The sequence below is a fragment of the Saimiri boliviensis genome, chromosome 1 (genome assembly GCF_048565385.1).
Source record: "Saimiri boliviensis isolate mSaiBol1 chromosome 1, mSaiBol1.pri, whole genome shotgun sequence".
NCBI lineage: Eukaryota > Metazoa > Chordata > Mammalia > Primates > Cebidae > Saimiri > Saimiri boliviensis.
The window spans coordinates 115,882,465-116,170,822 of NC_133449.1; the positions used below are offsets into that span (position 1 = coordinate 115,882,465).

At 45.4% G+C, this 288,358-nt stretch overlaps 2 protein-coding genes and 2 pseudogenes across 3 annotated transcripts; 1 reads left to right on the top strand and 3 right to left on the bottom strand.

Annotated features, from left to right (window-relative positions):
- The first annotated feature begins 3,740 nt into the window (after nt 1–3,740).
- AMFR (autocrine motility factor receptor) lies at nt 3,741–59,929 on the top strand. Its single transcript, XM_003943454.4, has 14 exons — nt 3,741–4,211; nt 15,316–15,408; nt 20,629–20,793; nt 22,305–22,457; nt 24,778–24,818; nt 24,981–25,113; nt 27,003–27,136; nt 29,694–29,804; nt 35,367–35,557; nt 38,409–38,512; nt 53,386–53,520; nt 55,157–55,240; nt 58,523–58,707; nt 59,575–59,929. Exons 1-14 carry the CDS (start codon nt 3,957–3,959, stop codon nt 59,720–59,722), a joined length of 1,932 nt encoding a protein of 643 aa, XP_003943503.1. The 5' UTR covers nt 3,741–3,956; the 3' UTR covers nt 59,723–59,929.
- Nucleotides 59,930–65,124: 5,195 nt separating this feature from the next.
- On the bottom strand, nt 65,125–232,612 carry GNAO1 (G protein subunit alpha o1). 2 transcript variants are annotated; one of them, XM_003943452.4, is made up of 9 exons: nt 231,751–232,612; nt 231,487–231,529; nt 149,265–149,406; nt 94,457–94,617; nt 89,324–89,452; nt 87,360–87,489; nt 71,891–72,044; nt 67,554–67,769; nt 65,125–66,463 (listed from the first exon to the last, which is right to left on the bottom strand). In XM_003943452.4, exons 1-8 carry the CDS (start codon nt 231,866–231,868, stop codon nt 67,582–67,584), a joined length of 1,065 nt encoding a protein of 354 aa, XP_003943501.1. In that variant the 5' UTR covers nt 231,869–232,612; the 3' UTR covers nt 65,125–66,463; nt 67,554–67,581. The 2 variants fall into 2 exon arrangements, with proteins under 2 accessions (XP_003943501.1, XP_003943502.1); XM_003943453.4 differs by lacking the exons at nt 65,125–66,463; nt 67,554–67,769; nt 71,891–72,044 and adding exons at nt 80,254–80,613; nt 83,301–83,454 and having other exon boundaries at nt 231,751–231,974.
- LOC141585124 (uncharacterized) lies at nt 77,367–80,182 on the bottom strand (annotated as a pseudogene).
- Nucleotides 232,613–283,047: 50,435 nt separating the features above from the next.
- LOC101048732 (heterogeneous nuclear ribonucleoproteins C1/C2-like) lies at nt 283,048–284,063 on the bottom strand (annotated as a pseudogene).
- Between the last annotated feature and the right edge of the window lie 4,295 nt (nt 284,064–288,358).

A 288,358-nucleotide genomic window follows, 5' to 3' on the forward strand; every position in this document is an offset into this window, starting at 1 on the left:
AGCCTCATGTATAGTTTGGCTTTGAGAACTTTTCTGGTATTATGTTTATGGAAAATGTATAAAGGATACAAGTTTGGGTTATATTTTTATATTTGTAAAGTAAAAGTTTGGTTAAAAATGATCACTGTTCTTTTTTTATTTTATTGTCATTTCAATAAAAAATATTTGAAAGAGAATGACTCTGTGATTGTTTTAGATAATCCTGTACGTGTAGTTGCTAACCCTACTGTGCTAGTGAAAATCTTGCATGGTTTTTCTTCTTTGTGAGTGGCCGAGGGCCTTTAGGTAAGAGACAGCTTAGCATAACAGCAAGGGCCTGATGACTTGGGTCATTGATGTTGCCCTCTCCTTGTGCCCCCCACACTCCCACCTCTCATTGTGTGTTAGCAGTGTTTTTAGCAGACTTAGTTTCCTGCGGTGTGAAGGGGTCACTAGATTTGGAACATGAAGGCAAGAAGTTAGAAGTTGCTACACAGTTGTGTTGTTAACTGTGTGTAGTCCATATTATTGGGGACTGAGTGTCTTGAGTTTCCTCATCTGCAAAGAGAGTGTTGATTCCTTTCGTTTTTTTCTCAAACTTGCCTGGAAGTCATAATGTTCTATGACACACTCGATGCTTGCTGCATATGTAATACTGTATAATTCAATGTCATGTCAAATAGGAAGTTTACCCAAAATATGGGAATATATGTGTATCTGATAAAACTATAGCCTTTTTAGCCTTTATATCTGAACAGAAGTTTGAAACTTGATAAAGTAATTGAAAGGTTTTTCTGAAAACTTTACCACTTGTGTATTTTATAGCAGGTACCAAAGATCTAGGAAAAATATGAAAGAAAAGCTACAAATGGAAATGTATCAATTAATTTAGTTTTTCCTCTAAAAACTTGAAGTGTTGGTTATTTTTCCCTTTGCTAGATTTAGCTGTGGAACATACTGGTCCAGTTGATGAAACCCATGTCATGGGAATACGTTTAGAGCTACTGGATTAGATAGTGAAGTTCAGCTTCTAGGATTTGAGAATCTTAAGCAACAACAAAGCCACTCAGCCTATCTCACTTGATGGTGAAAATCAAATGAAGTCATGAATATGAAAGGACTGTAGATATTTTAAAAATGAAAATAGCATTGTATCTAAGTATGAATCTTACTCCACATAAACTGATTTGTCTGAAATAATTACTCCCTTTAAGTCAGACCAAGTCAAACACCATACCACAAAGATGGCAGGAAATTCAGACTATCAGTCATAATGGATGTAAAGGACCTATTAGAAGTCTCACATCTAGATTTAAGGCATAGTGGTATTCTGAAATAAAGGTAGTGGTGAAGGCGGAGCTCTAGCTTTCATCATGGGCTCTACTGATTCTTGTCCAAGCAGGACCAGCCTCTCAAAAGTCTGATACTGTCGCCTGTCTGCCATAGTTGGGGCTTGGGACACAGCTGACAGGTATATGTTGATCCAGTCTCCCCAGGCACATTAAGCATTCATCCATTTGGGGTCCTGCCTCCTCCCCTGGTCCTCTCATGGAGTAAGATGCAATTCCTAAAATGTTTTTCCTTGAGACAAGGATTTGTACCAAGTACCTTCTCGGAGTGGGAAAGGGAAAAATAATGGTAGAAAAATCGTTAGTTCTAGTAAAAGATGCAAATACAAATCTTTTTTAAAAGACAAGAAATAACCTTATATAGCTGGGTTAATTTTACCCATTCATAAGAAGTTTCAGGAAGTTGAGCTTCTAAAAGTTTAATAAGGGCAGATCTATTAACAGCAGGCTGTTTCTAATGGTGACAGGTCAAATTTGGTTTGTGATAGTTTAAAACTATTGTGGCTAGGATTGAATAAAGATTGCCAGTTAGCGGTTTAAAAGTTATCGTGGCTCAGAACTTGACCTGCAAAGCAGAACACTTCCCTGGAAAATTACGATATTTTTTCAAAATAAAGCTTTCATTTATTTTACTGATAAATAAGTTTAAAGTTTAGCATTTTAATCAAATGGCTGTGGGAAGAGAAGCAAAGTGAATTCAAGTCTAGTATTCATGTAGACCTTGTATTTAAAAAATGCATGTTTGCAGAGGTAAGACCACTCCCTGTCCCAGTAAAGCCAAATGTTCATCAAAGACTGTTTAGCAATTGCAACAAAAACCCCCTTTAACAAGATGTTTCTAAAAATTCCAAAGTGGATGGTAAGCCTGAGAGATCTTTTGTTTTCTACTTAATAGACTTTTAGAATAGGCATGAAAAAGACCTTGAAAAATAATTTAGTCCTTTTCTTTAGGAAGTTTGGAAAATTCTACAAATATTTAGGACAGAGCACCTACTATGGGCTGGGAACTATTAACAGGCCTTGGGGATGCAAGAGGAATAAAACTCGCACGGTAACATTTTTTTTTCCTTTGGTAACAGCTTACTGAGATACAATTCACATACTGAGCTAGAACTACTTAAAGTGTACAATTAAATGATTTTTCAGTTCAGAGTTGTGTGATCATCACCTCAATTTTACATTTTTATCACTTCAAAAACAAACCTATCCCAGCCAGTGGCTCACACCTGTAATCCTAGCACTTTGTGAGGCCAAGCTGGGAGGATCACTTGAGCTCTGGAGCCACAGACTGGTCTGGATGATATACTAAGACCCCGTCTCTACCAAAAATTAAAAATTAGCCAGGTGTGGTGGCATATTCCTGTAATCCCAGCTACTAGAGAGACTGAGGCACGAAGATTTCTTGAGCCCAGGAGGTGGAGGCTGCAGTGAGCCATGATCGTGCCACTGTACTCCAGCCTGGGCCACAGACACTGTCTCTTAAACCTGCACCCTTTATCACCCCCTACTGCCCTGTCCTCTCACCCCTAACAACCATTAATCTAGTTGTCTATGTTTATATACTTGCCTATTCTGGACATTTCATATCAATGGAATCACAGCACGTGGATCTTTGTGGCTGTCTTCTTCGACTTAGAACCAGTTTAAGGTTCGTCCATATTGTAGCAAGTATCAGTTCATTTTTAGGGCCAAATGGTAGTCCATTGTATGGATATACATATATCCACTCATCACTTGATGGACATTAGCGTTGTTCCCATCTTTTGGCTGCTATAATAAGTATAAATATTTGTTTACAAGTTTTGTGTGGAGTTATGTTTACACTTAGATTGTAATTACTGAGTCAAATGGTCACTCTTGTTTGAGGAAAGGACAGATTATTTTCCAAGACAGCTGCACCATTTGACATTCACTTCTGGTGTATGAGGCACACATTTTTATTTCCTGCTAAATCAGGTTCATTTTTTTAGTTTCCGCTGGAGGTTACTAGTAAACAGCAGAAACTTGAAAGACTGTTTATTAATATTCTTTCTTCTGGGGTTTCGGGGACCAGGGAAGCTGCTCGGCCCCTAGGAGTTCTCGGGGTAACCTGCTTTGGAAGGTTAATGCGGGGGCAAGTGGCTGGCGGCCTAGTGGCCGGCTTCCCCGCACCCTGAGGCCCGGCCCGCCCGTCAGCGCCTGCGGGCTCGAGTGACGCCTGCGCCGCGGCGGGAGCAGGTGCCCTTTGCGTCCGCGGGCCCAGCCGAGCCGGGGTGCGGGCGGTAGGTCATGCTGGGTGCCGGCCCCCGGAGCCTGAGGCCCGGGTCTACGCCCACGAGGCGGCGGCGCGACCGCTGGGGGCGGGGGACGAAGGCCGCGCCCCCGCGCCCGTCCCGCCCGCGTCCCGCTGGGGGCGGCGGCCTGCCCCGAGCCCGCCGAGGCTCTTCCGCGCCGGCAGGGGCAGCAGCGGGAGCGGCGCGGGGCGGAGCGGCGCCAGCAGCCAGCAGCTACCCGGCCCGGCCCGGCGCGGCGGCGGCGGCGGCGGCTGCGGCAGCGACGCCAGAGCCCGTGGGCGCTGTTCGCGAGGCCGCCGCAGGGGCCCGGCCGCAGCGCGGGGAGGCGTGGGGGCCGGAGGCCGCCGCTGCCGCCATGCCGCTGCTCTTCCTCGAGCGCTTCCCCTGGCCCAGCCTCCGCACCTACACGGGCCTCAGCGGCCTGGCCTTGCTGGGAACCATCGTCAGCGCCTACCGCGCGCTCAGCCAGCCCGAGGCCGGTCCCAGCGAGCCGGCCCCGCTAACGGCCTCGCTGCAGCCCGAGCAGCCGGTGCCCGCCCGGCCGAGCGCCGGGGGCCCCTGGGCCCGCGACGTGGCCCAGTACCTGCTTTCGGACAGCCTCTTCGTGTGGGTGAGCGAGGCGGCCCGGCCCGCGGGGCAGGCGCGGGGGCGGGCGTCCGCCGCGTCACCCTTTATCTGCGGGGGGCGTGGTGGGTGGGCCTAGGGTCCCCTCCGCCAGGGACCCCCGAGGACGAACGCCTGGGGGGCGCGGCCTTGCCCGCGGAGCGTAGACGAGAGAGGGGTGAGGCGCTGGGCGGGGGATGGGGGGCCGCGGGCGGGAGGAACGACGCGTGGGGTTGCGAAGGGGCGGCCCGGAGGCGCAGGGCAGGGTTGGGGGCTCCGGGAAGGGGGTTGGGGAGGCGGCGGCTGAGGGTCTGCGCTGGGGCACTGGCCGGGCCCGGAACGGGGGAAGGGGTTAAGCGGCAGTGGGGAGGAAGGGGCCGGGTTTTCTGAGGAACCCTGGGGAGAGACGAGAAGGTTTCAAAGGGTAGGTTCAAGGGGAGGTCGGGATCTGGGAGTGCGTTACCCCGAGGGGTGGACGAAGTGGAGGGAAGTTGAAAGCCTTTCCCACTTGGTCAAGCCTGGGATTGTTGTTAGCGGCTTTCCTTTCGACAAAGAGAAGGCAGAGAGGAGGATTCAGACGTTGTGTATGCGGGAATTTTCGGCACTCGGCGTGTCTTTCGACATTCCCTTCGGTGAGAGACCGTCTCCCACAACTTTTTTGCCACTTCGTATTCGACTGTCCCCTTTGGGAGCTCTTTAATGAAACAAAAACGAGACCGACTGTGCTTCCTTTTCTGCTGCCTTTACCTGATGATTCATGACAGTTTTCACATTCGCAGTGTCAAGGCCGCCCATCATTTTAACTGAATGTTTCTTATTTGAGGGTCTATTGTAACACAAAGTTGCCGGGTTGTCTGCCTCTGCGAGATAAGCAGCATTGATAAGGCACACATGCTGGCTTTGTTCCTTAGAACAGATAATTTCAGGCTGAGCAGATCAACGGTATTTTGGCGAGAGAATTTTGCTTTCACCTTGGCCTTGAATACTTCTTATTTAGATCCCACAGTGATCAGAAAAGTTACTCCAGGATTTAAAGTCTCATTTGGATTTGCTGTGACTTCTTGGATCTTGTCTCCTTGCAAGTTCCCATTTGGGTTTGAGAGTAGGCTGTAACTGACTGAGAGATTAATATTCCTAGTTGATAGGATGATATGCAACTCATTTGTTATAATTAGTCCCACCGTGCTTCATTAGAAAGCAGTGGGATTTATGGACTCTGTGGGCTGTGGATTAAGTCTCCTCGTCCTTCTGATGGAGAGTTTAGTAGAAGGCAGTGAAGAGTGAAGTTCTACTGCTGTGTAAAGCTGAACTTTATAGGCCCAGAGAAGGGAGAAGAGGAAGAACTCAACATCTCTTGCTTAATTTCAAATCGGTTTTTGCATTTGAGTGAGCAGGTAAACAACTTACAGTGATGTGGAGAGTGTTTTTGCCAAATGTTAAGATTATAATGTAGTCTCTGACATTTTTTAAGTCTAAGATATAAATAAGCCTTTGAGAAGGAACCCTTATTTTATTTATGTAACAACACTGGTATTGTTTAATGATTTCCCCCCCCTTCCAAGACTTTCTTTTGGTAAAAGCCATGCTCAGATTCTAAGGTTAATACCTCTTCCGAAAACATTACGTAAAGGCTGTTGATTTTTCTGTGATGATGTTTACTTTTTAGGACATTTCCTTTTCTTCAAGCATTTTCAGTAGAGGTCTTACCTCAGGCAGGTTTATCACTTCTTGCTCTCTGCTGACGATATTTTCATTTCTCAGTTGATCCTGTGCTGTCTTCCATCTTTCCTCTGGGGTCTCCACGTGTTTATTTTGGCCTGCCTTGGTTTTTCAGATCCTCCTTGTGCTCACTGTGAGTTTGTCTCATCACTCAGTGTATATGTAGTTTCTGCTTTAGCAGCTGAGTAGAAGTGACAATTTCAAAAGCCTTCCTCCATGGTGGGACATATAAGATTGTTGAGTGAATACTGTATATGTTGGTGTCTTTATCAACTGGATCCTCCTTGCGCCCTCCCCCAGTTCTACTGAATTCAGATTCAACTTTTTCACAAACACTGCCTGCCAAGGCCAACCAAGACAAAACAGACTGATCCTTCTGCCAGTGCAAGCGCTGCTAGATATTGTTTAACATAATGGAATTCCTAAAACTTACCTTTGTATAGCCCAGTTTAGAATAATATCGGTCTGATAGCATCACAGGAGGTTTTGATGAACTAACTCAATTTAAAACCTTTCAAAGCTGTTATTTTGGGCACTCTGGAGGGCATATCTGTGAACAAGAAACACTTTCCCCTACCCTCAGTAATACGGCAAAATTTGATAAGTGCTAATAGATAAACAAAACGAAGTGGAGTTTGGAGGAAAAAGAAAGGAATTGTGCCTAAAGAAGGGTTCATGGAAGGTGGTGTTTGAATCAGCCTGGAAGGTTGGAAGGGTCTCAATCAGCAGCAGTGGGTATTCCAGTGAGAGAAACCAGCGAGTGGAGCTTGGTCTGGCGTGGGGAGGACAGCGCTGGGCCCGGCCAGAGTGGTCCAGAAGCTGGGCTGTTTGTTATATTAAAAATCTCTTGAATCTTCTGATTTAAGAGGGAAGTTGAGAAGGTGAAGAGGATACCTGGGGTGAAGGAGGTGGCGCAGGGGGCTCTGCTGTGAGAGGAGGAGGTGAGCAACCCCTTTGAAGGTTTCTTTCTTAAAGTGTGGATCTCTGGCAGCCTGGTGTGTTGTCATGGGGGTACTTGTATAGTTTCCCTGAGGATCCATTTCAGAGAGAAGGGTGGAGCCTTGGAATCTTCATTTTAGTGAATGCCCTGGGTAATTGGAGGGACCACTAGTGGCTGAAAAACTGATCTAGGAAGAGGCTATGGTATGGGGTCATGTAACCTTGACCTGGCTTGCTCTACCAAGTATGGACAGTGTTTTGTGGAGTGTGAGAAGCCATTGATGAGGTTTAAGTGGGGGTGGGGCATGGAAGAGTGGCGGTGCTATCATGATTTTTGTTTTTTAGAAGATAGTCTGGAAGCAGTGTGGAAGATAGATTTATATAAATTGGGAAGAAGATGGGAGATCTAGTGACCTAAAACTTCCAAGGAGGCCTCTCCAGGTGGGCCCTCCGGCATGACATTGAGAATGGATTTAGTAGTGGGGGGCTTCAGGGTTTTTACTCTAACAAATATGTGGGTTTGACCTGTTCATTTGTTTCCCCATGTCTTTCTAGAACTTCGATCCTAAAGTTTCATTCGAGATGGATTTTTATTTTGTTACTCATTTCTAGGCTATTTTACGTTGCTCAGATAACGCTTCCATTAAGCTGCCTCTTTTGGTTCATTCTAGCTGGTTTTGGATTGTTCAGGTGTTTTGGCTTTTTTATTTTTTTTTATTCTTACTCATTACTTTTATTATTTCCCTTTCCTGCTTTCTTAAATATCTTCTTCTAAAATTCTAAGAGCAAGACGGTAAATGGAGAAATAGAAATACGAAATTAGTGTCAAGGTTCTGATTTAATTATGCAAATAATATTATTTAAATAGAACTCTCAAGGGGAAAAATAACCACAAACAAAAGTGGATAAAAGTGAATTGACTATTTAGAACAGGGTTTGGCAAACTTGCAGCCTATTTGGCTAGGCCTATTTTTGTCTTAACAGCTAAGAATGGTTTTATATTTTAAAAGGGTTGTAAAACAAGTTAAATAAATTAAGGAAGTCGCAGAGCCCAAAATATTAACTATCTGAGAGCACTTTAGAGAAAAACTGGCTGACTCCTATTTTAAAGAAACTATTGTAAACTTAAGGCTGGGTTCAGTGGCTCACACCAGTAATCTCAGCAGTTTGGGAGGAGGAGGCTGAGGCAGAGGCAGGAGGTAGGAGGATTGCCTGAGGCCAAGGAGCTGCTTAAGAGCCTGGGCAACATAGGGAGACCCCCTGTCTCTACAAAAAATAAAAATAAAAAATTAGCCACCACTATAATCATGTGAAAATAGGCTCTTTAAATTAGCAGTGAGCCAATTTGTCTCTTAAAGTGCTCTCAGATGGTGACTATTTTAGGCTCTGCAACTTCCTTATTTACTTAATGTGTTTTACAACCCTTAAAAAATATACCTGCTTCTAAAATTCTAAGAGCAAGACATGTAAATGGAGAAATAGAAATATGAAACTGCTGTCAGGGTTCTGACTTAATTATGCAAATTGAGCATAGTGGCCTATGCTGTCATCCTAGCTATTTGGGAGGCTGAGGCAGGAGGATCATTTGAGCCCAGAAGCTCAAGGTTACAGTGAGCTGTGATTGTGCCACTGCACTTCAGTTTGGGCCAGAGTGAGACCCTATCTTAAACAAAAAAACAAAACTTGAGAGCTGCAGGTGACTTCCTAGGTTCGAGTCTTTATGAGTTAACGATTTAAAGGTATATGAGAGAAAAATGTTAGCTCCAGAAATGTTGGGGCAGCTGAAGGAAAAAAAGACTAAACTCGTAAATAATTGGATGGGAGCCTAGATAAATTAAACATAAAAGGAACACCTTCCAGGTGAGGGAGAAGGTGACTGCTATTTGATCACCCTAGTCCTAGGCGTGTTTTGCATGAGAACTATCATCTATTTCCCTAGTATTGTTAAAGGAGGAACACAGTTGTCATCTATGTGATAAGGGGGAATGTGTGCATGTTTGTATTATGTGTTTGTGTCTGGAAGCCTGCAGAGAGGTGACAATATGTGGATTGCCCTTAAAGGGAGGGAACTACCAAATGGTGGGGGGCACATGGGGAGTGGTGCTGGCCTAGGCAGGAATCTGATACATACCCAGATGGACCAAGTCTTGGAAACAGTTCCTGGTAGTTTAATCCCATGTCTTTGCAAGCTCATAAATAAGTCCCCATTGGTGGCCAGCATTTTACAGGGTCAAAAAAACCTGTAGGGTTACATGGTGATAAATGCACCTTCCTCTCTTTTCCTCCCAGACAGGCCTAACTATTTTATAACTTAGTTTCTGTTTTCTCCAGTAGAAGAGTAGAACCATTCTAGAAGGGACATTTTCCTGCCAGGCCTTGCAGTGAAGGGAATTAACTTTGAGGTTAGTCAAGGTTCCTGGGATCATTACTGTCTGACCTGCTACATTCTGTCCAAGGACAAGTAAAACTTGTTTTTATTTTGTATAGGCTGGGAAAAAAAGGCATTTGATGAGTTTTTAAAAATGCTTTGAAGTTTTGACAGCACTATAGCTATAAGAAACATTCTGAAATGTTTTAATATGGTTGAATTTTTCTTCTTTCTTTTTTTTTTTTTTTTTCTGAGCCAGAGTCTTGCTCTGTCGCCCAAACTAGAGTTTAGTGGTGCGATCTTGGCTCACCTCAACCTCCACCTCCTGGGTTCAAGTGATTCTCCTGCCTCAGCCTCCCAAGTAGCTGGGATTACGGGTGTGTGCCACCATGCCTGGCTAATTTTTTGTGTTTTTAGTAGAGATGGGGTTTCACCACGTTGGCCAGGTTGGTCTTGAACTCCTGACCTCAGGTGACCCACCTGCCTTGGCCTCCCAAAGTGCTGAAATTGTAGACATGAGCCACCACGCCCAGCCATAGTTGAAGTACTGTACTGTAACAGGTGAACTTGTTTTGGTTTGTTACTCATCAGTTTGTCATTATATGGTGAGAAAAATAATGTGAAATTTCAGAACTAGTTAGATTAGTAGATTGTAAACTTAAAAAAAAAATTTGGGCCGGGCGCGGTGGCTCAAGCTTGTAATCCCAGCACTTTGGGAGGCCGAGGCGGGTGGATCACGAGGTCGAGAGATCGAGACCATCCTGGTCAACATAGTGAAACCCCATCTCTACTAAAAATACAAAAAATTAGCTGGGCATGGTGGCGCGTGCCTGTAATCCCAGCTACTCAGGAGGCTGAGGCAGGAGAATTGCCTGAACCCAGGAGGCGGAGGTTGCGGTGAGCCGAGATCGCGCCATTGCACTCCAGCCTGGGTAACAAGAGTGAAAACTCTGTCTCCAAAAAAAAAAAAAAAATTTGAAAATAGATAATGCATGCTCAGGGTATAAAAGTTAAGGGGTACAGGCCTGGCATGGTGGCTCACGCCTATAATTGTAGCACTTTGGGAGGCAGAGGTGAGAGGGTCACCTGAGGTCAGGAGTTTGAGACCAGCCTGGCCAACATAGTGAAACTTGTCTACTAAAAGTATAAAAATTAGCTGGACGTGGTTGCTTATGCCTGTAATCCCAGTTACTCCGGAGGCTGAGGCAGGAGAATCACTTGAACCTGGGAGGTGGAGGTTGCAGTGAGCTGAGATCACACCACTGCACTCCAGCCTGGGCGACAGAGTGAGACTCCGTCTAAAAAAACAAAAAGTAAGTGGTACAGAAGTAATATGCAGTGAAAAGTAGATCTCTCTCTCTCCCCCTGTCATCTGTTTTCCTTTTCCAGAAATGGCAGTTATCAAATTCTTGTAGTAAGTAGTGGTATTAAGTAGGAGACTGAGAAATACCCAGATTGGTCAAGTCCTTGGCAGTTCACACCTATGTATTATACAAACATGTACGTGCACATATTCTTTCTTTTTTACACAGCGTGGCATAACAAGTAAGCACATTTCTGTGCCTGGCCTTTTTTTCAGTGAATGAGTTATCTTGAAGGCTCTGTGTAATGCTGCTAAAGACAGAGCTGCCAGGCCACATTGTTTTATGGGCTTCATTTGCATTCCACTCCGCAGAAGTTTTACAGTTTATTCGACTAAGTCTTCCTCATGGACATTTGCTTTCCATTTTTCTGCTATTATAAAAAATGCCTCAGTGAACACCTTACAGTTTTTGGATTCTGCCTGCTAGGAAAAGTTAGTTAGCTGTGTAGAACAGATAAAATGAAGTTAGTACTTTTGGATTTGCTTTTATTTATTTATTTATTTATTTATTTATTTATTTATTTATTTATTTATTTATTTGAGACGGGTCTCACTGTGTTACCCAGGCTGGTCTTGAACTCCTTGCGTCAAAGAATCTTCTTGCCATGGCCTCCCAAAGTACAGGGATAACGCATGTTCCACTGCACCTGACCCAGGGATTTGCTTTATTTTACTTTACTTTTTTAAGCAGATTTTTTTTTTTTTTTTAAACAGAGTCTCACTCCAGTTGCCCAGGCTGGAGTGCAGTGGTACAATTTTGGCTCACTGCAGCCTTGACCTCCCTGTGTTAGAGTGATTCTCCCAACTTAGCCTCCCAAGTAGCTGGGACTACAGGCACACACTACCACACCCGGCTGCTTTTTTTGTGTTTTTATTAGAGACAGGGTTTCACCATGATGCCCAGTCTGGTCTTGAACTCCTGGACTCAAGCAATCCACCCACGTTGGCCTTCCAAAATGCTGGGATTATTGATGTGAGCTGGTGGGATTTGCTTTTAAATGAGGAATTCTCCAGTTATATTTCTTTCAGTACAGATTGGGTATCCTTTATCCAAAATGCTTGGGACCAGAAGTTTTGGATTTGGAATTTTTCATATACATAATGAAAAATTTGGAATATTTGCATATACATAATGAGGCATTTTGGGGACGGTACCCAAATGTAAACATGAAATTTCTCTCTGTTTCTTATATCCTTCATATACATAGCCTGAAGGAAGTTTTATTTTTCCCATAGGGACACTGGGTGAACTGTTGTAAGCCTGCATTTTGACTGCGATTTCATATACATAATGAAAATATGGAATATTTGCATATACATAATGAGGCATTTTGGGGATGGTACCCAAATGTAAACATGAAATTTCTCCATGTTTCTTATATTCTTCATATACATAGCCTGAAGGAAGTTTTATTTTTCCCATAGGGACACTGGGTAAACTGTTGTAAGCCTGCATTTTGACTGCGATTCATCACATGAGGTCAAGTGTGGAATTTTCCACTTGTGGCACCATGTTGGTGCTCAAAAAGTTTTGGACTTTGGAGCTCAGATTTTGGATTTTTGCATTAAGGATGCTCAGTTGTGTTTACGATTTTTCAAGCTTTTGTTTTAGGTATGACACAATATTTATTTATTTATTTATTTATTTGAGACAAGGTCTCACTCTGTTTCCCAGGCTGGAGCAGTGCAGTGGCGCAGTCACAGTTCACTATAGCCTTGACCTCCTGGGCCCAAGAGATCCTCCCACCTCAGCCTCCTCAGTAGCTGAGACTACAGGTGCACACCACCCCACCAGGCTAAGTTTTATATCTTTTGTAGAGATGGGGTTTCACTGTGTTGCCCAGGCTGGTCTTGAATTCAAGCAGTGCCCTCCACCTCAGCCTCCCAAAGTGCTGGGATTAAAGATTTGAGCCACCGTGCCTGGTCCTTATTTGTAATTAACATATAATAATTATAATTAAGGCATTTTTCCTTAAATAGACATAGAATAGTTATTAATAATCATTAAGGTGTTTTAAAAATCTTTGTTTATAATCTTAAAATAATTTTTAGTTGCTTTTAATCCTTTGTAGCTTTGGCTACAAAGTTCACAACAGCTTATCTCCTTTTTATGTAATTTCTTTTTAGTATCAGTATACTTTCTCAAGCCTTTTTTTTCCCTGCTTAGTCATGTTAATTTTCAGTTCTTCATTTAAATTAAAATAGGAAGTGGTTTTCCGTGGGTGATGGGATTATGAGAGACTTTTACCTTTTCATTGATAAATTAAAGATATACATTTTTTATACTTTATTTTGAACTCAGAGACTTTTATTTATGCTGGGTGCAGTGGCTCATGCCTGTAATCCCAGTACTTTGGGAGGCTGAGGTGGATGGATCACTTGAGCCCAGGAGTTCAAGACCAGCCCGGGCAGCATGGTGAAACCTTGTGTCTACACAAAAATACAAAATAATTTTTGTGGTAGCTCATACCTGTAATCCCAGCTACTTGGAAGGCTGAGACAGGAGTATAGCTTGAACCTGGAAGGCGGAGGTTGCCGTCAGCAGAGATTGAGCCACTGTACTCCAGTTTAGGCAACAGAGTGAGGCTGTCAGAAAAAAGAAAAACCAAAAAACAGACCTTTGTTTTAAAAAGTTTGAGAAATAATGAATAATACTTTATTTTTTTGTTTGATGACTTAAGATGTGTGTGAGAGTGCCATTTGGAACAGAAAAATGTTTAAGTGACCCTATATTTGTTTTTTTTTCCTCCATCATGACTCTCGTAGTAACCTGCTTGGCCTTCTGTTAAATTGCTTACTATGTTCTATCTCTTGTAGGTTCTAAAAGCTCTTTGAGTTTAGGGCTCAGAGCTCTCTCATTTTTCTGATTTCGCACATGCCTTGAACAACTGCTAAAAGTGTTACATTCATTTTTAAAATTCATATGCCTACATGTAAAAATAGGAAGAATTCTTTTAAGCAATTGTGTTGTAATTAAGTTGGGGCATGTTTGGCTGGGGGATGTGACTTGAAGGGTTGTGGTTTTTTCTTATGACATTTCACTTAGTTAATGTGGCTGAGATTAACTGGTTAGGTCACAACAAAGGTGAGTCTTTTTAGCGTCTATTTCATCACCTTAAAAATGAACATTTTCAGTTACCTGAATTGTTTTTCCTTTTTAAAAATTTTTATATATTTTTCAGTAGGGACAGAGTTTTGCTGTGTTGCCCAGGCTGGTCTCGAACTCCTGGTCTCAAGCATTTCTCCCACCTTGGTCTCCCAAAGTGCCAGGATTACAAATGTGAGCTGACCAGGCTCCTGGTAGCAATCCGGACCATTCTGAATAGGCCTGTTGCACAAATTAGGCTATTTGGGGGAACTAGTTTGGGTTTTTGTTCCTGGTTGTTTGAAGGATTTAAGTACCAAAACAGTTTATTTTTTCAGCAGAACTGTTTTTGTTTTGATCCTTTAAAAATATATTACATAGTTCTTGGCCCATCAGACAGACAGAATAGAACTAAACTTAATGTAATCGTTTATAATGAATCAGAGCTGCCTTTAAGTGTTCTCCCAATGGAGGGATGGTGTGAGGTACTAAGTAACAGACCCTGAGGGATCTTGCTTCCTTAAATTACTCTCCTCTATCCCCTTTCTTTCTTATTTAAAATTATCACTTGCTTTTATAAGTAGAGGGAAGAGTGACTTGGCAAAGGTAATACAGTAAATGTGGTGAATCAAAGGCAGAAGCAGCTTTACTGAATTGGAGTTCCTTTTCAATTGCTCTCAACAAGTCGTCTTTACTGTCTTTATCAAGGTCCTTTTGGCTTTTGGGGGTTATTCAGAGTAATGTGATATCCCACACTAATCTCTTGGTTGGGGACAGCCAACTCTTCCATTTTGTAAGCATTAAGATTTGTTGTTTAGATGTAAGGATATTCGTCACTTCGGGTTTTTTGTTTGTTTCTTTTTTTTAAAAAATTTCTCATAGACTGTTGAAGAAGGCCTTGGTTTTACATTGGTATCCCCAGGTTGCCTTTCATCTCTTAGCCCCTCCCACCAATTTTTGTTTTTCTTCTGTTTTCCCGATTCCACCTCACTGCAATGCCACAGAACCTTTACTTCAAAGCCAACACCAAGCTTGGAGAACATTTATCTTTTGGTTGAAAGACTTTTCCATTGCAATAAATGTTAAAATATTCTCTCTCTATATATATTTTGGTTATTAGTTCCTTATAATGAGAATTTTTTTGTGATCATCCACACTCATACCCCTACCTCCCATTTGTTTGGCAGGGCAGAATCTCTGCATGCTGGATTTTGCTATTCATGGTAACTTCAGTTTCTAGAATAGTTTTCTTGAAGGCTACCAAAATAATGTCAGAAATGAGGTACTTGGGAAGGACCTGTAGTTTACAAGTTTCATATAGTTTTGCGCATGTAGTACAAAGTGTGCACACAATTCAGTTAAGGCTGAAACATGAGGTGGCCTGCCGGAGGGTATATATTGGTACAAGTACTGTGACTTAGCTGTTGAGCTGGTGCCTCTCCTCCCAATCGTCATCCCTATACCCACTGCTCAGAACAGTGTGTGCTTTCAGATATTACTTATCTTGCATTGGGAGAGAACCAGAAAGACTCACTTGTCACTGGAAATGATGGCTGAATTCTTAATATGAGATTTTTAGAGCTGCTTTTAGTTTTCAGCAGGAGGAAATAAACTTCCTTTCTCTGATTTGTGCACAGGTTCTAGTAAATACTGCTTGCTGTGTCTTGATGTTGGTGGCTAAGCTCATCCAGTGTATTGTGTTTGGCCCTCTTCGAGTGAGTGAGAGACAGGTAAGTCTACACTGAAAAAGGTGGATTCTTGTGACTAGATTTTTTTTTAAACTTTGTATTTTTACAATTTCAGATGTGTGGAAAAGTTCCATAAATATTATGTACCCTTTATCCAATATTTTGTTCTAGTTGCTTTAATAATCACTTTTTATTTATACATACTTTTTTTTCTGAGTCATTTGAAAGTACGTTGTGGACATCATTACCCTTTTGCCCCTAAATACTTCAGTATGTATTTTCCAAGAGCAAAGGCATTTCTACAGCACAGTGATTAAAATTAGGAAATTTAACATTGATAAAATACTTTGTCTAACCCACAGTCCATATTCAGTATAGACAAGTTGCCCAAATATTGTTTTTTATAGCTTTTTTTTTCTCCATGACTTGTAGGAATGTTGTTTTTAAAGAAGCCTAGATTTGTTTCATTTTGAATGATCATAAATGTCACCCTGTAGAATGTGGGTTCTTTTCCAAAAAGAATTTACCAGGAGATTTCTCTCTGTGGAAAGGTAAATTAAGAATCATTGTTTTACAAGCATAAAATTAGATGATTTGTTCTTGTTTTAGGTAAGATTGTCTGACATTGGGAAGTGACGCTCAGAAAGGGGAGGGGACACTTTCAATGAAGAATTATGCCACAAGCATACTGTATAGATTGGCAGTTCCCTGAGGATTTAGGTGGGAAGGTTGTAGAATGTTATTTTTTTTTTTTTTTTTTTTTTTTTTTTGAGACAGAGTCTTTCTCTGTCACCCAGACTGGAGTGTGGTGGTATGATCTCAGCTCATTGCAACCTCCGCCTCCTTGGTTCAAGCACTTCTGTCTCACCCTTCCAAGCAGCTGGGGATTACAGGTGTACACCATCACACCTGGTCAATTTTTGTTTACAATCCATATTCAGTGGACTGAATTTTAGTAGAGACTGAATTTTTAGTAGAGACACGGTTTTGCTGTGTTGGCCAGGCTGATCTTGAACTCCTGACCTCAGGTGATCCACCTGCCTTGGCCTCCCAAAGTGCTGGGATTACAGGCATGAGCCACTGCGCCTGGCATGGTATGTTTTAAAGTAAGAATTTAGAACTGACCTTCAAAATGACAATGTAAGAACAAAACTGTTTTATTCTATTTTATCCCAGTGATAAGACACAGGAACATACTACATGAAAAGCACAACAACAGATAAACTTTGTGTTCAGAGTGCAGTGGTCATTCTCTCTTTACTTACCCTTTTCAACCCAAATCTCGTTTTGTAAAATCAGCTGAAGTCCTAGTTTAGAGCTGACGTGTGTTACTCAGTGGTTGAGCCCTTGAATGCCATTGTGAGCAGCACTATTTTGTTTTCCAAGAGATTTTTTATTAGTTAGTATTCAGTACTTTCTCCATTATCAACTATAGAGGTCTCCCAGATAGGTTCTAAATGCTGCTTTTTTGAGGGGTGGAGGGTTGGGGAGAGGAGAGAGGGTCTTGCTCTGTCGCCCAGGCTGTAGTGCAGTGGTGCGATCTCTGCTCATTGCAGCCTCAACCTCCTGGGCGCAAGCAATCCTCTCATCTCAGCCTCCTGAGTACCTGAGACTACAGGCAGGTGCCACACCTGGCTGATTGTTTTGGTATTTGTAGAGATGGGGTTTTACCATGTTGCCCAGGCTGGTCTCAAACTGCTAATCTCAAGCAATCTGCCTCAGCCTCCCAAAGTGCTGGAATTATAGACATGAGCCACCACAACCAGCTTAAATGCTGCTTTTGATACTTCAAGTTTTCCTTCAAATATTTGATTTGTAGACCAGAAATTGGTCAGCCCACGCAGGCTTGGTGGATTGATCTGGCACCAGTGGGCTTTATATACTTTATTTTCCCTAAAAGTTTAGTTCTATCAGGTTGAAATTTGTTTTATTTTATTTTATTTTATTTTATTGAGACGGAGTTTCACTCGTTACCCAGGCTGGAGTGCAATGGCGCGATCTCAGCTCACCGCAACCTCCGCCTCCTGGTTCAGGCAATTCTCCTGCCTCAGCCTCCTGAGTAGCTGGGATTACAGGCATGTGACACCATGCCCAGCTAATTTTTTGTGTTTTTAGTAGAGACGGGGTTTCACCATGTTGACCAGGATGGTCTCGGTCTCTTGACCTCGTGACCCACCCACCTCAGCCTCTCAAAGTGCTGGGATTACAGGCTTGAGCCACTGCGCCTGGCCTTGAAATTTATTTATTTATTTATTTTTTTGAGATAGAGTTTCAATCTTGTTGCCCAGGCTGGAGTGCAATGGCACGATCTCGGCTCACTGTAATTTCTGTCTCCTGGGTTCAAGTGATTCTTCTGCCTCACCCTCCTGAATAGCTGGGATCACAGGCATGTGCCACCACGCCTGACTAATTTTAGTGGAAACGGGATTTATCTGTGTTGGTCAGGCTGGTCTCAAACACCTGACCTTGGGTGATCTGCCCGATCTCGGCTCACTGTAATTTCCGCCTCCCTCCCAAAGTGCTGGGATTACAGATGTGAGCTCACCAGGTTGAAATTTATAGAAAGTATGATGTTTACTTATAAGTATTATAGGGGTTTTTTACTAGATCAAGAGGTGATTATAATAAGCATATTTGTTATCCAGCTATACTTTTGGTTTTTCCAGCATTGATTGTATCTTCCCTGCTGTTCTATATTGGCTTATTTTATGTTTAATGTCATCCATTAGCATTAATTAAGAACCCTTTTGAGTTAGAACTCTCTAGAATTGACATAGGTTTGCTCTGTGGGTGCTTAAAGTTCTAGAAACAGGGTCATGCTAGAGGCAAAGACCTCGAATATCTAAAATGATTAAGTAGAGGCTTAGAGCAAGGAGGGTTTTTTGACCTTTTTTTTTTTTTAAGTGCTTAGTGCCTATTATGGTACTTGAACCCAGGAGTTTGGGGCTGCAGTGAGCTACGACTTGGCCATCGCACTCCAGCCAGGATGACAGAGTAAAACCCTGTCTCTTTAAAAAAAAAAAGTATACTTAGAGTCATGCTTCTATTATCCTCTTCACTCAGTTCTCCTAGATGGCTTGATAGTCTACTTTAACATGTGGAGGAACTATACCCTCCTTATTGCCCTCTTTTTCTTTTTTTTTGAGACAGAGTCTAGCTCTGTCATCAGAGTGGAGTGCAGTGGCCTGATCTCAGCTCACTGCAACCTCCACTTCCAGGGTTCAAGTGATTCTCCTGCCCCAGCCTCCCGAGTAGCTGGGACTACAGGCATGTGCCACCATGGCCAGCTGATTTTTGTATTTTGAGTACAGACGGGGTTTTACCATGTTGGCCAGGATGGTCTCAATCTCTTGACCTCGTGATCCTCCCGCCTCAGCTTCCCAAAGTGCTGGGATTACAGGCGTGAGCCACTGCTCCTGGCCGCTCTCTTTTATTTCATGGTTAGTGAAGGTTTTTAAAACTGGAAGCCCTCAGTGTAAAAGAGTACAGTCAAGCAGATATGCATACACACTGCCCATACTTACATGACTGCTTTGGAAATTAGGTAGATTTTACTTATTATAAACCATAAAAACATTTGTAATTTTTTATTTGACAGTGCTGAAGTAACTCATACAAAGATATGTACAAAAATATTCATCACAATTTTTTTTTTTTTTTTTTGAGACATAGCCTTGCTCTGTTGCCCAGGCTGGTGTGCAGTGGCACGATCCTGGCTCTCTGCAATATTCACCACCCAGGTTCAAGCAATTCTTGTGCTTCAGCCTCCTGAGTAGCTGGGATTACAGGCATGTGCTGCCACACTCAGCTAATTTTTGTATTTTTATTCGAGACGGGGTTTTGCTGTGTTACCCAGGCTGGTCTTAAACTCTTGGGCTCAAGTGAGCCACCCTCCTCAGCCTCCCAGAGTGCTGGGATTACATGTGTGAGCAACCACGCCCAACCATCATTATAATGCTTTTTTGAATGGTGAAAATTTTAAAACAGTTTCATTGTCTATCTTAAGCCATTAAAATGGTATACTGGCATATTCAGAGAATATTCATTGACATTCTTGGTAAGGTTTTGACAGTACAACAGGTGAAAGAAAGCAGTGTACAAAAATTAATGTGTTTTGCACATAGGGAAAAGACAAGAAAATTCATAAAAATGTTAAGCCATCATTTTCATTTTCCTTGTACTTTGTATGCCCCATTTATTATGAGCTGATAAAATGGTTGTGTTATGTTTTAAACTGAAGAATTTTTTTTTTTTAAAGGCTTATCTTTTTATTGTGTAAGAATCTGGAAGGCAGAAGTAGTAAAAATGATACCGATGGCCCTTACCATTCTTTTTCATTGTGCATGAAAAATGTAAGCATTTTCTTCTTGTTTTTGAGACGTGGTCTTGCACTGTCGCCCAGGCTGGGGTGCAGTGGCACAATAATGGCTCACTGTAGCCTTGACCTCCTGGGCTCAAGTGATCCTCCCACCTCAGCCTCCCCAGTAGGTGGGACTAGAGACGTGCACCACCATGCCCAGCTAATTTTTGTGAATTTTTTTTTTTTTTTTTTTTTTTTTTTGAGGTGGAGTTTTGGTCTTTTGCCCAGGTTGGAGTGCAATGGCGCCATCTCAGCCAACCTCTGCCTGCCGGGTTCAAGCGATTCTCCTGCCTCAGCCTCCCGAGTAGCTAACAGGCACCTGCCACCACTCCCGGCTAATTTTTTATTTTTAGTAGAGATGGGGTTTCTCCATCATGTTGGTCAGACTGGTCTCGAACTTGTGACTTAAGGTGATCCACCCACCTTGGCCTCCCAAAGTGCTGGGATTACAGGCATGAGCCACTGTGCCTGGCCTGTATTTTTCTTTTTTTTTTTTTTTTTTGGTAGAGATGGGGTTTCACCATGTTGTTTAGGCTGATCTCAAACTCTTGAGCTCAAGCTGTTCAACCGCTTCAGCCTCCAAAAGTGCTAGGATTACAGACATAAGCCACCTTGCCTGGCCTATTTCTTAATATGTAAGTTACTAAACTAATGTCACTATCCTTTTAATAGCTAAAATTCCATAATTGATTTAGGGTTACAGTTCAGAGTTTACAGATTACTTTCTGGGTGTCTTCTTCAGACGACTGCTTTTTGTTTTTCCTTCTGTTTTCTTGAGGACAAGTGTTGGAAAGCCGAGTGCAGAATATATCTTCCATAGAAGCCAGCTTTTGTTATGGTAACTTCCTTTAAATGGGGTAGGTGTGATGGTACTCACCTTCATAAACATTTTTCTTTTTTAGCATCTCAAAGACAAATTTTGGAATTTTATTTTCTACAAGTTCATTTTCATCTTTGGTGTGCTGAATGTCCAGACGGTGGAAGAGGTGGTCATGTGGTGCCTCTGGTTTGCTGGACTTGTCTTTCTGCACCTGATGGTTCAGCTCTGCAAGGATCGATTTGAATATGTGAGTTTTTAGCCAAGCTTTTTGCTTGCTTAGTCACACGTTTGCCAGCTTTGAGTTGTGTAACATGAATGAGCCACAGAAGTCATGGTCAGGTCAGCTCTCCTGGGAAGACTCCTACATCGGGCCCCCATTACCTGTTTCTTTTTTTTTTGAGACGGAGTTTCGCTCTTGTTGCCCAGGCTGGAGTGCGATGGCGCGATCTCGGCTCACCGCAACCTCCGCCTCCTGGGTTCAGGCAATTCTCCTGCCTCAGCCTCCTAAGTAGCTGGGATTACAGGCACACGCCACCATGCCCAGCTAATTTTTAGTATTTTTAGTAGAGACGGGGTTTCACCATGTTGACCAGGATGGTCTGCCTGTTTCTTAAAGAACTTTCTGTAGCAGCCAAGAGATGCAGAATTGATGTCTCCTAGGGAGCTTTCCTCCCAACCCCATAGTGTATTACATTACACTTAACCTATGCAAACTGTTTTGATCATAGTGCAAGGAAACCTTGATACATAAACAATAAAATCTGGTCTTTTCTAGATATTTTCTGTTCTAGTCTCCTTCTGTCTCCCTCCACTCACCCTGGTTCTCGGAGCTCTTCTTTCTGTCTAGTTTATACGATTTCCACCCCTGGGCCAGGACTAAATGAGCTCCGTTAGCTTCCTTGGTTGCAGAAGTGAATCATTTTATATCTGGTACGAGATCTGCCACTTGGTTTCAGATCGTAGCTGTGTGGGTGAACCCCTACCCATTAGTGACCTAAAGTAATCTCATGAGTCCCAGATAAATGTGCACCTACAATGCTGCCCCTCAGTTAAACCCACTCCAGGGCCTTGATTTTCCCTGTCTTTACCCAGTCCACATGGACCTTGCACCTCTGTGCGAGTTAATCTCACTTTCAAAACCTTTATTTCTTTCACATTCAACCCTCATTTGCAGTCACAAACTGGAACTTCTAACCTCCCAAACTGGTTTTTTAAAAAATCTACGCCTGCAACCTCAGGAGTTGCAGCTCCAGGCCTTCTTTTCAGGCTGTTGCCTCTACTTGCATAATGCTGACATCACATTGTAATAGTGGTAACTCTGCGCCTGGATTGCATTTCAGTTGTCCTAGCCCTAACAGACTGGGAGTGCCAATTTCAGAGAGAACTAGAGCAAGACTTAGAAACACAACAGAATAGGCACCGTCCTGAGTCTTGTTGAAGTTGAGAGGAGAGAGTTATATACCCTTGGAACATTGCTTCTAGAGGTTTATAATCCTAGTGCTGAGAGGATCCTTAGAGTAAGAGAGAGAAATATAATGCATATTGTTATATACAGTAAGTTAAATGACAGCGATCTCTAAATATCAGCTCACATTCATATTTGGGTTATTGTAGAACTGGACCATATAGTGATGGGATGCATTTCTGTGCTTAGCACAGTACCCTAAGCAGAGAAGCCAAGACTGACTTTGAATTTCTCAGTGAAGTTTAACACTGCCATGAAGAAGAATGAGCAGTTTCCCATTGTGTGCATTTCAGCTTTCCTTCTCACCCACCACGCCTATGAGCAGCCATGGTCGAGTCCTGTCTCTGTTGGTTGCCATGCTGCTTTCCTGCTGTGGACTGGCGGCTGTCTGCTGCATCACTGGCTACACCCATGGAATGCACACCTTGGCTTTCATGGCTGCAGAGGTGAGATGCTGGACACAGGACTTGCTCAGATTGTGTTTCTGTCTGTTTTCGCGGAAGCTGGATATTTGACAGGTTATTTTCACTCATGCAATGACGGGGATATTTGGTCTTAATTTTAACAAGCATTTCAGTTCCTTTTTGTGTGTTGGGTACTGGTACTGAATGCTTTTGTGTGGTATTTTATGTAATTCTTTCTTTACGTGGGGTATAAATATTTTACAGAATAATATGTAAACTGTATTCATCATTTTGAAGGAAAAATCTGATCTATTCATGAATATTTTAAGATTTGAAGAATTTTTGCTCTTAAATCTTTCTGACAATACCAACTTTTGTTCAGTAGAAATAAAAATTCTTTGTATGTCCTTATATTTAATGGCTATTTTTGCTTTTTCCTCTGGCCAAAGGCAAAGTACTTTTACCCATAATTAGTATTATTCATTCAAAAATGAGATATTAGATAAAGTGAAGCTAACTGGCTAATATCAAAACACTAAGTTTAAAATAATTGGGAATTTGGTAGAGCAGAGTTAAAGTTTATTTCTGTTTGACAGCATTCACTTTGGAGTACATTTAGTAGTGTAAGTAAAATTAGAAAAGGAACATTTAAATACATAATGTTAATTATGATATTGTTATAAATAAAATATACTCCTAATATAAATAATAGGATATGTAATCTTAGTTGAACAGTATTCAATACAGAAAGTATTCTGTATATGAAAAATATACAACTATATTTCATCTTGACACAAAATCTGCTGAAAAATCTATTTACACTGACTTATTTCCTTTGCTTTAGATATATTTTATTACCCAGCACAGTTAGAATGATACTATGTTTTCCTTTTTTGGTTCTCTTTCAACTAATACAATACTAGTCCAAACTTTGAAAAGTGTATACCTAAAAATAAACACAGTTAACCTAGGCCTGTCAGGTCATACTATAGTATGTACTTTTATTTTAGCTTATTACTGTTTATTCTTTTAAGATAATTTATCATATTACAGATTTGATATTTTAAAACATTTCTTATATTCATAGAATTTCTCATGTAAAATATTTTTCACTTATAAATGGGAATTTAATCTCAAACATAAATAATAGTTTTATTCTACTAGATTAACAGGACTTTTTTCTTAATGAAACATGTCTTTTTTTTTTTTTTTTGAGACAAGGTCTCACTTTGTTGCCCAGGCTGGAGTGCAGTGGTGCAGTCTCCGCTCACTGCAACTTCCACCTTGTGGGCTCAAGTGATCCTCTCATCTCAGTCTCCCTAGTAGCTGGGACTGCAGGCATGAACCACCATGTCTGGCTGATTTTTTGTTTTTTTTGTAGAGATAGGGTTTTGCTATGTTACCCAGGCTGGTCTTGAACTCCTAAGATGAAGCAGTCTATCCACCTTGGCCTCTCAAAGTGCTGAGATGACAGGTGTGAGCCACTGTGCCTTGCCGTCAATTTCTGTAATAAAAAATACCCTTCAAGACCAGCCTAACCAACATAGTGAGACTTTGTCTGTACAAGAGGGGAAAAGCCATGAGAGCCTTATTTATTTATTTATTGAGACAGGGTCTGCGGTCTGGCTCTGTCACCCAGGCTGGAGTGCTGTGGTATGATCTCTGCTTACTACAGTCTCCACCTCCAGGCTCAATCCATCTTCCCACCTCAGCCTCCCAAGTAGCTGGGACTACAGGAACACGCTACCATGCCCAGCTAATGTTTGTATTTTTTGTAGAGATGGGGTTTTACCATGTTGCCCAGGCTGGTTTTGAACTCCTGAGCTTGAGCAGTCCTCCTGCCTTGGTCTCCCAAAGTGCTGGGGTTAAAGGTGTGACATGGCCAACCTTATTTTGCTTTTGATTTCTTTCATTCTGTTTTCTGCTGGTGGACAAAGAGAGTGCACAAAGCACTAGGGAGAGAGCAGGTCCTCTTGTCTAGGATAGCAGTACCTAACCAATACTTGGAGTTACAGCATCACCTTTCTAAGTAATCTGTTATAGTGGTTTAATGCTATATGAAATAAAATTGATGGTCAAACTACCAAGGTGAACCTTAAGATTATAGGGGGATTCCCAGGAGATGGACAGGTGTAATTGGTTGTCACCTGTTAACAGGACTTTTCCTCAATATAAATTGGGTTTCTAAATCATAAAAATATTTTATGGAAATTTGAAGCAGAGAAAATAAAATAATGGATACACTTGAACAATCTGATTTTTAAGTGAATCGAGAAATGTTTGTCTTTTATCATTTTATCAAAATAAATTTGGCCTGAACAATGCTAAATTTTACTAAAATGAAAAATATCCTCTTTTATAGTCTCTTCTTGTGACAGTGAGGACTGCTCATGTGATTTTACGGTAAGTGAAATTTGGGAGGGAGGTGATTGAGGCCTACTCATAGAATTGATTTTAAGATGTAGCAGGTATGAAATATATAAAAATCTGACTAAACTACACCATGGTTAAACCAAATTCAGTTGTAACAGTAAATTAGTAAGGTGTTTTCTCTCTTCATTACAGATACATAATTCACCTCTGGGACCTCAACCACGAAGGGACTTGGGAAGGAAAGGGGACATACGTCTATTACACAGATTTCGTCATGGAGCTCACCCTCCTGTCCCTTGACCTCATGCACCACATTCACATGTTGGTAAGTTCCCTCAGAAGGAGCTCTAACAGAGGGCAAGCCTTTCAGAATTAGGAGCAATAATGGTTTGTTCATTAAAAAATGAAACCTTAGGATTAAGATGTGGAGGGACTACTTAAAGACTAAAAATGAATGTGGTTGCACACCTTCCCTCTTTTTGCCACTGGGTGTAAGGCAGTGCTGTGGAACTGCTTTGGCTGGTGCCGACTCAGGAGGTGTTTCTTGTCGTGGGAGACTTATTTAACTTTGCTGACCAAGTGAATAGATCATTCTTTTTGCATGAAATTAAGAAGCTACCTTTCCCCATAGTTTCTATGACTTTACATATTTAGCAGTTACTTTGTAGGTGGTAATGGAGAATTCCTGCAATGTTAGCTACTTCACGGATTTATACATTTTTCATCTTTGTAATTTAAAAAAAGTCTTTATACTTAATTCCTACATTCCTACTACCATCACTGTTTACATTTTACTTTGGTATGTTAGAAATTACAGTGTCATAGATCTGCTTCATTGGTTAGCACTTCAGTGATCTAATAATGGTGAGATTCAAAATAGTTGCTGGGCAACTTATTTACATTATGAGCCTAGCAAGTAGTATTTTAAAATTATTGGGCTAGACATGGACATTTCTAAGTCTACTTTTTTTTTTTTTTTTTTTTTTTTTTTGAGACGGAGTTTCGCCCTTGTTACCCAGGCTGGAGTGCAATGGCGCGATCTCGGCTCACCGCAACCTCCGCCTCCTGGGCTCAGGCAATTCCCCTGCCTCAGCCTCCTGAGTAGCTGGGATCACAGGCACGTGCCACCATGCCCAGCTAATTTTTTGTACTTTTAGTAGAGACGGGGTTTCACCATGTTGACCAGGATGGTCTCGATCTCTCGACCTCGTGATCCACCCGCCTCGGCCTCCCAAAGTGCTGGGATTACAGGCTTGAGCCACCGCGCCCGGCCTCTAAGTCTACTTTTTGAAAGAAACTTTGAAAACATATTTTTTTAAGAAAGCATGTAATTCTTTTTCATAAAAAGCCTCCCTCCCCGCTCAAAAAAGGAAAAAAACAAGTGGCCAAAGATAACTGTTAAGACTTTTTTGTCTTTTTTTAAATTTTAATTTTTTTCCTCATGCTTGTTTCCTAACGGCTTCCTTTTACGTATTTGAATACATACATTCATACGTTGACATCTTATCTTAGATATAAAGTTTTTTTTTAGCTAATGTATTATGAACATTTTGCTATGCTAGCATCAGTTCTTTTAAGCCATTTTAATACTTTCAGGATAAAAATTTCATCAGATAACTATACCATGATTTAATGAACCGCATCCCACAATGGGTTATTTAGGTTATATTCAGTTGTTTACTATTTCACATCTTTACCTAATATTTTTTATCATATATTAGTTTGATAAAGATAGTTATATCTTTATCATTTATTTAATACTTTTTTCATTTATCTAATACTATCTTCCCATATAATTGACCTTTAGAACTGTCATTTATACAAATATAATAATAATATGTAGTTGTTTAGTATAATAAATGTAATTAATGAGTATATAATTACACAGTTTTTGAGTTTACAATCTGTTCTGCTGGGCATTTTGTTTATTGTCATATTTTCTCTTTTGTAATTGCATGGATAGACATCTTTTTGCGTAAAGCTTTTCCATTTCTGATGAATTTCCCAGGAAAGATGGCTGGCAATGGAACACTTAGGCTGACAGGCATGTGCATTGTTTAAATCATATGATAAATCTGTGTATTTCCTTTCTGAGAGACACTGCAGTTCACCTTCACCAATAGTTAAGAGCTTCTGCTGCCTACTGCACCTTCCTCACTAGCAAGTTCCTGTTGACTTTTACTGTGTGTTGTGTTCTCTTTCTCTCTGTTTAAGTTATTTGGCAACATCTGGTTATCCATGGCCAGCCTGGTCATCTTTATGCAGTTGCGTTACCTGTTTCATGAGGTGCAGCGTCGAATTCGTCGGCACAAGAACTATCTGCGTGTGGTTGGGAACATGGAGGCCAGGTAAGGAAGCACAAGTTGATGTTGCCTAAGTTTACTCATTTTCAGTTTTTAATAGTAGCAGATCTCAGATGTCAGAACGTATGTTCGCACACTTTTAACAGAGTGATGGAGAGGAGAGGCTCTGGAGTCAGACTGCCTGGGCGTGAATCCCCATTTAGGTGCTGTGTGATTTGGGGCAATTTACTTTGCCTCTAAATTAAGGATGATGACGGAACCTTCTGCCTAAACTACTGGGAGAATTTGGCGCAATAATTCATGTACTTAGAATGGTAGTGGGCACATAGTGCTCAGTAAGGATTAGGCCCTTATTCATCGTTATTTGATTGTCATTATTATCAAATAGACGCTTCATTGGGCTTCTGCCCTGTTCATTTCCTGAACAGTGGGTCTCAGTTGTTTTCTGCACAAGAGTGTTTACACATACATACTTAACCTCATTGAAGGAGGCACTCTTTTTTTTTTTAATTGCATTTTAGGTTTTGGGGGTGTATTTGAAGAAGATGCAAGATAGTTGCATAGGTACACACATGGCAGTGTGATTTGCTGCCTTCCTCCCCTTCACCTATATCTGGCATTTCTCCCCATGCTATGTCTCCCCACCCCCCACTGTCCCTCCCCTATTTCCCCCCAACAGACCCCAGTGTGTAGTGCCCCCCTCCCTGTGTCCATGTGTTCTCATTGTTCAACACCCACCTATGAGTGAGAACATGCGGTGTTTGATTTTCTGCTCTTGTGTCAGTTTGCCAAGAATGATGGTTTCCAGGTTCATCCATGTCCCTACAAAGGACACGAACTCATTGTTTTTGATGGCTGCATAATATTCCGTGGTATGTATGTGCCACATTTTCCCTGTCCAGTCTATCATCGATGGGCATTTGGGTTAGTTCCAGGTCTTTGCAATTGTAAACAGTGCTGCGGTGAACGTTCGTGTGCATGTGTCCTTATAGTAGAACAATTTATAATCCTTTGGATATATACCCAGTAACGGGATTGCTGGGTCAAATGGAATTTCTATTTCTAGGTTCTTAAGGAATGACCACACTGTCTTCCACAATGGTTGAACTAATTTACACTCCCACCAACAGTGTACAAGTGTTCCTTTTTCTCCACATCCTCTCCAGCATCTGTTGTCTCCCGATTTTTTAATGATCGCCATTCTAACTGGTGTGAGGTGGTATCTCAACGTAGTTTTGATTTGCATTTCTCTGATGACCAGTGATGATGAGCATTTTTTCAAATGTTTGTTGGCCTCATGTATGTCTTCTTTTGTAAAGTGTCTGCTCAGGTCCTTTGCCCACTTTTGAGTGGGCTTGTTTGTTTTTTTCTTATAAATCTGTTTTAATTCTTTGTAAATTCTGGATATCAGCCCTTTGTCGGATGGGTAGAGTGCAAAAATTTTTTCCCATTCTGTTGGTTGCTGATTCACTCTAATGACTGTTTTCTTTTGCCATGCAGAAGCTGTGGAGTTTGATTAGGTCCCATTTGTCTATTTTGGCTTTTGTTGCCAATGCTTTTGGTGTTTTGGTCATGAAGTCCTTGCCTACGCCTATGTCCTGAATGGTTTTGCCTAGATTTTCTTCTAGGGTTTTTATGGTATTAGGTCTTATGTTTAAGTCTTTAATCCATCTGGAGTTAATTTTAGTGTAAGGTGTCAGGAAGGAATGCAGTTTCTGCTTTCTGCACATGGCTAGCCAGTTTTCCCAACACCATTTATTAAACAGGGAATCCTTTCCCCATTGCTTGTTTTTGTCAGGTTTGTCAAAGATGGGATGGTTGTCGATATGTTGTGTTGCCTCCGAGGCCTCTGTTCCGTTCCATTGGTCTATATCTCTGTTTTGGTACCAGTACCATGCTGTTTTGATTACTGTAGCCTTGTAGTATAGTTTGAAGTCTGATAGTGTGATGCCTCCTGCTTTGTTCTTTCTGCTTAGAATTGACTTGGCTATGCGGGCTCTCTTTTGGTTCCATATGAAGTTTAAAGTGTTTTTTTCCAGTTTTATGAAGAAGGTCATTGGTAGCTTGATGGGGATAGCATTGAATCTGTAAATTACTTTGGGCAGTATGGCATTTTCATGATACTGATTCTTTCTAACCATGAACATGGAATGTTTCTCCATCTATTTGTGTCCTCTCTTATTTCGTTGAGCAGTGGTTTGTAGTTCTGAAGGAGGCACTCTTTTGCCAAGCTGAGACTAAACCACACTTGGAGGTGCAAGATTAATGGGTATCCTCTTTGCACCCGGGGCACAGCTTGGATCTCTTCTTTGTGCCTAGGGACACAGTTTGGATCTCTGGGGGCCTTACTCCTCTGATATGTCCAGATACGGTCTCCAAGGTCTTGACTAACAGCAACCATTATTAAGACAGAGTTCCTGTGCATAAGTTTCTCACTCACTTTTTAATGGGCTTTGAAGATAAATTCTATTTCTGATTATCAGACATGTTCTGTTGAACACACATTCTCTGTAACTGTGCTGTGATACAGGTGCAGCCTATAAAGTGTTTAGTGTGTGTGGAACTGACCAAGGTTCCTACTGGGCTTGTTTTGTTTCCACAGGTTTGCAGTTGCAACTCCAGAGGAGCTGGCTGTCAATAATGACGACTGTGCCATCTGCTGGGACTCGATGCAGGCTGCGCGGAAATTGCCCTGTGGACATCTTTTCCACAAGTAGGAGCTTTGTGAAGGGCCGTGTGGGACCGGTGTTCTGTCCAGGGCGTGCGGGTGTGTTTTGTACCCAGGCTTGAGACTCATCCTAGTGGAGGAGTGGGGATATTACCTCAGCCTGGCCTTGCTGCTGGCACTGAGTGTTCTGGGAAGCTCTTGGGTCTCCTTCTTTGTGCCTTACTTAGCCTCTTCCCTACATCATAGGACTGTTTCCCAGCCATAGTTTGCCATCTTAATTTCTGGATATGTTAGCTGTCTTCATAATATGTTTTCTCCATTTTAGCTCTGAAGTACAGTAAATAGGCCTGTAAGATTTAAAAGAAAGGATTGGGAGGATTCCTTGCTTTCAAACAGCTTGTTAGCTAACTGGGAGAGAGAATATATAATTTTGCATTTTGTACATACCCTCAAGCCTAAAAGCACACCAGAGAAGTGGATTGAGATGGGAACTAGACCAGGACCACCAACCAGCACAGAAGAGCGTGCCTGTCATCCAGGATTACAAAATAATCTCTTCAGTAATCCTTCTGAATGGGAGTAGATCCAAGATATCATTGGGCCTCTGTCTGTCTCACGTAAATGACTCTGTGTATAGGCCTGGTGTTTGATGTTGATGGACCCTGAGGTTAGCTTTTGTCCTTTTGTGTGTGTTTTCAGTTTTGCATATTGGGAAAGTTCGGATCTTTGAATCTTTAATCTTCCTTTCTTATTTTACAATCTCAGAGTTTTTCTTCTTCTTTTTAATATAGGGCTTTGGAGCTAGAATCTCAGTAACTTAACACATTTGTTGGCAGATTTTTTTTTTTTTTTTTTTTTTTTTTTTTAATGTGCTGGGTGCTGTGTTAGGCTCTGGGGAAAAAATGAAAATGACCAGTCTGGTCATTGCTTTCCTGGAGCTTATGTTTTTTTTTTTTTTTTTTTTTTTTTTTAATGTACTGGGTGCTGTGTTAGGCTCTGGGGAAAAAATGAAAATGACCAGTCTGGTCATTGCTTTCCTGGAGCTTATGGTCAAATAGAGGAGTCCAACATGAATGAACCAGGCAGATTTACGAATTTTAAAGTGTCAATGAGTTAAGTGCTTTAAAGCAAAGGAACATGGTTCTTGAGAGCTTGTAACAAAGGATTCCAACTCCAACTTGAAGGAAGTGACTCTTGAAGATAAGTAGGAATTAAGTCAGCAAAATGAGAGATCAGGTGGTACTAGGTACTTGAGACAGAGGAAGCATTTGTGCAGCAGGAAGAAATGGAAGAGACTGAAAGAGAAGCTGTGTGGGAAATCCCAGAGAGTAAAGGAAAGGGGTGTCTGCTGAGGCAGAAGACACATAGGCAGGGTCTGGAGGACCATTGGGAGTGGTGAGATGCTGTTGAAGGCTAAGTAAGGATTGGCAGGTAAGATTTGCTATTTGAGACGATCAGGGGGATTGGTTAGTAATGGCTGCAGTGGTTCAGGGGTAATCCCAGCACTTTGGGAGGCTGAGGTGAGCGGATCACCTGAGATCAGGAGTTTGAGACCAGACTGACCAACATGGGGAAACCCCGTCTCTACTAAAAATACAAAAAAATTTGCCGAGCCTTGTGGCAGCACCTGTAATCCCAGCTACTTGGAAGGCTGAGGTAATATAATCCCTTCAACCCAGGAGGCAGAGGTTGCAGTGAGCCAAGGTCATGCCACTGCACTCCAGCCTGGGCAACAAGAATGAAACTCCGTCAAAAAAAAAAAAAAAAAAGGAGAGAGAGAGAGTAGCTTAGACTCTGGTGGTAGAAGAAGAGTTAGTGAGAAGACAGATTTGGGGGGATCTGGAGGGATGTGGTGCTAGACTGGCTGAGGGAAAGTGAGGAGTGAAAGAGGTGCCAGGCTTTCTCCAGTTGTGCGGCTTGGGAATTGGGTGTAGAGTGATGCTGTTTGTTGAGGTTGGGAAGACCAGGGAATTTGTGCACATTTCTCAAAATTATTTCGGTTAGTCCCTAAGGAGCTTGGAGGCTAGTTGGGAAGAATAGCTCAGAATAACTCTATTTTAGCTCAGAAATAATATCTTCAAGCATATGGTTAGATTAATTTTAGGATTTAATTTCTTTGAGGCAAAATTCAGATAATATACAATTTAACCATTTTAAAGTGTACAGTTCAGTGGCTATTAGTGTGTTCACAATGTTATGCAACCACCCTTCTCGCTACTTTCAAAACCTTTTCATCACCCCATAATACCGCCCCATCGTCAGTAAGTAAGCACTCCATTCCTTCCTTCTCCATCAGCTGGCAACCACCCATCTACTTTTTGTCTCTGTGGATTTACCTATTCTGGACATTTCATATGAAGGAATCATATGACATGTGACTTTTTGTGACTGGCTTCTTTCACTTAGTATTTTTTTAGGTCATCCAAGTTGTAGCATGTATCAGTACTTCATTACTTTTTAATGGGTGAATTTAAATAATTTTATGTATTAAACAATTTGTTTATCCATTCATCCATTGGTGAACATTTGGGTTGTTTCCACATTTTGACTATTGTGAATAATGCTGCTAGGAACATTCACTTGTAAGAAATATCTGTTTCAGGACTTATTTTCACTTTTGGGTATATGCCTAGGAGTGGAATTGCTGGGTCATATGATAATTCTATGTTTAACTTTTGAGGAAACGCCAAACTGTTTTCTACAGTAGCTGTATCACTTTATATTCCCACCAACAATACCTGAGGGTTCTAGTTTCTTCATATATTTTTTTTTAAAGACGGGGTTTCACCGTGTTGGCCAGGCTGGTCTTGAACTCCTGACTCAGGTAATCTCCTGCTTTGGCCTCCCAAAGTGCTGAGATTACTAGCATGAGCCACCGCCCCCAGCCTAGTTTCTTCATATTCTTGCCAACACTTGTCATTTTCTATTTTTGTTGATATAGCCATTCTTATGTGTATGAAGTATTATCTCATTATGGTGGATTTTGTTTTGTTTTTTAGTAATAATACTTAAATATAGTTTTTTATTCTGATAAAATACAGCATAAAATTTACCATTAGCCGTTTTTAAGTAGATAGTCTGGTGGCATGAAGTACAATCACATTGTTGTACAGCCTTCATCACTATCTGTCTCCAGAACTTTTTCATCTTATGAAACTAAATTTGTCTCCAGTATACAGCAAGCACCCCGCTCTGCTCCTCCCAAAGCCCTTGGCAACCACCATTCTATTTTTTGTCTCTGTGGTTACTCTAGATACCTCTGTTGGCTTTGGGTTTAGTTTGCTCTTTTTCTAGTTCTGTAGGCATAAAGTTAGGTTTCTGATTTGAGAGCTTTCTTCTTTTTAGGCATTTTCTGCTACCAGTTTGGCTCTGAACATTGCTTCCACTGCATCCCACAAGTTTGAGTATGTTGTGTTTTTGTTTTCATTTGTCTCAAAGTGTCTCATTTTCTAAGTGATTTCTTCTTTACTCAGTGGTTGCTTAAGAGTTAGGATTTAATTTTAAAACACTTGTCTGCCTTGGGTTGAGTGAACAAATAGTTGTTAGAACGTGCTGTTGGTTTGCTTTACTTTGTAGCTTCAGGAATAGATTGTGTGCTGAGGATCTAAGGAAAATTCATTTTAATTTGTGATAATGTCTATAGTCTTAGCAGACACAATAGCTAGGTAATTTGTTGCTACAGAGGGTATTTTTGCAACATTTCAGAGTCCAGTGAGCAGATCTGTTTTCTCTCCAAAGTTTGATTTCTCTCAGTTAAGGACTCTAGCATTTTATTTTTAATGGAAAATTATAATTAGTTGTACTCACCTTGGAGTTTTTAGGCTGTTACATTTAATGTGAGAGGATTTTACGGTCTATGAAATAAATTTAGATTTGCTTATAAACAGTACGTCACAGTGTAGCATTATTGGAAGGCAAGGATCTTACATACTTTTGTAATCCCCCACAAGGCTAATTTTATTATACTAGTGGTGTGATTTAAGGGTGTCACTAGGGGAAGTGGACTTTAAAAAAGTCATTTATTTAACTAAATTACCACAGACAAATTATAGATACTTAATTATTGCAAAATGTGATAGAGTTGGGTTTGCACATAAAGACAGATGAGATTATTTTGGAACATGACTGTCACATACTCTCATGACACAGAGATAGTAAGTAGTAGTTCCATCTTGGCCTCTAGGAAACTCCTATTACTTACGTACCATTTGGTTGCTAGAGACTCTGAGGGTTATTGTATTATGGTGAGGTTTTCCTTTATACCTTTATTATCTACACATGTTCATAGATATTTAAAAGAAGACACAGCATTTTTATTCAGTGCCTACTTGAGCCCTTAGAGAAAGATAACAAATTCTCATAAAATGGAAAGGACCTTGGAGATTAATTCATCTAGCCATTTCTTTCTTTAGTGGAGAGGACTAGTCAAGAGAGGTTGAAGAGACTGCCTGGATCACACATCTAGTTAGTGGAAGAATTGAGACCAGATCTCACATTTTTTGCTTCTTACTCTAGTACCCTTTCCTTTAATGGACACCTTAAGTATTTAGTGAGTGTCTCCCATAATTAAGGCATTATCATCTCCTGATAGAGAGCAAAAGAAGCTTCGGCCTTGTTGGGAAAGCAGCATGCAAAGAGAAGAGGGTGGAAGACGTTGAGGTGGTGAATGGAGAGGAGAGTTTAAAGGTTAGCCAGGGGAGGGGGGAGGTAGGGACCTGTAGGGCTGTCATGCTTGAGGAAGAAGCGAATAGGAGGTATTAGCAAGTTTGGTGCCAGATAAGTGAGTGGAAAGGAGAGGAGCTTGAATAAGTGAGTGAGATTTTTGACATCAAGATTTTGAAGACAGGGCCATGGTTATGACTGTGGTTGCTAAAGCAGAGTGAAAGACGAGCGTCAGAGTAGAGAACTCAAGGACATGAGAGGCCAGGGTGTTGGATGATTCAGCCACATGGATTCTGAAGTAGCCCAATGAAGTTGGACAAGAAGATGGTGAGCCATGCTAGGAAGTCCCATTGAAGAGGGGTCACAACCAGGAACTTGGTAGATGACTTCATATAATAATTAATGTTCCCAGCCGGGCGCGGTGGCTCAAGCCTGTAATCCCAGCACTTTGGGAGGCCGAGGCGGGTGGATCACAAGGTCGAGAGATCGAGACCAACCTGGTCAACATGGTGAAACCCCGTCTCTACTAAAAATGCAAAAAATTAGCTGGGCATGGTGGCGCGTGCCTGTAATCCCAGCTACTCAGGAGGCTGAGGCAGGAGAATTGCCTGAACCCAGGAGGCGGAGGTTGCGGTGAGCCGAGATCGCGCCATTGCACTCCAGCCTGGGTAACAAGAGCGAAACTCCGTCTCAAAAAAAAAAAAAATAAATAATAATAATAATAATAATAATAATTAATGTTCCCAGCAGGACATGCTAGAAGTATAGTAGGGCAAAGAGGTAATGTCCATAAATGCTTTTCAACACTTACATCTCACTAGTGGTAGAGAGAAAATGAAATTGGAGCACATTTAATACATCCAGAGTACTTCCGGTAAATTCTCATAAAGTGTGCTAAGGCACAATCAAGGTTGCTGATGTATCTTCTTTTTGACTTTTTGGTAGCTCCTGTCTTCGTTCCTGGCTAGAACAGGACACCTCCTGTCCAACATGCAGAATGTCTCTTAATATCGCCGACAATAATCGTGTCAGGGAAGACCATCAAGGAGAGAACTTGGATGAGAATTTGGTTCCTGTAGCAGCAGCCGAAGGGAGACCTCGCTTAAACCAACACAATCACTTCTTCCATTTCGATGGTTAGTTGGTTTCAACCTCTAAAACTATACCTAAGGGGTGTTCTCCCCTAAGCAGATACTGTTTTAATTATAAATTACCCTGTACGGACCAGTTTAATATTATACAGTCATGTGCTCCATAACGACATTTCAGTCCATGACAAGCCACATACATGGCAGTAGTCCCATAAGATGATAATGGACCTAAAAAATTCCTGTGGCCTGGTTTTACTATAATTTTTATCATTATTTTAAAGTGTACTCATACTTACATACAAAAAAATTCACTGTAAAGCAGCCGCAGGCAGGTCTTTCAGGAGGTATTCCAGAAGAAGGTATTGTTATTCTGGGACATGACAGGTCCATGCTTGTACTGTCCCTGAAGACTTTCCAGTGGGACAGGAGGTGGAGGTGGAAGACAGTGATATTGATGTTCCTGACCTGTGTAGGCTTAGGCTAATGTGTATGTGCGTATCTTAGTTTTTAACAAAAAAATTTTTTTAATAAAATTAAAACCTTTAGAAATATAAAAACTTGCAGAATAAAGATATAATGAAAGAAAATATTTTTATACAGCTGCACAGGGTATTTGGATTTTAAGCTAAGTATTACTGTAAGAGTCAAAAAGTTAAAACAAGTTTATAAAGTAAAAAATTTATAGTAAGCTAAATTTAGTTTATTGAAGAAGGAAAACATTTTTTCTTGAATTTAGTGTAGCCTAAATGTACAGTGTTTATAAAATCTACAATAGCATACAGTAATGTCCTGCCTGGGCCTTCACGTTTCACCATTCACTGACTCACAAAGAGCAGCCTCAATCCTGCAAGCTTCATTTGTGGTAAGTGCCCTATGTAGGTGTACTTTTTTGTTTTTTATGTACCATATTTTTACTGTATGTTTCCTTTTAGATATGTTTAGATACACAAATACTTAGCACGGTGTTACAATTGCCTGCAGCATTCAGTACAGTACATGCTATATAGGATTGTAGCCTAGAGCAATAGACTATATCATATAGCCTAGGTGTGTAGTAAGCTATACCATTTAGGTTTATGTAAATATATTCTATGACGTTTGCACAATGATGAAATTGCCTAACAACACATTTCTCAGAACGTGTCCCTGTTGTTAAGCTATGCATTGACTGTATTTCAATTTTGACTGAAAGTGTTTAGGTGAAATGGATGGATGGATAGGTAGAGATAGAACCAACAGAGGGGTGCCAGGCATTTTGCTAGATTCCATGTCAGCATGGGTGGGATGGGGAAGGAGAGTGGAGAAGTAAAACTGAATCAACCATGTCCTCAAGGAGTACACTTAATCAGCTCAGTAGTTAACCTTTGCTCATTATGTGTTGCATTTGTGTAGCATTTAAGTATATAATGAACTATCATTGAGAAGCCTTTCTAGTGAGTACCACAAGCAGAATCAGAGCTGCAACCCTATTGCTTTGTTCATAAAATATAAATGTTCTGCCTCTCAGCAGTGTTAAAAGGAGTTGTAATGAAAATCACATGTAAAATTCTAAGGTTATGATTGTATCAGGGTCTGGTTTATCATCCTTCCTTAATTCACATTGAGCTGCTGTTGATTTTCATCAGTCCAGTATCACTAAATTCTGTGAGTTTGTGTTTATAATTATTACTGTAACACAAGCATCCCTGGAATTTTGTTAGCAGTAGTGCTGTTCACATCCCTGATTTGAGTTTCAAGAATGGGGTGCAGTGGGGGTGGTGTCATGTTGGTGAAATCCTTCAAAGAAAGGACCGGGGGGAATAGAGTCACATATCCCAGAAGAGTAGATGGGGCTGCTTGGCTGGCTCAGCCCAGAATGCTGGAGGGGTATGGAGGACCCAATTTGGTGCCTGCGAATGAAGGGTAAAACTTCTGAAATATACTAGCAATATTGGAGATGAGACCTGGTTATGTAATCCATTATTTTATGATTTATGACTACTAAAAATTTAGTTAAAATAGATAAAATGAACTTTATTTCTCCCTAGTTAATACATATAAAACAAGACCCATTTCTTAAATGGGTACATTTTGTTTGACTAGACCTTTGAGATGGCTGTTCCACTTGCATTTTTGTTCCATGGATCAGTGTTCTTTGTGAAGGAATGAAAAGCAGCCTGAAATGTGTAGCTTGATACTGGTTTGTTTTACAGCTGATTCTTGGTGCTGTTGTATCTTGGGCTCCTGGTTTTTTTTTTGGAAAATAACAGAAGCAGCAGACTCTTTGGTGCCATTAGTCCACAAGCCTGTGTTGTAAAATAGCACAATTTAAGAAGAATTTTGAATCAGAAAACGAAGACTTTTAAGATTTAGGGAAAAATACTTCCTGAAAGTAAATGTGAAAATGCCTCCAAATGAATAGTCATTTGTGTAGAGCATGAAAGAGAGGAGCCAGAGCTCATGTGTCGTAGAAGCTTTAGAGCCTTGAAAAACTTCCTCCTCTCCCAGGCTGAGTGTGCGACGCTGGGCTGGGCTGGATCCAGTCCTCCTGGAAGGCAGGAGAGCTCAGCAGTGAAGGGTTCTAGAGCTTGCCTGTGTGGCTTCACATTTTGGCCATCATAGTTAAACTGTATGAACTTGGACCAGCCCCCTAACTTCTGAGTGCTTCAGAGACCAAAGACCAAGGGTACTAGAGCCATATCTTTAAGAAGGATACAGTGAAAATGATAATAGGAGGTACCATGGGGGGTGTAGTGAGGATTAAATGAGCTAGTCCACGTGGAACACTTGGCACGAGAGGCCTGCCATACAGGAAGCACACACTGAACACCAGCCATTACAGCGGCTGCCTGAGAACAGATGATAGGGGAAAGAGTCAGGGCTCTGAAACTTAATGCTGGATTCTTGTTTTCTTCAGGATCTCGGATTGCGAGCTGGCTGCCGAGTTTTTCAGTTGAAGTGATGCACACAACCAACATTCTTGGCATTACGCAGGCCAGCAACTCCCAGCTCAATGCAATGGTAAGGCCCGCTAGCTGCTGTAAGAGGATCACTAGGAATGAGGAGGGAAGGAACAGCTAGAGTGTGTGTGCTGGGTATATGACCTTGCTGGTCTTACTCTGCTCTGGCAGAACAGAAAGATTTTTAGGGGCTTCTTTTTATTCATCGGAACTGTTTACATTCCTATGTGTTTTTTTTTTTTTTTTTTGAGATGGAGTTTTGCCCTTATTACCCAGGCTGGAGTGCAATGGCGCGATCTCGGCTCACCGCAACCTCTGCCTCCTGGGTTCAGGCAATTCTCCTGCCTCAGCCTCCTGAGTAGCTGGGATTACAGGCATGCGCCACCATGCCCAGCTACTTTTTGTATTTTTAGTAGAGACGGGGTTTCACCACGTTGACCAGGATGGTCTTGATCTCTTGACCTAGTGATCCACCCACCTTGGCCTCCCAAAGTGCTGGGATTACAGGCTTGAGCCACCGCGCCCGGCTACATTCCTGTGTTTTAATATTTGAAACTCATTTTATTTCTGTGGCAGATAATCTAACCTTTTCTGAACACTACTAGGTTCACTCTGTTGTGATCTAGGCCTTCCTTGGGACTCCTTTGATTTTAGCCAAAAAAAATTTTTTTTCTTTTGGAGACAGGGTCTTGCTCCATTGCCCAGGCTGGAGTGCAGTAGCGCGATCTCAGCTTACTGCGCTCTCTGCCTCCTGAGTTCAAGCAGTTCTCCTGCCTCAGCCTCCTGAGTAGCTGGGAGGCATGTGGGATTACAGGCATGTGCCACCACGCTTGGCTAATTTTGTAGAGACAGGGTTTCACCATGCTGGCCAAGCTGGCCTCAAACTCCTGACCTCAAATGATCAGTCTGCCCTGGCCTCCCAAAGTGCTGGGATTACAGGCGTGAGCCACTGCGTACAGCCTTTAGCCAAAATATTTTGGGGAATTATTGACTCGAGTGAATGATGTGCCTTTTATTAAAAATTTTATGAGACTGGGCCCAGTGGCTCACTCCTGTAATCCCAGAACTTTGGGAGGGTGAGGCAGGCAGATGGCTTAATTGCCCAGGAGTTTGAGGCTGCAGTGATCTGTGCTCACACCATTGCACTCCAGCCTGGGTGACAGAGTGAGACCACATCTCTTAAAAAAAAAAACAAACAAAAAAACAGGCTGGGCACAGTGGCTCACACCTGTAATCCCAGTACTTTGGGAGACCAAGGCAGGTGGATCACCTGAGGTAAGGAGTTCGAGACCAGCCTGTCCAACATGGTGAAACCCCGTCTCTACTAAAAACACAAAAATTTGCTGGGCATGATGGCATGCACCTGTAATCCCAGCTATTTCAGAGGCTGAGGCAGAAGAATTGCTTGAACCTGGGAGGCAGAGTTGCAGTGAGCTGAGATCACATCATTACATTCCAGCCTAGGTGACAAGAGTGAAACTCTGTCTCAAAAAAATGAAAAAGAAAAACTGTGTGAGGCTCACCAAATGTGTGTTTTTGTTTCTCATCTCTTCCTCCCTTTCCTACAAAAATTTGTGTGTGTGTGTGTGTGTGTGTGTGTGTGTTTGCCTGTGTGCGTGCATGTATATGCATATGTGTATATGCCTTGAAATGTTGAGGCATGGTATTGGCTCAAGGATATTGTTTGAATACTTCAAGTTTCTTTGTGTTTTTCCAAAGGAATGTGTTGTTATTTTACAATGATGGAGAAACATGTTTCACCATTGTTGAAATCCAGTGCAAACCACCTTAGTCCTGCTTGGATTAGGACCTCTGGCTGACCTGGATAAGCCCTTGCCAATGCTTTGGAAGGTCATTGGTTTATAAGTTAATTAGTTGATCTTTACTGATGGATTGAACAAATTTGATCTGAGAGCCTATTCCTGAGACAGGCACTATGGTGAGCATAGCACCTACAATATCAGTAAGGTAGACACAAGTCTTACTCTCAAGTAGGGTAGATACTAACTGGGGAGACAAGTCATAAATATAAATATGGTGACTGCTGATGGTGATGAGTGCTCTGGCAGCAAAAAGGCAGGCAGTGTGGTGGAGTGGGTGGGTAGAGGCCAAAGGAAGCATTTTAGAGGAGGCATTTGGAGAAGTTCTCTTTGCTGAGTATATAAGCTAAGACATGAAGGATGAGATGGAGCTGGATCAGGGGGAAGGAGGCAGTGGAAACAGGTGCAAAGGCCATGAGGTGAGAGAGTGTTGGGAACTGAGAAAGGCCATTATGTTTGGGGCCTGGCAACTAGGGGACCAAGACTGTGATATAAATTGAGATTGCATAGCCAGAACATGCAGGGTCTTATAGGCCACAGCCAAATCGAGATCTTGTAAAAGTATTAGAAGGCCAGTCAAAGCTTCTTACAGACTCCACCACCACCACCACCAGGGGACTGACAGGACATTTAACAAAATGATTTTGCCTCTGGGAGGAGGATGAATTATAGAGGGTCAGAAATGGAAGCAGCAGGACCAGCAGTTCAGATGTTGCTGCAGTAGTCAAGGCAAACTCACATGGGGGCTTGGACAGGCGTGTTGGTAATAAAGGTGAAAAGAAGTGGCAGATGTAGGATCCTTGTAAGGTGAGCCGGCAGGACTTGGTGCTTTGGTTGGATATGGGGGTAGTGGGATGAGAGAAGTGGCGGAATGGAAGCTGCCTTGTTGGGCTTGAATTAAGCAGCTGAATTGACAGTGGTACCATGTACTGAGATGGAAAAACTTGGGAGGCACAGGCATGAGGATGGGGTGCAGCATTCTGTTTGGGTATGTTTGGGATGTTCTATAGACAGTTGTGGACCTTAGTGAGGATATCAAGCGAGAGATGCACATTTGAGAGATTGAAGCCTGGAGGTGACATCTACAGCAGGGGACAAAGAGAAGAGGACTGACGTCAGAGCTCTAGGTCCTGCCATGTTCAGAGGTCTTACAGAGAGGGAGGAGCCGTGACAGCTGGTGGAGAGGGAAGGAAACCAGGAGAAGGAGGCAGCATAGCACCGAGGAGTTTGGGTTTCCCAGAGGGAAGAGTCAAGCGTGTGGAATTCTTACAACATGAGCTCATAGAAGTGCATGTTGGATTTGGCAGAGTGGGGGTGATTGATTAGCTGGAGAATAACCAGCACTTTCCATGGCTCAAGGGGTTGGACACTAGATTGTGGTGGAATGAAATGAATGGGAGCTGAAGAAACAGACCATACGAGCAAGTATGTTACACGAAAGGACACAGAGCAGTAGAGGTAGTAGCTTGATAGGGGTGTGGTATCCAGGGTTGTGTTTTGTTTTTTAGATTTTTGAATAGACCATTAATTTATAAGTTTCAGAAACTAGAGGGAGTATACAGTGAAGTCGTGCTCCCATCCTTTTCCCGTGTGCCCAGCTCCCACGTCCCCTTAATAACATGGGTTAGTTTCTTATATATTATGTTGCTCTAGAAGGCTTATAGGCTCATACAAGCTAATGCTAGTATTTATTCTTTTTCTGACAGAAAAGAAAGTGAATGTTTTTCACGTTGTGCAACTATCACCACCATCCATCTATAGAACTCTTTTCATTTTGCAAAATTGAAACTCTATAGCAAGTCTGTCCAACCTGTGGGTGCATGTAGCCCAGGACGGCTTTGAATGCAGCCCAACACAGATTCATTAACTTTCTTAAAACATTGTGAGATGTTTTGCAGGTTTTTTTTTTTTTTTTTCCTAGCTCATCAGCTATCGTTAGATTTGGGATGTGTGGATATATTTTATGTGTGGCCCAAGACAATTATTCTTCCAGTGTAGCCCAGGGAAGCCAAAATATTGGCCACCCCTGCTCTACACCCATTAAACAGTTAACTGCTAATTTTCCCCTCCCTCTGGCCTTTGGCAACCAATGTGCTACTTGCTTTTTCTATGACTTTAACTACCTAGGTACCTCATATAAGTAGAATTATACAATATTTGTCATTTTGTGACTGGCTTATTTCACTTAACATAATATCTTGGTTCATCCATGTTGTAGCACAAGTCAGAATTTTTTTCCTTTTAAGGTTGAGTGATATTCCATTGTATGTATATACTGCATTTTATTTATCTGTTAATTTGCCACTGGATGCCTGCATTGCTCCCGCATTTTAGCTATTGTGAGTAATGCTACTGTGAACATGAATATGCATATATTTCTTTGAGACCCTGCTTCTAATTCTTTTGAGTACTCATGAGTCTTTTTTGTTTGTTTTTAAGACTACTTTTTTAGAGCAGTTTCAGACTTTCAGCAAAATTAAGAAGAAGGTACAGAGATTTCCCATATACCTCCTGTGCCCACATGTACAGAGCCTTCCCCGTTATCAACATCTCTCAGCAAAGGGTATGTTTGTTACAGTTGATGAACCTGTGTTGGCACATCATCATCACCCAAAGTCCATAGTTTACCTCTGTGTTCCCTCTCTAGGTTTGGACAAATATATAGTGACATGTATCCACATGATACAGAATATTTTCACTACCCTAAAGATTCTGTATACACTCTCTGCCTTTACTTTCCTTCCCCCAGCCTCTAGCAACCACTGATCTTTTTACTGTCTTCATAGCTATGCCTTTCCAGAATGCCATACCTTTGTAATTCTGCAGTATGTAGCCTTTTCAGATGGCTTATTTCACTTAATTATTTGCATGCATGTTTCCTTTATATCTTTTCAGGGATTGATAGCTCATTTCTTGTTAGCACCAAATAATATTCCATTGTCTGGATATACTACAGTATTTTTTTAAATTGCATTTTAGGTTTGGGGGTACATGTGAAGAACATGTAAAATTGTTGCATAGGTACACACATGACAGTGTGATTTGCTGCCTTCCTCCCCATCACCTATATCTGGCATTTCTCCCCATGCTATCTTTCCCCAACTCCCCAGCCCCTGCTGTCCCTCCCTTGTTTCCCCTCAACAGACCCCAGTGTGTAGTGCCCCCCTCCCTGTGTCTATGTGTTCTCATTGTTCAACACCCACCTATGAGTGAGAACATGCGGTGTTTGATTTTCTGCTCTTGTGTCAGTTTGCCGAGAATGATGGTTTCCAGGTTCATCCATGTCCCTACAAAAGATATGAACTCATCGTTTTTTATGGCTGCATAGTATTCCATGGTGTATATGTGTCACGTTTTCCCTGTCCAGTCTATCATTGATGGGCATTTGGGTTGGTCCCAGGTCTTTGCAATTGTAAACAGTGCTGCAGTGAACATTTGTGTGCATGTGTCCTTATAGTAAAACCATTTATAACCTTTTGGATATATACCCAGTAATGGGATTGCTGGGTCAAATGGAATTTCTATTTCTAGGTCCTTAAGGAATGGCCACACTGTCTTCCACAATGGGTTGAACTAATTTACACTCCCACCAACAGTGTACAAGTGTTCCTATTTCTCCACATCCTCTCCAGCATGTTGTCTCCAGATTTTTTAATGATCGCCATTCTAACTGGCGTGAGATGGTATCTCAATTTAGTTTTGATTTGCATTGCTCTAATGACCAGAGATGATGAAGAACATTTTTTCATATGTTTGTTGGCCTCATGTATGTCTTCTTTTGTAAAGTGTCTGTTCATATCCTTCACCCACTTTTGAATGGGCTTGTTTTTTTCTTATAAATCTGTTTTAATTCTTCGTAGATTCTGGATATCAGCCCCTTGTCAGATGGGTAGATTGCAAAAATTTTTTCCCATTCTGTTCGTTGCCGATTCACTCTAATGACTGTTTTCTTTTGCCATGCAGAAGCTGTGGAGTATGATTAGGTCCCATTTGTCTATTTTGGCTTTTGTTGCCAATGCTTTTGGTGTTTTGGTCATGAAGTCCTTGCCTATGCCTTGTCCTGAATGGTTTTGCCTAGATTTTCTTCTAGGGTTTTTATGGTGCTGGGTCTTATGCTTAATTCTTTAATCCATCTGGAGTTAATTTTAGTGTAAGGTGTCAGGAAGGGGTCCAGTTTCTGCTTTCTGCACATGGCTAGCCAGTTTTCCCAACACCATTTATTAAACAGGGAATCCTTTCCCCATTGCTTGTTTTTGTCAGGTTTGTCAAAGATCAGATGGTTGTAGATGTGTGGGGTTGCCTCTGAGGCCTTTGTTCTGTTCCATTCCATTGGTCTATATCTCTGTTTTGGTACCAGTACCATGCTGTTTTGATTACTGTAGCCTTGTAGTATAGTTTGAAGTCCGGTAGTATAATGCTTCCAGCTTTGTTCTTTTTGCTTAGAATTGACTTGGCTATGTGGACTCTCTTTTGGTTCCATATGAAGTTTCAGGTGGTTTTTTCCAGTTCTGTGAAGAAGGTCATTGGTAGTTTGATGGGGCTTGCATTGAATCTGTAAATTACTTTGGGCAGTATGGCCATTTCCACAATATTGATTCTTCCTCACCATGAGCATGGAATGTTTCTCCATCTGTTTGTGTCCTCTCTTATTTTGTTGAGCAGTGGTTTGTAGTTCTCCTTAAAGAAGTCCTTTACGTTCCTTGTTAGCTGTATTCCTAGGTATTTTATTCTCTTTGTAGCAATTGTGAATGGCAGTTTGTTCTTGATTTGGCTCTCTTTAAGTCTGTTATTGGTGTATAGGAATGCTTGTGATTTTTGCACATTGATTTTGTATCCTGAGACTTTGCTGAAGTTATACTACAATATTAATCCATTCATCTACTTAAGGACATCTTGGTTGCTTCCTTTAAGATTTTTTCCAAGTTTTGGCAGTTACAAATAAAGCTGCTATAAACATCTATGTGCAGGATTTTATGTATATATAAGTTTATAACTTCCTTGGTGAAATGCTGATATGATTTGACTGTGTCCCCACCCACATCTCATCTTGAATTCCCATGTGTTGTGGGAAGTAGTTGAATCACTGGGCATGTCTTTTCCATGCTGTTCTTGTGATAGTGAATAAGTCTCATATGTCTCAAAAGATATGGTTTTAAAAAGAGGAGTTCACTGTACTCTCTCTTTGCCTGCCACCACCATGTAAGATGTGACTTGCCCTTCCTTGCTTTCCACCATGATTGTGCGGCCTCCCCAGCCGTGTGGAACTATAAGTTGATTAAACCTCTTTATTTTGTAAATTGCCAGTCTTGGGTATGTCTTTATCAGCAGCCTGAAAATAGACTAATACAGTAAATCGGTACCAGAAGTGGGGTGCTACGGTAGATACCCCAATATATGGAAGCCACTTTGGAACTGGCTTTAACAGGCAAGAGCTGGAATGGTTTAGAGGGCTCAGGAGAAGACGGGAAAATGTGGGAAAGTTTGGAACTCCCTAGAGACTTGTTAAATAGCTTTGACCAAAATGCTGATAATGATATGGACAATGAAATCAAGGCTGAGGTGTTCTCAGATGGAGATGAGGAACTTGTTGGGAACTAGTGCAAGAGTGACTCTTGTTATGTTTCAGCAAAGAGAATGGTGACATTTTGCCCCTGCCTTAGAGATTTAGGGGACTTTGAACTTGAGAGAGATGATTTAGGGTATCTGGCAGAAGAAATTTTTAAGCAACAAAGCATTCAAGAGGTGACTTGGGTGCCATTAAAGGCATTCTGTTTTAAAAGGGAAACAGCATAAAAGTTCAGAAAATTTGCAGCTTGACGTGTAATAGAAAAGAAAATCCCACTTTCTGAGGAGAAATTTGCATAAGTAACCAAGAGGTGAATGTTAATCCCCAAGACAGTGGGGAAAATGTCTCCAGGGCATGTCAGAGGTCTTCACAGCAGCCCCTCTCATCACCGGCCCAGAGCCCTAGGAGGAAAACATGGTTTCATGAGTCGGGTCCAGGGTCCCCGTGCTGTGTGCAGCCTAGAGACCTGGTACCCTGTGTCTCAGCTGCTCCAGCCATGGCTGAAAGGGACCAATGCAGAGCTTGGGCCCCAGCTTCAGAAGGTACAAGCTCCAAGCCTTGGCAGCCTTCAGGTGATTTTGAGCCTGTGAGTGTGCAGAAGTCAATAATTGGGGTTTTGGAGCCTCCACCTAGATTTCAGAAGATGTATGGAAACATCTGGATGCCCAGGCAGAAGTTTGCCAGGGATGGGACCTTCATGGAGAACCTCTGCTAGGGCAGTGCAGAAGGGAAATGTGTCAGAGCCCCCACACAGAGTCCCTGCTGGGGCACCACCTAGTAGAGTTGTGAGAAGAGGGCCACTGTCCTCCAGACCCTAGAATGGTAGATCCACTGACGGCTTGTGCCATGCATGCCTGAAGAAGCCACAGACACTCAATGGCAGCCTGTGAAAGCAGCCGGAGGGGAAGCGGTACCCAGCAGAGCTACAGGGGCAGAGCTGCCCAAGACCATGGAAACCCATCTGTTGCATCAGCGTGACCTAGATGTGAGACATGGATTCAAAGGAAATCATTTTGGAGCTTTAAGATTTGACTGCCCTGCCTTATTTCGGACTTGCATGGGGCCTGTAGCCCCTTTGTTTTGGCCAGTTTCTCCCATTTGGAATGGCTGTATTTATCCAGTGCCTATATCCCCATTGTATCTAGGAAGTAACTAACTTGCTTTTGATTTTACAGGCTCACAGGCAGAAGGGACTTAACCTTATCTCAGATGAGATGTTGGACTATGGACTTTTGATTTAATGATGAAATAAGTTTAGACTTGGGGGACTGTTGGGAAGGCATGATTGGTTTTGAAATGTAAGGACAGGAGATTTGGGAGGGGCCAGGGGCGGAATGATACGGTTTGACTGTGTCCCCAACCCAATCTTGTCTTGAATTCCCGCATTTTGGGGGAGGGACCCAGTAGGAGGTAGTTGAATCATGGGGGCAGGTCTTTCTCCTGCTGTTCTCATGATAGTGAATAAGTCTCACAAGATATGATGATTTTAAAAAGAGGAGTTCACCTGCAAAAGCTCTCTCTCTTTGCCTGCCACCATCCATGTAAGATGTAACTTGCTCCTCCTTGCCTTCTGCCATGATTGTGAGGCCTCCCTAGCCATGTGGAACTGTAAGGCGATTAAACCTCTTTCTTTTGTAAATTGCCAGTCTTGGGTATGTCTTTATCAGCAAGGTGAAAATGGACGAATACAAATGCTAAACAACATGATTGCTAGATCAAATGGTAAAATTGTTTACTTTTGTTAGAAGCTGCCAAATTGTCCTCCAGAGTGGCTGTATCATCTTGTTCTCACCAGCAGTGAATGAGAGTTCCTGCTACTCTACATCCTCACCAACGTTTGGTGCTGTCAGTGTTCTAGATTTTGGCTATTCTAATATATATATATAGTGGCATCTTGTTTTTATTTGATGACATATGATGTGGAGCGACTTGTTATATTTTTATTTGCCATCTGTATGTCTTTTTTGGTGAAGTATCTATTAAGGTCTTAAACCCATTTTTTGATCAGGTTGTTTTTTTACTGTTGAGCTTTAAAAATTCTTTGTATATTTTGGAAACAAGTCCTTTATCAGGTGTGACTTTTACAAATACTTTCCCCCAGTCTGTGGCTTGTCGGCTTATTTTCTTGACATTGTCTTTTGCAGAACTTTTTACTTTTAATGCAGTCCAACATCAATTATTTTCTTTCATGGATTGTGCCTTTGGTGTTGTATCTAAAAAGTCACTGCCATCCCCTAGGTTATTTATTTCTCTGTTATCTTCTAGGGGTATTGTAGTTTTGCATTTTACCTTTAGGCCTGTGATCCATTTTGAGTTAATTCTTGTGAAGAGTGTAAGGTCTGTGTCTAGATTATTATTATTATTTTTTGCATGTGCATGGCCAGTTATAGCACCATTTGTTGAAAAGGCTATCTTTTCTCTGTTGTATTACTTTTCCTCTTCTGTCAAAAATCAGTTAACTATTTATGTGGGTTTAGTTCTGGGCTCTCTATTCTCTTCCATTGATCTATTTGTTCTTTCGCCAATATCATGTTGTCTTGATGATTATAGCTATATAGTAAGGCTTTTATTATAGCTATATAGTAAGTCTTTTAGGCAGTGTCAAGTCCTCCAACTTTGTTCTTCTTCAGTATTGTATTGGCTATCCTGGATCTTTTGTCTCTTCGTATAACCTTTAGAATCATTTTGTCAGTATCCACAAAATAGCATGCTGGGATACTGATTGGGATTGCATTGAATCTGTACACCAAGTTGGGAAGAATGGACATCTTGACAGTATTTAGTCTTTCTGTCCATGAACCTGGACTATCTTTCCACTTATTTCATTCTTCTTTGATATCATTTATCAAGATTTTGTCATTTTCCTCGTATAGATCTTATACATATTTTCTCCTAAATATTTTGTTTTGCTGGGGCTAATATAAATAATACCGTGTTTTTAATTTCAAATTCCACTTGCTCATTTCTGTATATAGGAACACAGTTGACAACAGTATGTTAACTTTGTATCTCACAATCTTGCTGTAATCGTTTATTAGTTCCAAGAGTGTTTTTTTTTTTCAAGGAAGGAAGATGCCAGTTTTATTTAAACACAAAACGTGCACATAAGCTGTCTACTCATTTTCTTCGCTGTGCAGCCTGGCATTGGGGGTGGTGACTCTGATGGCCAGCTGGGCAGCTCTTTCCACAATGGCTTTGCGGTTCTTAGAGGAAACGTTGTGAGCAATCTCAGCACAGTAAGATTTGTTGCACATCAACAGCACTTCCAGCTCCTTGACGTTGTGGACCAGGAACTTCCGGAAGCCACTGGATAGTGTGTGCTTTGTTTTCTTGTTGCTCCCATAACCAACGTTAGGCATCAAGATCTGGCCCTTGAACCTTCTACGAACCCTATTGTCAATACCTCTGGGTTTCCGCCAGTTATGCTTAATTTTGACATACCGGTCTGACTGTGCCGTGCTAGAAGCAAGAGGGGATGCTTGTCAGATATTTACTGAGAAACCTGATCACTCCTGGTGCTGAATCTCACAGTATTAGAGGGGAGCCCCCTCTGCTTGAGTGCCCTGGAGTTTTTACCTTTCAGAGTTGTTACACTGAGCACTGAGTCTGTAGCAATTTGTCAGTTACAATTCAGGTTTTATCCTTTTTTTTTTTTTTTTTGAGACTGAGTCTCGGTCTGTCACCAGGCTGGAGGGCAGTGGTGCAATCGCAGCTCACTGCAACCTCTGCTTTCCAGGTTCAAGTGATTCCCCTGCCTCAGCCTCCAGAGTAGCTGGGACTATAGGTACATGCCATCACGCCCAGCTAATTTTTTGTATTTTAGTAGAGATGGGGTTTCACCATGTTGGCCAGGATGATCTCGATCTCCTGACCTCATGATCTGCCCGCCTCAGCCTCTCAAAGTGCTGGGATTACAGGCATGAGACACCGTGCCCGGCTGTTGTTTTTTTAAAGGTAGATTGGAAAGTATGTTTGGTATGTGTGTAGGATGATCACCAGATGGGTAGAGATTGATGGGACAGAATAAATAAAGGAGTCAACTGAAAGAGCAGGCTGGGGTGGGGAGTTGAGCAGGAGAGAGGGTTGTGAGGATGGATGGATATAGCTACAGGCATATCCAGATTTGGTTTATAAAGCCAAGGGGTGGAAGCAACTGAAATACCTGCTGGAGATGGATGGATAAGGAAGATCTGGCAGATCCATACAGTGGAATAGTATTCAGCCTTCAAAAGGAAGGGAGTCCTGTTACATGCTCTGCAGCATGAATGAACCTGGAGGACATTATGCTATGTGAAATAATTCTACCACAAAAAGACAAATACCATGTAAAACTCTTACAAACAGAAAGCAGAATGATGGCTGCAGGAGGGGTGGGGTGAGGTGAAAAGGGCTGTTGTTCTTAGATACAGTTTCACTTTTGCAAGATGAAAATGTTCAGAAGATCTGTTGCACAGCCATGTGCCTGTGGCTAACACTGCTACACTATCTAGTCATCCCTCAGTGTCTGGGGATTGGTTCTAGGACCCCTTCCTTCAGACACCAAAATCCATGGATGCTTAAGTCTTTGATGTAAAATGGGGCACTTTAACCCTTCATAGTGTACGGTAAGAAAAAAAAAAACAGTGGGGGGATACCATTTGCATGTAACTTGCCCACATCCTCCCTTTTACTTTAAATTATCTCCAGATTACTTCTAATATTCAATACAGTGTAAATGCTTTGTAAATGGTTGTTACACTGTATTGTTTAGGAAATAATGACAAGAAACCCTGTGTATGTTCAATATAGACACGGCCATCCTCGGCTTAATTGTACAGTACCTGTCAGCAACCATATAACACTTGATCCATGGCTGGTGGAGTCAACCTGTGAAACTCACCTGCAGTGGGACTGAGGGCTCACTTACACTGACAAATGGTTAAGATGGTAAATTTTATCCATTTTGGGCCATAATAAAAGAAGATGGCGTAACTCTTTTGGCCCCTCTCTCTCCTTAAACCTCAGCTGGACTGTCAACAGAGAGTGAGGGTGACATCTTGGTGGGTATAGGTGGTCTGGGAGTGTGGTAGCTCAGTGCAGCCACTACTGGGCTCATGGCAGGCATTGCAGGGGTTCTTGGGTCAGGCAGCCGTTGAAGCTCTGCAGCTGGACCACCCCACCCACCTCCTTTAAAAACTTCAAGGGTGTGCAGCCCTCCTCGGAATCAGAATTCTCTTCTTGGAGTTATTTAGAATTCTCAGGCAGGCTCTGGCTCTTCTTCCTCCAGTTCTGTGATCTGTTGGAGTGGACTATTTTTTAGTACAACCAATATACTGGAACCATGCGTTTTTTATTAAGATCCAATATTTAACTTGCTAGATTTTCTGGTAGACAAGCTTTGGTCTAGTAAAATGAGTCTTAGGCATTTTTTATTTGGGAAATGAGGGGGAAGCTGTTTAAGAATAAAGAGAAATTTTATATGATTTTAGAGGTTTTTATGGACTCTTGCCCAGTTAGGTTTGACCTGACCTGGGAAAATAATGATCACCTCATGTTCAATAAACAAGCTGGCTGCAAGAACGAGGAGGCTCAGGGCCCTGGGCACTGCTCATCTTGCCAACATTCCGCCCCTGGCATGAACTCTAAGCAGGGCTTGGTGCAGACCTTTTCATCAAGGTTCTGACACTGAGACATACTTCCCACTCTTTCTGCAGTTACAACATGTTCGTGGGAGCTGATACCTCAGGAGGACTTTATTGTGCCCCTGAGGCAATTTTTTTTCTTCCTTTTTCTTGTTTTTGTTTTAGTTATTAGAACTTTTCCGAAAATAAAACCTTGGATATAAACATATATAAAATTAATTACATATGTGAAAAAAAATCCAGAGCTGCTCGGATGAAAGTATGGGTGGTGGTGTGGCCAGGCCTAAGTCTGCTCTCCCTACACACACCCCAACCCTAGAGCCCTAAGTAAGCTCTGAGATGCCTTTAGAGTACAGTTTGAAAACTGCAGCTTCAGGGCCATGTAAGGAATTTGCATTCTCTGTAATCTCTTTTTTACCATTGAGATATAATTGAAATAGAGTAAAAATTTACCCTTTTAAGTATCCAGTTCAACACGTAATTGTGTATCTATCACCTAATCAAGATGTGAACAGTTCCATCCCCACCCTCCAGAACTCCACTGCATCCTTTTATAGTCACTTCCTTCCCCGACCCTCCGCCCCTGGCAACCACTTATCACTTTTCGTTCCCTATAATTGTGCCTGTTTCCAGATGCCGTATAATGGAATCATACTGGCTTTTGAGTTAGACCTCTTTCACTTAACATCATGTATTTGTTCCCTTTAGGATTGTATCTTTAAGGAAAACATAGTTTTATACCCAAGATATTTTGAGCTTGAAAATGAATGCTTTTGGGCCGGGTATGGTGGCTCACACCGGTAATCCCAGCACTTTGGGAGGCCGAAGTGGGCAGATCACAAGGTTGGGAGATCAAGACCATCCTGGCCAACACTGTGAAACTCTGTCTCTACTAAAAATACAAAAATTAGCTGAACATGGTGTCGTTTTCCTGTAATCCTACTTGGGAGGCTGAGGCAGGAGAATCGCTTGAACCAGGGAGTTGGAGATTGCAGTGAACCAAGGCTGTGCCACTGCACTCCAGCCTGGCGACAGAGCGAGACTCCGTTTCAAAAACTAAAAAAACAGAAAGAAAATGAATACTTTGAAAACATTTATTTTTATGTATTTACAGGTTGCAAGTGCAGGCTTCTTACATGTGTATATTGCATAGTGGTGAAGTCTGGGTGTTTAGTGTTACCATCATCTGAAGAGTAAACATTGTACCCAATAGGAATTTTTCCAACCCTCACCCCTTCCCAACCTCCCACCTTTCATTGTACAGTATCTGTTACTCCACTCCGGATGGCCATGCACACTCATTGTTTAGCTCCCACTTAGAAGAACCTACGGTGTTTGACTTTCTGTTCCTGAGTTATTTCACTGAGAATAATAGCCTCCAGTTCCATCCATGTTGCTGCTAAAGATATGATTTCTTTTTTTTTGTGGCTGAGTAATATTCCATGGTATATATGTGCCTCATTTTCTATATCGAATCCGGTGTTGAAGGATGCTTAGGTTAATTTCATATTTTTGCTACTGTGAATAGTGCTGCAATAAACATGTGAGCACAGGTATGTTTTGTATATAATGATTCCTTTCCCTTTGGATATATAGTCAGTAGTGGGATTGCTGGTTTGAATGGTAGTTAAAATAAACACTTTTTAAAACTAGAATATTCTAGTCGAGGTTCTCTTGGGATCCAGTTGGTTTTCTGTGCTCTTCTTATGTTGAAATTGATGCTGCCCACAGTTGCTTGTTTGGCTTCCTGGAAAAATACTAAAGGAACTACAGTGTGAATGTGACCTGTCGATAAGGGTGGCTCACTTACCTGTGTTTTCAGGGCATGACGTCACATTCTCTGCCCAAAGCCTGCCATACGCTATGACTTCAGTCAGCACCTGTTGCCAGTGAATGCTTCTGTGGACTCTTATTTGTATTCCTGTAGGCTCATCAGATTCAAGAGATGTTTCCCCAGGTTCCATACCATCTAGTGCTGCAGGACCTCCAGCTGACACGCTCAGTGGAAATAACAACAGACAACATTTTAGAAGGACGGATCCAAGTACCTTTTCCTACACAGGTAAAACAGGGATTTTAAAGTATGATAAATGGATTCTGTCTTCACAAAGATCGAATACACTTAGGTCAACTGTTTTAGTTACTTAACAGCTGAATATTATTTATGACTTAGTGAAGGGTTTCTGTAAACTCCCTAACTTTCCCTAATTAATAACTGAGAACAGACTCACTGAAGCTAAGGGATTTGAATAACTTTTTGTTCAGACATGCACTCTAAACCAGCCTGTCCTTGCCAGTCTAGGAAGTCATAGTATTAGTTCCTATTGGACAAAGACTGGCAACGTTTTTTCTTTGAAGGGCAGATAATATTTTAGGCCCCATAATCTTTGTTGCTTCTCAGCTCTGCTGTCATAGCAGTACAGCAGCCATGGATAGTATTTAAGTAAATGAGCAAGACTGTGTTCCAATAAAACTTTATTTACAAAAATAATTAGAGTAGTGCACTTGGCCTTCAGGCTGTAGTTTGCCAACACCCCGCTCCAGGAGCTAGTGCCATCTGTCCCTAGTTGGCTTTGCACACTGGTGTGGTGTTCTACTAGCTACCATTCATCTATCTGAAGTGGTAGTTTTGATTTTTAAAAAGGTCAGATCTCCACTTTGATGGCAGGACCACAGAATTTATATATGAGCAGGGAATAATCTACCCCAAATTATTCAGTTTTAGTATGTAAAAATGTGGGAATCTATTAATAAAATTGTAAAACCTGAGACTCTCTGAAGCGGGGAAGAGCATGGACTTAGTCACATGGGCTGAGGTATTAGATGTGATTCCCAGTTCTCAGCTATTTGACCTGGCTTTGACTGTGGATTTCCCCAGAAGCAGACCCTGGGACAAAGATTTGAATGCACGTAGTTAAATTTGGGAAGTGGCCACAGGAATCACAGGTTATGGGTAGGGACATGAGCTGGGGAAAGGAGGGTGGCCAGTAATGGGTTTGTTATCAAGCAAGTTACCACCATGGGTGACTGAAGCTCCTTCCCATTTGGTGCCTCTGGGATCCAGTGTAGAACATATGCCTCGAGGGAGATGAGGAGCTGGGGTGTTCATAGACCAATTCCCTTCCTCGCTGGTTGAGGGCTGCCTCTGGAGTGGCTGAATTACCTCATGTAGCCAGAGAAAGTCCTCAGGCAATGAAATACAGACACTGGCCAGCCAGCAAGCACTGAGGCAGCGAGACCTGAGGGGTGCTGGCCGGTCCCCGGAGTGTCTGCAGCATTGTGTAGATCCTGAACTGGCTAGACGGAGAATAACAGCTGCACCTGTTTCATAGGATGTGAAGATAAACAGTCACGTCCCGGTTTTCCTTGGTGCCGTGCACGGACTTAGGTGTTCAGTCAGTGTTATCTGCTGTTATCATTGTTTTTGTTGCCTCGTTACTGTTACTCAAGAGGAAACTAAATGTGGGGCCGGTTGCTGACTCTCATTGACTCTCAGACGTGGAATTCTAGGTTACGCCCCAGGCTCCTTTGTCTTGCTTTTCATCTTTAAGGCAATTTAATTTCTGTGATGCTGTAGACTTCCTTCACGTTACAGGCTGGGTTGGGTACCACAGCTCCCTCTGCACTCCAGGGTTTCCCTGAGTCTGATTTGATTTCTGAATGACTGTGGACTGTCTGTGGTACTTTCTCTCTTCCAGCGGTCAGATAGTATCAGACCTGCATTGAACAGTCCCATGGAAAGGCCAAGCAGTGACCAGGAAGAGGGAGAAAATTCTGCTCAGGTAAGACCCGCACTCTAACAAGGGTGAGTTCATGGAACTGTGGCGGGGAAATGTGGTCCTGGCAGTGGTCTTCCTCAGTCCTGATGCCTGTGAGGCTGAGGGCAAGAGTACAAAAGAAACTGCTGTATCTGCCCCAATGATGAAGGGCAGCCAATCAGGCTGTATCTGTGGTGTGGCCCGTGTTTCCACCCAGGGCTGGCAGCCACTCCCTGGGGATTGCCCTCATGTGTGGAGGAGAAAGGGGTCGTGCTTCCCTGGGCCAGCCCTGCAACCTTGAGCCTGGGTGAGAGCCCGTGGAAAGGCAGGAGGAAGCTGGGCTCGGGACTGGGAGGGTGCCTGGACCCATCTAAACCCAGATGGGGATGGCATAGGGCAAGCTCTCCAGGGGGCTGAGGCCATTGAGATGCCCTCCCCTACACCTCACTTGTCGAACTCAGGATTTCCAGATACTTCCATGCATTTTGCAAAACAGACCGCCTGAACTGGTTGGGGCTGGGGGAAGCGTGGCTTTCTTGAGAACCAGATCTGTCTGGTGACCCACTTTGGGTGCCTTGAGGTGGCCACCCTAACCCCAAGCAGCAGGGCTGACCCTCCCCCGCCCATGCCCTCCGCCCTTCACCTGCGTCCCTGGTTCCCACTACTCTTCTGTGATCCCATTCACTGCCTCAGTTACCATGTCAGAGCACTTTCTTATGCAACCACAAATAAAAATTGGACAACCCCGCCTTTGCGTTTCTGTGTTTGCACTGTGAGGGGCTTTCCTGCATGTGGGCTTGGGTTTAGGGTGGCGCTGCCTTCCTTACCAGGGTGCACAAGGTCTCTTCTAGAAGCACTGGTAAGTGATGCAAACTTTCACCTCTTATGTTTTTCTCTACAAATAGGAAACGGTAAACGCTACTAGGATTTCTTCAAATCTGTTGCTGGGTTAAGATTTTCATATCCACATCTGTAATTGGATTATGCGTCATTTGTGAAATGGTGCATGGCTTCTAAGGACGGGGTCCATGTCTGCATTTCCAGTTTTTGGATAGCTGGCGAAGCTGAGATAGGGACACCAGATGGGCTTGGGGGCATCTGTGGGTACAGCACATTCAGTCTCTGGATTTTTCCACCTCTCCTTCTAGAGTTAGCATGAAGATTTCTAAAATGTATATATATTTTAGAAAGTATATGTTTCACAAGGAACCTTGCTGTGCAATATTTTGGTCATTTGTCTGTGCAACATTTTTGGTCATTTGTGAAGAAATAACAAGTCCTTGAATACAGTCAATTAACAGAAACTTCAGTGTAGCCCTGTAGGCTTATCGGCTCCACTCGATGGAGGCATTCTGGTCTCTGCCCTGCCCCCGCTCGGACTGGTAATAGTCAGGCTTGCAGCCCCACAGAGCAGGGCTGTGGTGGGCTGCTCCTGTCTTTCCAACGTCTCCTTGCCCCCTCACTTACCATGCTTCCTTTCTTTTCTTTCCTTCTTTCTTTCTTGACAGAGTCTCGCTCTGTTCAGGCTGGAGTGCAGTGGCATGATATCGGCTCACTCCAGTCTCCACCTCCAGGGTTCAAGCAGTTCTCCTGCCTCAGCCTTCCGAGTAGCTGGGACTACAGGCACGCACCACCATATCCAGCTAATTTTTGTATTTGTAGTAGAGACAGCTAATTTTTGTTTTACCATGTTGGCCAGGATGGTCTTGATCTCTTGACCTCGTGATGCGCCCGCCTCAGCCTCCCAAAGTGTTGGGATTACAGGTGTGAGTCACCATGCCCACCCTCACCGTTCTTTCTAACCTGCTCTAGCCTCAGAGCTTAGAGGAGAGGGTTAGGATAGGACAGTGAGACCCCAGCCTGTGTGTATGTATATATATGTAGATGTTGTGCCAACTCTCTCCCTGCCCCATCTGGCCCCAGAAACCTCCTCAAATATACTTCTTTTGACCCTAGGCTGGCTGTTGATGACCACTCCCACCTTCATGGGTGTCTCGTCATCTCTTCAAGTGGTCCTTTTGGGCAGAGTTGTTTGCAACCTCCTTAGGCTGGTTCCCTCGCGCAGGAGCCCCGTCCAAGCTCCAGGACACACACTGTTGCCTGGAGTCAGTGGAAGGCAAAAGTGTTCCCATCACAGCTCCCCGCTGCCCTGTTTTTTATTGGCTACTCCCAGTTTCTTTCTGTAGATTTCTCAAGTGTATGCAGCCACCAGTTCCTCCGTTCCCTGACTCTAGGGGATATGAGTGGTTCTCTTGAAGTTCCCTCTTGAGCTTAGCTGAAGGCAGGAAGAAGTGAGGGTGGGTCTGGCGGGAACTCTGAAGTAAAACAGCCTGCCCCTCAGCCGTACCCACCTCCACCCTGTCATAGCCTAGAAGCAGACAATGGGCTGACCCTGGCCAGCCCAGGTCTGCATCTGGGAGCGTGAGCAGCACAGGTGGTCGGGCACCTGCTAGGATGCAGGGGTGCCCGGGCATTGTCATGGACTTTGGAGCTTCAGCCAAAGCCAAGGAACCATATAATCCATCCTGTCTCTTAGATACTTAGGGCTGGGCACAGTGACTCTCACCTGTTGTCCCGGCACTTTAGGAGGCTGAGGTGGGTAGATCGCTTGAGCCCAAGAGTTTGAGACCAGCCTGGGCAACATAGCAAAACCCTGTCTCTACAAAAAATACAAAAAGTAGCCAGGTGTCTTGGCATGAGCCTATAGTCCCAGCTACTTGGGAAGCTAAGGTGGTAGGATCACCTGAGCCTGGGGAGGTTGAGGCTGCGGTGAGCCGAGATTGTCCCACTGCTCCCCAACCTGGGTGACAGAGTGAGACCCTGTCAATAAAGAAAATAAATAAATAGATGCTTAGCATTTATTATTTTTACCTCTGTTTTCAGAGTCAATTGAGGTTATAAAATTTGTGCAGAAGATTTGGTAAGACTGTTTCACATTGTTGAGCAATTAGTAGAAGTGAACAGAAAACTCCCTGTGATGTAAACTCACAGTTGACGTGTTGGTAGTATATTCTGAGAGTGCAGCCTGAAGCTGCTTATGTTTTTCATGCTGGTGATCGTTTACTTACCCTCTGGTATGGAACATTCTGTGAGTAAGGTCCTGTTCTTAGTGCTACTCAAGCCGTAGGCAGCAGGCCTGCTCCGTTACCGGTAGCGTATGGTTCCTATTTTCTGCCTCCCTGCTTGGCAGCAGCCCACTCTTTGAGTCCAGAACACCCTTGTCTGGGGTGCCCCATAGGCAGGGAACCTGCTTAGGACGGAGGCCTATGTTGACAGCGACCTCCTTGCTTCCTCCGCTGTGTCCAGACCGAGCGTGTGCCGCTGGACCTCAATCCTCACCTGGAGGAGACACTGGACTTTGGTGAGGTGGAAATGGAGCCCAGCGAGGTGGAAGACTTCGAGGCTCGTGGGAGCCGCTTCTCCAAGTCTGCTGATGAGAGACAGCGCATGCTGGTGCAGCGTAAGGACGAGCTCCTGCAGCAGGCTCGCAAGTGAGTCGCTTCTCCAGCCACGCTCGGCATAATCCAGGTCAAAAACCAGTGGCTAAAGGCCATTGTCAGGCCTATGTCATCTTCTCTTTTTAAACAGATGCCAACAGTGAAAAGCCATTACATGCCACCCCAAAACTCAGATTTCAAGCCTCTCTTGAAAAACCAGAGCATCTGATAACACTGGGCCCTACTGGTCTACCTCTGATGCTGGTGTCACTGGTCATCTCCCCTGGACCCCTTTGGCCACGCTCGCCGAGCGAGCACTTGGGTGCCAAGCTGTTCTAAGACCTTTATATGAATTATTGTAATAGCTCTAAGAGGGAGCACTGTTAACCCATTTGGCTGACATACAGCTAAAGAAATGGAGGCTGGAGAGGTTAGCACTGGCCTGGCCGTGGCGTCTCTTCCCAGGCCCTGCCTCTTGACCACTCTGCCTTTCAGCTGAGCGTTGTGAACACACAGGGCGCATCTGTGTGTCACACCCCCATGGCTGGTGGCAGCTGCAGCAGGTGCATCTTGTGGATAGAGGGGTTTTGTCTCAGCTCCTGAAGACAGGGTTAGCACTGCGTTCATCCAGTGGGTTTGAGCCCCGGTGGACCCTGTCATTGTGGGGTTCCGTGCTGCGCCTGTGGGTGGAGGGGTGGGCAGGGAGAGGCAGCGTGGAACAGCACTGGAGGGTTCCTCCCTGGTGCAGAGAGAACTTGCGCCCATCTGTTGGGGGCTGGATGTCTTTGTCATGGGTGGTGCTGCATGACAGCTTCATGAAGGTGCCTAGACATGGGGAGATGTGAAATCAGCCTTCTGGATGTGTTCCGCAGTTCCTATCTCTCTCCCATGTGAGAGAAAAAACTCTTCTGTTTTTTCTAGGCGTTTCTTGAACAAAAGTTCTGAAGATGACGTAGCCTCAGAGAGCTTCCTCACCTCAGAAGGTGCGTCCTCCGACCCCATGACCCTGCGTCGAAGGATGCTGGCCGCCGCCGCAGAACGGAGGCTTCAGAAGCAGCAGACCTCCTAGCGCTCCCTCGCCTCCCTCAGCCGCCTCCTGCGGGGGAGGCCTGTCCCAGTTCTGCTCGCCGCGTGGAGAAGCGGGCTTGACTGCATTGCCGCTGTATAAAGCATGTGGTCTCACAGTGTTTGGACAGCTGACAGATTGAATCCTTCTTTGTAATACTTTCTGTGTGACATTTCCTTCCCCTTAGAAACACTGCAAATTTTAACTCTAGCCATGATCTCTTCTGGTGTTGACTGGACTGCCTGGGGTGGGGGACGATCAGGAGGGAGTGAGCAGTCGCCTGCCTGCAGGCAGCTTCAACTCCTGCCTCATGCGTACATCCCACAAATGCAGGTGTCCTGAGCACCACATCAAGCAGGAAGCGTGTCGGGGAGACGCCCAGTGTGAGCCCGCCCCCACATCATGGGGTAACATCTGTTAGCAAACTGCTGTCCTTGTGGAAGCATGCAGACTGTGCCAGAGGCCAGACCCATGGGTTCCTGGACCCCTGAGCCAGCAGGGCAACTTGGAATAGGAACTCTTGGTTCAATACCTGAGACAGAGCGGGGAAAGCCCAGGGGCTGTAGGTGAGACGGAATCACCCGTTTCTGTCCCGCTACATCCGTGAGTGACTCCGAGACCCTAATCCAAAGCCAGCTGGATTTCTGTGGCTCTGGCGCTCCTGCATCTCATGAGTGCGTGCCATGGGTCCCCTCCCCTCCCAGCATTTCCTTGTCCCCTGTGGACCTGGGGAGTGTTAAGCAGCAAGCTTTGGTTTATGGTTTTCATTTATTGGTCAAGTAAATTAGGCAATGCTGAAGCCTGTGGGTTTGGTCCTTGAACAAGATGTGGGCCTTGCGAGATGGGAGAGTAAACCTTGAAGGGCTTTACTGAAGAAATAAAAGATAACTTTTGTATCTTTAACCCTGAGAGCACTGCGCTTTCATAGCTGTGTTCTTCCTGGTTTAATTCAACAGAGAAGGTAAGGTGTAAACCTACATGCCTTGGAGCAGACCCAGGTCCCAAATCTCTTCAAATTCTTTACGTTTAACTTTAAGGATCTGAACTGTGCAGTCGTAGGTTACAGACTTCAGTTTTATGCCCCATTGGATTACTTTTTTTTTTTTTTTTTTTTTTTTTTTTTTTTACTGTTTGAAAGATTTGTTTGTGGTAGTCCTTTTGGGAAGAATCCAGTATTATCCATAATTATTGGCAAAGTTAAATGTATTTTACATAACTGAAAGTTTTTAGAATGTTGAAAAGTAATTGAAAAAGGTGATAGGTACATTTTTAGGCAAAGATAATTTATTTCAATAAATCTTTCAAAAGCCTTACCTTGAAATGCTGTTAGTAAATTTCTGTGATTTTTTTAAAAAAAATTGTTTTGCTGAGAGCATAGCTATTTGTTTTTATTGTAAAACAATAATAATAATAATAAAAAGCAAACTCTACTAGTGTGTTGTGTGTGGCTGGAAGCTAAGGCAGCTTTTTGCAGAAGTGCCAACGTTAAATCTCATTTTGATATAGATTTTGTGAGCACTATTTTGGTTGGTGGAGGGGTTTTTTCCATCTTTTTGAATTGAGAACTTTTATTTTTCCTAGTATATTTGGAGAGGGCAGAACTGAATTTTTCTTTCCCTTGTATTTATATCTTTTTTTTTTTTTTTTTTTTCAGGTAAGTGGCTAGCAAAAGATTCTTTTACTCTCCTCGAATTTATGTTGTACTTTACACGTTGCACCCATTATAAATGCTACTAATTCCATGTGTTTGCCTGTTTCTAATGTGTGAAAAGAAACAATTGTTTAGATTGATTTTAGAGGGTCTTGACTCGTAAGACGGCCATACCACACTGTTGAGAGCAGGAGCTTAAGTAGCTTAAAATGACTCAAAAAGCGAAGTCCTCAGTCTGCCCATCCATTTCACACCTGGACCCTTGAGGGTTTCGCCACTTCCTGGGGGCGTCCAGGTGCCTCAGGTGCTAAGGGCAGTTACGATGGTGGGCTCCTCCCAGGACCCGTTTTGCTGCCCTGGATGGCTGCAGGGTCAGGCAGATGGCCTTCATGCCCAGTGCCTGGAGAAGCAGCGCGCAGGCTGGGCTGTGGGTCCAGGTTTGTAAGCGCAGCACAAGGCGTGGCCAGGTTCTCTGGCGGATGGTGGTTGAGCTGCCCCTGGCCTCTGTGGGCTCTTTGGGAATGAGGCTGTGTTGCCCCCTCCGTTTTCTTAGTGGCGCTGTTTTGTTGACCTCCTGGGTTCTCTTGCGTTTTTGTTTTGTTTTGAATTGTGAGGCTTTTATGTACCATAGAGGATGATGGAGCATGTGGCTCTTTTCACTGTGTTGATGTGAATCCAGGTGCCCAGGCGGCTTCTTGGGCTAAGTAGACAAAGTGCCTTTTTATCTGTAGCCAGCAGACTTGATCCTCTCTGTGGTGGCTTTCAGTTCTGCTGGAGCAGGACACACATGGAAAAGGAAGCTGCGGCCTTGCCGACAAGCCCTGGCAAAGAGCAGTGCCCGCCCGCCTGGCCTCAAAGGCCCTCCAGCATCTGGGGCCTCCGCCTCGCAGGGCTGCTGCTTTTCTGTGAGGTTAGACGTGGCTCCAACCTGGCTGTTGTTAGAATCACTGGGGAGCCTTTAGGTGGAATCATTTACTGTCAACAGCTGGGGTGAGCCGCCTCTGGCAGCCATCACATGCAAGGTCAGGCCCTCATAGTGTGGGACAGAGCAGTCTTCGGCCGAGGAGATCCAGTCACGAAATCCAGAAGAGGGCAGAGTTGAGAGGAATCTGCCTGCAACTCTTGGGGTCCTGTGGGGGAAAAACAGGTTTCTCCCCAAAAGAGGAGTCTGTGGTGCTTTTTCTGTTTTCCTTAAGGGCTCTGAGTCATTAGAGGTCCCCTCTAGATCTTTTCTTGTGGTACCCAAGATGGCAAAGAGGAAGAGGAGAGGGAGAAGGGGAAGTTAAGCGGGAGGATGCTTGGGAAACAAAGCGCACAGAGAGAACAAACACGTATTTTTTTTTTTAAAGAGGGGGTTCCAGTCGACTAGAAAATACTGCCCAAAAAAAAGGATCCCAAAAGAGAAAAAGTAGGAAAGCCTTACCAAGGTAGACATGTATCTTGAATATTGGCTTTTAATTAATAAGCTGACTTCTAACTCTAGAGCTATTTAAAAAAAAAAAAAATCCTTTCAAGTCTCTTATTACCTGATTTTAGCTGGGACAAAGAGCTGATACTTCTGGATTTTGAGTCTTTTTAACCAAAGATACTCTCCCAAGAGGCAAAGCTGTATCCCCAAACATCAAAAGTCATGAAGATAGCAAACCAAAAGGGATTGATTCTCTGGGAATGAAATCAGCTGTAGCAGTGAAAGTGCCACTGGTTTTTTTTTGTTGTTGTTGTTTTTTGTTTTTGTTTTTTTTAAATCTTGCAGGGGATCCAAAGCAGGCAGTTTGAGTATTTTAACTGATTTCAGATTTGATCTCTGCCAAAACGTTACTGCGATCATTCTCTGGATGTTAACATTCCAACATCAGGGTCAGTCATTAGTCCTGGTTTAGAAAAACGAACGTGTTGGATCTGCATTTTTATAATCTTGATGGATAGTTTTGTGTTCATTTTCCCCCTTTAGACAATTACTCTTTTAATTACCTTATTGCCCTAAGCAACTGCCGGCTAGGCAACAAAGGTGCATCTTGAAGCCCCGTCTTCATTGGGTGGTGAAAAACGGTTTGGGAATCTGCAGCCACCAGAGCCAGAAGAGGTTCACAGCGGCTCTGGGACTTTCTGAAGACGCCATGACGCATAGTCTCAGTATGAGTTTCAGGGTGGAGATCAAAGACCTGGAGGGTTTCCACAGGTGGCGATGATGGATATCTTTTTGTTTACCTCCTAAATAGAGGCAATTTTCTCCGAATTTCTTTTAGAAGCTTTTTAGGTGCCATTGGAAGTAAAGTCTCCTATTTGATTTGGTTATAAAACTAGCTTTTTCCAATTGTGTGCGCAGATAAACTGGGTGGTGGTGGGGGGTGAGGGCGGGAAGGAATCACTGTGGAGCTTTAAAAATACATATAATAGGTTCTGCCACCACTCTCCTTGCTCCAATTGAATTGGCCTTTTTGCTGCATCCTTTCCAAAAAATGCTGCAACCTCCCTTCTAAGGAAAATGAGTCAAAGAAACTTCTGTTGGTTTTGTCTGCAAAACTCATTTGAAAGTTGGGAAAGAACCCTATTAGAATATGGCTCAGTTTTAGAGAAATTCAAATATGCCATATATAGAAAACGTTAGGGCTTCCTTCAGCCTTCCATGTGGATCTTAGTTTGTTACAAAGTCGAGCTGTGGCCTGGATTGCAAACCTTCCTCTCAATAGAGAGGGTAGGTCATGTGCTCCTTTCTGCAGGTAACAAGTTGGAGTTTGGGGAACCGGGGGAAAGCAGAAGAGGTTTAAGGGGTCCCTGGACTGGTTGCGTGTTTCTAACAGTACCTCTTGTTCTTCCATAGTCTCTGAAACAATGTCCCCTCCCTCCACCCCCTTGATTCAAAAGACTATTGGAACTTGGCCAGAGAGGCTTTTCTGAGCCTATAATTCCCATTTGTTGGAATGTGGAGAGGACTCCAGGTAACTGACCTCTTGGGGGCTCCCCGTCTCACTGAAGACGCCGTGACGCATGATGCTCTTGGCTGCTTGGCCAGTAAGTGGCACATGCACGTTATGCAAGGATTTCAGTGGGCTGCTGTTGCAACTGATTTGCTAATTATCACAGCAAAAGCGGGCAATGTCGGGGGCGGTTAGACCTACAGCCTGGGGGAGGTACAGGGATTAGACTCCGTGTGCCCCACCGAATTGCTGGGTTACCAACTGTGTGTCCAGCCTGCAGGGGGCTTCCTGGCATCCAGGTGCAATTGGGGCACAAACCGAAGGCAACCTTCCTTGTCAGGCTGGGCCCAAGCTCCTCCTGGGCAAGTGAGTGGCTGGGACCTTTTGGGTGCAGATGGGCTCAGGCAATTGGCCTCATTCTTGGGACCACTCATCTTCCCACTGTTGGGGGACCACTGGCTGCAGAAGAAACAGGATTCTGCTTGATAGGAGAGGGGGCTCACCTGCTCTCCTTGCATTTCTTCCTTCCTAAGCCTCACTTCCACCTCACTCTCAAAAGCAAAACCTCGTGAGGGTGAGAAGGTGCCGGGCACTAGGAGGAGAGGGCATTGTGGGAGAAAGTGGCGGCCCCCTGCCCTCGTTCCTAGGTGGCACTCGCCTCAACTGCGCTCTGAGCTGGGGCCCCAGTGACAGCACTGAGCAGATGGGCAGGACCTGTGGTGGACTCCTGGCCGCTGGCCTCCCAGCATGTGTGGCCGAGTCCCTCCTTCCCTCTCCTGCCAGAACGAAGCCCACCCCATGAAACCATCGGTGGAAGGCACAGGGTGAGACTCGAGTACAGACAAACATTCTCTTTTATTGAGCTACACAGGAATTTTCCATTAGTCAGAGAAGTAGACTGGCAGTGTGTAAGATATCACAGAAACCTCACCAATTGGGAATAGAAAGGCTTACAAAGACCCGTGGGCTTTTTTTTTTCTTTTTTCCTTTTTAGGTTTTTTTTTTTTTTTAATTTTTTCTGTGTTTTGTCTTTTTGCCTCCTCTTTATTTGAAATGGCTGTGACTGGTCTTCTTCAGCAAAGATTACGTCTTAAAAGTGGAACCGTGAAGAGGTTTGGGGTTTGGATATTAGTCAAAGTAGAAATGACAGGATTGGTCATGAAAACAGTGGCTTTAATGTAAACACTACATTCCATCTTTTTAAAATTTTTTTGTGTTTTTTTTCCATCTTGTGGTATTTAAAAATTTTTTTGTTGTTGTTCTTTTTGTCTGCAGCACAAACATCCCCACATGAGAGAGCGGACACAGGTCACCAAAAGAAAGGCAGAGGTGGGGAGGGGCGCACGCACGAAGGGCGTCGGCAGGGACCAGAAATCGAACGCGGCAAAGGGAAAGAACCACAACCTGTTTCCCAAGGACTAGGAAAACGGATCCGCGGGGGGTAATACATCGTACTCAGCAGGACAAAAAACAAAAACTAAGAAAACAAAAAACCAAAAAAACCCCACAAAGGCTATCCATAGAGAGGGGGTCGGTGGGCAGATTGTTTTCTATGGGGCTGGATTTCCATATACGATGGGTGTTCTTTTTGGCAGCTACTGGCCAGTGAGAGCTGTGCTTTTTCTATACAAACCTGGAGTGAGTGTGTGGCGGGAGTGGCTTAGGGCCGCGAGGTGGCGTCTGTGGTGTCTGGGCGGCCGGCAGGCAGCAGGGTTTGCAGTGGCCTATGTGGCCTTCTGGAAAGCCCGGCCTGAGCACACTCTGTGGACCAGTGCACCGCACGGGAGCCCCAGGCGGCAGATGGACCTGGCACCCCAGCAGGAGCGCCAGGGGCCATGCCGCAAGGTGGGATGGGGGCAAGCATGGGTGCAGATGGGTATGTTTTATTTTGCAAGAAAAAGAAAAATATGGATGAAATGGTGAGTTTTCCTTTTTTTTTTTTTTTAAGCTACAAAGCACATGAGAAATGTTCTTTTTTTTTCCTTTCAAATTCTAAATGTGAAGACTCAACTAAAACCGGATTCTACAGCATTCTACAGAAATACACAGCCGTCAGTCACTCTGGGGTCGTAGGTTAGACAGGGGCTTGATACAGAAAGGCTGTGTGTCTTACAAAGGCCAAAAGGTCATGCTACCAGGAGATCAACGTCAACAGCAAAGAGTCCGTGAAGCAGTCTGTAGAGAGAGAGATAAGGGGTCCAGTCTGACCATTTTCTTTGATTTTAAAAAACAACCAACCAACCAAAAAACTTTAGAACATTCTGACTAATGCTGGGATGGGGCAAGATGGGGCAGCAGCACGAGGGGTCAGAAACCCCACTGGAGCCCATCCCCGGTGCCTGGGGAAGCCTGGGCCCCCAGGACCCTGACTTGGGTCAGGCCTGCAAGTCCGGCCCTCCCCAGGCCACGCCTGCCCCCCTTGCTCCCCGCCTTCCCACATGCCCTCTTGGAGCGGGGCTGGCTTCAGCTCTGCAGGTGAACTTCAGTCCCCTACTGTCAGCTGCTTTTAGAAAGCAGACCAAGTCTCCCTGTTCTCTGATTCTTGTCATCTTAACATGAATAAAGAAAACTCAGGAGACAGTGGATTGGTCGGAGCAATGATTCTTCTAGATTCCTGAAATTAACAACCACCACCACCCGAAAGAGAAGCGACCTTAAATTGTTCTGTTGGGAGTGTAGGGTGAGGAGAGGCTTAGGGCATTGGCCGTTTCTGAAAGAAAGGGTCTGGAATTTGCCAAGAGCAGGAGGGTGAGGAGAGGCTTAGGGCATTGGCCGTTTCTGAAAGAAAGGGTCTGGAATTTGCCAAGAGCAGGACGGAACTGAGGGTGCGGAGGTTCTGAGGGCAGAATGCAGAGTTGGGTGGGCCAAGGCCAGGCCTCTGCCATTCCCCTGCTCTCAGAAATGGGGCTCAGAGAGGAAAACCCCGGGGCTATCCTCAAAAGGAGGGACTTCCAAACCAAGTTCCCATCTGGACATGTGTGAATGTGTACACACACACACACACACACACACACACACACACACGTGCATGCTCACGTGGGGTCCCAGGAAAACCTCCATGAGTTATGGGATGGTGATCAGTTCTGTCCACAGCTCTTTCTAGTACAAACTAAAAAGATATTTTAAATATATATTTGTATATATATATAAGGTTTTGTTATACCTTTTTAAAGTTTATTTACCAACTTGCATTTGTTAGTGGGGTGTGTGTGTGTGTGTGTGTGCGCGCGCACGCAAGCTGTTCTGTGGGTGCTGGAATCATTACCAAATAGGTTGCTATACAGGACAAGAGGTCAGTACAAGCCGCAGCCCCGGAGGTTGTTGGCAATGATGATGTCGGTGACGGCGTCGAACACCACCTGGATATTATTCGTGTCTGTGGCACAAGTCATGTGACAATATATTTCTTTGTTGGGTGAGCGGTTTTTGCTTTCAAATTGTGCTTGGATGTAGGCGGCTGCGTCTTCATAGGTATTGGGGCCTGTAACAAGACACAGAAGAAAAGGGAGAGGCCCTGGTGAGCGCAGTGGGTGGACAGAGTTGGGGCCATGGAGAAGCGGGTTGTGGTGTGTCCCAGGAAGTGAGATGAGACAGGAGGGGAGCAGTAGGAACTGCCGGGCAATTCCAAGCTGTAGTTGCATTTTAAATTAAATGACTATTAGGTTGCTGCAAAAGTCATTGTGTTTTTGCCATTTTATATATATATATATATATTTTTTTTTTGGAGACAGAGTCTTGCTCTTGCCAGGCTGGAATGCAGTGGCACGATCTTGGCTCACTACAACCTCCACCTCAGGTTCAAGCAATTCTCCTGCCTCAGTCCCCTGAGTAGCTGGGATTACAAGCGCGTGCCACCATGCCCAGCTTATTTTTGTATTTTTAGTAGAGACAAAGTTTTACCATGTTGGCCAGGATGGTCTTGAACCTCCTGACCTCAGGTGATCCATCTGCCTTGGCCTCCCGAAGTGCTGGGATTACAGACGTGAACCACCACGCCTGGCCTTGCCATTACTTTTGATAGCAAAACTGCAATTACCTCTTTTTTTTTTGAGTGGAGTCTGGCTCTGTTGCCCAAGCTGGAGTGCAATGGTGTGATCTCAGCTCACTGCATCTTCTGCCTCCCGGGTTCCAGTGATACTCCTGCCTCAGCCTCCTTAGTAGCTGGGACTATAGGCACATGCCACCACGCCTGGCTACTTTTTGTATTTTTAATAGAGATGGGGTTTCACTGTGTTAGCCAGGATGGTCTCCATCTCCTGACCTCGTTATCTGCCCACTTTGGGCTCCCAAAGTGTTGGGATTACAGGTGTGACCCACTGCGCCTGGCCTGCAAAACTGCAATGACTTTTGCACCAACCATACGCGGGCTGAGCGCTTGCCTGGCCAGCGATGGTAAAGACTTGGACTTCGCAAGACCTCTTGCTGTTTTTATAGCAGATCCACCTGGGAGCCCTGCCTGGGAGGGCAGTGGCTACAGGGGACCCTTTAGCCTCCTAGATGAACAGATTGAGGCACTGCCCCATGGTCTAAACCAATCCTGCTGATTCCAACAAACCAAGAAAACAAAGTCTGGAGAGGGGCCTGCCCAGGAAGGCGGTGGGCACTCAGAGGGACCTGCACTCCCTCCTCACTGGTTTCCTCTAAGAAGAGGCCACTCGGCAGGGCTGGCAGCATATCCTTAGTAGTCATGGTTCTTGAACGAGTGACCAGGACATGGGGGCATTGGTGTCCCCAAGGCAGGAAGTTTCATGGGACATCAGCATGCATGATGCCAATGGGGGGCCCTCTGTCCCCGCCAATTCCTTGGGCGTCCCCTTGATCCTGGCTGGGGCTGGGTGGGGCTATCAGGGCACACCTCTGGGTAATATGACAGTTTTCCACCCAGTTGCCACCCAAGCTCTCGTGACTCTGCCGTGTGGACAGTTTTCAATTAAAGATCCTAAAATATGAACCAAGACAGAGTGCAGAAAAGCCCCAAACAAGAAAGATGTCCCATTTCCCTCAGTGCCACTAGGATCTGGCCTGAACGGAAACGATATGCTACTTTGGATGTGGGATGACCCTTCCCTGCCCCAGAGGCCCTGCCTCATCCTCCAACTGTGGGCCAAGGGCCCGAGCCGCGGGATGAGGTGGTGGAACTGGGCCGCTGGAAGGCTTCCACAGCAAGGAGTGCCTCCTATCCTTTAAAGGCCACCAGAAGACCTGGCTCCAGCCCGGTACTCTAGGCCAGTGATCAGCAAATATAAGGGGCAAGGGGCAGGGGGTGGGGACATCCTTGGGTGGGGTGTCACGGCAGAGACCAGCTCTGGGCAGCCCAGCAGGAGTGCCCAAACCCACAAGGCAAACCTTATCCTTGATCCGCTGGTGCAGAGATGCCAAGGGTGGCCAGCCCGAGCCCCCAGCACGGCTGTTAAGGATTGGACAAAGCGACCCATGTGGACCCTGCCAAGGAGCTTCCTGTCCAGAGATAGCCGAGCCGGGCACAGCTCAGGGTGGAAGGTGGCCACAGGCAGCCGTCCAGGTGGGAGGAGCGCCCCATGCCTTTCCTGTGTCTGCCAAGCCCAGCGTCCTCACACAGCTGCGGCCTGGCCACGCCGACCCACACGTCCCTTAGACAGCTGGCCACCTCCTGCCCCACCCCTGCTACTTGTTTTGTGCCCTCACAGGCCTGCGCTCCACAGGGCCACTACACTGGTGACCATCTGTCATCCATGATATCATCTGAATTCAAACTGGCTCCCTCTGAAGGCCCTGGAGAAACTCATGTTTCCCAGGTTCCGACTGGCCTAGTACTTGCACTCCACAGCAGTGAGACTGGCCACTCTCAAGTCAGGCCCCAGTGGGATGTTGGACAAGAAAGCGCCGTAGGGTTGGGCCTGCCCATGAGGGTGGCCCTGGCCTGAGGGGGCCTACTGGGCTCTATCATTGCGGTCGGGAGAGGTCAGCAGTGGCTGTCCGGAGCGAGCTGCAGCCTGGCTCTGTCCAAGGGTCGCCTGGGGCTGGCCTTTCGGGGCCTGTCCTGTGCCCTCCTGCCCTCATTCCACCCTGCAGAGGGCACCTCCTCCATGACCAGTTCCCTCTCCCTGGTTTCTATCTTGTGAATAACACCAATGGCAGCCACAGCCAGCGCTTCTGTAGACCTGGGACCAAGCAGCCGTCCCTCCAGTTACCCTTGAGGTGGGCATAGGGTGGGCATGATTATCCACTATGGTGCCCAAATTAGAATGAGGCACAGGTGACTGAGCAACTTGCTGAGCTGCAGGGGGTCTGGCTCCAGAGGCGGCCTGGGCTGCGCGCCCTATTGGGACTTTGTTCAAGAGCCTCGAGGGCAGGGCACAGCTCCTGGCCCATCTCCTGCTCTGCACTTTGGGAAGGGCAAGAACCACCTTGTAAATTTACATTAGCGTGGAGCATCAGTGAGGACGTGGGCTGTGCTCAGAATGAGCTGATGGGCCTTCTTCATACACTGCTCCCAGCTGTGGGGAAGGGTGGGGCGCCCAGCATCAACCTCTGCTGGATTTGGGAGCCCTGTCGCTGGGCCTGGGGACCTATGTGGCCCTGGGACTGGGCCCATGCCCAAAGTCTTGCTCTGGAGCTGTCAGAACATGGGCTCCTGGCCCAGCCAACCTGTGCCCTGACCTGGTGGATGACAGGACACCTCCTCCTCCATGGCAGGGTGCTGGCCCTCTGTGCTGTGCAGCCTGCAAAGGCGACTCCTACCCCAGGCACCCCCAGAAGCTTCCCAGCCCCCAGAGGGACCACGGCTGGGCTGTGGCATTCTATCAGCACTGCTTTTAGCCATTAGAAGCACCCCAGAGCTGGCTTACCCCACAGAAGCCACCCTCTCTCATCCATCCATTTGCAAAGTTTCATTTGGGGGTTGGCGGGGAAGGTCTGTGATACATTCCCCTGAGAGCAAGAAAACAGCCCGAGAAGGCAGCAGAAAGGGAGGCAGGGATGGAGGAGGCTTGCAGATAGCTGGAGTGGTTGGATTTGGGGCAAAGACCGGGGGCTGAGGAAGAAGGGGAGAGAGGAAGCACGATGAGGCTGGGGTTAGGCAGGGAGAGCAGGCATGATGCCGGGTGGGGTTGGGGAGTCTGGCTGGGCCCAGGCTGCAGAGAGGAAGCATGTTCCAGGCACCGAAGCAGGGAGTAGAGAAAGCAGGTGGGGCCAAGAGGCAGCCCAGGCCCGCTCACAGGCCACATGTCCACCTTTCGGTTTCATGCAAAGGTGCTGTGTGGCCCTGGGCAGGGGTGAGGGGAGGCCACTGCTGAGATTACAGGAGGCTCTCCTGAGACCTCTTCTAGAGGGAGACCAGGAGGAAGGGGGAAGCCCGTGATGCTGTCCTGCGCCCTGCTCCCCACCATGTCACTCCTGAGTACCTTGGTCATAACACATATACCTTAGGAGGGGTCGTTCCCACCATGCCTAGGGCTGTGTCCTGGAAGCCCAAACCTGGTGGCACAGCGCTGTTTCTTCCTTGCCCCCACCACACTCCTGTAGTGGGTTCCGCATGCCAGCCAGCCCCAGCGGTGCTGGCCCAGCAGCCTGTCTCTGAGCCAGGGGAGGGCTTCCCCCTACACAGCACTGCCTGGCACCCACCTGTGTATTCAGGAAAGCAGATGGTCAAAGGCGACTTCTTGATCTTCTCGCCAAAGAGATCTTTCTTGTTGAGGAAGAGAATGATGGAGGTATCGATGAAGAACTTGTTGTTACAGATGGAGTCGAAGAGCATGAGAGACTCGTGCATGCGGTTCTGCGGCCGCAGGAAGGGAGGAGAGAGGACAGACAGTGGGAGGGAGACACAGAGACAGGGAAAGAGAAGGAGAGGATTAGGCTTGACAGAGAGGGGCGGGGCTACGCAGCAGCTCCTCCCAGAGGCTGCCAGATGGAACTTGAGTTGTCACACCTCACAGCACATCTCATTCTCTGCTTCCAGAGCACCTGTCATGTCAGGGCCAGAGGCAGAGACTACACTGGGCACCAGCCATGGCTCTCTGGGGAGGCCGAGGACAGGGTGACCCAGGCTTCCTCACTGCAGAGTTCCCAGCTATGGGAGGGTCTCCCAGCACACGTGTGTGCGCATGCCTGTGTGCCTATTATGTGTGTGCCTGTGTTGTGCCTGTGTGCGTGCCTGTGTGTGTGCATGCCTGCGTGTGTGCCTATGTGCGTGCCTGTGTACATGTGCCTGTGTACGTGTGCCTGTGTGCATGCCTGTGTGTGCCTATGTACATGTGCCTGTGTGTGTGCATGCCTGTGTTGCGCCTATGTATGTGTGCCTGTGTGTGCCTGTGTGTGTGCATGCCTGTGTATACCTGTGTGTGCCTGTGTGCATGCCTGTGTGCGTCCCTCTGCGTGTGCATGCCTGTGTGCGTGTCTGTGTGCATGCCTGTGTGCGTGCATGTGCCTGAATGTGTGCCTGTTTGCGTCTGTGTGTGTATGCCTGTGTATGTGTGCCTGTGTGCAGTATGCATCTGAGTGTGAGTGGGGGGCGGTGTGCTGGGAGTAGTGGAGGCTGGACTGGAGCCAGACAGCTGGGCTTTGGCCCTTCCTGCCTAGACCTCTCTTCCTGGGCCCATCCTGGGCTGCGGAATGTCCTCTGGGAGTGCTGCGAGACTCCAGGCCCCTCCCGTGGTCTGAGGGGACGGCATGCCAGGTCTTGCCAGCATCCTGGGGGCCACCACTCAGGGGAGAGGCTCCTGGGAGGCTCACTCCAAGAGTGCCTGGGGGACTGGCTGCACCTCCGTCTGGGTCCTACTCAGTCGCATCTGACCCTGCATGGCGTTCTAAGCAAGGCAGATGTGGAGGGCTGCCCTGAACACAGGAGGCTGTTTAGCAAATGGATGAACATGGTGAGCACCCCAAAGACGCTGAACCGAGGGGCCAGCCTCTGCCCTGGGCAAGAACTCTGCTTTGGGATGCTGAACACATTCACTTGGGTAGTCTGTTTCTCGGCAGTACGAAGGGCATCTTTCTCTGTAAACCAATCCATTTCTGCACGGGGAGGGGGAGGAAGGGACAGTTTCCCTTATTTTCCCCAAGGATCCCGTCCTAGCCCTGGGAGCTTGCCCACTGTAAACCCAGCTTCCTGGATCTAAAGCCCAGAGGTGACCCAGGCTAAACTCTACCTCTGAAGTAAGAAGAGTGACACAAGTAACAGGAAAAAGAAGAGAGCTGGTGTAGACACCACTGGGCGTTGTTCACGGGGAGATGAACCCCTCCCCAGGGACGAGCACACTGTGGGTGCTGACGAATCGCTGGTTCCCGCCACGCCATCCTCTCTGAGCAGAAGGAGGGCAACAAAGATGAAGTGACCACACCAGGCACCGAGGCCCACGCTGTGCCGACACTCTCCCTGCCTCATGTCTAAGCAACCTCACCCGCCCTGAGGGGACACCTCGGTGACACAGCTGGGCCAGATCCAGAACTTATGCAATGGTGTCTCCGGTCCCTATCATCAGGCTGTGCGGAGCTTTCGAGGAACCGATGCTAACAACAGCTGGTGGGCCCCGTGCACCTCACGGCCAGTCCTCCACTCTGAATCTCTCCCACGCCTGGGTCACTCCACCAGGACACATAAAGGCGGCCAGCCCCAGCCCCTGCTCCTACTGGCTGAAGTTGATAGGTGGAGAGGGCAGAGTTCTCAGCTGCCTCTCAGGGGCACCTGGACAGCTGGCACGGCTTTAGTCCCCCACCACCCCCGGAGCTGTAGTACATGGCACTGCCTTTACATTCTGCTACACAGATTCAGTAGACTCATATGATCTCATCACCTCTCCTGTCCTCAATCAGTACGTTTCATTCTCAATCCCCAGGAGCATCTTCCTGTCATCTGTGTGATCTCACTGGGGAGGAGTAGGTCTCACTTGCCCCAAGCCACCTTGTTAGGGTCTGTTCATAAAAGGACAGCCAGAGGCTTCTAAGGCCCAGTGAACCCAGATTCAGGGCCTCAGGCTCCCCACACTCAAGCTAATTGAGCCACATATGAGGGCAGAGTGGCGAGGCTCTGAGACCAAAAGGATTCCACAGGAACACGCTCCCTACTCCACAGAGCCACTTCGGCCCGCAGCTGCGTAACAGAGAGCTGGAAACCCACAAAACCCCACGCCACAGAGCCACCTGGGCCCGCAGCTGCACAACGAGCTAGAAACCCACAGCCAGAGCCGCGCTCCCTCCTCTACTGCACATCTGCCTAGGCACTGCCAGGAACCGCCACTTGGGTGACCTGAGTTGGGAGTGGGGACTGTGCCCCCTGAGTTGGGAGTGGGGACTGTGCTCCTTGGCCACCACCGAGCTTAGGTGTGGAGGAGAAATCAAGGCTGGCTCATTCAGGCTCCACAGTTCTACTGGCTAAGGCTCGGCCCCTCCACAGCCCCCATGCCTCAGGGCTGCAGAGCACAACTCACACGCACTCGCTCTTCCAGTCAGTACTGACTGTGTTTGAGGCTCTCTGCCAGGCTGCCCCAAAGACATAAGAATGACCACGTTAGGCTCCTGCTCTCCGAGAGCTCAGAGTCTACATGGAGAAAGACGACGCATAGTCTGTGGTCTCAGGAGTGGCAGTGCAGGGGAGGGCTTGGGGAGCAGAGGACAGACTGAACCAAACCTGGCTTTATAGGGAGAGGGCCTTGGAGGGAGCCCCAAAAGACGGCTGATTCTGGAGACTCAGGTGGGGGACGGAGGCAGAGGGTGCTCAGCAGGGCAGTGAGGACGGGAGCTTCTGCAAGGCAGGGGAGATGCCGGCACTGAGAGCCCTGCCAGCCCCCAGGCCTGACCACCCTCCCTCGGCACGCTGCCTGGAACCAGTCACCAAAGAGCCGAGAGCATAGCCCATCCTTACAAGCACCCTGGAGGAAGCAGACGCTGGGGTACGTTAAAAACAGAGATGCTACCATTAGAGAAAAGAGAAAGAATCCAGGGTTCACAGATGGCCGACAGCCCCTGCCACAGACCTCTACCTGCCCCACGCTGCAGTGGATGCCCAGGAGCAGCAGGAAGCCGTGCCAGTACAGTCAAGGCCACTGGTGCGTCACTCACAGCAGTGTCCAGGCAGCAGCCAAACTCGCCAGGACAGGAAGGTGGCTCGGCGCAGAATGGGGCAGCCTCGTGCCAGACGGCGATCCTGACAGGGCACCCAGTCGCCCCAATCCTCTGTCCCCAGCAGAAGTGTTCCTGCTCCACCAGGCTGCCTACGGTCCTGGGACCAGGACAGGGCAGGGCCCGAGGACACATGCTGGGCAAATGCACCTGGTAGGAGCTCCCTGGGCCCTGACAACACACCACACTCACGCTAGGAAAGCGGGTACTTTTTATTAACGGCAGGTGACTAATAAATACATTATGGCAGCCAATAAATTATTACAATAACTAGAGATTTATTAAACCAACAAGTCACTCTTCTTACAAAATTACAGTTAATAGGGGGTGGATGGCAGTGGCAGGGTTGGGAGGTGGGACCACTGCACATGAGAGAGACGGCTTTTCTAAGGAGGGCCTGGGGCGCCTGAGCCCACCTGGCCTAGAAGAGGGAGGGGTGCATGGAGAGGAAGAAGGTGCTCAGCAGGGGCAGGGTTGGGGACAACGGGCTGAGCTAGGAGTTGGGTCAGAATCAGCAGAGTAGAGAAGAGCAGGGGCAGGAGGGGAGGGCATGGCTGCCCAGAGTTGGGGGAGAAACGTGGCGGGAGGGGAGGGGAAGGTGGGAAGGAGAAGGGAGGGGAGGAGAGGGGAGGGGAGGGGAGGGGAGGGGAGGGGGGCCACAGGAGCAGGGGAGAAGAGGAGAGGAGGTGAGGGTATGGAAGGGGATGGGGGCCACAGGAGCAGGGGAGGAGAGGGGACTAGGGAGAGGAGAAGTGGGGAGGAGAGGGGGCCACAGGAGCAGGGGAGGAGAGGGGACTAGGGAGAGGAGAAGTGGGGAGGAGAGGGGGCCACAGGAGCAGGGGAGGGGAAAGGAGGGGAGGGAAGGGGAAGAGAGGGGCGGGGACAAGAGGGGAGGAGAGGGGGCACAGGAACAAGGTAGGGGAGGGTAGAGGGGGCCACAGGAGCAGAGAGAGGAGGGGAAGGGAGAAGAGGGGATGGGAAGGGAGGGGAGGGGAGGAGTGAGAAAGGGAGGGGGCCACAGGAATAGTGGTGCCTTGGAGCTGCCAGCTCTCCTGGGAAAGGGGGTGAGTCTCTGCTGGTGATCTTGGTGCACTTAGCCTGGGGATGAGAGCTTCTCTTCCAGGGGGAGCCCCTGTCTCATGGAGGGGATCCAGGAGTTTGGATTGGGGGCCATTCTTTCTGCTTTCCCCACAGCCTGCCCTTCTTTGACAGGAGCCTTGGTCTGGCTGGAGTGGGGTCTGTCTGGAGGCCCCAGCTCCTCTCTGGGCAGGGTGGGGTCAGGACTCTGCTTGCTGAGGGTGGGGCTGCTCCACCGAAGCAGCTCACGCCCTGGCCCTGTTCCCTGGGCTGCTGGAATCCCACACTCTAGGCTGGCGGCCTGACAGCGGGAACTGCCTGGGGGTGACTGCCTTCGGCACTGCATGCTGAACTCCGGTGGCCGTGGATCTGGGGCCAGAGCCTCAGGTACTGGTTCCTGAGAACTGCCAGGTTGTGCCTGAAGGTGTCCAGAGGCTCAGACAAGAAAAGAGGCGGCCGGAGGAGACTGTGCCCCTGACTTCTTAAAAAGGGGGCGGGCAGGCCACTAGCTGAGCTGGGGGAAACAGTTCATTAAATATCCACCTGGGACTGCAGCGGACTTACTTGTTAAGAGTGCACCAGGTCAGCCGGGCGCGGTGGCTCAAGCCTGTAATCCCAGCACTTTGGGAGGCCGAGGCGGGTGGATCACAAGGTCGAGAGATCGAGACCAACCTGGTCAACATGGTGAAACCCCGTCTCTACTAAAAATACAAAAAATTAGCTGGGCATGGTGGCGCGTGCCTGTAATCCCAGCTACTCAGGAGGCTGAGGCAGGAGAATTGCCTGAACCCAGGAGGCGGAGGTTGCGGTGAGCCGAGATCGCGCCATTGCACTCCAGCCTGGGTAACAAGGGCGAAACTCTGTCTCAAAAAAAAAAAAAAAAAAAAAAAAAAGAGTGCACCAGGTCAGACCGAGAAAAAAAGCGGGTTGGCCAGGAAGGATGCAGGCTAGAAAAAGGAAGAACTTCCAGAATCAACCCCTGGGTGCTAATTGTAGAGTGTTAGGTGGGAGCAGGGGCTAAGCTCCTCCCTACAGGGCTCATATTGGCCAAAGGGAAGGGCATGGGTGAGACGATCCCTGGGCCTTCCCTGTTGGGGGTGTGTAGACAGCTTAGTTATGGCACTTGCAGGTGGGAACCTAGGGCTGCCTCTTCTCCTGAGAATGCTCAGGGGAGACCAGTGCAGACCATGGGGGGCAGGAATACCTCCAGTTCCCACCAGTGGGAGCTGGGCTGTGGGGAGGCGCTAGGAGACAGAGCTGTGTTCTGGCAGCAGATGTGGTGGTCTTCTTCTGCCTGGGCTCTGGGGTCCCCATGGAACCCAGAATGCCAAAGCTGTTGGCCAGGGGCCCAGGCTGTGCTCTCTGCTTGGGTCTGGGCAGACCCCACGCCCTCCTCAAACCAGAGAGCCTTGGGGACCTTTATAAGTGCTCAGAGGGAAGGCCAAGACCTGGTTCTGATGATGGCCAGCAGTGCAGGGCACACCACCAGCCCATAGGAATGAGTGGCAGGCACAATTTTCATGAGTTTGGCAAAGATGCTCTTTGTAGAAATCAGTTTCCACTTGGCCTGCTAAATCCGGGCCATCAGAGAGGTTACCATCACCCCTCAGGACACATGCAGGACCACCGTGGATCAGACGGCCACCTATGTCTGGTCACTCACAACATTCCCACATCCACACCCACGACGGAGCCAAATCTCATCTGTCACCCTCAGTCACCCCCTCAATGGTGAAGCCGCCGGTTATGACACGAATGACGGGCATCATGCACAGGGAGAGAATTTCTCCCTGAAAACCCCTGAGGGCGGCCAGGGTGGGAGGGCTGAGAGCAGCGCATGAAACCGAGCAGGACGGAGCATCCAGGAAAAGAGAAAGGCAGGATGGGGACAAGGGCAGGAAGACCTGAGCACCCCCTCCTCCAGCTCCAATTCTATGGATGGGGAAGGCCTGGATCGGGGGCCTGGACCCAGCCCGGTGCTCTGGCCACTGTGGTTGAGGGAGGCTGCTGGGGGACATGGAAAGCCCTCCAGCCCAGTGATTTCTAACTTCAGGGTGATGGCCTTAGAGGTGACCAACAGCCCCCCTTTACCAGCTGCTTTTGAGCCTGGAGTTAGTCTGGAGCAGAGTTAGGGGCACAGCTGGCCTCACCCAGGATGGGGCGGCTGAGAAAGAACTGCCATGTCTTCCATGTTGGACAGGATGGCTTAGCTGGCCCTGGCTGTCCATGGCAGGACACTGAGACTGCTGGCTCCCAGGGCCTGTCCTCTGCCATGTCCCAGCACCTGGTGCAAGGTCCAAAACACGGCCCAGGTGAACGAAACGAAAGTGGACTTGGGCTAATGGGGTGGCTCCTACAGCCTGGCTGCCAGGGGCTCCCCAGGCACCAGTCCCGGCAGGCATTTGGCACTAGGGAAGGTCCCTGGGTCTCCTGGCACCACTCAGAGCTCCGTGCCTGTGGGTCCAACAAGCCCAGAGCTATTGGTACAGGGGCTTCCTGACTCTGGGGCAGCCCAGGGGGCTGCATGTGTCCAGAGTGGGGGCAGGGAGAATGGAGAGCTTGAGGAGGGAGGCAGAGGCCTCTCCAGGGGTACCTTCCTCCCTCCTGTGGCACATCCGGGTCCCCAGGCACAGCCTGCTGTACAAGCACATGACATGCCTGGGTGTGGGTGGCAGCCTCAGCTACCTGGAGGCATCTTGGAGTGGGAGGGGTGTGTTGATTGCCCAAGGCCAGCCAGACCTTTGTCACCAGGAAAAGCTACCTCACTCCTTTCTGCTCTGGGACCTCAGCAGTGAAGCCGCCTCTAAGGGGTCCTGGGACTCCCCCCTTGGAGAAGGGGGCAGGGCAATGTGTTTGTGCTGACCTGGGCCCAAATGTTCCAGGGTGTCAGCCCCATCCCCAGCTCTCCTCTGTCCCCAGGGGCTGGGAGGACACCAAGGGCTGCGGACAAACTCCCTGATTTCTTCACCAAGACAGTGAGGTGGTGAGTACTGGCTGCACGGTCCACATCCCCCAGACCTCTGCAACTACAGGGTCCCTAGCCCAAAAGCCTTTGCTGGTTTGAGTTGAATTCAGTATGGACTAGAAAAGAAAAAACATCTATTCGCACCTCAGAGTGACCACCCGAGCTCCTGGTGACTGGAAAAAGGGGATGGGTCACCCTTGGGCCTGCAAGGACTGGGCAGGAGGCCCCAGCCCAGGCGACACAGGAGCCTTAGCCTACCTGCCCAGCACCTCTCACCTCTCCCTCCGCCCCTCCCTCCCTCCATCTATCTGAGCCATAAGTCAGTCTCAAGAAGCATTTCCAGGCCTCAGAGGAGTCAGGGATGGGGGTTCTCTGGGAGAGCCAAGGCAATGGAGGACGAGCAAGAGAAGGAAGGGCTGAGACCCAGGGGAGGGAACAGGGAACTGGAGGCCATCGCCAAGGCCTGAGCCCTCCAACCCACACTGAGTTGGCCTGGTTCCACCCTGGCTTTTGTTGACGGAGCTGCCCTCAACCAGAGACCCCAGGCAAAGCTGAAGGATGGCTCCTATGACCCACCCTGCCAGCACCCTGCTGCAGGGCCGTCCGCGCCACTACACCACCCAAAATGACAGGAGGACACTTTGAGGCTTCCAGTGAGTCATCAGGTGCAGGGTGTGCCCATCTGGGCCACACGGGTGCCCTGCCCTGCCCTCCCAGCTTCCCGATAAAGCACTCAGAGATGACGCAGAGGCCATGAGCACGGAGTCTCCTGGCCTTGCAGCGTGCACTCGGCGGCCCCGCCTGCCCCAGCGTTACCGCAGTTCTATGTTGGGGGTGGGGGGGCGGGTGGAGGTTGCTCCCTCCTCCCTCCCTTGGTGCCAGCCTCTGGGATCATCTTCCTCAAGTGCAAAGAGTGGTCTGAGAGTGGTGGAGCCTGGTTCCAGGAGAGCGGGGTGGCAGGCCAGGCAGGGCAAGGGTGCTGGGTGGGGTGGCTAGGCTCAGTAGAGTCCACAGCCCCGCAGGTTTTTGGCGATGATGACGTCCGTCACGGCATCAAAGACAAACTGGATGTTGTTGGTGTCCGTGGCGCATGTGACGTGGGTGTAGATCTCCTTGTGGGCCGACTTCTTCTTGCTCTCGTACTGGGCCTGGATATAAGCCACGGCTTCTGTGAAGGCGCTGGGGCCTGCAGAGCAAACAGGGGGTGGTGAGGCGAGGGGCCCATGGGGCTGCCTGGAGTGGACGACCCCAGCCTGGCCTGTGTGGCCTCTCAGAGACAACCACACAGGGAAAACCTGAGGGAGGAGACCTGAGGGCTCAGTGAAGTTAACAGGGAGTCCTGGATCCAGTCAGTAGGACAGACACAGTGTGAAAGTCATAAAAGATACAAACTATCAGATCTCCCAGTATATCACCTGTATTTATTTATTTACTTATTTATTTATTTTTTGAGATAGGGTCTCGCTCTGTTGCTCAAGCTGGAGTGTGATGGTGTGATCGGGGCTCACTGTAAGCCCCGCCTCCTGGGCTCAAGTGACTCATCCTCTCTTCTCAGCCTCTTAAGGAGCTGGGACTACAGGCATGTACAACACCTGGTTAATTATTATTTTTTTAGTAGAGTTGGGATCTCACTACGTTGGCCATGCTGGTCCTGAACTCCTAAGCTTAAGTGATCCTCTCGTCTCAGCCTCCCAAAGTGCTGGGATCACAGACATTAGCCACTGTGCCTGGCCAGTCACTTGTATTAAAGGGAGTACTGTTTTGTGAAACTATTATTTTCTTTTTATATACGCATTTATGAACTCCACCCCCCACTTTTTGTTTTTTTGGTTTTTTTTGAGATGGAATCTTGCTCTATTGCCCAGACTGGAAGTGCAGTGGTATGATCTTGGCTCACTGCAACCTCCGACTCCCAGGTTCAAGTGATTCTCCAAGCCTCAGCCTCTAAAGTAGCTGGGATTATAGGCATGCACCTCCACAACCGACTAATTTTTGAATTTTTAGTAGAGATGGGGTTTTGCCATGTTGGCCAGGCTGGGTCTCGAACTCCTAACCGCAGGTGATCCGCCTGTCTCAGCCTCCCAAAGTGCTGGGATTACAGGTTTCAGCCACTGTGCCCGGCTATTTATGGACTCCTGAGGCAAACGTTGTGTCTTACCATGGGTCACGTGCAAGGAGGTTTGAGGGCACTGGGATCATGCAGGTAGCCCTGGCCAATGCACAACCTGCAGGTGGGCCCTTTCTTTTGGGAGTCCACAGAGAAGGCCTTGATATCACCTCCATAGCTACCGCTAGGCCAGGAGGGAGGAGACATCTAGAAGCTTCTGGTTTCTGATGTTCACTCATTGCCTGGCTCATATGCTGCCTTCCTCAGGGGGCACCACATTGAGCTGGTTCCCAGGTGGGATCAGGGAGAGGGGCGTCTAGGAGAGAAGCTTCTAGTTTGGGAAGGGGCAGAAGCACAGGACCCCAGCTTTGCACTGAAGGCCTCAGACTCCATGAATCCATGCCAGGCACAAGTAGGGCTGCGACAGTCTGCGGAGGGGCAGCAAGGAGGGGAGCTGGAGTTCAGAGCCATGGCTCTCAGCTGGAATGGGCTGCTATGCAGAAAGCCTGGAAGGTTTACCAGACCTCAGCACTTTGCTAATTCTGGGCTGGAGGTTGGGGAGTGTCCTAGGACTGCAGCTGGCTACTTAGGCTCCCTCATTCCCTCCTCCTTCCCCATGTCAGCCCCAAACTGCCCTTGGTAACTGACCTACCCACCTGTTTCCACTGCCCCACAAGCCACAAGCCCAGGTCACTAGGGCAGGATCCACAGGCCCTAAACTATGGCTAGAGAGGAAGCTGGCTTGGGGGTTCCAGGGAGGCTGAGCCCCACTCATCTCTGGCTGGACAGATCTAGGTCCTGGCCTGCTGGCACTCAGCCTGATTTGGGGGGATGGGCAGAGGCAGGAGGTAGGTTGCCTGGCCCCAAGCCCCCGGGCTGCCCCACTTCTCCTCCCACTCACTTCTCTGGTCAGGGTCTGGCCATCTCAGAAGAGCTGATGGGCACCCGGGCTACGCTGGGGTCTGTAACTGCTCTGGTGTCACTGACCAGGGCTGCCACCCTACAGCTCCTCAGGAGCCCTGGTTATGCTGCCTTCCTGGCTGCCCGCCCACCCCATAGTCAGGTAAACCCATCACAGCACTGGCAGGGCTGCCCTCTCATCCCCAGCACCCTGTGCAGGGGGCCAGGGGTCTGCAGCTTGCAAAGCTCTGTGATTTGAATCTTGCAGCAGCCACATGTGGGAGGTGATGTTAGGATGCTTGTGAGTTACAGGCATACCCCTAATGGCAAGAGCAGACACACAGGGAACCACGCGAAGCTCTGCGTACCTATCAGCTCATTTCCTCCTCACAGCATCCAGTGAGGGAGGCGAGGGCAATCACAGCCATCACCCCGCCTCACAGACCCAGAGACTAGCTCAGGGAGGCTGCATGACCCTCCTGAGCTGCCTGTGAGTGGTGAAGCTGGGGCATAAACCTTGGGCCGCCTGACTCCCAGCCTCTGTGCACTGCCCCTCATCTTCTCATCAATCTCTCCTCACAGAGAGCCCCTGAGCGCAGACAGTGGAGCTCAGGTTCCCAGAGGCCGCCCTGGTCACATAGCTTATAAGTGGCAGAGCCAGGGCTGCACCTGCTTTCCTTGATGAGGAAGCCACAGCTAGCTGCTCCTCCTCGCTACAGCACAATCTGGGGGCAGGGTGGGGACCAGTTTGTGCGGATTCTCTGAGGTAGAGTTGGGTGCATCCACAGAGTGCAGGAAGGGTGGACTTGGCTTTGGGAACAGGGCCCGCTCCCTCGGGGTCCTGCTGTCCTTGGAGGGGTCTCTACCTGTATATTCAGGAAAGCAGATGGTGAGCGGGGACTTCTTGATCTTCTCTTCAAATATGTCCTTCTTGTTAAGAAACAGGATGATGGACGTGTCTGTGAACCATTTGTTGTTGCAGATGCTGTCGAAAAGCTTCAGGGATTCATGCATGCGGTTCTGCAACAGAGTGGAGGGGTGAGTAAGGGGCGGCAGCATTCAGGGCCCTGACCCACCGCGGCCAACGACACAGCGGGACAAGCAAAGGGAAGGTCCACCAATGTGGCTGGACGCACCACTGGGACGGAGACCACCAGGACGGAGACAGGAGGATCCACAAGGACAGACGGGACGTGGTCCTGTATCATTCCACACGCAGGCAGGGCAGGGCGGAGCAGGGCCGGGCAGGGTAGGTGGATGCTGCCCCCTTCCAAAGAGAGCTGGCCCCGGGTGGGGGCAGTGAGGTCACTGGAGAGGCTCCAGCTCATGGAGAGGACATGCATCATGCACGTACAGGGCAGGGGCCGCAACCACCACCGAACGCGTCTGCGTGGAACCCCAGTCATGCAGATTTCTCTACCGGGTCTCATTCGGTTTCGACAGCAAGGTTGGGCGGGTGCACGCATTCAGTTGGGAAACATTAACCGAGGACTAAAAGATCCTCGAATTAATTCCGAGTTGGAAGCAGACACCAGGGGGATAGCGTCTCGGGGGTGAGCTTGCTGTGGCCTTGGTGTGCTTGGTGGTTTCGTTGGTGGGCTGGGGTGGGGGAGAACTGGTTGTTGGGGCTGGTTTCTCAGTAGAGGGGCCAGAGGAACCCCAAGATGAAACACAGCAAAACAGATCAAAACAGAGAAGAAGATAAAAACCCAAAAAGAGAAAGAGAGAAAAATACTGAAAAAATGGTTCAACCAGTGTTCATGCCATGAGCCCCATGAGGGCTCATGGGGGCAGGGCCGTCCTGGGCCTGTGGACCACAAGGCAAGAGGTACAGGATGGATAGGACGAGCCCGGGCCGAGGGGCTGGAGAGGAGTGCGGGCGCAGGGGCGGGCTGGGCAGGCGTCACAGCAAAGTCACCAGCGGCGCCCTGAGAACCTGCTGCTTTCAACTCTTAGCTGATGGATTCGGTTGGAGGGAGGTGCTTCATACCTTCCGGGCTTGAAGGGTCTCTCAGAATCTGCTCATGGTTTTGGCCTTGGTTTGACAAGATAAGGCCCTGCAGGCGGTGGCGGCGACAGTGGTAGTGGAGAAGTAGTGGCAGCCTCAGGCCCGGCTGGGCGGCGCTGAGAGCAGGTACGAGGCCAGGACCAGGCTCTCGGGCTCCCGGGATGCAGCGGACAGGGTGGCTGGATGGCCAGCAGCAGCCACTACCAAGGCTCTCCTGGCCTGGCTCCAGGAGCTGCTTCCAGACACCTTTGCCATGGGCTCTCAGCCCCACTCTCACCCCAGGTCAGAGAGGGACACGCAGTGCTGACCGAAGAGGACGGCGGAGGACCAAGGCAGACAGCCTGTATCCTACAGAGCTCCTATATCCTAGAACCTAACCTCTAGCCATGGCGTCTGAATGCAGTAGCCGCAGCAGCTACTCACTGAGTGACGATTCCCGCATGCAGGCACATTTACAGCCCTTAGCCCTGCAGTCCTCACATGGCCTGTGAGACCATTCTATCATTGTCACCATTTACAGGGAAGAAGGTGGAGGCCTGGGCAGGGTGGGGTAGTTGCCCATGATCACATGGCTGGCAGGGGTGATGCTAGACCCTGGATCAGATCCATCTGACTCCCAAGATGCCCACCTCTGCATGCGCCCCTAGCACACGGTGACTGCTTAGTTCTACAGCCGTGGTATTGTTCTTGCTGCCACCACAGCAATGAACTGCCTTTGTGGCTGCTGTCAAGTTGCAATCATCCCTATTCCCTGCAGGAGCTGCTGCTCTTCCCTGCGCTGCAAAGGTGGCCAGCTTTGGGGAAGAAAGAATACCAGGAAGAGCCTGCCCGTGACCTTGGCTCCATTTGCTTTGGCTTCTCCAAGGTCCTCTGCCCCAGTCCTTATGTGGAAGAGTGGGGGAAACAGGGAATAATAGAGGTGAGAGAAGGTGGAGAAAGCTGGAGGGCAAGGACTCCAGGCAGTAAGGCCCACAGACTAGAAGGTCACCCAGCGCGATGCCCAGAACCAGGCTCATGCTCACTGGGGACCCATGGGCCGCAGAGCTCGGGCCTGTGGCTGCTAGGCCCACCAAGACGTCGCTTTGCTTCCATCCTCTAGAGTCCAGCCCCATGGCCGACAGGCCTGGGACTTGGGTTGAAGCCATCCACAGGCCTGGCAGGGCAGGCCCAGGGAGAGGCTGGATTCCAGGGGGAAGGGCCCTTCCAGCTTCCTGCCTCCAGCTCCTTTGCTCTCTTTGAAACCACGGGGAAAAAGATGAGCCAAGTGGAGCTCAGATCCCAGGGGTTGGAGCAGTCGCCTTAATAGCATAGAGTCCAGCAGCAGGCAGTGGAAAAGTCTGGGCAGTCACTATGAGGGGCACATGGCCAGGAGGCTGACCTGGGCTTTGGGTGGTTAGTGACTCTGAGTCCAAGCACGGCCCAGGAAGTTCATCCACCCTTGCCCCACTCAGCGTCAAGACTAGGCTGGTGACTGACATCACTGCCTGCCGATGCCATTGAGAACAATTACAGCAGAAACCCAAGTCAGGGTGTAGGTGGGCCTGAAACAGGAAGACCCAGGTGGGTGAGCCTGTACACGGAGCGGGTCCAGACTACCCACACCACCAGCCCAAAGCCCCATCACTCTGCATAAGTCCCTCAGGGCGGCGGCTCCTCCTTCCTATAGTACTGTGCCCCATAGCCTACACGCCAAAGCTCATCCCATCCTCACAAAACCCTGTGGACCAGCGGGGCCAGAACTGACAAGGAAACAGACCCAGAGAGAAGACAGGCCTCTCTCAAGGCCCAGCATGACAACGAGCCCCACCTCAAACCTCAAACCCTCAGTGCCAGCCCTCAGAGGCATGTGGTGGGGGGTCTGCATGTGTTCCAGATAGAAGGAGATGACAGAGGCCTGTGACCCCATGGCCTACGGGCCCCGCTGTCAGGAGTGTTGGGGCTTATCTCCAGTGACCCTGTAAGCCATGCTCAGTGCCTGGTGGGCTGCAGACCAGAAGGGGACCACAGAGTGGACACGCAGGCTCAGGGCAATCACCAGCAACCGTACAATCACCAGCTTGGTGCTGCTGTTCCAGAAACAGTTCCACAGTGCTGCACGTGGATCACCCATCCCACTGCCAACAGCCCCCCACAGGCAGGTACTATTATTATCTCCCTTTTATGGAAACTAGTAACTGAGCCAGAAAGGGTGCTGCCTAAATTCAGCAGCAAGCCAGTGAGTAGCAGAGCCAGGGCTAGGCCCAGAGGAAGGCTGCACTCTCCCAGGGGAATGTTTCCCCGCTGAGGCCCCAGGCTGAATGTGACCCGAGACAGAAGGTAGGAGCCTGGTCCGGCATTTGGCAAAGGAGCCCAGAGCCGCAACTGTCGCTCACCAGCATGCCTCATCCCCATTTCCCTTCCCGGCCCATCAACCCCGCACACTGCTCCCCAGCCCCCTAGCCCCACACAACTCTCGTGCAGCATCCCCGGCCCCACTCTGCTCCAGTAGCATCTGAGGCCAGTGCCCCAGGGATGGCTGTCAGGCTAGAACTGCTATTTCTGTTGCATGTACATTCTTGCTTGGCTGCCTCCTGGTTTTTTTAGGGTTTGCTTAATTTTACTCTGGCCTGATGGCCTCTGTGACTCCGCCAAGTTCCACATTCTGTATGGCTGTGTGTGATCAGTTTGCACACACAGGCTCTGGGCCAGGGGCCCATGAAACTCTTTGCCACACTGGCACCATGAGGCATTTGCCTTGGCAATACGGAGTGGTGGGGTGTGCTGACACATTCCACACCTGATGGAAACCCCTAACCACAGCAGCTGGCTGGACCCCAGAGCCACAGTGGGCACCCGAGGGCCAGTGCTCACAGGGCTGACCTATCCTGCGGCTGCCTCCTTTGTGCTGCCCTCTGCCCGGGGGGCCCAGGCCACTCACCGTGGTTTCGTCTTCGTGGAGCACCTGGTCATAGCCGCTGAGTGCGACACAGAAAATGATGGCCGTGACGTCCTCGAAGCAGTGGATCCACTTCTTGCGTTCAGATCGCTGGCCTCCGACGTCAAACAGCCTGTAGGAGGCAGGGAGGTGGTGGGCGCAGGGTCCAGGCAGGTGAGGGCTGCCTGGGTGTCAAGCTGTGAGTGCGCTGAGAGGCAGAAGATGGGGACTACGGCACTCAGAGCCTTGCTAGAAGCCCTCACTAGCAGGCCTCGTCACTCCAGGTGCTGAGAGACAGCTGGACCACTGCCATCCCCAGGCACTGCCCCCAGAGTCTGTCCTTGGACTGGCTGTGCTCATCTATCATGACTCAAAGACCTGCCCTTTCATGTGAGGCATTTTACTAAGAGGGCATACCCGAGCTGGCCCCCAGGAAGCGCCTCTCAGAGTCCTCCTCTCAAGGTGCCTTCAGTCTATTCCTTCCTGGGTTTGCTCTGGGCAAACCAGCCTGGAAGGGAGGCAGGCAGAAGGTGTCACCTGTTATATGGATGGTAAAAGTGAGCCACCCACAGGGTTAAGACATGCCCAAGCTGGTGAGAGTATAGCTGCGGTGGAGCTGGGTCTGGCTGCGGACAAAGCTAGCGCTCTCACCTCTGCCCAGCACAGCCCCTCTCCAGCAGATCACAGCCTGGTCTCTTCTCCCTCTCAAACGCCACCCCCGAGGGGGCACAGAAACTGTGGGAGAGACTGCAGGCAGGTGGGACTTATGTCCTGGAAGTAAAAGGTCAGTCGCCCACCCCAACCCTCAGAGCAGGGAGCCCTGCAGCCTCCTAGATCTGGGAAGCCTGCTGACACACAGCTGGCCAGAGGGGGACAGGGAAGGATTCCTGGTCTAACTGGACAGAATGGAGCCACTGCAGGCAGAGATCAGAGTGGGCTTGGAGCAAGGAATGGGTCTGGTTCTCACTCTATCACTGCCTCCCCTGGATCCCACCTCCCCATCTGAAGTGCAGGGGTATTGGCAAATGGCCTTTGTGGCCCCTCCAGAATGCTTATTCTCAGACCCTGCCTGCTGGGCCAGGTTTGGCGAGATCCCCATCCTGTGCTCCCAATGGGGAAGCGGGAGAGACCAAGGAGCCTGGGAAGGCAAGGGAGGCCCCTCAGGGCTGCTCTGCCCAAGGTTTTGCTCCTCAGATCCGTGAAGGCCTAGGGGTTCCTGGGCCCAGAGCCTTGGCCCCTGAGTCTGAACAGGAGTGGGCATGGCTGGGCACATGAGAGGCAGGGAATATTAGAACCCAGCTCTCCCAGCAGGGGATCCCTGCCCTCCCCTTCTCTGCTGGCCTCTCTTCCCCACAGGTCGGAGCAAGGGCTCCTAGGCCTCAGTGCATGCAGGTTACTGCAGGTGGGGACACAGCTCTGCAGCAGGAACCAGATTACCCATCAGGCCCCTGCTCTGAGGCCCCAGAGCCCCTGGGTTCTAGCTGTGCTCTATGCCTGGGGAAAGCCCTGCTCTTTTTAGGCCTCACCTTCCCACATGTACCAGGAGAGGGTGGGTCAGCTCTCTCCACTCCTTCCAGCTCTGGGATTACATGGGTCCTCAGAGTCTCACAGATGTTGCTTAAGCTTACCAGCCCCCATCTCAGTGACCTTGGAGGGGCCACCTGGTAGCCTACCTCCTCCTCCTCCTTGGAAGTCACCTCAGGGACAGGTTGCCCCTCCTTTGTTCAAATTCTCCCTGTTCCTCACAGCCCCACTCTGGGAATCTTCTTCCAGGAAGCCTCCCTGCTTACCCCAGCCCCTAAACTTGACAGAAACAGACAGCTTCCTTCTGGTATCCAGCTGCCTGCCCCAACCTGCGGGTTCCCTGGGGAGGACGATGTCTGGGCGCTGCAGACGAGATGCGCTCAGAAGCCGGATGTGTCCCGTCTTAGTCCTCGCCAGGGTCTGGGGGCCTCCCTGGGCCTCACCTGAAGTGGAGGTTCTTGAATGTGAAGTGGGTTTCTACGATGCCAGTGGTTTTGACCCTGGTTCGGAGGATGTCCTGCTCGGTGGGCTGGTAGTCGGCGGCCCCAATCCGATCCAGGCTGTCCAGGTAGCTGGGGATGGCAACAAACGGGACCATGGACCAAAAGCCTGGGCAGTGCTTGGGACTGGCGAGGCCACCCACCTTCAGAGTCCAGTCTCAGCCAGGGCCCTCCAAGTGACTGTGGAAATGGCACTGCCTCCAGCCCTGGCCGTGGGGAGTGGCGACAACTGAGGAAGAGGATCTTACTTTGGCCTCACATTCTCAGAGAGCCTCTTATTCACAGCCAAAAGGCTATGCACGAAACTCCGGGGACACTCAGGCAAGATCAGACTTTTACATGAGATTACCATGTTTATAATAATACTGTGTTGTTACTTCTTCATTTAAAAAATAATAATGGCCAACAGATAGGTTCTATTCTTTCCATGTGTAACTGTGTTTCATGCTTAATTTCCCTGAGTTAAATGTTCTAAAACGGGCTCATTGAAGGTAAGTACCAGGCCTGAGGCCATGACCCGGACACTTGGCCACAGAGGCCATACTCTTATACTCCCTAGGGCTTCAGAGGCCCATGAGCCACTCCCTGCCTTTTCCACACTTCCTTCTCACTTACCAAGGGGTCTGTGTTCACCCTCCCATTGGACATTCTTGGAGGCTCAGGGCTATACAGCCACAGAGCGGCTGGGCCTCCCTGGGACCCAGTTTTTGAAATCAGGGCTCTTCATCCAGCTACCTCTTGCTGTGGGGACAGACCAGGTCTTTGCTCGTCACCTGCCCAGGTCTCAGGCCTAGCACTCAAAGGATGCTGCCTGCAAGAGCTTTGGGTTCATTATGGGTTAAGTTTGGACCTAATGCCAGGGTAGCATCTGGGAAACCAGAAAGTGGAGAGCTGGGCCATGTCTGAAGGAAGACTCAGGGGTCCACGAAGACTGCCAGGCCAGTCTGCCCTCCCAGCTGTCACAATGAACCACATGCAGCCCACAGGGAGAAGCCCTGAGTGTCTGAGCCACAGGATGATGTGGGGTCCCAGGCTGCATTTGCTCCAGGACCTGCTGGGGGCCAGCTAGCTGGCTGGACCTGCAGTCACCACTGCAAGAGAGACGGGCATGCTGACCAGCTCATGGAGGTCCACAGGGCTGGGAAAGGTGGGCACCTTCACCAGCTAGGGTGTTCACTGATAGAACCCAGTGAGACTCCTTGCAAGAATGCCCGCTAATAAAATACAACAGAACGGTACATTCCAAGGCTCTGGGAGGTAAGCCTGAAGTCACACTGAGAGAAAATGAACTTGGTGATGGGGAGCAGTGGCTCACTCCTGTAATCCCAGCACTTTGGGAGTTCAAGGCAGGCAGATCATGAGGTCAGAAGTTCAAGACCAGCCTGGCCATCATGGTGAAACCCAGTCTCTACTAAAAATATAAAAATTAGCCGGGCATGGTGGTGGGCGCCTGTAATCCCAGCTACTTGGGAGGCTGAGGCAGGAGAATCGCTTCAACTTGGGAGGCGGATGTTGCAGTGAGTCAAGATCATGCTACTGCACTCCAGTGTGGGTGACAGAGCAAGGCTCCGTCTTGGGGAGGAAAAAAAAGAAAATTAACTTGGCTGGGATTCAGCCCAGTTCTGACTGGCTCCAGACCTCATACTCTTAAACTGGACTCCATCAGCATTTTAAAACTCCAGAAAACAAAATTTGAACAGGACTCTGGGCCTCCTCTCCTGAGCCTGACTGCCCTCTGTAGAAGTGACAGTGTGGAGATGGGGGTGAGGGGGCTGAGGCTGCAAAGCAGACCTGTACGTGCCCTGGGCCCCACAGCCTCCTCGCCCAGTGGTATCTGGGCAGGCTCTGGCCTCAGCCAGGAGGAGCCCTCCCAAGCCTCTGTGCCTGGCCCCCCTGGTGCTCGTGGCCTCTGCTTCCAAGCTGTACTAGACGGCCCCTACTGTCATCTGCAGCTGGCATCAGCCTGGAAGCCTCTGGTCCTGCTTCTCCTTTCCTAGCCAGGGCAAATCTTTAGATGGGCAACCTGGCCCTTTGGCCTCTCTATGCTGGCCAAGCCTCATGCAAAGAGATGTGGAGGGTGGGGTGAAGTATCGGAGAGCTGCTTAACGATCCAGTCAAGAAGGCTGTGTAGACTGCCTCATCCCCAGCACCTGGAACAGTGGGTGCTGACTGTGCTTCTGGGATGGAGCTTGGGGATGGGATGTAGCAGCCCCAGCAGGCCTCCCCTGTCACCAGTCACCCGGGTGCGTGGGCAGGAGGCAGCGAGGGAGTCTGGAAAGGGCGGCCGGAGAGGAGGCAGGTTCTGGGAGTGAAAGGAGGTCCCAGGCACTGGGGGACTGAACCCTGAGTGGGAGGAGGCTGATGGAGAGGCCCCCAGGATAGGACTGGGCTAAGAGCCATCTCATCAGGGGAGGAGCAAGAGCCCGATAGGAGTAGAGTCAAGAGAGAAGGCCAGGAGAGGAAACGTCGGCCACTGGCTTCAACAACTCACTGGAGAACCAGATTTGAGGAAAACCAACGGCAACCAGGCCCCAGAGCACCTTTCACAGACCCTGGTTGTATGTGCCCAGAGTTTCTGGGACCTGCTTCTAGGTGACTATCCAGAGGGGAGAGCCAGTCCTGTTCACAGAGGCCGGGGTGCACCGAGAGCCTGCTCAGGAGCCTGTGCCCTGCTCCCTCCCATGCAAAGGGCTGGGCAGAGAGGTGCTTGGAGGTTGGGGCATTAGGGTGGCAATGGCACCCTCTGGAAGCACGTGCTGTGACAGCCCTGTGAGGCCTCCCCCTCCCTTCCAGCACAACAAATCTACTCCGATCTGCTTTCTATACTGGGTCCAAGACTCTGTCAGAAGCTGAGGTCTAACTGCTAAGACGGGAAATGTGCCAGATCCTTCCAGCCCTGACCGCTTGTGTGTCCCCTGTCTTTCCCACCCTCTCCCAGAGGGAAGACACAGAAGGCCCAGCCATGGTGACAGAAGAGAATGGTAACATCACCAACCTTGGAAGTGGAAAATTTGAAAGAAGGCAGAGACGAGGGTGAGGGGAGGAGAATTTCCTCAGCTTACTTGGTGGGGAGTTGACAAATACTGACTCAAGTTTCTTATTTAAAGTTATAAAGGTAAGCAGCGGAAGAACTAAAAATAATCCTGTAACTAGCAAAAAGCCGGAGGTGAAGGTGGAGAGTGCTGGAAGGAAGGAAGGTGAGCTGAGCTCCCTCGATTCCAGAGTGGGTGGCAGTAAATACTATTTTGAGTTGGAGGATCAAGTTTTCTGGATGCCACTGGGACAAATAAATGGATATGGGTAAAAGTGGGAGGGGCAGAGCTGGTGGGGGGAGTAGGAAAAAGATTCCTTCTCATTTTATATCCCTCTGCTTTTTTTTTTTTTTTTTTTTTTTTGCAAAGGATTCATGTTATACTTATTGAAATGGGTAAAAATGTAAGTGGAGAGCAGGATTTGGTGAGCCACTAGAAGACAGATTGGGGCCAGCTGGCCCTAAGGGCCCTTGAGGGTCTTGCTGGCCATGGGGAGGAAGAGGCCCTGGACTTTAGGGTAGGGACAGGGAATGGGAGAAGGGAGGAGGGCCTCTCTGGTCCTGCAGGTGGCCAGCTGAAAGTGACTCTCTCCTGCCTGGCTCTGGTCTGTGATTTGAGTGTGCACAAGGAACGGTGGACACCGAGCCTCTGGGCTCACTGCCTTGACCACCAAGGTGTCCCTGGGAGCTCATCATGCCTGGGGGCCTAGGTAGCCATCACCTGGGACTCACAGGACTTTGGCATTTGCCCTGTGGACAGTCTAGGTGTGCAGAAATGGGAGGTCGCTCCTGGCCTTGCTCAAGTCTCTAGTCTGTTAGCTGTCATGTGGCCCGTGGAAATGTCCAGGAGTGCACATTGGCCTCAGCCTCTGTCTAGTGGCATTGCGCAGATCAGGGTTTCTTAATCTTGGCAATATGGAGGTCTGGGGCCACGTAACTTTATTGTGGGGGCCGTCTTGCACACTGTAGGATGTTTAGCAGCATCTCTGACCTCTACCTGCTAGATACTGGGAGCACCATCCTACCTGTGGCAATCAAAAATGTTTCCAGATGTTGCTGAATGTCCTCTGGGGGTAAAATGGTCCCAGCTGAGAAGACCTGGTGAAAATGGCTGGACTGGATCATGTCAGAGCCTCCTCAGCTAGTGGGATAAAGCACAGGGGCTCCTTGCAGAAAGCCCCCACTGAATGTATGGTACCAGATTGCAAAAGCGGGTATGTTTCCTGAAAGCCAAGGGGGCAATCCGAGTATCTCCATGACAGAAGACACGTCCCTGAGCGACATGACTCTCCCGGGGCTCTGGAGCCTCCACTCTAGGGGCCAAGGGCACAGGAGCAGTCAGGATGGATGTCCTTGGAGACGCCCAGAGTGATAAAGCTGCAGCTGGCGGACCTGTGACCCTGCTGTCACGGGAAAAGCCAGGGGTACCTTCTGATCAGCCCTGGCTTTTACCACTTCCCACCTCTCCATCTCTTCTTCTTTCTCCCTCTCTCCCCTTCCTTTCTTCCTTCCACCCTCTTATCATCCCCCTTATTTAGTTTGAACACAGTATTAATGTATACATTTATTATATTAATTAGACTTACATAATCCTTATTTTTAATTTTAAAGATAGAGGAATGGAATAGCTTATTATTCTCTCTAAAATAAAACAAAATGGCACCATTTATTTTCTGCCTATATGGCTCTTGGTTTGGTTTATATTTATGGGGTCAGTGGCTCCCCATGACAAAACAAAGCTGCTACACTGAAAGCAGTGTTTCTGCAGTGCCAGGCACTCTCTGGACAAGCCAGTGACAAGGTCCTGGCCCTCTGGGAATTTCCACTGTTTGGTTGTCTCTTGTGCCCTCTGCCTTCTCTGGCCTGTTCCTCCTCCTGGGGGCAGGAAGAGAGACCTCTTCTCGTTCCATCCTGATACCCCCATCTGTGGCAGAACATCTCCCGGCAGGCATGACCTCAGCCGAGAATCCTCCTTGCTCTGCCAATCCCCCTCCAATCCTGCATCACTGCCTGGCTGCAGGCCGCCCGCCTGCAGGGACACTCACTATTTGGCAGAGTCGTTGAGCTGATACTCCCGGGACCGGTTGAAGCACTCTTGGATTCCTGAGTCGCCCCAGAGCCGCATCATGGCAGAAAGCAGCTCTGCAGAGAAGGGCTCGGTGTCTTCCATCCGACTCACCACATCGCACACCATCTTGGCATCAGCCTGTGAAGAGAGATGGATGGTGGGCTTTGAGGCTTTGGTGAGCACAGAAGACCCCTGCCAGCCAAGGGCTCTCCCCCAGCTGGAACTGTGATGAGGGCCCAGCCAGTTCGGCCGGACCATAGCTCAGCCCACAGCCTGCTCCATGGAGAGCCGCGACCTGAGCATGCACAGTAGGGGTTCCTGGGGCCCATGGGGCCTTCTACCACATGGACGTCCTAAAGCAGGAGCTCCAAGTTTTAGCCAACGGAGCCCCAGAGTTTTCCCAGGCAGTGAAGGGAGAGTGGGCTGGGCTCCATTCTCCACCCTCAACCAGCAGCTCTGCTTTCATCCTGAAAACTCGGTATTTTGTTTCGGGAAAATTAAAAAAAAAATCAATGTTCTTGGCTGAGCTGTACTTTTCTATACTTCTTAACACAGGGTGGAATGGAGTCCCTAGAACTGGGCTATGTGGGGGAGCAGGCGTTTCGGTGGAGAATTCTGATTAGCTGAGGGATGGGCCACAGGGGGACTGTGCCTCAGGGCTGGGGGAGGAGAGGGGCTGGTTGCTGAGTTAGTGCAGATGGCAAAAACCCCTCATGCCAATGTTAATCTCAAGAACTTTGGCCCTTGGACTGCTCAAAGCCAAAAGTCCATTTTATTAATTTCTCTTGATTTGTTTGTGACCTGGGCCTACCTTTTTCTGGGGGCAGGGGAAGCCCCCAGGTCAGGTGAAACAAGCGAAGGGGAAAGGGACAGGTAATAAGTTTGAAGCACTCTCCTCCTCTGCCTCCTCCCTTCCTCCTTGTCTGAGTGGGTGTAGCTGAATTTGCTTAAGGTGCACACGTGTAGGCTGAGCCTCCTTGGAATTACAGAAAAAGTACTGCATAATTAACAGTTTTTTTCCCCTTCCCCTTATCCTGGATACCAAAGTGGGGTCGCCTGTTTTCAAAGACTACAATCCCATCCATGGAACACCACAACCAGAAGTGTGGTGGTCTTTGAAGATAAGAAGTCTCCTGGAGACATCCCGAACCGCACCATCACTACCACCTTGCACACAGGAGTAGTACTTAGTGTACAAAGGATTTGGTGCACACACTCTGTCCCTGAACGTCCCCCAACTCAGGATCGAGTGGCAAGAGCTGTGTCACTGGGCCTTTCACCCCTCCTCTGCCCACACTCTTTGCCCTGCGCCTCTGCAGCTCCTCCTGCCAAAGGCAGAGTTTATTTCCTGCCCGTTTGATGTTGAGTATGGCACAGGACTTGCTGTGGCCCACAGAATGGTTGCAGGGGTGGCACTGTGCCAGCTCAAGAGGCCGTGTGTATTTCTGCTGGTCCTTGTGGGCCTTGCCATCACCATGGATATGCCCAGGCTCTGTCACTCATCCTGGGAAGAGGACTTGGGGAGCACGGTGCAGAGTGGAGCCTGCCCTGGGTCTCTGATGTGCAGCAGAACTAAGTGGCTGGGTTTAGGAGAGGTTTGTTAGATGGCATTGCTGTGGCACAGTTAATACAGCAGCCGCTGTAGTATTACCAACCCCATTTCACAGTGGGGAAATTGAGGGCCACAGAGAGGAAGGCACTCACTTAACAATGCAGATGGTGAGTGGCAGGGCTGAGACTCAAGATGAGGAGCCTTCAGACTCCAGGGCCAGCCTCTATGGTCAGACCCACCTGTGCTAAGAGCACCCTGGACGGCCGACAATGCCTGGTAGAGGCGTCTAGATCACATCTGAGCTGGCCTTGCCCAGGAAGGTCTGCACTGCATCTGAGGCAGCCACAGCCTTTAACATCCAACTTGAAGCAGGTGAGAGCAGAGCAGGTGCTGCCCCGGGCCGCCCTCCTGCCTCTGCCCATGGAGCTCATTGCCTTGGGTATACAACTGGCTGTACAGTTTGGGAGTCAGTGCCCAGGACAGACAGGAATGGGCAAATACCCCACTTCCTTGCCTTCCTAGGGAGGCAATTCTGAGACAAGCTCCACAGTTGGACAGGATCCCCATGGGGTGGAGCCCCAGCTGCCAACGTGGCAGGCCACCCATGAGCTCACCTTCATGGCTTCCCCCTCTTCCTGGTGGCTTCCTCACTCCCTCGGTGCTTCCTGAAATGACTCCCCACATAAACTCCTTGTCTTACCCAAATCCTTGTCTCAGGTAAGCTTCTAGAGGAACCTAAACCTCTAGAAGCTGTCTTGAGGACAGCAAACTCCTGTCTCAACCCAGGCACCAGACATATTCTGTCTGCTCTTCACATGTCTCTGTGGCTGACAGGACCTTGCTCAGACCACTCTCCTAACCAAAATGCAAGGTGGCCACCAACCGAGTGGCCCCTCTGTCCCTGGCTGAATCCTAGCAGGCCCTGAGAATACCCCTGCCTGGTGACCAATGCCTGCCCGGGACACCATGCTTCAGGGTGTGCACCAGCTGAGTGGCATTGTGAGATGTCCCAGTGGCAGGGAGAGGTGTGGCTGGGAGCACAGGGCTGGGCCAGGAGTGTTAGGGACCCTGAGTCCTGTAGAGTCCAGGCCAGCTTCCAGTCCACGCCAGGCCCTGGGAACCAGGTGTGAGATGCCAACGCAAGGAAGAGGGTTGATTAGTGGAGGTGGTGGCTGGCGGGCATGTGACCATGCTGGGCCGTCTGTAGTCTTTCTCTGGGATTTTTCAAAGTGGGAAACTTAAGAGGATGTGCTCCCAAAGTCACTAGTATCACTGAGACCAGTGTCCCCCCAACCCATGGAGAAGCTTTTCAGAATAAAGCTACCAGAAAGAAGCAGGGAAGTGTCATGGTATTTAAGGTCCCCAAGGCTGGGTCCCCTTATCCTTCATGTGACCTGGCCTGTGAGCCCCATCTTGTTAGTTTCTGCCACTCACACTCACAGAGACCCTAACTACTACCAAGATGCTCAGTGCTGGAGGTCGGGGGAGGGAGCTTCTCCAGCCGCCTTCCCCCTGGTTTCAGCCTGCCTGAGTCCTGGAGCCCAACAGAGATACTGAGCCCTTACTGCGGTCTGGAACTGGGATACACCAGGCCCACCATCTCCTCGATTTCAGGGGCTCTCCAGAATTGGGATATTTTATTCATGCATACATTATTATTATAATTATTTGAGATGGAATCTCGCTCTTGTTGCCCAGCCTGGAGTGCAATGGCGTGATCTCAGCTCACTGCAACCTCTGCCTTCCGGGTTCAAGTGATTCTCCTGCTTCAGCCTCCAGAGTAGCTGGGATTATAGGCATGCACCACCATGTCTGGCTAATTTTGTATTTTTAGTAGAGACGGCAGTTTCTCCATGTTAAGTCAGGCTGGTCTCGAACTCCCGACCTCAGGTGATCTCCCCACCTCGGCCTCCCACAGTGCTGGAATTACAGGTGTGAGCCACTGCGCCTGGTTGCATGCAGTGTTATTACTAGACAATTATTCTGCCGCAAACTCCTTCAACTCCCAACCCTCTGATTAAGCCAGAGGAGAGACAGACTGCCCAGCCCATGGCACGAGGCTCTAGAAGTGAGTGGGAGGTACTGAAAGTCTGCAGATGTCCTTTGGGGTGGGAGAGACACAAAGAAAATGAGGTCAGCATCTGGAAGTTTTGTGGCCAACAAAAGGTCTATACAAAAGAAGTGTGGGGCCAAAGCCTTCAGTGGAGACTCTTCCAGAATTGCGCTGTCTGGCTAAGGTGCTATTTACACGTCAGAGCCTGTCCACTGCAGAAGGGTGGTGAGAAAGTTCTGGCAGCTGTTCCTCCTCCCCACTGCCTGGCCTGGGAAGGAAGCTACTATGGTGCGGAGGCTGGAAGGCCTAGTCCCCATGCTGACCTGACCCAGCTCCCAAGGGTCAGTATCCCCAACACCCCAGCCCTTGGAGTCTGGCTTCGCCCTCACCCGGCAGCAGTAACCCGGAAAGCTGGCCCTGGGGCCTAGGCTTTGGGTGCCCCAGGCAGGCAGGGATGACTCAGGGCAGCAGCTGGTGGGTAAGCAGGGGTGGCGCCTCCACCTGGGGCTAAAAATAGCACAAGGCCTATGAGTCAGGGACCTGCAGCGATCCTGCTCCCCGGGCCTGGCTGACCTCGGGCAATCTTGGGGTACTTTCCCATCTGAGGAATGTGGGTGGTGGACCTGGCCAGAGTTTTCCAAACTTCCTTTTTGGGCCCCACCTTCATGGTTTCTGTAGATCTGTGGAGCAGCTGAGTCAGAACAAGACAGGACCTGAGAGCAGGGTGGGGGTCGCCTGCAAGGCAAGACCTCCCCTGGGCCTGAGGATCACACGCTAATGTGGGGGCCCTAGGGCCACAACACACTTTGCAGGAGGACACTCAAGAGGGTGCGACTTACAAACTGAGGCCACAAAGCTACTGTGCTCCCACGTTTGTTCTTCCATGCATGGCCTGGAATTTAATGGGTCCCACTTCAGTAGGATGCATTCCCCAGCTCAGGGACAAACGGGCTAGATGATTTCCTGGGATTCTCTAGCAGACAGCTCAGGGGTCTAGGCCTTCCTGTGCGGGACGGGGAGGGGTCCTGTGCTGGCAGCAACACCCCCCGGCCCCCTGCCCTTTCCACTCTCTCCTGTCTCCCCTGTGGGCTCAATTGCTCAAACTCAAAGACAGGGAGACCTGCTTGATTTCACTGCCTCCTTCACATGCCCAGTGTCCTGTGGTTCTTCTTTCAAATCTGCTTTCAGCTGTCTGCCCCTCCCCATCTCCTCCCCGACTTCTGAGTCCAGGCCTCCACAGTTCCCTCCCAAGGGTTCCCTGCCTGGGTCCTTCTCTTCAGCCCGTTCCTCACACGGCAGGAGAGCATTAGTTTCCTCTTAACGTCAATTCTCCCCTTCTTCTTTACAAAGAGAATCCAGAAATTTTTAGTTGGGCAGACTGACATCCAACTAAAAGGCTGTATTTTTTTTTTTTTTTTCTTACAGCTAGTTGTGACCATGTGACAAATTCTGCATAATGAGAGGTAAACTGAGGTGAAGTAAGGCCTCAGGAAAGTTTGTTTTAAAGGTAAGGGGCACTCTTTTACTCTCATTCCTTCCTTCCTAATTCCTGGAACTTGGATGTGATGGCTGAAGCTCTAGCAGCTAAATGGGATCATGAAGACAAGGTCAACCCCCTAGGGAGAGTGGAATAGTGATCTACAAACTGCGTAGGTCTAGGCCCAGACTCCGCACTAGCTGCAGTCATCCTCACACTACTTTCAGTGTTTTTTAATACTTAAAATCAAGTTCTCTCTTATTTAAGGCATTATTTCCAGAATCTTTGGTATTCAGTTAAACTTAATCCTAATGGATATAACTTCAACAGCTGCACATCATTCCTGCATTCCAGATTCCTTAGGGCCTACAAAGCCTCTGCCTGCCTCTCTGTCCTGACATTCTCCAACTTTTTCCCTCTCACAGGGCTCCAGGCACACAGCCTTATTCCTATTCCCCAAATAAGCTAGGTAATCCCACCTCAAGGTGGGCCCCACCCTATCTCAAATGTCACCTCCTCGGGGAAGCCCTCCTCCCTGCTCCCAAAGCACACAGCGCACACCATGGTACAGCTGGTGCTGTATGTGCCTGGTCCTCAGGGCAGGGATCGTTTTCTGATTTCTCATGGTACCTGGGGCCTTGCACTGTGCTTGGTAGAGAGTTGGTGCTCAGCCATGTTTGCAGGATGTACGTTTCCTTGGCATTTTAATATCAGGCTTGGCTCTAGTTTCTCACTCAAGCCTATCTATCCTCTAACTCTTGTCAGTTTGTATCTCTAATGATTGCAGCAGGTGGGTATCCTGCTTAGGTGAGGCAGCTTGCTAAAGATCACACTGCCAGTAAGGAGAGCCTGGACTCAAAGGCAACCTCCTCTATGGTGCCAGAGCCAGCAGCCCTGGACTTGCATCTCAGACAAGGCCTGGCCACCTGAGGTGTGAGCTGAGAACTCACTGGTACCCAGTTCAGCCCCTGAGCAGAGGGAAGGGAGATGCGCCTAAGACAGAAGGGCCAGGCCTGAAGGGAAGGAGGGGCTTTGCCAGCGCAAAGGAGGGTGGTGGGCTTCACAAGCAATTCCTAGAGCCAGGGGAGGCCCTGCCCCTTTGTCTGCCTGCTTTTAGGGGTCTGGGTGGGGGCTCACACTGAGCCTGAACTTCCCATCCAAGGCTCCTCCTGGGCCCATGGGGGTGTGTGTCTGGGGGTATTTTCTAGCACTGTTCTCTTTGCTACCAGCCCCATTGCACTGCTGTTTCTTGCTGGTCAGAGTGTGCCTGGGCACCCAGCCCATATGAGAACATGATAAAACACATGCATGTCCTCAGGGCAGACCCACCAGGTGCTGTGGTCTGATTGTTTATGTCCCCACCCCCCCAAATTCCTCTGCCTAAATCCTAACCCCCAAGATGCTGGCATTAGGAGATGGGGCCTTTGGGAGGTGATCAGGTCTTAAAGGTGGAGTTCTCACAAAGGGGGTCAGTGCCCTTACAGGAGAGGCCCCAGAGACCTGCACCTCTTCCACCACATGAAGACACAGCAAGGGGCTGTTGATAAGAAAGCAGTCCCCACCTGACACTGATCTGCCTGTGCCTTGATCTTGAACTTCCTGGCTTCCAGAACTGTGAGAAATAAACTTCCGTTGTTTATAAGCCACCCAGCATATGGTATTCTGCTACAGTAGCCTGAACGAATGAAGACACCAGGTCTGGCCTGTGAGAGTTGTACACAGGGCAGACTGCTAGAGCTGACTTCTATTGGAGACTCACCTGCTCCCACCCAGGCAGTGCTGCAGGAGGGACTGCAGTGACCACTTCCAGGTGGCAGTGAAGGCCGGCCTGCTCCTCTCTGACCAGTCCTGTTCTGCTGGGCAGCTGCCCTCTCCGCCTCTGTGGTTTTTCTCTCTTGTTTTCTGGCAGCAGAGCCCCAGTTCCCAGAAGGGAAGCACCATTCTCCAACCCAATCTGAGTAGTTTGCATTGAGGTGACTCTCCCCTGATTCTAGGGGGTGGACACATGCGCTGGGCTTGGCCAACACATCCCGCTGGCCCGTGATCAGTCTGGGGTGGACAAAGAATCCCTATTTCTCAAATTAGACTAACAATCAGTCTCCGCTTCCAGCCAGCCCCAGGACACTTGTAGCAACTATTAGGAAAGAGAGGCTCTCAAAAGGAAGGCCCCCACGCACAGTGTGTAGCCATCGCTGAGGAGAGCAGAGCTGAGAGGCAGACACCTGAGTCATGGTAACATGTCAGTGCCTGGATCTAGCTGCACCTGCGGCCAGAGACCTCTGGGCTTTCTAATTATTCGACTCAATCAATCCCCTGATTTAAACAAACAAACAAACAAACAAACAAAAAAACCAGTGGAGGATATGTTGTTTGTTTGGTTTATATTTGCACTTGTACCTCAAATAGTCCTATTACAACCCCTAGCCTGCCAGGGCTAATTCGGGGCCTACCTCCTTTAGGAAGTCCGCTCTCATTCCTGCAGCACCCCTGGCTTTCCCGGCATCTGAGTCTGCTCCTCTCTTACTGTCTGGCCTCACCCCATGCACCGTGCCCACATGCCGTGTGGCGTTTCCTGCGTGGGTGGCTCCTCTCTCTCCCATGGGCCTGGCATGGCACTAGCGGTGTTGTGAGCACTGGCCACATGCTGCACACTACAGGCGGTCTGGGGGATTCAGCAGCAGGCAGTCCTGTAAGTTCACGGACATGCGTGTCTGCCTGAGGCCTGAAGGAGTGGGCCCCTCTTCCCACGACTGTCCCCACAGTTCTGAGGCCCAGCTACAGAGAGGAAGGGAGGGGGCTCTCTGTTGTGTGTGAGGGAAAATGTGACTGCATGTCCTCAGATGTGTAGGTGTGGGTGGGATGGGTTTTGCAGTCATTAAGTGCCCAGGATATCCCTGCCTCAGTCATTCTGCACCTGCTGGAATCCACCATGGAATCCAACATCTGACTCTCCTGCCACCCCACACCCTTTGAGGAGCCTCCTCCACCAGCCTCCTATGCTCACTTCGTCCTTGGACTTTTAGTCCTGCTCCACGCAGCCTTCTGGGGGCTTCACACTGCAAATTCAGGAGCTACCCAGACCTGAGATCCAGCTTTAGCTTCCAGGTTGAGCAAGGGGTAATCTTTCTGAGGCTCAGTGTCCTCACCTGCAAAATGGGGATGACAGTACCATTTTCTTTGTAAGGCTGTTGAGTGAGCAAACGGAGGGCACTTAGCACAGGGACGACCCTGAGGAGTGGGCTGCGCTGGTGCCCACCGAGTGGACAAGTATCCATGGCTCCATCTTGTGGGCTGCCCAGGGCCACAGAGAGATGAGAAGAGCAACCTGCTCATCCTCATGATGATCGGGGGCATGGGAGGAGGATGGGGCTCTTTGGGGCGTGGCTGGGATTGTGCATTTCTGAATGTTAACAGTGACGAAGGTGCCATTGTTTAGGATGGGTTTAGGATCAGGAGTCCTGGAGAGGTTGTGATTTCCCAGGCCACCTACAGGACTCTTCCACATCAATGATTTAAAGACATATTTTTCATAGTAACCTGTAGGAACATATTTTTTCACAGTAAACAGTACCATCTTTCTGACTAAATGATATCTCCCTCTTCATGTTGACAAATAAATGGTTCAAAGCTGCCATAGTGGAGGTGAGGCACTTTGGGGGAACTTCAAGATTCTGGAGAACCCCCATGTAAACCTTTGCACTGCACCTGTGAGCAGCTGGAGAAAGGGGTAGGCGGGGAGAGGATGAGGCCGGTGGAGACAGGGCCCAGGGGACAGTCCAGCATTGAGAGGGGTGGGGAGCTTGGTACAGGTGCCCCCCCAGAAGCAGGCTGCTTTGGGCTGTTGCTGGGGAGCTGGGTGCCTGGATGGTGGTGGCGATAGTGACGCTCCAGAACTGGCAGTACACAAGGGGTCCCTCATCGTGGCCTGGTGCCTGCCACGAGCACATGCACTGCTGGGGGCTGGTCACGAGTGTGCTGGGGAAGCAGCACCCTGGTGACAATTAGTATAACAGTCCATGGTGCCCGGCAGGGAGGGGTGCTGCTTCCGGAAAGCTCTCTCCAGTCAGCCAGCTGGTCCCCGGAGAAAGAACCCATACTCCAAAGAGAGGCGTAGGTTCCCAGAGCCCAGTCAGGGCCCTGCCCCCTGGGTACCCAGGTCCTACCCACCAGGTACCCAGGACACAGACAGTTCACCTGCACTGACTTCTCCTGCCATAGCACCTCCTCCCCCGCTTCTCAGAGATGTAGCTGATGCCTGTCTGTCCTGTACCACACCCGAGTGGTGGTGGTGACCAAGAGAATCTGAGCGACAAGGAAAGACAACCACATTCTCCACTCACATGCCAGATACTGCAGGGACTTGGAAAGGCACAGGTATACTCCGTGTGAAATCGGGAAAGCAGTTTAGGGACTTGGAAAGGCACAGGTATACTCCGTGTGAAATCGGGAAGGCAAACTGCACTTTTAACGCTGTCTTCAAAACCCCTCCCTTCTCTTCATGGCAATGCGAGCTTTGCAATACGTATCAGTGGCAAAGAGGCTTGAAGCTACAGCATAATGAAAGGCCTCTTCCCTCTCAAGGGATGAGGTGCCAAGGATATGATGGGGTAATGTTCATCGCATGACCCAAGTTCAAATCCTGACTTCTGCATCTTTTTAGCCATGCGACCTTGAACAGAATATTTAACCTCTTGAACCTCTGTTCTCTCGCTGCTTCCAACTGCACAGGGCTGTTTGTGCAGATAAAACGGGCTGAGGATGTGACACAGCTCTGCAGCATGAAAGAAGCCTGCAAATGTTAGTTATTATAAGCAAAGATGGAATGCCTCAGACACAAGCAACAAGCTGACACAAATAAGCTTGCTTTGTATAAGACTTTCTAGGCAAGCACGATAATCTTGATAACAATAATCATAGTAATTATAATAATAACCCCTTCCATTTGAGGAGTTGCTTTGGATCATTCAGAGCTTTCCTCCATCTCTAATCTTTTAGGCCAAGTGAAGTGTGAGTCTGCAGACATGCACGCGCACACACAGATACACACACAAACCCAGTCCTCCAGTTGCAGGGAAAAGCCTCCATCTGGCCCCACCCTGCCCCATGTGCTGCAGTTGTCGCTGTACCCACCAGGGGGCAGGAGTGCACAGGCCAATGGGAGAGGGGTTGCGAGTTGGACCCGCTGAGCCTAAGACCAGGCATTGCAGGGCCAGGCCCAGCAGCCATCCCTGCCTTCCTTGGGCTGCCAACTTGCTCTTTAAGGGGAAGGGGTAGAGACCCCAGCCTGGCCACTACAATTCCATCAGGCAGAGAATTCTGGACACTTAGTAACTAGCCCTCCCACCCAGGCCTGCGCATCTGAGGAAATATGGTCATGTTCGCCAGCACAGGAGACCCCATCCCTCCCTCTCAGCAGCTGGGTCTCAGAACAATGGGGGGCACTCCCTCACGGGGCAGGGGCCTGCTTTCCTAGTCCTGGGCTGGCAGATGGCTCCCTGCCTGTAACTCTCAGTGGAAATGGTAAAGACTTGCCATCCTGGGGGCATGTTAGACATTTGTTAGTGGCAACAACTGGGGCGCTGCAGGCATTTGGCGGCTGGGGGCTCTTTCCTCCCTTGGGCTTAGGAGGCTGAGAAAGGCCTGTGCCTACAGAACGTCATCAGCTCACAGGGCCTCTCGAGAAGGTGGGGGACCTTGTGGGCCCCCCACCATTGCTTTAGGGAAGGGAACCTTCCTGGTTCCCCAAAAGGATCCTGCAGCAGAACCAAGGATTCAGTGCTGTCTCTAATTTTGCCTTCCTTCTCCAGTTAGGATGATGATCCTCCCACTCTTTTCTTTCAAATCCACCCATTATCCCTTCTCCAGCCAGCCAGCTACACATCCTGCACCGCCTACCCAGGATATCTACCTATCAAACCTTGTGCACCTACCCATCCATACATCTTATACCCATCAGCTGCCCCAGATCATCCATCCACTCACTTGTCTCCCACCCCCCACCCACTATCCCCTCCCCTCCACCCTTCTCTGGCATCTATCTATCCCTCAGTTACTCATCCACTCCTGTTTGATCCAACTCACCTCCCACCCATTCATCCTCTTCTTTATCCACTCATCCATTCATCCATCTACTACGTATCCATTTTATACCTGCTAGGTGGCAGACACTGAGTGGGGTCTTGGCATTAAGGACTTTCACATTTGACATAGAGGGAATCTCCTCAGCCCACTAGCTGGTGCCTTGAACACATCGGGGTGGAGGGAGAGTAGCCCCTGTGGCTTTCCTTTCCTCTGTCCCATGGTCCCCTATTTGTCAGGGGTCTGTGGCTGTGTTAAGGAGGGCTTTCCTGAGGTCTCCACCTAAGTTCAGAAAGCAGTTCAAACCTTCCGGATGCCCCAGGATTTGTCCTAAGCCCTTCTGAGAACCTTCCCTGACCAGGCCCAGGTTACCTCCTGTGGAGGTGAAGAAGGCTTGGGTTTTTTGATCCTAACTTCCTTTCCTTTTCAGCCTCAGAACTTGGGGATCTTCCAATGACTGAGAAGCAGGTTTTTCCTACAGAGAAGCTGCTTACTATGTTTCTCCCAGAACCAGGGGCCAGGAGGTGGGAAAGCGACAATGGCCCAAGTCCTCTGAGGCTCTGTCACTGGTTCCTGCACACCTGAAAGTTTTCAACCAGAAATCACCTGTCAGCGGTTGGTGCAGCTTCCCAACCCGGGCCCTGGCCCTGGCCCCAGTTAAGCAGGAGCCAGGGCTAGACCTGGGAATGTTCCTTCCTCAGACTGGAGGACATCTCCATGTGAAGCTTAGGGTTGGGTGCTGGGGACAGAATTGCCAGTAGGGCCTGGACCCTGCCCTGCCCATACCTGCAGTCCACCAGGGGCATCAGACCCATCAGCACCAGCTGGGGAGTGGGCAGGCTACCCCAAGGAGGCAGGATCTGGGTCTCAGGAGGAACAGGTGTGTGGATGGTAGTGTGAGGCGTTCTGTCTGGGAGACACTGGTCTTCCTGGCAGCTCCTTGGGAGGAGGGAATTAAAGAGAGGTGAGGGGAGACCCAGGCAACACTAAGGGCCTTGACAGGCAACAGTGGGTCCTGGAGGTACCAGATGCTCTGGCAGCCATCAGCAGGGCCTGAGGGCAACAGTGGGGTCATGTGGCCCTAGGATGTTAAACTTAGGGCAGCCATCCTGTGGGCACACAGATGGCTCAGGGGCTTGTGTACAGACTGCCTCTCGGCCAGGCTGCTGGTCATGCCTGTGAGGGGGTGCCCTGCCCCTGGTGGGCGGCCAGTGTCCCAGCCCTGATGGGGAGAAAACGCTTCCCCACAGAGCCTAGCAAATGCCAGACCTTCCATGTGTGGGGCCTAGGACATTCATGCTCTCTGTGTGGCCTTGGCTTCTGGCCTCTTCCTGTGGGAGCAGGGGAGCTGTCAGTCCTGTCAGCATCTGTGTAGTGTGGGTATGGGGCCCCTAGAGGGGCCAGTGGAGGCCTGGCAGGGCACGGCAGGGAGAGAAAAGGCAGGATGGAGGCCCTGCTCACTGTCATTAGCAGCAGAAGCCTGTCCTGGGCCCCCTGGGGCAGGGGTGCTCTTATGTCAGCAAGGCTTCTGACTACCACGAAAGGGGTGGGGACGCCATCTGTCCAAACCTCCAACCACTGCCCCTCTGGGACAGCCTTTCGTGGTGCCTCTTTCTCTTGGTGCCCCCTCCCCTCAGTGGGTCCTGGGTTATCTCTCCTGGATGGGGGCTCTCTGGACAGCTGCCCCACCAAGCAGCCACTACCCTGTCCCAAATGAGCTTTAAGGTAAATGGGACAGAAATTTTCCAAAACCATGATGCCCTCGCCCTCTGCCTCCTTTCCCCTGAGCCCAATGTTCTAAGACAGAAAAAAAGAACTAAAATTGGGTAGATGAAATTTCTAAGAAATGAACAAGGGCAGAATGAAATTACCCACACAGAGCTCAGTCAAAGGGAAGGAAAAATGATAATGGCCAAACTCATCTCTTCAGAACATGAAGTGACGATGGTGAATAGTTAAATTACAGCTGCTTCAGCTGGGAGACATCAGCAACACAGTTATGGAAGAGAAAACATGGAGGCTGCAGCGCCACATACAAGCTACAGGTGGGGATGGGCAAGTCCTGAAGTTGATGGGGTTGGCTAACTGGTGCCTCTCCCCAGGCTGGTTCACTGACATCCCTGTTGCCTCCTCGTCCCTTCACCAGGGACATCAGCTCTTGTGCCATTCATCAGTGGCCAGATACTGGTTTTGTTAAAGGTGCAGGTCATGTTGCTTCCAGGATCTCAAAGCTTTGGGCTTTAGGTCACTTTCTGCCTCTGACTGGCTTTGGGACCCTGGGCAAGTTTCTTTTCTTCTTGGGGTCTTAGTGGCCCCAGTGCACAAAGATGGGATTGGCTAGATCAGTGGTTCTCAAATGGTAGTCAGGGGACCCTGAAGGGTCTCTGAGCTCCTTTCAGGGGGTTCCATGAGATCAAAACTATTTTCAAAACAAAACTATCACCTGCCTTCGTAACAGTGTTAACATTTGCACGGATGGTGTGAAAGTAGCAGCAGCAGATATAACTGTGGTCCCTTTAGCCAGAAGCCAGGTGCCGGCGCAGGCCGCAGAGCTGCCACCGCGCTCCCCGCCACCATGCATGCACAGGAAAGCAAATGCTGGCTGAAGAACGTCCTTGGTGAAGGCGTAAACATTACAACTTAAAAAAAAAAAACTCCACTCTTGAGTACATGTTTTAGAATTCTGTGTGAGGATGACATGGGAAGTATGCACGAAACACACTTAAACGTTAAGGGTGGTGTAAGGGTGTATGGGGGAAAGGCTGAGCAGCAAGCCAGACTCGCCCTTTCCTTCATGGGACGCTGCTTTTCCTTGAAAGAACACCTGAGCGGCAAGTAATGGGATTTCAGACTGGGGTCTCTGGCAGACATCCTCTCAAAAATGAACCAGTGAGCCTATGATTTCAAAAAAAAAACACTGACATATTTGTTACCAAAATTGCAAAATTCTGGCTTTCAAGTGAAAACCCAGAATTGTGGAAGACTTGTGTTTACCACTGTAAACTTGATAACTTCCCAATACTTAAAGCTTTTCTCATAAGATCAGTGTTAATACTAACGAATGTGAGTTTTGGGTATTACATGCTGAAATGTGTCAACATTCAGAAGATCTGTGTAGTCATGAACCAATATTTTCCAAATGACCAAAATGATGTTAAAAATCTTTCATGGTAACAAATCCATTCAAAGTGCAAGGTAGGCCAGTGAATTTTAATGTAACAGAACACGAAAGAGTCACTGACCAGCATGGGCAAGACAGTGAGACCCCATCTCTACAAAAAATTTTAAAGAAATTAGCCAGGCATGGTGGCCACTTGAGACTATTGTACACCTGTAGTCCCAGCTACTGGGGAGGCTGAGGTGGAAGGATTGCTTGAGCCCAGAGGTCGAGGCTGGAATGAGGTGTCATTGTGCCACTGCATTCCAGCCTGGACGAGACAGAAACATCCTGTCTCAAGGAAAAAAAAAAAAAAACAAAAAACGTAGGCGCATGCAACCACACCCGGCTAATTTTTTGTATTTTTAGTAGACAGGGTTTCACCGTGTTAGCCAGAATGGTTCTCTATCTCCTGACCTCATGATCCACCTGCCTCGCCCTCCCAAAGTGCTGGGATTATAGGCATGAGCCACTGCTACTCAGGAGGCTGAGGCAGGAGAATTGCTTGAACCCAGGAGGCGGAGATTGCAGTGAGCCAATATTGCACCACTGCACTCCAGTCTGGGTGACAGAGCAAGACTCCGTCACATACACACACACACACACACACACACACACACACACACACACACAGTGAAAAAAGAAGGGTCATTGATATACTTTCAGATTCCACATTGCAACACTCCTTTAAGAAACTACCATCTGCCAAGTTCTGGGAGTTTCAAAGAATAATGAACTGAAAAGGCTAGTAAAGTACTCCTTCCCTGTTTGTGCAGGGCCAAATTTTTCTTCAACCAAAACAGCGTATCACAACATTGAAAGACAGGACAACGGTGTGTATGCGCTGCATTCCACACTGCAGATGGCACATTCCATTTTCTTTTCTTTTTTTTTTAAGATGGGGTTTTACCATGATGGCCAGGCTGGTCTTGAACTCCTGACCTCAGGTGATCCACCCACCTCAGCCTCCCAAAGTGCTAGGATTACAGGCATGAGCCACCGCACCCAGTCCATTTTCTATCAGGCCGGACATGAAAGAGATTTGCAAAAAGGTAAAATAACGACATTCTCCTTACTAAAATATTTCTGAAAAATGCAGTACTTTTTCATAAAAACTTTATTTATATTAATGTGTAATGGACTTACTATAGTTATTTTCAAATAAATATATACTTTAAATTTTTCTTAATTTTAATTTCTAATATAATAAAAATGGATAGATATAACCTACATAAACAAAACACTTACTGGGGTCCTTGATAATTTTTAGGAGTATAAAGCAAAATGTCTAAGAGCTGCTGGACAACATCATTCTTTTGCAAACATCATACCCTAGTATCTTCATAAGTTGTGCCAAAGTCCTACATCAGCTAATGAGTAATACTTATTATTTTTCTTAGACGCATCTTTTTACCTTATAAACATCATACCCCTCTGATAAGTGAAGAACCTGTATAAAGTATTTTAAATAGAAAATACCCATAAGAATAACTACAGTGGGAGCAGAATAGGATTTTAAATTCTCTGGGTCCCCTGCCTGTCGAAGGCTCTGGGCCTGAGGCCCTTCTTTCCCTGTTGACCTAGGAGATAGGTTCAGAGGTGTTACACAGTCCAAGCACCAGCCTGAGACTTTATTTTTGAGGTTCTCAGACAAGCTGGGAGAGAAGAAGGAACCACTCTCTGACTTGGTGAACCCACACTATTATATATGTGCACCTTGTCCCACTGAGCCATCTCATCTTACAGAGCAGTGGCATGTGCCCCTTTTGGAAGGCCCTGGGCAGACCGCCCCATGCAGCACATGCCAGGGCTAGATGGCGAGGCCTCCACCTGTGAAGGTGTAGCACATTCCCAGGAGGCCTTCTCATGGGTGAGAGTGGCGCTTTTGGCTACCGCCAATACCTCAGGGAGGAAATCCAGAATTATGAGTCTTTGCCAAAGGTCAGTGGTAGCAGGAAGGTTGTCAGGATTGGGGTTGAGGAGAAACCCCTGAGTTCAGGGGTCAGGGCTGGCTGAGTCAACCAGCCCAGAGGGACACAGCAAGCCCAGGCTGTGGCCTCCTCAGTGTTTGCTGTGAGTCTTGGGGCTCAGATAGGCAGAAACCCATGCATGCACTCAGGGGCCTGGTGTCAAGGAGGAGCCCCAAGAGATCATGACAGCAGCCAGTACCTAGCCAGCACTTACCAGGAGCCTTACTCCATTCAATGATCACAAGTATTAATCATTTGCCCCATTGTATACTCAGACAAGCTGAGTATAAAAGATCAGATGAGTTAGGAGACTTGCCAGTGGTTCCTCAGCCAGTAGGTGGTAGAGCTGGGATTGAATACCTGCTGCCTAAGTGATGCTGAGCCCATACTGCCAGCCCCATGCAGCCCTGCTTCCCTGTGATTTAGTGGCCTCATCTTCCAAGAGGAAATGGAGGCCTGGGAGTAGGAGGTGGAGCCTTGTCCTGGGCCATCAGCAAGCCAGCGGCAGAGCTGGCCCAGAGCCCGGCAGCCCGGTCTCCCTAAGGGCAGGGTTGAGGAAGGCTGGCCCCTGGGACCTCTCTAGCTGCTATCACCTGCACTCCTCAGCTCCCAGAGGGCTTGGCTGGTGCCCACCTGGGAGATCTGGCATTACTGTGTTGATGCTGCTACTGTTTACATGCAGTAGGTGGGATGGTGACAGGTGTAAAAACAAGGGTGACAAATACTCCAGTCAACCAAAACACAGGTGAGGCAGAGTGGCGCCCATGGCTGTGCAGCAGCTGGGCCAGGCAGGGAGGTCCCGGCGGGCTGTGCTGGGCAGGGCAGGAGAAGGTAGACAGCGCAGTGGAGCCAGGGCTGGATGGCAGCTTTTCTGACTCCCAGAGCCTGGCCCTGGGGTACAGGAGGTCAGGGACTGAGCTGAGCCGAGCCTCTGGAGACTCATCTGCCAGGCTATGTCAGCAGCGAGGGAGGAGGGAGAGGCTGTGCCCTACAGGTTCCCAGTTCAGTGCAGGGCCAGGTGGATGACCTGCTCCAACCAAGGCGCCATCACCTGACAGCTTTCTCTGAGGTCTGGGATCACGGTGCATGACCTTTCTTCCCTACTTAGCCCCTGCCATCCTCATCTTCCCTGACAGACACTGAGTGACTCTGGGTATGGGGTCAGGCTCTGGTGGGGAAGGGTGTCAACGCTGCCCTCTGCTGGGGATGAGCTAAGCAGGGCTCACTGGGTGAGAGGTTGGCACTGCAGCTCCTAACCCAGTGGGGGAAGGGGGAACCGGCTCAGGTTGGCACTCACTTTCTGAAACTACAGGGGCACCAAGTGCCACCTAGGCCCAGGTTCCACTCCCCTCCAAGGCACTTCTTGCTTTCCTTCATCCCTGTCTCTCCTCTTACCCGCCTATGCCTCTCTCCCCCGTCTCCACATACCAGCCTCGCACACTGGCCAGGGTAGATAGAAGCTAAGCCGTACAGCCCGCTTCTTGGAGTTAGAAAAAAGGGAGTTCCTGTCTCCAGGTTGTAAGGCTTAGAAAACGGAAGGTGCACTGGATTTCAGCCCTCTCGTGGCTTGCTAGTTGGAAATTTCTGTAGGCCACAGCCTGCCTTGTAACTGAATTGAAATCAATGAAATGTGCATGTGAAGCACATACCACTTCTGGGTCAAGGCTCTTAAGATGTAAGTATGTCTTCTGTATGCAGATGATGACAAAATCCTAGGGGGTGGTGGTGCTGTAAGATGGAAGGTGTTGGTCCATGAGTCACTGTGTGGAGGAGAGCCACCCACCCACCAAGAGCACCTGCCCCAGACTAGATGAGCAAGAAATAACCTATTGCATCTGAACCATGAAACATTTTGGGTGTATTTGTTACAGCAGCTAGAAGCACCCTTACTAACACATTCTGCCATTGTCCTTCCTCTCCTGGCTTTCACTCCCTATTTGACATCTGACCTCTGCTTATCCCTACATTGTGGATTATTGAGTACAGTCCCTCTTCTAATGCTTCAGTGAGCAATAGAGTACTCTCTCAATAAGACTGTAAGCTGGTAAAAGAACACAGGTGAGTTTTCTGGAGTCTCAAAGAATCTGTGTTGTGCTAATATTCCCCCTAAAAAGGGTAAAAGTCATGCTCCACAGCAGCATCTCCCAAGCCTCGGTTACTCCGATAATTTTTTTTCACCACTGTATACACAGAACACTGTAGGCACATAATAGGTGCTCAATAAATGACTGTTAAATTTCTGCTGTGTTTGTATACGACCTGTACTTTAATTTACGTAACATTTTTCTTTTCTTTTCTTTTTTTTTTAAAGACAGGATCTTGCTCTGTTACTCAGGCAAAATCATAGCTCACTGCAACCTTGAAACCCCCAGGCTCAAGCATTCCTCCTGCCTCAGCCTCCTGTGAGTACTTAGGACTAAAGGAGCACAGCACAATGTCCTGCTGATTTTTTCTTGTCTTTTTCTTTCTTTTTTTTTTTTTTTCATAGAAATTGAGTCTTGCTATGCTGCCCTGGCTGGTCTTCTTGGGTTCAAGTGATCCTCCTGCCTTGGCCTCCCAAAGCACTGGGATTACAGGTATGAGCCACTGCATCTGACCTAATATTTTTCTTTAGACTTTTTCTACTTCAACTTATTTCAAGCAAAAGGAAATTTAGTACCAATATCTAGGAAAAGGATGTATTTAATATGCTAGCTTTTATCTTTTTCTAATATCCATGAAAATGAATTAATAAATATTGAGATAAAAATCTACAAGCTAATCCATCATGCCAGCTAAAACTGACGCCCTTTCCCCACTCTCGGGAGCACTGCCCCAGCACCCAGCACAGCAGGCCCCACCGCACATTCCTCAGCTCTCAGGGAGCAGGACGGCATACACAGCGGTGGGCCTGGGTCTGGCCCCTGGGTGGTGGGACTGGAAACAGCTCACTTTACCTCCCTCTTCATGGCCTGACCCTCCTCCTGGCAGAAGGCCTCGGCTTCCGGTCCTGTGAGGCCTGAGGACAACGCTGACCGGCTGGGAATGTGCAGTGCTCGCAGGCAGGCAGCATGGGATCTGGGTGTGTCACTGAGTCCAGGCTTCCAAGCCCGCAGACCTCCTGCTCCCTTCTCTGTTCTTGCCCCCACTCATGGTTCCTTGGTCTTGGTTTCAAGGTGGAATGAGCACACTGGAGGTCTCCCCAAGGAGTGTGTGGCATCCTACGGGAAGGGAAGGGGCACCCACACCTTCCTTGGCTGGGGTGGGCGAGCTGGTAACATGAATCTCTCCCTACCTCCTCCTACCATCTCCCCATCCCCAGAGGCCAACTTGGGGCCTCATCTTTTTTGAGAGATCACCTCAAATATCCCGGACACAGCTGTCGGGGGCCCAGGGCCCTTTTCTGTGACGGAGTGTTGTTGTCATGGTAACTTCTGGTCCCCTAGTGGCCACTGTCTTCGTAGAAGGGAGCTGGGAAGGAGCAACAGGGACCCTGCCCTGCCTGCCTGTCTCCACAGCATCTAACATTTGAGCTCGAGTGAGGCAGGTGGGGAGGGGGCTGACTTGATGAAAAGGTGGGAGGGGGGGGCCCCTGCTTTTCATCAGGTCAAGTCTAACCCGTCCTGTGAGCCGGCCTCCTCCTCAAGCCACTGTCTTCCTGCTCCTGCTCCTGTCTTGCCGCTTCCCTCTCCACTTCCATGAGGGCTCTCGGTGCCATCTCATCACGCACACTTCTCTTCTTCTCTGGGCGCCCAGTCCCACGGTGCCGGTTCACTTCAGCCCACTGTGAGCCCTCCTCTGTCTCCACTGTGGTTCCCTGTTCCTCCACCCAACATTTAGGTGCCAATGTTCCCAAGGGCTCAGCCCTCAAAACCCTTTTTGCTTTCCTGAGCCACCTTCTCCCTGAGCCAGATCCCGCCTGATTTTCCTCTGTGCAGGGGACAACTGGGTAACCCCTACCTAATCTCTGGGTCACTGGCCTTTCAGACTCAACGTGTCCCCAGTTAGACTCCCCTCCTGGTTTCCTGTCTGAGGCTCTGGCACCGCATTCCTTCCTGCCTCATTCTCCAGCTTTCTGCCCTATCAGCACGTCACCACCACTGCTGACTCAATATTTTAAAAAAATGATATTAAATTGGACTCATTTAAAAAAAACACCAGCTGATTCTAGGCCACAATATCCACAAAACCAGAGGTTTGTGTGCTAATTTTTCTAATATACACTAAAATAATAAACTATTAAAACAGAAGATGTTGGTCTATGTGAACTGCCAGGTCATTTGTGTGCCCCAGGAAAGCCCACACCACTCTTTGGGGACACACAGCCTCTTTCCAATGGCATTCCTGTGCTTCCTATCACACAGGCTGGGGACCCCAAAGTTGGATCCACTCTTCTCTTCCTCCTTTCCTGCAGCCGACTGATTCCCAAGGTCATTTACCCCCAGGAAGGTGTGAATCTGTCCCTTCTTCTTACCCTCCAAGGACACCCTCACCTCCCTGCATGGATGAGGGCAGAGGCTCCAGACTGATCTCCTAATCTCCCTCTGGTCCACCAATGGTAGAATCTTTCAGTGGTGCCACAATGGAACCTTCCGTTCTCCCCACTGACCACATGGAAGAATCAAGGTCCCTTGCCCACCAGCTCCTTCGACTCCACCACCTGTTAGCTCACACTCATCTCACCATCCTTCCTATGGAGGAGCTAGGGAAAGACCTGCTGAGAGAGAGAGAGACAGGGGCCAGAGGGAACAGAAGGGACAGACACCACAGTGGCTCCACCAGGAAATGTCAAGTGGGAAGCAGTGACCCCAGCAAGGTCACAACACTTGTGGGAAGTGCCAGGGTGTGGCCTCAGAGGATCTGGGGTAGTCATTTGACTCCTGTGACTCAGTTTCCTCAACCGTAAATGGTGCTCTTCATGCCATGCTCGCCTCCCAGGGATTCTGTGAGAACCCAGGGTCTGGAGAATGGGCTCTCCGACTGTGGAGCACTTAAATCGTGGGGTGTGTGGATGTGCCCAGATCAATGTCAGTAGAATACGTAATAATAACAGTAACTACAAAATCTGCTTAGCAAACCTGGCTTTGTGAGACAAGTTACAGTGCACAAAACGGAGGAACATGCAGGAGCCTCTGGGGGCAGATGGCTCCATCTCCCAGGCCAGCTGGCTGCCATAGCTCCCTATCAACTCCACTGCCCTCCAAGCTGAAAGGGACTGGGGTTGCCCCTCCTGGGATTCTGGGAAGGAGGGAGCTGGACTTTTCCACCTGGTGAATCTTTGAGGCTAGCAGGAAGAAGTCCCCTGAAGGGAGAAGCCCCCTCCCAGAGAGGGCATTGGGCACTTTGCATATGAACCAGGCCTGTTTCTGCAGCTCCAGGGGGAGACTTGAGTGGGGGCATGCCTGAGACCACAAGGTCAGAGCTCTGTCCAGTGAGTGCCCCCGAGATAGGCTGGGGTGGACCAGAGCACACTCTCCAAGGAGAAGTCGCTACCTCAATTTGCTCTCCTCCTAGGAGCGGCTCCACTGATCTCCTCAGAGGCACAGCAGGCTCCCAAGGGCTGCAGCCCCCGCAGCCCCCAGCCTTCGCCCAGAGTTCCTGGCCACATTGTGCCCGAGGCCCCAAGCTGCCCTTTTCACTCCCTTTGCCTGGCCAGCAGTAGGCAGTGCCTTTGAAGTCTTGTTTTCTGGTCCAATTGGAATATGCTCAGAACCAAAATTAGAGAGACTGCACAATCAGCGTGCAATTTGAAATGCCACCCAGGCCTCCCCCCACTCCCCCTTTTTAAAATGTCATCTTAATTAGATGAAGCCTGGCTTCATGTTTTCTGAATTTCAAGGTAGTTTCTCTAGGACATTTCCTGTCTTGTAGTTATTTTTATCTTCAACATAAGGTGGAGGCAGTGACTGGAGGCTGGTCTGCAGGTATGCAGGCACCTCGGTCCTCAGCAGGTTGGCCCTGGAGGCTCAAGAAGCTCTGATCTCAGGTGTCTTGGGGACGGTTGCTGGTAGGTTGACCCCACTGAATTCATCACTGCCCTTTCTGGGTCGCTCTCCAGTAAGGGGTTTTGTTAGGGGTTACGAGGAAACCCTGAAGGAGCTGGGGCAGCCTGGCCAGCTCTCCTGCGCCCTCCCTGGGCAGTCAACTCACTTCCCTGCCTAAACTCTGCAAATTCTGCCTCAGTGATGAAGGGGGTTTCCTAGAGTATGGGCCGCTGAAGATTCCAGGTAGTTCTGGGACCCTGCATTAACACCACGAACTCATGCTAGAAAGGCTTCTGATGAAGCTTCGATAAGAAAGTCTGCTTGGTGCCCATTTGTCTTTGACACCCCTCAACACCTGTGAATCATTCCTTTCAACAGGGAGGGAGCGGGGAGCAGTGAGACTGGGCTCCTCGGCCCACTGCAGAATTCCAAATATGCTGATCCACAAGCCCATCTCAGAGGACGGCAGGGAAACTCCCTGTTAGGGGCTGAACTGTGTTCCCCCGAAACTCACAGGCTGAAGTCCTAACCCCCAGGACCTCAGAATGTGATCATGTTTAGAGACAGGGTCTTAAAAGGGTGATTCTGTTAAAATGATTAAGTGGGCTATGATCCAACAGGACTGGTGTCCTTACAGAGATTAAGACAGACTCACACAGAGAGAAGGCCATGTGAAGACATGGGAAGACACCTATCTACAACCAAGGAGCAGAGGCCTCAGAAGAAACCAACCCTGCCAGCACCTTGATCTCACACTGTCAGCCATCACAACTGTGATTATGCTTTGTTACGACAGCCCTGGGAAACAAACACAGCCCCCGAGGTGGAGCTCTCTCTGGGGTTCAAAGTTGGGGTTCTCTCTCCATCATTTCAAACTCTATCTACAAGGCCATGTGGGGTCAAGGTCGTCCCCTCCCTGAGCCTCACCCCTGCCTCCACCCATCCCTTTCTAGGTTTTGCACACATGCCAGCCTCATTTCCTTTGCGGCTCCTCCTGGACTCGAGTCTTTGTAAGATTGGCTCCTTCTTATTTTTCTAGTCTCACTTTAACTCCCAAGATAAGGCTTTCCCTGACCACCCCCACCCCCTAATCTAAAGCAGGTTTTTCTCACCCTAACATGTTTTTCTTTTCTTTAACAGCACTTATTGCAATGTCTAAATTAGACAGGTTTGTTTCCTTGATGACTATTTCTCTTCTTAGGGGAATTTATAAGCTCTGTGAGGGCAGGGCCCACATCTGCTTCAGTGACTATTGTCTTCAGCTACAAGATGCTGCTCGTGGAATAAATGGACTCCAGGCTATACACTGAGACGGGCACCAGGTACCATCTCCTTGTCCTTGCAAGGTCTGGTGGGGTGAGCTGAAGGTGGGGTCAGGAAGCAGAAGAGAAACAGCCCAGAGCTTGTTCTCAAGGTCTCTGCTTACCTCAAGAGGAGAGCCAGGCTATGGGGCGGACCAGCCATGAAGGGAGCTGCAATTGTCACAGGGGGAGCAGAATAAGGTGCCAGCTAATCCTACCTGTCCTGGATGCTTCCAGAATTAGAGAAACAAGCGTTGATGTGCTCCAGTGGAGGCAGACAGTGTCCTTCCTTGTCACCCAACTATTCAGCTGAATATCAACACAACCCCACCTGTGCAGATGGCACGTGTAGGCATGGGCCAGGCCACCAGGTTCAGCCAGCTGAGGTGGGTGGTTGGTGAAACTCTGAAACTGAGTCATGGATGGTACAGGGGTATCTTCTGGGGTGGAGGCATTTGTTTATTATTTAAATTTCAAACCCTCTAATATTCCTTCTAAGAAGTTATCTGGTTTGGAATGTTGTGAATGAAAACTTAAGAAAAAAACATGAACTAGGCAAAAAAGAAGTCTGCCCACATAAAAAAAAAAAGTTGTAAACAGATAATTGAGCCTAATTGTGTAATTATGGGCCCCCTGCCCTCTCAGGGACTGAGAGGCACCAGTCTTCTCTTGTTAGGGACAATGGACATGAAAGCCAGCTCCCAACAATGTTAAAGTGTGATGTTAAGTCCAGCACATCTAATATATTCCATATTGAACAATAAAGAAACAAGTTTCATTAACAGACAGCATCTTCCTGGACCCGCTGAATAAATGATGAACAATATTTTAAGAGTACCAGCTTGAAGAAGGACCTGTGATCTGTCTGCCGGGCATGGAAGGAAGGAGTAAAGAGAACACAGGCCCTCAGTACCATGGGCAAAGCCCTGAGAATCACAAAAAGCAGACACAGGGGAATCCCAGAAGTCTAGGGTGGCAGGGTCTCTACTCTCCCCAGTGAGGCTGGCAGTGAGTGTGGCTCCCATTGGCCTCTGTGTTCTGTGTTTACAGGTCTCTCCACCAGATGCTGTGCTCCTATGCCAGGCTCCCTCTTGTATCCAGAATGTACTGGGCACGTAATAGGTACTCAGTAAACAGTTGCTGAGTGAATGGACTTGGTAGGTCTTGGTAGGGAAAGATCTCAAAAGCAATGAAGTAGGAGGTTAGAAAACATGGGTACAAGATAGGTGTTCTGCTGTGGCCTTTCAATGCCCTTTCCCTTGCCAGTGTCTATAAAATGAGGGTACCACATTGGGTAGACTACAGGTGGGAAACTGGCTTCAACTTGAGGGCTGACCGCAAGCAACCGGTAGTGGCTCCCTGGGCACTGGCTCTCCTGAGAGGACTCTGAGAACAGGTTAAGCGCTGCAACTGAATGAAACACAGTGACTGCTAGGGACAAGAGCTGGGGGTCAATGACAGCAAGCATGCAAGACACATCCTTGTCACCCTTTAGATGTGGTCATCTCTGAGGTCGCTGTCAGCCATCATGCTTTGTGATGCTTTGTCAAGTGTGCAAGTCCGCAAACTGTCTGACAGTCACGAGGGGCCCTACTGCTCCAGAGGGTGAAGTCGCTGCCCACCCAAGATGCCAACTCATGCTCTGGTGCTTCCCAGCCTCTGCCATGTCAGGGTCTGTCCACACAGAAAATACTGTTTTCAGCAGAGCCCCTTGAAGGGAATACAGAGAGACGACTCCTGGGGCAGCTGGGCACCCATTTTGTGCGGCAAGCCTCGCTGGTGGGAGTCTTACTGTGGGAAGGCTTCCCACCAGCCTCCACACAGGGCTCTCCTCTGACTCCACCCTGAGCTCTGCACCACACCATTTGGTTGCTTGGGTCTCTAAGTATCCATCTGGAAAACAAGACTGTGATTCCTCTGGGGCAGGAGTGATGTCTTCCCCTGGCACACCCTGCCCCGGCATGGGATGGGGCACAGAGCTGGGCATACAAAAGGCAGTGGTGAAGTCATGGGAAGCAGTCCACAGGCAGGCAGAACAAGCAGTCAAAAGCTGTTCAGGACTCCTGCGACCCTTCTCCACTGACCCCACCGTGGCTGAGTGTGGAGGTCCCGTTTCAGGCCGGGGAGAGGGCCAGAGATGGTTCGAACGAATACGAGTCCAGGCTGGGGAGGAGACAGCAGGAGCCGGTGTGTGCTGGTTGCTTGTCACAGCATTTTATCCTCCCAGAAAAGTTTAGGTGGAATTATTTAAAGACAGAAAAAAAGTGTTTTTCTGTGTTTTGTTCAATTAATTATAAAGCAGCAGTTTTAAGTAATTTGGAACATATAAGTAAAGGGAAATGCCAGGGCAAGCCATAAACATGAAGTTACAGACACAGTTGGGTGAGGAATCAATACACACAGTGATGGTATCGGCAACACGGCAGTAGCTCCTAGCAGCCGGGGGCTGGCGGGCTGGCTGTGTTCAAAGCGCCTTCTGAGGAGGGGCAGCCCGGGCGTGACCCCTAGTCATGTAGGGCACTGCTGGCCATGGGAAGGAGTTTGGCTTTTATTCCATGTATGGTAGGAAGTCTTGGAGGCTTTTAAAGGCAGAGAGAGAAATAATATTGTTTCAAAAGCTCATGCTGGCTGCTGTGTAGAGCCAGATGGGGCTGGGGGACCTGGAAAAGCGTCCCCAAGGAGCACTCCAAGGAGGCCGCTGCAGCTGTCAGATGAGAGACGATGGAGTTCGGAGAATGTCTGAGCTGGATGGGCCCAAAGAACTGCTGCTGTCTCTGCTCCCTCATCATACAAGTTGGGAAATGGAGGCACAGAGAGGAGGGGCTAGCTCACTGTTCCAGGGTTACTGGTGGCTTAGCTGGTGGATCCTGGGAAGAAGACAGAGCTAGTTGGGAAGCGGAGGCTAAGGAGGAGGGGGGTAGGGGGTGTTGAAACCCTTCAGGGAGAGGCTAGTGGTTTGAGCTATCAAGATTCGAGAACCCAGGGAATCTCAATCTGCTTGGGCTGGTTCTGGGGTCCCTGAGAACTGAACATGCATACAAGTGGGGACAGGGTGACAGTGGTGACAGAAGTGGATTGTGAGCTGCAGATCAGAGAAGACTGCTCACATCGATGTGAGACTGGACAGAGGGGCTGCTGTTGGATGACCCACAGGCAGGACCCCTGGGTGGGGGCACTCAGAGCCCCAGGACTTTCTGCCCACACCTCCACATCAAGGGACAACGCTGTGAGCAATAATTTGGGGGCAGGCCTATTAGGGTCTCAGTATCTTCACCTGTAAATTGGGGGTGATGGCAGCATGCACCTCATAGGTAAACGAGTCTACAGTCAGGTGCTCGGCACAGTCAGTGACAATACTAACAATCCAACATGACGGCCACTACGGCCTATTAATCACCCACATCTGGCCCTCTGACTGAGCCACTCCGCCAGGCAGAAGGGTTTAGCTGTGTTCCACTCGGAAGAGAAGCACAGAAAAACAAGCACAAGTCAGGGATTTGGCGAAGAAGAACTCACCAAAACAAAACAAACAAATGAACCAAAAATTTAAAAAACCCCGTCTCCCTCCACACACATGCACATACATAAAAATAATGGGAAAATCCCAAGCTTCTGTGGTAAGTGCCTCGAGGGTGAACAGAGGAAGCCCTTTCTGCAGCTTCTTCACGTCCTGAAGAAATCACTGAGAGCAAGGCAGAGGAAAAGGGGGTCTGGGGCACAGAGCTAGATGGAAGAGCTGGGGTCTGAGTCCAGATCTTCCTGACCCCAAAGTCCGTGCTTTTGGCTCCTCCACACCCCTTTTGTAAGGCCTTTCTCTGACCCCCAAAAGCAAATCCAAGTCACTTCCATGTCTTGACTGAGGTATGTTACATGATCCATTAGTATTCTTAGTGGGGCTTGAAACAAAAAAGCAGTCAAACCCACCCCATCAATTGTAATGTTAGCATAAGCCCAAACGCTTGTTTACTTGACTGCCATGGCTACCTGTTATTTTTATTGTTCACCAGAATCCACTATCCACATCAGCCGGCCTGTATTTACTCCGGCCACACAGGCTGACTTCGGAGCTCTCAGGGGTCCGAGGAAACGAGGCCTTGCCCTGGGCTGGCAAATGGGCCTGTGGCCGCTCAGCAGGGACCAGTCTGTTGAGAACGCCCACCTCAGGGAGCCAGTAGTGTTAAGTGTCTGGCTTCTGGAACTAAAACTTGCTCGCTGAAACTTTCACAAGTTAGTGGGAGACAACTCAAACTGTCTGATTTATAAAATGAGGCTTAAGTAAAACTCCACACATTGGTGGTTCAACTGGCAGCCTTGAAGGAATCTCAGAAGACCTAGGAACCACCCAGACAGACTTCAGCTGCATCGAGGGCACCAGAGCCACGTGGGAGCAGGACGCCGATTTTCAAATCGATTTGTGTAAAAGTTTATATTCTAAAAAATATTGCTCTTTTGTTTTTTGCCAGGGATAGGCCAAATAGGAATCAACTCATTTTACAGATGAGAAAAACAAGGCCTGGTGAGGCCAGTATTTTATCCAGGGAAGCATCTGAAGGTGAGTAACGCCGGATTCAGTCTTGACCCTGTCACTTGCTCTCTTTGTGACCTCACAAAACCTTAGCATTCTAATCTGTTTAACTAGTCCCAACTTCTAAGGGTGTTATCAGGATTAAAGGAATGAATACAAGCCACTTAGGACAGTGCCTGGAGCATGGTGACCAGTCAGTGGAGGTTAACTGTTACTATGTCACACAGTTGGCCATGGTGAGCTGCAGCCAGGGGCCAGCTGGTACCACTTTGACTGAGAGAAGCCACCCATTTATTTAAATTCTCTGTACTGCCTGACCACTACAGCTTTTCCTGTTTGTTCCTCTTTTATCAACTCTAATTCTATGAGAATTATCTGGCTCAGAGGCCTCAGCTAGCAGCTTATATGCCTGGTACATAGTAGGCCATTAATGCAAATGTTTTAGGATTATAGGTGGCCCTTTTGAAACATGAAAAAAGCTAGAGCCTCTCTCCTTAGAGAGAGAAGACATGTAAACATGCACACACTAAACCACCCACAGGAACTACACATCCAGCTACACTCGGACACAGATACACAGTCACACACATACATGCATGCATACACACACACACACACACACACACACACACACACACACACACATACACACTGCCCCCCATCCACCCACCCCAATCTACATTTTATTTTTGAAGTGGCAGCTCCAGAATCCTAGGTTAGAAAGCTGGCCAATTACAAAACACAGGCATCTGAGTGGTTTCTAAGCCACAGCATTTGCTCAGATTGTCTGGGTCAGTGCTGCCTCCAGACCCCCAGGTAGACTGTGTTGATTTCCCCCAGCAGAGTAATAAGCCTGGCAGAGTGGCTTGTGTAACTATTTCCATCCTGCTGAAGACGCTGTCTCCTCATCATCTAGATTGCGTGGAAGTGGCTACTCTGCTAGCTCCCCATGCAAATTTAATAATGTTCTAAAAGCTCAGTTCCACATAAATATAAATGTGTTTCCAACTCTGAGGTTTCAGTGATCAGGAGCTTTTAGAAATCATTCAGATAATTATTTAACAGAGAGCCAACAGCTTATTGGAAAAAGTGATTCAGAGACAAGAAAGAAAGAAAGGAGAGAAGAGCTAGGAGAGAGCAGGGAAGAAAGGAAGGTGGAGGCTGCCTTGGGCTGGGTGCGGCGGGGCGGGGCAGGGGCGAGGAAGCACAGTGAAGCCTTGGCAGTCACAGCCCTGCCAGTCACATGCAGCCTCATGCCAGGCCGTTTCTGAAAAGGCTTTTATTTGAGAGAATTAGACGCCGCAGATCGGAGGAAGCAGGTCCCAGGGTCCTGCCTCCCTAGAGTGGGATCTGCCTCTGTTCATGCTTCAGAAAGGAGGGAGAAAGGCCTTCTCTCTTTAGGGTTGGACAGCCCCAGGAAGGCTAGCTAACCCAGCCCCGGAGGCTTCATCTGGAGAGTGAAGGTAGGAATGTTCACCTGGATGGCAGCCCCAAGCCTTGCCTTTGGAGTTAGACAAGCCTGGGTCTTGGTGCTGGCCCTACCATCTCTATCAGCTGTGTGACTATAGCCAAGTTACTCAACCTTTCTGAGCCTTGGTTTCCTGATCTGTAAAATGAGGCTAATCATTTTACCTAGCTCACATGGATAAGGCAAGCCTTCCCAAACTTCAGTCCTTTCTGTCTTGTTTTCACCATTTCTGCCCAATCCACATGATACCCCTATCCTTATGTTCATGATACGTTTCATTTAATTAACTCATGTTTTAAAAAGTTAAACCCCTACTTTGGCCCCATTCTAATATCTGGGCAGTCATGAGCTAGATGGGCTACGTTTTGGATTCATATTAAAATAAGCATATCCCTATTAAAATGAAGACTGTTGGGGTAACACCAGAAATAACAGAGTGTCTCAGAGCCCAGCATATATGCCCCACATGTGGGAGTAGTTGTTACTGCCCTTGTTATCATCACTGTCACTGATCAGTAAGTGTAAGCTGGAGGGGAGGTAACAATGGGGTCTATGCAAGCACCTGGTTCAAGAGCCCTTAACCCATATCTGGGGCTCCCATCCTCTTCTTGCCAAAGCCTGGGCCCCAGCCCCAGCTCCTCTTCACCTGTTTCCTTCCCACTTTTCACAGGCTGCCTCACATCTGCACATACAGAAGAGCATCCTACACAAAGATAACTATTTTATTTTGATTTTTTGAGAAGGGTCTCACCCTGTTGCCCTGGCTGGAGTGTAGTGGCACGAACATGGCTTACTGTAGCCCTGCCCTCCTGAGCTCAAATGATCTTCCCACCTCAGCCTCCCAAGTAGCTGGGACCACAGGCATGCACCACCATGCCTGGCTAATTTTTTATTTTTATTTTGTAGAGACAGGGTCTTGCTATGTTTCCCAGACTGGTCTCCAACTCCTGGGCTCAAGTGATCCGCCCACCTTTACCTCCCGGAGTACTGGGATTATGGGCATGAGCCAGTACTCCCACCCGATAACTATTTTTTTAATTGTCTAGTTTTACATAAAGAAGAAAATACACACTCCCTGACCCAGCCCAGCTGCACACATTTTTCCATCTTCACAACTCCTTCCTCCCCAGTTTGACAAAACCTGAGTTTCTAAGGAGGGGAAAAAGTACTCCATCCAGCACTGCCTGGTTATTTTTCAATTCTGCCTAGCTAACTAACCCAGAACTTCCTAATTACAATTCCACCAGGAAGCTATAACAGTTTCATTAAAAAGAAGAGAAGAACTGAAATTCAAACTTAACAAAAAATTCCCACCTTGTAAACACACACACACACCCTAGTTAGACAAAACAGGTGCACCGTGTCCATGGCATCCACCCAGCAGGTGGCTGTACGCACAGGAAACAGGCTTGGGTTTCAATTTAGAAATCCCAGATCTGAGTCCAAAATCTGTACTCCCAGCTGTGTGATGCTGGGCAAGGTGGTTGGTGTCTCTGAGCCTTGGCTTCCTTGTCTGCAATTAGGGGTCAAGATGGTGCCAGCTCGTGAACCTGCTGTATGATGAGGGTACAGTGCAGGGAGTGAGTGCTCTGTGAGCTCTGGTCCATCACACCAGATATGAATGTCAGAGATATGAATGTTTCTGGTTTAAGGGGTCACATTTGGGTCTGGCTAGAGCAAGCTGGGGGGCAGGTGGAGTTTATCCGACCCCACCCTGGGTATAGGGAATTCTGCATCCTACTCCCAAAGGGGTGTTTTCTCAGTTAGCTGATGGCTAATCCCTACTGGTAGATGCTTCTCCTTCTAGGAGTATTAGTACTTTAACCAGGATTCTTAGAGACTAAAAACCTTTAACACCCAAAGGGCTCTAACTGGGAGATTTTGGGCATGGGGGAGACACTTTTCAGTGGGGCCTCATCATCACTCTTGGATAATGTATACCTTGTAGAAAGAGTTGTGGGATGGCTACAGCTTCCAGAGAACTGGGATTCCCTCATTTTATCACTAGGGAAGAAACTTGGGTTTCCAGAACCAACTCAGATTCTGACCTGGAGCCCTAACCTGTTCCCATCATGGGCTCTGTTTGGTTAAATGCTTTGGCTAGAGACAAAGGGTTGCTTTTCAATCCCTACCTGTGCTGGGCCCTAGTTGGAGCCCAGCAGGCTGTCACTGGTTGAAGGCCAGTCCTGCAGATTCTAGGGTGCGGGTGACAAGCTGGGCAGAGGCACCCTGAACAGCCTTGATCCTCAGCTTCAGCATCTTTGTGTCCCTCTGGGTAGGAGCTAGAGGCAGTTAGAGCCCAGACACGCTGCTGAAGATCCTCCAGCAGGCTCAGAGACGCCCTCTGCATGGCTGTTCACACAGGGGTCCTTGAATGCAGCCTTGTTGAGGACTACTATAACTCAACTCCACATGGGAAACAAATGCTTCTCCCTTCAAAGCTGAAGGACTTTGTTTAGCTAAGCTCAATTCCAGCCCATTGCTCTGGCAACGGGTCTTTGGGGGATTTACATCTCATGCATCACAACAGGGGAATAGCCATTCAGCAAGCAAGGGTGGTAAAAAAAACCCACAACACAACACCAGTGTGCCTGCCCCCACCCCAAGAGCACTGCCACAAAACAAGAACAGAATCAGCAACAACAGAAATCTCCCACAAGCCCAGTCGGCTTTGGCTGGCAATCAGCCAAACAGGAATTCAAACTTAATCAAACTTTCCTGTCTCCCTTGTACAACTCAGGAAATCAGTAATTGGCCTTATAATTGAGTTTTCTGATCACGTATCAAAGGAATGGGTCCTGCCAAAGGCCAAGAAATGGCATGTCTCCAGCCAGGATAGCCAAGGTCCCTAATAGAGGCTCTAGAAGGTACAGGAGGAGAATTAACTGCTGGTTGGCTAAGAACAGAGCCTGTTATTTATAACCAAGGATGAAGCCAGTGACAGCCGAGCCTTGCTTCTGCAAAGTGGTCTCCCCTAAAACACCCACCCAGGAGCCCCAGGTTTCTGATTCAGAAAGGAAGCCTTTGACAACAGTGTCAGTGACAAGCAGGGTGGAAGACTGGGAGGCAGAGGCACAGACACCACCTTGGTGAGGAGCACCGTCCAGGGAGAGGGAAGGCTGCCTCACTGGGGGAAGGGGCCTGGGCAGAGAGAGGAAGGGCTGATTCAAGAGCCATTCTGGAACAGGAAGTGGAAAATGAAGGGGAAAGAGGAGTCCAGGGTTTCTGCTTGAATAAGTGGGAGAAAGGTGGTGCTTTCAATATAAAGACAGAAGGGAAGAAGCCTGCTTTGTGCGGCGTGGTTTTGCACGGGCTGGGCCTGGGGTGCTGGCACACCTTAGCAACAGAAGCGCTAGCAGTTACAGCTCAGCCTTTGTGTGCCTTCAATAAGTGCTATGCCCCTGAGATCATCATCTCATTTAATCTTCCCAGCAGCAAAAGGACGTAGGTGACTTATTATACACACCAGAAAAACAAGGCTCAGAGAACAGAGGAGACAGGCCTGACCATCTGTGAGCCACGGAGCAGGGACTTGGACCCAGGACTGTCTGACCCCAGAGTCCACAAGTTCAACCGCTGATGGCACTACCACTTATTTACCTCTCACAGCCAAATAGAAGTAACTAGCAAAGCGCTCCCCATGCTGGAAAGGCAGATTAAAACCACAGTGAAATACCACTGTGCACAGACTTGAACAGCTGATGAAAAGGCCTGGCAATCCAAGTGTCGACAGTGAGCGTGCAGGACAACAGAACCTTTATATGTTGCTCGTAGAGTTTTCAACAGTACCACCATTTGGGAAAGTAGTTTGGAAGTTTCTTACACAGTTAACATACCCTCCCAACATGATCCAGCAATTCGATTGCTGGGTAGTTACCACAAGAAATGAAAATGTATGTCCACACAAAAACTTGCACATGAATGTTCTAGCAGCATTATTCGTAAGAGTCCCAGAATGGAAACCAGTGAAATGTCCATCAACAAATGACAGACAAACAAATGATGGTTTACATTTGGGGTAGGTTGGAAGCTTGGCCATAAAGAAGTGTGATGAGAGAGGCAGCAGCAAGAATCCAGAGACAGGCAGAGGATCTGGGAGGGACAATGTGTGCAGACACTAGCTCACATCCAGTCCACTTTTTTTCTTTTTGACATGGAGTGTCGCTCTGTTGCCCAGCATGAAGAGCAGTGGTGCGATCTTGGCTCACTGCAACCTCTGCCTCCTGGGTTCAAGTGATTCTCCTGCCTCAGCCTCCTGAGTAGCTGGGATACTACTGCTACTCAGGAGGCTGATACTATGTGCCATCATGCATGGCTAATTTTTGTATTTTTAGTAGAAACGAGGTTTCACCATATTGGCCAGGCTGGTCTCCAACTCCTCACCTCATAATCTCCCTGCCTGGGTCTCCCAAAGTGCTGGGATTATAGGTGTAAGCCACTGCACCTGGCCCCTTTTCTTTCTTTCTTTCCTTCCTTCCTTCCTTCCTTCCTTCCTTCCTTCCTTTCTCTCTCTCTCTCTCTCTCTCTCTCTCTCTCTCTCTCTCTCTCTCTCTCTCTCTCCCCTTCTCTTTCTTTCTTTTTAAGCAAAGGCTTCTGCTGCGGTTGGAGCAAAGATAGCAGTCCCCACATTCTGCGAGACTTATCCTGCAGAAAGCTTTAACCTGGTCCCCCATCCCACCTATGGGAAGCTTGAAGCCCAGAGAACGATGTGGCCTGCTAGCAGTGTCTTCCTAAGTTAGTGCCAGAGCCAGGATTGCAGGTAGACTCCCCTCGCAGAGCCTGGCATAGGTAGAAGTCAGGTACACCGGGGGTCAGCCCGTGGCTCTGCTGCCAGTTGGGCAAGTGACTTAACCTTTCTTAGCTCAACTACAAAGTGCAGTTAATAACTGTCACAATACTGTTGGCACAGTTAAGTGATATGATTTGGTGTTTCCTACCAACATTAGGACCTATCTATCACCTACTAAGCACAAAATATGTGCCAGGTACTGCTGTTAATCACTTGACACGCCAACCTTCCTATAGCCTATGTCCATGTGGAAACATGCTATTGCGGGGGAAAGGTGCAGAGAGGTCACACTCTAGCAAGTCCGGTGAGGCGGTCGGGCACCTGAGCCTTTTCACCCATGCAATGTTCCCAAACCCAGTCATTCATTCATTGCTTCCCCCAACCTGATATCAGGACCGCTCTGATAATTTCAGAGTCTCATCTTCAGTCATAGATATGAAATTATGGGTTTGATATGTTAGCGATCTCTTTTCAAGTACATATTGAAACTGATATGCAACTACAAAAGTAGAAATAAAAGGCTTATCCATGTACCATTTAATCTCATATTCCACCAAAGTACATGTGCCATACCAGGGCAACACTGACATGACACGGGAGAAGCTGCTGGCACACTGTCTGGCACACAGAACATGGGACTCATGTTCCAGAGCTGTCATGCATGGTCATATCAGAAGGGCAATCCATTTTTAGAGCTGGAATGGGGGACACGGTGAGAAGCCACCACCACAGCCACCATGAAATGAATTTTCAGGTGTGCTGTGTCATGTCACAGAGAAGCGAAGCTGTTTAACTGCTCAGCTGGGCCCAAGTGAGGAGCAGGAAGTAGCCAATAGAGCCAAGAAAATGGACCTGTCACCCCAGCAGAGGTGCTGCTTCCAGTTGGCAGCAGCTTGGCTAAAATTCACACCTGAGCACTGTCCCAGAGACTGGCTCCCTATTGACAAAAGTATTTCGTCTCTTCTTCCTGAGGTCACAGCTTGGCATTTCCAAGACTTCCTGCAGTTAGATGTGACCAGGAACCAAGTTCTGGCCTGATCCCAAAAACTTTCCTTGCGACCTTCCCCAGTCCGTTGGCCTGATACCAGGAGTCCAGCAGAAGACCCTCAGCTAAGGTTAAACCACTGACCACAGGGGAGGTGGCTCAGGCCTACGTGGGACAGGGCAACCCCCACCTCTTCCACATTAGACTGTGGTGGGAGCAAGGAAGTAACCTTCACCGAGTTGCGATCTTGAGATTTCTGGGCTGCTGGTTACAGCAGGTGGAGTTGGGCATTTTCCAGAGTGTCAAGTACCTTCTGTTGCTACCATACTAGGGCTTATACCTAGGGAGGTATTAACACTTTCTCCAATATTTTCAAATACTGCGTCCTTTTCAGAGTAGGCAATTAACAAACAGAGAAGCAGGGGTGAACTTGCAGCTCATAAGCCATGAACATGCTGTGTAATAAGATGCTGGACAGCTCCGTTTTAAATTCTAAATTTGGCCAGACATGGTGGCTCATGAATGTAATCCCAGCACTTTGGGAGGCCAAGGCGTGGGATCACTTGAGCTCACGAGTTCAAGACCAGCCTGGCCAACATGGTATAACCCTATCTGTACAAAAAATACAAAAAATAGCTGGGTTTGGTGATGTGTGCCTGTGATCCCAACTATTTAGGAGACTGAGGTGGGAGGATGGTTTGAGCCTGGAAGGCAGAAGTTGCAGTGAGCTGAGATCATGCTATCATACTCCAGCCTGAGTGATGAAGCTAGACTTTGTCTTAAGAAAAAAAATTCCAAATTTAAATTCAGCTTCATTTTATCCACAGGGTAGAAAAGTACCAGTATCTTTTGAGGTTGTTCTGGGGATGCAGTGGGATACATCAATGCCTGCAAGGCATCCAGCACATAGGCACAGAGGGGATGCTCAGTGAATGGCGGGCTCCTCCTGCTGTGGGCACAACTTAGCACACAGCCTCAGAAGCCCCTAAACTCAGGGATGACTGCAGCCTAGATGCAGTTCAGATCGTCTGCTGGGCAAGAGCCTGGTGGGGAATGTGGTGCAGTGTGGAGCAAGAAAGAGCCAGTTCCTTATGCTCCAAAAGAGTGCAAGTCTAGAAGACAGGGCAGGCAATGGTACTATGGTCAGAATATCTGCGTCTGTCCACAATTCTCATGTTCAAAACCTAATCCCCAAGGCAATGATATTAAGAGGTGGGGCCTTTGGGAGGTGATTAGTTCATAAGAACATTGCCAGCTTGAATGGGATCAGTGCCCTTATAAGTGGGATTGAGGGAACCTGTTTGCCCTTTCTGCCACAAGAGGATGCAATGACAGGGCACCGTCTATGGAGCAGAGAAGAAACCCTTACCAGACACCAAATCTGCTGGTATCTTGATGTTGGACTTCTCATCCTCCAGAAATGTGAGCAATTCATTTCTGTTGTCTCTAAATTACCCATTCTAAGGTATTTTGTTGTAGTAGCATGAAAGGACAGAGACAGATGAGTAGGTCTCGAGAAGAGAGAGGCTCTGGCAAGGGAGAAGAGGCAAGGGCAGAATGAGGTGAGACCTCAAAGGGTACTGTCACAAAATTAGAAGGATAACACACAGAAGGGGAGAAAATATTTGCAATTCGTACATCTAACAAAGGACTTGTAACCAGAATAATGGATTCTTACAACTTAGTAATAAGACAAATTTAAAGATGGTCTCGTTCTGAATAGACATTTTTCAGAAGAAAATATACAAATGGCCAAAAGCACATGAAAATATGCTCAACATCATTAATCATTGGGGAAAGGCAAATTAAAACCAACATGAGTTACCATTACACCCACGAGGATGGCTACAATAAAGACGACGGACAATAACACGTGTTGGTGAGAGTGGCGAGATGCTGGAACCCTCCTATGTGGAAGATGGGAATGTAAGATGGTGCGGCCACTTTGGAAAACAGTTTGACAGTTCCTCAGAAAGTTAAACATGGAACTACATTATGAATCATCAGTTCTGCCCCTAGTTATGTACCCAAGAGAAATGAAAACATGAGGCTATACAAAACGTCTAGGTGAATGCTCATAGAGCATTCATAGTAGCCAAAAGGTGGAAACAAGCTAAATGTCCATCAAATAATGAATGGATGAATGAAATCTGGTATATCCATACAACGAAGTGTTATTCAGCTACAACACAGAAAAACCTTGAAATCATTATGCCAAGTGAAAGAAGCAAGGTGCAAAAACGTACATAGTGTATGATTCCATTTATATAAAATGTCCAGAATAGACAAATCCATAGAGACAGAGAGCAGATTAGTGGTTGCCAGGGGCTGCAGGCAGAGGGGTTGGAAGGAAATGCTGGTGGGTATAGGGTTGGATGCTTGCCTCTGTGCCCTGCCTGGAGAGGGGCCAGGTTTCAGAAGCGGATGCACAGAGCCAGCTTTCAGGAGGCAGCCCCTCTCACATGCCTCATGTGTGTGACCCCTACTCCCTGCTGCTTTCCGCACAGTGCTTGGGCAAGAGGTGTGGTTTCAACTCAGCAGCTGAAAAAAACTGAGGCCTGCAAGAGGGCCTATAAACAAGTGAGCTCTAGAATTCAGGTTCCAAACTCATTTTAGGTCTCCATGATCTGATTTTAACTACCCACTCTGATTTTACAAGGAGCCATACAGAAAGCAATAGGCCAGGTGCTCAAACATCTGGGTTCAAGAACAGCTCTGTCACAGACTAGCCGCAGACTTTAATAGAGCACCCACCAATTCTGGGCCAGGCACCATGCTGGGTGCTGGAGATGGACTCCAGCCGAAGCCATACAGGCCATGCCCCTGTCCTTTACGGTCTTGCTGGGTTGGTGGGGGGTGCACAGACATAGATCGAATACTCAAATGAGCACACACACACAAACTTGTGTTTACAAACTGTGACAAGACTTGAAGTAGCCCCCAGGGGTCTGAGAATCAGCAGAAGAGGCCCAGCCTATTTGGGGAGTCAAGAAAGGCTTACAGGAGAGGGGAGGTGGAGGTGGAACCCAGGCCTGGGGGAGGGGAGCAGAGAGGAACTGTGGTGGAGAATGGCCCCAGTGGAGGGGAGAACTCACTCAAAAGCCCAGAGGCTGGGAGGTTGTGGCATTTAAAGAGTCAGCAGCGAGCCTGTGGCAGGAGCTGTAGGAGATAAGGCCAGCTTTACCCTGAGAGCCAAGATGCCACTGAGCGCTTTTAAGCTGGGGATTAGATATGCATTTTTAAAAGCTCACTTTGGCTATTGTGTGGAGCACAGATTATGGGGTGGGAGGCAGGAGAGGCAGTGGGGAGCTGGAGAGGCTGGTGCAATTGTTTGGGGAACCGGGGCGGTGACATTCCCACTGCTCTAGGTTCCAGGTACCCCAATGGTACCATGGGATACATGCCTATGTGCTCTGGGTTTGGGAGTGGGCCAATCAATAAAATGTGTGCAAAATGTTTGTAACAGTGCTATCAGCCAGGTGCCCAAAGGCCTCCCTGGCCTCCATACCTCCTTCTCAAGTCTGCGCGGTATGCTCTGCCATCTCATCTTCATCTGGCAAGCCGCTACTGAAATCCATCCTTCCTCTCCCCAGCACACTGGGAACCTTCTGGACTGATCAGACTAAAACTGACAGCTTTGCATGGGGCTGCTCATCTCCCGCATCCCTGAGACATGGTTTCCCTTGACACAGATGCAGCAGTGCTAACACTTGACAGTTTTTCTGCCTGATTTAGTGGCTTCACCCCAGTGGCTCTGTGGCTCGTGTGCCAGTCTGCACCAGCGTCCCCACCCGGTGGGGACCATGTCCATTTCTATAGTCCCCTGCCCCGGGCTATAGTCTTGTCTTAGAGTGACAACCCTGAACCACTCTAATCGATGGATGGCAACAAAAGAGGACCCAGCCCCAAACTTGAGTGCTTCATCCTCAGTGACAGGCCGATCTGCCCCCACAGTGGGCTGGATGCTGTGGGGCAAATGGGCCCAAGTGGCCTGCACTGGGGGCTCACCAAGGACTGTCCCTCCTGCTGGGCTGCTTTTGCTGCTAACAGCCTGGCAGCTGTGGGAACATCAATTCCCTCCTTAAGAGAGAGTCAATCTTCAACCGAATACAGGTGCCCTGCCTTTGAAACTCGGTGTTGTTTTTTTTCCCCTCTCTCTCTCTCTTTTGGATACAAAGGAAGAACCTTGTGCTTGGCAATCACCTAAACTTAGCAATTAAGTTCTGCCAGGGGAATTTATAGAACTTTTTAGAATTTATAGAACTAAAAAGTAGGTGGGGTGGGGAGGGGAGATCTTAGATCTCATTCCTTGGATCTAATGGATGAAGAAATGGAGACCCTGTAGCGTAAGGGATGCGCCTGATATCACAATGCCAGCTGGGACAGGGCCTGGGGTCTGGTCTTTCTGTGAGGGGTCAGTGTTCTGAGTGAAGGCCTGGCATGTTTCCAGTTCATGATGAAGACCTTATCGCACTTCACCCCTGCTGCTGAGTTCTGGGGGACCCCAGGCTGCCTGAGCTCCTGACTCTCCAGAGGCCAGAAAGTCATGCAGAGGGAAGACCAGCCCCCATGCCAACCACTCTTGCTATTGGAGCTGGGTGGCTTATGACACAAGGCTATGAAGGCTGCATTTTCCTACCACCCCTGACTTTTCCCCAGGAGAAAGCAACCTCTTTTTAGAGGCCAGACCTGATTCTCTTCTCCCTGTATAGCTTGGGGACTTCTACAGCCAGAAGCCCAAGGATGTGCTCTGGTCTTACTTCCTGGCATGCCCCATATGGGGACACTTGGGAACTTCCTGGCATGCCCCATATGGGGACACTTTCCAACCTCCTAACCTGGTAGCTGGTGAGACCCCAGGAGCCAGCCAAGGAAGAAAAATCAGCCTCAACTGGAGCGGATGCGTCCTCCATTGTTCAGAGACACCTCAGCCTCAAATGCCAGCAGGACGTGACCATGGCATGGCCGGCCAGCTGCAGGCACAGCTGATGTCAGAGTCGCTCTGATGGCTGGCTGAGGCTGCCCTCTTCCCAGTTTCTCAGTACTCACTGGCTATCAACTATATGCTCGGCTCAGTGCCTTGTCCAAGGCTGTGGCTCCCAGCGATTTTCCTGGTAGGAAAGTTGAGGTGGATGATGTGGGCGTGCATCCTTGTTGGGTGGGTTAAAAGCAGTGGTTCCCAACCTTTTTGGCACCAGGGACCAGTTTCATAGAAGACAATTTTTCCACAGACCGGGAATGGGGGATGGTTTAGGGATGACTCAAGCCTATTACATTTATTGTGTACTTTATTTCTATTACTATTACATTCTAATATATAATGAAATAATTATACAACACCATAATGTAGAATCAGTGGGAGCCCTGAGCTTGTTTTCCTGCAACTAGACAGTCCCACTTGGGGGTGATGGGAGACAGTGACAGGCATTAGATTCTCATAAAGAGCGTATGACCTAGATCCCTCGAATGTGCAATTCACAATAGGGTTCACCTCCTATGAGAATCTAATGCTCAGGCAGTAATGTGAGCAATGGGGAGTGGCTGTAAATGCAGACAAAGCTTTGCTCACTGTCCCACTGCTCACCTCCTGCTGTGTGGCCCAGTTCCTAACAGGCCATGGACCACTACCGGTCTGTGGCCTAGGGGTTGTGGATCCCTGGGTTAAAAGCGCACACCCTGGAGTTGGATTGCCTGGGTTTGAGCTCAGCCCCACCACTTATGAGTGGTGTGACTTTGGGCTAGTCCCCTCCCTGAACTTCATTTTCTCACGTGTAGAATGAGAATAATAATAGAACCTATGTATCAGTCAGGGTCCTGGCAAGAAACACAGTGCCCTTAAGTGTGCAAGAGAAGAGGACCAAATGGGTCGACGTGAGGAATGTGCTTGCCATGGTGCAGGCACACAGACGTGCCAGTGCTGCCCTTTACTGTCACTCCTGGAGGCAAGTGGAGTGCAAGTGTGGGTGAAAGTCTCAAGAGTGACAACCCTGAACCACTCTGATGGATGGCAAAAATAGAGGTCCCGGCCCCAAACCTGAGTGCTTCATTCTCAGTGACAGGCTGATCTGCCCCGCAGTTGGCTGGATGCTGTGGGGGCAAATGTGGCAGCAGGAGAGGCAGAAGACAGCAGCCCTGCCCTTTGACTGTTTGGGGGCCCAGATGCTGGTGGGTGCACGGGACAGGGACCCTGGAGCAGGGAGGGCAGACCTGGAGCCGTTTCTGGGAACTGGGAGTGTGGTTCTTGCTTTCAGTGGAGACAGGCAAGAGGCACGCAGGTGGGAAAATCCCTGGCCTAGAACACAGGAAGCCTGGTTCACATCCCAGCTCTGCTGTCCCCTGGTGGGATGATCTCAGCAAAGTCGGACATTATGCCTCAGTGTCCCCTCTGTGAAAGGAAGGACCTGAGTGAGAGCAACAAGTTCCAGAAAATGGTTATATAACTTAATAGAATTACTCAAATGAAAACAAAAAAAGGCTTGTGAAGCCCTGGGTGGGACATGTGTCAACAGGCACACCTACTGTAGGACTCTACTAAGTGCCTTCGATACTATAAGGCGTACTGTGGTTTCCCAAGACAACATATGGTCTATGTTCCCAGACTTATTCACAGAGAGCTTTGGCCACCATATCCTGGACTATAAGAGCATCAGTGATTCTTCTAGCACAAAATTCCATGTTCACAGCAAAGTGCTTACCTAGAAATTGGTCTGTGGCAGTTAAACTCCCACAAGACTACCACGGACTACAAGAGACAGGGATACACAATGAAGGGTCACACAGGGTAGTCGGCGAAGCCTCCCTGGGGAGGTGGGGGAGAGCTAGACACAGCAAAGCCTCCTTGGGAAGCTGCACAGCCCCGGTGCAGTCCACTAGGAGCTGTCGAGCATGGCGGGGATTCTTGTCCTGTGAAGAGAGGCTCACCCCTCTGTGGCCAGAGGCAGACAGGACTAAGATTCTCATGTTCTGGGCTGGGGAGAATCACTGGGCCTTGGATAAAAAGTAAATCTGATATGCTATAACCAGGTCTACCGAGTGGACTTCCAATCATCCCTGTGGAATACTGCTTGGCAACTCAGACAGCTCTTGACCCACACCATGGAGACCTTCTACAATCCAGTCACCCTTCTGCAAAAGACAGCCCTCCATTTCCCCTACTCCCTTTGTCACTGGCCAGAAGGGATGGCTGGAATGGCATCCTAGACCTGCAGTGGACACAGAGACCCCGTGTGTGACAGAGCAACACGGCAGAGCACTCAACTGTGTCACATCTGGGCTGCTCAGGCGATGCATTTCTGTTTTAGTCACATCACTGTTATTTTGAAGGCCTTTGTTACAGCAGATGAGCCTGTATCCTGCATACTATACACCTAGTATTATTGCCATTTTACAGATAAAGAAACTGAGGTTTAGGATCATTAAGGAACCTGCCTGAGGTCACAAAGCTAAAAAACAGGGAGCCAACTTTTGCCAGTGGGCTTGTCTGACGCCAAAGCCTGTGCTCTTTGCTGCATCACACAGAGCTTCACGTCAAAACTGTGCACTAAGTTCTCTGTGAGAAGACACACTAGTCTGTGACCTTATCACCAGGCTTCTTGCTGCAGAGTGGAACTCTCAGGCTTGGTCCTGGGGAGGGAAATATCTGGCAGTCAAGGACTTAATCATTCAAGTCCATAACCACAGACTCTAAAAACAGTGAGGAAGCCCCAGCCTGGACTGTGTCCCCAGCAGGTGCCCTCGCCTACAGGTCTATGCCCAGGGAGCCAGCCTGGGCCCGGAGAGCTGCCTTTCCCCTCTTTGGCCAGTAATCATCAGGAGAACCAGCTGGTCTAGGCACCAGGCAGGGAGTGGGGTTGCCATGACAAGTGCAGCAGGAAGAAGAAAGGGAGACAGAGAGCTGGGAAAGAAGTGGGAGACCCCCACAGAGCTGGGAAAGCTGGACCTAATTCAGCAGGAGCTATTTCAGGACTGTGCCCTGGGACCTCAGATCAGAGATACTGGGGGAGGGGAGTCTGATGGTGTGAATGCTCCCAGTCCACATCTCAGTAAGCTCCTCCTGGGCTGGCTGGGGCAGGGCAGGGTGGGGGGTGAGAGGGGGTAGCAAAGAAGGAAGGAGAACTCTGGCCTGCTAGCCCTTGCGCTGAATGATGAGAGCTCACCATCTGGGCCAGGAAGGGTCTGTGGGTGCCAGTCGTAGTGAAAGATTCATGTTGTGTTTGGTGAAGTGCACTGCATTGCAAGGGTGCCCCATTCAGGGCTACTTTTCCATTGTAAATACTTTTTCCCTATTGTACAGATGAGGAAACTAATGCTGGAGTCGGGGCGGAGGGAGCAGAGGTCAGAATACCCAGAACGGGCTGTGGTCAGGGGCTGTGGGAGAGAGGTGGCTGCTCTCTGGATGTACAGAGTCTGGAGGTGGTTCCTCCCAGGACTCCCCATGCAGGCAGGCCAGGACTGCTGTTATGCTCTGGGTATGGGGGCCCATCTGTATTGGTTAAAGGTGGTGGACCTCACTCTGCCCACTCAACAGACAGCTGCAGGGTCTGGCATGCTCTGCGCCATGCCACAGGGGCTCCATGTTGGGTGGATGATGGAGACCCAGAGCAAGACCCAGCTTTCTCTCTGGACCACCCCTGGATGCTGCAGGAGCCTCTCAGCCCCTCTCTCTGCTGCCACTCTTGCTGCCCATCTCTCTCTTCTCCCCATGGCCACTACAAGCCTCTCCTAACAGAAGCCATGTCTGCACCTTGCTTAAAACCTTCAGTGGCTTCCTGTTGAGCCAGAAACAAAGCCAAACTTCCTTCCATGGCCTGGAAGCTCTTCTCACCTGAAAGAGCTGTGCCCTGCCTCTTTCTTCCACCTCATCTCCTGCCATTGTCCCCACCGACCTCTGGGTTCCAGCCACACTGGCCCTCTCTCATATTCTTACGCTGGGACAGGACTTCCCTACCTCAGGGCCTCTGCATGGGCTGTTCCGCCTGCCTGAAATGTTCTTCCTGCCAACCTCCCCATCTTGTTTGCCCCACCAGTGCCAGTCCCTTTCGCTCTTTGTCAGATGCCCCATCCTCAGCACAGGCCAGGCCGGGCCCGCTGCCAGGACACTCTGTCTCTGAAATCACTGAGGCTGTCTACCTACTCGCCAGCTGAGCTCTGGGCGGCAGCACACCTGCTTGCGTTAGATCACCATGGTACACTCAGCACTCAGCACACTGCTGGCACAGAGAAGGCCACGTCCATATTTCTCAAATAAATAAACCAGTGAATGAATGAGAAAGCCAGGTGCTAAGGATATCCGGGAGAGAAAGAAGACACGTCTGGCTGGAGGGGCTGTGGAATAATATTCACAGAGACATAGGCGGCCCTAATGAAAAGGAAGAGAGCAGTCACCGTTTCAGGAGCATTCGCTCTGCGCAGGCGCAGTGCTGAGCACCGCCAACACTGGACACTGGCGCACTGTCTATGCAGTGCCATCTCCATGTTTCCCAGTCACACAGTGTCTGCCACTCTCCTCTCTCTCAGTGATCTCTCCTCCTCTCTCCTTGTCTCTATTTCTCTGGGTTTCTGTCTCAGGCCATGCTGGGCCCCAGGTCACAAGCAGCCCTCCTCAGCTCCACTCCTGCAAAGCCAGAAAGAGGGCAGGTGTTGAGGCACACCATCTTCCACTCTGGATTAAGAAGGGATGGGTGATTCTGGGAGGGGATGACGTCAACTCTTTGACCTGTAGTAGCTAAGAGGCCTTGACACTGACCCTTGACTATGGTTCAGAAACAACTGTCACACCCAGGCTTCTGCCCTGGCTCTTCGCTAACAGGCAGGCAGTGAGGTGTGGGCAAGAGGAGGAGATGGCAGTAGCTGTTTACTGAGCACTTACTCAGTGCCAGGCACCCTGCTTAGCTCTTAACATGCATCATTTCTTTTAGCCACAACAACCCTGTGAGTAGGTATTATTATGATCTCCAGTTTTCAGATGAGGAAGCTGAGGGTCAATGAACCAGGTGACTAGTGCTACGTCGACTGGCTGGCGGAGGGCAGGGCCAGGATTCAAAGTCACATCCCTGACCCCTGCTGCCTGCTTTGCCTCCCTGGGCAGCCCTCAGGGGTAGTGCCTCCCAGCTCTGCAGAGAGACTGGCTCTAAGGCTGTTGCTGGCTGGGGCAGGCTCCAAGAGACCTGACTTCCAGTGGAGGGCCTCTCCTGCCACTGGCCCATCTCCCCTTTTCATCTCCCACTCTTCCCTGGTCCAATGTTACAGCCACAGTGGAAGGGCAAGACCATTGGTAGTGGTGGGCTGGGGGCTGTGCACCCATGTGTCCTGCCACCCGAGACCCCAGGGGAGAGGCTACCATGGGAGCAGCAGTGCTGGCTAGCAGCCAAGCTCAGCCATCTCATGGTCCTGCTGCCCTGGATGCAGCCTGACCGGCCCTCCACCCTGCAACATGAGTCATCTCCCACATGGGGCAGCACAGCTGGCAGCCCCAACGGCAAGGGGATATCCGTGGATGGCTGGTGGCCTCCCCAGCATCCATTTCCTCCTATTCGATTTCCTTTTCAGGAGTTCCTGGTTTTCTGCTGGGGAATTAACTCTCGTCCCAGGAACCCCTCAGCCCCCTGGTCATGGTGATTAGGTCAAGGAGGGGCAATGAGAGAGACAGAGAGAGAGAGAGAGAGAAACAGATAGAGAGAGATGCACAGGATTTGGTGGCTGCTCAGATGCACCTTGTGCTTGGTGGCATCCCAGGATGCACACAAGGTTATGAGTGATGACTTAGCTGCTGCAGCCATTTTCCTGCTTGGTGCAGTAGTGCTGCTGTGGAGTTGAGGGTGAAAACCACACAGTGGGGCAGAGTGGAGAGATGGGGGAAGCCAGGGACATGCCCTGAGCTGCTGATCAAGCCTGCACTCCCCACAGGTGTGTGTCTGAATGTCTGACTCCCTGGGCCTGCAGCTGTTTTGTGTTTTGTTTTGTTTGAATAAGCCAGTTTGCCAGTGTGATTGTATCCTCCTTCACCTGCAACCGAAGTGTCCAACTTACTCAGAGTGGGGTCTTCAGCAGTGACACAAGACCACTGTTCGTTGCCCAACAAAGAAAGAAGAGGGAAAGGAGCTGAGTAAAGCAGAAGCAGATGAGTGTGTGTGCAAGTGCATATAGGGGGGGATGGAAAGTGGCTCTGGTTTTCATAGGGAAGCCATCTCCATCTCACATGTGTGATGCCGTCCCTCAAACCAAGAGCTCGTGGTCCAATCCAGCCTTGGATCAGGGAGCAGGGCTAGAATTTCAGAGCTGGGAGAAGCCCTGGAAACCAACGAGTTTACCTTCTCATTCTAGGGTTGACATCTCTGTACAAGACCGGGAGCCCCTTGATCTTTGCATCTTTGCACCCATCCCTGCCATCTTGTACCCTTCCCTAGGAGGTAAGCATTTGTAAGTAGTAAGTAACTGAGTGGTAAGTATTTGTGGAATGACCAACTGAATGAAAGAAAATGAGTCTCCAAGTTGGCTGGGTGACTGGAAGCAGCCTGCTGAGATGGAAAGAGGACTGGCAGTGATGCAAGAAGCTGAACTCTCTAGCCCTGGATCTGCCACATATTCTCCTGGGTAAGTCTCTTTCCTGTTTAGGCCAGATGAAACGTATGTTCCACCTGCAAAATGGAGCAGCAGAATGAGATGGTCTTGAATGGAGCAGTTTCAAGCTCTATTCATCTGGCTGGCAAAGGGTCAAGGCAGGCTCTGGGGCTGCTGTAGGTGGAGAGCCTCAGCAACCAGCATGGGGCATGTTTACATCCTCTTCCTGGCCTCCTGTTTGGGCTATGGGAGTATGAAGCCTTATTGATTACATCCCCCAGCCCCCATCAGGTCTAACAACTACCATTAAAGTCTCTCTAAGCCCCAGGGGACTCAGGGAGACATAGGCCAGATAGCATCCTTGTTTTTATCTGATTCAAAATTCATGCAAACCACAAGGTGAACTGCACTGCACCGCAGAGGTAGCACCACAATATTTCCATGATTATTAAAAAAGATAATGTCCTTAGCTCCACTGTGTGACTTAAATGTCAAGATTTCTTTCACCAGAGGAGATCCAATGACATTCTGAAAGCGAAGTGTGAAATCTGAGTCTGCCTCCCAAAGAGCTGCCATTATCTCTTGGGGATACAGCTCCAGTCAAGGCCCCTGGAGGAATAAGAGCACGGGCAGCAATCCCGGCTGGCACCCATCTTTCATCCTGCTTAGGTTGGTGACTGAGACAGAGCAGCCCCCACCGCCGTTAGGGGCATGCTGCCCCCCATACCCTGAAAAGGCATGGAAACAGAGGAAAATCTTGAGCCTCTTCAAGAGAAATTCCAGGCACCTAGCTAGCCTTGAGAAGTACATGAACAACTTGAGAAGCAAGGAGGTTGTAATAGCTTAAAATAATAGCCACCAAGTAAGTTAGAGCCACGAGTTATTTGTTTCCCTATAGACGCTAAAGAAAACATCTTAACATATGCCCTTGAGTTGTTTTTCAGAAACCTGGACTCCCACCAGATGGTAAATGCCCATTGCAGTCAGGTAGACCTCAGAAGAGCAGGAACTGAGGCCAGAACGCTGGCTGCCAGTCTTTGTTCTAAATTTCTTCCTGAGGGGCCTGGAGAGACTCACACCTACAGGCCAGACCTTAACCTTCCTTTCGGCTGTCCCCAAGGTTTTAGACAAAGTCTCGCTCCTTCACTAACTACAAATCACAGAACCTCTCGATCTACCTATGACCTCAAAGCCCACTACACAAGATATCCTTTTTTGGGCCAAACCACTGTGTAACCTCCACATACAGGTTTATGATTTTGCCTATAACTTCTGCTTTCCTAAAATGTACCCTTGCCTTTAAAAGTCTTTGCTTGTATGGCCAGTGAGGAAGTGAGGTGCTAAGCACTAGCTGCCTGATTCTCCTAGCTAGAACCCCTGCAGATAAACGCAGTCTTTTGTCTTGTAAACTTCAGTGTTGGTGTTGGCTTTATGGCACAGGTTAAGCAGACCCAGGTTGGGTAACGTGATCTTGGGTGGCCAATTAAGAACCTTGGGCTTCTGTTTCTAAGTTGAAAAGTGCAGATAAAACCTTGCCCATTCCTTACTACATTGCTTTGAGTATAATTCATTAATACTTTATCAATAATAATGATTTTGGACAAACAATGAGAATAATTGCTAACACATGTTGAGAAGCTGCTATGTGACAGACGCTATCCTATGCACGTTACAGACGTTATCTCATTTACTCTTACAGCAGACATGAATGAGGGAGGTATCAGGATCATTACTATTTTACAGTCCAAAACACTGAGGCTTAAAGAGGTTATATAATTTACCCAGGGCCATATAGCTGGTGGTAGAATTGGGGTTTACATCTAGTATCCAATACTTCCTGTGTCAGGCACTGTGCTAGAGGAACAGGATCTATACTCTGTCCTTAAGGAGTTTGTAGTTGAGAGAAACAGGCATAGGCACAAATAGTGAGAAAATGAAAACTGGAGTATTTTCAACTGAATAAACCCTCATATAAGTTCAAGGCATGACTGCTACCAGTCCATTTGTTCACAATATATTTTACATAGGCAAAGATACACACATGTACACACGTACATTTTACATACGTTGACATATACACATGTGTGTGTGTATGATGAACTGTGTTAACAAAGGCTTGTTCAAAGACTTTCCCCATCCCCACTCTGGTCCAAGTGAACCTTTTAATCCTGTAATTGTTCAGTTTCCTCAACCCTTTCTTCCAGTGTCAGAGTTTAGGCCAGCTCAGCCAGACTAGGCCTTCTGCTTTTGTGATGCAGATGTAGGCCCTGGGATAAGGTTACAGGAAGGAGGAGGGGGAGAACTTGGCTCAGAAAGGGAAGACAATTTACATAATAATGAGCTGGGGTGAGGAGGGAGGGAGAAAAAGAGGGAAGGGAAGGAGGAAAAGGAGACTGAGAAGGAGGGAGGACAACAGAGGGAAAGGGAAGAAGGGAGGAGGAAAGGGAGATGAAGAAAAAGGGCAGAGTGAGGGAGAGGCAGAGCAGGAACCTCTTTGGTGGGAGAGAGAGAAGGGGAGAGAGGACCAGCCTTGCTCGCTGGGGTGGAGAAGAGGGTCTTTGGAGAACCTCAAGGGAGCGGGGTGGGACAGACATGGGAGGCTGGAGAGGATGTTTGAGAAAAGCAGGGGGAGCTGTCTCTGGTCCCTTTTCGTATTCTCAGAGAGACTTAGGATAAAGGATGGGATTCTTTGAATGATTGTTTTGCTAGATCATACTGTGCCTATCTCAATGGGACTCTGCTCTGGACCTGGGCCACAGAGATTCTAGGCTTATTAGTATTCAGTGTCTACACTGTATACATAGAGAATTCGTATTGCATGATACTGGGCAAGTCACATAGCCTCTCCATGCCTCATTTTTTTTTTTTAATTTATAAAATGAAGACAAAAATAGCACTCAGTGCACAGGTAGTTGTTAGGATTAACTAATCTAATCAATAAGGAATATTTATTAAATAACAAATTGTTTAAAAAAGGCTCTGAAACATAAAAATGGAAAATCATTATCTTAGAGTCAGTAATTCCCAGGGCTTCAGTTCTCTGAATCCATCCATTTGATAGGTACAGACCACCCCCACCTGGAAACCCCTTGGGTTTGGAAGCTGACTCACCCTCTGTGGTCCCGACCCACACGCTTCCTGGCTTTCTGGCTGAGGTTCCACCTTGTGCCCACCCACCCAGGCTGGTAACACCAGAGTTTTAGTTTCTTGATTCTTATATCCTTTTCCAACAGCCAGTTAATCACCAGGCCCCTGTATTTCCTTTGTTGCTATGCCTCACTCTGCTGCCTTTCTGACCCCTCACCTAGCCCCTTGCGCCTTATTTGTGGTCTGCTGCTGGAGCTTCTTCATCTCCGCCCCCAATCTTTAGTCTCGCCAACCATACCCTCCTCCCCACCCCATCCACTTTGAACATGCCATCATCATAATTTCCCAAAGTCTCACTTTCATCCCGTCCCAGCTCAAAATCTCTCCACGGCTGCCTACTGCTAACAGGATAAAACCCAAACTCCTTGGCCTGCCTTCCAGGGCCTACCAATCTGGCCTACCAGGAGCCAACTAGACCTTCCAGCTTTCCCACACTTTGTTCAGATGCCAGTCCTCTGTTCAGGCCACTGACCTCCTCTACCAATTAACTCTTCTTTCCCTCATAACCAACCACTGCTTCTACTATGTTCTTTCCTGGCTCCAAGGGCCGTTGCTGACCTACACCTGTACCTGTCAAACTATACCTGTGCTTCAAGGACAGTTCCAGCTCCACTCCTACTATGTAGCTCTTCCTGCCCACTATGTGCAAGGGCTGTGCTCACTCTGCCTATGAGCTCCATCTTCCCAGGAAGATGACCAGCTCCTTAAAGGATGCAATTCACATGCCTTTGAATTGTCACACGGGGCTTAACACCAAGCCTACACATGGTAGGTACTCAAATCAACAGCTGTTCACATAGTGATAAAGTCACAAGCACTTTGCCTTTTTTCTCTGAAAACTGGGAAAGTTCAAAATGTCATTCCATTAAAGGGATGGGTTTTGAAGACCTACTAAGTGCTGAGCATTGTGTTGGCTGCTGGAGTGAGGAGGTGACCCAAAGATAAATGACACAGGCCTTGATCAGATGACCTTAAATTCTGAAGGGGTTCTTAGGTTGGGCTCCGTTGGTGAGCCAGGCCCCCTGAAATTGCATGCAGAATTTCCTGGATGTGTGCTTGTGTCCCCTGACCTGGAGGAAAGGCTCATGGCTTTCATTAGCTGCTCAAAGGACTCTGACTATACCGTAGGGCCCACTGCTCTATGAAAAGATGCACAGACAATTAATCTTCATGCCAGTGTGTGAGATAAGAGCTTCAAGGAGAAAGCACTGAGCTGAGTTTCTTCCTCACAGAAGGAAAGGGGAAGGCTTCATGGACAAGATGAAGCTTAGTGGGTCCTTACTGAGTCGGGCAGTTCCACAGGGAAGAGGGGAAGAGGAAAGATGAGGGCATTAGAGGCAGAGAGCACACCCCAGCGAAGGCCCGGAGGCCTGAGACTGCATGGTGTCCCTGGAAGGGATCTGTAGTCCGAGGCTGAGGCCTGGAGTGTGGAAACCATAGACGGATATAGAGAGGTTCCTGCTGTTTGCCCTGAGCAGAGACTCTTTCAGGTTCAGGCTCACGCACAGTCACGGGGCCCCAAGTGACTCCACACCAGAGAGGCTGGGGGAGAAACCCGCCAGTCCACCTTCCTCTTGGGGCCAGGACCGGTGGTGAGTCAGCTGTTGGGGGAAGTCAGGGATACTTCAGCCCCTGTTCTAGGGGCTGACACCAAGGTACAGCAAAGAAGTTCTTAGGTGCTTTTCTGTGTGGAGAATGCAAGGCTGGCTGGCACCAGCAGGTACTAGGAGTGGATCTGTCTTCCTCCAGACACCCCTTGATGAGTGGTGGTGGGTGACAGAGGTGAAGAAAATACGAAAGGAAAGGAGGTCTCTTCTTTAGAGAGCAAAACACGGATCTGGGCTCGTGCTGCATGAGGTGGTTTCCCCAAAATCCAAATGGCAGATCCCCTAGGTGGGGAGTGGCTGGGGACGCAAGAGACAGAATAATATGGGGACCCAGCCCTGGGCTCAGGGCATCTGGATTATCAGCAGCTGCCTGGCTGCAGGTAGCTCTAGCTGAACAGAGCTTTATCTTCCTCTGCACCAGGCTCACTCCTCCCTCAGGGCCTAGGTGCTTGTCTGGAACCTTCTGTCCTCTCGTCCTCCCACTCTGAAGTAGCTGCTCCTCCTACCCCCAGATCAGGCTCTCATATCACCTTATTTTGTTTTCTTCGCAGCCCTTAGCATTATCTGACATTATGCAGTCACCTAGTTGTGGGCTTGTCTGCTGCCTATACTGGTAGATAGGAAGCTCCATGAGAACATGGAAAGGGAAGGATCTTGACTCTGAGCTGCCCCCACACCAGCAGGTGCTATAGGCCTTTCAGGCCTGGTGTGCCTCCTCAATGAGGGGGGAGAAGTGGTGGCCTTCCCTCTCTTCTGCCCAGCTCCACAGGCTGCGAATCCATGCCAGCTCGCTCCCAGGAGTGCCTTCTCCAGCCGTCTGGCTTGCTCTGGCCTGGGTTTGGGGTTCACTCCTATCCTGCTCCTCACAGGTGTAAGAATACAGGAAGCGGGTGCCTGAGTGCCAGGGAAGCCTTTGCTCACCAGGAAGCTCACACCAGACAAGGCTGTGTTGCCCTAGGGACGGGCTGGGTGCTGGCCATGGTGCCACCTTCCATAACAGGACTGGACGTGGACTCGACTGCGTCCAGTGGACCTTCCAGGGATTTCCCACTCAGCTCTCAGTCTCTCCTTCCATTGAAGCCTTCCCCTCCTTCCTACTTGAAGGCTCACTTAACTGGGACATCTCATGGAGGAGAAATAGCCAGAGAAGGATCCCTGTTTCCCAGGGGCCTACAGTACAGCCCTTAACATATCATAGTCCTAGCAATTCCCAAGCAATCATCTCTCTTTTCAGGATAATAAAATGGAAAAAAAAAGTCCCAAGGGAACAATTAATGTTTTCCAAAATGGAAGGAGAGAAGTATTCCAAAACCACACTGACTTTTTTGGGTTAAAATCAGCATAGGAGATTTTCAGGAAGAAAGAGCTGGCTGGGAGATGAATACATTTGCTCCTGGAAGATCTCAAGTGCTGTGTGTATGTGTGTGTGTGTGTGTGTGTAGGGGCTGTGCCTTTTGCACTGTGTCTGCTATCTGGCTGAGATTCAGGCACCATGCTCCTCACTCCCCACTTAGCCAAGGGGAGACAGAGAGGCCAGAAGTCTGTGGCTTGTGCCATGACTGAAGATAAGATGAGGCACTCCCTGCTCTGGGCTGTAATAAAATGAGTTAAATAAAATTAGTCAGTATGTGTAAAGTGCTCAGTATGTGCCTGGCAGCCAGTAGGTGCTCAACAAATGATAGGTGTTTTTATTCCTGCTACTACTATTAAGAAGAATGAAGCACTGTATTCATCTGGGCTAGTTCTAATGATCTCAATAGGTGCTTTCTGAAACCAGACACCATTCCCTGCTGTTCTCATTCCTGTATCCACAGCACATAGCATAAAGCCTCACACATCATAAGCCTGCAGTGAATGTACCGATTCACTCTCCCATTCCCTCTTTCCATGGGCCCTGGCTCTGTGACCAAACCCAAAGCTGGTCTCCAGTGCTTCCTTTGCAGAATCAACCTCCCAACTTGGCCTCCAGGAGGAGCAGCAGATGGGCCCAGGTCCCCCTGCTAGTACCCAGCTTCTCCACCCCAGGCTGGCCTCAGACATACCCTTGGTCACCCAATTCCCCAGTACCTGGAGAAGCCAATGCCAGGGCCAGATGACTCTGCCCCATGGAATTAGGATTTTGTGCATACCATATTAAATTTTATGTTTAAAGCTGTCTGTCACAGATGATTTATCAGACACAGAAACAACGAGGACAGTTTTCCTCTGTGAGGGAGATGAGTTTTAGCAAAGACAGGATGTGTATAATGTACAATCAAATCACACAGCAATCAGAGATGAATGCTCTCCATCCAGAGGCTCAGATGCAGAGCCCAGGTGCTTGGAGGCTCTACCTGCCCTCTGCCTCCTTCTCCAATCTCCAGGTCCCAGAGGGAGGATCACTGAGATTCAGTCCCAAACAGGACAAAGAGCTGCTTCTGGATAGAATTCTGAGGCTATTTTCTCCTCTCCCTCTCTCTCTCTCCCTCCTTTTATTTAGCCTTGCCAGTGTAGCCGTATATAGTTCAGTCTTAACAGTTAATATAAATGTATGCCAGTTAGAGGCATTTATATATACTTATTCCATTTACCACTTAATAGAAGCCTGGAAACGTAACCCCAAACAGTCCCTGTTCTTAGGACACCGACTTCCTACAGGAAGGAGAGCCCTGTTAGGTCCTCATACTTATCTGGGGGAGGCGGAAAACAGCCCTTGGTGTAAAGGAGGAAAGACAGTCAATTCAAATGGCTATCCCACTCCACACCAAGGCAAGGGAAGTTCTTCTAAGGAGGGAAGATGGTGGCTGGGCAAGTCTTGTTTTGTTTAATACATATATATATATATATATTTTTTGCTCGAGATAACTGCCCAAGGACGGGTACTTAGACAGCGTTGTGGCAGCCCCCATTTAGAACTGTCGCCAACTCTTCCTCATCTGCAAAATAAATCCTAGAGTTGTGCAGCCCTTGCAACTTGCAAAGTTGGTGAGTTTGCTGGGAGGTTTGCCAGGGGGGTGGGTGAAATGGCTTAGGTTGGTGACTGTGCCACCATATCTCTCATACATAGCAGAGTCTCTTCTTGTTCATTTAAGGCAGCCCAGTACTGTAAAGAGGAGGCAGTGGGGTAACACAGACAGGCCCTGTTATCACTGTGCTTATGGGTTCAGCAGCCTACCTTTCTCTCCTTATCACCATATTCGATGCCCAAAGTGTCCATGGCCCGGACGATGGCTGCCAGGGACTGGATGGTGTTGCTGTAGACAACAGGCTTGTACTGTTTGACATCTTCGCCGGAGAAGCCATCTTCATGGATGATCCTAGAGAAAAACCACACACACCACACCTGATGAGAGCATTGTCCTCATCAACACAGAGAGCACAGGCATGAGAAACACTGGCTGGCTGAGGGCCAGGTCCAGCTGGGATGCTGAGTTACTGAGTTGCTACATTAATGCCATAAAATCTAAAGGAAAACACTACCTAAATTACTGAAAAACAGAATCTTGGAAAAAAGAAATGCAGTCTTTTCACATTCCCTACATAATGAAAGAAAAATCAGTCAATGAGGTGTGGATAATATTTGAAAGCACTTAGAACAGGAAAGGCACACATTAAGCACTCAATATATGTTAGTTATGAGTATTTTAAGCAAAGCTTGGGGTCTTAACTTAGGTGTACACCAGAGTCTCAACTTAGGTGCACACCAGAGGCATATTGTTGAAAATCCATGCAAGAAGTCTGCACATGGATGATGCATTTTTCTTTCACAAAAACTCACAGCTTTTTTTTTTTTTTTTTTTTTTGAGACACAGTCTCGCACTGTCGCCCAGGCTGGAGTGCAGTGGTGCAATCTCTGCTCACTGCAACCTCTGCCTCCCTGGTTCAGGTGGATTCTCCTCCCTCAGCCTCCCAAGTAGCTGGGATTACAGACACCCGCCACCATGCCTGACTAACTTTTCTGTATTTGTAGTAGAAACAGGGTTTCACTATGTGGGCTAGGCTCGTCTCAAACTCTTGACCTCATCATCTGCCCAACTTGACCTCTCAAAGTGCTGGGATTACAGGCGTGAGCCACCGCTCCCAGCTGACTCACAGCTTTTAATGAAGGTAGAATGATTCACTTAAGATGAATAAATAACCATCTTTATCTTTGACAACAGAAAAGTCAATAAAAGCGTTTGCCTACTTTTATATCCCTGGCTAGGATTTAACCACAAACCACCCTCATTCTGGTGGATCTGAACTGGGACAGAGAGGACATAAAGGGGATGTCACAACTTTCAGAGGCCATGTGGCATGCAACATGTCAACATGTGCTCACTGCTGACAAGGACCTGGGCAGGAGAGGAAGCTAAAAGGAGGGGCTCACACCAAAACCGCAAGAATTCTCTTATAACTAAAGTAATCCAGAAAGAGCAAATGAATTTAGGATTAGCCTCCTACATTAGTCCTCCCCAATAAACTATATAAACCCTTCTGTGGTCACATTTTTAGTCCCAGATAGAATACTACTTGTGACATGCTCACGCACCAATATAATAATTGAGACTTCCTTTCTACCACGCCACGGCCCCTTCCCATTCCTTCATTACCTTCACGCATGAGAAAACAACTAAAATTTTTTCTTCTTTTTTAAAAACAGTTTTGTTGAGATGTACTCACCCATTTAAAATACACAATTCAATGGTTTTTAATATATTCACAAGGTTGGTCATCATTACCACAATCTAATTTTAGAACATTTCAATCTCCTAAAAAGCAATTTTGTATGTGTTAGCAGTTATTCTTCATGCCCTGTCCCTACCCTAAGCAACCATTGATGTACATTCTGTCTCTATCAATTCATCTATTCTGAACAGTTCATATAAATGAAACCATGCAATGTATGGTCTTTTGTGACTAGTTTCTTTCACTTAGCATAATGTTTTCAAGACTCATTCACATTGTAGCATGTATCAGTAGCTCATTTCTTTTTGTTACTGAATAATATTCCATTGTATGGATGTGCCACATTTTATTTATCCAGTCATCAGTTGATGGACAACAAAGATTCCTGCTGCAAAATTCCACTTGGTGCTGGTTTGTGGGTCTTCACCTGAGTTTTTCTAAAAAGCAGATCAGAATGACCCTATCAATTTTCTGTTGACTTTTATTATTCCTAAGTCCAGTTTTGTAAAAGTATCTTGAGGGAGTAGATAACCAGTGCAGGCCACTGGTGCACCACCCCAGAGAGATCTCAAAGGGAATTGCTAGTTCCCACTGTAAACAACTAGAAAACCAGACAAAATATATGAAACAAGCATTTTCAGACACCAGAGAAGAGACAGTGCAGGACTGTGTGGACAGTGTATGACTGTGATCCCTGAGAGAAGGGAGACCATGGAGGGGAGTCTTATGATGGCCTGGGTGTCCACCTTTAGGTGTTTATTAGACCACAGTGCAGGAGGGAACCCAGGCAGAGCAGCCATTTCACTGAGCTGAAGAGAAAAAGTGAGTTTAGGAAGGAGGTAGCTGAAAGGGCAGCATACCAGAGGGGAAAAAACTGCAAAGAGGGAGTGTTTCAGATGCCTCAGAGAGCACATAAGGGTCCCCTGGAGTCTGTGGCTGGATAGGATGAGATTCCACAGCTGACCAAGAAACAATTGCTAAAGAAAGAACAAGCATCAGGGAGCTTATAAGTTGAACACTTCCCAGAGTTCATTCAAGGCTGGGAGATATTCAAGTTCCAAACAGCCAGAGTGAAGAAGAGTCCTTGTTGAAATCCTGGGGCACTCAGCAGAGACCCCAAAAGGCTCATGCCATAGCAACATGGCTGAACTAGCTCCAGAGTAAAGGCTGCTTTAGATTTGCCCTCATGAAGCTTAAAAACGAAGTTTTTAAAAAAAGTAATCAAGCAGATCTACAAGTAACTTAACTACCTAGAGAATAAAGTCTTTCAATAATCTTTCAATGAGGAAAACAAAATTTAGGCATTTGACAATATAATATTCATATCAATATCACACAAAAAATTCCTGAATATGCAAAGAAGCAGAAAAGCAAGACCCATAACTAGGAGAAAATACAGTCAGCAGAAGCAGACCCAGAAGTGACAGAGATCATGGAATTAACAATAAGAATTTAAAAAGATTTATTTTAAATATTTCCAAGAAATTGAAGGAAATTATGAACATAAAGAGGAGAGAAATGGAAGACGTAAAAAAGAACAAAAGTAAATATCTAATGCTGAAAATATATCTAAAATAAAAATTACACTGGATGGGATTAACAGCATATTAGACACACAGAAGATGAGTGAACTTGAAAACATGGCAATAGAAACCATCTAAATTGCAACAAAGAGAGGGAAGAAGCAGAAAAATGTATTATGATGTTTATAACATACATAGAAGTAAAAGTTCAACAACAGCACAAAGGATGGAAAGGACGAAATGAAAGTATATACTGTAGAAAGATTCTTATATATGAAAAAAGTAGTATTAACATAATATTACTTGGAAGTAAAGTGAAATAAGTCAAGATACATGTTGTAGACTCTAGCATAAGTACTAAAAAATAGGATAGAAAGGCAACTGTTACCTAGATTCTCCTAAGAGAGTGGGACCCTTTGGGTGACCTGAGTGGTGCAAGCAGGATTTGCTGGTCCCCATGACATGATATGCTTCCCCAGAAGCCAGTGCACTGAGTTTCCCATGCTTCATTTGAGACCAGCAGGCCCTACCACTCTCCTGGGAATACTCTCTAGACCTTTGGCTGGCTGTGGGACTTCCCGCAATCTATTTCACACCTATTGATATCATTAATATTTATATACTCTTGATCAGGCAGAAAGGTGGGATTTTATTATACCCATTTGACAGAAGAGGAAACTGAGGTTAAGAGAGAATAAGTAATTGCCCCAGTGTCTCTCAGCAGGTAAGGTCCAGGCCATGAACAGGATCCAGGTCTCCAAGTTCACAGTCCTTTCTACCACACCTCAATTCATGGGCTGAAAATACCTCCTGGCAGGTCTCAATCTGTTGCCTGGGGTGTCCCAAGAAAAGGAAACTTCATTTGCAGTTTGTAAAAATGTTGCAATTTGGGAGAAATTGTTCAAATCATGGTTAACCCTGTAACTTGTTAAAACTGGCTTATATTACGTTAAAAATAAGTTTCCTGTTTCAGGGTAGAATTTTATCTCCCCTTCTACTACAATGTAATAAGTACTCAAAGATTTGAAAACTTGGACCATAAAGAACAACAAGAAATATTATTCATACTCCCACCACTCAGCAAAACACTTAATTTTTAAATGTTAAATCATCCCCCTAGATTTTTAATGCCACATTCTTCTTTTTTCTTTTCATTAGCATTGATTTGAGGCAAATATCCTTAAATGTATCAAATAAGACCCTCTTTATTTTCTATTTCCCCACACCATTCTAGAAAGGCAGAGTAGAGCAGTGGTTAGAGGCTGGGCATTGGAGAAGATGAGCTGTGTGTCCCTGGCAATCAATTTAATCTCCTGAGCCTTGGTTTCCTCATAAGCAAAGAGTTGTGAGGAATAAATGTAAAGTGCCTATCATATAGGAAGTATAAAACTAATGTAGCTATTAGTAATTGTATTTTCATTCTAAAGGAATTTTATATTTATAAAGATATAAAATTCTACCCTGAAACAGGAAGCTTAAAATCCTACAATTTCTTTTATTTGCAGTATAAAATAAGCAGAGTAACTGTAGCTCATGTTTGATGGTTTATCCTCTGTGCTAAGTGCTTTACATGTATCGTTTCATTTAACCTTCAAAACAATCCTAGGAGATAAATTATCTCCTCTTTACAGATGAGGAAACTGAGGCTCAGATACGTTAGGCTACTAACTTGACATACAGCAGGTAATGGCTGATGCTGAGAGGCAGGCCTGCTCCTACTGCCCCGAATCCCTATATCCAAGAGAATCCAGAGATTTCACCCCCAAAACAAGCATCAGAACTCGCCCTGTCTTATCTGCTGGCAATGTTCTGGCAAGGAGAGAGGCCTCTGCGTTGGGGTTGGAGATGCAGCGCTGGGGAGTTCAGTCTCATGTGACAGCCCAAGTCTCAGTCGTGGAGGTGACAAGGCCAGGATGTGGAAATCAGGAGTGAGGCTCGCTTAGCAAGTTAATAGCATCTCACATTGCAGCAGCCCCAGGTGGGCTGTTCATCTACATAGCTGAGCGGTTAAGAGTGCAGAATCAAGTCTCAGAAACATCGGTTGAGCCCCTGGGTCCAGCCATGCCTCAAGCCCACCCTACACTTTTGAGTGATATGAGCCAAATAATTCCCTCTCAATTTTGCATAAGCTAATTTGATTTGGGTTTCTGCCACTTAGAACCAATAGAGACACGACTAAAACATGTTTTGTACCTTGATAACAATCATAATCAGAGATCATCTCCCAGAAGACTTGTTTACTAGTTTTAATTTTTAAAATTAAAGCACCACATCTCACCCATCTCTGCTCTCTCCTCCCATTATTTCCTGGCATAGGGTTGAGCTCTAGATAGTGCTCTGATAAAATGGGACGTAACTACACGAGCCAGGAGTACACAGATGCACCAAACCTGTCCCTCTCCAAAGCACTCACTAAAGGAGGCATACAAGTGTGTGTCCGTGTGATGTGTGTCTGTGTGTGTGTGTGTGTGTGTGTGTGTGTGTGTGTGTCAGGGTGGGGACCAACTAGATTTCTCATGACTGCAAAGCCAGGACATCAAAGGGAGACCAAGCTAGATTCTGCATTCACGCCCACCCGAAACTCAGGGACTCCGAGGGGTGTTCCAGGCCACCAAACCAGAAGCATCACGAAGAACAGGAGGTCTGAACAGCCAAGGGCTGACTGTGCAGCCCTGAGTGTTTGACTTTGGACAGAAACCTCCAGCTGGACTCTGGAAACCTGGCAACACTGCTGAGAGGAGAACTCACGTGGATATGGGGAGAGACGGAGGGTAGCAACCAAGCCCGCCTGCGCAGGTCTGAGCTTTCTGGGAAGAGGCAACCAAGGGAAAACACTGGTTCTCCCTGCACTTCCCCTCCTCTCTGCTGCCTTAGGGACCCTGAAGTAGGCCTGGACTTGGGCTCCCTTTGCTCTCTGTTTCCCCCTTGCAGTGTAATACTGCACTTAGTTGCAGTGAGACTCCCCAGGCACATTGGCCTTATATGGTCACAGAACCACAGGCTTGGGAGCTGGAAGGGACCTTGGAGGCTCATCTGGCCCAGCAACCATTCTCCTTGTCTGAATCATAGACTCCTCTGAGAGTGTGACAAATGTACACACATAGATTCTACCCCCAACTTCTGGAAGTTCACAAACTCACAGGCCCTAGGCTGCTGGGACGCATGTTTTTTCACTCCATTTCCAGCTGGATTAAATGCCACTCGTCTGCTCCCTTTATCAGCGCCGGGCCCCTGCCCTGGGACTGCTGCTCCTCCCCCACCACAATCCCGTTAATAACCCACAGGAAACAGGGGCTTCTAGAGCCAGACTCTAGCTCTGAGACTGGGTGCTTCTGTTTCCACATCTGTTCCTGGGAGATGGGCATGGTAACAGAGCTAGTTCATGGTTAGGATCAAAAGAATGAATCCATGTGGCCTGCCCAGCACAACTGGAAGTCAGTCAGTGTTAGCTATTATTATTGTTGCCATATTTGGTACTCGGGATGGGGGAGAATGTGCAGTCAGTCAGGTGTCCTGTGTCTGTCCTCTTGAGGAAAAGGATGTGAAGTGGGTCCATGGGGAGGGAAAGCTGGGAGGACCACTGCTTGCCAGGAGAAGGAGGAGGAGGAGGAGGAGGAGGAGGAAGAGGAAGAAGAGAAGAAGGAAGAAAAGGAGGGGGAGGAGAAGCAGCAGCAGCAAGGGTTAACAAGCCACAGTGGAGTAAAGAAGAAGGGCAGCAGAGGGGGTTTCTCTGGACCGAAGCAGAGAATCTGCTTATTTACCATTTACCAAATGAACACCTTGGGAGTGGTTGTGGGATGAAGAGGTGGATTTCCTGATTTGAAGCTGTCTTAATGTGTCATGAAATGTATTTCTGAACATCAACGGAGAGCTGTGCTGCAGGAGCCCAGGTTAGGGTCAGGGCCCAGTGCTTCACTCCCATGCCCAGCACCAATGGTTTCCAGCCATCAAGGAGACCTTGTCAACAATGGGACATGGCCCCTGGAGCCATGTGCCTCCCCAGTGGAGGTGGGGACAGACCTGCCTGGCCTCACATAACATAGTTTTAATCAAACAACCATCAGATGTCAGTGAGCGAGACAGCCACATGCCAGGAATTTGGGGCTCCACAGAACCTATGAGACCAGGATCTGGGCCAGACTGTAAAGTGAAAATGCTGGTTACAGAGTGTGTCCTGTGCAGCTGTTTTCATAAAACTGTTTGTGGGTAGGGGTAGGAGGTAGGGTGTGGTGTGGAGGGAGAAGGAAGGAGAGAGAGAGATGTTATGTGAGGATGTGTAACCAGATGTATTAATAATCACTTTTGGGTGGTGGCATTCAGTGATTTTTTTTTTTTAAACTTTCTTCTTTATATGTTTTGTTTCATTTAAAAAAATGTGTATTTATTATCTGGAAGAACAACAAGTCATGTCCAATGGGAGACAGACACTTCATGTTTAACCTGGGGACCATTTTGACCTGGAGAGAAGACTTGTGTGAAAGAGGTAGAGTCACTGATCAATAGCGATCTCCTGATGTGGCACGTTTGGCTTCAGCCTGCTGGAAGGTCTCTTCAGACTTCAAAAACTTCGAGGCTTGGTTCCTGCCCTTCAGGGCCTCTCAATCTAGATGGTAAGATAAGGCTAGTGCCAAGAAATGAAAATTAACAACAAAACAGTGGCATCTGCCAAGGGCCAACTGAAGGATACGTGTGTTAGATGTGCTGGCTGACACCTGAAAGCCATTCCCTTCTCATGAAGAGTCCCTTTCCCTGCCTCCTTTGCAGTGAAGAGTGGCCAAAGATATGGCTCTGCTTAGAGCCCATACAGAAATAGTCATTTTCCAGATGGGAAACTGATGTGGAAAGAAGAGATGTACCTATAGGCACATTTAGTCTGTGGCAGAGGCAGGGACAAAACCCCCAGAGGCCTTTCCATTGTACTACAGGCTTCTTACCTCCCTTGGTGCCCCCCTGGGAGAGGGGAGGTGATGGGTGACACTAGGTGAGAAAAACATCTAATCAAATGCAAAATGGAAAGATGTTTTTACATTCTGTCTTAAAAGATCTAGCTCCCAATAATTTAGAGGCTTTCGTGTAGGGGTGGGGGACAGGGAGCAATTCTGTAAGCATCTTCATTTATTCATTCCCTAAGTCATTTTTCATATATTATTTGGGTACCTACTAGGTGCCAGCCACCATATCAAGGGCTGGGGATAAAAGCGACAGATGATATGGAAGAAGTAATGTCACAAATGGTTCCATAAATCATAATGGGAATAAGGGGAAAATATGACCTGCAGGAACATCTACAGTACTGGTGCATGGTGGAGGGCAAGGCCGGCCTCTCAGGAAACAGCAGTGACCACCAAGCAGGTGCTGCCTGGATAGACAAGGTAGGGCCATTTAGACAAGGGGGCAGCCCCGGCAAAGAGGGTGCCTAGAGACCATGCTGTGTGGTCTCTTCTTGTCTCCCAGAGCCCCCCGCTGGCCCACAGAGTGCTCAGGAAATGTGTGTGAAATGGATGAAGGCAGCTCAAGTGCTGGCCGGTGGGACCGGAAGCCAAGAGACCTGAGTCAGTAGGGCTGCCCTGGAGCTGGCACTATCACAGGTCTGCCTCCCTGTGGAGGGAGGCTTCCACTGACTCAAGGAGAAGGCATGAATAGCAAGCTGACTCAATGGGGGAAATGTCACCAACACCGCCTGGCTGAGATGCACTGGCAGGAGACAGCATACCCACTTGGAGGTGGGCTCAGCAGGGGGCAGGCACCCAGGGGGAGGGGTAGAGAGGGGCTCCACCTGGACTCTCCTCCCTCTTATTCTTCCTGTTGGAGCTCCCACTAACTCTGCTCTTGTATGTCCTTTCCCTGGAATGTAGTCTTGTATCTTTCCTGCAAGTGGTGTTGAATTTGCAGGAAGGACCTGGCTTCGTGACTCAGGGGATACCATCAAGAGTGAGGTAAGCAGAGTGGTATGCAGTGGTCCAGAGGGCACATGGTGTGGGCAGGGTGACGGCTGGGGAGTAGTAGGGCTTTCTAGGAACTGCAGCAGCCAAAATTCCCCAGAGAACACCACTCATTCCTTTGTTTATTCATTCCTTCCACAAATATATACACTGAGCACCTGTTAAGAGTGGGGCACACCCTGATCTCCTATTCACTGACAGTCAGACTGTGGGCAAGTTCTCAACCTCCCTGAGTGTACATCTCTCCCCTACAAAATGGGAACAACGGTTTTGTCCTTCACAGGGTTGCTGGCAGTATTAATGTGTGAAGAGGGTCTGACACTCAGTAAGGCCCAATAAATGTCAGCTGCTAGTATTGTTTAAAAGTCCCAGGCAGGCCGGGCGCGGTGGCTCAAGTCTGTAATCCACGCACTTTGGGAGGCCGAGGCGGGTGGATCACGAGGTCGAGAGATCGAGACCATCTTGGTCAACATAGTGAAACCCCGTCTCTACTAAAAATACAAAAAACTAGCTGGGCATGGTGGCGCGTGCCTGTAATCCCAGCTACTTAGGAGGCTGAGGCAGGAGAATTGCCTGAGCCCAGGAGGCGGAAGGTTGCGGTGAGCCGAGATCGCACCATTGCACTCCAGCCTGGGTAACAAGAGCGAAACTCCGTCTCAAAAAAAAAGTCCCAGGCAATTCACTGCCAAAGCAGGGCTAGACCACTAGTCTTGTTTCCTAAGCCATAGGCCCTCCTTCCATCTGGTGTAGCGGTGCCTTGACCCAACTGAACGGGGTGTTTTGGGGGGCTAGACAGTATCCACGTTTTGAATGACTGGCTCAGAGGGACCACTGGTTGGGTGGAGGTAAGATGTGTATGTTTTGCAAAGCAATTATTCTGAGCCTTAATTTCTGATTTCCTAGAATTCTAAGAGCGCAGAAGCCTCTGATAGGAGGTCAGAAGCTTTGTCTTTTCCAGGCATAAAGGCTGCTTCCTTGATTGGCAGAGCTCAGCCATCCCTGAGATTATGGCCTCCTTCAACCCCACCCCACTGAGGGCATCCTCCTCTTTCCATCCATCAGAACTGACTGCTGTGTACCAGGTGCAGTTCACACAGCATCCAGGGGACTGTGGTGAACAGGATGGACAAAGGCCCTGCCTTGAAAGGACTCACAGTTCAATAGAGGAAGACATAAAGAAGTAAACAAATATTATAGAGTAATAAACACAAAACTAGTAGTTAGTGGGGGAGGGCAGAGTTAGGACCAATGAGGTGGCATGAAGCTGAGGCCTCGGTGATGAGGAGTGGGCCCTGCATATTGGTGAGGAGGAACACGTCAGGCAGAGAGAGTGGCGAGTACAAAGGCTCCAGGGCACCTTTAGTGTTCTAAAGGTGAGGAGCCAGCAGGGCTTGAACCTCGTTCGTGACAGGCAAAGTGGGGGATGAGGCCAAAGGAGCAGCAGGGACCAATATTATGGCTACTACTTAATGTTTTCTAGCTACGCATTAAAACAAATGCTCACCTGTTAAAAAAAAAATGTTCATCCCCAAACCATCTTGCCTCCCACCAGTGATTCTGGTCTAATTGTGGATCACTTTTAAATGGCAGCTTTCCCTCCTCTTTCCCTGACTTCTCCAGCCCTGACTGAAAGGCCTGTTCTTGGAACACTTATAGATTACAGCCCACACAGCTAAGCAAAAAAGAAGAAAAAAGTATCAGCCATCATCCCACCAGCTGGAGGGAACCACCATCCACATGTTGGGGTATATTTCAGTCCTTTTACCTGGGAGTCCGCACGAGTATTATTTTCCCTAAAATGGAATCACACTGTACATGCTTTTTTCTACACTGAACTGAATGTACATTTTAACTGTTTATGACGTGCTTTCTTCATTCCAGGCACTGGGTACAGGGCAGTGAGCCCGATCTGCATGGCCAAGCCTGCCTTCTGGAGCTGCTGTCTAGCCCAGGAGCTGTGGGCATGCAGAAGAGGGGCACCAGACTCCATCCAGCCTGGCCAGAGACAACTTAAGGAAGAAGTCCTTGATGTGACTCCGTGTCACCCTGGTTTTCCACCAGCTGCTTAGTCTCATCATCTGAATGGGCCATGAGTTACTCAGCCAAACCCCTCATGGTGGACATTTGGGGTGCTCATGAATGAGAGCTCTTTCCAGCTTCAGATTCAGCTGCTAGGGCTGGGGGGCTGTCTGACCATGAGGTTCCTTTTCCCAAGGGAGGCAGAAAACCACAAAACCTGGATAGGACAAGACAGAGGCTGGGTGACCCCTGGGTCTTAGAGAGTGAGGGTGAAGAACGTGAGTACAAATGGATCCCCTTGGCTATTTGGAAAGAAAAGAAGAAAGACTCAGCTAAAAATCCAGCTGTTGAATTGTAGGGTGAAGCTGTATGCTATGAGGACATATATTTAAAAACTAATTAGGACCCCTTAGTAATTAATACTATTTAAAACTTGAAATTCTAATATTAGAATAATATAGAATAAAAGGATACTTTAAAGAGTTCTAAAATAATAGTAACAGGCAAATCAGTCCCCCAGAGGAATGACTGGTACAAAACAAGAAGGATGTCCTGTTGACAATGACTTGCAGAAATCTATTATAAAGATGCCATTTTTAATAAGGGGTAGCTCTGGCCAGAAGCAAAGATGTCAGCTGCCAATTGTCACCAGACAGAGCCAGGGGCAAGGCCAGGACTTGTGATTCCAGTGCAGAGCCTCTGCTGTCATTATCTGAAACACAACATGGACCCTGCCCTTTCCCTCGGCTCACAGCACTGGGGTGGGGTGGAGGTGGGGGCTGCACAGGCCAGCTCAGTCCATGGCAGTGTAATACTCAGAGCACTGCCTTCTAGAGCTCTGTTCCTTCTCTTCTGGGTAGCATTGCTTGTCTGGGGCCCCTGGCTCTAGATCAGAGACATCATGCCTTGAACTTTGGAGACAGAAGACCCAGGCTCTTACACAGTCTGGCCACCAACTAGCATTGCAACCCCAGTGATACAGGTAGAAGAATCCTTCTCAGCCCAGCATCATCGACCCTGGCCTGGGGCTCCTCCTTGGTGGTGGAGGAAACCCTTCAATGCAGCTCTGTTGGCCTCCTCTTGGAAGACCTCAGGCCTCTTGACCCACCCTCAGATTCCAGCCACTGCCTTTTTCATGCCTATGTGTTTAGGAAATGCTGCCATTGGCTGTGGCAGCTTCCACCCCAGTTCTGTCACTCAGGAGACCTAGGGTCTAAACCTTAGCTCTGCCACTGACCAGCTGGCATGAGCTTGGACTAGCCACTGAGACTCTTGGTTTCATTTCCTATGTGCATTGCCCAGCCTCTCGGATAGGTCAGGCATCGGCTTTGGGGCTGGGTTGCGTCAACCTCCTGTGGTTGCCCTGTTTCTTAGGTTGACTGAGAGCCACAGTCATGTCTATGTCTACGTCTACATCTTTGCCAAATGCATCCTTTCTGGGATACAACAGCTCACAAAACATAGTGGCTCATGGGGGCAAATAATCAAAGGGGTTCTTGTTGGGCAAAAGATTGAGGAGCTCTGAAATAGAGACTTGCATACCTCACTGCATTCAGGGCACTGCTCCGATGTCACCTCCTCAGAACAGTCTGACTAAGGCCCCTTTCCTCCATTATTCCATGCTTTTATGCTTCCTTATTTTCCTTCATCACATGCATCACCACCTGGTATGTATATTTTTATTTGTATACTGTCTGTTTCCCCACATAGTGATGTGAGCTCCATGAGGGCGGGGTTCACAGACTGCAGTGCCTAGAGCTGAGCCTGGCACAGGGTGAATGATCAGTCAATGCTGGTTGAATGGCTGAATGAACCAGGTGATTGTTTGGGACCTCTTTGGCTCTAAAATGAGGGCTCCACATATAACTCCTTTCTGCGAAGGTGGATAGCCTGTAAACAGTGGCTCAGGATGGAGGGATCTCTCCCCACCATCTCCCACTCATAGCCCTGGCTGCCAACCCCATCTCCACCTTTGGGACCGAACAATCTTCCCCCTAGGGTCCAGAGTCTGTGACCCTTTCCTAGTGATTATAATTAGACTCACTCCCTCGCTCACTGGCATGGGTTCCCCTCCTTCAATCCTGATGTCTTGATTCTCACAGGGTTCTAAGGGTCAGGACACACAGCCGCCTTATGCCATCCTCTCTAGGCTTACTGCTGGGAAAATCCAAAACTGTTCTTTGAAACCCAACGGTTAAATTCACTGGTTATGTTGCAGAGACATGAGAGAGAGCTTTATGGCTTCTGAGTCCTTTTCACAATGCCTTATGTGCAGACATGAGCTTTCATTAAACACAGTAAAAGCAGCTTGAGTGAGGTAAATTGGTTCAACATCAATTTTACTGCCTAGATCTAAGTAACATTTCTGGTTTCCCATCTGCCTGATAAGGGCAGCTGCTAGATCTCCCTTTCATGTTCTGCTGACATAACAAAGTGAGGTATTCTTATTAGTACATTATGTTTCGTATATGAACAATACTATACATTGGGAGCAGCCTGCACAGCTTTTTAAATTATATTTTGTGGAGAATGCACAAGCGCGGCTGCAGAGCTTTGCTCATCTTGTTCAGTTTTGGGGGGAAAAAAAAACTACCTGCCTTCCTGTCGGCAGTATGTTTGTTCATTATTTATGTTCCTGCTCATTAGAGCCTGGATGTGTTCTCACGAACCACAGGAAAGAGAAAAGCCCACAAAAGCTGCTGTCTGGCTGACAGCTCGCAGATAAGGCTTTTACAAACCCAAGTTACCTAAGACATTGCCCTTTCTGACACCAGGCAAGTCCAAAAGGCTCTGTCATCCAAGCAGACCAGGTGGGGCTCTGACAGCCTGTGGGAGGGCTCCTATCTGGGTTCCTCCTGGCTCCCTAGAGACTCGCTGTGGGGCGCAGTGGTGACTCACTGCAGAATATGCTGTGAGGGAGCCTGAGCTCTGCAAATGGCAAGTGAGGACTGCAGTGGACATCTGCTGGTTTTGCTTGTGCAACTCCTCCCTTCTTTGAGAGATAGGAGCTCAACTTTCCTTGGGGGAACCATCCTTCCTCACACTTTGAGGGTTCTGCCCACTTCTAGCCTAAGCCCGAGGGGTGAGTGAGTTCCTGATCCACCCCTGTCAGTTAGTGTAGCATACACATGGATCCAGCCATGCCTGAAGCTAGTGTACTGCTAGGCTAGTCAGTGACATGAGAAAATACATTTCAGACACTCTAGGGCAGGTTTCCGTTCTTAGCAGTCAGGAATCTTGACTACATTGAAGCTGCATAGCCCTTGGAGGTTTGTTCAGAAAGATGGCAGCAGGGCACCAAATGGTGCACAGACTTGCTGATCTAAAAGGGGGTGCCTAGTTAATGTATAGCTTCTGAGGGCTCTGAGGGTTATACTACCATAGGACAGCATCTGCTCCCACCCCACTTTGCAAGCAGCTGAGCCAAGTCTCACTGGAGGTCATTTTCTCTATGGGTGTTTCAGGGATCAGCTGATCCCAAAGCACCATCCAGTCCTCCCCCAACTCCACCTAACTGCAAAACATGGGGAACTTTACTCCCTTGTTTCTCTTCTACATTACAGATCTAGCCAGCCTGGAAAATGCTTTTCATAGGCTCTTGGTTTTTCCCTTCCCGTTCTTTTTAAATGAGGCCTTGTTTTTCTTCTCCTTGCCACGTGATAGGGCAGAGAAGGACACCAAAACACCACCAGCAACCCGAAGAGACAAAGGGGCACGGACAGAATCCCTCATTCTCCAGTGTGGGCTGCTTGGCACAGACACCTTTGAGATTTGCCACAGAGCCTCCTAAGTGTTGCCCCAGATGGTAAACCATTTCAGGTGAGTGTTTGTTCTGAAACAGACAAAAAACACTCTTTTCAGCTCCTTGCGGAGGAGAGCTCCAGGCAAAAGGTACAGATCACCCCAAATGGGGGCTCCTCAGGGAAATCATGACTTCTCATGCCCTCTGGGAGGACTGCTTATGGTAAAGTCTGCCAAAAGCAAGTCTGAATGCACATTCCTCTCCAGGGTAACTCATGTCTCCCCAAATGAAACAGCAGTGGTCAGTTGCCACGCCAACTTTTGCTGGACAAAGAGGGCTATGTCTGCATTGGGTCAGGCCCCTGAACATCTCTGACTGCACGGACGTGAGCCACATTCTTCCGGTTCCCTCTGTGCCACCCCTTTGGTAGACCTTTGAAAAAGAGTAGGGGAGAATTCCAGGTGAGAGCATGCCTTGCCAGAAAAACACATTCACAGAGAGACACAGCAAAACCAGCCCAGCCAGTCTTCCTTCCCTGGTGGTGGATGTGGCCCAGAAAGGATGCCACTCTCTGTGCGGTGGATTTAAATACCCCTGCTGCGGCTCCTGGGTTTCCCACCCTAGGCCTTCTCAAGCAGATGGAAGTTTCTCATTAATAACCATGATAGTGTGGTTATGCCCCCAAAAAAGGAGTCCACAAAGATCACTTTGTGGGCTTCCACATCGATCCCCTCTCTAGGGATGTTTGGGTGGGGCAGTGTGTTCTGGCTGCCGAAGCCAAAGCACACACTTGGCTGTAGGGGTGGCAGACCCTGCGGTGAGCCTAGCTGGGCCCTCTTGGAGTTGGGCTCAGTAGAGGCTCTGCTGCAGTCTGAGAGGCCAATTAGGAGGGCAGGTGTGCTCAGCCCTCATTATGGTTTCTGGGCCTCTGCTGAGAGAAAGGCCTGCTTCTGGCCCAGCAGCCAGCAGCTGAGAAATTTTCAACGTGAATCAAGACTAAAATTGGTGCATATTGAACACAATCAGGCTGAGGAGGACAGGACTCTCAAGCTGCCATCCTGAGACTCTGTCCACTCTCTCAGACTCTCATCTGGATTTCAAGTAGAGACAAATAAAAGGACCACAGCCCACACTGCCCATTGTCACTTAGCTCTGCCGCGGTAGCAAGGGCTGCACCTGGGGGAATAGAGTAGTGGTAGCGCCTACTGAACCCCTTCAGGTGAGGCACTGTGCCAAGGGCTTCATGGACACTGCCACACTGAATCCTTCCGACAACCCCTGCTGCCTGGTGTCAGCCTTAGTGAAAGATATGTAAGTGTTAGTGCTAGCTCCACTTTGAAGATGAGGAAACTAGTTAATAAGAAAGTTAATGAGCTTTCTCAAGGATATATGGTTAGTAAACATGGGTGTTCTCAAGGGTTCTCCACTTTACAGACTGCCCTCAGACTAAATTTTCAAGGAATACTGATCACTTCAGGCACATCCAGAGGAAGCAGACCAGATTGGTGAGGGTCAAGACTTCTGATCAACTGTGAAAAAGGGGAAAGGCATTAAACAATGTCCATATTAAGAAGGGGTCCCCAAAATCAGAAGATTTCTATTGTCACACTGGCCTTGAGTCATAAACTCTTACCCCTCTTTAAAGGCCTTTCCAGTTTTCTGGCTTAATCCTTATCACATGAACCCTCTGCCCTGCCCCTTCTGCAGACCACTCCCAGCACTCTCAGCCCTGGCCAGTGCCAGATGCATGGCTACTGAAGGAGTGAACAACGGATGGATGAAGACCATCTAGAGAGAGCTCTGACACTGTCAGGATCACCAACATAGTCACATCTGCTCATTATCACCATGGCCAGCAATTCTGAGACAAGTGTCCCCAAACACTTCTGTATCCACTGAGCTTCAAGCTCCAAAATGCATGTAGATCAAGACAGTACAGAACAGGGGTGGTTGTGAGCCAGGAAGGATGGTGAGAAGGGTTAGAGAATACACACAATTTGCAGCATTAGATGTGGCACAAATAGGACTCCCAAGAATGGAATTCAGTTCAATAAACATTTACCCAACACCTCCTAAGTGCAAGGCCTGGCATCTGCCTCTTTGACTGGTACAGATCACATTCCCTGACAAGGAGGTGGCATTCACATAGCATGTGAGGCTGAAGATGGATTCGGTCCTGTTTCAGGTGTGCTGCTCCCGTTCCTGAGGGCCCTTCCTGAAGTGGTGCTGCCCACACCCTCTGAAACTTTCTCCCTGAACTGGTTCCTGCATGTCCCCAGCTCCAACATGGACTTGCTGACGCCCACTGATCACAAAATGTCCCTAAGGCTCTTCAGCTGGTGGTGTAAGAATGCATAAGCCATCTAAAGCCAGGTGTATGTGTATCTGGCAGCACTTTCGATAAAGAACAAAGAGCTGTATACTGGAGTGGCCTTGACTGGGACATCCATGTCAAAATGAAAAGCACTAACAATGGGGTTCTTGAGGCCAGAAACGCACAGGGCTTCCCTGCCTAACTTCAGACTGAAAGTTCTCCTGCCTACTCTCACCCAAGAGCTACTGCCTGTCAGTTCCTTGTCTCTCCCAGTGGAGCTGCAAGAAACTCTCCCCTGCCTTCTCGGCACCTCTCAATCCTGGGAAGGGCTCTGTGACAGGCAGGGGCTCCCCAGAGGCTACAAGTCTGTCCGGAACAGCCAGGCCTGCCTCTGACACCAGTCCACAGGGAAGCTGCTGGGGAACAGGACTCTTCCTGAATGGCGCTCCAAGACCCCAGGAATAGATCCATGATCATCACGCCCTGCTGCCCCCCACTGCAAGAGAACCATGGCAAGGGGCTTTCTGCTGTGGGTGGTGTGCCGCTACAAATAACTCTCAAATGCCCAACACTCCCTTTCAGGTTTTCCAAGCATTTCATGTGTTACTGAACAGTAACGACAGTTCCTCTTGACAAAACACCAACTTTGTGCTGGACATTTATGTATATTTTCTATTAAGTCCTCACAACAGGATTGAATAACACAGTTATCCTCATTTTGCAGATAAGGAGACTGAGGCTTAGGGAGGTTAACTGACTACTTGGCCAACATCTCACAGCCAGTAAGCAGCAGAGCTGTGAACTAAGGCAGAAACCGGCTCATAATCTCCACCTCAACAAGCCTGGTAGTGGCTCTGTTTTATAGTAATACTGGAAGGTATAAGAAGCAGAGTGACTGGCTTGCCGGTGGTCACGTAGCAGAGGTCTCAAAACTGGCCATCTGCAGCCTGAATTTGGGCCAGGGAAATATATTTTGTTTGGCCTGCAGTGGTTTTGAGTTTTTATTTTAATTATTTTGTTTTTCCTTTAAGCAAACATTTATAAATCAGAAGAATTTTCACAAAAGGATACTGATTTCTGGTTCTCCTGAAGAATCAGACATGCTGGCCTGCCCCCTTAGGTGAGACCTGAGTTTGGCTGCTGTCTGTGGGCTAGGCTGGTGCTCTCCAGTGATCGACACACCCCATCAGGCCACAGCTCTTGGTCTACCAGCCTGCTGGCCCCGTCTGCATTGGGACTCCTTCACAGAGCCAGTTAATGGTATCAGCCTCACGTTTCAGGTAGAATAAATGTTTCCAGCATGTTGGTAAGGAGGAAGAGTGTTAAACTAATGGAAGATTTCTTTTTTTTTTTTTGCCATCCTAATAAATACGAGCAGTAGCCAGAAATTTGACAGGTCCAATGAATCGTTAGTGCGAACCACGTTCAAACTTATGAAAATGGTTCAGCTTGCTTCCACCTTTTTATGAAGCCTCACTGGAGGATACCACACGCCCTAAGGACCCAACAAGATGCACAGCCAGAAGGCTCTACACAGCTGGAAGGTCGGCCACGGTCCTTGTTTGCACTTAAGTGCTGCTTGGTCAGACACATGGAACACTAATAACAATCACGTGGCCTTGGCTGCCGAGAAGTGGCCCAGAGTGATGGGAAGCAAACCTCCTGAGCTAGCCGATGCAAAGGCATTTAGCCAAAAAGTGGGAAGGGCAGCCTCTGCATTGGTTGGGGAAGGAATCCAATATCTAAACACTAGAATGTCCCAGGGATAAGACTGTGGACTGCCGACTCAGTGTCTCCACTTAGATATGCACTAGGCATGGCAGAATAAATGGATTCCTAACTGAACTACTAATTTTTTTCCCCAAACCCAGTCCCCTTTCAGCCTTCCCACCACAGCAAATACTGTTGCCTACTGAAGACTGGGCATGATACTTGCTCTCTGTTTCATTAAAAGGAAATTTAATGAGTGCTAAAGAGGTGTCAAAGACATAGTAACGCCAAACTTGAGACTATTTACCATAATTAGAAGAACTAAAAGAGAATTGAACAAACAACTTTCCCACCATGGGATTCAACATTATCAAACACTGTCCTTGCACCACTGCAACTCATCTTGAGCCATTGGCAGTGTCCATCCTATGATTTGAAGCACTGTGGAGTACAAGATTCTGGAAGCTAGTCCATTAACCAATCAGATTAAAGTAGACAAAGAGCCATGGATGGGGAAGAGAACTTAGCCAAGGAAGACCTGTGGATTCTCAGTGTGTGTGTGTGTGTGGGGGGTACGGGGGGTGGAATTTGGGGTATAAGGGAGAGAAGGTAGAAACTGGCTTTGCCTGATTGACCCAGGTCAGACCAAGAAGTGGCTGAACCAGTGGGCTGCAACCCCCTGCTCTGCAGCTAAAGTGGAATGGGAAGTAAGGAAGACAGATGTCTCAGGAGTAGAGTGGTGGCTCATCTACCTCAACACCACTGGCTCCAAGGGTAAGGACAGCTCCACTCCCACCCACTGTGGTCTGCTGCCACTCTGGGCTCCATAACCAGAGGTACAAAGAAAGAAGAAAGAACACTTACAACATGCTTCCAAGTCCCTGCAGAAGAAGATCTGTCAGGACTAACAGTGCATGAGCCCAGTGAAGTACAGCTGCTCCAAGAAACAAATGAAAACTCAAGCAGAACATCATATAAGACCAATTCAGAGCAGACTTAAAAGACTTTTCACATATTAAAACAAAGTCTTCCCAACTATAGCAGGTGAGTCCCTGTTGAGATGTGAATTAGTGGTCTGGAAGACAAAATGGAAAACCTGTCTCCAAATATCAAGCAAAAATATAAAGAGATAGAATTTGTAAGGGAAAAGATAACAGACATGGAGGACAGATCCAGGGGGATCTAACTTAAAAATATTGGGAGTTCTAGAAGAAGAAAAAGGAACTGAGAGAGGATAGCCAATACTTACATAACAAGTACAAAACTGAAAAAAGAACTGTATCTACAGATTGAAAAGGCTTGAATAGGTTACCTTGGTACAATTGTTAAACTTCAAGATGAACACAATACCTTAAAAGTTTCCACACAGAAAGAATATATTACCTACAGGGAAAAAAGAATAAGACTGACATTGAACTTCTAATCTGAAACACTACAAGCTAAAAGAGAGCAGAATATCATGTACACACTACTCAGAAAAGATAAATAAAGACCTCAAATGGTTTGCCCATCATTTTTTAGAGCAAACATGCAAGAATTCATAGTTTATCACCCATACATCTCATCTATGGAAGATACTTAAAGTAACAAACAATAAATGCACCAGAACATAGACCTTGACCTGGGGGAAAATGAACTGGTCAGGAAACCGTGATGAGTAAGGAAGGTTGCCACACACCTGCCCTGCCCTTTTCTCCTAACTCTAAATAGAGAATGGTAGATGCTCTGGGAATGGAACTGTTAAAGAAGGACTCTGAAAATAGAAGGGACATACTACAAGGGAAATTCCAACAACAGCTCAAAGCTAAAAATATTAAATGTTCCTAACAGAATCAAGGAGTTGAAGAGGAGGGGAGCAAAAGTGTTCCAAGGTCTTGCCTTAAGTAGGGACAGGGAAACGATTTTAATGTCTCATCCCACTGAAGCAGGGAGGAGGAGGGAGAAAACGGAACATCTTGGAGGGAGAAACAGTTATTGCATGTTATCTTGTTTTCAAATAACATTAGAGCAATATGCAGTTAATTATGAATTAAGGGAAAAAGAATGTAACCTTTAATGAAAGGAAAAAGTAGAGAACTTTCAAATTAATATGGGGAAAAGATGAAATCTGAAGCAACTACATTAAACCAGCAGAAGCACTGGAAACAAAATACTGATGGAAAGAAATTATAAACATATTGGAAGATACAAGAAATAAAATACAGTACATCAGTCAGCAGACTAGATTACTCATTTAAAACAGAAGATACCAGATTGGGTTAAGAAATTAAAAACAAAAACCAAGCCCTAGGTGCAAGCCATTTATAAGAAAAATGATTAAAATAAAGATACATAGAAATGTTTAAAATAAATGCATAGGCAACCAGGTACTAGGCAAATGAAAACAAAAGGAGGGCAGGAGTGTCAAAATTAATTAGGTAAGGGGGAATTTTAGTTAAAAAAATGCTGCAGAAGATAAAAGATATTTGTAATTATAAAAGAACATTTATTTTATGAAGACATTAATGACCATCAGAAACTTGAATGCAATAAACACAGAAGCTAAATATAAGAAGCATGCCTTATTAGAAATGGGACAAAATTTTAGTGTGAAATGTCAAAGGTGTCTATTTCAAAAGTGGATATACCTTGTAGGCAAAATAATTGATAGAATTTGAATTATTAGAAATATGGAGGACCCTACAGTCCCTGAATCTGGAATAGACCATTTGTTGAGGCCTGGATGATTCACAAAACTTGATCACAGAGATAAACTTAACAAATTTTAAAAGATTTAAAAAAATTTTAAAAATCAAATCAAATGTTGTCTTCCCCAGACAAATACACATTGTGTATGTGTTTAATAAAATAAATTTTTATGGAAGGGCATAAAGCCAGACTTGAAGAAAAGGCATATGTTCTTAAATGGGAACATTTAACATTATAAAAAATGCCTCCCTGTGTACACTGGAACTTAATACAACTTTCAATTAGAATTTCAACAAGTTTTTTTTGTTTGTTTTCAAATTAGAAGCTCAATCCCAGGAAGAGTTGGCATTTCCCTGCTACCCCAGGCTGGGGAGAAATCAGGGCCCAGGTCTGGCCCCTCCATCTCCTGAGCCGCCACACATCTCCCACTCTGCTTCCATGCAATGGCAAAGCACATGGTCTATCGGGTCAGATCCTGGCAACTCACATCTGGGCATACCTCCCGGTGGGACTGGACTTAAGAGGAACCCAGTAGGTAACAGGGCTCAGCATGGAGGCTGAACAGTGGCCCAGTGAGCTGGCCTGCTTTCACCTACCAACACCAAACGGATGAAGAGTGGCCAACACCTGCCCCACTGGGCCATGAAGAATATTTTCATCTCTCACTCAAACTCACCTCTGGCTTGCTTTAAAAGCTTTTCAGGCAATTCTGCATTGTATTACAGTTCATCACACTTGCCCAATTAAGAAGAAAGGATAGATTCTCTTCTCCCATCTTCCAAGCACAAAAGCAGAAGTGTGGAAAGGATGGGGCCTGCTCAAGGTCACAGGCCAGCTAGCAGCCAGGCTGGGGCTCCAACCCAGGCTTTCTGACTCCACATCCCAGCTTCCTCCCTGTTAATCTTTGTGATAACACAAAGTAGCAGGAGGAGTCGGTCAGTCACACGCTGCTGCGGGTGAGATGGAGGAACAATGATGGTGACAGATCCTGGCACCAGATCCAAGTTGCCCTGGGGAGTGTTTTAGGGAGAGCTGGCTGGAACCTGGGCCAGGCGAGAGGGGGCCAGGAGCAGGAAGGGTTGTTCTCTGCTCAAATGCTTGGTTCCAGAGATGGCCGCCGCCGCTGCTGCTATCTAGTCAGACACTCAGAGGGTAGCCGAGGGCAGCTTCCTAGCAGAACTCCTGGCAGAAGGCAAGCAATGTGAACCCATCAGCCCAAAGTCCCATTGCAGCTTCAGAATCTGGCTCCAGCGCGGCACCTCCTTAGGGTGACTTGGAATCTCCCTGCCAGGAGGCCCTGTGAGCTGTTGGGGTCAGTGGGAGGCGGGGGACAGGCCAGTGCACACGAGGGCAGCAGGGCATGTCTGCCCTGAGGACAGGGCCCACCCCACTGCCCACAAGAAGGAATGGCTGGATGGGGCCAGGACCAGGAGGAAGAATGGGAGGGGAGAGGGGCCTACTTGAGCATTCCTATTGAGGGGATGGATAAGCTGTGATGAGAGGTTCTTCCTACATCAGCCTTACTATGTGAACATATCAAGCAAATACCCTGTGTCAGACGTCATGCTCGGTGGTTTGTGTGCAATCCCCCCATTTCATCCTCACTACTCTCCAAGGAAGGTACTATTAGAAGATTCCTTAGAGGAGGAAATGGAGGCCAAGAGAGATCAACTTACCTGTTCAACGTCACTCAGGTGGTGAGTGGCAGAACTGAGCTTCGGTGTGACTCGGAAGCTTGTGCTCTGAGCAAGGCGCTAGAGTGCCCACCTCATCTGAACTGGGCTAACCCTGCTCTCCTTGCAACCCAGTGCCCTGCTGAGGCTGGCCTGGGAAGCACAGCACTCACTGCTTTTCCTAGACTTTTCTAAGAGGGTCCTGTCTAGCAGCCTGGCTTCTAGGGGGCCAGTGTTGGGGACTCAGAGTTAGCAGACTTGGGTTCACAGGGCGGTCCCACCTTGTACTGTAATTGCTGTGCCATCCAGAGACTAATAACTAAGGGAGATACAGTATAGTTCCTGCAGTCTGTCTTGTATCTGCATGTATGTTCTCAATGAGTCATAAACATACATTCTGGCCTGATTAGCTCAGTTGATGCAGAATTCCCTCTACCCTCCTTGATGTGGCCCTACTTTGAGGGTGGGAGGATGATTTATTATACTTCCTATAATTTCTGCTTATAGCTCCTTCTGGAGGCAACAAGTCTAATTTGTTGCCCATGCACCAGGGTGTCAGAGGATTGGAAGCCTCTGGTTCTGTCTGGGCCCCAGAAAAGGTCCTTACAAACGCCATGAAATCTAACAGTGGTGCTTTAGAGTTCACTCTGGAGCCAGCTCTTGATTAGGGAAGATGGCAGCCTCGCTGACTAGTGCTGGAGTGCAGAGAGGGAGATAGGCAGACCCTCTCACCAGGTACCAAAATGACACCTGTGGAGAAAAGCTAAGTGGACCAACCTTCCAAACAGATTAAGTTCTGTCCTAGGATCTGCAGGACTATTAGTGGGAAGTGGTTTGAGCATAGGCAAGGGGAGGAAGGTGAGGCTGGAGTAAGGAAATGAAGCCACAGGAAGGCTTTTCTTTATAAAGGAGTCTGTTAGGAAAATCCAAAGTGCACTTGACCACCTGGGGTTCTATACTACAATCCTTTTTCCTAGGACCCATTTTGGCAGAATGGGAAAATATTTGCTGACTATTTTGTAAAAGTTAATTAACTGTTACTAAAACATGCCCTTGAGCTTAATGATGTTCTTTATTTTACCATTTATATATTATACTCCTTGAGCTGACTCTTAACTTGATTTCACTTATAGAAGTGAACTTGATTTCAGTTGTAGAAGTTTTAAGAACTTCTCTCTTCAAATATGCATGCAGATACACTGTAAGTCATAAGTGTAATGTGCAATTTCACTGGAAGGTAGGCAAAAGCACTGGACAAGGGGCCACACATCCTAGGTTCAAAGGCCAGACTTGCCAATTGCTATTTAGATAGTCCTGGACAAATAATTGAATTTCTCTAACCCTCAGTCTCCTCATGTATAAATAGAATAATTGCAAGCCAGCTTCCTTTATAGGGGTGTTATTAGGATTAAGTGGGATGCCTATGATAGCCTGTTGTAGACTGTAAAACACAAAGTGATGCTAAAGTGAAACATGTGAGATCTTTCTTAGACTTGGGGGTAAATAATAGACTGGACATTTGTGGTTTGGGGCCACCTTGTATCCATTCTTTCACTTCTTTGCCAACTTCAAGCATTTGAAGAGCCAATCCTCCTCAACTGTTGGCCAATGTCATTAAGGTGGGGACTAAGTTAACATATTCCATTCCCCAAAACCACCATGGTTGGTTCATGGATAGGAACATAAGTCAATCAGAATCAGTGAGAAGGATTAAGACACTTCCTGGAATATCCAGTAAATATACTCACACTTTGCATGGGGATTTGAAGCTGAGGCTGATGAGTGAACCCACCTGAGAGTAAAGTTAACATGGAGGAAAGCAGAGCCCAGAGAGCAGACACTAGGTCCTGATAACATCCTTACAGCCCCAGGAGCCAGACTTTTCAGTGACAGGGGTGGCTAAGCTTATTTTTTATTTAAGTCAATGTGGTAGGAGTTCTGCCATTTGTACCTGAAAGGGTCTGATATACAACCTCAATGAAAGCAAGATGACTAACACTCAAGGATCAGCTTCTGGCTATGTTTTCCAAAGGAAGGCTCTGTTTTGCGTGTTCTGTTTTCTACCTGAGAGCCATTCAACTAAACCTGGCATCGGCACAGGTGGACATTCCATCTTCCTTCAAAGTGGAAGTAGTCAGGAGAACATTAACAGTGACCTTTCCTAGTCTAATTAGCTGGGTCTTACAGTTCTTCAAGAATTCCTTCCTTGAGATGATTGGCCTTCTAGATCTGTGGTTTTAAGGACTGGTCTGAAGATCCCTGGTAAGCCAAGAATGTCCCCAAATAAGGTTAGCAATTATGATTTCTCTCTGGCCTTAGCTCCATGCCACACTGTATACAACTCATAAACCCAGCCAGCTTATCTAAGGGACACTCCATGTATATTCCCGCTTCTGTGCCTCTGCTCATGTTTTCTCCCCACCTAGAATGCCCTCCCTTCCTACTTCTAAGTACCAATTCTTCCTGATCGTTTGGGGCTGGAGCAGACACTGTTGGTGGCCAAGCCATCCACCATTGTTCTTTCTCTTCCTTGCTGACCAAGTCCCAGCTGTGTCCTGGTGTCCCTATCTCCTCCTGATTGGCAGAAGTGCATCACGTAAACCCACTGCCCTAACCAGTGACTGGCTTAAGAAGAGACATGGGACCTAAATCTGTCCAATGAGATGTTAGGGCCAGTCTCCCAGTAGGGTTTCTGAAACAAGGAGGGGCTCAACCCTGTTATTTTCCTTGATTTAGGTGGTGAAACCATAACGCCTGGAGCTGCTGCAGGGAGGAGCCAGCTGGTGTGGCACAATGAATGGACAGAAAGACTTGGGTCCCTGATAGTTTCATTAGGTAACTGTGGGCCTGCTTTATTTCCAGACTTCTTGATACATGTGTTCATAATTTCCTGTATGGTTTAAGTCATTCTGAATTGGGTTTTCTATTACTTGCAGCCAGGGCCTCCTTGACACAAAAGCTCTCCCCCTTGGCACTTTCCCTGATCATGCCAGTTGTCTACAGGACAGCCTCCTCCTCAGCGCTCCTCTGCCCTCCCCAGTTCACATGCCTGGACTGTCTGTTAACACCAGGAAAGTGCGATCGTTTTCATTCTAGGAGTGGGTTCTGCAGCACTGTGTTGAAATGGTGAGGCCATGCTGGGTCTTTGCAGCAAACGGTATTGTGGCAGTGCCTGCCATGAACTTAGGAGGAGCCATGTACAGTTTAGAGCAGGCGTCCCCAAACTACGGCCTGCGGGCCGCATGCGGCCCCCTGAGGCCATTTATCCGGCCCCCCGCCACACTTCAGGAAGGGGCACCTCTTTCATTGGTGGTCAGTGAGAGGAGCCCAGTGTGGCGGCCTTCCAATGGTCTGAGGGACAGTGAACTGGCCCCCTGTGTAAAAAGTTTGGGGACGCCTGGTTTAGAGAATCCAACCAAAACTCCTGACTTCACTGCCCAAACTTGTTTCCTCTATTCCCTGTATGTCAGAGAGCATCATCTCCATTTTATCAGTTACTCAGGCCAAAAATCCTGGATTCAACCTCGACTCCTCTCTTTCACATCTACATTTAATATGAAAGGAAATCTCTTGGCTTTACTTTCAAAACACCTCCAGGAGCTGATTGTTCTGCTACCTCCCTAAATCACTACCACCAAAGTTTCTTGTGGACAGCCCCATGTCTCTGAATTTGTAGGGCCTAGTAGAGCACCTTACACAGGCCACCAGAGCCTCTCTCCTGAGAAACTTCAGCAGCCGCCTAACAATCTTCCTGTATCTACGCCTGTCCCTGGGCTATTCTCCATAGTGAGATGAGCACTTCCCATGGGCTCCTATCACACTCAGAATAAAAGTCCAAGTCCTTCTGCAGCCTCCAATGTAGCTCAATCCTAGCCTCCTGCTCTCTCTCTTGACTTCATATTTCCCCACTCTGTCTCTACTGCACTCCTGTCACAGAGGCTTCTGTTTCTTAAACACACCAAAACTACTCCTACCTCGGGACCTTTGCACTTACTGTCTCTTCTGCCTAGAACACTCTTCCCTCACCCCCACATTTCCCTCAGAGCACTGCTTAAATGTTGTCTTGGAGAGAATGTCCCTGATCATTCTCATAAAACAGCAGCCCCCTCTAAGTCACTGCCCATTTATTTTTCTTCATAGCCTACCTGCCCTGGACATACTGTTTTTCTCTTTGGTGTCTGCCTCTCCATCCTGGAAGCTGGGGACCTGTCTTATCCATAGCTGTCACCCGTGGACCAGAACAGCTGTAGGCACAGGGCAAGCATTTAGTAAATACTTGCGTAGGGAACAAACTCTTTTTGTATCTCCCACTGTTCTCAGTAAAGGGTTTTGGACATAGTAGATGTTCACAAAGTGTGCCTGTTAGATTTGATGTTTGTAACAGGAAAACATCAAAACTTTTATTTCATTACTAGCAGAAATGAAAGTTTCTTTCATATATATGGACAAAGACTGGAAGGTAGCACTAGAAAACAGAAATGAGAGTTAAGGATGGTGAAAGTTTTTGCATATTAATTTCTCCAAATGTTGTTAAGGCAGCATAATTAAAAGGTATAAATATGTTTTACTGTTAAAAATTGTTTCAAAGAATTGTGCATGCTTTTCTTAGTGCTGTCTAAAGAAAATCAGCTTGTGTTTTATTAAAGGCACTAACAGTTGAGACTGGGCTGACAGAATCTCCCTCAGAATCCCGTCCCCAAAGAGACCTACAGAGAGACATCACGCCTTTATGAACAATCTTCTGAGAGCTGTAATCCTCAACTAATGTGTGTGAGAATGCACATTCAGTATCATAACTGCTTTGCCTTTATATGATATCTAGTTAGCAATTCCAAATATCCTAACGTAGGGATTATTTAACAAGAAGTGATACAGGTTAAACAACATTCGGCCCCAGAAAGCATTGAGGCCAACCCTCTATCTTAGGCAGAATGATTGCAAATATTCATTCAGCCAGCTGTATCAAGCATCAACCACATTCCTGCCCCAAGAAGCCCTTCTCCCTAGGACAACAAGTCCCTATTTTTATAGAATTTCAGGGAGAAAGATGTGAGGTGAGCTTTGGAGGAAGACTGTTCAATTCATTCTAATCCAATTATTTATTGAGCACCTATTATGTATGTACAAGATGTTCTAGTAGGCCCTACAAATTCAAAGACATGTGGCTGTCCATGAGAAGCTTATAATCCAGTATGTGAAATTCGAAATGAAAAAAAAAAAAAAAAAAAAAAAAAGAAACTCACCCTAATAAAAGGTAGCAAAACGTCAGATATGCTGCAGAGAAAAGAAAAACCACCCAAGTTTTAAAGGGGCTCAGAGAAGGAGGAAGTACAGCTGAGTGGAGAAATTGGGTATAGCTTTGGGAAAACCATGACATTTTGCGGCCTAGAAGGAAAGGTGGGTGTGACAGGCAGAGATGTGGGACATGTGGGTGGGGTTATTTCAGGTGAAGGAAACTGTGCACCCCCAAAAGACAGGGAGACAGCAGGGTGCAGGGCACAGGCTAGCGCAGTTCTGTTCTGCCTGGATGGCTGGCGCCAGCCCACGTGCTCTGCTGACGGGCCGTGCTGACTTGGGAAGCTGGTGACAGCAATGGAGGGGAGCTGAGCTTAGGCAAAGATGGCCCCAGCAGTCAGGTGGACGGTGGATTACACTAGGGGGAGAAGAGAATAAAAGGACCACTTAAGGAGGCTGTTACTCTGGTAGAGGGCCACATGGACAGGGTCTTAACTTGGTAAAGTGGGCATTTTACTTACTCTTAATACCTTCTATTGATGTCACATAATCTTTTCATGTACAAGACGTTACATAATAAAGAGGCCTACTTGATTAATTCATTTAATCAACAAACACAAATTAAACATTCGCTCTTTAAAAAACCCTTTCGAAGAGAATGACACCCAGGGAGGGGAGAGGAGAGGCCTGCACTCCGGGAAAGGGTTGTCAGAGAGGAAAGGAGGGACAGGCAGGAGGGAAGTGACAGCAGCAGACAGGCAAAGATCACTGAAGTGGGAGGGCGCATGACGGAGGCACGATGGGGAACATGGACACATAGAGAACAAGCTTCACAGCAGGGTGCTGGGGAGACAGTGGTGCCATGAGCTTTTCCTTCCAGTAAATCCTGGGCAGAGGACAAGGACCTCTGATTCATGGAAACACTGGCCAGCTGGGAAGTTTGCTTGAGTTGCGTTTAGCCAGGAAACATTGAACTTAATCGTCCAGCATCCAGAAGTACCCTCTAGGCCTGGGCGATGGCGGGGCCAGGGTGCCTGCAACAGGATCCTTGTTTCTGTGAACGGGACTCTTATGTTCCAGATTGTGACCTGGGCATGTTACCAAGAACAGACATTCCCAGGAAAAGGCTTTCTCACTGATGCTGTTTGTGATTACAGCTGGGAGGCTGAAGTAGGGGTTTTCCATAGCATGACCTTTAACGACTGTTTTGGGAGGGCCTGAGCCTTGCATGTCTGCCCTAAGCGGTCAGGTGGGAGGGAAGATCTGGGTGCTCTGGATGTCTCTGACCTCACCCCCAACAGTGCACTGTGGAGTAAGCCACTGATGGGAAACATTAGTGAGGCAGACAGGCATGTGCTCTGAGGCAGCAGGTAGGCTGTGAGGAAAGAAGGCTGACCCAGGGAGTTGGGAGGCCTGACTTTTGTCTCTGACTCACCCAGGGACCCTGCAGAGATCTCGGCTGGGAGGAAGCAGGGCAGTAAATATGAGTGTGGGCTCTGGACACCTTGAGATCCATGTCTGAAGCCTGGTGCCCCTTACCCCCTACACTCCCAATCTAAATTATAAACCTCCCATTAGTCTCCCCCAAAATGTCTGCATTTTCCTTTCTCAACACTTTTCGATTTTTATAAGTCCACCCTCCAGACTTGGTACTGTGTCTCAATTGCTATATTTTTTGTTGTCTGTGGGCCATGTTTTGACTGAGAAAGTACACCACATCAGTTTCCTGATCTTACTGATTCTATAGGGGCCAACTCAAATGCCATCTCCTCCAGGAAACTTCCCTGGGGCTTCTTGTACCCAAGAACTGCTCTTTCTATTTACGTGCCCCTGCCCTCTGTCTGGCCTAAGCATTCTCTGGTTTTGCTTAGAGTGATTGGTGCTCGTATCTACAAAAATTCTTACCTTTATAGATACCATCATCGGCTCCTTCTGGGACAGGGACATATCTACATCAGCTTCTCTCATACCCCCAAATACCTAGGGCAATGCCTATTCTTTTTGTGGGTTAATGAATGAGTCAGTGGACAAGATTTTCTGACTGCTTGAGGGCACAACACCCTTTAACTGGCCAGGGTTGTGAACTCTTCTACAAAACCTGAGCGTTACCCCAGCCAAGCTGAATCAAAATGGAACATCAGGACCACGATTCCAAGACAAATCCATACAAACTGAATTTAGCAGTCGCACAGAGCCGAAGCAGTGCTCACTCGGTTTCTAAGAATGAATATATTGCTCTGATCATCAGCTCAGCTGCAAGAGCCTAGCTGAGGCCACATCTCCCTGGAGCAGCAAGGGTCGATGAGGCATCTTTTTTTTTTTTTTGAGACTAAGTCTTACTGTCACCCAGGCTGGAGTGCAGTGGCACAATCTTGGTACACTGCAACCTCCAGATAAGGCATCTTTAACAGAGTTTTCTTGTCTATAAAATAAATAAATGTTGTCTGGGGCTTTCTCCCAGCTCAACTATCCTAAGACTAGCGTAGGCTGATCCTAAGGCAAGATTTTGCCAAATGGAAAATGTTTCAGTGAAACATTCTTTGAAAATTAGTGTCAGAGGACACAGTGGATAGACCTGAGGGGCCAACAGTAGCCCACACCCTGACTATTCCCAATCTGGTTTATTTTCAGAGCTCCCCAGGCATTACCAGGGAAGGTGCTACTCAGTAGGACTCAGGCCTTGCCTTCTGCCTTCAGGAAGAGCAGAAGCAGTGGTGGGCTCCTAGCATAGGGAGCTCTGTCCATGTTCTTGACAGCACAGGCATTTGCCCAGCCTGGCTCTGCTGGCCAGCCCAAAGCCCGCATGCCCTACTTAGCTTGGACCTGCCACAGGGAACCCTGGGTGTGGTGGAAAAAACAGCTGGGACCCGAGTGACCAGAGGAAAGCCAGGGAGTCCAAGGGAGGGCAAGTCCTATGGGGGTCAAATGACCTTACAGAATTGTAGTCTGACCAAGCAGTGGAAGCCCCAAGACCTGAGGGTGGCCTTCCCCAGCAAGTCATCCTAGAACAAGCGATGAGGGATCCAGTTTCTTATTCTTGTCAAGCACAGTCAGATACATGACTGCTAATCAGAGCTTCTCATCAGCCTGAGGTAACCAAGGTTACTGCCCTGGTGGGACATTAATTCCAGCCAAGAGCAAAGATGCTCTGTGGTCTCCAGGCCTGAATGCAAATAGAATCCCTGTTAGGATTTTTGCTTTGTTTTGTTTAATGCTAAGGGTTATCCATAGACCAGCATTACTACCTTCATAAACCCCAGGAAGGGGCCCTCTTTAATCCAGCCTAAGACTTGGTTTAAAAGAGGAAGAAACTGAGGCCCAGGAATGCTGTGCCTTAACTAAAGTCTCAGAGCGAATTAGTAGGTGTTCATCCAGACAGTTTTTCAACCTCTTTCCCATTTAGTGACCTCGTGATCCACCCGCCTCGGCCTCCCAAAGTGCTGGGATTATAGGCATGAGCCACTGCGCCCGGCCCTTTGCCTACTTTTAAATTAAGTTGTCTTTTTATTATTGAGTTGTATGAGTTCTTTACATATTTTGATACAAATACCTGATCAGATATATGAGTTGCAAATATTTTTTCCTACTCTGTGGGTTGTCTTTGTACTTTATTGATGATGTCCTCTAAAGCAGCAGTCCCCAACCTTTGTGGCACCAGGGGCCAATTTCATGTAAGACAATTTTCCACGGACTGGGGTTGGGGGGATGGAATGGTTTCAGGATGACTCAGGTGCATTACATTTATTGTGTACTTTATTTCTATTATTATTACATTGTTACATATCATTATATAACTCATCATAATGTAGAATCAGTGGCAGCCCTGAGCTTGTTTCCTGCAACTAGATGGTCCTTTCTAGGGACCTTGTCAACAATTAGTCAGTCATAGATGTATAAGTTTATTTCAGGACTCTCAATTGTACTCCATTGATCTAGATGCCTATTTTTTTGCTAATTCCATGTAATATTGATTATCATTGCTTTGTAGCTAAGTTTTGAAATTGGGAGGTATGAGTCCTACCTTATTCTTCTCTTTCAGGATTGAAAAAGATTCAGGATTTGGCTATTTTGAATTTTAGAATCAGCTTGTCAGTTTCTGTAAAGAAGGCACCTAAGATTCTGATAGGAATTACATTCAAGCTATAGATGATTTGGGGTGAATATTCAATAAATATTAATCTTTTTTTCATCTTCTTCCTTCTTCTCCTCCTAATACTACCACTACCACTATTACCTTTCAGTATTATGAGAAGTAAATGACTCAGAGGGTGCCAGAATGAGAGTTCACTGCATGTTTGCTCTTAGCGTTTTTGCTATCACTGCTGTGCCCCAGAGGCTGTCCTGGGCTGGCAGAAGAGTGGGTTGAGTGAATGACCCAGCACCCCCTAACTCCAGCAGTGACCACCCTAGGATTTAGCCCTTTTCCAGGTACGGGGCTTCTGAGGCCAGGGCTTTTCATCTTCCCAGTGTAGCTTCCCATTGCAGCTCAGGCCAGTTTCTGCCAGCAAGCAGCACAGCCTCTGCTCATGCCCAGGTCCCACAGGCTTATAACTGGGAGCTCCTCATGAGTGATATAAACATATACTCAATCAAAACACCTTCTCGAATGCCTTGTCATGAAGGAACACTGGACTGCAGGTAAGGAAAGGAGCAGGTCTGGTTCAGCATTTCTCAAACTTGAGTCACTCAATGACTACCCCTCATGATTTTTGGTCATAGCCTATGCCATTATATTTCATTTGCTTGGTAGTTTAATTCTGTATACTGAAAATAAATATATCTTATTATTTAAAAAGGAAATTTTACATCATTGCCTTAAATGCTATCACCTGCTTTAAATAGGAGATAACCACGAAAACAAACACAATGCCAACAAACCTATAAAAGGCTCTTTGTTTCAAAAGACTGGCAAATTTTAGAGGAAGATTAGGCCATCCTAGTGTCCAATGGAGACTATCTCCTCAACTTGATCAGAACACTGGAAGAGAACTAAAAAGGGCTCACTTCCCCTACTCAGTGACTGAGTGGTATGCTGTGTACAGTCAGTACTGCATTGCTAGTGCTGCACATGAGCCTGAGGACAGGCCTTGAGAAGTGATGTTTTACTCCCCAGCACTGCTACTCATCCACACTGGCCTTCCCTGGATAGCAGTGGGACTCACAACACAGGCTCCCAGCATCACTGTGCCCCTCAAAGTGCTCTGAACTGGTTGGGAAAAGTTCCACAGAAGCAGCGTCAGAACACTGTAAGGCCTGCAGGAAAGAACTGCATGTTCCCCTTGGGCTGCAGTGCCAGGATTGCTTGGTTCTTGAGGTCCCACTCCACAAAGTAGAAAGTAGAGCCTGGGCCACCAAGTACACAGAGAGTGGGAGCCCTAGAGAGAGCTGGATGGTGCTGATGCTACCTCCTGGAAGGCGCACTCTTCCCCATGGAGGCATCCTGGCCTTCACTGTCATTCCCTTGGCTTCCACCTGCCTTCTCCTTCTTCATAGGGGTGGGCTTCCTGAGCTGAGGCAAATCAAACCATATTCCACAGAGTCTCATCCTGTTCTAGTTTTATAAGCACCCTTCCCACTCTGAGGGGTGACTGTGCAGCAGAAACACCCCAGCCTGCTCTACAGCTCACAAGCTCGTCACCCTCAGTGCCCAGCCATGAGGTACCCTGAGCCTGGAGAAGGAGGCGAAATCTAAGACCAACCAATTAAACCCAAATCAGGCCACAGAGTTTCTCTTCAGATTGTGTGTAGGCATTAGACGGAGGACTTGGCAAAAGTTGAGAGAAATGGGAAAAATTAGATTCTGATACAAGGTTCACAGAAAAGTTCAAGACAACAGAAGAAATGCTGTCAAACTGATGTGCTCAAAGGTATACACATATGGGACCCACCACTCAATAATAGCATTAAACAGGGCCATGACAGATGGTGGTTCAAAAACCAAGCAGTTTTGGGAAAGTGGTTGAAAATTACTATCACCCTGGGATGTGAAGTTCCTGTTGATTACATTGCCTGCCCAATCAGAAACCAGAGGCAAGGCACCTGCACGAGTGCCTAATGACAGTTTGCTAAGCTGAATTTGGGTGCGAGGAAGCAGAAAAAAGTCTTCCATGACCATACAGACAAGCACAGTCCAGAGAACAGTGTCCACACGAGCCTGCCTCTAACCACTCCCAAGCCCTCCACACACGGAGCTGAGACCAGTGAGAGGACACTTCCCTGGAGGCTGCTGAGGTAGCTTTCAGACACATCTGAGGAAGAGTTCCCCTCTCCACTGTAAGATTACACTGGGGCTGGTTATGCCCCCTCCCTAAATCCAGGCTGTGTTATGTGAAGCCTCTTGCTTCTTCACTTTTCAGAACACCTACCCAGTTATCTCCTGTGGCCCCAGAGGACAACTGCAAGCTGTTCTTCTGACTCAAAAGCCTGACCTATGAGCATCTTTGTGGAGATGGGACTCCTTTATGAACGACTCAAGGATAGCTGCTGAGACCTGCACCCCCTACCCCAAGGCACTGCCATAGCCTTTGCCCAGCAACCTACCCTAAGAGAAGCCATGTGCTGTCTATATCTTTAGTGAATAACTGGCAATCCAATTCACCCAGCTTGGGAAAGACAACCATAGCTGAGGCTCCAGTGATAATAATGACATCTATGAGGATCTAGCACATGGATTATATGCAGTGGTTGCTACATTTGTCAATCTGCTCTGAATATAAAAATTCTTAAATTCTCCTCAGAATAATAAACATTAAATGATTATCTCTAGAACTCATCAATAAAGTAAATCTTCATTAGAACCTGAAGAATGTAATGCTTCAGCACCAAAAGATGTAGGCTCCAAAAGGGAACAGACATTCTTATGGGGTGGTGCCTTATCAGTCCCTGTGGACTCAGCATCTGGGGGCAGGGCCTGTCCAGTATGTCCCTAGAACCCTCTCTGTCCCTGGAGGTTTTTCCCAACTGCAGGAAGTCTAGGCTGAGGAGGTGGACAGTGACCCAAATGGCCTTTTATTAAAGCACCTAATTATTAAAGGGAGTTTTATTAAAACATAAGTCCTTTTTCTCTTTTGAGACCACCTATTTGGGGCTTGTGAGCAGCACCAATGCAACTTGCCATGGTTTTCACAGTTGCAAAGTTGGTGGAGCATTTTACAGCGCTGGCCTCTACCTTGGCAATGAATTGGCTGATGAATGGGGTGGGCACTCATAATCACAGCTAAAGCAGGAAGGGTCTCAGGCAGAGTGTCTGTGATGGGCTAGTGCAAAACCTACTACAGTGCTCAGGATGTGAGTCTGTGATGTGACAGTAAAGTGTATTTTCTATTGTCTCCATCTCTGATGGCAGGGAGAGGAACGCAAAAGGAAAAATCTTCCAGAGATTTACAGAGATGTCTGCAGGGCATACAAAGTGATACCCAATCATATTTGTAGATATGGGAATATGTTGAGTATACAGTGAGAGTAAAGAGGGGCAACAAAATTATGTGTTCAGTTTGATACTAGCTTTTGTTTAAAAATACATACACAGGCATTGAAAGAAGTCTAGAAACATATATACCCAAATGCTAATTATGATTCCCTCTGAGTAATAGAAATACAGGTTATATTTATTTTCTTCCATTTTAAAGTCTGTATAGCCTACATTTTCTATGAGAAATAAGCATTAATTATGTAATTAAATTATTACTTAAAAAAATGTATGTGTGGGAACGACCTGCTATGCCAATGGGTCTGAGTCTATTGCTGTCTGCCATGGACCTGGCGGTGTGGAAAGAGATCAGGAGTGGAGGCAGACTTAAGGGGGAGCAATTGCTCCCCCAAGCCTGTTTTCCAGAAGAAGTATGTTTTCAACGCATTTTCTTGCAGCAGTGGGGTGGCCACCACTATGTTGCCATTATTAACATGAAAAAAGAAGGTCAATAGGGTGGGGAGCAAGACTCTGCAACTATGGCACTGTAGTCATGTGCTTGTCCCCCACTCTCTAATCTGGTCTCAGCTCTAAGGCGTTGGAACCCACTGTGCCTCTGACCCCATGCACAGGCAAGGCTGGACTGCAATCAAGGATAGCTTGGTGTCTTCAGCCTTCAGGGAAGGATGCAGTTTTCTTGATTAAGAGAGAAGAGAAGGAGCAGCCAATCTTGCTCCAATGGCAGACCCTGTTGGTAACTCAGAATCTGTCACAGACTGGGGGAAGCCTGATCCTCTTGGTCCCACATTTTGAAAACCTCATCTTGTGGCCAGCTATCAGGAGGATGTAGCAAGCCTGCTGAAAAAAGTCATCCCGTGTGCGTGCGTGCGTGCGTGCGTGTGTGTGTGTGTGTGTGTGTGTGTGTGTATCTGTTGGGGGAATGTGTGATGGGACCCATGATGGAGACTCTCTGTTATGAGCCTCAGCCCAAGTATCGCCTTTCACCCTCACTTCCTCAGAATATTGTAAAATGCATGAAATAATGTTGCTGGCCAAAAGCTTTGAGAAAGATGGAGAAAGAAGTTTATATCATGGCTGGTTATGGATCCCACAGATGAGACTGTACAAGTGGTACCCTAGGAACCTAGATACTAACTTGGCTCTTTTATCAATTGCCAGCTGGCCTTGCAACGTGCAGCTGCTAAACAAACAAAAAAGAATTCACGTTTTCATTTAGACGACTTTGTGCTTCATAATGTGCCCATTTTTTTTTCTGGAACTAGAGTGTTTGTTATTTCTTTGCAATTTCAGAAGTTATGAAATGATTCATGGTTTTGTTGGAGTTGAAGTCAACCAAAACCATTCATAATTGTGAACAATCTCTGTTATTGTTAGAGGGAAAATGCCAAGGCATCTGTGCTTCCCAAAAACACATGGGGGGAGAATTCCAGTTTGGAAATGGACCGGCTGTGTTTTTCCCTTTAGAGTTAAATTTATACAGAATGATTTCCAGGGAGATGACTGTGTTCTTCTGGTTGCAGCAGTGAGGTGGCCACCAGAACGCATAGTTTTGCCTCTTTCCTTCCTCTTTTAGATGCATGCATCCCTGTGGCAATGCTCTGCACAGTGGTAGTTACTCATTAAATGTCTATCTCCCCTGCAAGAAGAGGGTTCATGAAGGTAAGACCACATCTGTCTTATTCAACTCCAATATGCAGCTCCGTGTCAAGCACATAGTCAGTGCTTAACAAATATCTGTTTAATGAATGACTGCATAAACCCCACCAGCTAATTTCATTACTCTTCTGTTTTTTGATTCTTTATATTATTGATGCCATATTAATTTGCACTGGTTGATAACATGTACAATTATGAGAGACTTACCTGAAAACAAAAGAATAAAATAATGATAGCAAATATTTTGAGTACTTATTTTTTGCCAAGCAATGTGCTAAGTACTTTATGTACAGCATTCCCCTTAATCCTTGCAATGATTTTATGACTTAAGTTCTATTATAACACCTCTCTTACAGATGAGGCCAGTGAGGCTCTGATAAATTAAGTAAACTTATCCAGGATCACCAAGCAATAAGTGATGAAGCTAGACACAGATATCCAAATGCACAATCCTACACACTCCTGGGACACGGTCCTTGGCTAAAGCACCTCTAACGGCCATTTTTCAGAATGTATTCAGAATTTGAAAACTTTAAATGGTGGTGAAACTTCGTTTTCTCTTGGTGAGTTTTCCTTTGTGTTAAAAAGTCCTTAAAAGCCATAGTTATTTGACAATTAAAGAGGATCACTGAGTTTGGAAACAAAGTGCTGGTTTAACTATAATGCTATGAGACCAATTTGCTCTGGTGAGCCAGGGACTAGCTTGGAAAGGTCACTCTAGGAAAGAAATAACATAGTACAAGTAACAGGCACTGGACTGAGAGTCAGGTTTTTTTGCAGGGTGACCAAAGACTGGTACTTTGTCTCTCTGACCTTGGCCAATATGAACTGACTGGGTTGGCCTGAAACACTGAGGTTCAGATCCATCTGGAAGCCATACCTGGAAATGTCTAAAGCTCCTAAGAAAGCCACCTCCACTTTCTCTTTTTCTCTTCCAATCTACCTCCCATGGTCAATTCTATGAATTTAGACTGAATGATCTCTTTCTTTCTCTGTCTCTCTCTCCTGTATATGTGTGTGTGTCTGTGTTTTATGAGGGTACTAGAAAAGATACAGTTAACCCAGGCTCTCTTTTCTCCAACACATCTATTTTGAAAGTCATGCCTAAAGTTTGATTCTGCAAATTAAACTTCAGCCAGAATTGCCCACACCACACACTTCTTCTCCCCATAGCAGACTAATGTGGACTTGCCAGCAAAGGTCAACCAGTTCACCATCAGAATCACCATCTCAGTGAAAACAGGGGAGCTTTGATCCCCCTTTGTGAAAACTTCAAATGATAAAGGTCCAAGTTGTATATATAAAATGTCCATCTACCAACTTCCACCACTCCGTTTCCCTTCCTACTTCACAGAGAGCCCATGAAATCCATACATGTCAAAAAAATAAGGTAAATATCTTATCTCCTGTCAGAATCATGCACATTCATCTTAATCCAATAGGCAAGTGGCTAGCTACAAGGCTGGGCCACTCTCTTAGCTCCCAAACAGGGCTGGGTGATCCCAGTAGAATAAGGACACAGAGGCTGCTGGCTGCATGGCAGGACAGCTCTGAAAGATTATCCAGGGAGGCCTGGGAGGACAGGACACACTCTGCATTTCCACCAAAGTCCCATGTTAGATGGAAGCCTCCCTCTCAGCGGGCATTCCCCTAGGAGCACTCCTTTTAGGAACAATTGTAGGGTATGTGCTTTCAGGGGATGTCGAGGAGACCTGACCAGGCAGGTGCCAGGAGCCAAAGGGACATGGTGGACAGGCACAGGCTGCAGCAGCGGAGCCCCTGGCCTGGACTGCATAGTGTCCAGCTGGCCTTCAGTTTTGTTATTTCTACCTGCCTCCTCGTAGTCTCTGCGGGATTCAGTTCCTCATCTGTTGACGGGCTGGGCTACATGCTCTAAGCTCTGTCTTTTTAAGATTCTAAATCTCTATCAAGTTTCTGGGTGATCCGAGTGGATTGAGCGACCTGCAATCAGAGGGAAGTCCTGCAATCTCTTTGAGGGAGTCAAATGCTAAAAGACATAACTTGTCTAAAGCACCAGCCTCCAAGGGGGCAGGAGCTTCATACATCATGCCCCTTCCTCCTCTTCCAACTGCACCCTGAGAGTTGTGAGTTGTGGCTAAGTATCTCTGCCTGGTTAGTGAACAGGTGTCTTTTGCAGAACTCAAGTGTTCCAGCACCTTATTTAAACTCCACGAGGAGCTGTGGAGTGAGAAAGACATAGACAGCATTTTCACAGGCAGCTGATGGGTGAGCATTAACTAGCCAAGTGCAGATCCTGATGGCCACACATTGCCCACCCCTCAAGGAAACAGGTTCTCTGGCCCAGGCAGATGACCAGGGGGACAGAAGTAGACTGTTTTCCCCAATTTCTAAGGCTAGAATGTTTTCTCTTCGAGGATCTTTGAGTTGGAAAGAGCCCCCTGCATGCCCAGTGTGGTTACTGGGCTGGTCCCATTCCGAACCACACTCCCTCAAAAACTCCTATACCCTTGGAGAAGACTCCCTGGATTTAAGAAGCGAACCACCCAGGGACTGGGGCAAATGGAAACTGCAGAATTGGGAAGCTGGGTCAACTTTAAAATAGTTAATGGGTTCATGCAGGCTTTCAGTGAGCTCTCCCCAAACTGGGTATTAGAGCCTCATGGGTGAGGGTAAGGAACTGCAGGCCTGGCTGAATCACAGCTAACCCTTCTTTCCAGCTGCACTTCCCTAAAGACAGGATTCAGCTGCAGGCCCCAAGCATGTCGGTCAACCACCTCTCTGGAGATCAGTCTGAACTGCCCCATTCCACCAAACATGAGTACCCCCAGCCTAAGGGCATTCTGGCCAGAGGGAAAAGGCCTTGAGCCTAGCTGGTTGCACAAGTGTTTGCTCAGGCCTTTGCCATTCCCTAGGCTAGTGGCTACTGGGTTTTCCAGCCAGAGAGGTTGAGACAGGTAGACTCTCCTTGGGGTGTTACCTCCTACCTCCGGCCAGACCAGGAGGGCTGGGCACCTAGGGCCACTCACAGTCCTTAAAAATAACTAATGCTGGCTTCTTTAGGAATATAAACAAAGTAGTTGTGGGTGTTTGGGTGAACACACTGCCAAGGAAAGAAGTGAATCAACCTCCCAGCTTAGGAGCCTCAGGCAGAGAAGAGGTTACTGAAGGCAGAGAGGCTGGGGGCAAAATCAGTATCACACTTCCCAGCAGAGCCGCGTCAGCTCAGCATCTGGGCTGTTTATTTTGGTCCAGTGTCTTGGTTATATTTCCTCAAGAGAAGGTAAAATCAACATCAGCAGGCCAAGGGTTTGCATGCCATTATGTGGTGCCAACCCACAGACAAGGGGACACGGAGGCTTTGGGGAACAAGAGTGACAAGGTGGCCAATGGGCCCTCAGCCCGCCTCAGACAGCTAGAAGTACTTCCCCTTCAAAAGCAGCTCCACAGGCAGCATCCTCTCTGAGAAGCTCCAAGGGTAAATGGTGGCAACTTTCTGGCTGGGTAGACACAGACCTGCGTGTAGTAACCAGGAAAAGAAATCCACAAGTTTGGAACCTTAAGACCTGAAACATTCAGATGACACATCACCTTCCAGGAAATTACCTCATGCTCTGTTTCTGAGTTCCACACCATGACTTTCACCCTCTTGGGCACTGGCTTCTCATTCATACACAGAGAGGACACTGCAGGGGAGGCAAAAGCCTTGCCCTATAGCAAGCAGCTCACCTTTAATCTGGTGCCTTCTCTACTGGAATCTGACTCTCAGAAAAGTATATTGCTCTCCATACACTGAAGACCTTCCACTCATTTTCTCATTCACTAATTCATCCAACCAAACTTTACTAAGCACCTACTATGTGCTAATCCCTGTTCTAGACACTGGGGGTGTGCACAGTAGTGAACAAAAATACAGTCACTGCCTCCATAGAGTTCTCATTCTATGACAATACAGTAATAGGTAAGTATTGGCTTTGTACCGGAACCCATTCTAAAGGTTAAACACAGATCTCATATAATCCTCAAAACAACCTTAGACAGGTACTGTAAGCACTCCATTTTACAGATGAGGAAACAGACACAGCTAGATTAAGTAATGATTCCTGGTGATGGGAGGATTCAAATCCACTTAGTGCAATGCTACTCTACCATCCAAGCTACATGAGTGTCACAGATGCATTTTCCTTATGGTGAAGTCCTTCTGGCCTGTTTGGAAAGCCATTTGAGTAAGGGGCATGTTTTGCTGCGCTCACAAAATGGAAAGAACCTGTAGGCTCTTAGAACAATAAAAACAGAATCACAAGGATATAAAGAAGAAGAGATGTGTTTATGAAGCTGTCTTTTGTCTTTCTGCTTATGAGAAGTAAAAAGTTGGTTGGAGGACACCACCCCAATCCCTTTGGAGGAGGCCTCTTATATGTCATGTTTTTTTTTTCCAGTGTATTTTACACTGAAATAACAAAAAGCCATGACTGTATAAAATGAAAAGTGCTGAGTACTCCCTTGTGTGAGTGGTCTGGTTGGTCTGTGGTTGGAGGAAGCCTAGCTCTGTGAGAGGCGAATAGTTTTTCATGCAAAAAGAGTTCTGAGGTCAAACAAGTGTGGGAAACTCTGAATTATACAAAAAGAGCTGTTGGATTTTTCTTAATTATAGAACTCAGAGCCTTTAATATGCTAAAGTCCATTGTCTCTCTCCAAGAGTTTTTGTAGCAGGCAGCATTTTCTACGCTTACTTGACCTTACAACTCTTTTGAGGGGAGGTATAGAACACAAGTTAAAAGCTCATGGAACCAGAATTCCAAAGAATATGAACCTGGGAAATGCCTGACTCATTAGAGCCACTCTCTCTAGACAGAAACGCTATTCGTCTTACTGGGTGCATTTCTGAAGATGCATGAACTTCTTAGAGCTATGAGGCTCAAGAGGGTCAGTTACGTTACAGCAAGCATTAGGAAGTCTTTGCTAAGCTTTTGTGGATTTTTTTTTTTTTTGTAGGAGACGCTGGAGGAGGAAGAATGCATCAAAAGATGAGCAATAATAAAACAATTTTTTTTCAAGTAGACATCTGTCAATGCCTTGTTATGTATCCTTAGGTAGGTCCTTTACCCTCTCTGGGCATCAGTCCCACTTGCCCATCTGCAATAAATGGGAATGGACCAGATGGTCTGGGACTCCCCCAGCCCCCACATTCTCTTTCTCTCTCTGATCTGCCAACCAGATGAGAAAAGCACTGGCAGGTAGCCACAGGGACATCATTGCCACTGATGTGCACCCTGTCCTGGGACCAGGCTCTATCTTGCCAAGGGCCCTGTCCTGCCAGGTGGAGAGGATATGGAGCATAGGAGGAGCTGGGGCCCCTTGGGAAACACAGGTTGGACCATGAGGAAATAAAAAACCCTCAACTTCAGGTGCCAGTGCCCAAACCTGGTGATTTTCCAGGAATCACAGATGAGCCCCTTGAAGCAGCTCTTTTCAAACCCAGTCTGCACTCAGATTTATTTAGGGGGTTCAGAAAAGCGTGCTCATTCTCTTCCTTGACCCTGTCCCTTCCATTTTCCCAGTTCTCTTAGTCCCTCCCAGCTGTCCCCCAAGTTCCATTCTCTCTCTAATCCCCGCTCACAGAGAACATGCCAGGTACTCTTCCAGGTGCTGGGGACAAAACAGATCCAGACCTGGCTCTCAGGGAACATGTATTCTAGAAAAGCAAAAGAGAAAATGAACAAACAAATACAGGAAAGGTGGTAATAAACAAAGAATTAAGCAGAACGTGGGGATGGCAACTGATGACGACTGCTATTTGAGACAAGGTGTCACAGAAGTCCTCTTGGAAGAGGTGACATTTGGGCAGAGTCCTGAATGGAATCTTTTTCTTGGGTAAGGGTGAGCAAACTCTAAGCCTACCCCCTGCCAGATCTCTGAAGGCTGGGAGGTGAGCTGCCAGCCAAGGTCTGCACCTGGCTATGGAGTAGGGTGGGCTGAATCTGAGCATGGACCAACTAAGTCTTTCACATAAAGCGTAAGCCACACTGCCCAGATAATTGTGCCGTCCTGTTTTTGGATTTGTACATCCTCGTTCTCCTCATGTCTTCCTGTCTCTGGGTCCTGGCTGTATGACATACCCATAGGTTGGAGATTAACCAGATAAGAAAAGCTGAACAAAGCCTCACCTGTTTCCTGACAGGGACAGACACCCAGGGCACCAACTCCACAGCCCCCAGGCTGAGAGGCTGCAGACTGGCAGAGCATAATGGGGCAAGGCTTCCCTTTCTGTCTCTGGGCCTCAGTTCCCCATCTGAGAAATACAAGGACTGGATGTTCTCTATGATTCCTTCCAGTTTTAAACCACACATGACTCTGGACATCCCTGGACTCAGGTTCCAGGAAGAGGCAAGCAAAGACACAAAGAGTGAAGAAACCTTACCCACAAGTCAATGGAAATCCTGGAGCCTGGACCCCTACATTAGAGAAGATGCTCAGAAACCTAGTCACTGAAACATGAACCAGAAAAGAGGCCCTCAGCTATGTGACATCAAAGTCTTACGGGCTGAGTCTCAGTGGTCCATTTTGCATACCACACCAGAACTCAGGTTTATATAAAACCAACCATAAAGGCTATTTCAATAGCTTCAGGGATATTTCATACTGTCTCTCCCCACCCACACTATGATTATGGATGAAGGGCAGAGCTATAAAATCTGCTGGAAAGGTAACCCCTTATCAGGGGACCAGGTGAGGCACTGTTTGCTGAAGGCCCCATTCGCCCAGGTGAAGCCCTCATCCAGGCCTGAAACAACAGATGGCTAGGGCTTGGAGGTGAATGTCCTACTTCCTCTGGACAAGCTGTGTTTGCACAGGGGGCGTGTGGCACGAAATCCTATTGAGGGGCCTGGAAGAGACCAGGCCCAACAGCAGCCTCCACTGTGGTCATGTACACCAGGCTGGGCAGCTCATAGGTACACAAAATTCACACCAGGAGCATGCCACTCCTGTAGTAAATGCAGAGCAGCAGCTTTCATTGAAGTTTTTTTTTTTTTTTTAAAAGTTATGTAACGTAAGTGACCAAATGATCAAAAGCATCATTTTTACTGTAAAACAAACAGGAGGAATTTGTTTCACCACATGAAGGAGAATACACAAATTCACATGGATTTTTAAAATAAAAAGCCACATGTTAAAAAAAAAAAAAGCGACTCTGGCTTGAGGTGGACTGTGTCAGGCAATGCCCTTCAACTCTCCTGGGCACATGCTCACCATCTTCTTCCACAAAAGCTACTTGCTGGAAAAGATTGATAAGTTCTACGAGTGTAACAAGCTGAGATTTCTTTCATTCTACTGACACTCACTGAGTACCTGCAGTCTCTTAGTCATGATTTTAGGCACTTGGAATTACATACACTTGAATTTCTGGGCTTCAAGGTTTTGCATTTTTTTGTTTGTTTTTAATCTGTGAAATGGAGACAATGAAATTTAATCTTACTGGGTTATTGTAAAGATTAAATTTTATCTATTTGTCCATTCATCTGTCCATCCATCCATCCATGCATCCATCCATCCATCCATGAACAGTGCCTGCTCGTCAGCAGAGGTCCAACTACTTATAGATCCTGGTCCCCAGTACTTGTTTTCACATGTATAAAAACAATAATGGGGGCTGGGCGCAGTGGCTCACGCTTGTAATCCCAGAACTTTGGGAGGCTGAGGAGGGTGGATCACTTGAGGTCAGGAGTTTGAGACCAGCCTGGCCAACATGGTGAAACCCCGTCTTTACTAAAAATACAAAAAAAAAAAAAAAATTAGTTGGGTGTGGCATGTGTCTATAATCCCAGGTACTTGGGAGGCTGAGGCAGGAGAATCATCTGAACCTGGGAGGTGGAGGTTGCAGTGAGCTGAGATTATGCCACTGCACTCCAGCCTGGGTGACAGAGTGAGTGAGACTCCAACTCAAAACAAGCAAGCAAGCAATCAAACAAAGAAAAACCACAAAAACAACAACAGTATGGCTATACAAAGCAGATATTCCTCAAAGTGATTCTACCCTCGAAATCCTCCTTTCAAGCATGAAGGTCTTTTTAATTTCTCCTCCATTACAAAAGTTTACTAAGTAGCATTAGGTTATATAAAGCAAAAGTTAATTCAGTTAATCAACAAATATTTATTGAGCTCTGACTATGTACCACAAACAGCAGAGAACAAACGACAATCTTTATTCTCAAGGAGCATACACGAAGAAAGATAGCTAAAAACATGTATAACAACAAACCAATAAATAAATAAATAAATATATATACACACACACACACACACACACACACACACACACACACACATATATATATATATATATATATATATATATATACATACATATACATGTCAAGTAGCACTACACACTTTTAAGAAACATGAAGCAGGGTAAGTGAAGGGGCGGTAACAGTGGGATGCTCATTTACATCGGGTGGTCTGAAAGTGATATTCACGCAGACCTGACAGAAGTGGGGCAGTGTGGCCAGGAGATGTGCCCACAGCATGCTGCAAGTTAGTTAGCAGAACTGGGGCTTGGAGCTAAGTTTTCTGACCACCAAGCTCTTCCCAATGCCCTGGTGTGCAGGGTCTGCAGACTTAAGGTAGGGGTCAGGATCCATAGGGGCATGGAAGAAAAGATCACATTTCTAGTTATGGTAACTTTTAGTTAACTTTTATATTTTTCTATTTTTCCTTATGTATTTTAATATATGTATATCTAGACACACACACACACACACATATATATATATATGTATATATATATATATATATATATACACACACACACATACATACACACATAGGGTTACCGGCTCAAACATCTTTTACTAAAGAGGTACATACATGGAAATGCCTGAAGAGCCCTGCCACTCTCCGGGTATGTCTCTGCCTATTCCAGTCTGGCCTGGTGGTGGCCCTGGCTGAGCCTGGGGAACCCTTCCTCTCTGGTTGCACTTGGAACATATAACTGTGCAGATGGAGGCAGGCGGAGGCAGGCTGGCCTCTCTTTTTGGCTCTGCAAATTGCCATCAGCCCTGGCATCATGCTCAGGGCTACCTGGTCATGCCAACCATAGGGTTATACCTTCCCAACAATTCTGCAGTGCCTCTTCAGGTAACCAAGCCCAGCACTGCCCAGGCAGGGAATGGAGGCTTCTCAGTCCAAGGGAGCCAGGCAGACACAGCCATTTACACAGCGGTGTGCTCCTCTCAGACTACCTGACGACAGCTTCCACTCAGCTCCAGTCATGCCTAGTGACACTGAAGAACACCATTAAATTGATTATATCACCAGAAAGAAGACCAAAAGGTTGTAGACAGAAAAACAGTGCTTTTAAGCCACATTATGTTAGCAAAATAATAACAATAATACCAGGGAAAATAATACCAATAAAGTCAGGGAAAGAGGTGGGATTGTTTCGGTATGTACAGAATCAGAAAGACCACAATTATTATTATTATTATTATTATTATTTATTGACAGAGTGTTGCTCTGTCGCCCAGGCTAGAGTATAATGGCGCTACCATGGTTCACTGCAGCCTTGACCTCCTGGGCTCAAGTGATCCTCTTGCCTTGGCCTCCCAATGTGCTGGGATTACAGACATGAGCCACTGCACCTGGCCAAAGGCCACAGCTCTTACCGTTGAAGCACAGTGGTGTCTTAGGTAGCTGGCAGTGGTCAGGAAGCGAGCAGCAGAGAGTGCAAATCAAACACACCCTAGGCTCCAAAGACTGGCTCAGGCCTGGAGACAGGGTGGGAACCAGGTGCTCACTCCCTGAGGTGCAAGGATGAAGCCAACAGCCTGCCTGCAAAGGCCACTACACCTGGGCTCCTCTAGAGCAGGGGACACTGGATATCTCCCAAGCCAAGCAAGTGTCACGTGTATCAATTGGGCAGGTGGTGAGACAGCAGGGAACGGAGGAGCCCAAGAGCAGCGGCGGGGGGCACACAGACTTGTCTAAAGCAATTACATTTCTCTCTCAATCTCTTTTTTTTAAAAAAAAAACAACCAACCAACCAAAAAAAAAAAAAACAAAACTGCATGGGCCAATAAACCAAAATGAAACAAACAGTTTCCCATCCTCACCTTCCTCTTTCCCTATCTACCATGCCTCTTTGAAAACAAAACCACACAACACATGAAAGCGTAGAGTCTGGTCTCTGAGCAACCATTCTGTGATGACTTCTCTGGTATAAAGACTATTTCAAAACGTCCTAAAGACCCACATTTTAAATCCCAAAAACATAGCACCAAGCTAAGAGTGAGATGGTTTCTGGAGGGCAGTGTGGGCAATGATTAAGCTCTTGGGGCAGAGTTCAAACTCAGTTCAACTAAGTTCAAAGCCAGCTCTGTTATTTACTGAGTGTACAACCTTGGTTAAGTTTCTTGGTCCCCTGAGTCCTCAGTTTATTGTTCTGTGAATGGAGAAGAAACCACTAAACTCATAGTTATTGAAAGGACTGACATTTAAATGACATAAAGAATGCAAGTGCCCAAAACCTATAAAACAGATATCTAATGTGCATTTAAAAATTAACATGGCCAGAGCAAAACCATTTTTCCCCACCACTACCTGAGGCTCTTTCTTTCCACCTTTAGTCTTTCCTACCTTAGTAGACAGCATCCCCATCTACCCAGGTGCGCACACCAAAGCCATGGAATGCTCTTCAAAGCCGTAGAACACTTTTTGGTCCTTCTTGCTTCTATCTTCCATGGCCTAACCCAGTGGTGTGCTGGAGTGGGCTGTACTAGCTCATGAGAGCTAACTGTGCATCACTCACTGGTTAGGTGGGTAGCTTGAAACCAGCCGTGGTGGAAATATTACACCACAGAAACGACAAGCTCTACCAACAAGGGCCTCCCTCCCAGCCTTGGCTGGTTTACCAGAACACCACTGTCCTAATCATAAGTAGGCCCTATTGACTCTAACTCCAAAATACTGCCTGATTCTAATAAATTTCTCACCATCTACTGCCGCAACCCTGGTTCCAGTCACCACCATCTTTCACCCAACTGAAAGGCTATGATGCTCCCTCCTTGGTCTCCCTGCTTCCTCTCCTGCCCCTCCATAGCCCATCCTCCACACAGAAGCCACAGTAAACTCAAAGGAGAAGTCAGATTATCTCTCTCCTAATTAACTCCCTCCAATGGCTTCCCTGCACATTTAGGCTCACCACTGACTCTGTCTTTGTACTCCTGTTCCTTCTGCTTGCAAAACTCTTTCCCCAGACCTTTCCATGGCTGCCCCATTCTCATCATTTGCATCCTGTCTGAGATTTCATTTCTTCAGGAAGCTCTCCCTGCCTACTTTAGCTAAAGTAGCTCCCCAGCTATGCTCCAACAAATTCTTCATGGCACTCAGTGCTGCCAATGATCTCATTTCATTAACTTTGTTTCTCCATTTTCATGAAACTAGAATGGCAGCTCACTGAATGAGGTATACCCCCGGTGGCTAGAACAGAGCACACAGCAGACAATAAATGCTTACTGTCATACTAATGGATGGAGCTATCACTATTATGCCACTGTTTTACTGATTCCATATTTGCCAGAATGAACTCCATCCTCCCCTTAGAAGGCACAGAAGATGGCTCCAGCCCCATCAGATCTCAACAGACTGCGCAAACTCAGATGTTGACTTGGCAACTGAACTAAGCTCATATTTAACTAGCTAGCGCCCAAACAATTTCTGCTAGTTCCCTCTGGGTGATCAGGGAGAGTCACCACCTCCCAACCTCCATTTCCTCTTCTGTAAAACTGGGCAAATCATACCTGCAGTAAACCATGGTAAGCAATGTACAAAAGTGCCAAGCCTGGAGCTGGTATGTAGTAGGAACATGCACTAGCTCCCTTTCCAGGCACAACACATATATTCCATTCCTCCACTCAGTTACCTGGCAACCCTGACATCATGACACTTGGCATTTCTTATCTAGGAAAGCCAATTCAGATTTCACTCAATCCTCCTCAGACAGCGAAGCCCTGATTCCAATAAGACAACATAAACGCCACATCCTGCTCTATATAGACATAATGCATTTCCTGTGGCTGCCTCATGTCAGAGGTGGCCTAGCACAGCAGAGGTATGGGTCAGCACCCTGTCCTGCCTTAGCTGGTTCCCATGGAGATGGGGGACACTACCAGCTGTCCAGAAAGATATCACCAGCTGCCAGCTTGTGTTCAGCCTCAGTGGAGCTGGAAGCCCTTGGAATAACAGCACAGCTCTGTCCCTGAGAATGATGTGAAAGTTTTTGAACCATCCTCTGAAGGGCACCTGTAACCATGATTGTTTGAGATCTTAAAAGTGTCCAGATGGGCTACAGATGAAGAAAATTAGTCCCAAGAAGCCAAATAGCCCTAAAAACCACAAAACCGTAAATGTAAATGGGCATACTAAAACGCAAGTTCTGGTCTGAGTGTGGTGGCTCATGCCTGTAATCCCAACACTTTGGGAGGCCAAGGCAGGCGGATCACTTGAAGTCAGGAGTTCAAGACCAGCCTGGCCCACATAGTGCGTTTCTACTAAAAATACAAAAAAATTAGCCAAACATGGTGGTGTGCATTTGTAGTCACAGCTACTTGAAAGGCTGACAGAGACATGAGAATTGCTTGAACCTGGGAGGTGAAGGCTGCAGTGAGTGGAGATCATACCACTGCACTCCAGCCTGGGAGACAGAGTGAAACTCTCTCAAACAAGCAAGCAAGCAAGCAAGCAAGCAAGCAAACAAACAAACAAATAAATAAAATTAAAACTCAAGTGCTGGCCAGGTGTGGTGGCTCATGCCTGTAATCCCAGCACCTGGGGAGGCCGCAGTGTGTAGATCACGAGGTCAGGAGATAGAGACCATCCTGGCTAACACGATGAAACCCCATCTCTACTAAAAATACAAAAAATTAGCTGGGCATGCTGGTGGGTGCCTGTAGTCGCAGCTACTCAGGAGGCTGAAGCAGAAGAATTGCTTGAACCTGGGAGGCAGAGGTTGCAGTAAGCTGAGATCACGCCACTGCACCCCAGCCTGGATGACAGATCAAGACTCTTTCTCTAAAAAAAAAAAAAAAAAAAAAACAACCCAAGTCCCCCGGTCTATACCATGCAGCCTTAGGTCACAGCAGAGGAGATTAACATGGGCATGAGTGAGCCAGGAGCATTTGGCTGCTGCCCTACTAGGGAGCAGCCTTAGGAGGTCTAGAGAAGCCTGAGAACAAGCTTCAGGTGGGCCTCTCCAAAGGCCACCACAGGAAGAAAGAGCAGAGCCCACACTCTTCTACTGAGCTCCTCTGCCTGATGCTGCACTAGGGGCCAGGCCAGAGCCAACACTTCTATCCTGCTGGACCAGCTTTTGGCTTTGCTTAGACTACAGGGTCTAGATACCTTCACTGAAGTGAATATGGCCCGGTCCAGAGGAAGACATACTGGCCAGACAGGCACTGGCCACATTCTGGGGCTCTGCCCTGCCCATCTCCTGAGGGAGGCCCCCTTCCCACTGAGCCTCAGATTCCCAGGTATAAGATGAGAGGCTCGAACTTGACCTCTTCTGAGAGTCCCTTTATCTTCGACCTTCTCTGAGTCTAACAGCACTCAGACCAAGTCATTTACTCTTTCTGGGTCTCCTCATTCATTCAACACCCATTTACTGAACATCTTTTGTGGGCCAGCACTGTGCAGGATGAAAGAGATGAATACAATGCAGTTTGTCCTTTCTCGCAAGGAGTTTAAATCTTGTTCTTCAGGTGAGTTACTCAAAGTCTTAAATCTCAGCATCCTCAACAGTAAAACAGGTTTGATAACAACTCTCACAGCTAACACCAAGTATTCACCAACGTTCCAGGTATTATGCTGTGGGGTTCTACGTCCCATCCTTACAACCCAAGGTGGGTACCATCATCTTCCCCACTTAAACGAAGAAGTCAAGCAAATTTCCCTAGATCACTATGATGAGCAGAATAATGCCCCCTCCCTCCACAGAGAGGTCTACATCCTAATCCCTCGAACTTTACATGGCCAAAGGGACTTTGTAGATGCCATTAAGGTTATGAGATGTGGCGATTATCCTGGATTATCCGGGTAGGCCCAATCTAATCACATGAGTCCTTAAAAGCTGAGAACCTTTCCTGGCTGGATCAGAGAAGGAGAGAGAGAGATAACCATGGAGGAAGAGTCAGATGTGCCTGAGAAAAACTCAACTTGCCACCCCTGTCTTTTAAGATGGAAGAAAGCAGGGGCCTCCAGCCAAGATATGTGGCAGTACCTCTAGAACTTAGGAACAGCCCTCAGTTTCCACCCAGGATGAAAAGGGGGCTCTGAATTTTGCCAAAGATCTCAAGAAACAAGGAATGGATTATCCCCCTAGAAGCCCCAGAAGGGAATACAGCCTGCTGACACCTTGATTTTAGGCCAGTGAACTTGGATGGGGTTTCTGACCAATAGAATTATAAAATAATATTACTTATTGTTTTGTTTTGTTTTGTTTTGTTTTGAGACAGTCTCACTTTGTCGCCAGGTGCCAGGCTGGAGTGCAGTGATGCGATCTTGGCTCACTACAACTTCTGCCTCCCAGGTTCAAGCAATTCTCCTGCCTCAGCCTCCCGGGTAGCTGGGACTACAGGCACACGCCACCATGCCCAGCTAATTTTTTTTGTATTTTTAGTAGAGACGGAGTTTCACCATGTTGGCCAGGATGGTCTCGATCTCTTGACCTCGTGATCCGGCCATCTTGGCCTCCCAAAGTGCTGGGATTACAGGCTTGAGCCACCGTGCCTGGCCAAATCTTGTTGTTTTAAACCACAAAATCTGTGGCCATTTGGAACAGCCACAATAAGAAACCCAGCTATATACTCAGAAGGTACTGGAGCTGAGTGCTGGGGCTCTAGCTCTAGGGTCTCTGTATATAATACAGATACTCAACCACGCTGTGAAGCTCATCTCGCAGGGTACATGGGTGATACCATGCACCACGCCTGGGACGCAGCACTGAAAACATGCTATCATTATCACCCTCATCGCCAGTCTTCATCATCTAGCAGGAAAGCCGTATCACATTCCTCCCCAACATGTCAAAGGAAAGCACTGGACAAAATGCTCTCCTAGGATCCGTCTCTCCTGGGTTTTTCCTCAGCCCACTCCATTTCTGCATTTCCTTTCTCACATACACCTAATATGGAGGCTCAAGTTACCAGGCTCCAAGGCAGGCCTTAAGCCTGCAGTGGGGATGTCAGACTTTCCTCTATCTCTAGTGAGCATGCTTGAGGGGTTACAATCTCATAGGAGGACCAGTTTGTATGCTTTTGTTCTGAGGAGGCCACTGACACAAGGAAGCACAGGACTCCAAGGTCTGGGGAGCGGTGAGACATTCTAATCTAGGTTATCACATCACGCTGGCTGTAGAGGGGCAAACCCATGGTTCATCCAGTTATTATAAGGACACTTATAGATGGACAGCCCACTACCTCCTAGTGTTCTACAATATGTGGGAGCAGGGTGATTTTCTACCAATCTCATGGGTCTGTTGCAGAAATAATGAAAAAGGACTGCAAAACACTCTGCAAATCAAGGAGGCTGCCTCACTTGCCCTCCAGAGCTGTGAACACGCTGCTGCTCCCTCCCTCCCACTGACATGCTCTGTTCTTAATAAGGCTTCCATAAAGATCTCTCCTGTGAGATAATCATAGACTCTCAGGGGCATGCCACTCTTAGCTGTCAGCATCACTTAGGAAGACCTTATAAAGTCTTTCTCAATCTCCTGTTCATCTCAAAGTTGAGTTATCTTAAAAACTCTGATAAATCCCATTGCAGAACTTCTGTGCTTGACTTCTCGCTCTTTTCCTAAGTTTCCTTCAACATCCCACCTAGCCTCTTGCCATCCCTGCATAGAAGCAGAACACTGGAGTTACATGGCTAAATTCTCTCCAGATGCCACTACTGGCTCTGGTGCTGGCTACCCCCTCTATGCCTTGGTTTCCCCTCCAACCCTGAGATGAAAAATCAAAGACCACAGGACAGTGAAACGTGTACAACTTTGACTCCAGAAACAATGATGACAATGACCAGAAAAACCACACCCATGCTTTCATCCTCTGTTCAGTGGTATAAGCTTCCTTTGGAGAATTAACAAGTATTCTTAAGAACAAGACTATAATCTCATCATCTGCATCATCTGGTCCCATGGCTTCTTTTTTTTTTTTTTTTTTGATATGGAGTCTCCCTTTGTCATCCTGGCTGGAGTGCGGTGGTGCGATCTTGACTTACTGCAACCTCTGCCTCCTGGGTTCAAGCAGTTCTTCTGCGTCAGCCTCCCAAGTAGCTGGAATTACAAGTGTGCACCACCATGCCCAGCTAACTTCTGTATTTTTAGTAGTGATGGGGGTTTCGCCATGTTGGCCAGGCTGGTCACAAACTTCTGACCTCAAGTGATCCAGTTGCCTTGGCCTTCCAAAGTGTTGGGATTACAGGAGTAAGCCACTGTGCCTGGCCCTGTGGCTTCTTCATCTGAAATCCATGAACACTTGAGGCAGGATGTGGCAGGTCCTCAGACTGCCTCTGCGAGACCTGCTAACCCCCGTCTTAGTCTGTCCATGCTGCTATTAAAAAAAAAAAAAAAAAAAAACCTGAGACTGGGGATTTATAAAGAACAGAGACTTTCTTTCTCTGTAGTAGAGGTTGGGTAGTCCAATACTAAGGCACTGACATTCAGTGTCTGCTGGGGCCTTCCTGTAACATCTCCCATGGCAGAAGGTAGAAGGGCAAGAGAGCATGGAAGGAGTGAACTTGCCCCCTTGAGCTCTTTTATTAAAATGCTAATCTCAGGCCAGTTGCGGTGACTCTCACCTGTAGTCCCAGCACTTTGGGAGGCCAAGGGGAGGTGGATCACGAGGTCAGAAGTACAAGACCAGCCTGGCCAAGACAGTGAAACTCCATCTCTATTAAAACTACAAAAATTAGCTAGGCGCAGTGGCGGGCACCTGTAATCCCAGGTACTTGGGAAGCTGAGGCAGGAGAATCACTTGAACCTGGGCAGCAGAGGTTGCAGTGAGCCAGGATCATGCCACACTGCATTCCAGCATGGATGATAGAGTGAGACTCCGTCTAAAACAACAACAACAACAACAACAACAACAACAACAACAACAACAACAACAAACCCTGCTAATCCCATCCACAAGAGTGGAACCCTTGTGACCTAAGCACCTCCTAAAGGCCTCACCTCTTAATACTGTTGCATTAGAGATTAAGTTTCTACAGGGGACACAAACATTCAAATCATAGCAACCCCCATATGCAAACATTTGTGTTTTAAATTTAAAAATGCAGCAACATTTTTCTAAGGAAATTATTCATAGTTTCCATCAGTTTCTCAAAGGGGTTTGTCACTAGAAAGACATTAAGAATCTCAGTTTTGTACCCCAAACTTCTCCAGAAGGCTGTGAATGCTTGCAGGAGAAAGTCCCTGTGTCATTTTGCACTGGAAGCCTGGAACTTACCAGGGAACCTGGCCATAGTAGGCTCCAGTGAATGATTTTTGAAACGATGTCTGAAAGCACATTCCAAGGTGATTTTTTTCAGAGAGGAGGAAAGAGCATACGTAGGAGGTAGGGGTGATTTTTTGCAAGCAGGGAGGTATGATGACAGACCCCGAGGTTGGGACTCAGGAGGCTTGGGTCCTTATCCCAGCCTGCTTCCAACCTCAGTTTCTTCACCTGCAAAAAGAGGCCAAAGATATCTGTTCACATGGCTGTCCAAGGAGCTGTGGGGGAGATTTTATAAAAATAATAGGTATGGAGAAGTTTTGTCAGTGACCATCCTACCTCTGCCCTTTCTGATGACAGTTCTGGGGCTGTGGCTCCACTTCTCTTGTTCCTCTGCATTAGGAACAAGATTCCTAATTTTCCTCTGCTCTGACTTTTGAACTGACACGGGCCTTCTCTAGTTCTAGGAATTCAAATTCTCAGACCTTAGAGAGCCCACAACCTTACCCAACAGACAGCAGCCATGTGGGAGAATCCCCCCATTGCTCCGAGAGCTTTAGCACACATTTCCAGATGCTTCTCTCTCATGGGCTATTTTGTAGGCTAGGGGTTTCAGGCTTCTTTCTGAGAATGGGGGAGGTCAGAGCCATGAAGGAGCCACATAAAAAGTGGAATGGAACAATGGACAGGACCTGCATCAAGGGTCAAAAGATGTGGGCTAGAGTCTTGACCTCTGGTTTCCTGTACAACTTAAGAAAAGCTAAAGTTCCACTCTGTGCATTAGTCTCTTTTTCTGGGAGAAGGGGCACAGAATAGGAGAAGGACAGACCTCCTAATATCCGATCCCAAATGAAAAAGTCTTTAAGAAACCCTGGTTTTCTGGAGAACATACAGTCATGATGAGCTGACAAACTGAGGGCTCCCCCAAGAAACCTTCTGCTGTGAGAACAGTAGGCAGGAGCAGATATGCAATGGGGCACCTTGGCTTCCCAAGACTGTCAGGCTTCTCATCATACAGGAACTTCCTTCCTGACCTAGGGTCTTGCTAGAGAGGGGAGGGCTAGGTGAGAACTCACTGCTAGAAGGTCTCTGGAGCTCCAAGAAGGCAGGGGAATAGGAAGGCTAACAATAGCAGACCTAAATCCAACTTGGTGGTTTCAAACAAGATCCAGTGGGATGGAAAATATATGGTCATTGGGCACCAGTACACTACCGGGGTGCACCAACATGTCTACTGGCACGTGTTCTTGACATTAAGTGGTCATGTCCCATGATATTCCTAGGGTGCAATAGCCTCTCTCTACAATGGGCTAACTCAGAAGTGCAGCTGGGTTGGGGGGCAAGCGAGGGCAAGAAAGCTCCAACTGAGCATATTCCCCCAAAGTGGTGTCTTTCACATTTTAAAAAATGCGTGGGTGCATGCCCACAATGAAAAGATAATAGAAGGAGCAGTGTAAAGTGAGGGGCGGTCTGTTCAATGTGCAATTGAAACACCAGCGGTCTGTGGGTTCAAAGGCTTCCGTGAGGTGACATCTATGCTGAGGCCAGGGCTGTGAGTAGGAATTGGCCAAGTAAAAAACAGGGTGAAGATGGCTCCAGAAATAGTGCATGCCATGGACAAAGGTCTGGAGATGAGTGAGAGAGCACACAGCAAATATTACAAACACAGAAGGAAAAGCAGTGTGGTTCCAGCATAGAGAGAGACAAGGCAATGGGCAGGGGAAAAAGCGGAGTCGGGGCAGGCAGGGCCACAGTAGGCAGGAAGCATTGGGCAGCAGGTCACTGCCAAGCTCTCACAGGGGCAGAGTACATGCCCTGTTCAAGAGCTGGTGGCCCACTGATCCAAGTAACATGGGGATGGGATGGTTGGGCCCCAAGTTCACCAGATCTCGTCAACGCTCATTTAACCTTCTGAAACTCTCTCTTGCCAAGCCTGCAGCAGAGCATACATGCTCCACTTTTGTTTTCTCCACTGATACTGTCACCTCTACTTCCCTGCAAGATCAAAAGACTGGAGTGGAAGTGGAGGCCCAGATACAAATCAAGTCTTTGTTCAGGAAGGTGTGAGCCAGATGGACATCGAGTTTAGGGGGAGAGAAGTTCTACTCAGTACAATGGGACATTTTTCATCTTCAGTAAAGGGCAGGGAGGAAATAAAGAGGGATGCTACTGTGCAACATTTGAGAGGATCTCCTCGCCCATCCGGGGCTAGGCACAGCTTCATAATTATTTTTGACAATTCTTAGAATATCGGAAATACATATGTGGACATTTGTATAAAAATGAAAGACCCAACAAAATGGATTTCAGATGATGAGTTGTTTGGCATCTTCCTTGTCTCCATCAGAACAAATGCCTCTTTCTTCTAGGAACATACACAACACGTTCTCTGTCCCTCATGGGACTTTACCATGCGTTACTGCTAATTCGCTAACATGTTTTATCTCTCCTATTTGATTTTAAGCTACTCAGGAATAAGATCCCAGGGGTGACATTCATACATAACATACTGGTAATGGTAACCCTAAAACAGTGAAATATGGGGCCTTAGGAAAGCTCTCAGGATCACATCCTGGCTCAGTCCTAAGAAAGTGAACTTGGACACCTGACTTAACCTTTCTAGTTTTAGTTTTCTCATCTGTAGTCAGGGAGTCATAATACCTAACTCATGGTATAATGCCTGATTAAATAATCTTACATCCGAAACACCTGTCACTCAGCAGACCTTCAACAAATGTAACCCCCTTACCCAGGGCCTCACAACCACTCGTTCAATACTTCACTTAACTTCATTCGCTAGATGGAGAATGAGTCAACACTTGACTCTAATAACAAGGGTCTCTTGTCCCCTTAGGCAGCACAGAACCCACTCTGTCAGTTTTATGTGATTTTTAAACTCACAGCTCACAATAGAAAGATGCAGAGCCTCAGCCTGTATAACCAGCGTCCTGAATTTAATATGCATACTACCTAACTGCAAGCATTCAGCTAAATCTGGTGTCTTGTTAAAAATGACTATGCAGCAATCACCTTGGATTGAACAAGAATGCCCAGTCTGTCACTTTTTTGCTGAATTGCATATCAGTTCAAGATACATGCTGCAGCAAAACTATGAAGGCAAGGACATGTCACAGGGGTTCTTTATTTATTAGGAAAACTCAAAAGATGAATGGTTTCAGCATGAAAAAAACTTACTAGACAATCAATCTTGAGTTCCAAATTATGGATAATATAGCCAGGACATAAAGCATCATATTCAAATGAGATGTTTGTTTTTTGTCTGTTTCTGCCAAATAAAGATGTCCTCTCTCAAGGCTCAGCAGAGACCCTTGCTCTCAGCTATATTAGCTGCATAACTGAGCCCTAAGCCAAGTGCTTTATCTGGATTAACTAATCTCATCCTTCATACAGTCCTGTGGGGTAAGTGCTATCATTATTCTCATTAGACAATGGAAGAAACTGAGGCACCAAGGGGATAAGCACTTGGCCAATGTCAAACAGCCAGTAAGAGGCAGGGCCAGACCAATGAACCCAGGCTGTCTGCCTCCAGAGCCTACCTGCTGAACTGCTAGACTTCACTACCCCTCCAAACCTTGTGGCTCTTGACTACTGTGGAATTGAGCTGGGCTTGCAGGTGCACTTTGTTGACAGCTTATATTTTACGGTCCTGTGAGACTTTCACACCCATTATCTCATTTGATACTCCTAACAGCCACATCAGGTCTTATCAGCATTGTACAGTGGGTAAAAAACCCCAAGGTGGCAGAGACGAGACTTGAACACTTATGATTCACAACGGCAGGCAGGTTTGTGCCAAAGAAAGGGCTGTGGCCTGAAGCGGGTGCCGGGGCATCTCTTCCCAGCTGCAAATGTGAAGAATGAAGAAGGTTTACAGATGGCCAGTGCCTAAGAGTTGAGTAGGGAAAACTAGGCTGCCTGGGGTGTACCCTTGACTTTTAAGGGTTCAAATACCTCCCCTATCTGCATGGCCCTCATAGTGGACTTGAAGCTGGTAAACTCAGAGGGGGAATGTTTAATTCCCGGGGCCTTCCTTTGCTTAACCAAAAGCATTATGATCACCTTTTTAAAAATGGAGATATAATTTACCTATAGTAAAACATGTATATGTTAAGTGTACATTTTAGTGGATTTTTATAGTTGTATCACCTGTGTAACCAATGCCTAAATCAAGATGATGTTTCCTTTGGATTTTTTGCTCCTAGCAGTAGAAATAAGCATAAAGAAGCGTGGGCTTAGCACGACAGCCCTGCCACCCACTCCTCTATTGCTTAGACCTGGCCCTAGCACCTGCTGGAAAGAGCTGAAAACTCCAAGATCTGTAGGGAAAGGGAGCAGAGGTACACATCCAGGCTGAGAAGAAAGGAGATGAGGCAGTCAAATATGAAGTCTTCTCATCAGGAAGACAGCAGGGGTATGCACTTCCCTCTCTTCTGTATACAGTAAGTACTCAATAAAGAGCTGTGTTTTGGTAAGCTCAACAATCCTTAACCCATTGGGAACCAAACACACACATGATATATATTATGTATGTATACTGAAGTTTAATATAAGCTTGCAAAAACTTCTACACCTAAGAGCCAATTTATGAGAACCCACAACAGTGTAAATGGACCACTCTACTTATTATGTAAACGTACCCTGAATATTGACTGTGCCTCATGAATCCACAAGAGGTTTACAGCCTAGACAAGGGAACAAATCCACATATAGCAAATGTTTGCCAATTAGTGAACAATAACAACCGTAATTATTGTATTATATTCCTAGTACCGGGCTCAGTAATTTCTACACTGTTTCATATCATCCTCAAACCTAGTTGCCCAAGACCACAAAGCTAAAAGGCAGCATTGCCAGGATTCAGCCAATGTTGCCAACTGTTGTTGTGCTGAAACTGCTTATCTTCAAGTGGTTCCTACACAGAGCTCTGTGTCAGGCTCGTGGTGAGCAAGACTATTCTGTTCTTGTAATAGTGCATATGTGTGCTCGTGTGTCTATGACACCCAGACAAAGGAGTCATCTCTATGGGACCTTGAGGGCATATAAAAACTCTAATGGTGTGGAACAGACATCCTGTGTAAAAGAATTAGAGAACTAGAGGGACCAGTGTGGTTCAGCTTCCAGACGAACACCCCACAGACCAGATGAGTCTTGAGTGGCCCTTGGAGGCCAGATCTGCAGAGAAAGAGGAGGAAGCATGCCTAGACAACCAGCAGCTATGGGTATGGAGGCAGGAGGTGATGGATGCTAGACAGAAGGAGTTCTGTAGGAGTGGGAGCCAGCTCAGGATCAGTGTGATTCACTACACCATGGTATGTCCTCCAAGCCAAGCCAGTGCCCAGACCCAATGCATAGGGTAACTGAGCAGGGCAGTGAAGGGCAGAAACAGCATTTCTAGAAGGCAGGTGAGGAGACTTTATGTACCGGACCCAGAGGAAGACTGAGAATTGATGGCAGTGAGGCGGCCTAGGTCTGGCCCAGGCAATGGGACACAAACACCCAGTATGCAAGCGTTGGAAAGAAGTGAGAATTGTGGGCAGCTCACATGCTTGGGGTTGGGACAGAGGGCTAGCTACTATACTCCCAGGATGGCAGAGGAGGACTTCTTCCAAGGCATTCTCAGACCTAAGAAACAAGAACCCCTAGACAGCAATCGGCACTCCCGTGCTGAGGGCAGACTAGAGGTTAGCACTACCTAGATAGGATTTTTATGTCACCCACATGATTTTTATTGCCTTTTAAAAAACGTCCTGTTTGCTTTAACTTCATCCTAGGCAACTATTATCTGTAAAACCATGGTTTTGATGTGTTAGGAACCATTTGTCCTAAAACACATTAAAATAAAGGGTGTACTTGTATACCACCTAACTTACAGGCTACATTTGGGGAAACCTGCCCTGTGGCTCTGCTCCTAGGAGTCTGCACCTACACCCCAGGCTTGCTTACTGAGCAGGTCTATGGTAGAGCCCAAAGCTGGGTCAGCAGCCCTGAATGAGGTCTGGGGGCCAGGCTCCTTGTTCTGTGCGAGCCTCGATGCTCATGGTCTGGTAATGCAGATATGGGAGAGCAGGTGGCAGAGCCAGAGCCAATGGGAAGCCCCGGCAGTGAGGGTTTCCTCTACTAGGAGACCAGCGAGGTAAGGCAGCCCAACAGGTTCAGTGTTTGTCTCCTGTAAACCAACCAGAAATGACTGACTGTTCCTAGAATTCGTCCTAGATTATGCCAGAGTCAACCTCCTTCATTCTTGAAAGGGATCCTTCCCTTCCATGTCCCTCCCTTGTCAGGACACACGCGCACACACACACACACACACACACACACACACACACACGACACCACCTCCAAGCCCCAGACCTGGCAGGGTAATAACATAGTCCAAATGCCCACAAGACACAGGTCTACCTGAGTCTGTGATGGGGCTTTCTTTCCCGTCCGAGCCTTTAGAGAGACCACACCCAGAGTAACTACTGACTTCTCCACAAGGGCGCCCATTGTTTGTTTTTTTGTGTGACTCCAGCTATATAAACCTCCTGTGGTTCACACACACACCAGGTAAACTTGGGACTTGGAGCCTCTGTACTGTCTGTTTCTGGCTGCCTGGAACACTCTTTGCCCATGTGCATAAGCTGGCTCCCTCGCCTCCACCAAGGCTTTTCTCCAATTTCATCTTCTAGTACAGCCTTCCCTGACCACTTAAAAAACTGTAACATTGAGGCAGGTGTGGTAGCATGCACCTGTAATACCAGCTGCTTGGGAGCATCACTTGAGCCCAGGAGTTTGAAACCAGCCTTGACAACATAGCAAGACTCATCCTCTGCCGCCCCCATCTCAAAAAACATCCCCAAAACCAAAAATGAACATTCCCTCCCCTTCTTCATGCCCCTTCCCTGCTTTATTTTTCTCCATAGCACTTGTGACCAGTTGACGTATAATACTACTATATCTTTTCCTTGTTTCTTGCCTGTCTTCCCCAACAAAAATGTCAGAACACTCCACAAGGGCAGAGAGTTTATGTGTCTTGCTCAGTTACAACACCTAAGACAGTGCTCAGTACAGAGCAGAAGCTCAATCGATATCGGCAGAGTGAAAAAAAAAAATGAAAGAACAATAACAATGGTGGAAAGCATTTTAACCAAATAGTTTCAAAAACTTTTGTGCAAAGTCTACAAACATCTGAAAACTGACAAATTCATATTCCCTCTTCCCTGGAAGAATTCCTAGAGCCAGTCTTGACCGAAAAGTAGCAACCGGGTCTGGCCTGGCTTAGCTGTGCAACTTTTGAGTTCTCCCACAGGTGAGCAGATGCCTGTGGTGCTTGCCACTGGGCAGGGCTCCCAGGGACATCTCTGCCCACAGGTAGCCTGACCCTGTTTGTGCCCATGTCATTTTATAGAAAAAGCCTGGCAGAGCCCCTGTGCTCTAGGGAGTCTTCCTATCACCTTCTTGCTGCTAGAACCGGTCCAACATCTTTCATCACAAACGATAGTTCATCACTCTTTTCTGGAAGCTACTTGTCCAGCAATTTCTGTGAATTGAAACCCTAACAGAAGCCAGGAAGGAGAAGGACAATGAACTCTAAGCACTCACATTGCACAACGGCAACCTTGTCACCATCGCTTACATCTGTATAGTATCTCACAACTGCCAATTCATTTTTATATACTTAATCCCGTATCATAGATAGGCAGAAATATAGACAAGTCCAGGAACTAAAGCACAAGCTTTAGCCAAATATACTAAACCAAATATCAAGACATATCTACTTCTAGAATTGCTCCTTAGGTCCTCACTTATATCCTATTTATTCTTGCCCTACACACTGTTTTGACAAACCTGGTCACTAAGTTTTCTGAGTCATCGCAGACTCACAGCAGAACAAGAGAAGAGGAATAATACTTGAGGTGGGACCTTTGAAAGCAGCAAGACATAAGAGATGACAGTCAGCCAAGAGACAGGAACATTATACAAAGCTTATCGAAGCAGAGTTCACTACATTCCAGGGCCATTACGGGTGGAGGCGAGGGTAAGAGTTTGTAAAATCACCCTTAGGAGCACCAATTTTTAGCATGAAGCAATAATAAAAAATGATGACTTGATGACTTGGAGCCATGGGGACAAAGGTTACATACCGTGTATGGCATTCAATTACTTTTGGTAACTCATGAGACTACTTTCTTTTGTAAATGTCCCTCCAAGTTTCTAAAACTCTCCCTGAATTGATAAACAGAGTTTGAAAAGAACATTTATATTTTTTAAACAGTAAAACCCACTCTCACAAGTAGTCCTGTGACAGGCTTCCTGGCTTTTCTCAGTTGTTGAAGATTCTCCTCCCGTCAATCGCCAAGTAGTCTGGGTCTGCATGCTCACATTTCAGATCCAGGCTGAAATTCGCAGTTTGTCTCTTCCTTTCCCCCATTATTCCTCATTGTTTGACTCTGGAGTTGCATAATTTACAGTCACCCATGAAGAGCCATGTGTTCCAGAGTAGGAAGCTGTCACGCTGAATAAAGCACTGCTGGGCTGTGTTCACACACAGAGCATTTCCCCACGCCTTTGCACAGCCAGCAGCAGCAAACCCTCTCCTTGCATGCAAGCAGCTCCGGACAATCAACAAGAAGGGGGAGTAAGTGCTGGGAAGCACTGTGACCATAAATTCTCTCCAGGCCACTGTATAACAAAGCAGTCATAAAACCTCAACGGCATTTTCAAGTTGGGACTGAAACAAAATGCCCAGAGCAACTCCTAATTTGGTTCCTAGAACCCAACAAGTTGTGAACTCATTCCTTGGTTGGGAGGGAACTATGTAGAAGGGCAGGGGTGGAGACTGACCTCAGAACTTTGGGCAGAAACTCAACTCAAGAGTTGACAGTAACCAGGCCTGCACAAGTCTAGAGATGCTAGCAGCTTTAGCAGAAGTAGCCTCAGAGCTCAGCTGGGAGGGGACCCTGGAAGATAGCATGGCTGGAGGTAGGAGGTCCAGGGTGTTCTGTGGATGTCTAAGCTCAAATGCAGAAGGCATGTAGTCTGGTGTATGCTTGACAGAGCAGCGGGACTCCTCCAACCCTACACTGTTCTTTCACTGATGTGCCTGAACAAGTTTATTTGATCATCTCTCTGAATCTTACTTTTCTCATCTACAAAAAGGGGTTATCAATGATCTGCCTCCAATGAAAGTTAAGCTGATCATGCATATCAAGCATCTTAAATAATAGGTGTTCAATTAATACTATTTCCTTCTCCCCACCTGGCTTTCCCTAACTCTTCCTGAATATTCTCTCTTTGAGAGTCAGCAGAAATAGGACCACATTCCTGTTTGTTCTGCTACAAGCTAGCCTTAGGCACCTAGACAGATCACTCCCCTGGGCCTTAGAATCTACAAATTTACTATTAGAATTATACAAAAATTAAGGTGGATGAATTTAAAAATCAATACACAAAAGTCAACTGAATTTCTGTACAACAGAAACAAGTTGTAAAATGCAATTCAAAAAATGAAGCCATTAGCCAGAGACCGAGAATACAAACCACAGGCTAGGATAAAATATTCGCAAAAGACCAGATAAAAGACTGTTATCCAAAATATACAAAGAACTCTTAAAACTCAACAATAAGAACACAAATAACCCAATTAAAAACCAGGCCAAAGCCCTTAACAGACACTTTACCAAAGGAGATATACAGATGGCAAATGAGCATATGAAAAGATGCTCCACATCGTATGTCATTAGAGAAATGCAAATTTCTCTAACAATGAGATACCACAACACACATATTAGAATGGACAAAATCCAAAAACGGACAACACCAAATGCTAATGAGGATGCAGACAACAGGGGCCCTCATTCGTTGCTGGTAGAAATGCAAAATGATATATCCATTTTGGAAGACAATTTGGCAGTCTCCTATAAAACTAAACATGTTTTTACCATGCAATCCAGCAACTGTGCTCCTTGGTATTTATCCAAAGTAGTTAAAAACTTAGGTTCACACAAAAACCTGCAAATGAATGTTTATAGCAGGTTTATTCATAATTCCCCAAACTTGGAAGCAACCAAGATGTTCTCCAGTAGGTGAATGGATAAACAACTGTGGTATATCCAGACAGTAGAATATTATTCAGTTCTAAAAAGAAATAAGTTGTCAGGCCAGGTAGAGGAGCCTTACATATATATTACTAAGTGAAAGATGACAATCTGAAAAGGCTACCTATTAGAAGTCTTTTGAGTCCAACAGTATGATTCCAACTATGTGACATTTCTGGAAAGGCAAAACCATAAAGACAGTAAAAAGATTCGTGTTAGCCAGGAGTTGGGGGAGGAACAAAGAACAGGTGGAGCACAGAGGATTTTTAAGGCAGTGAAAATACTCTGTATGATACCAAAATGATAGACAGATGTCATTATGTATTTGTCCAGATCCACAGAATGTATACCACCCAGAGTAAAGCCTAAGGTAAACTATGAACTTTGGGTGATTATGATGTGCCACTGTAGGTTTATCAACTGGAATAACTATGCCCTCTGGTGAGGACTGCTGATAAGGGGGAGGCTGTGCATGAGTGTGGGAAGGGGCATATGGGAATTTTCTGTACTCCTTTCTCAATTCTGCTGTGAATCTAAAACTGCTGTAAAAAAAGAAGCAATTACAAGACCATTGTAAACATTAAGTATCTAGTTATAAATCTAACAAAAAGTACATGAGCTCTTCATGGGAAAAATTTCTCAAAAATTCTTATGAGAAATTACAATAAATAATGGTAAAACATAACATGCTCATGGATGCGGAAGACTCAAGATTTACAGATGTCAATTCTACTCAGAGTAGTGGATTAGAAGAAATACGAATCAAAATCCTAATGGGGTGTGTGTATGTGTATGTGTGTGTGTGTATGCATGTGTGTTTCACAAAAACTGATTCTAACATTTACATGCAAGCACAAAGAGCTTAGAATAGCCAAGAGATTCATGAAGACCAAGGGGAAGGGGATTTGCTAAACCGAATATCAAGACATGTTATAAAGCTATCATAATCAAGACAGTGTGACACAGTCATAAGAATAGAGTCCAGTGGGATGCTATAGGAGCCAAGAAACAGGTCCCTCCATATATATATGCTTAACCTATGACAGTGGTGGCCCCACAGAACAGTGACAGAAAGCTGGGACCAATGAGTATCCATTAGAGAAAAAACAACTTACGTCATACACAAGGTAAATTAAATACTTAAATTGAAAAAAAAATCTTCGAAGCTTTTTAAAGAGGGGGGAAGTAGAGGGTAGCTTTTACACCTCAAAATAAAGAAAGACTTTTTCTTAAATAGGACACCAAAAAAACACTAGCCAAAAAGAGGGAGACTGAAAGACATGACTATATTAAAAAAAGAGAAATATCTCTTCGGCACAAAACACCATTAACAAAGTCAAAAAACAAGCCAGGGAACTGGGAGGTAATATTTGCAATGAAAACAAACAAATAAAACAAAACAAAACAAAACAAAAAAGGACTAGTATTTAGAACATATAAAGAATACCTACAAATTAATGGGAAAATTATAACCTAATTTAAAAAGTGGCAAAAGAACAAGTACCTCACAAAAGAAGAAATCCAACTATCCAATAAATATATGAAAAGCTGTTCAACTCTTCTTTAGCAATCTAGAATACGTAAAGTAAAACCACAATGAGATCTACTACTTGCCTACTGGTTTGGTAAAAATGAAAAAGTCTGACAATATCAAATATTGGCAAGGATTTATAACAACAGAAATTCTTTCTGCTACTGCGAGTATAAAAATGGAATTACCACTTTGGAAAACACTATATTATCTATTGTAGTTGAAGACTCCCAGCAATTCCTCTTCAAAGAACCTTTCACAAATGCATGTGCCCCAGAATACACACACACACACACACACACAATTTATAGCAGTATCTTTTATAACGGCTCCAAACTCAAAATGCCAAAAAGCTACATCAACAGTAGAATGAATAAATTACATTATAGTCATAGCTGGTCTGTAACAATGAATACTATATAGCAATGAAGTGAATAATATATAACATATTCATGAATATTCACTAATATTTACGAATGCTACATAGAAAAATAAAAATACTACATAGAGCATACTACATAGCAATGAAAATGAAATCCAGCTACATACAACTTAGATATTATGAATGTAATACTGAAGGAAAGATACAAATAGCATGATTCCAGTTACATCAAAACCAGGCAAAACTAGACTAAATGATTCTAAAGAAAGGCAAGGATGCATAAAACTTTCCACAAAAGTTAAGGTACTAGGGAGCAAGGTAGCGAACTGTGATCAAGAAGGGATAATTAGAAACATTCTTGGGCACTAGCAATGTCCTACTTTTTAAACTAGTGATGGTTACCTGAGTGCTTGCTTTTTAAAACATTTGTAAACACATACGATTAATGCACGTTTTGCACGTACATGATCCGCATCACAAAAATGTTTCTTTTAAAGGCAGTGTCAATGTTACCTCCTCCAGGAAGTCTTCCCAGGCTCCACACTGAGGTAAGTGCTCCCTCACCTTTTTATTAATTGTAAGGGCAGAGGTGGAGCCTATTTTGACTCACTATTATATCCTGTGTCCACAACAGTGTTGAACATATGGTAAGTGCTCAATAAATATTTGCTGAATAATCAACAATTGTATTTAAGCACCTGAGTTGGTAAAAAGTAGTTAGCCCTGGACCAATCAATTGATAACAAGAAAGAATGTTCTGAGTGGTGTGATGGAAAGAAACACACCTGGAATCAGAAAAACTAGGCTCTAGTTCTACCATGTACTGGCCACATCACCTTACATAAATCATGTTTTCTCTGATAGCAAAAATGATACAAATAGCTACCATTAGGGGAATTTCAATTATCAGCTACTTGCTTTTAGCTGTTATCTCATTTACCCCTCACAGTGTATCTACAGTGTATTTATTTATTTTTGTCTGTTCTTAACAATCAGGAAACTGAGGTTCAGAAAAACTGAATAATTTTCCCAAATCACACTGTTAGCCAACAAATAGTAAAGCCCACATCTCCAAAGTTCATGCTTCTTTCATACTACTTACTGGCTTATTTTTGCCTCAGTTTCTTCATCTTTAAAATGGGAACACAGTAACATACGTGCAACCTGACAAGGTTGCTGTAAGGCTCAAAGGAGATAATGAATTGCTTGCAAATGTTAAACGCCACTTAAATGTAAGGAGAGTAATATGTAATAAGCATCTCCCATGGGCCCACACAAAAGAAGCAGATGGTTTCTACCCACATTGAGGTTTCAAACCAATTTTGAAGGAAAAGCTAGGTAAACAGGAAAACTAGGAATACACATCAATAAGCTGATGTAAGGAAGCCACTAGGAACAGTGCATAATACAGGCTGAATTGTAAGAACAGCATTGAGGGGGCGTATGGCTTGGATTGTGCAACCATCCCTGTTTCCAGGATTGCTCCTTGCCATGCACCCTCCACAGGGCAGCTAAAGAGATTCTGCTAAGCCTCACTGCAAATCTTTTTTTGATTAAAAAATACGTATTTTGTAAGTCAGGATTATTGAAGTATAATTTAGTTAGAGTAAAATTCACCCTTTTTAGGTATAGTTTCATGACTTTTGATACACACACGCAGTGTATAACCACCGCCATAATTAAGAGAGAAAATATTTACATCACCCACAAAAGTCCCTTGTGCCCCTTTGCAAATCAATCCTGCCCCTCAGGCTCTACCTGCACCCAATTCCCTGGAAACCACTGATGTAATTTCCATCCCTGTGGTTATGCCTTTCTAATGCATAAGTCAGGTCAAGTTGTCAATCTCCCATGGCATTCAAAATGAAACCCAAATGTCTCTCCATGGCCAACAGGCCTTCCCTGAACAATGGCTCCTAACAGCCTCTTTAACCTCATTGTGTGCCACTTTTCCTTCCCTGTGGTCTAGAGCTCCCCTGGCCTTCTTTTTCCTCATTTCTGCCCCAGGGCCTTTGCAACTGCTGCTCCCTCTTCCTCAAATCTTTCCTGACCTGCTTTTTTATCCTTCATCTCCCCTAATCCCTCTCTGTTATTTAATACCAATTTCCTCCTTTAGAACATGTATGACTATATGAAATGACCTTTGCCTACAATTATTCCTGTACTATCTTCCTTCTCTAAAACTGCAAGGTTCTTGAGGGCAGGGAGCTTGTCTATCTTAGTAAGGGATCTATTCCTAGAAACTGAGAAAGTGCCAAAGTATGGCTGGTCTTCCAACGGCCTTCACAGAATGAGCAAATGCACACCAAAGAAGACAGGGAATAGTGAAGGCCATGTGGTTGAAATTCTAAGAAAAGAATTCAAAGAAGAAACAGGGCCTCCATAGCACATGGGGAATTAGGAGTAGGAAGAACAGACACAGCTCAGAACTAGGTTCTTTCTCCACATTGCCATTCTACCATCCCTTCCCCAAGGTCCTCCCACCAATGAGGCCACAGAGTACCAGAGAGATAGAGTATGTGCCTCTCCTGCCCTTGCCCACTGGTGCGCTCAGGCTTGTCCATCTCCTAAGGCATGGGTCCCTCCAGCTCTTGTTGCCTGCCCTGGCTGGAGCTCCTATACACAGCCAGCTCAGATTCACAGCCTTCCTTCTTCTTTCCATGTGAATCCAGAAAGAGGGGGACCCCAGGAGTTGTTTTGTCTTTGTACTGTGGAACCACCTTCAGCATTTCTCCCTGTGGAAGAGCATCAAACCATCCTGGTCTTGCAACCCTGACAGTATTACCAGACAATTTCCTACCTCCCAGGGCCCCACATTCTCAGTGGAGAGTACACGTGGACACAACATGCACTGGTATCCACAATTCCCTGAGCTGATGTCCCAGTTTTCTTTCTCAATTAGCACTAGAGTTCTGAAAGCTTGATTTTTAAAATAATTTATTATGTCAGTTGGGGGTAGCCAGGAGAGAAGGATGGGAATTCCTCTGCCACAAGAACATCTGTTTTGCTGGACAGGAAGATATAAATTATGACGTCAAGATTGCAGCAGAAGCTTATAGATCATGCAGTCCAGTTTCCTAATTGTATAAGTGAGAATACTATGTCCTAGGGAAGTTAAGGAACTTGCCTGGGGACCATCAAGCTCAACAGGAACAGAGTTGAGGAGTAAGAACCTGAGTTCTTGACTCTCAGTCCAGACCTATTTCTACCATAAAATTTTCTTGAGTGGCCATTCTTCCTACTCCTAATTCCCCAAATTTTCTTGAGTTTGGCTTTTATCTCTCTCCATCCACTGAAACTGTATTTCTAAAGGCCCACAATAGCTTCAAATATGACTGTCTTTCCTCAGTCCTTATCTAAATTGGCAATTCCATGAAACAGAACCCTGCTCACCACCCAGAATTCCTGAAGCATTATTCCCTTCCTGCAGATCCATTGTGGGGGTGCTCTGGGTTTGCCTCCTGCTCCCCTGTTCTCTGGCTCCTTTTGCCAGTTGGAACTACCTGTGGGTCTACTGAAGGTAGATGCCCTTCCTCACTGCCACAATGGTGGGCCCCTTCCCTGGGCCCTCCCTCTTCCGGCCATCTGCAGGCTCACCCCAGGCACACCACATCCACTCTCATTCCCAGCCACAAGGGTAGCGAAGCCTACTTTTTCTTCTGTCCCAGATCTCTCTTCTAAATACCAGAACTACCTCCCAAGCAAACAATTGAACATTTCCTGTTATCCTGTAAGGACCTGAAATTCATGCTTATGGGTCGACCTGCCATCTTCCCTCTGCTATCTCTTTCCTGCTCCTGTGCTTCCTAACTCGATGGCATAATTAAACGCCATCTCACAGGTTCAAAATGAGGAGTTCTCTGATCTACACTCTTTTCATGTTCATTCAACTAGACACCAGGGGTCATCTCTCCTGCCTCCAAAATCTCTCCCCCATCCAACTTCACATTGCCTTTCCTACCAATTCCCTAGGTCAGACTACAAAAATCTCTTTGCTGTAAAGCCTCATCTCTAGCCTCCCACTGGCAGGCTCTCCTGACTTGGCACACTATATACCCCTTAGAAAAACGATTAGGGAACCCTACAGTCTAGCCCTACTCTTCCTTTCCAGTCACTTCTCTTCATATTCCCACAAATCCCAGCTCTTCAGTCACAGGAGCCTGCCCACTACTCCCTGGTGCTGTTCTGAATGTTACAGGCCTGCTTCTGTACTTTAGCTCATTCTAGTTCAGATCCTGGAAAGCCTTGCACTTTTTGTCAGCGTGATTTTGGTCATAGGGGATAGAATCCTGGCTCAAATCAGTTTGTGTAACATAAGAGATTTATTGATTCACATAACTGTCAGCTCCATAGAACCAGCTCCAGAGATTCCAGTATCACCATCAGATGTCTTTCTGGCTCCCTCTCTGTACCTTCTCTCCATTCTCTCTTTTGTCCTCCAGTCTCCCAAAGCCTCAGTCTCTCCAATGATAAGTACCCTTCCTCCTTGCAGAGGATAATGGAGATGTGGAAACATGGCCACAGACAGTTAGCTCAAACTTTCATGATTCCAGCCCAGTGAGGACCTTGCTGGAATCCCAGGGGAAGACCTTCTTTCTCACAGCGACTATACAATTCCAGAGAAGGACCATGATTGGCCTCACTTGAGTCACATGCCCATCCCTGGGCCAATCACTGTGGCCAGAGACCCTGTGAATGACAAGGCCTGAGTCATGTACCCACTTCTCGCTTTAAGCAGCAGGGGGCAGTGACCCGCAGCACCACTGGAACAGCCTGCAATGAGTGAAGCTGGGTGGAGTAAAACAAGTGGTGCATGCAACTCTCACTTCTCCACCCAGTTCCCTCCCAGCTCAATCCTGAGCCTGTGTCCAAATTAAATTCTGTCACTGCCTCTTCTGCACCTTGGAGAATCGAATTTGTCTCTTCCAACTGATGCAACTCTCTGAAGGCAGGAACTGGATCTGCAATTACTATGTCCGATTGTTTGTGTACGAGGTTATTGCCTGATTCCTCTGGCAATTCCTCTTGACTTGTTCATCACTGACACTCCAAGCACCAAGAACAGTACCTAACACATAATAGATTGTGAGACAAATATTAGATAAACAAATGAGTGGTTTGAATAGAATAAATGTTATTGGTCTTTGGCATCCAGTAAATAAGCACAGCTGCTTTTTAATTCTTCCTTCATAAAGAAAAGAAATGCTAAGGCAGGAACTCCCTCAACTTCCTATCCTCACCGTTCTGCCCTTGAATTTCTCTACATACTTCCCATCCCTACTGCCCTCATGTCTTAGGGAAGAAGACACACCTTCACGTCAAAATCAAGGTGCCCATCCCCTAAGGGGCTGTGTTCCTTCTACCGCTTCCTCTTTCCTATACCTTCAACTTTTCCATTCATCAGGGCTCTGTATAACTTCCCAGTGGATTCAAGTGCCCCCATGTTAGCCAAATGAGCAATAAAAGCAAAGCCCTCCCAGGACCCCAAACCCGCTCTTCCCCTCCCTACCTCTCATCCCTTTTTTCTGTAGCCTACGTTTCTTTTGGGCAGGGAGGGGGGTCCTCCATTGATTTCCTTAATCCCATACATTTCTCAACTCCACTGCAATTTGGCTTTTCTCCCATCAGTCTATTGAAACTGCTCTTGCCAAGGTCACCAACAACTTGCCAGACTCAATGGACACCTGCCAATCTTCATCTTATCTGTCTACTGCAATATCTGATTCAACTAACCACTTCCTGCCCTTGAAAGTCTTTTCTTCCTTGGCTTTCATAATGCTACTCTGCCTTGGGTTTTCGTTTTCATCTCTCAGATCACCCCTTCTCAGTTTCCCTCACAGGTCCCTCTTCCTAAATTATTCTCATTTCCTGGAGCTGGGACGTGTGTGTGATGGGAGACAGATCCTTGCCTTCTCTCGCCTTCTCATTCAGCCTGCTAAGGTTACCAACTTTATGGCTCTCACTGCTCAAAAGCACCACAGAATTTCAAATTGACCTCTCTTCCCAGGTGTGTCCTATCTAACCCACTTCTACTCAGGTGATCCACAAGAATCATTAACATGATCAAATGTAGTCATCACTTTTCTCCCCAAGTCTTCTCTCTTCCTCCTGCATTTTTCCATCTCACCAGTAGCCCAAACCAGGGATCCGGACTTATTTTTATCCATACTCATTAAAATTTGTCTCCTCCTCAGTGCTCTTCCAACTGATCATCAAATAAGCTAAATTATTTCACTGCCCAAATATCTCTTGAATCTGTTTCCTTTCCCCACTCACACTACAACTGCTTTAACTTAGTTCTTAATCTTTTCCCCACCTGGGTCACAGAAGTAACTTTCCATCTGGTCTCCCAACCTCCAGAGCTGATCCTATCCAGTCTACACAGGTTTCTAATGCCAACTCTCAGGTGGCATCTCATTATCTTCAGAATAAAATCCAAAGTCCTTAGCGCGATAGGTAAGGCCTTTCATAATCTGGTTTCTGTCTCATCTTTCATTCCTCATTTCTTAACACTCCTCTTACATACTTTGCTCCAATCAAATCAAACCATTTTCTTCTCCTAGCATGTTCTATGTGGTGACATATCTTAATGCCTTTGCACATGCCAGTCCCTCTGCCTGGCATTCCTTTTTTTCGACCCAGTGAACTACCACTTGTTTTAAAGGCTCAGTTCACATGCCACTTTCTCTTGGCTATCTTCCTTGAACTGCCTGCCTAAAGAAGGTGTCTTTTGTTCTCTCACAGCACACTGTGCATACAGACGTCGTGGCCCTTCCTACCCTGAAGTGCAAGAGTCTTTTAAGAGTAGCTCCCTCCAGTCCATGAGTTCCTTCAGGACAAAGCCTGAGGCCTTCCTCTACCTCCATGACACTGTGCATATGCTACCCACAAAGTAGGTAATCATAAATGATTATGGATGGACAGATGAATGGATTTCCTACCATCCTGTCTTTCCACGGTTCTCCAAGACACCTGCCTCTACCAAAGCCAGAGGCTTCTCTCTGTTGCAATCTGAAAATGGCCTCCATTTTTGAGGCAGGAATGGAAAATTATTTTAGGGCCTGCCCAGATGGTTGCTAGGGAATACTCTGATGTCCAGATCAGTGTGATATATGATCATTACTACCACTTCCAGAAGGAACTCAGCACCAGTTCGCCACTTGCTATTCTCTCAACCATGGCTGCTGCAATCACCATCTGGGTGTGAGGTCCTAGTCTCCACTGCCCATGGTCTCTACTGCCCATGCTGGTGGTAATCTAGTAAGAAAGGTGTGGAGTTACAATGAAAAGAACACAGGTTTTGGAATTAGAAAAATCATTGTCTGAATACAACCCTGTCACCTACTAAGCTGTGTGGCCTTGAGCAACCCATCTTACTTCTTTGAACCTCACTTCCTCATCTGTAAAATGGAACTGATGACTATCTTTGCTCATAGGTTGATAAACAAATAAAGATAATAGATTGAAAATGATGAACACATCCCATGGCCACCAAAAGCGTTCAATGTGATCATTCTGGTTTACACAGAATAATAAGGTTCAGTCGTTGTATATCTCATACCCTTTCTTTTCTTCAACTAACATTTATTAAGACCTCCTTTGTGACAGGCATTGGGCCTGGTGCTATACGGTGAGCAAAAATAAGTAACATCCTTGCTTTAGGAAGCCCTGGTGAGAAGGAGCACCCAGGCTAGCAAGGGATACAGACACATAAACACCTAATTAATTTGCAGTGTGCCATATGCATTAGCGATCTGAGACCCTGGCAGTAGGTGATTCCAGGGTCAATTTTAAAGCATGGAGATTCTCATATATAACAATATTCTACAGAAAGCATATCTGTTGGCTAAGACACAGGCAGAGAATCCGAGGTAAATTGTTAGCTATGAAGTCCTAGTCTTACGTATTATTCTCCCTTTCTCTTTTCTCCATTCTGCTTGCTCCTAGGATGGTTGAAAAATCAAGAGAGTAGGGGGACAAATTCAGAGCACCAACTATTAGCCTTGCAGGATTTTATTTTACTTTAATTTTTTTTTGTGCTATGAAAAGCACAATGTTTTTCCTCTTCTCTGTAAAGAAAATTAGAACTAAAGATGGCTCAGCAGATAAAAGCTGTGGGTGGTAAATACTCCCACTATTCCTCACTGCCTTTCAGGCTTCTAAGTTTCTCTTTGCATTTACTGCATCTTAGAGCTAGAAACCTGAAAGAGCTCTGAGAAATTCTATGGTGAAAACCCATATCCCGATTAACAGATGAACAAATTGTGGCCCAAGGTGGCCAAATGATCTGCCCAAAGTCAAATGAGAGAGTGAATCAAAATTAAAACAGTTATCCTGATTCTCCCCTTTTACTAGTCTGCAAATCTCCCAGCTCCCTGGGGTTTAGACACCTTAACCCAGGCAAGCATCTTCATATGGTGAATGCCACTGGTGTCCCCACTTCTGAGCATCCTGGAAGCCACAGAAAAACCACTTTTCTTCTAATGTCACTGGCTCTCTCCTCCCAGAAACATCCTATTTCTTATTAATGAGACACTTTCAGATCCTCTTCTATGGTTTAAGAACCATGTCTGCATGGAAACTTTGGTTAGAGTGTTTTTCTCAAATTGCCTCTCAGAACTACAAATTTCCTGGCTGACAAAGCTTTGTGGTTGAGGTTGCCATTTTGCAATTAACTTAGCCTTAAAAGAACTTCCATGGATACTACACATCCCCACGGGATAAAACTACAATTTATGCTTTAATACTGAGAACATCAAGACCCTGAAAACCAAGGGAATTCCCAATTTCATACACTGGTGACAACAGGGAAGGAGCTTGGGGTATCCCTGGTCCAACTCTTTCTGGAAACTGAGCCCTCGGAGGGGCAGAGGCAGAGCTACTGACCTGGACTCCCAGTTCAGTGCTCTTTCCCACCCTTTGAAATGTCACCCCAGCCTCTTGGGCTGAAGCAGCTGCGCCATCAAAAATGTCACATCAGTTATGACAACACAGTTTGTTATATAACTGGTGCTGCAGAGCAGGCAAGGGGAAGAAGCCATGAACATGAACCACAGCACCCCCCTTCTGCTTCTCAGTGCAGCTAAGTCCCACATACTTACTTGACAAGAGAACTCCATATGGGAAGGGAACACCCACTAATCAATCAAAGGAATAAAAACTGGAGCTAACATTCGTATAATGATTTCCACATTCTACACACTGCTCTAAGCACATTTTATATGTTAGCTCATTTCATGCTCACCACAATCCTATTAGTAGTTATTTTTATTATCAGTCCCATTTTACAGGCAAGGAAACGGAGGCACCAGATGTTATGTGCCTTGTCTAAGGTCACATATTTAGTTAGCAGTAGAGCCAAGATTTGAAGCCAGGCAGCCTGTTTGCAAATTCTATGCTTTTAACTACCTCTCAATTTTAGAGAAGCATGCTAAACTGCTTCTAAAGATGGCTCAGCAGATAAAAGCTCTCAATTTTAGAGAGGCATGCTAAACTGCTTGTCTAAACACAAGAAACTACCTGTTTTTCTGAACCAGTTAACAGGTCACTGCTCTCTCCTCTCCTTTCCCTCCATGCTAATCATGGATCTGTTGTACAGCTTCCTTTCTACCAGTAGTGTGTAAATGAGAGGGATGGAAGAAAATAAGAATGTGACACATATTTGAAGAAATTCTTAAGGATGGAGTTCATTTGAGCACCTTCAAGCTTTTTATGACGCTGCAATCAGTAAGAAAGTGAGGTGAGAGCTCTGGTAATAGCATTTGCCACTTATAAACCCACACACTGTGGGTATGTACAAACATAGGCACACAATTTTTCTTTTGTCAGAATCAAAAGTTTTCTCTCTTAGTGTCAATTTTGAGGGTAACTTTTTCAAATATTCTTTTTTTCAGTTTGGAATCACCCCTTTACCAGATTTTCTGTTGTCTTTCAGATCAAGACGTATTCTGTTGATAATGGTCTGTCCGGCTCCATGAGAAATGAGAATGAAAACACCCTGGGAGACAGGAAGTCAAGTCCCAGCATGCAAATGGGCTGAGCACATATCAGAAAAATAGGGCCTCATTCTACTCATATTAAATCTCTGGTGTTAATGGAGTTAGGGTACTGTGAGCAGCTGCAAAACATGAGTGATCTTGTCTTATCTTTAGCAGATGTGGCATGTGAAGCAGCACAATATAATCTGGGAGTTCCATGTGTTAAAAGAAACAAGACAGCACTCCCACTCTGGGCATCATAAATCTAATCCAGCCCTGTTCACACATAGAACAGCCGTTCTGCATTCTTTTCCAGTCATGTTGCTCCTCATGAAGCATCAGCCATTTAATCTAATTGGCAACAACCCTTTTCAACAAGCATACAGGTTCCACTTCAGAATCCAATAGGTAACTGAGGTTCAAGAATTCCACAGCTGATTCCCAAGGAGATCAGGTGGACTGTTTGCCACTCTTCTGGCAGGAAGGTCTGCTGGTATTTACAGCTCAGTGCACAGTAAGGAGGGAGGGAGCACCATACATCAGGAAAAGAGAACTCATCTGCTACTTGATCTGACATTCTGTTCGCGCTGTCGCTGTCTCTGGAGAGCAAGGTGCATCCATTTGAATAAACATAGAGACGGGATGAAGGCAGGGAGGCAAAGCAGCCAACTATATGACTGCAAAAATAACAAGTCTACAAATCTAGAAGAGTGGCTCTCTGTGGAATACTACCTCAATGTGGGACCCTGCGGGAAAGTGTGGAAAATGCCCTTTTAAAGGGCTGCACTTTCATGGGGTAATGGCTGCAGGTTGCTATTCACCTCCATTAATGCCTGTCAGTTAGCAGGTGCTGAAGAGCACTGTGCTCAAAGAATGCAAGCTTGATTGCTTTTTGGCCTTTTGGCTAAGATCAAGAAAAATGCAAACTTGTCCTGAACTCAAACCAAACAGTAGATACCCTAATTACAAGTCAGGGTCAGCTGGGAGGAAAAAATCCATCAGCTTTTTGCTGACAGGTAACCTTTTGAGACAGTCTTTCCTGACAGGGTGGGGTCTGTTCTCTGAATCATATCCCACTTATCAGGCTGGAATATTTGTATGAGTAATGACGTCTTCATCAGGCAAATTCTTAAATTTGTTTTAAAATGGCACTAAGCAGGTATTGTGGGAATGGAATACAACCAAAGTGCTCTATTTTATTGTGCCCATTTTGGTAAAGACTACCAGCTAGCAAGCTATGCATCATGGCCACCTTCGAACTCTATCTTTCTAAAAATTCCACTTAATGCTCCAGAGGTGGATGGCCTGAACTCAACATTACAGAAAACTCAGCATCTCGAATGAGGGCAAACTGTGGCTCCCAAAGCAACTCCACAGTCCATTTTACATTTTTACCAGGTACACGGTCCAAGCGGGTGTCACTATTTGTTCAGAACTGGGAAGTCACTTAAAGTGATATTCTGTCGATTCTACGCCTGATAAAATTACAACTCATTAAAAGATTTCTTTGTAAGGGGTTGGTAATTGAATAAAATTGAAAGTTATTTTAAAAATGTTTGATTGGTCTGAATAACTTACAGTCTTATTGATTGACTACAACACGATGAAGCTGTATCATAGGTGAGGTCACCACTCCCTAACAAGCAAAATTATTTAAAATCCCACGCACAAAAAAGAATCACTAATTACTCACATGTGATATGTATAAAATTATATCTGTGCTAACTCAATTATCACTGTTTATTTCTCAGTACTCAAGTGTTTTGGATTGTCTGACACAGAACTCCCTAACACAAATTCACAATCATACACATAAGGGGAAAAAAAATAACCCCAAACACTATGTTCAAATAAAAATTTTAATGTAAGTACTGAGAATCAGGTTTTTCAAATGACATTCTAAACTGTAGTATCTCTTAAGCAGATGCAAGTTTCCCTTTACAACAGGTATCAAGCAGAAGAATTTTATGTCAGTATCTCTGCAATGCTCTTAGGCTGATGAAGACGTTAACCCTTTGTTCTAAATGGCAACTGCCAGCCAGTTCTTTATCATTTAACTTCAGTTACTATGGGAATATATGGAAGGCTGTTTCTTCTAATTAGCATACCACAACATGGATGAGAACACAGGCTCAATGGAATGACTCTGCTCTTCTGGAAACGCTGAATAGAAGCGGTTTTATTCAGTGATGTCTGAATATCCATATTCTTCCTCTCAATCCAATGTGCTGAGCTATTAGACTGTGGCCTATAACTTAAAGTTAAGTTATACCCTAGGGTAACCCATAACTTTAAATTAACTTTAAGTTATACCCTAGGATGGGTTATCAACACAGCCTCCTAATTAACCCGTACATATGGACTGATAGGTTGGTCACCAATAATGGACTTTCACAAGGAAGTCAGAAACTGCTTTCTAAAATGCCACCTAGATTTTCGGGCCTGGCACCATCCACAGTAGAATTTTCCTGACTTGAAGTGGCTCTCAGTCAAGTGGCCATCTCAAAAACCATCTCTGCAAGGGAGGACTCAAAGAAAAAAAACTGTCACTAGGATACAGTGACACCTATCCCACATTTTGTGGTTAATAAAACAAGTCCTGCCTTCAGCTTGGCACAAGGCCCTGATCTGATGTATTTCAAGCCAAGCTGGAGGGCTCACAGGGAAAGCTGCCATTCATGAATGCTTCAAGAGGACAGGATCCCAGGGTCCCTCGTGGCAAACCAGGGACCAGAAACCTTTGTGATAGACCTTTGGAACAGACCTGCCCTGCTTCTTAAAGAGAGTTGGTGTATTGTGCTTTTCTTTAAAAAAAAAAAAATTGTTTTACCTACAAAATCTGTTTTTCCTAATATTTTTCTTGAAAAAGGTGTCCTGTAAGGGTGAAAAAAAGGGGGGCGGGAGAAGTGTAGGGAAAGAGAAGAAATGCTCTGATTTCTGATTTAACAATCTCAAACATCACTCACTTCATTTTCCCCCCTCCTGGGTGTAACCAAATACAAGACACATAGGACTTTTTCTGGTAAGTCTACATCCAGCCTTCATTTAAGATTTCCTGTCCAGTACATAATTATAAATTTTCATCCTAAAGTGGCACACCTATTTCCCCAGAGAGCTCAGCTCTCTTTGAATAAAAAAAGGTGAGGTACCCCTTTGGGGGATTCAGTATATATTTTTAAACTTCTCATTAAATCAGCCTAATTTATGGGGCATGTTCAGGAAAAGCAGTTCTTTGGCGGATTCAAAGTTAATTTGCAGACTCTGGCCTGTCCCCCTCCTTCTGCCCCTCCTGCGAGCTCCCCTCCCGCGAGCATTTCCGAATGCGTTCGACCCTCTCCGAAGCGGCTCGGCTCTCTCCGCCGGAGCGCGGACTCTGCTCCGAACACCGCCGACTCTCTCCGAGCCCCGCGCCCAGACCGCACCGAGCCTAACCGAGCGTCGCCGAACTGAGCCCCATCGACTTTTCCGTCCTCGGCTGGGCGCTGTCCACCACTTGCAACGCCTGAAACCTCATCCAGCTCCAGTGGCTGGGGCGTCTACCGGGCTCGAGTCCTCCGCTGCTGATTACAGACTTCTGAAGTTTTAAAACGTCCCCCCTCGGGAGAAAGGAGTGGCGCGGCTTGCATTTACCGATCTGCAAGAGCTCCAGACAGATGCAACATGCACCTTGTGGCAAAGAGCAATTCCCCAGGCCCCGCCTCCCCATCCATTTGGTTTGCACAAGCTCCAAAGAAACCCCAAGCTAAATTATCCTTGGTTCAGAAGGGTGCAGCGAGCGGAAGGGGCCTCTTCGAAGAAAGCCCCAGGGAGCTCTCGAACAAAAATAAGAACATGTCAAGCAAATGGGGAAACTGTCTCCGAGTCGCTACTCCCTACCATCATGGCGCCGCCTAGAACCCGCTTGTCATGCCTGTTACACATGCAAGATTTTTTGCATCTTGGTTCTGAAACCGCAAGCATGCTTCATCTCCTACTCCCACCTTCCCACGAAAGGGGTTTCTATTTTCCATTGTTTCCCTACGCGATGCAATTACTTCGGCTACTCTGTCAAGTTGAAAAATAATCATTTTTGTTTACTGTACAGCAACCCCTAATTAGGAGCTGTGTGTGCACGAAGGTGTCACAGCAAAGCGACGTGGAATTTTCGCTAAACGGTCTTAACGAACTCCTCGGTCCTGAACTGACAGGCCAACGGAAGCAGGAGGCCCCGAGGGCGCATACCCCTTCGCTGCCAGCCACCCCCTCCCCAAGCAAAGCTGCCTGTGGGCTCACCAGGAACTGTCGGGTGGATAGGGCAAGAAGCGAGCCTGCGAGTGGGAAGGAAGGGCGAGGCTCCTTATTGAGAAAGTGTGGAAGAGAAGGAATATCCCATTTTGTTTTAATTTTCAAACATCACTCAAATCCACCCCCAGTTAATTAGGAGGGGAAACTGATAGCTAAGGCAGAAGGGGGCGGCGGAAAGTGGGGCCTGAAATCCGCATTGTGAGTAGATTGCATGGAACATGGCCTATGCAGAGTGTAAATAAACACACTGATAAAGGCCACGGAGCGAAGGAAAACTGCGGGTATCAGGAGAGCAATGCTGGGAGGGTGGGGGAGGAGAGGAGCTGGGGGCAGCAAGGGGAGGACATTCAGCCTCACAGGCAGCTTCCCTCCCCCTTCCACCTCTACCTTGGATAAAACTGTGCCAGTCACATCCGCTTGGAAACCCGCTCCTTCCCCTGGCACACGACCCCTCCCCTAACCCTGGCCCTTTTTTTGGGTGGGCGGGGGGAGGAGACGTACAAAACACAGCCTCCAATTCAGCACCAAATGCATGAACAGCAGACACTTGATCCTCCACCCCAGTCTAGGGCTGGGTCCCCTCCATGTTAGCCAAGTTCAAAATCACTGCCCCAGGAGAAGAGCAGGGGGAAGTGGGATTACGGACCTTCGGGGATAGGGAGGTATGGAGGGAAGAGAAGAGAGAAATCGAGACAGAATGAAACAGGGACACAGAAATGGAGGCGGTGAGACACAAAATATTCCACAAGCAAGAGTAATGATCATAACCATGCCAATAGTGTGATGTTCTGATCAATATGGCGGACGCTGTCATTCATACAACTACAGGCGCTCCCCTTCCCCCTCCCAAAAAACACCCACCCGGGAGTTGGGGTGGAGGACCCAGAACCAACGTAGGGAGTGGGGGAGGGGAGTCAAATATAGGGGTGTGTGTGTGTTTGTGTGTGTGTGCACGAAAACAGGCCTGGAGAGCAATGTGGAGTAAGCAAGGTAATAAAAACGATTTAAAAAATTATTCTTAATAAAAGTACAAATCCCAGTGCCACAGGGACTTACTTCATCTGCTTCACAATGGTGCTTTTTCCTGATTCTCCAGCCCCTGTTGGGACACAGACAGTGGGGAAAAACTGGTGAGTGTCAGCTTAAAGGAACGGGGGGGGGGGGGTGAACTAAGGCATGCGAGGGGGTGGGCGATCCTGGGCACATGGTGTTGCCAACTTGGGGACCAGGTCTACCGGGCGCGGGTGGGGTGGGGGAGCTGGCGGCAGGGGTGCGGAGTGGCCGGGGTCGGGGGATGGGGGTGGTAGCGGCGGTCCTTACCCAGCAGGAGTAATTTCACGTCTTTGGCGGCGCTGATGCCATCCTCTTTGAGGTTTTTCTCAATCGCCTTGCTCCGCTCGAGGGCGGCTCTCTCCTCTGCGCTCAGAGTACATCCCATGGTGGCCCCTTTCCTGCCACAGCCCGCACAACTCCGCTGGCACGGCTCCCCGGATCGGCGCGCCCCCCACCCCCCCAGAGAGCAGAGCCTGGGCTCAAGGGGGGAAAATCACGATATCCTCTCCTGGGCTGGAAACAAAAATGTCGGGTAACCAGAACCCCCCAAAAAAGCCGCTAACAAGATTCCAGCAGCGGAGACTCGCGGCAGCTGGTGGGGGTCTGGGGGTGTCGAGTCGAGGGTAGCCGGGGTCAGGGGCTCCGGAGCCGAGGGAGGAGGCGCCCGCGGACCGAGGAGGCGCGGGCTGCAGGCACTGAGGCTTGTGCACGACCCAAAATAAATAAAATAATAGTCGAGGCCGGAGCCGCAGCCGGAGCCGACGGAGGGTGGGGTGGGGGGCAGGGTGGGTCCTGCTGCCGCGGCTGCTGGAGGAGGAGGCGGTGGCGGCGGAGGAGGAGGAGGCGGCGGAGGCGGCGGCGGCGGCGCGGGATGTGGAGGGAGTGAGTTAGGGGGTGCTGCTAGTGCATGTGCATCGCCGCTCTTCAGCCGTCGGTGCGTCCGCGGCGCCTTCGCCGACCCCCGCGCGCTGGGCAGGGCTGGGCAGGGGGCCGGACCGGGGGGCAGGTCTCTAGCGGGAGGCGGCGTTGCTGTCTCCCAGAGCTCGCATCGCTCGGTGAGCCTACCGGAGAGAGAGGGAGAGCGCCAGGGAGCCGCGGCCAGCCGGGAGCTCGAGGGAGAGGGAGAGAGAGAGAGAGGCAGGGAGGGAGGGGAAAAAAAAAAATGGGAGAGCGAAGGAGCGCGCGCGCGCCAGGGCCTGGGCGGGGGGATGAGGCGAGCGCAGCGCGCGAGTGCGCCAGCGGCTCTGCGCACCCGGCTCCGCGGGCCGCCGGCTGACGTCAGCAGGGCCGCGCGCCGAGCCCCCGGGACTGGGAGAACGCGGGGCGGGGGAGGCGCGCGCCGGGGGTCCGCGTCAGCCGGCGGCGGCGCGCACGCGCGCTCGCGGAGCATCCTCCCCCTCCCCCAAGCGCCCTCCGGGCCCGCTGCTCCCCCGGGGTGGGCGCGTGCGGGGCTGGCGGGGGCGGGGCGTGGGGCCGGGCGCGCGCGGGTCCCCTACCCCGCCCCTGCCCCCGCCCCCGCCCCCGCCCCCGCCCCACGCGGCGGCGGCGCGGACCTCCTTGTCAATGGGAACGCTGGGCCGGGCGGGCGGCGCGGCAGTCAGGTGGGCCCCCCAGCTCGCGGCCGGCGCGGCCTCTGTCCCTCTCCCGCAGGCTCTCCATCTTGTCTCCCGCAGCCCGCCTTCTCCGTGGCTCTCCAGCTGATGGGGCCGCAGAGCCGAGGTCAGGTTACCTCAGGAACGCGTTGTGGTAGTGGGTCGCAATAAAACCGCGCGCCCCAGAAATCGCTTCTGGAGCGTGAGGACAGATTCGGACTTTTCGCGTCCTTAGTCCACATTTATAGAGCACCTAGTATGTGAGAGCCAAGGCTGTAAGGAGAGGAATGCAGCGGGCCGAGAAAGGCTTGGGCCTGTTCTCCGGGAGCCGCTGCCTCCAGGGCCGTCGGCTACCCTGCTCCGAGATCCCAGCCGCCGCTCTCCGCGCAAGAGGGGTGCCCACCCTCGGAGGCGGAGGGCCCGGAGCGGAGGGACGGGGCTTCAGGCGACCGGGAGCTTGCAGCAAACCCCTGATCCCTGAGCAGTTTATTTTAAAAGCTTTTGCAGGTGTTGGACGGTTTAGCCTGGCGGAGGCCTCTTTGCACTGAATTCTTCTGTCTTCCTCCTTCCAAACACACAAAATGAATTTTGAATAGATTTTGGATGAGAGGTTTTCTTCCTTCTTTCATCTTCTGAAACATTTCCCCCTCATTTCTATTCAAATAAAGACCCAGAAACCCGGGTCAGTTACTTGGTGTACAGCTAGTCAAATACTGAGGAAACCAGTTGATATTTGCCAAAGATTGGGCATGTTCTGGGTGGTCTCAGATTTTGAAGAAACGAATTTTTTACTGCACAAAATAGTTTTACAATCAGTTCCATCAGGCAGCCCCAGGGGCTCTCCTAGGGAAAGGGGCCAATAGGCAAGGTTGCATGGGGATAAGAGAGGCAAGCGGCCAGTGGAAAACGTTTTTGTTTTTTTGTTTTTTCCCCTAACAGTTGGGCATTTCTGTGGCTCTGAAAGCAAACTTGTTTGTTTCATTTCAACGATAGAAAAAAACACTCCTGTTTTGGAAATGTAACCCAGCATAAAAATACATTTGCAATGGGGAAAAAGAAGGCAGTTTAGGGCCACCCAGAAGAAAATGCTTTTTCCCTTGATTTTTTTTTTTTTAATTTGGTATTTCCCAGTGTGGGTTTGCCTTATTTTACAAATAGCTGCCTATGTCAAGCTGTGGGTATGTGATTTAAATATTTTAATTTGAATCACATTTTACATAGTCTAGGAAACTGACAAAGGAATCCTATAGAGAATTGTTTCGTAAAGTGAATAACTGCTTCTCTACCTACCCACCCCCCACCATTCTTTTCTGTGTGTGTTTTTTGGGGGATGTTAGGGGATAAATCTGGTTTGGCTTAAAAATCACTAAAACGCAGCCTTTCAAATCCAAAACAGAGAGCTTAAGCATCCAACATTCTATAGAATGTGTTATTTCCTCAAGAGGTTGCTAGGAACAGTTATGTAGATCTACCAGATGCAGGGAAAACACTCCACACCCTCACCCAGGTGCCGTATCCCTGCAAGACTGCATTGGAAAGACTGAAGAGGTAAGAATATAACCATTTCATGGCAGATGGTGGGTCACATTTCATGTTTCTGTGCTCTTTCATATGAAGTAATTTTTGGTTTAAAATCTTAGGCTCTTGGGGTATTCCAGGGTTGTATGGTTGAATGAAACTCTCATTGACCTTGGGTATATGTATTGCTTCTTGGTATCAGACCTAGTATAAGGAGGCACAAACCTGTTTTGTGTTTTTCACTCTGTACTTACTAAGCACCTACCTACCATGTACAGGGTAATTGTTCTAGGTGCTAGAGATGTTATATTTCAGGTTTGTCTACTCAGTTTTCTTTTTCTGGGTCACTTTGCATCTTTATCGCTGGGCTTCGTAAAAGACTAATAATAATCCGCTTCATCTGTATAGTGCTTTACAGCTTACAGAGCACTTTTACAAAAATTATCTCATGTGATCCTCCCACATAAACCTCAGTTAAGCACATGGCGTGGGAAGCATCATGGCTGAGTGCAAAGAACCTGGACCATGAATACAGATCAACCTGGGTACCCATTTTATAGCTGAAGAAGCTGAGCCTCTAACTTTTTAGGGTCACGAACAGTTATTATTCTTACTACTACCTGTAAGTAGTAAGCCAGTGTTCCTTTCACAGGTTTGTGGACTCTGAGAAACAGCATGTTAAATACACAAAGTATGCTTCTGAGACTTACAGAAAGCTTACAACCCCAGAACCCAATCATATTCAGGTTCCCCCAAAGGACATGAGGATAAGAATCTCTCAGTTCTCTGTGAATTATTAGTAATTAGATAATACCACAAGTGTTTAATTGTTCACAGTTCATTCCTGTGGGAATGGGGAAATTACTATCCTTACATCAGCAGCAAGAGATGCTTAGACCAAGGACAGATTCTATTTGGTTTTATTTTATTTGATCCTCAGAATTTTATTTCTTGGGTTATTGTCGATGTCCAGTGAATAACTCTCCCTCCAACCTCAGTTAGCCATTCCCTTTGCTATGTACATACACCTTCAGTATATTTTTAATTTTAAAAGTACATAATTATTTTATATACTCTCTACAGGAACAACAGCAAAGCAAAGTTACTTTTTTACTGCATGTGGCTGCTAGATCTGGAGGGCAATTCATGATATCAACAACATTCCCCAGCTCTGACTTAGAGAATGTGGGCTCTGATGAGGTAAACTGAATTCCCCTATTTGTTCCCTTTTATAGTTTAATTAAATATGAAACTACTTTATTTAAATATGTATGTATTGGCAATCTACTATGTTTAATATATTGATTTAGACATGAAGACAGGTTGGGATGTCACGAGCTTGGAATCTTGAAATCCTGAAACTTCTGTAGTGTTTTCTTAAAACAATTCACATTAGAATTAGCTGGGGTGCTTGTTAGAAATTCAGTTATCCGTCTTTTACCAACTCATACTCTTCAGCCATTCACATTGATAGCCACTGCCCAGGTGATTTTTCTGTGTACAAAGTGTTGGTCTTATACAGAATCCATATGTGGCAATTAATTCTGCTAAGAGCTGTCTTAAAGCCCAGATATCTTACATGTTTCTAAATCCAACTTTTTTTATGTCTACTAATTTTTTGTATTTCTGTCAAAGGGAAAAAAATGATGAAAATTACTATTCCTTATGAATACTACTCTCACAGGACGAAAATAAGCTAAAATATGTGATTCATAAGCTAAATGAAACTAAACTAAATATCCAGTGAATTAGTCATTTTATTTCCTTTTCTTTTTCTTTTTGAGATGGAGTCTCACTCTCTTGCCCAGGCTGGAGTGCAGTGGTATGATCTTGGCTCATGGGAACCTCTGCCTCCCATGTTCAAGTGATTCTCATGCTTCAGCTTCCCCAGTAGCTGAGATGACAGGTGAGCGCCACCATGCCCAGCTACTTTTTTTTTTGTATTCTTAGTTGAAACAGGGTTTCACCGTGTTGGCCAGGCCTGTCTCCAACTCCTGACCTCAAGTGATCCACCAGCCTTGGCTTTCCAAAGTGCTGGGATTACAGGCGTCAGCCACTGCACACAGGGAATTAGGCATTTTAGGGAGAATGTTAGGTAGAAATTTTGGGTTTCTGCACCAAGTTTATTTCTATTATAAAAGTGATAACTCACAATCCAACTTAGTGGTGAATATGATTTAGAAGAATGTGTGGGTTTGGCTAAGAGATGACTTTTTTTCCAGTTTGTATCTGTCATTAATGAGGGAAGGTACTGATCAATCTTTTCATATTTCTAAAAGACAAGCCCTATATTCAGTATTTCCCTAACTGATATTTATGCACCTCAGACCTACCAGAGTGGTGGTTCTCAAACACTGTGCACAAGAATTACCCAAGGTGCTTTTTAAAGAGCAGATTTCTGGGTTTAATACCTAGAATTTCTGAGTCAGTTAAGTCTGAGGTGAAACTTGGGAATCTTTATTTTTACTTTCATACCTTCTTCCCAAGTACTCAGATACTTTGGGAAAACATTAGTAGACTGTGAACTCCTTTGAGGGAACAGAGTTGTCATATTACTTTGTGTATATCCCCAAAGATCAAGGATGGCCCACTGCCCACAGGTCATCAGTTTCAATATTTGTTAACTAAATTCACCAGTCAGTAGGCAAGGGCTAAATCGGACACTATCACAAAGCTCTTCCCACCTCTGAGACTTTTGTTTTTGTAGCAGAAAATTTTTAAAACTTGATTATTCTACAAAGATTGGATGAGTTCAAAAAGGTAATGGCTTGTCGTCAAGTAAGGTTCTGAAAAGTGAAATGATACAGATTTTAAACAAAAGAATGGGAGATTTATTGGCCTATGCCAGCTTGTGAGATGAGTGTTTGCCAGGTGTTTTTGACATTCCCATCAGAAATTTTTTTTGCTTAATTTCATGTCCCATTTTGTTATTTTGTAAAATGCATGAAAAAATTAGTTTTCTTATATATAATTTTAGGGATAAGAGATGTCATAGGAAGAAATAAAGGTTTTGTGTACTTTTAAATGAAGGGATTTTTCATGAAGGAGCAGATTCACGTTTATAGGTAATTGAATTGAGCTTTTAAGTTATTGAAGTCCATTATGTGGTCACTGTTGACAACATAATTTGTTGAGTATTCATTGATGGTTCAAGAACCCCGAAGAGGGTGTGCTTTGTGAGTTTTTTCAATTTAGTATAGCTAGAGAATCCCACAGGGATCCCTTTGGATTGCATAGAGTGGAAAGTTGGAGGGGCCGAGGACTAGTGCTTTCTTTCACATTTACAATAAAGTGGACCAAGAGCTGAAATTGAAGTAGGAAGCTTGGCTTAATATGAAAGCATTACCTAAAGTCATGGATTCCTATTGGAATTTTCTTGGAAAACCTTTCATTAGAAATTAAGATTCTTACTTGTTTTGATGGGAATAATAGTACTTTTCAACCTACCTGGGCTAGAGTTGACAGTTAAGGTTAGCAGGAACATATTTGTAAAATATTTATTTAGTACTTATTATGTCCTCCAGAAGACAGAAGCTTTCCTTACACAAAGGTTATTTGCATTATTTATCATATTTTCAATCTCCATAGAGCTTTTCACACATGCAGCTCAAATACATTTTAGACATTATCTCATTAGGCTTCTGTAAGCTTCAAGGTCCAAAGTCTTATTACTGCATTGCTTTTTACAGATAGAACTCTTTTAGTTTGTTCCTGTCAGTTATATTTGTGAAAGCAAAAAGTAGGTGAATTTTATCTGAATCCAGTTAGAACAAATTTGAATTGGCTATAACAAATGTAACTTGGGGAGGAGAGGCTATCCATTAGTTCAGATTTAGATGTGCATTGAGAGTGTTTGGCCATACTAGACTGAATTAATTTTGTGACTTGTGTGCATTCTTTAAAGTACATGTGGTCTGAGGTGTTCCCAAAGTCTGCCAAGTACCAAGATCGAGGCGTTCCAGCTGGGTAACATGATTCTTTAGTTGAGCTGACATTTAGGCATGTTATCTATTCACCAAATGCCTGCAAAACCCTGACCTCTGTGGCAGAGAAAAACATTTTTATAAAATTCCTGTGTGTGTGATGGAGCAGATCTATAAAACTAAAAAAGGACAACTCAGTGAGAGACACATTTTCAACCAGTCACCTATCCCATAGGACTTTTACCTAGAATCATTTTAAGGTTGAAGTAAAAAGAAATGAACTATACTGATATTCTTCTCAAGTAGTCCCTGAAGTCCACTGTCTCTCCACCTGGCCATTGTAGTCTTTGGAGAGGGCTAAGAGGAAAGAACTCTGAATTAGTTACATCCAATATAAATGAAAAATAGCATTGTTCCTAATGACTAAAGAGAGGACATACACCCGTCTTAATAAAAACACTGAAAGCAGTGGCCTAACCATGAGTCTGAAATTAATGAGGTTGATGCCCAAAGGCAATCTTACAAGAAAAAAAATCCGTGGTGGGATTGAGAGGTGGGGTGAATGAGGCAGTGGAAGAAAAAGGGCAGATTTAGAGATTGGTCATTTTGATCATTCTTTTTTTGATTCTGCAACCTCTGCTTCTGCTGTAGGTAGTGATACCAATCATTTTTTCCCTTTTTTTGCCTCCTTTGTCTCTGCTCTGTTCTTCTACTTGGCTTTATCGCCCTCATAAACACTTCCACAGCAAGAAATAGTGATAAGAATGATATTTTCCTGTAATTATCTTTATTTAATGAATGAATGTCTTTTATATTTATTTTAGGCTTGCCATGTGCCAGACACTATGTTAGTTGTTGGGAATATGCTGTTGAATACGACATATATGATCTTCTGCTATCATGCAGAGGCATATAGTCTCAGACTTTTGAATTATAATAATCTCCTATATTATTTATTTAAGTCCTTAAACAGCTATTTGAAATAGCCAGGATTTCTGGTTTTCATTGCATACATAATGAAATTCAGCTTAGAAAAGTTCAAGCGATTTACCCAAGATCACATAGCTCATAAATTGTGTAATCAGAATGGACACCTTACTTTTTTGAATTCCAAGACAGTGTTCTTTCTGCCACATCATGCCACTTCCCGAAGATTCAAGGTTCAAAGATTACATCTCAGCTGCTCTTTTAAATAGCACAGGCACCAATTATGCTATTCATATTTTAGTGGGTTTTTACTTTATTCAGTAATCCTTCTCCTACTTTCTTGGATATTATTGACCATCATAATGAACTTTACCCAAGAAACTTATGATCCCATGATATCTATTCCAATAAATCATTCCTAGCTCTTAAAGCAGAATAGATTATCTTTGTAGTACATAAATCAGAATATTCTCCATATTTTGCAGCACCTCCTCCCTCAAAGGTGAAAACCAGAAATTGACAGTAGATGATATGCAACTATTACAGATATTGTGAAGCTTCAGTCTCAGTAAGTTTGGACAAATAATACATGAAAGTGGTTTTCAAAACTAAGGGGAAGTAATGCCAAGAAAGGCAGCAGAGTGAAAAGAACACTGGACAGAATGAAGAGACAAGACTTTTAGTCTCTGGCCACCTTTGGGAGACTTAATTCACTTTCCAGGTCCAGTTTCCTCAATCAAGAAAGTGGATTTTAGGTATCTTCTGTCCATAATTCTAAATCCAAATTGAGAGGGCAGAGAACCTGGAGACTGACATTGGGGAGACTACAAAAGGCAGAGCTCCAGAGGGCGGAGCAAGAAAATGTTACAAATGTATTTATTCAGTTCTTGAATCTGGGTGTATCTGTTCATTGTCAAAACGGTTCCCTTTACTTTTTCCCTCCCTTTAAGTCAAGTATGAATTTTTCACATTTCTTACGGTGTTTGCTTTAGAAATATAACATGTTGTAAACGTAACAAGCCAATAGTATGAAAAGACTATGAATTGACTTTGATTTTCCCACTTAGAAGTGATACCACTCCTAGATATACTAGAATTTTTTTTTTTTTTCCAGCCAGTCATGAAAGGTTTCTGCAGATAGCCCTGTATCCCTTTCAGCACAGCAGGGAGATAGTGGCTCCTAATCAACACCCAGTTGATTTTCACAGTATTTCTTTGTGAGTGAATATCCCAGGGGGCTGGGAAAGGATAGCTGAGGGATTCACATAAATCTAGCAGTGGTAACTAAAGAGGCAAATGAACTTAACAAGGGTTTACCTTTTCTCACAGCCTCCACTAAATCTTTGCAGTCCTGCCTTTCTTGTGATTTTTCTCTGGTATGGCTCTAACAGTTCTCCTGATTCTTCACTTACTTCCTAGCAATCACTCAGTGAATATTTAGTTGCTATTACTTGCTGAAAGGGTGCCATTGAGGGAATGGAGGAATTCATGTTTTTAGCCTTAGAGATACCAGTACTCTAAGCATGACGGAACCAAGGATTTATGCATTTATCCAATGGTAACCTTCATTGAAAGTCTGGTTCATGAGCGGGTGCAGTGGCTAACGCCTATAAACCCAGCACTTTGGGAGGCCAACACAGGTGGATCACACCCGAAGTCAGATGTTTGAGACTAGCCTGGCCAACGTGGTGATACCACGTCTCTACTAAAAAAAATAACAAAAACATAGCCAGGTGTGTGCCTGTAATCCAAGCTACTCAGGAGGCTGAGGCAGGAGAATGGTTTGAACCCAGGAGGTGGAGGTTGCAGTGAGCCAAGATCACACCTTTGCACTCCAGCCTGGGTGACAAGAGTGAGATTTCATCTCAAAAAAAAAAGAAAAGAAAGTCTGGTTCATAAATGTATATTTATATGTTTTAGGTTGAAACAAAATGCTTAATGTATGTATATAAAAAACTTATGACCAGCTGCAGTGGCTCACGCCTGTAATCCCAGCGCTTTGGGAGGCTGAGGCGAGTGGATCACGAGGTCAAGAGATCGAGACCATTCTGGTCAACATGGTGAAACCCCGTCTCTACTAAAAATACAAAAATTAGCTGGGCATGGTGGCGCACGCCTGTAGTCCCAGCTACTAGGGAGGCTGAGGCAGGAGAATTTTATTTATTTATTTATTTATTTTTATTGCATTTTAGGTTTTGGGGTACATGTGAAGAACATGCAAGATTGTTGCATAGGTACACACATTGTAGTGTGGTTTTCTGCCTTCCGTCCCCTCGCCTGTATCTGTCCTTTATCCCCATGCTGTCTCTTCCCACCTCCCCACCCCCCCGTCCCTCCCCAATTTCCCTCCAACGGACCCCAGTGTGTAGTGCTCCCCTCCCTGTGTCCATGTGTTCTCATTGTTCAACACCCGCCTATGACTGAGAACATTCGGTGTTTGATTTTCTGCTCTTGTGTCAGTTTGCTAAGAATGATGGTTTCCAGGTTCATCCATGTCCCTACAAAGGACGTGAACTCATCGTTTTTGATGGCTGCGTAATATTCCATAGTGTATATGTACCACATTTTCCCTATCCAGTCTATCATTGTTGGGCATTTGGGTTGGTTCCAGGTCTTTGCTATTGTAAACAGTGCTGCAATGAACATTCGTGTGCACGTGTCCTTGTAGTAGAATGATTTATAATCCTTTGGATATATACCCAGTAATGGGATTGCTGGGTCAAATGGGATTTCTATTTTTAGGTCATTGAGGAATAGCCACACTGTCTTCCACAATGGTTGAATTAATTTACATCCCCACCAACAGTGTAAAAGTGTTCCTATTTCTCCACATCCTCTCCAGCATCTGTTGTTTCCAGATTTTTTAATCATTGCCATTCTAACTGGTGTGAGATGGTATCTCAATGTGGTTTTGATTTGCATTTCTCTAATGACCAGTGATGATGAGCATTTTTTCATATGTTTGTTGGCCTCCTTTATGTCTTCTTTTGTAAAGTATCTGTTCATATCCTTCGCCCATTTTTGAATGGGCTTGTTTGTTTTTTTCTTGTAGATCTGTTTTAGTTCTTTGTAAATTCTGGATATCAGCCCCTTGTCAGATGGGTAGACTGCAAAAATTTTTTCCCATTCTGTTGGTTGCCGATTCACTCTACTGACTGTTTCTTTTGCCGTGCAGAAGCTGTGGAGTATGATTAGGTCCCATTTGTCTATTTTGGCTTTTGTTGCCACTGCTTTTGGCGTTTTGGTCATGAAGTCCTTGCCTACGCCTATGTCCTGAATGATTTTGCCTACATTTTCTTCTAGGGTTTTTATGGTTTTAGGTCTGATGTTTAAGTGTTTAATCCATCTGGAGTTAATTTTGGTGTAAGGTGTCAGGAAGGGGTCCTGTTTCTGCTTTCTGCACATGGCTAGCCGGTTTTCCCAACACCATTTATTAAACAGGGAATCCTTTCCCCATTGCTTGTTTTTGTCAGGTTTGTCGAAGATCAGATGGTTGTGGGTATGTTGTATTTCCTCTGAGGCCTCTGTTCCGTTCCATTGTTCTATATCTCTGTTTTGGTACCAGTACCATGCTGTTTTGATTACTGTAGCCTTGTAGTATAGTTGGAAGTCTGGTAGTGTGATGCCTCCTGCTTTGTTTTTTCTGCTTAGAATTGACTTGGCTATGTGGGCTCTCTTTTGGTTCCATATGAAGTTTAAGGTGTTTTTTTCCAGTTCTGTGAAGAAGGTCATTGGTAGCTTGATGGGAATAGCGTTGAATTTGTAAATTACTTTGGGCAGTATGGCCATTTTCATGATGTTGATTCTTCCTAACCATGAACATGGAATGTTTCTCCAACTGTTTGTGTCCTCTCTTATTTCGTTGAGCAGTGGCTTGTAGTTCTCCTTGAAGAGGTCCTTTACATTCCTTGTTAGCTGTATTCCTAGGTATTTTATTCTCTTTGTAGCAATTGTGAATGGCAGTTTGTTCTTGATTTGGCTCTCTTTAAGTCTATTACTGGTGTATGGGAATGCTTGTGATTTTTGCACGTTGATTTTGTATCCTGAGACTTTGCTGAAGTTGTTTATCAGTTTCAGGAGATTTTGGGCTGAGACGATGGGGTCTTCTAGATATACAATCATGTCATCTGCAAATAGAGACAATTTGATTTCCTCCTTTCCAATTTGAATACCCTTTATTTCTTTTTCTTGCCTGACTGCTCTGGCTAGAACTTCCAGTACTATATTGAATAGGAGTGGTGAGAGAGGGCATCCTTGTCTAGTGCCAGATTTCAAAGGGAATGCTTCCAGTTTTTGCCCATTCAGTATGATATTGGCTGTTGGTTTGTCATAAATAGCTTTTATTGTTTTGAGATATGTTCCGTCAATACCTAGTTTATTGAGGGTTTTTAGCATAAAGGGCTGTTGAATTTTGTCAAAGGCCTTCTCTGCATCAATTGCGATAATCATGTGGCTTTTGTCTTTGGTTCTGTTTATGTGGTGAATTACGTTTATGGACTTGCGTATGCTGAACCAGCCTTGCATCCCTGGGATGAATCCTACTTGATCATGGTGGATGAGCTTTTTGATATGCTGTTGTAATCAGTTTGCCAGTATTTTATTGAAGATTTTTGCATCTATATTCATCATGGATATTGGCCTGAAATTTTCTTTTCTTGTTGAGTCTCTGCCGGGTTTTGGTATCAGGATGATGTTTGTCTCATAACATGATTTGGGAAAGATTCCCTCTTTTTGGATTGTCTGGAATAGTTTCAGAAGGAATGGTATCAGCTCCTCTTTGTATGTCTGGTAGAATTCAGCTGTGAACCCATCTGGACCTGGGCTTTTTTTGGGTGGTAGGCTCTTTATTGCTGCCTCGACTTCAGACCTTGTTACTGGTCTATTCAGGGTTTCGGCTTCTTCCGGGTTTAGGCTTGGGAGGATGCAGGTGTCCAGGAATTTATCCATTTCTTCCAGGTTTACTAGTTTATGTGCATAGAGTTGTTTGTAATAATCTCTGATGATGGTTTGGATTTCTTTGGAATCTGTGGTGATATCCCCTTTATCGTTTTTTAGTTGCATCAATTTGGTTATTCTCTTTTTTCTTTTTTATTAATCTGGCTAGTGGTCTGTCTATTTTGTTGATCTTTTCAAAAAACCAGCTCTTGGATTTATTGATTTTTTGAAAAGAGTTTTTTGTGTCTCTATGTCCTTCAGTTCTGCTCTAATCTTAGTTATTTCCTGTCTTCTGCTAGGTTTTGAGTTTTTTTGATCTTGCTCCTCTAGCTCTTTCAATTTTGATGATAGGTTGTCAATTTTAGATCTCTCCTTTCTTCTCATGTGGGCCCTCATTGCTATATATTTTCCTCTAGAGACTGCTTTAAATGTGTCCCAGAGATTCTGGTATGTTGTGTCTTCGTTCTCGTTGGTTTCGAAGAACATGTTTATTTCGAGGCAGGAGAATTGCTTGAACCCAGGAGGCGGAGGTTGCGGTGAGCCGAGATCGTGCCATTGCACTCCAGCCTGGGTAACAAGAGCGAAACTCCGTCTCAAAAACAAACAAACAAACAAACAAACAAACAAACAAAAAAACTTAAAAGCTTTTTGCTTTTCATTTTTTGAGTCAGGGTCTCACTCTGTTGCCCATGCTGGAGAGCAGTGGTATAATCTTGGCTTCCTGCAACCTCCACCTTCTGGGCTCAAGTGGTCCTCCCGCCTCAGTTCCCCAAAGTAGCTGTGATCACAGGTGCAAGCCACCATGCCAGACTAATTTTTGTGTTTTTGGTAGAGACAGGGTTTCACCATGTTGCCTAGGCTGGTCTCGAACTCCTGAGCTCAAACAATCCACCTGCCTCAGCCTCCCAAAGTACTAGGATTACAGGTGTGAGCCCACTGTGCCCAGTCGATAAAGGCTTTTTTTTTTTTTTCCTGACAAAAGTAATCTACTATTTTAAAGAAAATCAGAATTACACAGAGAACATCTGGGTTCTCTGGCCTAGAGGACTAAATTGTGACATTTCAAAATTTCTTAGAGGTGAAGACAACTTGGTGTTTGCTCCAGAATCCAGCAGCCTTTTACCTCCCTTAGGGAGCTACTCTGTTTAGGAATCAGCTTCTTTTACATCTAATTGCTGCCATTGTAACTGCTTAGAAAAACCATCATCACTCCTGTGACAACATCCTGAGGCTTACATCTTAAACAGAATTCAGGCAGAGCATGGGAAGTTGAGCCAGGTAAGTGTTTTCTAGGATTTTCAGCAGGACCACTTAGCTCCCTAGGTCAGGCTAGCCCTTGGCACAGGTCCTGGACTAATCCAGGCCATATGCAAGAAAATCCAAGTGCTTCTGGGTGGTTGAGCATCAAATGAGTCTCTATGCTGGTTCTTTTTTGAACTTACCCTGGCCCTATGGAGGAGGCAATTGCCTTGATGCTTGTGTCTTGTTGTAGTAATAAGCCTCTTTTAGGTTCTGTGTATCTAACTTTGACCCTCTTTTGAGATTGTTTTTCTACCTTGATTCCTTCAACCTTATTGAAATTAGAAGCCAATCCCTAAACCAAAGTCTGCATGACTAGATTCTTATTACAAGCTGCTGTATCTCTGATGCCCATCATCTTGTCTGTTTGGAGCTTTGCCTATTGACTTCTAACACATCTCTTCACTTTTGAATATCTGCCTGTTGACATCATGGTGCCGTCCTCTCACCTCTATAATAGGCTACAATAATCATTTGCTTACTGTCAGACTCCCTTAATACCAAGATTAAGGCCTAACAGACATCTATAGCAGAAATTCTACATATATGGATTTTGGATGCCTACATATTTGGATTTTTGGTGCCTATCAAATGAACCTGCTATCTTGCCTAGTCCCAGTGGGATTGCCTATAGTCATTCTTAAACCTTATTGTTCATAAAAGTCCTCAGATATGCTTATTAAAATGCATGTTCTGGGCTCCATCCTTAGACATTGTGATTCAGTAACTAAGAAGTGGGGTGTAGAAATCTGCATTTGAACATGTACCTCCAAATAATTTTGAGATACCTTGGGAAAACCACATCTTGAAAAAACCTAGTCTCTGGAGTTTGATCCTTCCTTATCAGGCCCATCTCATCTCCAGCCAAACTTGATTTTGATAAATTATGGGGAAACCACCTTTCCATGAGGAATTTCCTGAATATCATAATATTGCTACATTTTAGAAGATTATTTGGTTCGTATTTTTCTGCTTACTGGATTGGGGAAACTTTGTAGAGGTTATAATACCCAGCTAGCTGTACTCTGGCTAGTAGGTCATTCAAGCACATCAGAATTTTAAGAGTTAAGATTTTGCCTCATAATTTGGGCCCTGCTGTCTCTAAGATAAAGATAACATAGTGACTTAGAAATGCATGAATCAATGATATCTCCATCAGTGGCCTATATTTTAGGACAATGGAGGAAAGTATCTTTTTCCTCTTGAATCTGGATTCATGCTTTAATATTGACTTCATCAATATGACTATGTATGCCATTATAGGTGTAACATATATTCATGTATCTGTAGATATAAAGAGAAAGGAACTCTAGGAACTCTGGATTCAGGAGGAACCTAACTTCAGGGGAAACTGCTCTGTGTTGTAGGATGGTGGCTTACATGAGGCCTGCCCTGACATGGATGCAATAGTCCTCAGATTCAGATTAAACATTTTTGGAAGGAATACTTCGAAGAGCATGTTGTAGACTTCCTTTTACATTAAACCATGTGTCATAAGGTACCCTCAGTGGTTTAGAGATTTCTCAGCCATCTGGTGCCTGTGGGAGCCATCAAGAAACCCAGGGAAAGACTTCTGTTTCTTTTCAAGGTAGAATAACAGTTACTGCCTATTTATCTACCATCCCATCTGAAACAACTAGAAGAAAGAGCAGACAAAATACATGAAATAATGGTTTTTAAGACTCTGGACATTAGGCAGTGAATAAAGGTGATTCCTGACAGACAGGAAACAAATGAGGTGACTCCATGATTACCATAGCTTACTGCCTTGAGGGATTTTTTAGGTTGTGGTGCAGAAAGAAGGAAGCCAAGTAGAGCTTAGCAGACTCCCTGGGTTGAAGAGATAGAGCTGGAAGTCTGGGGAGACCAAGGAATCTAGAGTTCTCAGGACAAAGTTCTGGAGAGGAAAGAGGTGCACACAGAACTCTGAAGGTCTGTAGAGAATCTCTTTTGAGAATTACAATTAGTAATTGGCACATGCATATGAGGAAACTGTTAAAGACTGGGGAAATAACCATCAACGAGAGTTAGGGAGAACAGTGACAGCATTTACACAGGTCTAATGCCAGACCAGAACATCTCCTAATTTATGGAGTATTGGAGAGAGTACCCAAAAGGGTCTTGCTTCAGCAGTGGGCAATAATTAGCTTCATACTAAATGTTATTATACATTGGTCTTGTCTAACAAGCAAGATTCAAAATGATAAAACTATTTCCAAGGAACTTAACCATGTCCTGCAACAAAACTCAAGAATAATATTTTTTAGAATATGAAAATATCCAGCAGCCAAAAAGGCAACATTCACAATGACTGGATTCAAATAAATATTTCTGGGCATGTAGAAAATGAAGGAAATCTGACCCACATTAGAAGAATAATCCATCCACCTAAAAACTGCTGCAGATATTAGAATTAGAAGACAAGGAAATTAAAAGTTATTATAATTTCATTGTACCTGTGAATAGAGACTTGAAATATATTTTTAAAAATAGGCCCAAATTAAACATCTAGAGATGAAAACTATAATGTCTGAGATGAAAAATAAGCTAGATGGGGTCAATGGCACATTAGATATTAAACTAGATAGGGTCAATAGCAAATTAGATATTAAAGAAAAAAAAAGATTAATGACCCTGATGGCATAAAAATACGAACTTTCCAGAATGAATACACAGAGAAGAAATTTTAAATTAGACTGACATAAATTACACCTGTAATTACATTAAATGTAAATGGATTCAATATGCAAAGCAAAAGGCAGAGATTTGCAGAATGGATTAAAAAAATAAATCAACTATACGCTGCCTACAAGAGCATACTTTAGATTCAGAGATACAAATCTGTTGAAAGTAAGAGGATGAGGAAAAAAGAACACTGCAAACAGTAACCAAAAGAGCTAAAGCAGCTGTACTGATATCAGACAAAACAAGTTTTAAGACACAATTGTTATTAAGACAAAGAGGGACATTTTATAATGATAAAAGGAAGATATTAGGAATATATAGCAATATATAATAGACATATAATAATTGTAAACATATATGCACATAACAACAGAGCCCCAAGACATATGAAGCAAAAACTGGCCAAGTTGAAGGGAAAAATAAACAATTCAATAATAATAGATTTCTGTATCCCACTCTCAATGATGGATAGCATAACTATATAGAAGATCAAAAAGGAAATAGAAAACTTGAACAATATATAAATCAAATAGCCCTAACAGACATCTATAGAACTCTTCATCTGACAACAGTGGAATACAGATTCTTCTCAAGCTGACATGAAATACTCTCTAGGCTAGATTATTTCTAGGCCACAAAATAAGCCTCAGTAAATTTAAAAGGATTGAAATCAACAAAATGTATCTCTTATCACAATGATATTAAATTAAAAACTAATAACAGAAGGAAATTTGGGAAATTCACGAATATATAAAGAACAACACACTCCTAATTAATCAATGGACCAAGTAAGAAATGACAGGAGAAATTAGAAAATACAATTCAGTAAGTGAAAATATAAATACAACATGCCAAAACCAGTAGTATTCAGCTAAACCATTGGCCAGAGACAAATTTATAGCCATAAATGCCCATATTAAATAAGAAAAAAAAAGAGTCAATATGCTAATCTTTCATCATAAAGACTTAAAGTGAAGAGCAAACTAAGCTCAAAGCAAGCAGATGATGGAAATAATAAGATTAGAGAGGAAATAAGTGAAATACAGAATGGAAAAACTAGAAAATTAATGAAACCAAAATTAGATCTCCAAAATGATCAACAAATAGATAAACGTTTAGCTTTTCTGACCAGGGAGGAAAAAAGAAAATCCAAATTCCTAAATCTGAAATGAAAGAGGAAATATTACTACTAACCTTAGCAAAATAAGATTAGAAATGAATAACTGAATGCCAAAAATTAACTTAGATGAAATGAATACACAACTGAAACTGACTCAAGAAATAAAATATCTGAATAGACTTATAACAAATAGGCCATGCGTGGTGGGTCACATCTGTAATCCCAGCACTTCGGGAAGACAAGGGGGTTGATCACAAGGTCAGGAGTTTGAGACCAGCCTAACCAGCATGGTGAAACCCTGTCTCTACTAAAAATACAAAAAGTTGAGTGTGGTGGTGCACGTCTGTATTCCCAGCTACTCGGGAGGCTGAGGCAGGAGAATCGCTTGAATCCAGGAGGCAGAGCACCACTGCACTCCAGCCTGGGTGACAGAGCAAGACTCTGTCTCAAAAAATAATAAAATAAAATAAAGAGATTAAATTAGTAATATAAAATTTTCCACAGAGAAAAGTTCATACCCAAAAGGCTTCACTGGTGTATTCTTCCAAACATTTAAAGAATCAGTTCCAGATTTAATATTGTTAAAATGCCAATACTCTCAAAAGATCTACAGATTTGATGCAATCTCTATCAAAATTCCAATGACAACTTTTACAGAAATAGAAAAACTCATCCTAAAATTCGTATGGAATCTCAAGGAACCCTGGTTAGCCAAATCAATCTTGAAATAGGACAAAGCTGGAGAACTCACACTTAACTGATTTCAAAACTTATGCCAAAGCTATAGTAACCAAAACAGTGTGGTACTGGTATCAAGACAGCCATATAGACCAATGGAAGAGAATAGGGAGCCCAAGAATAAGACCTCATATATATGGTCAATTGAAACGATTTTGACAAGGATGCCAATACTATTTAACTGGGAAAGAAAATTATTTTCAGTAAATGGTGCTGGGAAAACTGGATATTTACATGCAAAAGAATGAAGCTGGACCTCTATCTAACACTATACAAAAATTAACTCAAAATAAATCAAAGACCTAAATTTGAGATCTGAAGCTAAACTCTTACAAGAAAACAGGGCAAACCTCCATGATATTGGGTGTAGCTATGTTTTCTTGGATATGACACCAAAGGGTCAGGTAACAAAACAAAAAATAGACAAATAGGATCTTGTTACTTACTTTAAAGGTTGTTCATCAAAAGACAATATCAACAGAGTAAAAAGGGGAACCCATAAAAAGGGAGAAAATATTTGCAAATCATACGTCTCCTAGTATTAATATCCAGAATATGTAGGAAACTCCTAAAACTCACCAAGAAGCCAAACAACCCGATTAAAAATGGACAAAAGACTTGAATAGGCATTTCTTCAAAGAAGATCTACAAATGGCCTATAAACACATGAAAAGATGCTCAACATCACTACTTACTGGGGATATGCAAATACGAACGGCAGTGAAATATCACCTCACATTCATAAAGGTGGCTACTACTAAAAGAAAAACAAAATAATAAGTGTTGCTGAGGTTGTGAAATAATTGGAACCTATGTACTCTTGATGTGAGTGTAAAATGGTACAGCTGCTGTGGAAAACAGTAGGGCAGTTTTGTAAAAATTTAAAAATAACATTAACATATATCCAGCAATTCAATTTCTCAATATAGACCCAAAAGAATGGAAAGGGTCTTAAAGAGATGTTTAGACACCCATGATCATAGTACCGTTTTCACAATAGTTAAAACATGAAAGCAACTTAAGTATCCATTGATGGATGAATGGATAAGAACAATGTGGTATTACATTGAATAGAATATTATTTAGGCTTAAATGGGAATGAAATTCTTACATATTCTTACAATATAGATGAACCTTGAGGACATTATGGTAAATTAAATAAGCTAGTCACAAAAGACAAATTCCGATTCCACCATATGAGGTACATAGAGTAATTAAAATCATAGAGACAGAGGGGAGAATGTTGGTTGTCAGGAGCCAGGGAGAGAGGGAAATGGGTAGTTATTTAATGGGTATAGAGTTTCAGTTTTACAAGGTGAAAAGAAATGATCTGATGGTGAGGATGATCGCTCAACATTATGAATGCATTTAATACACTTAACTGTACACTTAAAAATTGTTAAGATGATAAATTTTATGTTATGTGTATTTTACCACAATAAAAAATTTAGAAAATCAATTTTAATCTTTCTCAAACTCTCAAAGCATAGAACAGGAAGAAACACTTTCTGACTTAATCTATGTCACCAGAAAACCAAAATCAGACAATGACATCGTAGGAAAACTCAAACCAATATTTCTTATGAATATAAATGCAAAGTTTTTCAACAAATATTAGAAAACCAAATCTAGCCATGTATAAAAGGAATACACAATGATCAAGTGGGATTTGGTCAAATGATGCAGAAAAGACATTTTACAAAACCCAACAATTCTTTTTCTGCATTACTTGAAATGATCATGTGATTTTTGTTCTTTTTTCTGTTAAGGTAACATATTGCATTGATTTTCAGATGTTAAGTCAACTTTGTATTCTTGAGATAAATCCCAGTTGATAATAATATGTCCTTTTCATATAAGAGAGTTGGTGTACAACATGATGACTATAGTTGGTAACACTGTATTTGTATACTTGAAAATGGCCAAGATAGTAGATTTTGTGTGTGCTCATCACACAAAAAATGGGAAGTACGTGACGTAATGCACATTAATTAGCTTGATTCCACCATTCCATGAAGTATATGTGTTTTAAAACATCATGTTGTACACCATAAATGAATATAATTTTCATTGATTTAAAAAGGTAATTAGAAAAAAATACATTCAAAACTGTAAAATTTGACCAGATATAGTGGCTCACGCCTTAATCCCAGCACTTTGGGAGGCTGAGGTGGGAGGATTGCTTGAGCCTAAGAGTTTGAGATCAGCCTGGGCAACATATTGAGACCGTGTCTCTACAAAAATAAATTTAAAAAATTAGTCAGGCATGGTGCTACATTCCTGTAGTCCCAGCTACTTGGGAGGCTGAGGTAGGAGGATTGCATGATCCCAGGAGGTCATGGCTACAGTGAGTCATGATCATGTCACTACACTCCAGCCTGGGTAACAGAGAAGACCTTGTCTCAAAAGCAAAACAACTGCAAAATATTGTTGATATAAATTAAAGAGGATCCAAGTAATTGGAAATACATCTCAGGTTTGTGGGTTAGAATAGTTAACTAGCAATGTTAAGAAATCAGTACTCCCAAAATTGATCTATAGATTCAGTGCAGTTTCTATCAAATCTCAGCTGGCTTAAAAAAAAAAATTCAGGCTGATCCTAAAATTCATGTGAAAATACAAGGGACTTAGAATAGACAATAATAAAAAAGAATAACAAAGTTGAGGACTCACACTTCCTGATTTTAAAATGTACTATGAAGCTAAAGTAATGAAGCCAGTGTAATACTGACACAAGGAAATATATTTAGAGGCATACATACATCAATGGAATGGAATTAAGAGTCCAGAAAGAAACTCTTACTTTTATGGTCAATTGATTTTTGACAAGGGTATCAAGACAATTAAATAGATAAAAAGTCTAGATTCCTTCCTACATTTTAAGCAATCAATTGGACCTCTACCTCACATCAAATGCTGACATTGTTATATCTCAAAACTGGTCATAAACCTAAATTTAAGAGCTAAAACTAAAATAAAAAAAAATCTTTCATAAGAAACCATAAGAGTAAATCTTCCTGTTACTGGGACAATTGGTTTCTTAGGTACAACATAGTAAGTGCAAGTGACAAAACAAAAATAGGTAAGTTGGACTTCATCAAAGTTAAAATCTTCATGCTTTAAAGGACAACATCAAGAAAGTAAAAAGACAACCCACAGATGGGAGAAAATATTTTAAAATTATATACATGTTAAGGGACTTGTATTCAGAATATATAAAGAATTCTTACAACTCAATAATAAGAAGACAAATAGCCCAATTCAAAAATGAACAAAGGGTTTGAATAGACATTTCCCCAAAGAAGGTATACAAATAGCCAGTAAGGACATATAAAGATGCTCAACATTCTTAGTAGGGAAATGCAAACCAAGACCCCAGTGAAATACCAATTTACATTTACACCGGAATGGCTATAATAAAAAGGACAGACAATGATAAGTTCTACTGAGGATGTGGAGAAACTGGAACCCTCATCAGTTGCTGATGGGAATGTAAAATGATACTGACACTTTGGAAAATAGTTTGATAGTTTCTCAAAACAGTTTGATAGTTCCTCAAAAAATTAAATATACCTTACAGTACAATTCCATTTTTAATTGTATACCCAATAAAAATGAAAACATATGTCCACACAAAAACTTAATCATCTTAGTAGCATTATTTATAAGCCAAAAAGTACAAACAACCCAAATGTCCATCATTTGATGAACTGATGAACAAAATGTGGCATATCCATACAATGAAATATTATCCAAAAGAAATGAAGTACTGACACATACTACAACATGGATAAACCTTGAAAACATTATGCTAAGTGAAAGAAGCCAGGCACAAAAAAACCAGGTATTATATAATTCCATTTATATAAAATGTCCAAAATAGACAAATCTATAAAAACAAAGTAGATTGATGGTTGCCTAGTGTGGGAAAGGGGGAGGATGAGGGAGTTTCTGTAGTAGGTGTGTCAGGCAGAAGAGTAGTCCCCAGTGATGTCCACGTTTTAATTCTAGAACCTGTGACTGTGTTACCTTACATGACAAAAAGAACTTTACAGATGTGATCAAGCATACAGGCCTGAGATGAAAAGATTATCTTGAATTATCCATTTGAATATTTAATCACATGAATCCTTAAAACTAGAGAATCTCTCCCACGTTTGGTCAGAGAGAGAAATGTTAATAATTAGATACAGTATTGCTGGCTCTGAAGATGGAGGAATGGGGTCATCAGCCCAGGAATGTGGGTGCCCTCTAGAAACTATGAAAGGCAAGGAAACAGGTCTTTCCCTACAGCTTCCAGAAAGGAATGCAGCCTTGTAGACACTTTGATGTTTGCCCAGTGGGACCATTTCAGACTTCTGACTCTAGAAGTCAAAAATATACATTTGTATTGCTTTAGCCACTAAGTTTGCAGTAATTTGTTGTGGCATCCATAGAAAACTAATGAAAGGAGTATGGGATTTCTCAGAGTGATAAAAACATTCTAAAATTATGTGGTAGTGATGGTTGCATAATTTTATGAATTATGCTAAAAACCATTAATATGTACATAAAGTGTACATATTAAATGAATTACATGGTATGTGAATTACATCTTGATAAAGCTGCTTAAAAATAAAGAGCAGTGAGGGACAACTTTAAGCCAGCTAATTGATATATGTGTAATTAAAGTTCCCAAAGGGAAAGCAAGAAAAAATTAAGAGTTAATAAAGAATAATAAAAAGTCTGAATTTTGATGAAAAGTACAAATCCACAAATCCAAACATTATGTTGGTATTGGTATTAGTCTGTTCTCATGCTGCTAATAAAGATGAACCTGAGACTGGATAGAGGTAGGTAATAAAGGAAAGAGGTTTAGTTGACTCACAGTTCAACATGGGGAGGCCTCACAATCATGGCAGAAGGCAAATGAGGAGCAAAGTCACAACTTACATGGCAGCAGGCAAGAGAGAACTTGTGCAGGGGAACTGCCCTTTATAAATCTATCAGCTCTCATGAAGCTTATTCAGTATCATGAGAACAGCATGGGAAAGACCCCCCATGATTCAATTACTTCTCACTGTAATTGACATGTGGGGATTATTACAATTCGAGGTGAGATTTGGGTGGGGACCCAGAGCCAAACCATATCAATGGTGAACCCCAATCACAAGAAATTTGAAGAAAACTACACTAAGTCTCATTATAATAAAACTACTCAAAACCAATGATAAAGAGTAAATCTTAAAAACAACCATGGCATGAAGGTGCATTGTATACAGAGAAAAAAGATAAGGATTAAGACCGATTTCTCTTTGGAAATGCTACAAATGATAAGACTGGATCAATATCTGAAAAATACCAAAAGAAAAATACTATCAAACTAGAATTCTGTACCTAGAGAAAATTATTTCTCAAAAATCTAGACAAAATAATCACTTTTCACACATAGAAGACTGAATTATTTATCAGCAGTAAACCTGCCCTACTAGAAATTCTAAAGAAAGATTTTCAGGCAGAAGCAAAATAGCACCAGTGGAAATAGGTACCTACAGAAAGAAAGAAAGAACACAGAAATGACAACTACATGGGGAAATATATGTTTCTTTCTTGTTATTTAAACCTTGTTAAAAGACAACAAATATTAGGTTGGTGCAAAAGCAATTTTGGTTTTTAGGTTTTGCCATTAGTTTTAATAGCAAAAGCTGCAATTACTTTTGTATCAACTAAATAATGTGCTGTGGAGTGCATATTATAAGTAAAATATATGACCAAATGGAGATTATCATAAGTAAATATATGATGAAAAAAAGAGTAGGAGGGGAAAAATGGAAGTATACAATTTAGGGATCCTTTATGTAAACTTGAAGTTACACTGTGATAGGTTATATATGTATACTAAACCCTAAAGCAACTACTAAATTAGCAAAACAAAAGTTATAGATAATAAACAAAGGAGATAAAGTGGAATAATAAAAAGTAATCCAAATTATGCTGAAATAGAGGAGAAGAGATAAAAGAATAGCACAAATAGAAAATAAATAGTACGATGTTAGACTTACTTAACCATATCAGTGGTTAGCCTCAAATGTACGTGGGATAACCACTCCAATTAAAAGGCAGATATTATCAGATTGAATAAGAAACACAACCAAAAATATATGCTGTCTATAAGAAATACAGTGGAAATATAAATACATAAATAAATTTAAAAGTAGAAGCATGAAAAAAGATATACCATGCTAACAGTTATCAAAAGAAAACTGGAGTGGATAATATAAGAGACAGTAAATTTCAGAGCAAAGACTATCACCAAGGATGAAGAAAGTCATTTCATAATGATGGAAGGAGAAATTCATCAAGAAGAAATCAAAATGTTTATGCATCTAATTACATAGCCTCAAAATATTTAAAACAAAAACTGACAAATTATAAAAGAAATCCACAGTTGTAGTTGGGATGATCAACACTGCTTTCCCAGTGATTCATAAAACAAATAAATGGAAATTAGTAAAAATATAAATGACTTGAAAACCACTATCAACTAGACTTCCCTAAATGACATTTATAGAAACACCTTACGAGGTACAGAATATATGTTCTTTTCAAGGATATATTCTAGGGTGTAAGACACATTTTCATACATTTAAAAAGATTAAAACCATGCAAAGTATGTTCTCTAACCACAATGGTATTAAATGAGAAGTAACAGAAAAATGTATGGAAAATCCCCAAATTGTAAAAAACTAAATAGCTTACTTCTAAGTCACCATAATCAAAGAAGAAATCAAAAGAGAATGTGGAAAATACTTTGAACTAAGCTGGGTGCGGTGGCTCAAGCCTGTAATCCCAGCACTTTGGGAGGCCGAGGTGGGTGGATCACGAGGTCAAGAGATCGAGACCATCCTAGTCCACATGGTGAAACCCCGTCTCTACTAAAAATACAAAAAATTAGCTGGGTATGGTGGCGTGTGCCTGTAATCTCAGCTACTCAGGAGGCTGAGGCAGGAGAATTGCTTGAACCCAGGAGGCGGAGTTTGCGGTGAGCTGAGATCGTGCCATTGCACTCCAGCCTGGGTAACAAGAGCAAAACTCCATCTCAAAAAAAAAAAAAAAAAAAAAAAAAAAAGAAAAAGAAAATACTTTGAACTAAATGAAAGTAACAATATACTATACTAAAATTTGTGGGATGCTGCTAAAGCAGTACTTACAGGGAAATTTATAGCATTAAAGAAAGGTCTCAAATCAGTAACCTTACTTTCCATTTTAAGAAACTGGAAGAAGCTAGGTGCTATTGAGCATACTTGTAATATCAGCTACTCAGGAGGCTCAGGCAGGAGGATCACTTGAGCCCAGGAATTCGAGGCTGCAGTGTGATCATGCCTGTGAATAGCCACCGCACTCCTGCTTGGGCAATACAGTGAGACCCTATCTCTTGAAAAAAGGAAAAGAGAAGGAGAAGAAGAAAGGAGGAGAAAGAAAGAAAAGAAACTTGATGGAGTAAGTTAAAATATGAAAAATGGAGGAAATAGTAACAAACCAGAATGTTTCTGAGCAGATATCAGTGAAATATAAAACAAAACAGTGGAGAGAAGTCAATGGAACAAAAAACTGGTTTTTAAGAAGATAACTGCTAAATCTCTAGCCAGAATGATAAGAAAAAAAAGATACAGTACACAAATTACCAGTATCAATAATGAGAGAAGTTACACCTCTACAGAATATACTGATGTTAATAAGGATAATGAGGGAATATTTTGAACAACTATATGCCCATAAATTCAACAACTTAGATTAAATGGACAAATTCATTCTAAAAGTCTCAAACTAACAAAGCTTACTCAAGAAGAAATAGATAGCCTGAATAATCCTATATTTATTAAAGCAATTGAATTTATAGTTTAAAATCTTTCCATGAAGAGAATGGCAGGCCCAGATGGCTTCACTGAGAATTCTACTAAACTTTTAAGGAAGAAATAATAACATTTCTCTTCTAGAAAATTGAAGGGAAGGAAATACTTCTGACTTTATTCTATGAGGCCAACATTACCCTGATACCAGAATCAAACAAGGCATTACAATAAAAGAAAATTACAGGCTAATATTTCTCGTGAATATAGATGCAAAAATTCTACAAAAAGAGCTCATGGTCCTTTACTGAAAGCAAAACCCCAATGCTTCTCTTAATTCAGTTGAGGTTTTTGGTAGAAAGCCACACACATTTATATTTCAACTAAAGTATATACTATAGACATGCATTTTGGTGTTAGATGTTTTCCTAAGAAACTGATTCAGTGTAAGGAAGCACGAGAACATAAAAAAGCCACAAACAGAAATGGCTTTGCCCCCAGGGAGTTTTTATAGCTGCCTTCACTATGTGTAGATAGGAATCTCGTCATTTCTGCTTATATATCATTTAATTTATTTGACAGTGTGAAAAGGATTTAACGAAGGTAAGCTCAATTCTTAGTTTCTTTTGGCTATCATTTTTATGTTTTTTAATATCAGAAGTTATGACCTCACTTCCAGAATTTTAAATTCCTTCTATGACTATTTTAGAATGTTTTAAATTTATGATATTTAAACAATATTTCACTTACTTTTATCTTTCTCTTGAACTGTTAAGTTTTTTTTTTTTTTTTTTTTGAGACGGAGTTTCACTCTTGTTACCCAGGCTGGAGTGCAATGGCGCGATCTCGGCTCACCGCAACCTCCGCCTCCTGGGTTCAGGCAATTCTCCTGCCTCAGCCTCCTGAGTAGCTGGGATTACAGGCACGAGCCACCATGCCCAGCTAATTTTTTGTATTTTTAGTAGAGACAGGGTTTCACCATGTTGACCAGGATGGTCTCGATCTCTCGACCTCGTGATCCACCCGCCTCGGCCTCCCAAAGTGCTGGGATTACAGGCTTGAGCCACCGCGCCCGGCCCTGAACTGTTAAGTTTTATACAAATGAAGGTAAAATAAATATGCCATATCTACATTTTTAAATTAATGTGATTTATGTTTTATATTTTGCTGGGAACCCAATATATTGAAGAAACTTACTCAACGCTCTGTGTATTTTTCATGATAACCTTAATAGATGATAATCTTTACTCATAGTATTATGAAACAAATATATGTTATTCATATATTGTTTTACTATAAATATCTTGGTTAACTTTTGAATGTATGCCAGTCTACCATAAATCTTCAACAAACTGTGTTAAGGATACACACAGTAACAATCTTGATCCAAAAAGGGATAAATGATTTTATTTTGTTAGGTTTTGGTCTTCTTGTTTGTTTTAACTCTTCTTCCTAACCATATTATGTATTTTTAAAAAATATTCAAGCAATATTACTAAGTTCCTGCTGATACTGTTTTTTTAAAAATATCACTACTTTTAATTTTGAAACTCATTTAAGTTGTACACTAAATTAACACAAAATCATCTGAGCTCTATGAAAAAGATATTGCAATTTATTTTTGCAAATGTAGTATTATGAATACTATCGGTTCAGTAATTATTTAAATAAGATTATGCCATGATTAAACTATGTGTCAGTTAAGAGTGAAGCAAAAAGCTGTTTGGTGAGATATAGAAAATTTTATTGTAGTAATTCAGAGTACCTTGATTAGGCATGGAGATAATAAACAAATTAAGGATATAATTGGAGGAAGTGCTACCCTTACATAATGGCTCTGCAAAGATTATATTCAAATAATTACCCTTCATTTGTAGGCTGATAAAATATTTAAGGTAACAAATATGACCCTAAAACTGTTTTATAAAATCACTACTATAACAACAACAAAAATCATTCTATTTACAAACAACAATATGAATTATTACTACTCCTAATACCACCATTTGTTGAGCACTTATTTTGGGCCATTCATTGGATCCATCAGGCAATGTATATACTTTATTTCCTTTAATTCTCACCTCAGTACTATGATTTAAGACATACTATCCTTATTATACAAATGTGGGGCAGTTGCTCTGTTTTCTTTTGTGGAATCACATCTCTATTGTTTATACATGTGGCTCAGGTAGGGTTACCTTCAATCCCAGATTGCAGAGGGATCAACAAAGCTGAGGCGTGGACGATTTAAGAACCTCATCCCACTGGCCACAATGTTTCCTTTAATGGGCACATGACCCAAACTGAGCCCTGGGTCATGTGCCCATTAAAGCAAACATTGTGCTTTTCCAAGTCTGTTTCTGGAACTGTTCTTATTTCCAGTAACAAATGGCCTATCCCAGACAAGATTGCAGTAATACACATGGAACAGGATGTGAGATTCAATTGCTAGTGTAGTTGTACTAATAGCACTTATATTCTCTGTGTCTCTAAAACTGTGGCAGAAGGCTGAAAACTGAGCCCTGCCCCTGTAATTCATGTGGGCTGCATAAAGTAAACTATTACAGTGCTACCTACTTCAGCCTCATATTAAGCCCAGATATCAGTGAAATAATGTTGTTTATATTTGGGGTATATTTTATTTCTGATACACATTAAAATAAACACATAACTATTAAGAAAGCTTTATCTATGTACTACCTAATATAATTTCATGCCTTTCATTGGTCCACATGCCATATTTAGAGAAATACTGGACTAGAGAAGATCTCACATTTTCCTGTGTCATTTAAAATGCTCCTTTTGTTTGTGTATTTGTGTTTAAAATCATATCTTTCCATTTATAGCATAATACCTACCTTCAAAAAAAAGCCACTGTGAGCTATGGGGGTGGGGGGGAAGCATACCTAGAGGAAGGAAGAAACTTTTTGATTGTATTTTTAGCTCATATTTTGAGCCAACATAGATATGAAGTGGTGATGAAGTGTTCGCTTTTTGCACATTTGATGACATTTTTCTCTTGTAATCTATACCATTTTTCTACTCACCAGTAGCTTGGGCAAAAGGTGGCTGCATCCTAAAGTTTCTAAGTTAGAATGTCTTTCTCTGATGCTTCCTGTTCAAATAGAACCTTTCATTTTTGTCTCCTTTTGTTAATTCTTATATACTGAACTCATGAAGTCAGGCCCATGTCTGTTTTATTTACTACCAGATTTGCAGCACCATGGCAGTGAGCAGCACAGAGTAGGGGCTCAGTGAATATTTGCTGAATGAAAAAAGCATTCATACAAGAGTTTGTCAGGTGGGCAGGTCAAATATTATAATGGCTGACTGAGGCAAGTATTAATTATGAGATGTCTTTAATGTCATATTATCAGTGACAGAATTGGGACTTATAAGCACTTTTCCCTTTCACAATGTTGATCCTTGAAATTTGTTTATTGCATAAACAAGTTAGTGAAGGAACAATATATATTACTCTCTTAAAGACATTCATATTTCATTGGATGTCAAAGGAATATTTTAAAGAGGAACAAACTCCCTTTTTGGCTTAAGATTGCTGGCAACTAACTAAATGGGGGTGGAGGAGGGGACAAGAAGATGGAATGGGCAGATTTAAAATGAAATGTGTTAAATATCTTAGAAGTAACTAAACATATTATCTATTAATAGTAATTTAATGATAGAATGACAGTGAATGCCTTAAGCTAACTCCAAAATCAGTTTTTGTCTTTGTTATAAAAATGTGATTAATAAGAAACTCATCTCATCCTGGAAAATGCTTCTTGTAAGATCTATATTTTGGTACGCAATGCACCAAAACATTTCTTTCTATTTACCTTGAAAAAAATCCCCTTCAGAGATAGCATGTAGAGAGCAGCCATCTGTTCAGGATGACACTTTTGAATTGCTGTTTTTCTGAACTCTCTTCACTCTGTATATGTTAATTTAAAAAATAAGGACTGTTTTCCTCTTTTATCAGTTCATTTGTCAACTATGTCATTTATATTGCAGTATACATTAATAACAATTAATTGACTATTGAATAAGCCAGGCGTGGTGGCTCAAGCCTGGTGCTTACGGAGGCTGAGGCGGGCAGATCACGAAGTCAGGGGTTCAAGACCAGCCTGACCAACATGGTGAAACACTGTCTCTGCGTAAAAATACAAGAATTAGCCGGGCATGGTGGTGCACACCTGTAATCCCAGCTACTTGGGAGGCTGAGGCAGGAGAATCGCTTGAACCCGGGAGGTGGAGGTTGCAGTGTGCCAAGAGCACGCCATTTCACTCCAGCCTGGGCAACAGAGCAAGACTCTGTCTCAGAAAAATAAATAAATAAATAAATAGGCTATTGAGTAACAAACTGGGAACCCTAGAGTCTCTGAATTCAGTTGCTGTTTTTAGTCTGCTCTCAGACTTTGGAAAAGTAATTAAATGTGTCTTACCTTTCCCCAAAATAGCTTTGAATGTTCATGAAATTAGGGGCAACTCAGATGCTGTTTAGCTGGTTAGAATCCTAGTAGTGCTGGGCTGAGGTAAAGTAGAAGGTAAAAGAAAGGTATGTATGGCAGTGATCTTAACTCCATACCCACTACTCCATTTGACCCCTAAGGCTCTGATACTACACAAGTGGAGGTAGGCCGGTAAATCCAACTTACCCAACTGTCCAATTACTATGTTAGAAGATACCATTATTAAGACATTAAAGTGGAAGTACCATTGCTTCCTTCTTGAGATCCTATTGGATAGAGAACCTTCTGGATTATATTCTGTAGTGTCGTTTTTGTAACTTTGGACACATTTTTTTTAACCTTTCCCAACTCATCTAAAACATGTCTGATAGAGTTTCATTTTAGGTTTAGAAAGACTGGCATTTTTGATTAAGTTGTGGGATGGATGGAAATGCTATTCCTAAAGAAGATTGGAGGTAGTAAAATAATTTCATTGTTCTTTTCAACTTTCTTCTCTGGAAGGTCAGGGAGCATTTTAAACAACTGATAAGTAAACAGTTGTTTATTTATTCATTAAAAATTTATTGAGTACCATGTACAAGACCATGATCAGAACCTTCTTCTGATCCCTGGTGCTGTGCTATCAGATGATGATTCTGAGAACTCAACAAAGACTTTATCTCCATTATGGCATGTTAGTGTGCAATGGCCATTTGCAAAGATTTTATCTTGCTATGTTGTCAGTAGTAGAATTTTCTGTCTCTCAGTGTATGATTAGTACTTAACCATATCCTGCCTTATTACTTCTTAACTGTTTCACATGCATTTGCTATTAGAGAGTAAGGTCCTTGAAGAAGGAAATCATGGCTTATTTCTCCTGCAGTTCTCTCCTCAGCAAAAAACAGGAGTGAGGGAATCTTTACCTGGGAGTCCGTGGATGAAGGGGTTCACAGAACTTGTGAGCTTTCTAAAATTGTGAGAAAAATTATTTTTCATGTGCAGTTTTCTGTGAAGAGGGCCCATTATTTTTATTAGATTCTCAAAGGCGTCAGTGGCTCAATGGTTAGCTATTATAGATTAATCACTCTAGTATGCTTATAATAAATATTTGAATGGTAGAAACTATAGGAAGACAGCTATTACCTTGATGTATGAGACAGCATTGTTATGATTGTAAGGCATGCTTTTGGATGGCTATCAGTTTCCTAACACTGAAGATATTAAGTAAATAGCTGAATACCCCATCAGTTATAACATTGTTGGGATTTTGATGTACTCTTTCTGTTCTGTGATTCTATGATAATATCAATCTACACTACAGGATGCTTCTAATTCTTCGCCACCCCCCATATCCATTTTTGTGTGACTCACTCTTTGAACTATTTATACATCTAAAGAATCTTTTTAACTAATAACCAGAGGCCTATAAGTCAGGTTTTGAGAACCATGGCGCTAAGGATATGTATGAAATACTGAATAGCAGGTAGAGAACTTAATATGAACTCAGGAAAATAAAGAGAAGGTAGAATGATTTTTGAGGTGAGGTTAAAAAAAACCAGAAGATAGTAGTTGACAAGCAGGTTGACACAATTGCCAACAGATTAAACAGAATAGGATTTAATTGAGTACTAAATTGAGCTAGTTACCGTTAAATTTAGGCCTCTAAGCAATTTTAGTTTGCACTGCAATTTTGCTACTTTCATTCAAAGAAATTAGGACAATGCGACTCCAGAGATGAGTTTTGGAAGTGCAAAGTGGTGAAACCATATTTGTTTTCAGGTACATTGACTTTCAGGTATGTACATATACAAATTTGTGCATGAACATATACATGTATGCAACATGTTCATGCCTTGATACTCATGAATATATGGATCCATCCACATGAATGTATTTATACATATACCAGTTCTAAGGGGGTTTAAACATTATATTTAATAGAAATTTTTCACTTGTAGGGAAATAGAGTATCTCAAAGTAGTTGAATATCTAATAGGTGAAAAGGATATTTTAGGTAATAAACCAATGCTGCTTTCACGGTTAATGTGAAAAAGCCTCACAAGATATATAAGGAACAGAGTACAGGTAGAACCCAAACTGACAGTGTCATACCAAGAGATAATCAAGGTAAGAGAAGTCCGAAAGATATTTATTGTAATCTGAAGGAAATTGGCTATGTTATATGCTCCAGTTTTCCTTGGAAAAGTGTGGTTGTTAAATCATCATCACCAACAGATCTAGTTTGTTGAGTTAGGCCTGGGGTCCTTTAATTAAATGCTTCCTCAGAATGTTTTTTGGTGATCTTCTGAGCTGACTGTTTTATTTACTCTTTAGCGTTCTGCAAAGTCTCACTTAGCATCCTTTAGCTTGTGCATTTTTGATGAATGTGGCATTGCTATTTTTACATGGGTTTTGCAAACTCCTTTGAGGAATGCAGGAGTACATGGAGAGAAGGAGATGGTGGTGAGCTTCTTCCTTTATTTAATTCATCCATTCCCCAATCTCATAGAGACCAGTATAAAGCTGTACCTATAAAAGCTAACTGATTTGCCAAGTGTTTTTGCTCTGAAGGGACATCACCTATTTTTAGCAACAAAGAAGTGTTAGGAAGGGGAGGGAGGCATACCTCAGAAGGACAGATCTGAAATGAAGCCCAGAATACTGATGAGAGTAGAGTGTATAACAAAAGAGTGTCTAGTGAAAGGTTGCTAAAGGGGAGAATCCAGATCTAAGGTTCTGGATGCTTGCAGGAAAGCTTCTACCAAGAGGTCTGTTAATAGAAAATTTAGGGAATGTTATTAAAAATTTTTAAGACAATCTAATAATGGAAAGCAAGATAAGGCAAACTGAGCTGGTTGCTTAATTTGTTCAGTAATCTTCTATTTATTTTTAGAGTGAGGTAAACTATTAACATATTTATTGAGCAACTATACTTGCACAAAGAGTTGTGCTAGGAAAAGTGTGTAAAGGGTGGGAGGATGGTATTAAAAATACAAATTGAGGTCCATGTTGTTAAAAAATATACAGGACCCTGTGTGTTAGAACTGTATTGAGTGCTTTCTGTATATTATTCTATTTAATCTTTACAACAATTAGAAAGTAAAATTATCCCTGTTTTACATATGAACAGCCTAAGAGAGAGGTTCTTTTCCATTTTTCTTTCCTTCCTTTCTTCCTCTTTACTCTTCTCTTTCTTTCAACAAAGTTAGACTCAAATATTAATAGAACATGGTGCTTTCTTCCAAGGTTTCACTTTTTCTAAAGATAGCAGAATTATAGCTACATAATAAGTGCTATCATAGAGGTATGAACCCAGTAATATGGAGGATCAGAGAAAGAAGTATTCAATTCTGCTTGAGTTGAGGAAGCAGAATTTGAGGAAGCATTTAATTAATAGCAGAGAAGGCTTCCCGAAAGAGGTAATATTTGAGCTGAGCCTTAAAGAATAAGAAAGAGTTTGCCTAGTAGACAAGAAGGATAAGGCAACAACAGCAGTGTGACAGACACCTCTGGGTGCCCACCCAATACAAATTACCTTCCTTTCGGCAGAGTTGAGATTTCGCTCAAATATTCCCTCCTCTACTTGACCCAAGGGGGAGTGACTCTATCCTTACCTTTAGGAATAAGCAGTGATTGGTCCAAAATAATTATGGCAGGTCCATTCCTCTTGTTTGATTATGTTAGGGGAGTGGGCATATGAACCAGTTCTGGCCAATGATATATAAGAAAAAGTCTGCTGCAAGGGCTTGGGAAATGTCTCTTGACCTTAAGAGGGAAACATTGGAAGAGGTAGCTCTTTTATTTTTATTTTTTGTTTTTATTTCTAGGCATTGCTATGCTTGGAAAGGAGGCTTAGACCTACCATACGCATGTTGTGACTATGAAGGGAGCCAACCTGAGGGCAAATCACATTTTTTGAGGATGACAAAGTCAACATACAAAGACCCTGGGTCTTTGATGGCATTGTTGAGTTGCTGGACAACCTCCCTACTTTTCACATTCCTATGACATGATGTTACAATTGTCCTTGTTGTATCAGCCAGGGTGAACTGGAGTCTTCTATAATGGTCTCCTCACTGATAACAGAGCACATGTAAAGGCATAGGGCTCAGAAGGGTCACAGGGCACTTAGAAAATCGCCAATAGTTAATCATGACTGGAATGCAGCATATTGTGGAGTGGGGTGTGAGGTGATGGCTAGAGATAAAATGAAATGATTGGCAAGGCTTAGATCATGAGAGCCTTATATGTTATGGGTAGACATTGGGATTTTATAAATAATAGGGAGTCATTGAAAAGTCTTAAGCATGGGAATGGTATAATTAGATTTGCAATTTAGAAGTGTTTAAAACCTAAGCCGAATTAAATTTAAAGGAGTTTAATTGAGTAATGAACGATTCATGAATCAGCCAGCCCCCAGAATCACAGCAGATTCAAAGACACTGCAGAGGTGCTTCGAGGTCAGAACAAATTTATGGACAAAAAAGGTAAAGGGACATAGAAAAATCGGAAGTGAGATACAGAAACAGCTGGATTGGTTACAGCATGGCGTCTGCCTTATTTGAACACAGTTTGAACACTCAGCAGTGTATGACTGGTTGAAGTATAGCTGCTGCGACTGCCCAAGACTCAGCAATTGTTAGAGGCACATATTCCTAAGTTAGGTTTTCAATCTTGTCTACCTATTAAGTTAGGTTGCAGTTCATCCACAAGGACTCAAATATAGAAGTACAGAGTCCTCCTCAGGCCATATTTAGTTTGCTTTAACAGAAGCATCCTCTGAGTACAGTGTGAAGGACTAAAGAAGGTAACACACTGATGCCATTCAGCTCAGGAGCAAATGAATTCACATACAGGCTGGTCTCTTCCCATTATTATTCCATGTTAGCTTGGAAAGACAGTGGTTATAACAATATGTGCTAAGTGGAAAATTAGGGGAGCATCTAGAATTTCATGAAAGAAGAGTGTGTTGGGGATCATGGAGGATTTCAACGAGCAGATTGGATTTGAACTGAACACTGAAAAAGACTTGGGAAACTTGCGGGAGTTGAGTGGAGGAAAACACAACAGAGGAGAATGGCAAGTTGAGCTGAAATGGAGGGTTTTATAGGAAGAGAATAAAACTAGAATGGTAACTTGCTACCAAAATGGCAGAGAAAAGAAATTAAACTTTATCCTGGTTCTGCCACTTAGCAATTATGGAATACTGGCTTGATAAACTTGTTTCCTATTTGGTTGAATTGGGATTACAAGCATATACTTTATTAACATTACCAAGTGATATCATATAGATATTATGTATCCCTTGATATTAGGTGATAAGAAAGACACTTTCCTTTTGTTGTATTCTCTCCAAAAGCCCATAACCCAGTCTAATCATGAGAAAATCATCAGACAAACATAAAATGAGGAACATTCTACTATTTTGTACTACTTTGACTTGGACTCCTCAAAACTGTCTAGGTGAGGGGAAACAAGAAAATAATGAGAAACTGTCCAGATCAGAGGAGACAAAGGAGACAAGACAATTAAAGTAATGTAGTATCCTGGACTAGATTATGGAACATACAAAAAGACATTAATAAAAAAGCTGGTGAAATTTGAGTAAAATTGAGAGTTTAATTAACAGCAAGTATCAATGTTGATTTCTTAATTTTGACAAACTAGCCAAGGTAACATAAGATAATAACAATAGGGGCAATGAAACTCAGTGAAGGGTATATTATCACTGCTGTCTTTGCAACTTTTCCATAAATACAAAATTTACTCCAAAATAAAAAGTTTATTGACAAACTATATATACATTTATAGTGTATATACATATATGTATGCACTTTATTTAGTTGTTATGTGTTGAATGAGAGAGCACATATAAAGCAGCCAGTATAGTGCCTGACACATAATGGGACCTCAAATGTTAGTTCCTTTTACCTATTGTATACTCTAAACAGTGGGCGGGTGGGAAGAGTATAAGAATTGAAAGACTACCTATTGAGTTCACTATTCAGGTGATGGGCACACTAAAAGTTCAGACTTCACCGTCGCAATGTATGCATGGAAGGAACCTGTACGTGTACCCCAAATATATTTTTTAAAACTAGTTATTTTCAAATTTAGGGTATATAAAAATCACATGGAGGTGTTATGTGAAAAATGCAAACAAATCTCAGGGCCTCAACCTCAGAGATTCTGATTTAGTGCGTCTGGAATAGAGTCCAGGAAGAGGAATTTGTAATAGGTGTCCTTCAGAGATTTGATGCAAGTGGTCTATGACCATGCTTGGAGAATTGCTGCTGTAGACTATGGGAATCCTAGAGTAAGGATTGTACATTACCCTTAGGAGGAAAATAATGGAGATAAAAATGCCTGCCCTACTTACCTCAAATTGGTTGAAGGGATGAAAGGGGAAAAATACAGAAGCAAGCACTTTACAAAGTGTAAGTTACAATTGAAATCATTACAGATTAATTTGGAATGAAAGAGAGGTCTGATTAGGTAGCCATTTAATATTAAGAACAGTGTGATTAAAATCTAAAATTTATCCCTGTCAGCCTCCTAAAAATGTTTAGCTGCTTTTCCTGCTTATATGCTCAGATGACCCATAGGACAAAGGCACAGTTAAACTCCTTCAATTACAGATGAGCTAACTGAAGCTGAGAGAAGAGATGTGACTGGTTCAAGGTCACAGAGCTAGTTATTGAGAGAATGGGAGTAATACCCACTCTTGAAAGCTTCAGTCTAACTGTTTTTTTTCTGCTACCAGATGGTTAATAGGTGCCATACTCAGAATCGCAGACCTTTCATATAGGCTCTGGAAAAAGAATGGATGTCTGACTTATTGAGGAGGATGCCAGGAATTTGTTTTCCTGACAGTTTTGCTTTTGGTCCACTGTGTTCTAGAATAACTCAGTTTTACTTCAGTGAGGTAGAGTAAAAAGGGATCATCTGAACAGGAAAATGGCCCCTTTGAACACTCATGTATCATACTCAGCTTCTATATCCTTAGCCATATCAGCTATGTGTCGTTGGCCTGGAAGAGCTCACCACGCCTTTACAACACTGACCAACAAATCAGGCACACCTCCTTGCTGTGGCTCAGCCTAAAGGAACTACCATAAAATACTGCTTGTAACTGTGCTATTCTGAGGTGGTGTGTAACTCCAGGCTACTTATGGGAGGAATAGAGAGCAGGGCGTATCACTGTGTGTTTTCCTCCCTCTTTATATAAATGAAGTCAGATTTATATTAAGGGCAACCTTGAAGAGAAAATTGTATCAGAGTAGTGGGGGCAGACACTGTTTGTTAGCTGTTCCAACCTCCCTCCCCTTAGTCGTCTTCCAGCTAACAAGCCATCATCTATCTTTTGGTTGATAAGACAGAGCAATAATTTGGTGGGTGAGGCTGCTGGAAAACCTTTGGTTTTCTTAATAACAAAAGCTGTTGCAGCCATCTTGAGAGAATGAAGTGGAGACCTTGAGAGTCAAAGCTATATCCTAAAGAGGGTAGAGCTGGTGCTGGAGCTGGTATTGTGCCCACTTCCTTCTAACTCTACCTTCAGTGACATCACCATGGTGGGAATATTTTCACCATGGAAATTGGCAAATGCTGCAGCAGTTCTTCCCCCACTCCACTGCCCTTTATAGAGAGCTAGTTCTTAAACACATCAATATGCTATTGGCAGAGCAGAAATTTAATAGAAACATGGGGTCTTCATGATCTCCCTGAGAAACTTACATTGTCCGTTGCCATGTAACTCTTTATCTTCTTGCTGGTTCCTGAAAGAAATATCAGGTCCTTGTGCACTGACTCCCAATTTCAGTGAAGTGGTCCAGCCAGCCTCCCTTCTGCCTTGGGGTATTATGTGTTGGCATCTGTTGGGTTTAACTGTGATCTCTAGTCATAAATATAATACAGTGACATCTTGCTATGACACACTGTGCTCTTCTCATCCTGATTAACAGTTGCAGTAGGGTTTTCTGTTGTTTGCAGCCGAATGCATTCCTGACTGCTGCAGGTAGCTTAGTTGGGCACAGAAACGAGGAAGGGACAGAAACACTGTACTTACTTTGCCTTGGTAGTCTAATAGGGAGATTTTGACCTGAGCCTCAAGTGTATTTTAAAGGTGGTGGTTCTCTTAAAGTGTGGTCCCCAGACAAGCAAGATCAGTATTGCCTGGGAACTTATTAGAAGTGTGGACTCTCAGGACCCCACTCCAGACCTGCTGAATCAGAAATTCTGTGAGTGTGGTCCAATAATCTGTGTTTTACCAAGCCTGCCAGGTGATTCTTACGCGTACTAAGGCTTGAGAACTGTGGTCTTAAAACTTGCACTGTGTAGGTAATTCTTTCCTTTTTCCCCAAAACAGTGGCAGCCACTAGCCTCTCCCTTTACCTCTCCACCGATAAACACAAGTTATTGGTAATTATCTCAGTTTGGGAGGGCTCTGTAAGAAATACAGCCTTTTTTGAGTGATTGTGGACGTGGCTAACATGCAGTGTGTACAGAAATAGACTAATGAGAGGGTGCTGTCCCATTGCTGCATTGTGTCCTTTTGTGTTTGATATAGAAGTCCACGCTCACAAGCAGAGAACTGTTACAGAATATAGCCTATGACCATCAACCAAGGATACGAACTAAAGCGAGCATGACTTTTTACTAAACTCTAAACCAAATCACTAATGTTAATTAACAGTTTGCAATTTATACACTATGAGATGTTCTAGAGCTGAACTCAATTTGTGCATTAACCAGCATTTCTGCATTTGTAGCTCTCTGTTCATTATAACTAGTTACTTCTGGATTAAAACTGTTTCTTCCAGTTTAACTTGGACTCTTTGGAGTACCTACAGGATGATCTGAGTTCCTAGGTGGTTTCTGATACTTCCTGGGGAAGAGTATCTGGTTATTGCGTTCTGACCCACAATTGCAGTGAAGCAGTCCAGCTGGCCTCCCTCTGCCTTGGACATTGTGTGTTGGCACCTTCTAGGTGTAATTGGGATCCTCATCTCCTTTTTGTTGTTTAGTTCCTCATTGTGGTGGAGCACATTATTCTTTAGCTTCCTGAGAAAAGACAAATGGATAAGGAAGGAAGCTTAGGGGTGTCACCATTCAAAATGCACATTTTAACTGAACCCTCCTATTTTCAGTCCAACGTCTCTCTCCCTTTCCTTCTTCCTTGGTTTTTAACCTCTTTATGATAGGCTTTGAAATCAAAATTTCCCAAGTATCATGTAGTGACATCCTGCCATGACACACTGTCTTCTTCTCAGAGCTTTTTCCCTTGCCACTCTGGTGTATTGCAGCTTCCTGAGAAGTAGAGCACGAACATGCCCACTCATGTTTTGTAATGCCTGTGAGTCTCAATCATTCCCTAGGGTTTTGATTCCAAGATGGCAGGGCAGAAAGTAGACTCTTGTTGCATCTGCACTCTCTTTCTCTCTTGCTTTTTTTTTTTTTTTTTTCCCCAAGATAACCCTCCTGGAGCTCAGAAAGGGCTTTTACTTTCACTCTGTGTATTGGGAAATGCCCTTACTTCAGAACTCATATCCTTTCTACTTTATGACTTATGGTAAAGACCCTTTACTCTGACTACTACAAGCTCTGTACCTATAAATTCATTGTTCCTACAATAAATCCTATGTTTTGCAAATGAAATATATTTTAGTTTTAACAATTACTTTCTCTGAAGTAATTTTGATTTCAAAGCCTATCATAAAGAGGTTAAAAACCAAGGAAGAAGGAAAGGGAGAGAGACATTGGATTGAAAATAGGAGGGTTCAGTTAAAATGTGCATTTTGAATGGTGACACCCCTAAGCTTCCTTCCTTATCCATTTGTCTTTTCTCAGGAAGCTAAAGAATAATGTGCTCCACCACAATGAGGGACTAAACAACAAAAAGGAGACATGGGATTCAGGAAGCAAAAGAGATGTGTAGGGAATTTTCGGGATGATGCTGAAGGAAAACCCCAGGATGACAGCTTACATTAGGCCTAGAGAGCAACCAGTCCCAACCGGAAGTGGGGGATGAAGGACTCTAGGGCAAAATAATCTTCTGATTGGTTTTACCATATGGAAAGTTGAATTGAATTACTATTAATGGGTATGGTAGGGTCTAGAAGTCTCAGCAGCTTTTAAGGAGGAACAATTATTGACTCAAAAAAAAAGAAACCCAGTTGCACAGAAAAGACAGGTAATCATAGTTAACCACTTAACTCAGCAGTGAATGATATTTCAATTTCTAGTAAATACAAATTGAATATTGCTTTAATTAAAAAAAAGAAAATATGAGATACATTTATGTTGGAAAAATGGGGAGAGGAAATGGATGTAAGTGAAAAATGGTATGGTAAGTCAATAGTTAAACACCTAGAATTGATGAATCAAGATACAGAAGTTTAAACATATTGTTTAGAAATATGAAGATAACCACAAAGAAAAGCAGCTAAAATATTTTAAAATGTTTGCCTCTGGGGAGTTCAATGTAACCTCAATTTTTGTGTGTGTTTTTTTAAATAACATTCTCCAACAAAAATAAAAAAAAATTACCTAATAATCAGTTTGTTTAGAAACAAATATGTATGTATTTAAAGGCTTATACTAGCAAAAAATAAAAGCAAGCAAACCCCAAACACTTCATACTGTACATGAACCTACTTAATATTTCACTTGGTTTAAGGCTTCTCACATTTGCTTCCCATCTAATTTTGGAAGAAACATAGGGAGATGAGGTTTTTATGCAGTCAAACCTATGAGGTTATGCCATAGCCATTAACCTCAGTGAAGCTGACATATGATGTTTAGGGCTGAAAGGCAACTACTAATAGACATGGATTTTAAGTCTGTGATGATACTATATTCTTTCTACTTTAAGTTTTGGGAAGCTCTGTTTATGCCTCAAATCTGTAATACTTTGTGGAAGTTTGCATTATGATTTTTGATATCTCAAGAGATTAGTGACATAAACTACTTTATATATAGTTCTAGTAGTTTTTGTTATTCATAAAGTGGCAACACATTAATTCATATTTATTTATATTTCATGGTAAGCAATCAGCTATCTTAGATACAACAATTAGTATGATTGTTAAACTCAAGACAGCCACATGGTTTATTGTTAAATACAGTGATTCCATCTTTGTGCCCTCTTATATCTAAATTGTTTCGATTTTTATGCTTCTCCTGTATGCAATAAAAACATGTCTCATGATTGAGTCGATGCTTCAGTGAAATATCTCACCATGACCACATTTAATATATTTATCTGATGCACTTAACTTTGTTTCCCAGCACCATGAAATGCTGTCTGCAGATTAGTACTCTCGTTTTACTTGATAAACTGGTTCTCATTGTTTACAGCTAGTGAAGTACTTGTGTCTGTGACTTTTCTTTGATGAGGCCTTCAGCACGTTACTCTCCTCATTTTCAGAAACTTCCTTTCTTCTTCCTTCTCTGACTTCTTTTTTCCTAAGGCTCCATTTCAGTCTCCTAGTCGTTGTGAGCTCTTCTCTGATGTCTTATTTGCATTTTTCCTACAATTTCTCAGAGTTCTTAACACTTTAGCAGCTTTTGCATTTCTTCAAAATGTTGACATGTTTGAGTAGGTATTAATAGCTAAATATTAGTGGTACATAAAATTTTAATACACATAAAATTAGTAAAAATACTTTTGTGCTATTAAGTTCACATGGGTGATACTTTACTTGTGTTTTTAACCTGGTTTTTAGTAAGTGTGCAGATACGTTTTAATGTTACCAAGTAGAAATTCTAAGTTGATTTTTAAAAGATTAAGTAAATAAAGTCCTAGACATAATGCAATTCTTATAAATTGTTATTTCTTACCTATCATTTGTCAGCATAGTAGTATTTATAAATTAACGGTTACGGATTTTCACTTGAATACCAAATGCTGGTACAGTCTGAAATGGACATGTGAAAGCCATCTCAGAGGATTACCTGAGCATCAGATGAGTGAAAAAAATAGTAGATATATGAGCAAATAGATGGGTAGATAGATTAGTCTCAGGTTCCAACTCTGTTCCTCCAAAGAATGCTTGAGTTACTCTTTCAGTATTGTGGAAGGTTAACAGTGCTGGAAAACTGAGTTCCCTACTTTTGAACTTTTATAGGTTTGTAACATATCGGGAAAATAGAACATTTGAAAATGGCAACTTACAGATAGGTTAAAAGACAGTTATTCATTTTACAAAGAGATTTACCCAGACTCCTTACTTAAGGAACATTAGATCTCAGTGTTTCATATATAGATAGTCCTGTAGATGTGTTACTCCTGTAGTTTTCATTCGGGATTGATATATTTTGTCCTCCCCATGTTGATGGCTGCCAGCAATTCCACGGATTTCGTTGAATACAAACTGAACCAAAAAATATATTTTTACTGAAGTATTTACAGGATTTGCCTTTGATTATAGACTGAATTTCTATCTGGCAATAGGCCTCTGGAAATGAAACAATGCAACATTACTGGATTTTTTATGAAACCATTTTATCTGCCAAATTTACCAAGTGAAAGTGAACTTAAAGAACAAACATATATTTTACCATTTAACTTACGATTTTTCAAATATGAAGAAAATTATAGAGAATATGACAAAAATCAATGAATCTATTGTCCAAAATGCTACCATATTTGCCCTATAAAATTCTAAAGAATGCCCCAAGCCATTTTTCCCCTTCCTCCTGAGAAGTAAGTACTGTCTTGAAATTGTATGTGTGATCCCCTCAATGTTTTTGTGATTGTAGTTTTTGTGATTCTAGTTTAGGAAGGTAGACTTCACACAGAAATGTCAAAATCAACCCAAGGCCTTAAAAAAAGTTTGGACATGCCTACAAAGCAATGATTACTTTATTATTATTTTAAGTTTTATTTATTTATCTTTCTGTCTTATTTTCACTGGCTAAAACTGTCAGCACATTGTTGAATAGTTGTGCTGATGGCAAACATTTTTCTCTTTTCCCTGTCTTGAAGGAAATGCTAATAAAGTTTCATTATTAATAATGATGATATTTTCTATAGGGTTTAAAATTATACTTTTGTCAGGTTTAGAAATTTCCTTTCATTCTTGATTTTCTGAGGGTTTAAAAGAATTATAAATGTGTATACATTTAATAATACTTTTTGTATGCACAATACGGTAATGGGTTTTTCCTTTAGTCTATAAATGTGTTAAATTACATTAAAATATTTTCTAATAGATCAGCCTTGAATCCTTGGAATAAATTCTACTTGGTAATGATATGTATTTTTTTCAAGTATACATTTTTGCCTTTAGTCTGCTAATATCTTATTTAGCTCTTTGGCAAATATGTTCACAAATGAGCTGAGGTTTTTTTTTTTTTTTTTTTGAGACAGGGTCTTACACCATTGCCCAGGCTGGAGTGCAGTGGCATGATCATAGCTCACTGCAGCTTCAAACTCCTGGGCTCAAGCAATCTGCCCGATTCAGCCTCCTGAGAAGCTGGGATTACTGGCACGTGCCACCATGCCCTGCTAATTTTCATATTTTTTTGTAGAGTCAGGGTTTTGCCATGTTGCTCAGGCTTGTCTCAAACTCCTTGGCTCAAGCAATCCCCCTGCCTCAGCCTCCCAAAGAGCTGGGAATACAGGTGTGAGCCTCTGCACCTGGCCAAATTTCCTTTCTAATACTGTAACTTTTCAGTTGTGGTGCCAAGTTATGTCCATCTTATTTAAATCAGTTGATGAAGTTTTTTATGTTTTTGTACTCTCTGAAAAACTTTAAAATGATGACTGTTGAAGTTTGACATGTTCTCTTACAAAACCATCCAGCAGAGTGTGATTTTTATTTATAGAGGGTGATACAGATTTTTAATGATCACTTCCAATTCTTTAATGGATATAGATCTGTTCAACTTTTTAATTTGCCATGAGTCTGTTTTGGTAAGTTATATTTTTCTAGAGAATGGTTTAATTTTTTGATTCCAGTTATTGGTATCAAGTTATTCAGCCTGTTCCCTTGTCATTTTAAAAAATACCCAATCTATCTGTGATTATGTCACCCTTTACTTTTAGATCTGTTTTATTTATGTTTTGTGTTTTTCTCCCATGATTAGTCCTGATTACAAAATAGTTAATTTCTTTTAAAAAGCAACTTTAAGATTTGTTTCTATTGTTTCTCATTTCATTAACTTCTAGCTCTGATATTTTTTTCATGTCATCAACTTTCTCCTAATATCTTGAGTTGCCTACATCATTAATTTTCAATTTTAGGATTAGTTCATTTAGCTACACACATTTTTAAATATAGTGTTTTCTTTGTGAAGCAGTTCTAAATATTTTATGATTTTTATTGTGATTTCTTCTTTGACTCATAAATTATTTAGAAATACATTAAAATTTTCCAAATGAAAAATTCTTAGATAACGCTTTGTTATTGATTTCTAAATTTATTATGTTTTGAGTTGACATCTTGGTTTGTGTGATATTTTGTTTGGTAGTTTTTGAAATGTTTCTTTGTCCTAGAATGTGTTCCATTTTTGCTTGAAAAAATATGAATTCTCAAAATGTTGGATGTAGTATTCTATATAATTATTATCATTGCATCAAGTCTCTTAATTGGGTTATCAAATCATTTATAATCTCACTTATTTCTGGTCTTTTGATCTATCGGTCATGAAGAATGGCACGTTAAAAAATCTAATATTGTAGCAGATCTTTCCCTTTATCTTTTTAATTCTGTTTTCCTTGCATATATTTTGGGGCTATGTTGCTAGGTTTATACAAGTTCAGAATTATTATGTCTTTCAGGAAATTACTCTTTTACCATTATGTATTCCTAATGATACTGTCCCGTTTTTTCTTTGCGTTTTTTTATTCTCTTGATATTAATATAAATTTCCTTTTGTTACCATTTTTCCTGATCCAAATTTTCCTATCATTTATTCTTAACCTTTCTGTGCCATTCTGGTTTAATCATTGCTCATAGAATTAGCATATAGCTGGATTTTATTTGGAAATCCAACCCGAGTCTCACATGTCTAGTATTGAAGTTCTTTCTTGTTTTAATATCCATGAAATGAGGCGTATCTTAATGATTTCGGTGTTGGTGTTTTACCAGTTTGTTTTATCTCCTCATTGTTTCTCACACTTCATCTTTGTTCTGGGTTCAATTCTCTTTTTTCCTGCAGTACACTCTTAAGTAGTTCCTTCAGCCAGGTTATCTGAATGCTTTGCTTTCTCACAGGGGAATTTTCTCTATTCAGTGTTTCAGACAGGTAAAAACTGCCTTACTGCTTTGCTGAGCTGGTGGGTGGAGTTTACGTAGTTGACAGCAGATAACTGCCAGTCTGAGCAGCCCCTTCAAGGGCCTTGGCCTTGACTTTATGTGGAAGCTTCAGTTTCAGGTCCTCTCCTCCTTCTACCCCATGGGTGTCCAATATTTTGGCTTCCCTGGACCACATTGGAAGAAGAATTGTTTTAGGTCACACATAAAATATACTAACGATAGCTGATGAGATAAAAAAAAAATACAAAAATGTTTCATAATGTTTTAAGAAAGTTTACAAGTTTGTGTTGCGCTGCATTCAAAGCTATCCTGGGCCACATGTGACCTGCAGGCCAAGGGCTGGACAAGCTTGTTCTATCCGGAAGCAGCATTTCTTGCCTCGTGTGGGTGGTAGAATCTCAGCTCCCAGACTGCAGGGCCTGTTCCTAGGTTTGAAATCGCCTCCCCATGCACTTCCTTACTGCCCTGGCTTTATGTTCGTATTGTATTCCCATCACCTGGGAATTCTCACTTTCTTTTGTTAAATTTTGGGAGGATTAATGTTTTACCCAGAAGTCGTATGTGTGTGGTATAAGAAACAGTTTCATATTTATTTAGAGCATCGTATGTGCAGAATTGGAATCCTAACCTTCTTTACTAAACACATTTGCTTTTATTCCCAATATGATTTCCAGTTGCATTATACCTTTGGCCATATTTAGGAAATTAAATAGCTGGACACTATTATTTTATAACTATTTTCACTCTTTTTCCAGTGAAACACCTTTTCAATGCATAGGTATTGATCCATTATTGCTAGATGACCTTTGTTTTTCACCACCTGAAGAGACCTCCCTGTTATACTTATCTACTACCTTCTGGTTACCTAATTTGTGTCTAAGTCTTTCTCAGCTTCTCACGTTGGAAAGTGATATGATGGATCTAGCATATAATGACTGAACATGGCCCCAAAGATCACCTTTTCTAAAATGTTTGTGTTTTATTAGAGGATTGAGGAATACAAAGAATGAGGAGACTCATGGCATTGAAAAGGGCTATTATGAAAGATACTTTGGGGTGCTAAGCATCAAGAAATATTCCCTTCCAGTGCCTGTAGGTTACATGATTTCAAAACTACCATCTTTGCTATTTCTATTTATGTGTATCTACATTTTCCAAAGAGCTCAAGGTCAACTTTTATGGACTTTGATGGGAATAAAAACTCAAAAAGGAAATAATTATTTTTCTAAAAGGAAAATTTCTCACTTCTTCTGATCTTTTTCTTCATTTTTTTTCAAACAAACACAAAAAACTCATATCTACAAAGCAACTAATTACTACAAAGATATCTGAAATAACTTTTGTCCTAACATTACAATATAGTAAAAATGATAGTCCAAATATAGAATAATATCTGGGCTGGCTTTCATCATAACACTAATAAGAGGCCTATTTCAAGGAGAATGAAGTAAAGGGAGTTGCAGTTTAGTATGTGAAAGGCTAGATAAAATTACATGGGCTTTGTCATATTTGCACATCTAAATCTAATGGGAAATTAAGTAACTCAAGCTGTGCACTGTCATCTCCAGGAGTTCATCGTATGAAGGAATGAAGATGTTCAAAAGATAACCTTCAAGCTCATGCCAGAAGATGTTCCCAGCTGTATAAATGCCTAACTCAGCTTCTATTCCTTAGAAATTAATCAGCTCATTGAAAATTCAAGAGTTCCAGCCAGAAGCTACAGCTGGGCTCAGATGTTGAAATCAGTCTCTCCTGCTGATCAAACTGTGACATAGCCAAAGCAATAGGCCTGGCTTTTCAGTTAATTCTCAGTGAGCCCTTCCTTTCCCTCTGCAGTGGTGTGGCATTTAAAATATAACTCCTTTATGTCCATTGTAAACCATTCATTCTCAGGGCAGATGGAAGTATGAAATCTATCTATTTCAGTCTATAAAATTATATTTAGAGCATTAGGTAATGAATGTCCTAGTAAAGTTGGTAGAGGACAGGTAGATTAATTGACAGGTAAGGAATGACAGGCAGATAGTAGATAATAAGGGTTGCAGAACAGTTAGGGGAGAAGGACTTTATTTTCAAATGCCTTTAGTAACACTAATACTACTAATATAGCAATAAAGTACTTTTTACCCATTAATAAATGGGTAAAAGTAATTTCAAGTTAGCAAATTTCTCATTTAGATGCAGCGTTTTGTATAACAGTGGCTCAATCCTGATCCCTATAGGAAACTACCTTAACCTTTGTGTATCTTTTCAGCTTTTAATGAATATACAAGCACACCTTATATTTTATACTTTTTTACATAAAGAAGTCATATAACTTACACCATGAACATCTTTCCATATCAGATCATATGGAACTTTTTCATTCTTTTTAACAATTGCAGAATATTGTGGGAAGTAATTTAATTTACTCAGCTAGTCTTCCAATGATGGATATTTGGGTTGTTTGCAATTTCCATTCTTTCACAAAGCCTGCTGCAACAAATAACATTATTCATATTGTATTTTGTGCAAGTGTGAGTATATATGTAGGATAAATTTCTAGAAAGTAGACTTGCTAGATTAAAAATTATGTACATTTTAAATTTTGATAGATATTGCCAAATTTCCATGCAAAGGATAAATTCCTTCATGTAGAATTGCTTGGTTGCATGGTATATGCCTTTTACCTTTTAGAAATGTTGTATCAATTTATATTTCTACACAATATGGCAAACAAGATAAACCTTAAAGTCCTCCTAAAAGACACCTGAAGTATTAAACAATATGTAACAAATATCTCATGTATAGAACTAGGCTTGCAAAAAAGTAAGGCAAATGTCCAGGGATCAAAAAATGAAGCTGAAAACCAACGGAGGAAGCAGACATTGAAGCCACTGATGCCCTGGGACATTTATAGTTGCAGGTAACCAAGATGCTTGGTGTTTAACAGCCACGTGAAGGTAAGACCTTGGACCCAGCAAGGTGTAGAGAGGAACCAAGATCCTCACAAGAATCTGGAACCCTCAAGCACTACATCTGCCATGAAAAGATGGATAGGAAAAAAAAAAACAGCAAAAGGATATAATAAGACAATTTGTCTGGCTTGGTCTGTGCATACAGAGTTAAAACAAAAAGTATGTACTGCGAATTTATAACCACAAGGCTTCCTCAAGTGGGACAGGAGTTTTAATACATACTGCCTTGGGGCACCTTGGATGCCTAACAGAGACGAATGTAAATCCTCTCCAGAAACTCATGTCTTCAACCTAGACTGCCTAAGATTCTGCTATGGTTTGAATATTTTTCCCCTCCAAAACTCCTGTTGAAATGTAATCCCCAGTGTGGCCATTTTGAGAGGCGAGGCCTTTAAGAGGTGATTGGGTCATAAGGGATCTGCCCTCATGAATGTCTGAATCCATTCGTGGATTAATGGATTCATGGGTTATCACAGGAGAGCGACTAGTGGCTTTATACGAAGAAAAGACACCTGAACTAGCATGCTCAGTCTCCTTGCCATGTGATGCCATGCACCACCTTTGGACTCTTCAGAGTCCCCACCAGCAAGAAGGCCCTCAGCAGATGTAGCTGCCTGACCTAGAACTTCTCAGCCTCCATTACTATGAGAAATAAATTCTACTCTTTATAAATTACCCAGGTTTCGGTATTCTGTGATAAGCAACAGAAAGCAGACTAAGACATGGATAAAAGGTTTGATTGAATATAAATTCATAATCCAAAATTACATACCAAAAGAAACAGATTTCCATGCATGAATGCAAGCAGTAAAAACAGCAGTATTTGACTTCCAGGAACTTCAGATCATTGAGCAATCAGATAGAGAATATAAAATGAATTTTATATTTTTAAAAGGTTTAAGGAAACAATATCAGGAATAAAATGTAACTAAGAACATACACATAAACAAGACTTGACAGATTTTATAAAATAAAGTAGAACTTTTAAAAATAAAAAAAAGTGGGCCGGGCGTGGTGGCTCACGCCTGTAATCCCAGCACTTTGGGAGGCCAAGGCGGGTGGATCACGAGGTCAAGAGATTGAGACCATCCTGGTCAACATGGTGAAACCCGTCTCTACTAAAAATACAAAAACATTAGCTGGGCATGGTGGCACATGCCTGTAATCCCAGCAACTCAGGAGGTTGAGGCAGGAGAATTGCCTGAACCCAGGAGGCGGAGGTTGCGGTGAGCCGAGATTGTGCCATTGCACTCCAACTTGGGTAACAAGAATGAAACTCCATCTCAAAATAAATAAATAAATAATTAATTAATTTAAAAGGCGATAATCAAATTTTAGAATACAGTGGAATACTTAAATAAGCAAATTAGATTCAGTTGTAAAAAGAATTAGCAAACTGGAATGATCTGAGGGAATTACCTAAAGTGTAGCACAGAGTTACAAAAATGGAAAAATATAAAAAACATTGACTATGTGAGCATTTGAAGGACACATATATGTTGTACTGGCATTCTAGATGGATAAAAGCGAATGACGGGATATGAGAAATATTTAAAGAGATAATTGGTGAGAATTTTCCAGGATATGTAGAAGACATGAATCCTTAGATTCAGGAAGCACAATGAATCTCAAAGTCTCCCATTGCATTTTAGCATACATCACACATTTTTAAAAATTTTTTCTCCGAATTCCTGGTTTAATAAGGACTTGTTTATTTTGAAGAAGAAAGGTCCCAAACATCAGGCTGTTCACAAAAATAATCCACAGTATCAACTTTAGAAAACAAATCTTAAGACCATAACACTATTTTTCTAGAGGATGCATTTGACATGCCAACTCTCATTCACAAAAATACATCGTTACATTTGTGTTGAACTGCCCCACACAGCACACTAATGTTGGGTTGTAACACACATACTTCTAACTCAAAGCTGCTTTCAGGAGCTACTCAACTAAATGAGATTGGCTTTGCAGTTAGGGAAGCAACTACTGAACATATGTATGAATGAAAAGAACTGTACTCCCTTCATAACAAGCGATTATTTTGGAGACAGTTGATAAAAACCATGCATCATTTTTATTGTTAAGTCATAAAGAGGTATCAAAATTAAAAGCAAAAATTACAGGGTAAGACTTAACAAAAACTACTAGGAGCGTCAAAGGAAGTGAAAATGGGACTAGGTGCAGGGAAATAGGAATTAATGAACATGGGAAGGACAAGGATGGGGAGAACGGTGAGCATGTGCTGAAGATGCTATGGGAGAGGATCTGGTGAAAAATTTGATCTTAGACAAGCACCTAGGTAAAGAAATAATGGGATAAGATTTCTAAATCCCACTATGTGCTTAAGAGTCATCCTCGCCATTGGTGCTGTCTTTGTCAGCCTCTCCTTCCTCAGCCTCTTTTTCATCATCCTTGATCAACTCCAGCTGTGAGAAACAGACACAAATAGGATGGAGTTAGAGGCACTCCATGTGTCCCTGAGCCCCCCTCCACCACCTTTTTCTTTTCTTTCCCGTGGTTTTCACCTGCTCATCCCCCCAATCTTCATTATCATCATCATCCAATAGGTCCCCCTCCTCAGCAGAGTCATCTGCACCCCCCTCAGACTTCACATTAGTCTATTCTTTCTTCACGGAGCTGCTGCTCTCTGCTCCTCTTCTGACTTATCATTCTTCATCTCTGCTTGTTTGCTCTGTTCCTTTCCAATTTTTTCCAGGTTTTCCAGGAGAGAATCCACTTTTTGTTTCATCTGGGTCAGTTCCTTCTTAATGGCCTGAAGGTCATCTCCTTTAAACTTTCCAGACTTGGAAGATCCCCGCTGTCCACTCTTAGAATGGAAGCCACTTTTGCCCCTTCGTGAGGTGTTTCCTGATACACGCTGACATTTCGAGGGCACTACAGCCCAAGCAATAGGAGGAGGAGGAGGAGGTACACGTACACGCTGGGTAACTGTACATCCTATCATAATAAGCCCGTTGAAAGTCATAGTCCAAGTCAAAAGAGGAGCCGTACATCTCCGCTGCAGATCGTTTCACACCTGCTTTTCCTCGGTTCACTTTTGGCTCTGCAGCCAGGTTAATATCTAAAACCTGGCCAGCAATCATTCTGCCATCCTCTCCTGCTACAGCAGTGTGGGCATTTTTCTCATTAACATATTGAACAAAGGCAAAGCCGTTATGAACAGAGCAGCCCACAATTTTGCCATACTTCGAAAAGATTGTCTCCACATCAGATTTCTTGACCACGAGAGTGTTGAGATTCCCAAAGAACACACGGGAGTTCATGGAGCCAGGATCTGTCTTGTTGGTAACGTTGCTGGCCATTGTGTTTGATGATAAGGTTTCTCACAATGCCAAAAACAGGGGAGAGGAGGGAGAAGAGATTCGATTCTGAGTCTCCTACTCCCGGGTTCTACGTGCAGCAGCTGACTGCTGCTCGAAGTCGGCAACGCGGACACAACCGCTCAGTCTTCGTCTCTTCACAAAAAATCACATCACACATTTTAATGAAATATAGTTCCCAAAACAAACTGTTAATGAGAAGAGTGGCATTGTTTTACATTTTTGCAAATCTCTTTAATGTCTAGTTTAATAGAGTACTGCTGGATTCTCATATATGTTTCTGCATTCAACCTGTTCTAATATTATATGTCATATAGCCTTTGGAAAACTCAAATCTGCAAGAGAATGAGAATGAAAAAGATAAATTATGTCTTGGCGTTATTATATAGTTTTGGCCTTGTGTAACTCCTGAAAAATTCTCTAGTTTCCTCAAGGGTCTTTAGACCATACTAGGACCACCGATTTATGTATTTATTTAAAAAAAATTTTTTTTAAAGAGTAGGTCTTGCTTTGGTGCCCAGGCTGGAGTGCAGTGGTGCAATCGTAGCTCACTGCAACCTTGAACTCCTGGGCTGAAGCAATTATCCTAGGTCAGCTTTCCAAGTAGCTGGGAAGATAGGTGCACACCACCATGCCCAGCTAATTTTTAAAATTTTTCAGAGGTAGGCTCTCAGGCTGTTGTCCAAATTGGTCTTGAACTCCTGGCCTCAAGTGATCCTTCTTCCTCAGCCTACTGAGTATTTGGGAATACAGGTGTGAACCACTCTGGACAGCTAGGACCAGTGATTTAGTGTAAGATTTTTATTATGGATCATGGGTAGTGGACTGGGTGTGTTACAAACAAATATTCTACATACGCACACACATACACACACACACACACACACACACACACACACACAACCAGATATGTTCTACATGAATCCCTATTTTTCTGGGAATTAGAATACATACAATAAGTTACACTTGGATTTGAAACAAGACTCAAGGGATTTCATTTCTGTTCCACGATTTAGAGGGTACTTCAGGGTCCCGCAATACCATCTTTGTGAACATCAAGAATATTATATTGGTACATACAGAAAGAAGTCTTGAGTAATACCAGATATGTTTGGTTAATAAGATGGTAGGTAAATTACTTGTTGCCATAATTGGATTGAGACATATTGTCAAAGATGAATATGATTCTCCACTACATAATTGCAAAACTGCCCTGGAAGTGGAAAACAAAAATTTTCTACCAGGAGACCAACATACCGAGTTTTATTTTCTGGCTTGTGTTTCAAACCCAAATGTTTCAGAATCGTGAGGAAACTGATGCAACAATTGTAGGAACATCAACTCTGGAGACCAACTGGAGAGAATAAGAAGATATTTTTTTATTTCACTGGGAAGTCTCATTTACATAGCTTGAGTTAAATTTTGCTATCAAATTTTCTTTAACTAAAATTCTCTTTTCTGCATCTAATGTTTCTCATTTTTGATTTTGTATCATTAAAGAGATGGCCCTCTTCTGAATCTGTTAAGGGACCGTATTCTTATATTCTATTGATCTCACTCACATTGAACAAATATGACCCACATGTTTTTTCTATCTATCTTATTAAATAAAACCTAAGATACAAGACATTATTTCAGTAGTGCCCAGGAGAAGAACAGTTGTAAATAACTCATTAGATCTCAGACATCTCAATTTCAATTAAAAAGACTCACAAGCACTATTTACAATGGCAAAGACTTGGAACTAACCCCAATGCCCGTCAGTGATAGACTGGATAAAGAAAATGTGGCACATACACACCATGAAATACTATGCAGTCATAAAAAGAATGAGTTCGTGTCCTTTGCAGGGACATGGATGAAGCTGGAAACCATCATCCTCAGCAAACTAACACAGGAACAGAAAACCAAACAATGCATGTTCTCACTCATAAGTGGAAGTTGAATAATGAGAACACATGGACACAGGGAGGGGAACATCACACACTGGGGCCTGTCAGGGGTTGGGGGAGAGGGGAGGGAGAGCATTAGGACAAATACCTAATGCAGCAGGGCTTAAAACCTAGAAGACAGGTTGATAGGTGCAACCACCATAGCACAGGTTGATAGGTGCAGCAAACCACCATAGCCTATGTAACAAACCTGCACGTTCAGCACGTGTATCCCAGAACTTCAAGTAAAATTTTTAAAAAAGACTTACATATCTCTAAATATTTATTTGAATCCACAAGGCTTTATCCCTATTCATTTCTGTTGAAACATAGATAATAGAAGATTAACTGGCTAGTTTTTAACATGGGACACTGTGATATGCAAAATGACATTAGCAAGGGGATATGAGATAAAAGAATGATTCAGTCCAGTAAAATTGCATTTATTACGCAAACATATATTCAATATCTCCTGGGTACTAGGCACTTTGCTAATCCCTGGGTTTCAAAGATAAATAAGAAAGAGTTTGTGCTTCATAGCCCAGTAGAGTAAGTAAACCTGTAAACAAAAATTGATACAGAGTGTGATAAGGCTTATAATAAAGATATGTATGAGGTATATTTATGGCACTAAGGGTACAATATATTTTGCTTGTGGAATCAGAAAGCCTTCACCTTTGAGCTGCTCTTGAGGAGTAAGATGGAGTTTTCTGGGCTACTAAGGAGGGTTAGAGAATTCTAGGCAGAAAAGAACTACATGTACAAAGCCCTGCATGTCCAGGTATGGCAGTAATTCAGCCTGTCAATGCTGGAGTGAAGGGTGAAGACGGAGATCAATCAGAAGGGATGTTGGAGGGTAGGTAGAAATTAGTTTGTCAAGGGTCTGTATCCCATGCTAGGAAGCTTTAAATTTTATCATGTAGGTCTCTGGTTTTCCAGATATGCCAGAGATTAGTAGGGGTTTCACAGAGGTACTGGGGTGCTGGTGGGTGTGTTCAGGGCAAGCAGGCAGGATTCTGCTCCTATCCTTGTTTTAATAGGAACCTCTCAGCTTTACTGTGTGCACGCTTCAAGTTGGACTTCTTTGTAAGATTTCATTTTACTCAGCAGTGGTCTATTGCGCACATACTAGGTGCCAGGCATTGTGTTGGCATAGCCCACACAGAGTTTACCTCCCAGTGCAGAAAATACTCCTTTTTTTTTTTTTTTTTTTTTTGAGACAGGGACTTGCTCTGTTACCCAGACTGGAGTGCAGTGGGACAATCACAGCTCATGGCAGTCTCAACCTCCTAGACTCAAGCAATCCTCCTGCCTCAGCCTCTGAAGTAGCTGAGACTACAGACATAGACCACCATGCCGGGCTAAATTTTTAATTTTTTTGTCGAGGTTGGTCTCCAATTCCTGGGCTCAAGTAGTCCTCCTACCTTGACCTCCCAAAGTGCTGTGTTTAAAGGCGTGAGCCACAGTGCCAGGCCTAAAGATTGCTTTTTTAAAAACTTGGAAATCCAAAATAATAAATGAGGGAGAACCACAAGAAGGTGGGAAGCAGGAAAGTAAAATGACAGATTTGCTTCTTAATCTCTCTCTGTTTGCAGTTTGGACAGTAGGCTCAAGAGCAGAGAGGCTGGGCGGAAACTGAAAGTACAAAATCAACAGGACTTGAGGTGAATATGGAGATGAAGATGACATTGTGTTAGGATAAGTCCCAGGCTTCTGGCTTAGATGAATGCATCTGTCGTAAGGACTCTAGAAGGAAGACAGTGGGGGTAAGGAAGAACCTCTGGGGCATTCAACAATTAGGGATACGAAAGAGGAAGAGGCAGTGATGGAAGCTGTGAAGAGGGAGTGGGGGTGACAGTGAGAGACAGTGAGAGAGTGTGAGAGAGAGCAGAGAAGAGCATTATACAGTTTCAAGAAGGCAGAGATCAGTAGTATCTACAATTCAGGGAGACTTCGTAAGATAGACCAGGAAGTCTTCACTTGATTTGGCAAATGGAGAGGCTTGGGTGACTTCAGCAGGATCAGTTTCAGTGGAAGCCAGATTGCAGTGGGCTGAGAAGTGAGTAAGTGGCGAGGAAGTGGAGATGGTGAGAATAGATATCTTCTTTAGGAGAATGTCTGTGAAGGCAGAAGGAGACAGCATGATTGCTTGAGAAAATGCTGAAGTGGGAGGCCTGAGTTTATCAATATGCACAAGAGAGGGATTCAGAAGGACAGAAAATTGGAGAGAGAGAGAGAGAGAGACAGAGACAGAGAGAGAGAGAGAGTGCGATAGTGCATGCGAGCGTTTGTGTGTGTGTGTGTGTATGTAATTGCTAAAGGAGATCCCTCAAGATGTGGGATGGATCGCAGGACTCATATCCAGC

Coding starts and splice junctions, on each gene's coding strand:
- AMFR (XM_003943454.4), top strand. CDS start 3,957: ATGCCGCTGCTCTTCCTCGAGCGCTTCCCCTGGCCCAGCCTCCGCACC. Junction 22,458..24,777: donor TGGCTTTCATGGCTGCAGAG/GTGAGATGCTGG, acceptor CCTCTTTTATAG/TCTCTTCTTGTGACAGTGAG. Junction 27,137..29,693: donor GTTGGGAACATGGAGGCCAG/GTAAGGAAGCAC, acceptor TTGTTTCCACAG/GTTTGCAGTTGCAACTCCAG.
- GNAO1 (XM_003943452.4), bottom strand. CDS start 231,868: ATGGGATGTACTCTGAGCGCAGAGGAGAGAGCCGCCCTCGAGCGGAGC. Junction 149,407..231,486: donor ACCATTGTGAAGCAGATGAA/GTAAGTCCCTGT, acceptor GTTTTTCTCTAG/GATCATCCATGAAGATGGCT. Junction 94,618..149,264: donor ATGGTGATAAGGAGAGAAAG/GTAGGCTGCTGA, acceptor CTCTCTTCACAG/GCTGATGCCAAGATGGTGTG.